Source organism: Dermochelys coriacea, chromosome 2, assembly GCF_009764565.3.
Source record: "Dermochelys coriacea isolate rDerCor1 chromosome 2, rDerCor1.pri.v4, whole genome shotgun sequence".
Lineage (NCBI taxonomy): Eukaryota > Metazoa > Chordata > Testudines > Dermochelyidae > Dermochelys > Dermochelys coriacea.
The window spans coordinates 90052086-90340443 of NC_050069.1; the positions used below are offsets into that span (position 1 = coordinate 90052086).

The 288358-nt window shown below is 42.4% G+C and overlaps 1 protein-coding gene across 8 annotated transcripts; it reads left to right on the forward strand.

Annotated features, from left to right (window-relative positions):
• Positions 1-4314: 4314 nt before the first annotated feature.
• On the forward strand, positions 4315-189641 carry MTCL1 (microtubule crosslinking factor 1). 8 transcript variants are annotated; one of them, XM_043508093.1, is made up of 16 exons: positions 4315-5514; positions 31422-31646; positions 33527-33685; positions 102542-102601; positions 110754-112079; positions 113013-113168; positions 128712-128825; positions 131175-131405; positions 132687-132875; positions 156781-156948; positions 164199-164453; positions 174077-174382; positions 177337-177368; positions 178576-180136; positions 185628-185685; positions 188400-188539. In XM_043508093.1, the coding sequence occupies exons 1-15, from the start codon at positions 4513-4515 to the stop codon at positions 185664-185666; spliced, it is 5823 nt and encodes a 1940-aa protein (XP_043364028.1). In that variant the 5' UTR covers positions 4315-4512; the 3' UTR covers positions 185667-185685; positions 188400-188539. The 8 variants fall into 8 exon arrangements, with proteins under 8 accessions (XP_043364028.1, XP_043364025.1, XP_038248683.2 ...); XM_043508090.1 differs by lacking the exon at positions 185628-185685 and having other exon boundaries at positions 188400-189641; XM_038392755.2 differs by lacking the exon at positions 185628-185685 and having other exon boundaries at positions 128742-128825; positions 188400-189641.
• Positions 189642-288358: the final 98717 nt, after the last annotated feature.

A 288358-nucleotide genomic window follows, 5' to 3' on the forward strand; every position in this document is an offset into this window, starting at 1 on the left:
CATCTACCTAGCCAACTACACATGGACAGATTTGTGTTGTATGCACCTAGCTCTAGTATTAGGATCTTACTCTTATTCATACTAAGGGCCATTTACACCATGCTGGCAATGTAAAGCCTTAAAGTGGGCATTGCATGCACAGCAGGGGAATCAGGGGATTAGGCCCTAATACTGGGGATTAGGCCCTAATACTAAAGCTAGGCATACATCACAAAAATCTGCCAAATGTATTCAACTAAGCAGGTGCTCAGTAAGGGATTACCGATATTGTATTTCTTGTTTATTTATGTAATAGATACCCACATTAAGTCCTTTGCACTGGCAGAGCAATTTAAACAGGTCTTGGTGTAAATGAAAAGTAGGCCTTTATTGTAATGTGTCTGTTGGTTTGTTTCATTTATATATGCTTTCTGCTCCTTCCTTATTTTGTTTGAATAGTGATGTAAACCAATCTTTTTGTCACCTAGTTGATTTTCTGCTGCCTGTAAATAGAGGGGATAACTACCGGTAGTCCAATTTTACTCTTCTGTGACAGATGTTGTTATTACAAGGCAAGCTGCACCTCTGTTCCCTTTCTGAGTGCACCCCTCAGGCCTCATGTCTTTACCTCTCCTGGGGTGGAAATCTGCAAGTCTCACTTTCTTAGAGTGGGCCCTGGGCTATAGTACTATTCTGTATGCTGGCAGCTGCAGTTCTTCTTTTCAGGAGTCTGTGACAGTACTGAATACAGTGACCAAAGAGCCTTTTGAAACCAAAGTACTGTTTATTTCCACAGTAGAAACTAAGCATTACAAGGAAAGGGATTTTAAAACAGTAGTCTAGATATGTCTGTCTGGTGGAGGGATAGCTGAGTGGTTTGAGCATTGGTCTGCTAAACCCAGGATTGTGAGTTCAATCCTTAAGGGGGCCATTTAGGGATCTGGGGCAAAAATTGGGGATTGGTCCTGCTTTGAGCAGGGGGTTGGACTAGATGACCTTCGGAGGTCCCTTCCAACCATGATATTCTATGATTCTAAAGGCTTACCAGCCCCTAATGACAGGTTTCAGAGTAGCAGCCGTGTTAGTCTGTATTCGCAAAAAGAAAAGGAGTATTTGTGGCACCTTAGAGACTAACAAATTTATTAGAGCATAAGCTTTTGTGAGCTACCGCTCACTTCATCGGATGCATTTGGTGGAAAAAAAAGCATTTTTCCACCAAATGCATCCGATGAAGTGAGCTGTAGCTCACGAAAGCTTATGCTCTAATAAATTTGTTAGTCTCTAAGGTGCCCCAAGTACTCCTTTTCTTTCAGCCCCTAATGGTAACCTACGCAGGCCTAACTTCTTCAGAGACCCCAGCAAGTCCTTTTCGTGTCCTGGGTTTCTCTTAACAAACATGTTTGCAGAGAAGTGGCTTATCTTGAACCATTCTTTTCCCTTCATGCTTGTTTTACCTTAAATCACCCTATTAAACTAAACCAATCTATTCATACAGTAAATAGTGCAATAATCAGGTCAACATATAGTATTCCTCAATTAGTGTAGAGCAGTTCCACTTCTGTAATAGGACAGTTAATTAAAAACAGAGAAAGTGGAGGTGGAGAGGTATCATGGAGCTCCATTCTGCGCTTAAAAAAGCAATAGTTTTCATGATAATTAACATTACTTAAAGTGAGAGAGAACAATGCTATCTACATAACACTAAAATGTTAGAAAAAGAGAACAGGTCCATTGTGTACATGTATCACTCAATTCATCCAACTGGTAAGTAATTATGTTAACAAGAAAGCAACAATACAGCTGCCTGTTAGAAAAGATTGATATATGTAATGATATGTTCCAAAGGCTACTGCAGTAAAGTAGTGCTATAAACTGGTCTGTTAAATAGAGGTCAAGCAGAGTCACTTCATGTTGCTCCTGCTGACACATGGCTATCCGATGTGATTAGTAATCACTGAATGCTGATTTTATGTGCTAGAATAGAAGGGCTGGCTTAAATCTAAGAACATGTTTTTGGTTTTTTTAAAATATGTTGTGTGAATTGTGATGCTTGCAAAATTAGCTGGCCTGATGTCTCTAGAGACCAGTCTTCTCTTTTTGTATAGGACATGCACAGACAGGCACCAGCAAGTGCAAACTTTGTCACACTGCTCAAAAATGCCTCCTAAAATGACTTAGAAGAAGTGCCTGCAGAGGCAAAAGTAGTTCATTTTTCTATAGCTGAAGCCTCCAGTGGTGATCCCAACTGAGGAAATTGTAAGCAGAAAAAGCTAACGTTCTCAAGTAAAAAATATTAATTATCTACCTCATATTAAGGGTCTAATCTAATGCCCATTGAAATAATTTAAAATACTCCCATTCACTTCAGTAAGTATTGGACCTGGCCCTATCAGCAGAAGAGAGAAATTCACCCATTTCCTCAGACCTTTAAATCAGGCCTTCTCCAAAGTGCTGTCCCTTTATAGAGACTCTTCAGGCCCTTTTTTTAGATCTGAGCAAAAGCAACAACACAACCGAGCCAGAAGCAAAGCACAAGCTGCTTTGGCTGCAGATAACCTCCCGTGGAATGGTAACAGTTTAAGGCTGTCACTAAGCAAGCTCTCTGTTCTAGAATTTAGCCACCCAAACATATGTAAGACACCTTTGTGGGGATTTACTGCAGTGATGCCTGCAAATGGTTGCAGATACCAGTTTTATTACATACAGTACAATTCTGTTTTATATAGTCTTTCATAATCACATGCTTTACAAAATAATACAATGTCTGTATAGGCACAGGCAACTGTTATATACTCAGCGATAGCTCATACATACGCTTGGCCATAAAAACCTCTTCTACTGAAAGAGTAAACTTTCCTCAGGATACCAGTTATTACTGTTCTTTAATAAATAAAAGTGCCAAGCGGTCGTTAAAGCCATAAATCACCCCAGTTTCTTGAATATCTCATCCAGAGAATGGTACCAATACTGCAACACCCTCTCTCTACTGCACTGCAGCAGCAGATATAGGTATAAATCAAAATTCTAGTGTGGCACTTGAACTCAGAGGCAGGTGCTATCCATTGGTCACTTGGTTAGTGTACATTGACTCTGCAAGGGAGGAGTGATTATCTGGCTTTCTTACATTCAGCAGTGCCTGGTGGCTTCCACCTTTCACAGTAATACATTGTATTTCTAATAATATAGAGTGAGAGTTTCAACAGTGCCAAAGAATGTTAGGCACTCAACTTCCACTGACTTGAGAGCTGGACCACTAACTCCCATAGGCACTCTTGAAAGAGCCTTCTATTCAGAGCTTTACACACGAATGAATTAAGCCTCACAACACCTCTGTTAGATAAGTATTTATTTATTATCCTCTTTTGACAGATGAGGACACTGAATCAGGGTGAGTCAGCAGAAGAGACAGAAATCTCCTGACTCTCACTGCTGTGCTTTAACCACTAGATTAGGTGAGCCCCTTCCGTCCTTAAATCCCTCCTTCCTTTCATTTACTAGGTCGATACCTTCCAAATTTAACTACTACGGTTTTTTACCAATGTATCCAGCAGGCACCAAAAGGAGTGTTCCATGCCTTTTTGATTTCAGCACACAGCCAGCTACTTACTTATCCTCTGGATAACTAGACCTGCTGGGGGATTACTTTGTGTCTTCAGCAAAGATATAATGCCGATTGTTGTTGTTTTGTTGTGGCAAACCTACGGGGAAAGAATCTTTGCAAAGCAGTAAACGCTAACCAAAAGTATTTAACCTGAAATAGTACATAGCCAATGGCTGAAGAATTAAATTCCCTCACATCTGGGTTTATTATCGGTAGTAACTGGTCCAGGAACCCTTATAAAAACGCATACAGGGAGCTGTAGTAAAGAGGGGCTTGCACAGAGCAGTTTGGCTCAGTGACAGAGGGGGAGGATCATGCGCACAGACCGGGGAACCGTCAGGCCTGGAGAGACAGACAGCAGCGTTTGCAGTTTCTCTATTTCAGCAGCAGGAGCAAGGACCCAGAGACGATTGGAGGGTGCAGGCGAGAGAGAAGGAGATGGGGGTAGCCGCTGGAATGTGATGAATGATGGTTTGTAAGCTAAGGGAAAAGAAGCGAAGGAACCTGGAAAATAGTCATTTGCGTCGGACCAAAGAAAAGCGAGTCGATTTTGCGGGCTGCAAAATAACTTGAGCTGCATCAAGCTGATCCAGGGAGAGCGGCAGGAGGAGGAGGAGGCGGCTGCCACTAAGGGATTTGCTTTCATTTTATTGAAACAAGCCAGTGCCTAAAAGAGAGAGAGGAGGGGGGGGGGCTGAGGAGGGGCAGCCGCGGAGGGAGGGGGGGTGGTCTAAAGAAGAAAAGTGTGAGGCTTGTGGTTGGGGAGAAGCAGAAGTGATGAGAAAACAAACGGCAAGGCTGGGGGAGGCTGCTCGTGCTGCTGCGCTCTGCCGAGAGGCTCGCTGCCGCCGTTCCTGTGGGTGGGCAGGATTAGAGAGCCGCAAGTGCCCGCCACCCCCCGGGCTGCGGCTGCTTCTTCCTCTGCCTGGACCATGGAGACTTTAAATGGCACCAGCCCAAGTGACAACCTGAAGCAGCAGCAGGGCCACCACCACCCCCACGCTGAGAAGAAGAGACTGAACCGAGCCCCTTCCCCGGCCAGACCCTTCCTCAAGGATCTCCACGGCCGGGCGTCGTCTGCCAAGCCCCCGCCGGTGCCGCCCAAATCCCCCAGCCTCTCGGGCAAGCCGCAGCAGCCGGGCCCCCCGCCTCAATCCGCCGGGCTCCTGGCCACCCAGAGCCGCCTCTCCAGGCGCAGCGGCTCCCAGGGCGCAAAGGCAGCGGCACCAGCCGGGACGGGCGGCCGAGCGGGCAGCGCCAAAGCCTCCCTGTGGAGCAAGAAGGCGGCCCGAGGCCAGGAGCAGGGGGGCGGCAAGGCCGGGGCCAGGCAGGCCGGGGGGGAGCCGGGCCACCCGCCCGGCAAAGGCAGGAAGGGGAAGAGAGGCGCCCCCGCGCAGCAGGGGGGGTCCCTGGCTCCGGCCGCTGGGCCCGGGCTGGGCAGCGGCCATGCGGCCGGGGCGGCTCCGGCCAGGCTCAGCCACACGGACAGCAGCTCCGACCTGTCCGACTGCCCCTCCGAGCCGCTCTCCGACGAGCAGCGACCGGCCCAGGCCGCCAGCAGCGACGCCGAGTCCGGCACCGGCTCCAGCGACCGGGAGCAGCTGCCCGCCCCGGGCCGAGCGGGCACCCCGGTGCCCGGGGCCGGCCACCCGCTGGGCGCCCAGCCTCCCCCGGAGAGCCCCGCCGGCCAAGGGGCGGCGCAGCCGGCTCCGCCCTGCAGCCCGCGGGCCGCCTCGCCGGCCCCCGCGGCGGGCAAAGGCAGCGCGCCCGAGGGAGAAGAGGCGGCCGGGGGCCGAGGCGCGGAGAACGCGCCCGGCAAAGGGGACATGCGGCTGGGCAGCCGCGCGCCCGCCCCCTGCCGGCCGCCGGCGGCGGCGGAGGAGGAGCAGCTGCGGGAGATCGAGGAGCTGCGCTCGGAAAACGACTATCTCAAGGTAAACCGCGCCTGTGCCCGGGGGAGGGGCCAGCGGCCGGGCGCATCCCCCCAGCCCAGGGAGGCGGTGGGCACCTTCCCCCTCCAGGGCCGCGGGGCTGAGCAGGCGGGGGCGAGGGTAGGTGCGTGCATCGGGGGTAGATGGCAATTGCTGGGTGCGTTCCCGCTCCAGGGAAGTGGGGTGAGGGGTTGTGCTCCTGGTGTAATGGGGTCATGCTGGGGGATGGGTGTGTTCATTGAGTGGAGGGATGTCCGTTGCTGGGCATTTCCCCGTCAACCATTTGACAGTGCAGTAAAGCGGGCACTTAAGGGCTATCCACAGTGGCTCTAACGGCTGTGATCCTTGGTCTCCAGTACAAAGCATGGTAGTAGGCTGGGTGAAACTTTTGGAAGAAGTGGGGTGTTGAAGGCTCCGTTTTGATGAAGTGAGCTGTAGCTCTCGAAAGCTTACGCTCAAATAAACTTGTTAGTGGCTAAGGTGCCACAAGTCCTCCTTTTTCTTTTTGCGAATACAGACTAACACGGCTGCTGCTCTGAAACCTTAAAAAATGTAGTCTTCCATAAAAGGTCTGCTGTACTGGGATTTCTGCTGAAAGGAATCCAGCACATTTCTCCAAGCCAGTGTGCTGCAACAGAAACAATAAGGGTTGGATTCTTTAGTTAAAATGCAGTAATTGTGTCAGTCTGAATTCAGAAGCTATTTTTCTGAAACCGAACTAAAGTGAGCATCTCTTGGGAGTAAATCACCCACCAAAATCAATGTTATATTCACCAAAGCCGTGTAAAATAGATATGGATACACAGTATAAGTACATGAGCATTTGACCTTTTGACAGCAGTGTGAAGATCTAGTGCCATGGCAAAGCTAAAAAGGGCAGATAAGGAACTAATGCATGTTTATCTATAAAAGCCTGATTTGTGGAATCTATGGATGCATATAAATCTAGTTCAGTGTGCACTGTAAGGCTGTTATGCTTAGCTGGTGTGTGATATTTCAACAATCCCTAAACTTTCTTTCTATCCAAAGCATTATCTTTCTCTGTTGAATACATAGGAAATATCTTCCACTGTTTAGCTTTTCTTAAACTTTTTTTCTCTTTCACTTGAAATGGAAACAATGACTTAGTGTTATACTGTCCATTGTTATATTACTTTATTATAACAAACCCAAGTCATTAATTGGGAAGTACTAACAGGTTCTGGCTAAGATCAAGATCAACAACTAAAAGCTGTAGCTCACGAAAGCTTATGCTCAAATAAATTTGTTAGTCTCTAAGGTGCCACAAGTACTCCTTTTCTTTTTGCAAATACAGACTAACACGGCTGCTATTCTGAAACCTGTCAATATTTACACTATTATCCTAGTGTAAAATACACTTTTCTGTGTTAATTCTGCCCCCTCTCACTTATGTATTAATTCTACCCCCTCTAATTGGGAATGCTACCAGCTGAACTGATCCCCTGGAACCTTTAACTGGACATGTACATATGTATGATCTTTTGGTATGGCAAAGAGATTACATTCATAAAGATCTATAAATAAAGTAAACTGAGCTAATTGGGTAACCACACATACTGTACACTGTTTCTGGTGGATACAATCTTTGTTCTCTGGTTTTGCAAAAGCCTCATCCTGTAGGCTTTACTCAAACAAAACTCCCATTGAAGCCAGTAGGAGTTTTATCTGAGTAAGGACTGCACCAGAACAGGGCCCAAGGAACAGGTGAATTGGGTAACCCTGAAGAAGAGAAGGATGATACGTTGACAGAAAGAGGGACAAGGATTATGAAACTCTAGTGATTTGACTAAGGATAAACCTACACTTAAAATACTGCATTAGTGCAACTGCACTGATGCACTTACACTGCTGTAGTGCTTTAATGAAGACGCTCTCTATGCCAAGAGGAGAGCTCTCTCCTATTGGCATAGTTAATCCACCTCCCCAAATGGCAGTAGCCATGTCAATAGGAGAAGTCGTCCCGCTAACATAGCACTGTCTACATTGGGGGGGAAGGAGGCTTAGGTTGATATGACGTTGCTCGGAGGTATGGATTTTTTGCACTACTGAGTGACATAGTTATACTGTAGTGTAGACCAAACCTAAGATATCGGAAACAATGTTCATCATAGCAAAGAATTAACAATAGGGTGCCTCAGGGTTCTGTAGGTCCAGTGTTGCTCATGATTTGGAAAGGGGAGAGAGCAGTGACATAGGAAAACTTGCAATTGATACAAATTTGTTTAGAAAAGGAGTACTTGTGGCACCTTAGAGACTAACAAATTTATTTGAGCATAAGCTTTCATGAGCTACATGAGCTGTAGCTCATGAAAGCTTATGCTCAAATAAATTTGTTAGTTGCTAAGGTGCCACAAGTACTCCTTTTCGTTTTGCAGATACAGGCTAACATGGCTGCTACTCTGAAATTTGTTTAGGTTACTCAGGTCCAAAGAGGATTGGGAGGAACTCCAGAGGAATCTAACCAAGCTAAAGGGAATGGGTAACACAATGGCAAATGAAGTTAAATGTTGAAAAGTATATTGGAGGGGGAAAATGAACTACTCATTCGACTTACTAGGTTCTAAATTAACTGTGTTAACTCAGGAAAGACATCTGAACATCGCTGTAGACAACTCAATGAAAACCTCTGCCCTGCATGCAGCTGAAAAAGCAAACAAAATGTTACATTGTGGAGGAATAACACAGAAAATATAATAATACCATAATCTAAATCAGGGGTCTCAAACTCAAATGACCATGAGGGCAACATGAGGACTAGTGCATTGGCCTGAGGGCCGCATCACTGACACCCCCCACTTGCTGCCCCCGGCCCCGCTCCCACTCCACCCCTTCCATGAGGCCTGCTCCTGCCCTGCCTCTTCCCACTCTTTCCCCACAGTCCCCACCCCAACCCTGCCCCCTCTCTGCACTCAGGGGGTGCAGGAGGGGTGCAGGGTGTGGCAGGGGTTCAGGGCAGGGAGTTGAGGTGCAGAAGGGGTGAGGGGTGCAGCAGGGGGAGGGGTGCAGAGTGTGGCTGGGGGCTCCAGGCAGGGGGTTGGGGTGCAGGACAGGTGTGGGGTGTGGTTAGGGCAGGCAGAGAGTTGGGGTGCGGGCTCCAGCCTGGTGCCGCTTACCTAGAGTGGCTCCGGGGTGGCAGTGGCGCACACTGGGGCCTGGGCAGGCTCGCTGCCTGCCTGCCCTGGCCCCTGGCCCCACGCCGTGCTGCGCCGCACTGCTCCACTCCAGGAAGCAGCCGGAATCATGTCCCTGGGGGAGGGAGGGGCACACGGCTCAGTGTGCTGCTCTTGTGGCTCCTCCAGGTACCTCCCCCAAAGCTCCCATTGGCCGAGGTTCCCCGCTCCCAGCCAATGGGAGCTGCGGGCGGCGGTGCCTTGAAGCAAGAGTAACTCACGGCCCCCTGCGGACCCCCACCCCCAAGGCCACAGGGGCATGGTTCCGGCCGCTTCAGGGAGCGGTGCACCATGGGGTAGGCAGAGGGGGGTGCTGGAGTGGGGGCATGGGGAGCTTGGTGGGCCACATGAAAGACCCCTGTGGGCCACGTGTTTGAGACCCCTGAGCTAAATCAATGGTGTATCTGGAATACTGTGTGCACTACTGGTCACCCATCTCAAAAAGAATATTGCAGAATTGGGGTTGAGGCAAAAGCAAAGGGGCAAATGATTAGGGGCATGGAAAAACTCTCCTATGAAGAGAGGTGGAACAGAGTGGGATTCCTTATTTTAGAAAGGAATTAAGGGGGCATGATCAAAGTATATAAATAATGAATAATATAGAGAACAAATGTCAGATTTCTGGTCTCCTTGTCTCATAATAATAAGAATGGAGGGCAGGGACATTCAATTAAATTGAAAGGTGGAACATTCAGAACCAATACAAGGAAATACTTTTTCATGTAACAAGTAATTAATTCTGGAATTCATTGTCATGGGATGTCTTTGAAACCAAAATCCAATTATATGAAAAAAGGGAATTGGCCAATTATATGGATAACAAGGATATCCAAAGTTAATACTAAGAAATTTTGGAAAATATATTAAACTTCATGCTTCAGAGTTTAAAACAATCTGTAACTATTAAGGATTAGGAGGAGATTTAATGTGGGAGGGCAGATTATTACACAACTGCTTATTGTGAAGTTTTTTGCACCTTTCTCTGAAGCATCTGGTGCTGGCCATTGTCAGAGACAGGAGACTGGATGAGATGGACCATCGATCTGATGCAGTGAAGCAATTCCTATGGTAAAGAAATCAGTTCAAACTTCCTCTGGGTTATAGTTCTAGTCTTCTGTGCTTCTTTTTGAGTTATCACCTGCAGCAGTTGGGGCCCAACAGCTGTGTACTCTGCTTGACTTGAACGTTGACTTTTTAGTGTGTATTCATAAAAACATTTTCCCATTCTAAAAATCAGAACCACAGCAGTACACGTGGTCAGCTAGGTTTTGGTTTTTTTACCATTACATACATATAATTTGCTTAAAATTCTATTTTCCCTGTGATACGAAGGCTAGCTTTTTTTTCTGCTTTAATGGAAGGTGGTTTAAAGAATAATGGGTAAACTGTCAGCTATAGATGAACAAATAATGAGATAAATCCCAAAAGATGCCATTAATTTGTTGAGCATGTTCATTTGCTGAATTCTCTTGTGTGTAGTCCAAAAGGCAAGGCCAGCCATCACTATCCACTCACCCGTTTCCCTCCTACCAGCTGGGACATGGCAGTTGGTGCAGATAATTTGAAGGAACGTTTTGGGTGCTAATCTGATATGCAGTATATTTTCTTACAAAAAAGCTTCGGCTCATGGTATTGTTTCAGTCTGTTTTATTATAATGCTAAATATTAATGGAAATTTAAAAAGAATTGAATCAACAAACAGAATTATTTACTTCTATTTATATTTTTAAAATGCCTTCTTTTTTTCCCCTCTAGTATGCTGTGCACAAGCGTTTGCTAAGTAAGGTGCTGGTCCTGCAAAGAGGAAAGCACATGCTTAACTAGACACACAGTGGGCCAGATCTTCAGTTTAGCTATGCCATTTTACACCAGCTGAGGATCTGGCCCCAGGAGTACCCTACTACAGCATGTAAAGTTATGCCTGTGTGTAAATCTTTGCAGGATGAAGATCTAGCTGCATAATCTCACTGCTGTAACCCCCATCTTTTACCTCTTCCCCATCCTTTGAACTATGTCTAAAAGTTCTTCAGGTCATCTTTGTTAGAGCTTAGAGCTTGTCTACACGGCAGGGTAATGTGCTCAAGAAGTGTGTGATTTCTAAAATGCACTAACGCGTTGTGCAATAATTGGTGCATGTAGAGCCTGCTGTTGCACACTAAAAGTTCCCTAAGTACACGTTAACATACTGCTGTTTAAAACAGCACTGCATTAAAGCACACTAGGGAACCTTTAGTGCACACCAGTGAGGTCTACATGGACTAATTAATGCGCAACATGTTAGTGCACTTTAGAAACCACCCCCTGCACCCTCTAGGAGAGAACCTTACTTCACCATGTAGACAAGCCCTAAGTTATCTATCACTAAATAATAATAATTAGAAAAATTATCTAGAATACCAGTTTTTAAAATTACCAATGTAAAAACACACAAAACCAGGAACCTTATATTTCATTATTTCTTCAGTGTATTAGCCTTCACATAAGCACCTCAAGAAATGTAAACTGTAAGATAAAAAAGAGGATTTTTGTCTTGTATTTTAAATAAAGTTAGATCTCTAGCAAATCAATTCCTTTGAAATCAGACTAGTTTATTTTACCAACAGGCCAGAGGACCTGGTATAAAATCCATAGTATACCAGGACATCACAATATAAGAACTGGATGGTGATAGAATTTCATAATTGACTCATTTTCATGTGTTTTAGCAAGCCTCTTTGCCTAGGTAGTTTTATTTAACCTATACAGAAATAATGGAATCTTCCAGTAGCATACATAAGGTATCATATTATTTTCTGAGGCAAAGTTGTCACATCCGCTGTGAAATGTCACGACTGCTGAGACAGTGAAACCACCAAGCATTCAGACAGAAGGAGAATAAAAGCTAAGAGAACAAATTTTAATAAATGAATAAGCCCTAGAAGAAGCTAAGCTTTAAATGTACCTAAATGTTTTTAAATCAGCCTTGTTTAGAATATTAAAGTGATACATATGTAAGTTATTACTACTTTTCAGGTTTACTTTGCAGACTGCAGTCCATGGAAGAGGATAAATGATATACTAGTCCGGGGGGGGGGGAGGGAGGAGAGAGAGAGAGAGGTGTGTGTGTTTTGAGAGAGAGAAAACTCACTAAGGGCTTGATCTGGTGCTCTTTGAAATCAATGGTGCAAGATTGACCTTAAAGGATTTTCTCTTGCTCCCTTTCGCATCAGTAAGAGTTTTACCACTGGCTTAGTGGCACCAGAATCAGGGCCCAAATTTTAATTGTAATTGTAATTCAAAATTTCCGTGCTTACTCTTGGCATCAGATTAATTCAAATCAAATGAATTAAGGAAATGCTTATTTTAAGTAAAGAAATTTATTGGGAATAGTGATAATGTTAAATAATGGATTTTGCTATTCAAAAATAAAGGTGGACCTTTTAATATTTATCTTGATAAAAGATGGTGCTTTACAAATCCTCCCATCTTAAGTACTTTGCATGCTTCATGAAAAGTGTATGCAAAAAGGTCCTGAGCAAAACTTGAGCACTTACTACAATCATTAAAGTGCAACTAGTGCTTTCTCACATATACAATACTGGGTAATTTCACTGTGTATCAAGTAGCATAACTTGAAAATGCCATGAATGTTGCTACACTGTAGGCTAGCAGAAACTGTTCTCATAAACAGCATATCCCCAAAAATAGCACTTAAATTCGTAGATGAATGTCTTGCTTTGTCTTTCTTACTATTTCTTAGCAGTGACTTATGCTGTCTTTCATTGGAAAAGGGGATATTCCTGGGTAGGAATATTAATTTTTGTTTAAAATTACAATATGTATGACATAGTTATGCTATGCTTCACAACTTTCAGCTTCTTTTACATTGTAGCCCTTCTCAATTCAATGCTTTTGGATCATGTGTTTGAAAATGCCATACAAAGGTGTTTGGATCAATATACTTCACATGGACTATATTGTAGTTTCATTCAATGACCTACAGTAATTTAGTGTGTGCCGTAGGATTTCTATATGGCAAGAATGATCAGAACTGATGTGACTATTTTTTCATTTAGTAAGGGTTACAGAGGTTAGTACAAAAAAAGTTATTGTGGTCTTTCTTTGACATGCCCCTTTCCACACCTAATATGCATTAGTCATGTGGAAGAATAGAGGTAATAACCCTAGGCATCAAAATAATGTGACTCGTTTCAGACACAGGGTCAGTCAGCTGTTAGAATGAAATGTCAGTTTGGTAAACAATGGCAGTAGGTCCATGTGCCTTGTTAGCCACAGCTGTGGCTCTGCTGAAAACATTTATTTGTCCAGGGGGCAGAAGAGTGGATTATTTGTATAATGTGATAGACAATAGTTTCCTTCTGTAGGTTTTAGTAGATTATAGTAACATTGCACTAGCCAAACGACTACTCCAACTGTTCAAATGGTAGCAGTTAAGGAAATGTACTGAAACAGTAATAGCTCTGATTATTTGAAAAAAATACATAAACTGCATAAACACACAAACAAATGCTTAATTCTGTTTTCTGTTTTCCACTGGGGAAAAGCAGAACTTCCCTAAAATCACAGGTATTAATCATGTTAGAATTGTCAGAATTCTAAAATTGTTTTGTGCAACCAACATACAGAATGATAATGTAATGCTGCTTGCTCACAACTGATATCAACATTTGAGGATCAATTTAGAAATTTTAAACTGGTTTGACAGTTTGACAGCTGAATAATAATTTGAGGCATGCAGGGAACTTGCAGGTCATTGGCACATTCTGAGAAAGGCAACAATACTATTGTTTGATTAAATCAAATTAAATCAAAAACAACCTTCTTGGGGCATATTCATCTCTAGTGTAACTCTGCTGAAGTCATTGGAGTTACACCAGGGATGAATTGATCCCAATTGTAACATGGTAACCTACATAATGTTTGCAGTGTTGTGATAGCTGCTTTGGTCCCAGGCTCAGAGAGACTGAGAGGTAGGTGGGGTAATATCTTTTATTGGAACAACTTCTGTTGGTGGAAGGTACAAGCTTTTGAGCTACACAGGTCTGTGGAAGGAAACAGAATTTCTGAGCTAAAAAATGCAAGTTGGGACAGATTTGTAAGCAGAAGGGGTAACCCATGTTGGAGGCAGTCACCTGAAATAAATTGGGAATTGGGGGTTAGATTGTTATGCATAAAGGATTTGAAGTGTGCAGTTAAGGGTAGCAGGCAATGTGATGTGTTACAAATTGTTGTAATGAGCCATAATACTAGTGTCTCTGATAAGTCCGTGGTTTTTAGGTGTCAAGCCGAGTTATGAATTTAAATTCCCAGGCCTGCCTTTTGAAGGTGTACAGATTTCCTTTGAGGACAAGTATTGAAAGATCAGATACTGTACAGTGTAATCGCTTTGTGAAAAAGTATTTTCCCAGGTGATATGGTGTTTTTGTCTTTTATCATTTTCCTGTGTGAGTTCACTCAAGAGCGTAGTGATTACTTGTAAAAAGAAAAGGAGTATTTGTGGCACCTTAGAGACTAACTAATTTATTAGAGCATAAGCTTTCGTGAGCTACAGCTCACTTCATCGGATGCATTTGGTGGAAAAAACAGAGGAGAGATTTATATACACACACACAGAGAACATGAAACAATGGGTTTATCATACACACTGTAAGGAGAGTGATCACTTAAGATAAGCCATCACCAGTAGCGGGGGGGGGAAGGAGGAAAACCTTTCATGGTGACAAGCAAGGTAGGCTAATTCCAGCAGTTAACAAGAATATCAGAGGAACAGTGGGGGGTGGAGTGGGAGGGAGAAATACCATGGGGAAATAGTTTTACTTTGACTCATCCATTCCCAGTCTCTATTCAAGCCTAAGTTAATTGTATCCAGTTTGCAAATTAATTCCAATTCAGCAATGTATACCTTCAAATCAGCGGCACTGCGATGGGTACCCGCATGGCCCCACAGTATGCCAACATTTTTATGGCTGACTTAGAACAATGCTTCCTCAGCTCTCGTCCCCTAATGCCCCTACTCTACTTGCGCTACATTGATGACATCTTCATCATCTGGACCCATGGAAAAGAAGCTCTTGAGGAATTCCACCATGATTTCAACAATTTCCATCCCACCATCAACCTTCAGCCTGGACCAGTCCACACAAGAGATCCACTTCCTGGACACTACGGTGCTAATAAGCGATGGTCACATAAACACCACCCTATATCGGAAACCTACTGACCGCTATTCCTACCTACATGCCTCTAGCTTTCATCCAGATCATACCACTCGATCCATTGTCTACAGCCAAGCGCTACGATATAACCGCATTTGCTCCAACCCCTCAGACAGAGACAAACACCTACAAGATCTCTATCATGCATTCCTACAACTACAATACCCACCTGCTGAAGTGAAGAAACAGATTGACAGAGCCAGAAGAGTACCCAGAAGTCACCTACTACAGGTCAGGCCCAACAAAGAAAACAACAGAACGCCACTAGCCATCACCTTCAGCCCCCAACTAAAACCTCTCCAACGCATCATCAAGGATCTACAACCTATCCTGAAGGACGACCCATCACTCTCACAGATCTTGGGAGACAGACCAGTCCTTGCTTACAGACAGCCCCCCAATCTGAAGCAAATACTCACCAGCAACCACACACCACACAACAGAACCACTAACCCAGGAACCTATCCTTGCAACAAAGCCCGTTGCCAACTCTGTCCACATATCTATTCAGGGGATACCATCATAGGGCCTAATCACATCAGCCACACTATCAGAGGCTCGTTCACCTGCGCATCTACCAATGTGATATATGCCATCATGTGCCAGCAATGCCCCTCTGCCATGTACATTGGCCAAACTGGACAGTCTCTACGTAAAAGAATGAATGGACACAAATCAGACGTCAAGAATTATAACATTCAAAAACCAGTTGGAGAACACTTCAATCTCTCTGGTCACTCGATCACAGACCTAAGAGTGGCTATCCTTCAACAAAAAAGCTTCAAAAACAGACTCCAACGAGAGACTGCTGAATTGGAATTAATTTGCAAACTGGATACAATTAACTTAGGCTTGAATAGAGACTGGGAATGGATGAGTCATTACACAAAGTAAAACTATTTCCCCATGTTTCAGAGTAGCAGCCGTGTTAGTCTGTATTCGCAAAAAGAAAAGGAGTACTTGTGGCACCTTCTCTAAGGTGCCACAAGTACTCCTTTTCTATTTCCCCATGGTATTTCTCCCTCCCACCCCACCCCCCACTGTTCCTCTGATATTCTTGTTAACTGCTGGAATTAGCCTACCTTGCTTGTCACCATGAAAGGTTTTCCTCCCCCCCCCCCCCCGCTGCTGGTGATGGCTTATCTTAAGTGATCACTCTCCTTACAGTGTGTATGATAAACCCATTGTTTCATGTTCTCTGTGTGTGTGTATATAAATCTCTCCTCTGTTTTTTCCACCAAATGCATCCGATGAAGTGAGCTGTAGCTCACAAAAGCTTATGCTCTAATAAATTTGTTAGTCTCTAAGGTGCCACAAGTACTCCTTTTCTTTTTGCGAATACAGACTAACACGGCTGCTACTCTGAAACCTGTGATTACTTGTGATTACTTGTGTAGCTCAAAAGCTTGTACCTTCCATCAACAGAAGTTGCTCCAATAAAAATCCTTTGGCTTGCACTCGCCTCAATGGCCAACCACAGCCCCAAGGTCTAGCCCCTCACCTCAGGGGCAAGTTGCAGTCTGTCTAAGCCACAATCCTCTGTGGCCAGGTGCAGTGTAAGACGGAAGGGGGGACATAGGCCCAGCCACTACTCTGGGTCCCAGGGACCCTCTAGTGGCAGCCTCTCTCTGCCCTCCTTCGCTCCCCTCTTGTCCGTCTATCTTCCCTGGGCCTTAACTCAACTACCTTGTCTCAACCTACATAATGATATTATGAGATACTTAAAATATGAAAATGGGAATCACATAAAATTGAAACTCATGAATCTTTAAAAAAAATTTGGCATTTATGAGGGGCTACCAAGAACTTGTGCAGTCACTAGAACCTCGGCAGTTAATGCTATCTTTTTTCACTGATTTAATATATAACCTCCTAATTCCAGAACAAATATTGTTAGACATTGTAAGAGTAAATTGTGTTCCATTTTGTTGGATATTTAAAAAGTTGCTTGTATATTTTTCAATGTGCATAATTAGTAGAGCTGATGATTAATTGCAGTTAACTCATGCGATTAACTCAAAAAGATAATCATGATTAAAAAAATCATAATTAATCGCAGTTTTAACTGCACTGTTAAACAATAGAATACCAATTGATATTTATTAAATATTTTTGGACATTTTTCTACATTTTCAAATATACTGATTTCAGTTACAACACAGAATACAAAGTGTACAGTGCTCACTTTATATTATTGTATTAGATAACAAATATTTGCACTGTAAAATGATAAACAAAAGAAATAGTATTTTTCAGTTCACCTCATACAAGTACTGTAGTGCAATCTCTTTATCGTGAAAGTGCAAGTTACAAATGTAGATTTTTATTTGTTATATAACTGCACTCAAAACCAAAACAATGTAAAACTTTAGAGCCTACAAGTCTACTCAGTTCTACTTCTTGTTCAGCCAATAACTAAGACAAACAAGTTTGTTTACATTTATGGGAGATGATGCTGACCGCTTCTTATTTATAATGTCACCTGAAAGTGAGAAAAGGTGTTTGCATGGTCCTTTTATAGCCGGCATTGCAAGGTACTTATGTGTCAGATATGCTAAACCAGTGGTCTCTAAACTTTTTAAGCACAAGATCACTTTTTGAATTTAAGTGCAACCCAGGATCTACACCGCTCCTCCCCCAAGGCCCCACCCCTTCTTCGAGGCCCCAACCCACTCTCTCTATCCTCCCTCCCTCCGTCGCTCGCTCTCCCACACCCTCACTCAGTTTTACCAGGCTGGGGCAGGGGGTTAGAATCCTGGAGGGGGTGTGGGCTCTGGACTGGGGCTGAGGGGTTCAGAGTATGAAAGGGGGCTCCAGGCTGAGCCTGGGGCAGGGGGTTGGGGTGCAAGAGGGGGTGAGGGGTGCAACCTCTGGGAGGGAGTTTGGGTGTAGGAGGGGGCTCAGTGTTGGGGCAGGGGATTGGAATGCAGGTTTCTGCCAGAGGGGGTTATCCTGGGTGGCGGCACAGTGGGGCTAAGGCAGGCTCCCTGCCTGTCCCGGCCTCACACCGCTTCCAGAAGCTACTGGCACATCCCTGCGGCCTTTGGGTTAGGCACGTGGCTCTGCGTACTGCCTCTCCCTGCAGGCACCACCCCCGCAGCTCCCACTGGCTGCAGTTCCCAGTTCCTGGCCAATGGAGCTGCCGGGGCAGTGCCTACAGGCAGGAGAGGTGCACGGAGACCCCCTCCTCCACCATGCAGGGACATGCTGGCTACTTCCAGGAACGGCACAGGGCCAAGGCAGGCAGGGAGCCTACCTTAGCCTTGCTGCACCACCGAACTGTTAGGGGCCGGAGACTGTGATCGACTGGCATAGGCTCCATGACTGTCTACCGGTTGGTGACCACTGTGCTAACATTTGTATGCCCCTTCATTCTTCAGATACCATTCCAGAGGACACGCTTCCATGCTGATGACGCTTGTTAAAAAATAATGCATTAATTAAATTTGTGACTGAACTCCTTGGCAGAGAATTGTATGTCTCCTGCTCTGTTTTACTCGCATTCTGCCATATATTTCATGTTATAGCAATCTCAGATGATGACCCAGCACATGTTGTTCATTTTAAGAACACTTTCACAGCAGATTTGACAAAATGTAAAGAAGGAACGAATGTGAGATTTCTAAAGATAGCTACAGCACTCAACCTAAGGTTTAAGAATCTGAAGTGTCTTCCAAAATCTTAGAGGGACGAGGTGTGGAGCATGCTGTCAGAAGTCTTAAAAGTCCAATGCAGAAACTACAGAACCCAAACCACCAAAAACGAAAATCAACCTTCTGTTGGCAGCATCTGACTCAGATGATGAAAATGAAGTGCATAAATCCGCACTGCTTTGAATCATTATCAAGCAGTACCCGTTATCAGGATGGACACATGTTCTCTGGAATGGTGATTGAAGCATGACAGGTGACATTGCAAACAAGAAGTGGGCAGTATTATCTCCTTCAAATGTAAACAAACTGCCTTATGTTGACCTAACTGTGTTGTGTAGACCAGGCCATAGTTTCACAGAAGGAGATGTAACCTCTGAGGGTATGTCTATACCGCAAAGAAAAACACATGGCACCAACTTTCAGAGTCCAGGTCAGTTGACTCAGGCTTGTGAGGTTTGGGCTGTGGGCCAAAAATAGCTGTGTAGACTTTCCTGCTTAGGCTGAAACCTGTGCTCTGAGACTCTTCTCCCCTCCCCCCCCCAAGTTTCAGAATCTGGGCTCTAGCCTGAGTGGGAATGTCTGCATTGCTATTTTTAGCTCTGCAGCTTGAGCTCCATGAGCCTGAGTTAATTGACCTGGACTCTGAGACTATGCCATGGATTTTTTTTTGCAGCGTAGACATACCCAAAGACTACCAAGTCTGGAAAACTTGCAGAGTTTTCACTGAGGCACTTTGGGCCTGGATAAACTATTATTCTCTAGGAACAGAATAATAAGTGTGTGAATGATCAGATACTTATAAGTAGATAATCAAAGTGTAAGAAAGAGTAAATGAAGTTCTTGTCTTAAAAAGTTGTGCCTGACTGGCTACACTCAGAAAAGTTCAATTACTGAATCTTTGGCTTCCTGAGTTTGTTGCTACTAAATTACCTTTATTTGTTCTAGAATGAGAAGATTGTATTGTCATACATTGTAAGCATAAATGACATTCCATTTGGCTGGATCTAAAACAAGTTGCTTGTATGTTTTTTAGTTAAAAATCTTTGCTTTATCTCCATTAATTCCATTTCTTTGTTTGTGTAACTAGACTGACATCTAGAAAGAAGAACTGCTTAACTTTTCCCTAAGCAATATCCTCTCTTTTCCAGGACTTCAGTGGGAGCAGATCAGGCTCTTGTCTCATGAAATGAGAGGAGACTCAAAGAGCTTAGCTTGATTAGCCTAAATAAAAGAAGGCTGAGGATTACTTTCTATAAATACACCAGAGGGATAAATACCAGGGAGGGAGAGAAGTTATTTAAGTTAAGCACCAGTGTGGATACAAGAACAAATGGATATAAACTGGCCATCAACAAGCTTAGGTTTGAAATTAGATGAAGGTTTCTATCCATCAGAGGAGTGAAGTTCTGGAACAGCCTTCTAAGGGAAGCCGTGGGGTCAAAAATTCATGATAACTTTGTGGAGGAGATGTTCTGATGAGACTGCCTACTGTTGCATGTAGCTGATCTGCAACTGCTAGCAGCAAATATCTCCAACAGCCAGCGATGGGACTCTAGAGGAGGGGAGGGCTCTGCGTTACTACAGAGAATTCTTTCCCATGTGTCTGGTTCTTGGGTCTTGCCCACATGCTCAGTGTCTAACTGATCGCCATATTTGTGGTTGGGAAGGAATTTTCTCCCAGTATGATTGGCAGAGATCCCGGGTTTTTTTTCACCTTCTTATGGGACATGGGTCACTTGCAGGTTTAAACTAGTGTAAATGGTGGATACTCTGTAACCTGAAGTCTTTAAATCATGATTTGAGGACTTCAGTAAGGTAGTCAGAGGTTAGGGGTCTATTACAGGAGTGGGTGGTAAGGTTCTGTGGCCTGCAATGTGCAGGAGGTCAGACTAGATTCATAGATACTAAGGTCAGAAGGGACCATTCTGATCATCTAGTCCGACCTCCTGCACAGCGCAGGCCACAGAATCTCACCCACCCACTCCTATGAAAAACCTCACCCATATCTGAGTTATTGAAGTCCTTAAATCATGGTTCAAAGACTTCAAGGAGCAGAGAAGCCTCCCTCAAGTCAACCATGCCCCATGCTACAGAGGAAGGCGAAAAACCTCCAGGGCCTCTCCAATCTGCCCTGGAGGAAAATTCCTTCCCGACCCCAAATATGGCGATCAGCTAAACCCTGAGCATATGGGCAAGATTCACCAGCCAGATACTACAGAAAATTCTTTCCTGGGTAACTCAGATCCCATCCCCATCTAATATCCCATCTCAGGGGATTTGGCCTATTTACCCTGAATATTTAAAGATCAATTACTTACTTAAAGATCAGTGGTCACCAACTGGTAGGTTGCGATCGACAGGTCAATCCTGGAGCCTCTGACAGTCGATCGCAATCTCCAGCTGCTAAAAGTCTGATGGTGCAGCTGGGCTAAGGCAGGCTCCCTGCCTGCCCTGGCCCCATGCCACTCCTGGAAGCGGCCATCACATCCCTGCGGTCTCTGGGATGGGTGGATAGGGGTCTCTGCGTGCTGCTCCTGCCTGCATCCACCACTCCCATTGGCCGGGAATGGGTAACTGCAGCCAATGGGAGCTGCGGGAGCGGTGCCTGCAGGGAGGGGTAGTGTGCGGAACCACGTGCCCCCCCCCCGAGGTCTCAGGGATGTGCTGGCCACTTCTGGGAGTGGCTTGGGGCCGAGGCAGGCAGGGAGCCTGCCTTAGCTCTGCTGCGCCACCACCTGGGAACCCCCCGAGGTAAGCACCACCCAGTGGGAACCCGCACCTGTCCCACACCCCAACCCCCTGTCCCAGCCCTGAGCCCCTCCAGAAGCCAGCAGCCCAAACCCCCTCCTGCACCCCTGTACACCCTCCTGCATCCCAACACTGCCCCAGCCTGGAGCCCCCTCCTGCACCCCTCACCCCCTCCTGCACCCCAATCCGCTGCCTCAGCCCAGTGAAAGTGAGTGAGGGTGGGAGAGAGCGAGTGACGGAGGGAGATGGGGAATGGAATGAGCAGGGTGGGGCCTTGGGGAAGGGTCAGGGCCTTGGGGAAAGGGTGGGGTAGATCCTGGGTTGCCCTTAAATTCAAAAAGTGATCTTGGGCATAAAAAGTTTGGAGACCATTAGACTAGATGATCATGATGTTCCCTTCAAACCGTAAAGTTTATGAGTCTGTGAGTCTTTCAGACATACAGAGAAGTAAAAAGAAAAGGAGTACTTGTGGCACCTTAGAGACTAACAAATTTATTAGAGCATAAGCTTTCGTGAGCTACAGCTCACTTCATCGGATGCATTTCATCCGATGAAGTGAGCTGTAGCTCACGAAAGCTTATGCTCTAATAAATTTGTTAGTCTCTAAGGTGCCACAAGTACTCCTTTTCTTTTTGCGAATACAGACTAACACGGCTGCTACTCTGAAACAGAGAAGTAAAGATCATCATGCTCTCCACCTTGTGTTGCAATTGAAATGGCCACTTTGGGATATTGGAGCAGAATGTATGTATATGTGTATATATATATGTGTGTATGTTTATATATATAGTTTATATAAATAAAATAATAATCAGGTCCCTGTTTAAGTAGGGGTCCATCCTCTCAGTAATATATTCTTTTATAAACCATATCATATCAATTCCCCTTTACTAGACGAACAAACAGACATTTCTTTTATGTATTTATTTACTTTGACTTCTACTAAGTACCCATTCCAAGTTTTACAAAATTAAAATATACTATATGAAAGTTCATATTCATAACACACATAAGAAGCAATATCCTAATAATGTTTGTTCACCCACAATAATAATGAAAACAAACCTTAATGAAGACATGGGTTGAATCCATCCGTTATTTCCAACTCTCTCTCAACCAGACTGAATCTTTTTCTTATGCTTCTAAGCTTGGGAGCTATTAAGGTTCTCCTATGCTTATGCTTTAACATCAATGATGACTGACATGTTTTCCTCCACTGTGGCTTGATTAGTACATTTAAAAACCTGAGCCATTGTAGTTTCAACTGCAATTTCCACTTTTCTGAGTCTTTTCTCCATGTCCGTTGTGAGGATTGCAAATTGTCACTCTTAGTGTTCACATCATCTAAGAGGCTCCAGATAGAATTCTTTCAAGCCATATAACCAAACCTTCAGGCTAGTCACTCTGGTACTGTTTTTATGCTTTGGGAGTTCCCCCTGAGAGGTTTGCAAGGCTGAAGTGTGCAGTGTAAAAAGGAGGCATCTTTCTCATTCTTGGCTGTGGGCATTTATTTAGATGTGTTTCAGCACTGGTTTTCACTGAGCATTGACTCAAATGTATGCTATTTTATAGTATACTATGATCAGGTATTAAAAAGGGAGCCAATGTGCTGACACTCCATGATTACACGCCTGCTCTCTTTAGCAACAGACTCTGCCCTTTAACACCACCTGAAACACCGTTAGTGCTTCTGAGCACCTTCAGAGAAGAATAAACTGTTACTGAACAATGTTTTCATTTAAAATGAACAAACATGCATCTCTTCTGCATAGGCATACCTGCCTTTTTGCCACTGTTTTTGTTTCCTTCATTAGGAGCAAGGTCAGATCCTTATTTTGGACCATGAAAGGGTAACCCCTTTCTCCATAAATTGTGTTGAGGTTCTCTGACTCTCACACAGAATTCCAAGTGCTATTGTGCAAAATCACATTCTGAAACCACATCTGATGTTTGGATCTGACTTTATATTTCAGAGTAATAGCACTTTGCACCAGCAGTTCCACTTTTTAGTATTTAAAATAGATTTTCCTGATTTTGTCACGTGAAGATGTTCAGTCTATTCCTTTTTGCATGGCTGGAGAGTTGTGCATTGATACAAGCTCCAGAAAACATGAGTGGAACATTTCTTAGGCTGCCCAAGTAGCAGTGTCAGGGATAACAATATGTGCAGATTATGGCTATTTCCCCACAACATACTGTGAAACCAACAAGTTCCTTGGGGTACATATTGGCAGAGGCTATTTTTTATTTTATCTATTTGTTCATATAATATTCAGCACTAAATAAAGCACACAGTGAGGGTGAAGACTACTTTTCTCATTCCCTTATGTGGTCAGAAATGTTTGTGCCGTCTTTTGAAATCTGCACTCAAATGCCTTGTAGTACAACTCTGAAACTCACCTATGTGCTGAAGAACAGCCCCTTTGCCATCAAAAAAATTAAGAGGGTGGGTTCTCGTACATTAAGAGGGTGATTTCTAGTTCATCCCCAAAGTTATATTTGAAATAAATGAAATCTTATAAATGTATAAAAGAGACCAGAAACAAGTATAACAAATGATGACAGGCTTTCAAACTAAGAGCTATGAGCAGAAAGATTAAGTGAATTTAACATGAGTAGTCTACAGTAAAAACAAAGGGCAGAGTTGACTGTCTACAGAAATATAATTCACACCAGCTTGAGCAATTTTGCTGGGAATCATTAGGATGGAATGATTGAAGGAGGGGACTGGAGTCAACTGTCCAGCTAATAGTGGCCCCAGGATGAGATCTGGGTGACCATTGGCAGGAGGTTCTAGGTCTGAGTCTAGAGACCAATTGGTTGAGAATTTGAGACAGGAAAGAAGTCAAGAGTGGACCTTTTGGAGCTTCTTAAGAAGCAGCAAAATGGGCTCAATTTTTCTTAGCTTCACTGCTCATTAAGGTCAAGTTAATCTGTCCATGTTTGTGGGCAGGCATAGTTTGATTTGGGGTTGACATATGTTATACTCTGGGGGCATTGGGGACTTTGATTTGACTCAGAGTAGCAGCCGTGTTAGTCTGTATTCACAAAAAGAAAAGGAGTACTTGTGGCACCTTAGAGACTAACAAATTTATTAGAGCATAAGCTTTCGTGAGCTACAGCTCACTTCATCGGATGCATTTGGTGGAAAAAACAGAGGAGAGATTTATATACACACACACACAGAGAGAACATGAAACAATGGGTTTATCATACACACTGTAAGGAGAGTGATCACTTAAGATAAGCCATCACCAGCAGCAGGGGGGGGGAAGGAGGAAAACCTTTCATGGTGACAAGCAAGGTAGGCTAATTCCAGCAGTTAACAAGAATATCAGAGGAACAGTGGGGGGTGGGGTGGGAGGGAGAGAGAAATACCATGGGGAAATAGTTTTACTTTGTGTAATGACTCATCCATTCCCAGTCTCTATTCAAGCCTAAGTTAATTGTATCCAGTTTGCAAATTAATTCCAATTCAGCAGTCTCTCGTTGGAGTCTGTTTTTGAAGCTTTTTTGTTGAAGTATAGCCACTCTTAGGTCTGTGATCGAGTGACCAGAGAGATTGAAGTGTTCTCCAACTGGTTTTTGAATGTTATAATTCTTGACGTCTGATTTGTGTCCATTCATTCTTTTACGTAGAGACTGTCCAGTTTGGCCAATGTACATGGCAGAGGGGCATTGCTGGCACATGACGGCATATATCACATTGGTAGATGCGCAGGTGAACGAGCCTCTGATAGTGTGGCTGATGTGATTAGGCCCTATGATGGTATCCCCTGAATAGATATGTGGACAGAGTTGGCAACGGGCTTTGTTGCAAGGATAGGTTCCTGGGTTAGTGGTTCTGTTGTGTGGTGTGTGGTTGCTGGTGAGTATTTGCTTCAGATTGGGGGGCTGTCTGTAAGCAAGGACTGGTCTGTCTCCCAAGATCTGTGAGAGTGATGGGTCGTCCTTCAGGATAGGTTGTAGATCCTTGATGATGCGTTGGAGAGGTTTTAGTTGGGGGCTAAAGGTGATGGCTAGTGGCGTTCTGTTGTTTTCTTTGTTGGGCCTGTCCTGTAGTAGGTGACTTCTGGGTACTCTTCTGGCTCTGTCAATCTGTTTCTTCCCTTCAGCAGGTGGGTATTGTAGTTGTAGGAATGCATGATAGAGATCTTGTAGGTGTTTGTCTGATTGTCTGGCTATGTAGACTCCCTCCTCAGGCCCTTCGTTACCAGCACTCCCAGCTATCTTCGAGACACCACTGACTTCCTGAGGAAACTACAGATTGGTGATCTTCCTAAAAACACCATCCTAGCCACTATGAATGTAGAAGCCCTCTACACCAACATTCCACACAAAGATGGACTACAAGCCGTCAGGAACAGTATCCCCGATACTGTCACGGCTAACCTGGTGGCTGAACTTTGTGACTTTGTCCTGACCCATAACTATTTCGCATTTGGTGACAATGTATACCTTCAAACCAGCGGCACTGCGATGGGTACCCGCATGGCCCCACAGTATGCCAACATTTTTATGGCTGACTTGGAACAACGCTTCCTCAGCTCTCGTCCCCTAATGCCCCTACTCTACTTGCGCTACATTGATGACATCTTCATCATCTGGACCCATGGAAAAGAAGCTCTTGAGGAATTCCACCATGATTTCAACAATTTCCATCCCACCATCAACCTCAGCCTGGACCAGTCCACACAAGAGATCCACTTCCTGGACACTACGGTGCTAATAAGCGATGGTCACATAAACACCACCCTATATCGGAAACCTACTGACCGCTATTCCTACCTACATGCCTCTAGCTTTCATCCAGATCATACCACTCGATCCATTGTCTACAGCCAAGCGCTACGATATAACCGCATTTGCTCCAACCCCTCAGACAGAGACAAATACCTACAAGATCTCTATCATGCATTCCTACAACTACAATACCCACCTGCTGAAGTGAAGAAACAGATTGATAGAGCCAGAAGAGTACCCAGAAGTCACCTACTACAGGACAGGCCCAACAAAGAAAACAACAGAACGCCACTAGCCATCACCTTCAGCCCCCAACTAAAACCTCTCCAACGCATCATCAAGGATCTACAACCTATCCTGAAGGACGACCCATCACTCTCACAGATCTTGGGAGACAGACCAGTCCTTGCTTACAGACAGCCCCCCAATCTGAAGCAAATACTCACCAGCAACCACACACCACACAACAGAACCACTAACCCAGGAACCTATCCTTGCAACAAAGCCCGTTGCCAACTCTGTCCACATATCTATTCAGGGGACACCATCATAGGGCCTAATCACATCAACCACACTATCAGAGGCTCGTTCACCTGCGCATCTACCAATGTGATATATGCCATCATGTGCCAGCAATGCCCCTCTGCCATGTACATTGGCCAAACTGGACAGTCTCTACGTAAAAGAATGAATGGACACAAATCAGACGTCAAGAATTATAACATTCAAAAACCAGTTGGAGAACACTTCAATCTCTCTGGTCACTCGATCACAGACCTAAGAGTGGCTATCCTTCAACAAAAAAGCTTCAAAAACAGACTCCAACGAGAGACTGCTGAATTGGAATTAATTTGCAAACTGGATACAATTAACTTAGGCTTGAATAGAGACTGGGAATGGATGAGTCATTACACAAAGTAAAACTATTTCCCCATGGTATTTCTCTCTCCCTCCCACCCCACCCCTCACTGTTCCTCTGATATTCTTGTTAACTGCTGGAATTAGCCTACCTTGCTTGTCACCATGAAAGGTTTTCCTCCTTTCCCCCCCCTGCTGCTGGTGATGGCTTATCTTAAGTGATCACTCTCCTTACAGTTTTCAGAGTAGCAGCCGTGTTAGTCTGTATTCGCAAAAAGAAAAGGAGTACCGGTGGCACCTTGTTAGTCTCTTAAGTGCCACCGGTACTCCTTTTCTTTTTTCTCCTTACAGTGTGTATGATAAACCCATTGTTTCATGTTCTCTCTGTGTGTGTGTGTATATAAATCTCTCCTCTGTTTTTTCCACCAAATGCATCCGATGAAGTGAGCTGTAGCTCACGAAAGCTTATGCTCTAATAAATTTGTTAGTCTCTAAGGTGCCACAAGTACTCCTTTTCTTTTTTTGATTTGACTGGGATGGTTGTGTCAACGGTTGGGATTGTTAGTGAGGTGACAAGAGATTAACTTTCCAGTTTGGATTGTAATTAGTAGTTTCTGATATGTGCATAATCCTTATAGCCATAATTACTTCAACCCCTTTGTTGGATTATTTGATTCGGGGAAGTGGACAGATTATCTAGATGCAAGTACTGGATTGGATGAGAAAGACGTGTAACAGGTGCTAGAAGTGTTATCTGTAGGCATTAGTTGGGTTTCATGGCTGAAGGATGGGCCTTTGTTTTTGGCATATGGAGTAAAGGCAAGGAGTTATAAACAGTGCCCCACGAATTCTGCAGCAACGGATGCCATCCACTGCCGGATAGTGTGCTTTGGAATCTTTCATTTAAAATCAAATAATGTTTCTAACCCTTATGGTTGTGAAGATAATTTTAAAAATATGAACTGACTCTGCACCTAACCAGCATAGGCATTCGGAGTCAGTGGAGAGCCTTAAACAATATCTTTGACATGTATGAATGCCCCCATTCATCCCAATGTGTTGTTAACTCTGAAATCTAAAGATGCCAATTTCAAAGTCAACACTTAAGCACATTAGCAAATAACACATTACCAAGCTGTCCTCCTCATGTTCCAAAGACACAACTGTCCCCTCAGCTGCTGCCAAAACCTCCAGCTTCCCTCTCCGTTAAAAAATTTAAAGTGCTGCTATGCATTATATATGCAGAAATGTACAGCATAGTGAAAATGTGGGGACAGCAAAAAAACAAACAAAAAACCCTCACCAAAACAAAATTTATTAAAATAAACAAGATAGGGCTAGTGTATCATATTTTTTATTTCTTATTTCATTCATTAAAAAGCTTCTTTTTAAACAAATATTCTTGCCAGTTTCATTTATGTTCAGTCTCCTACACCAGAATTCTATAGAAACCAGGGAACTTGCTACAGTACTTAGACTCAGCTTGCCATGAAGTACACAGGGCTGGATTATATGTAGTATTTTGAAATAATTCTGTTCAATTTGGTATGTGTAGAGTTTACTTCAATGTTACAGTATGTTATTTGTGGTTAATTAATTGACTTGAAACTTAATGGTATGTCTTCACTGCAGAGTTAACTCAGGTTTTTTACACACGAGTTACTCCTCCTGAATTAGCCTACCTTGAATGAGAGTAACCATACTGAAGTAACACTTTAATTGCTGTGTCCACGCTTGCGCTGCGCTTGTGTTTTTCCCTAAGGCTTCTGAGAGCACATCCCATGATTCTTAATGCTGCAGTATGTTAAGTCATGCTATGAGTTCTTTCACAGTGTATTGTGTGAGAACTTGTCTGTCCTTTCTGAGCACCCAGGGAGGATTATGGGAAGGCATTGGAGGGCTGGAGGTAGTCAAGCCTGCATCCACACTGCAACATCGTTGCAGCTGTTGAGTTGTGCGCACCCAAGCTTTAGCCTATATCCCTTGATGGGCTAGTGCTAATTCAAGTTGAAAAACACTCAACATAAGTTTTTTTTTGTGTGTGAAAGAGAGTTGAGTTAGTGGCAACACTCAATTTATAACTCAAGTTAACTTTGCAGTGAATAGAAGCCCTTGTTATTAATAAAGTTAAGCAAAGATGGTTGCATCTTCTTTTGGCCAGGATGTTGTAAAGAGAACAAGCATCCAATACTACTTCGTTAGCAAAGATAAGATGGGAGATAATGAGCTTAAGGTGGAACAAGATAAATTTAGGTTAAATATTGGGAGAAATAAAACTACATATACAGTTGGGTCAACGGCCAAGGGAAGTTGTGAAATCACTATCATTGGATTCAGTCAAGGCTAGCTTAAACACACACCTATTAGAAGTGATTTAGAAATACATTCATCTTGCCATGCTGCAGGGGATTGGCATAAAATGATGCATCCAGAGTGATTCATGACAAGTCTATAAGTCTCACATCGGTGTGTCTTCCACTTGTTAGGGTAACTTGAAAACTTTCAGTTATGTTTGAGTTTAAAGGGACATTGCCAACGAAAAATCATACACTGGGCCAGTGTGTGGCTAGCCCCTGTGTAGGCATTTTGGGTGTGGTAGTGGAGGTGAAGACAAAAGGAGCTCCCACCTCTTTTCTCCAGCTCAAGGGCTGATCAGGATCCTGTTGATGAGTATGTTCCCTGCTCCTCCTTGTGTCTTGTGGGTATAGGTAAGTGAAAGAAAGGAGGGGAGGGAAACATTGTGAGAGGGTTTGGGTCACAACCCTACCTTTCTACTCCCATTCTAGTCTGCATTTGAAAGGGGGACATGTACACCCCTTTCAAGGATTGAATAACTTCCATGCCAGTGAGCACCACCTCAGAACCGCTGGCAGAATTTTAAGAAGAAATGAACAATATGATAGGTACTGTTGTTTATATTACTGTAGCATCCAGAAGTCCTAATTGTAGTTGAACACCCATTGTGATTGACACTATACAAATGCGTGTATAGACAAGGTCTCTGTCCCAGGGAGATTACAGTCTAAGACTCGGATCCAGCGAACACTTTATGAACATGCTCAACTTTACACGTGAATAGTTCCATTGAAGTGAATAGTACCTGTTAGTACTGTTAGTAACCCACCTGTACAATTAAGCTTGTGCAACAGTGTTTGCAGAATGGGGAATAAGAAGACAAGTCACATAAGAAGTGTGTGTGGGGGGGGAGGTGGAAAAAAAAGAGTAGGAACTGAAAACTTAGAAAGGGGAACAAGAAGGATGTCATATGCTTAGCTTATGCATGTTTTAGAAGCAAGAAATTCAATTAGTAGCTAAAAGTAGGCAGGAGACAAATAACGCTGAAAATACTGCAGACCTACTATGTAATATTTTTCCCCTGTGAATATTGCTAATACTGCTTGATTCTGTTGCTCATTAAAATACATAACTATGCCTTTTTGATTTGGCTAATAATATACTGCAGCTGTATCAGTCATTCTGGAGGATTTTATGGTGGAGAACATCTCCTGTCTTTGCTCTTTGCCTTGGCACCAGTCCTTTCTCATTTTAAACTTTAGTTAATAATAGAGCCGTAGAGATCCCCTGAGCCACCATGTAGTAATTTAATGGCCTATACCCCTGAGCTGGAAGGCCCATATAAGGGTTTTAGCTCAAAAGCATCAATCACGCACAGATTAAATGAATGGGAATAATAGAGTTTATCCTCCTTCAGAAGCAGTTTACCCTGCTGTAAACCTTAATATCTGACTTTAGCGAGCATGTTCCACTCCTGGTATAATTTAGAATTGGGACAATTAAAAGATTTGAGGGAAGGCATGACCTGTTTACATTCGTGTTGACACAGGTACTTTTCTGCCCATGTGATTCTGGGATTGGCAAGTGTGTCTGTGCACACACCCTGCATAGGTGAGGGAGGGGCTTTTCAACTGACCAGGAATTCATTGTGCATTCACTAAAAGACTTGGACATAAAGCATTCTGACGTGGAACAGTTGATTATTTGGCTGAAAGTTGAAAAGTTCATGTTGCAAAGATTTATTAAAGTTATTAAAGGGGGAAAGAACATTTTATTTCTTCAAAGGACTCTCTGTTATAAAGACATCACACAAAGAAATTCAGGCACTTAAGTAGGTTTGCTATAATTCTGATGAAATAAACAATCATCTAAGATAATGGCTAATTATTATGTAAATTTCATTTTAATTCATTTGGAGAAGGAAAGAATTATGGTGTTATTGGTTACAGGAGACAGATACACATCCTGGTAACTCTGGTCCATTCTTAATTACCATGGCAATTAAAACAAATAAAGCAGACATTCATTAATGTAATTCAACATAACTATTCTAGTAAGGGATAATATTTATATTCCCATGACATCTGAAGCTGCATATTCCAATCTGCATCACCTTTTTGATATTGTATCTTGACAAGCATGTTTCTTTTTTATTCTCCTGGATGAGATTTAGAGATCTAATGGAGAGGTGTTTTGGCTTTTCACAGGATGAATTGGACGAACTTCGAGCTGAAATGGAGGAGATGCGTGATAGTTATTTAGAGGAAGATGTTTATCAGCTGCAGGAACTCCGGAAAGAGCTGGACCGTGCAAATAAGAACTGCCGCATCCTGCAGTATCGTCTCAGGAAAGCAGAACAGAAAAGTTTGAAAGTTGCGCAGACAGGCCAAGTGGACGGAGAGCTCATTAGAAGTTTGGAGCAAGATTTAAAGGTGGGTAAGGTACTTGTTTGGAATATATTCATAGGAAAAAGTGAAAAGACACAATCTTAGTCTCTTCTCAAAATAATAGATATAAAAGTAACATAAAACAATTATTTGTATTTCTCAAAATATCAGACCCAGTGTCCTTATTTCTTGGCAGAAAGCAAATGTGCAACTTAATTTCTTGAAAAAAGGGACTTAACTAAATGAAAACTATACACAAATTCAAATGAAAGGAACACTATCAAGTTACATTTATATCTTATTCACCTTTGCCTTATCCTGTCAATCGGGGTTGGAGGCTGTTGTTGTTCATCTCCAAGTGTTATTGTCAAGAGCATCTTCCAAGCTGACACCAACCTTCTTCATGTTCTTCTTCAGAGTCTCAAACTACTGGGTCTTCCTCATGGTCTTTGTCCCATGACTACTAGCTCTTGTCCTTTCTGGCCAACATATCTTGTCATCTCAAGTGACCCAGCCATCTCTGTCAATGCTTCCTCAAGTGACCCAGTCATCTCTGTCAATGCATGTGGCCGGAATACAATAGCCTTTGTCCATTTTTTACTGCCATCAGGTGAAGCAGTTGCATGCCGCTTCTGGTTGACGCCCTAGTATTGTACTGATATATTCCCTGAAGATGAAGACCATAGAACATGTGTGACTGGCACAACTTTTACAAAGCAGCTGGCCGGGCCTGATGTTCTTGGTTTGAAATTGAAGTTCTTTCTCCTAGATGGACTACCTGCCCCAGCTAAACAGCCCCATCTGCCCAGAGCAATCTGGCTATAAAGTGCCAGACACCCCAACCTTTTAACACTCCCACTTCCAGTTAAGAACACCTCTGCCACGAGAAGGCAAGTGGTAAGAGTTTAGCAGTCAGAGGCTTTGAATTGTGCCAACTGCATGAGGCATTTTCTAGGGCGTGAGAACTGATCCTCAAACCCACCTCAGCCATAATATTTCTTTAGGAGTTATGTTAATAGATTTCTCATAAAAATGATTTTCTTTCTGTATTACCAAAAATCTTAGACTACTGTATCTAAATTTTAAAAATCTAATATATTTTCAACATTTATGCTGTTTATTTCCTTTTTTTGCATTTCACTTAGTTTGGAAAATTGAAAATAGACTAATTAAAATCATGTTTCCTTTTAGTCAGTTCCAATTCATGGTGATCATTCCTTAGCAGTTTGGTACAATGTTTGGGTTGAAACACTGTTGAAAAATACCATTCCTATAAAAATAAACAGTTTATATTGAAATAATTTTGTGGAAATGTTTCCATTTACGTTAAGCTTTGTAAAAACAGAGTTCAGTTATGCTGGAACTAGAACGTGCAAAATAAAAAGCTTCCTGCAACTGCTATTGTATTGCAGTTTAAAATCAGCTTCACTTTTCTAAATATGTCTGGGGGGAATATTCATCTTTGTCTGTGTTAAGCTGAACCTAGCAAACCTGTGTAGTCGTCTTTATTTTTTGCTTTTCTTGTCACATTTACCTAGTACTGACAGCTGTTGATGCAGCAAGACGTGGTAGATGAGGCTGCCACACAGGTGCTGTTTTGATCAAAACTGTGATCTGTCAATTTTAACAGTATAACTTCTGCATTTTTATTATTATTATTATTATTATTATTACTATTATTATTATGCTATCCCTAGGGTTTCTGAGCTTGATATGTCAAGGGAAATGCTTTGATAACTCTGAAGTTCCCATCTTCATTTTCTCCACTGGAAACATGAATGTAAATTCTCCTATGGTTTGAGTATTCAAAACTGGGTCTAATAATTTAAATTGAAGATCCCTTGATTATCCAAGATTATAATGTATGTATATTGCATGTTCAGGTAGTTAGATTTCTTATTTGGTGTTTATGCTATTCAAACCAGGTAGCCAAAGATGTATCTGTCAGACTGCACCATGAACTGGAGAGTGTGGAGGAGAAACGTGTTAAAGCAGAAGATGAGAATGAAATCCTTCGGCAGCAGATCATTGAAGTGGAAATATCCAAACAGGCACTACAAAACGAGCTGGACAGGTTGAAAGAGGTAAGCACTAGCCAGGAAAATCATGCAGAACCATGTTCTTGGTTTAAATGGAAAGCTTGTTATCAAAGCATTTTAGAATGTTTTTGAAACAAAGATATTAAAATACCTTCTTCCATTGGAGCTGCTGATACAATTAGCACTGATAATCATCTGCAAAATCTTTTTTACTTGCCCAGTGGCATTCATAATTTAGAATCCATTGAGAAGTCATCAATTATTTTTTATTCAGTGCCCATTACAGTGCGTATACCCCATATTTACATTACGAACTAGATCCTGCATGCCTCAGTTTTTACAAAGGCAAAACTCCTATTGACTTCAATATGATAATATAAGATCTGGGAATTTTGCTTATGTTAGGACTGAGTAAATTCTCACGATTTGTTCCTGAAAGGTTAATTTAGATTGACAGAGTAAATCTTGGCTTACCTTACTAGTTGACATCAGTGGGACTACTGGCGGAGCAAGGCAGGTAGGAATTGGTTTGTAATGCACAAAAAACATTGAACTGAGAAACAAAAATGTTGTGTGTTAAGAAAAGGAATAATTTCTATTGTACCTGACACATATTCATAATGGATAAAATGGTGCTGCTTAATGGAAATGAAGTGAGGAATGGAGGATACAATAAAGGAAGATGGAAGACCAAACATGGCTCATACCCTGATCTATGGTAGCATCTCTTTTCTTGTCACAGTACAGCATGTTGGTAGCCCACTGTCTCCGGCCGTTCTTAAACCAGATTGAGATAGAACATTTAAACATAATGAGGTAAGCCATTTATCCTCTGAGCTGTGGACAGATTTAGAGAGCTGGTGTAATTATGTGCTTATTTTAATCTTTCAAACAATGCTTGTGAATCAACTGGCACAAAGCCTGATTCATTGTATAAGGTTGACAAACCATATTTAATTTCTGTGTGCATTTGGGTTGTGAGGAGAATGAGTTCATTGCAACAATTTTGGAGCTTACTATACATAAAGTGGCAGATCCTCAGTGTAAACATCAGTGGAGCTATGTCAGTTTATACCAGCTGAGGATTTGCCCCAAAAGGACAATCTGACTGATGCCTTAGTTAGAGAGAGTTTTTTTTAATTTGTTTTTTTACTTTAAGCTGTTTGCAGATGCTGTGCTTATAGGGCATCATAATTTACTAAAAGACATGGCAAGCACATGCCATACAAAACCCTGCCATCAGCTATACAAGCTATTTTTTATAACTATCTGTGCATTGTTCTAATGCACTGGTTATCAAACTGCAATCCACAGAGCCTCCTGCCTGGTGGTCTGTAGGAGGAAGTATTTTGAGAACCAAGGTACGGCTGATCAGAACAATGGGAGACCAAATGGTCCAACAAAGGAAAATTCTCTAGGGAAAGGATAGAACAATAGGATTCAATCAAGCTGAGAACCTGTTAGGGAATAGGTAGGGCATAAGCTCCGAGCCAGTTATTGAAAATGTACCAAATATTTTTCTGTACTAAGTGCCGGAGGTTCACTTAGCACTGAAAATGAAGAAGAAATGGTTCCTGCCTTAAAGAGTTTACAACCAAATAACTGGAAAATGCCGTTTATCTTCAGCATTATTTGATAGAGACAAAGCTGTAAAAGAATATAGTGTAGACATGCTGGTAGGAAAGTTAGTCCATTGGTGATCAGTAGAAAAGCCATCCTAAAGGCTGTTCAGAAAATCCTTCATCTTTTGTATACTGTAGTGTTCTTGGAGGCCTTTGAAAGATATGATGATGGCCTCAGAACCAGGAAGCTGTATAACAATCTCTGTCATCCTTTTAATAAATAAACAAGGCTTCTGCTCAGATTGCTGTGATCCACCATGCCAGGTTTAAATGTTTTAATCTGGAAGGAAGGGAGAAGAATGTGTTTCTTGCTCAAGATGAGGACAGTAATGCATACTGAGAGACAAACTCTGGTCCCCTCCACCTGGCCATAGCAGGCCCTTAACAAGAGAAATGATGCTCAGTAGCTGTGCAGATGGGAGGGAGATAGGAATTGGAGACCCTGCACTGAATTCTGCAGAGCTCCGCATTGTAAGAGCAATCTGCAACCAAGTGCAGAGGGAGAGGAGGAGTGGCAAAGTGGGGTGTCAGGGAAGGAGCAATCAATCCACAGTTACGGGGATAGGATGGATGTGCACTGGCTGTGAGGACTGTTACAGCCCTGTGGTTGCAGTAGTGGCTTTAATGTGCCTTTGTGACTATTATGCAGGATGGGGAGTAGGACTACTCCTTCCTCCCAACCCCAGCCTCTGACAGAGGTTTCCAGTGTGTAGCCTGGCCATTGTACTTATGTCCTGGAATCTAGGATTTGATTGGATAGTAGTTGGGATAATGTTTAGCTAAAATTATATATATATTAAAAAACCCCTACAATAAAAGAATGTTGAAGTTGTGAAGTTCAGCTCTCATAAGTTAGGAAATGCCAGAATTAAGGCTTCCTGTGCAACCATAATGTGGCCCCCTTGTGCAACCATAATTTGACCTTCTTGGTGCATGTGCATTATGATACAGTCTTTTAAATTTCATGATTACAAACTGTTTTTCCACAGGACCCCTGCCCTATTCAAGGCATAGGTAGGCTCACTGAGTGGGTAGTTAATGTACAAAAATTTGATTATCAGCTCTTCAGTCTAGCAGACAAAGATATAATAAGATCCAATATCTGGAAGCTGAAGCTAGACAAATTCAGACTGGAAATAAGGTGAAAAAATGTAACAGTGAGGGTAATTAACTATTGGAACAATTTACCAAAGGTCATGGTGGATTCTCCATCACTGACAATTGTTAAATCAAGACTGGATGTTTTTCGAAAAGATCTATTCTAGTTCAAACAGGAATTAATTCAGGGAAGTCCTATGGTGTGTGTTATACAGAAGGTCAGACTAGATGATCACAGTGGTCCCTTCTGGCTTTATAATCTATGAAGTTCTCTTTATCCTCATCATTCAGCATGTGACTCCATGCATTATTTACTGCACACCATCCAAACTTTGAACCGAAGAGAATTATTGATTTCCTCTTGGGTTTTCTTATGGTGCTCTCTCATCATAGTATCTAAGTGCTTCACAAACATTAATGAATTAATCTTCATAATGCCCTTGCCCTTGTGAGATGAAGTAATATTATCCCAGGTTTAGAGATGAGGAACTGATGCACAGAACTGTCAAAAGTATCAACTCCTTTTGGGTCCAACAGCTGAGATGCCTAGGACCTGAGTGTTTCAGAATTCTTAGCGTTTTATAGCACTTTATATATTCAGAGCAGAGCTCCCATTGAGCTGCAGCTGTCAGTGCTCAGCACTTCTGCAAATCAGACCCCACTTGTCTCAATTTGGGTACCCAAAACATTGAGGAACAGAGAGTGGCCACCTGTGAAAATGTTAGTTTGTACGATTTGCCCAGCATCAAATAGGTGGTAGAGGCAGGGATAGAATTCAACTTTCTAGGGCAGCATTCAACTGCCTTAACCATGAAAGCCTCCTTTCTCTTCCTGCAATAGCCTGCCTCATTCACTACACACCTTGCAGTTTCTACAGCAAATGAAGCTGGGGTCTTACAGACAACAGTCTCCTTCACTACACAATCCTGATTCATCCCCAAAGTGGATGAATCCTGTGAACTGAATGAGGCAGCGATCCTGTGAGAGAAATAGTATGTGATCATGTAACTAAAGACAGCATCATAATGTGTGTTCACAAGGAGGCTGAATTAAGGTTGCACAGGCAACCTCTAATTCAGTCATTTCCTAACCTTTGAGTGCCTGACTTTGCAACCTTTATGTTCTTTAAACATTTGTGTGTGTGTAATTTTCTAAGATTTATTTTTAAGCTTACAAATTGAGAACGCAAATTCCATTGTGTGGTACCATAATGACCCCTCAAGCCCCATGAGTCCATATCAGTGCTGGAATCTTTAGAGCCTCATTCTTGGACATGACTGAACCATTTTAGCCAAAAATAAGAAAAACAACATAAACTCAGCCTGAGACACCGATCATCGAAAATTTTAACCTGAGTGGTTTATGTTTTGGCAAAATTATAAGCAATGAAAATAGGTCCTTATAATGGAAAGCATCGGGCAGCCTTAGCTTTAAGTGACACTACTTGTGTTGCATATAATATGGTTCATTCTTTAAACTTCAGTAGCTACCTAGAAATGGCAATGGACCATTCCTGCTCCACATTGCACAAAAGTATTGAAAATGCATAGAGCCTGCTTCTTTTCCCTGAGAGGAGAATAGATTGTGTCTCTTATTTGCAGCTGCTAAATGTATATTTTGATGTATTCTTTGTGCTTGGAGTTTTCAGCCAGCAAAGAGAAAAAGACAGATAGTGACATGGCAGGGTTCAAGTTGCTTGAAAAGGGTAGCCCTGCTGAAAAAGACAAAGAATGGGGAGGATTAGGAATGAGGTAGCAGCTGCAGAAAGATTTGACATGAACGTTATAAAACGGTTTAGGAAGAAATGAATGAGATTGTGTAACCAGGGAGAAAGGGGATTTATTTTCTGTGGAAAAGCCGTATTGAGCAGCTGATAACCTTCTTCTGTTGTCATTGAAGGCATAAGGGCTGGGGGTGGGGCAAGGGGGCAAGAGAAGCACTTTCTCTATCACTGGGAGCTGTGACATAACTGCCTCTCCTAGTTCCCCCTATCCTGCACAGGCTCTCTTAGCTAATTCAAATATAAAATCAATAGCATTTAGAATCCTTCCCGTTGAGTTAAAATCCTCTTTCCCTCAGCAGACATGAATGGTGTTCTCCAGATTTCTTTATGCAGGAAATCACTTCCAGTTATTGGAGGGCCTTTATTGTAACTGAGGCTTGTTATCATTCTCCGGAAGGAAGGCACAGGTAGAATGAGAAAGCGAGACGGTGAGAGGAAACAGGTCCTGTTCATTTTCATCTGAGGGGATGGAGAAATGAAGGTCTGGGGACCAGCAGTATTCTCGTTAGGGTGCATGAATTTAGATGAAAACTAAAGCATACTGTAAATGAGGTTCTGCAGAGTAGCTGCAAACTCTTTAAGACAATTGTGTCTCCCAACACTCTTTAATTTGGAAGATCCCTTGGTAATAGAGATGCTCTCATGTACCATCCCAGCCCTCAGCCCCACGCTACCCCTCCACTGCTTGGCTCTTGGAAAGTTCTTACTACAGAATACCACATAAGGCTCGAACAACCGCAGCTCAAGAACCACTACTTTAAAGTAAAGGTTAATTTTCTGTTGTGGTTGAAATATTATTCTGTTTAACAAAATGGAAGGCTGTATTAACACACTAATAAAAATAGAAGTGACTGGTCACTGAACTGGCTTTATCCTATGCTGTTTAGAGCCAAATTCCGACCAGAGAGACACATGCACAATTCCTTTGAAGGCAGTGGAAGTAGAAAGGATGTGTCTGAGAGAAGAATTTAGCTTTATTTACATGATATGGTAAAACAAGCTGGAGGTTACTTGTCAGGGCTGTTCACAGGGAGTTATCCTCAAGGTCCAGACCAGCTGCTGGCTGCTCCTTGACTAACTGCTGCTAGGCAACAAATGAGCCCAGTTTTGCTGCCTTGGAACTGACAGAGTGGCCACAGCCCCGATTGGCCGCTGGTTTAGCAGCATTGCTTATAAGCCTGGCCCCCACAACAGATAAGCGGCTCCTCAATGTGTACCATGCCCACACCTGCATTTGCCCTTGTTTCAGTCTCCTCGCTGGTATAAATATACAAGGTACCAGGTAAAGATCAGGCTCCAATTCCTTTGGCACAGTTCACAGAATTTATTCCTCTAATGTATCATTTGGAGAACACACATCCTATAATCTATTGAGCTAAGACTCTATGATCCAGGTAGCACTTGACAGAGTTCAGTCACTTCTCTAGTGAAGCTAAAGGGTGGATTCTCATAGCTTCTTAATTCTTTGTATCAAAAGCAAATATATTTTTTTCATGCACCTTTTGTTTCTGTTAGATAGCACCAGGTTTGAAGTGTAGGAATTGGTTGGGCACCATAACAAGAAGAGGGGAGAGAGAACCAGTAAAGTATAGAGTGAAGTAACTTTTAAAAAGCATAGCAAAGTCATCCTGATGACATGGTAATCGTATTTAGGGGTTACTAACTGTGAGAGCTATAGTAGTGAAGTCTTCTGCAATGATTAGTGAAGAAATTGAGAGGCAAAATGTTCTCCTGTAGTGCAATTTTCTATTTCTAACTTTTTTTCCCTTGGAAAAATAATGAACCAGAAGACTCTAGCATCAGCCAGTAAATACATTCTTATCATGCACATCATTCTAGGTATTTCTTATTGCAGTCCACATTTGGCAACAGTCATTTGATTGTGTTTACAAGCCCCAGTGTCACCATTTGAATATAATATTCTGGGAATGATTAATTAACAATGCCTCTGCTGATCATAGTCTAGTTTTTTAAAACATGCCTGCAAACCTAATCCCATGGTACTCAAACTGGGCACAGCCTCCAAAGAACACTGTCTTCCTATAAATCAGACTGTCCACAGCCTTACTCCTTGAGGATTTTATAAACCTCAGCTGACCTTTACATGTAGATAATGTTACTGTTTGGGAGGATGACATTCACAGTGGGAAAGTGATCTACCGTAGCTGCAGATTTGCCAAATGCCAGTTAGTTACAATGAAACCTGCCTAATAAATTAGCTGAGATTTGGCAAATGCCAGATTCTAGGCACTTTTGTTTTTAAATATTTTTGAAGTCTTTAGGTATGAAAACTAGTGCAGATCTGGCCCCCCGCCCCAAAGTTCACAGCATACATCCATTTCCCTTTCTTCCATCCCGTTGCCAAACACCCCCACTGGCTTAATTTCCCATCTCTATTACAAGACAAAGTACCGCATGGATGAGTTGACCATAAAACTGCCATCCCCCAAACACGGTCTGTTTGACCAGCTGTCCCAGAGGTGGGACCAGAGTGCGTGGACTCAGTGGACTGGGAGAAGTTAGTCAAGAGAGGTGAACAAGAAATGCCAGGTCAACTACAGGCCATGGAGACACAGTCACAGAAGGCAAACCAAGAGCTGAAGGAGATGAAAGCCTTATGATAGAAGATAATAGAGGATGCCACAAAACAAGAGGAAGACCTGATTCTGACAATGCTAGACCTGGTGTTAAAAAGAATTGTTGGCAGCAACTCGAACAGGAGCTAGCTGCCTTGTGAAGCATGGAACATCTGACATAGGGTGCCCTGGCTTCTAGAAGCCAAGAGCAGATCCCTGCAAAGAGGAAGCTAATTGGGCGAGTTCATGCCAAGTGGATGTACTAAGCACGAAGATGGGAGAAGCTGCTTGATCGTGGACCCTGACCCACCATCTCAAGGCTGACAACAGGAGGACACACCATCTGTGGAGAGTGTGCAAATCCGGGAACTTCGAGAGAGATTAACTGCTGCAGAGAAGGCCCTGCAAATACACATCCAAGAGAGAGGCTATTGGAAGGAATGTTATGAAAATTTGCTAGATAAAAAGTTGTTTGTTCATCAGAGTACACGATGTAGAGGAAGAGGAGGAGCGACTACAGGGCCCCATAAAGTGAAGGGGAGAGAATAACCTTAGGGGTTCTACCTTGAGAGAGAGAGAGTGCGTGTACATACGTATGTGTGTGTGTGAGAGAGAGATGGGGTTTAAACCCATCATCTGCAAGGCTAGTGAATGCACCCAATCAGTTCTGCTCTGCACCTGGAGAGTTGAATGGTTAATTGGCTCCTGGCCAGAGAGGGTGGAGCTAAGCCCTTATAAGTAGACTGAAGGAACTCAGTAGCGGGGGAGACAGGTCTGTCTGATTGAGAGAAGCCCAGGGCTAGGGTAACAGAGAGATAATGGGGTAGCACAGGCTCTTTTGAGGGAAGCCTTGTGATAGGGTTTTGCAAGGACAAGGAGAGGATTTCAGTAGTCCAAGGGGGCAGAAGAATTATCCAGATTCATTGGGACTTTTTCATGATACCCCAGAAGGGGTTTGAACTCTGTGACTTGGTCAGAGGGTGAAGCCAAAAAAGATCGGGAGTCAGAGGAAGGCAGACAGCAGAAGGTGCTGAAGTTGAAGATCGAGGTAACCTCCCACACCAATGCAAGGAGTGCTCAAGGGAGAGTGATTGAGCCCACCATAACTCTGACTCTTTTCCCCTAGACTTGCAAAGTGCTACATTAAAGTTTACTCTAGAGAATCCCTATTAAAGCCCAGGGCACGAGCTAACAAATACCCATGTGCTGTTGTAGAACAGTGTGGTCAATACTGCATAATTCTACTTGCTCTTTCTCTTGGGATGTGTGGAGAAATATTTTACGTTTGCTTTTTCATTGTCATCCTCATCATGGCCTGGGTAAGACTTTGTACCTAGTAAATTTTAATAATAGTTTCCTATGTTGGCAACATAAGAATCTTTTTTTATATGGAACTTCTTTAGGTGGGCAGATATTTACTATATCTTTAGAATAATTGTGAATGTGCCTTGCTTTCTCACTCTCTGATGAACTACTCATGTCCAACTTCTAGTTTGTGTAGTCCTGTAAAGTTTCAGAGTAGCAGTCGTGTTAGTCTGTATTCGCAAAAAGAAAAGGAGTACTTGTGGCACCTTAGAGACTAACAAATTTATTTGAGCATAAGCTTTCGTGAGCTACAGCTCACTTCATCTTGAGCTGTAGCTCACGAAAGCTTATGCTCAAATAAATTTGTTAGTCTCTAAGGTGCCACAAGTAGTCCTGTAAAGGAATTCTCATACAGTGGTTTCTCTTACATTTATACAGAAGCAAAGGAACTTACCAAAGCTGATGAGCACTTGAGATTGCATTGCTGCATGCAGATGTAATTTTCACCTCTTGTCCGTTGCCTAATCTCCCTCAGGCTTTCCTTCTGAGGATGGTAATTATAATCTCTGCTTGGTGCCCAGTAGGTGGAGACTGGAAAGGGTGCTGATTCATTGCAGCCCCAGGATACCACATCACCTGTCCCCTTCCTGTCCATCACTGCTCACTTTGGGAGCAGCACTGAACGTTTATAGGCTCTCTGTCGAAGGGATGCTGTGAATGGTTTTTATTTGGTTGGTTTTGGCCAAGCTGGGGGCCCCCCAGAGGAGCATGTCTGGACAGGAGCCACCACAGAACCCAAATGCACTTGGCCTCAATTGTACAAATCAGTGAGCTCTAGCTGAATGAAGATGGGTGTAGCCAGCATGAAGCACTGTTCAGCTGATGCTTGTGTTAGCGGGCATCCCAGACAAACACAGGCATACAGTCTCTGTGACATGCAACTTTCATCTCTTGCTTTGGCTGGCTAGCAGTGAACAAATGCCAATTGTTTTCATATCACATCTACAGTAATTTCATTCATTCATCTGGAGCTTTGGTTAGTCAGATGGAAAAGAGTAGGAGACAGTCTGTCAAAGTGAGAACAGGCAATTTTCTGAGATGCATATTGTCTTACCAAGGTTCCCAGATTGTGTGCAGCTCATGTTGTGGTGCCAGGCATAGAAACAAGTGTCACATCAGACAACATGAAACCCTGAGTGCAGAGCTGTCAAGAAATTATTAGGCATGTGAAAAAAGTCAGTGAGTTATTGATTTTTTTTTCTGCTCTTCCTTGAAAGAGTTAATCAATTTCTCTTTACAAATTAATTATTTACAGTAGCTTCTGTAGAAGTTTCTTTAAAAAGTGAAGATATAATTGATTGTAAAGATGTCAAATGAATTATTAACATCATAGCATTCAAATAATCACAGAATGAATGAGCAGACAGCTTTTTAAAATACCGGGGGGGAAGGGGAAGGGGTTAAACCTCCTAGTTTTGCGAAGATTTCCACTATTATTATATTCTTTTTTTTTTTAATTTAAATTTAAATATACATAGCTCTCAGTCGAGAAATATAGACCTTCAATAAAAACCCTTGGTGGTTTTCAGAAGATCTAGTGCAGCTGTATGTCTTGTGTTGCTTTGATCAATAAAGGAAGTTATCGATCCTTCCCTCCTCCCCATTACTGATAGAGTGGTAAGTGGAAACAAAATTGAAGGTTTTCTGTTTTCACCCCTTGGTTTGTGGAAATCTGAAGTTTCTGTTGATACTAGTAATTGAGAATACATCCATGTACTGAGTTTCTCAATGTTCTCACACTAGGGCCTAACAGGCTTGTATTTCTTGGAACTGTTTTTCTTTTGTTGTTCATAAAAATTTGTACCTAACATCTAATGACTCTGTGAGGAGAAGGAGGATAGACTCGTAGGACTGGCAGGGACCTTGAGAGGTCATCTAGTCCAGTCCCCTGCACTAATGGCAGGACTAATCCTATCCTCCAAAGCACTCGCAACTCCTCCCAGCTTGGTATCGTCCATGAATTTTATCAGTGTACTCTCTATGCCATTATCTAAATCATTGGTGAAGATATTGAACAGAGCTGATCCCTGTGGGACCCCACTCAATATGCCCTTCCAGCTTGACTACTCTCTGTGAATGGTTTTCTAACCAGTTATGCACCCACCATCCGTCTAGGTTCTGTTTCCTTAGTTTGCTTATAAGAAGGTCATGCAAGACAGTATCAAAAGCCTTACTAAAATCAAGATATACCACATCTACTGCTTCCCCCCCCCCATCCACAAGGCCTGTTACCCTGTCAAAGAAAGCTATTAGGTTTGTTTGAACTGCTTTGTTCTTGACAAATCCACACTGACTGTTACTTATCAACTTCGAGGTGTTTGCAAACTGATTGCTTAATTATTTGCTCCGTTAATTTTCCTGGGACTGAAGTTAAGCTGATTGGTCTGTAATTCCCCGAGTTGTCCTTATTCTCCTTTTTGTAGATTGGATAGCTTGAGTTGTCTGTCGTTTTAGCATTACTACAGTAGAACCTCAGAGTTACAAAGTGATTGGTCAACCACACACCTCATTTGGAACTGGAAGTACACAATTAGGCAGCAGCAGAGACCATTCCCCCCCATGCTCCCAAAAAAGTATACCATACAGTACTGTGTTAAATGTAAGCTTTGAAAAAAATAAAGGGAAAGTTTTTAAGAAATAGATTTCACAAGGTAAGGAAACTGTTTCTGTGCTTGTTTCATTTAAATTACGATGGTTAAAAGCAGTTTTTTTGTTCTGCATAGTAAAGTTTCAAAACTGTATTAAGTCAATCTTCAGTTATAAACTTTTGACAGAACAACCATATCATATTGTTCAGAGTTACTAACAACCTCTGTTTCTGAGGTGCTCATAATTCTGAGATTCTACTGTATTGTGCTACAATACTTGTATAAATGATGTGAGTTTTCTCTGCAGAAGACACCTGTTAATTCAATTTCTTTAATGGCATTTTTCCCAATTACATTATTTTTCCATGAGAGTTTATCCTCTCAGTTTGCAAGCATTTTTGAAAGATGTAATGGAGAATTTACAGTGTCTACTGGGTCACCATTTGGCCTAAATATTCCTGATTATTTTTCCTAATTTTACTAAGTAATTGGACCAGATAATAGAAAGCAAACCCCAGTAGAAAAAATCTTGAGAAATGGAGCTTAAAAATGGAAATAGGTTCCTTAGAAATGGTTCTACATAGACTACACTAGCATGAATAGAGTAAGAGTTTATTTCTGTTTGAGAGGTTCCATTTCAAGAGTACTATGTGCTATCAGAGATAAATTGATCAAAACCAGACATTTACATAGTGCTTTTCACATTCAAAGCAAACATGAATTAACTTACCTATGTTAGATATGAAAACTGAGACACTGGGCCAAATTCCACTCTGTCTCATGAGTTTAAGTCTAGAATACTCCCTTGAAGTCAGTGGAGTTACTCTGTATTTAAACTGGTGTAAATGACAGCAGACTTCAGCACAGAGCTTCAAATTCAGTAGTGATGTAAACAACAGTATGAGGTCAGTTTTCTGTTGTCCTCCAGACCTTTTATGTTGGTCCAGTAGTAATAAAGGGGCCATAAACACAACTGTCCTCAAAAGAGGCTAGAACTGAAGGCACAGGAAGATTGGCCTCCCCTACAACAGAGACTGTAGCAAGGATCGCAAGGCCTTAGAAGACCAAAAAGAACATAGTCAGATGCCTGGGGACTCAGCCGATACAATAATATAAAAAGAAAATATAAGCCCTTAATTTACTAATCTGCTCAATGAAAAAAGAAGTCTAATTTAACAAAAATATTGAAAATATTGAATAAAGATCCAGTTTGAGATATGCCTGATGTACATTTTGCTCCATTGCACTGCAGTTCCCATTCCCAATGGCCATCCCAAAGTATTCTCTTACAGTGAAACCTCTTCAGCATGCTTTCAGCTGTCCTGAAAGAAATCTGGGCCTTTTGTGCTCCTTTGGATATCGGTGAATGCAGTTCTCTTCAGCATCATTTTCTGCTATGTGCAGGACAGAGAAAACAAAGCAGAAACCGAATGGTATTAAGGCAAACATTTCAAACTAAGGGATTAAAGTAATAAAAAGATGCAGCAAACAGCTCTGGTATCTGGTTAGAGCCAAGAAGTCACTGCAGCTTTAAACCTAACTTTATTCAATATTTTCAATATTTTTGTTAAATTAGACTTCTTTTTTCATTGAGCAGATTAGTAAATTAAGGGCTTATATTTTCTTTTTATATTATTGTATCGGCTGAGTCCCCAGGCATCTGACTATGTTCTTTTTGGTCTTCTAAGGCCTTGCGATCCTTGCTACAGTCTCTGTTGTAGGGGAGGCCAATCTTCCTGTGCCTTCAGTTCTAGCCTCTTTTGAGTCCCCAGGGTTTGTTTTTGTTTGTTTGTTGCTACAGGCATAAGACGCTTGGGCTGAATACACTTTCTTCTGTCTTATTTATTTAAATGCCGGCAAATACAGATTAAGCAATACAGTTCTCACATCACTATTTAAAGGCCCAGACAACTGATTTTTGGAGGGTTAGTGAGATGATCTTTTGAGATACATTGCCAAGGCAATTCAGTCATTACACACACAAACTGTTTATGTGGGAGTGACTCTTTAGGTCCCTCCCCAACCTCCTGCTGCAGAGGGGAAGCCTGGCAGTTGGTTTAAATGGCTTTATATTTTCCAGGCTATGATCACAAAGAAAATAGCTGGGAAGTTAGCTTTTCTTTAGAAAATTAAATCTGAGATTCTCCTGGCAGTTTCTCCTTTTGGTATTTTCCCTTCCTTTACCCCCTCCACTCTGCCCTTCGCTGTGACCTCCTTCCTCTGCAGTTTCCCCTTTCTCTGTAGGGGGTCTCACTTCCTCTTCCTTTCCCCTCATGGAGTTCCCCTTCCTTTCCACCTCCTGCTTTTTCTATGCATTCTCTGGATATGGAGGCCATGGATTGGATTTGGTTTTGAGTCTGCTGCTTCTTGATTTGCTGCCAGAGGGACAGCAGGCTCCAGTGGCCAGACTTGAGTGCAGACTAAAACCCCTTTTTTTTATTTTTACAGTGCCTGTTATTCTGGATAAAAGTCTCCCCAGCTACAATCAGGAAAACTGGAAATTTTACAATCTGTTTTCTTGTAAGATTTCCGATGCTACCTGCTACAAACTGTGTTGGAAATGTTGTGAGAACCTTTTTTGATGCAATTTGGCCCTTTCATTTCTGGCTCTGGCCTGAGTCTGAAAGAGCAGAGAGAAGAGGAAATAGAAAATAATGAAATTGACTAGCTAACTTTTTTTTTTCTTACCCCAAAAGTGTTTGATTTGAGCTTTGGGTGAAGTTTTTGTGTTCTTGTATTTTAGCTGAATGGATTGCCCATCATTCCTGGAAGCTGTAACAGAGACAGCAATTCAAGCAGGGCAGCACGGTTGAAATCCAAGGACAATTTCTTCTGTTTGTCTCTGCCACCTGATAATGATCCAGCACTTGTAAAAGTAATCATGGTATAACACTTTCATCACATGTTGTTTAGAAAGATTTAGAATGCAGGGAGAGTTTCTGCATTTCTCTTTACGAAGATTAGACGGTAGCAGTGCCTGGAGTAGCCTTTCACTAAATGTATTTCCTATATGTAATTTTAGGGAGGAATTAAAAATGAAGTATTGTATAAAGTATGTTCCTACTGAGTCAATATCAATATGCATCATATAGAAAGGGGTGGGCAAAGATTTTGAACTGAGGACCACTTCTGGGTATGGAAATTGTATGGTGGGCCATGAATGCTCATAAAGTTGGGGTGTGTGAGGGGGTGAGGGCTCTGGCTGGGAGTGTGGGCTCTGGGGTGGGGCCCGAAATGAGGAGTTCAGGGTGTGGGAGGGGCTCCAGGCAGGGGTGCGGGTGAAGGCTCTGACTGGGGATGCGGGCTCTGGGGTGCAGGAGAGTGGGACTGAGGGGTTTGGAAGGCAGGAGGGGGATCAGGGTTGAGGCAAGGGGTTGGGGTGCTGGAGGGAGTCAGGGGTGCAGGCTCTGGGTGGCGCTTACCTCAAGCAGCTCCCAGAAGCGGCGGCATGTCCCCTCTCTGGCTCCTACATGGAGGCACAGCCAGGCAGCTCTGTGCACTGCCCTATCCCACAGGTGTCACCCCTGCAGCTTCCGTTGGCCCTCTTTGCTGGCCCATGGGAGCTGCGGGGGCAGCGCTTGGGGCAGGGGCAGAGGGCGGAGCCCCCTGGCTGCCCCTAGGCGTAGGAACTGGAGGGCGGGAAGTGCTGCTGCTTCCAGGAGCCGCACAGAGCAAGCCCCCAAACCCCAGTCCCCGGCAGAAGCTTGAGGGCCAGATTAAAACATATGAAGGGCTGGATGCAGCCCCGGGGCCATAGTTTGCCCACCCCGATGTAGATGCTCAGTACTGCTGTTTCTTGGCTGCAAGGGGACTGGTAGAAACAATTTGGTGATGTTTCCTTGATCACATTAAAGGGCGAACAACATCATTATGCAAGAGGAAATCCTTTTATGTAATTGACTGCTGACTCTCAAGTGCCCAAGTGTGGTGGCACTGGAGTGGTCATTTGGCACATGCTGCACACATTCTGCACACATGCCTAGTGTTTTCAAGATTAATTTGGACCAGTCACTAAAAGGTTTGTGTCCTTTCTCGACCAAACCCCAACACTTGGTTAACTAATGTAGGAGTCATTGATTTGATTGTGGCAGCATTATTCCCACAGACATAATCAAAGGAGACAGGAGCACTAATTAGAATGCTATATTTTTAAGCACGTTCCAATAGTTCTTTAAAAATAGAAGAGCCCTCTGCCACCCTCTTAACCAGTCTGTACCTTGTTTAGTTAGTTATTGGTCTTTTGTCTCTTGCTTTGAGGAATTGTAACTGTCCATGAAAGAGGAGAATTGAAGTAATATACAATTTCCAGAAATTCTGGAATAGTTGTAAGAGGTTAAGAGGAAACAGTAAGATGGATCTCCCACCACTGAAGTCTCATTTTACCTCATTGCTGGTGCTTGCTGGAAGGCAGTTGGATTAGTGATAAACACATTCGGAGATTTTTAACTGGGGTTGAGAAATAGAAAAGCTTCTGATATTTCTCTTCTAGTTTTAAATCCGTTCCCTCTCCCTTCCCCAGTTTGTTCTGTTGCCATTGCCTGGGGTTGACTAGTCACAATCAAGCCATTCAAATAAATAAGTAATAATTTTAACTTTACATTTGAAATTCTTTATACAGTTTTTTTTTTACATGCAGCACTAAATAATTATTCAGGCACTTGGGAATAGAATTATTATTTTTGGCACTACTGAAATACGATCCACACTCAAGAAGACATGGTAGAAAAGATGTATTCCAAAAGTAAATGGATTTTTATTTTGTCCTATTATAAAGATACTAAATGTTAACTTTGCCATTGAGGGGTTGCTAGAAACTAAAAGCAAGCGACTATACATTTAGTTTCATGAAAATAACCCTGCTGTTTCTAATAGGGGCTATATGATCAGTCAGAAGCGGGGCTCATAGTATTCACACCATGAACAATTTTAATTTGGCTTTAGAGTTTGACAGAAGATGAAGGATCTGGCCATAAGTGAAGAGGTGTCAGAACAATCAATATTACCAGCAGCCCGCTTTTTAAGAATAGCTGGTGCTACATTTGTTTAAATGGCAGAATTAGGTTTTTGAAGCTGCAAGTATTATGTGTCACTTATGGTTACTGGTCTGGCTGCACTGCTGTCTCTTCTCAGGGTGTCTGAGTTCACCCCAGAGGTGTAAGGGCCTTTACATCTCCTGGGGAAATCCAGAATTTGCCCACTCTCAGACCAGAACCTGAGTTACAGTCCTTTTGGTACTTCAGCAGGTCTCACTGGAGTCTGGACCCTACTGTTGCCTTCTCAGTAATAGTTAATACACTGGGACGACACAGACTTCTCAAACAGTGTTGTTTAATGTTAACAGCAGGAAGACAGCATTCAGACATGGGTAAAAATAACACAGAGAGGCTGAACCTCATGGGTATGTCTACCCAGCAAAAAAAACCCCATGGCTGGCCCATGCCAGCCGACTTGGTCTCACAGGGCTCAGCCTGCTGGGCTGTTCCATTGCTGTGTAGACTTCCGGGCTCTGGGACCCTGCGGGTGACCTTTGAGGATGAATGGCTCTCTCATACTCACAGAAATGAAAAGAAAACACGTTCAAGTATATACCGCAACGAAAGAATAATAGACTTGGCCCTTACAGGCCACCTTCTATCCTGGGAGCTCATTGCAAATTACAAACACTGATGAATTAAAGATTGCAATTCTGTGTGGGAGTGAAAGATTTTATTGATGGGGAAGCTGAGGCACAGAGGAGTGAAATGGCCCATGTCCTGCAGGAAGTCAGTGATACACCTGGGAATAGATGCCCCCAGTGTCAAGGGACTGGGAGTGTCTATTCCCAGGTGTATCACTGACTTCCTGCATGACATGGGCCAATCTTGTGCTTTAACCATGTACTGCATCTTTTTTGTTTCTGTGTTCTACAGTATGGGCAGTTGCTTGGGTTTGATGCCATAGAAATTTTATAATAACTGGAGGAAAGACTTTGTGTATTGTTAAAGTGTAACTATAGCCCATCCAGGGATGTAACTGAATGCATTTTTTGTTTTAAATGGGATGTTTAGAAGAATTTTTTGTAATGCATATGCAAATACCTGTGATTACTGATGTATTAATGTAAACAAGACTGCTTCCATTGTGAGTCTCCTATCAGTCATGATGTTCCAAATCATTGCTTTCAGCAGAAAACTTTAAACCTAGAATAATTTCTGCTTTTTTCCCCCTACTGCAAAAATTGCCTATAATTACAAGTACATCTCACTTAGTCATCACATTTCCAGTCTGTCTGACTTTTTTTTAGGTTTGTTCTCATTAGGCTTACTTAATGTGGAGAGAATAATACAAGTTTTATTTCCTGCTTGACAAGAGAGGAAAATGGACAGCAACCCAATTATAGGGAGGAAAAGGCTGAAGACCCAAACAATCTCAATTTTTATTTTGTTTAAATGTGAAGGATGGATTTAAAAAAAAGACGTCACACAATTCTCAAAAATAATAGGAATTTTTAATGCATAGTATCCTATACATCTATTCATTTAATACTTAATGCACTACTGTTAGTCATAATGAATTTGCTGTTCATGAGCTCTTGTGTCCATAGGTTTTGATATTCTATATTCATTAAGAATTAGTTAAGGGGCATTTTAAACTGTTCTTTAATTGAGTCAACTGATTGTTTGCCAGAAACCAGTAAGACTTAATAGTCATAGATTCACAGGTGTTATCATCAAATTTAAACTATGCGGGGGAGAGGAGAAACTAAGCTGATTGTGAGATGAAGATACTTCACTGTATGTGACACATAATTAGTCTGTGGAACTAATAGCTTAGCAGGATTCAAAAAAGGAGTAGACATGTGTATGGATCCAAAGTTATAATAGTAAGTATAAAAAACGGTGATTGGATGTCTAACATAGTGAATACCAGTGAAAATCAGGTAAGATCAGAGTCTAAAATAGGAAAAGAACAAATTAAAAATTACTTAGACAAGTTAGATGTCTTCAAGTCACCAGGTCCTGATGAAATACATCCTAGAATACTCAAGGAACTGACTGAGGAGATATTTGAGCCATTAGCGATTATCTTTGAAAAGTCATGAAAGATGGGAGAAATTCCAGAAAATGGGACAATAGCACTATATTTGCCCATCTATAAAAAGGGAAATAAGGACAACCCCAGGGAATTACAGACCAGTCACCTAAACGTCTGTACCTGGAAAGATAATGGAGCAAATAATTAAGAAATCAATTTGCAAACATCTAAAAGATAATAAGGTAATAAGTAACAGTCAGCATGGAATTGTCAAGAATAAATCATGTCAAACCAACCTGATAAGCTTTCTTTGAAAGGGTAACAAGCATTGTGGATGGAGGGAAGTGGTAGACGTGGTATATCTTGACTTTAGTAAACCTTTTGATACTGTCTCTCATGACCTTATCATAAACAAACTAGGGAAATGCAACCTAGATGAAATTACTATGTTAGGTTCATAACTGGTTGGAAAACTGTTCCCAGAGAGTAGTTATCAGTGGTTCACAGTCGTGCTGGAAAGGTCCCGCAGGGATCAGTTCTGGGTCCAGTTCTGTTCAATATTATCTTCAATGATTTAGATAATGGCATAGAGAGTACACTTACAAAGTTTGCGGACAATACCAAGCTGGGAGAGGTTGCAAGTGATTTGGAGGACAGGATTAAAATTCAAAATGATCTGGACAAACTGGAAAAATGGTCTGAAGTAAATAGGATGAAATTCACTAAGGACAAATGCAAAGTACTCCACTTAGACGGGAACAATCAGTTGCACACATACAAAATGGAAATGACTGCCTAGAAAAGAGTTCTGCAGAAAAGAATCTGGGGGTGGATCATAGTGGACCATAAGCTAAATATGAATTAAAAGTATAATACTGTTGCAAAAAAAAAGTGAATATCATTCTGGGATGTACGAGTAGGAGTGTTGTAAGCAACACACGAGAAGTAATTCTTCCGCTCTACTCTGAGCTGATTAGGACTCAACTGGAGTATTTGCAAAAAAAAGCTACAGCTACAGCTCATGAAAGCTTATGCTCAAATAAATTTGTTAGTCTCTAAGGTGCTACAAGTACTCCTTTTCTTTTTGCGAATACAGACTAACACAGCTGATACTCTGAAAACTGGAGTATTGTGTCCAGTTCTGGGTGCCACATTTCAGGAAAGATGTGGACAAGTTGGAGAAAGTCCAGAGAAGAGAAAAAAAATGGTTAAAGATCTAGAAAACATAACCTATGAGGGAAGATTGGGGGGAGGGGGGAGGGTTTGTTTAGTCTGAAGAAGAGAAGACTGAGAAGGGACATAGCAGTTTTCAAGTACATAAAAGATTGTTACAAGGAGGAGGGAGAAAAAATGTTCTTCTTAACCTCTGAAGATAGGATAAGAAACAATGCACTTAAATTGTAGCAATGGAGGGTTAGGTTGGACATTAGGAAAATCTTCCTAACTATCAGAGTGGTTAAGCACTGGAATAAACTGCCTAGGGAGGTTGTGGAATCTTCATCACTGGAGATTTTTAAGAACAGGGTTAGGCAAACACCTGTCTGGAATAATCTAGATACTGCTTAGTCCTGCCATGAGTGTAGGGGACTGGACTAAAGGACCTCTTGAGGTCCCTTCCAGTCCTATGTTTCTAGTGTAGACGTTTGGGCTTGTGCTGTAGCCTGAACTCTGGGACCCCCCTCCTACCTCACAGAGTCCTAGAATCCAGGCTCCAGCCGAGCCCAAACATCTCCACTGCAATTAAACAGCCCCTTAGCCCGAGCCCTTACTCCGAGTCAGTTGGCATGGGCCAGCTGCACATTTTTAATTGTTGTGTAGACAGACCCTAAAAAGGGGCCACTCCCTCCCAGAGCCCGCATCCCACACCTCCTCCCATGCCCCCAACCCCCAGCTCCGCCCCCTTCCTGCACCCAAACTCACTCCCTCTTAATTAACCAGCATTTTTCATTTACCAGCACCTCCCCATTCCTCTAGCATGCCAGATAAATCAGCTTTTACTATACTCCCTTATCTCCCAGGATACCTTGCTCCAGCCCAGAGGTAAGTTTGAAGAGGCATGGAACAAGGAAGTGCTACCCCAGGATGACACTTTCACCAGCCTTCAAGGGCTGGTACATCATATTACGGGGTAGCTGTCTGGATTTTTTTCCCATTTCAGTGACTGTGGGGCACCAAATCAGACTTTACCAGCATGGTGCCCTTGACAGTGTCTAACCTTCTAATTGTATTTGGCTGATGCCAGGAAATGGGACTGCATTGTTCATAGTCAATGAATTCCACTAATAGGAATATGAATGATTATTCTTGCTGCTGCTGTTTTATAGGTTCACCTCAGTTTTGTTGTGTGTTAATTTCAACAAAAAAGGCTTTTATTTGAATGTGCAATATTCTGAATATACTTTTCAAATAAATTATGGATGCTCAGATCCTTTGCATTTTACAATGCAGGTTAAAGTAAGAAGCATTAGATTGCTGTCTTTGCTTCCAAGCATTGTGGAACACCCCAGAATTAGTTCACGGGGGGAAAGAGTAGATGTCCTTTACAGCTGAAGCTACATAACCCCATTAAATTAGATTATTTTCAAAAACTGCAATGAGCCAGAGATGATCCTGAGTCTAACCCCTAAATTTAAGGTGTATTAAAAAAATCTGAACTGGGGGCTAGATCCAAATTTTGCAAATGTCCCCTAATTTTATAATAGGCTGGAGGAAAAACTCCAGATCCAAACATCTCTCACATTTGAGAGTTTAGCAATCCAAATTCAGATGTTGGAGCATAGGTGTAGTTTGACTTCTGTATTTTGTGGGGGGCAGCTCCAGTCAAGCCAATTGGGCCGTCTGTGTGGGGGGGAAGGGGGGGATGGCAAATTCTACATCTGCCTGAGGCTTGTAGTTTTGGGGGGGGCAAAGCTTCCCTGACCTCCCCCCCAAACTATGTCCATCCGTTGGGGCATCAGCCCATTTCTGTAACATGAACAGGTACTGATTCTCTTTCCCTTAGAAACATTATTCATCCTCAAAAAGAAAAGGGGTACTTATGGCACCTTAGAGACTTACAAATTTATTTGAGCATAACTTTTCGTGAGCTACAGCGCACTTCATTGGATGCATGCAGTGGAAAATACAGTAGGGGGATTTTATATACACAGAGAACATGAAACAATGGGTGTTACCATACAGACTGTAACGAGAGAGATCAGGCAAGGTAAGTTATTACCAGCAAGAGAGAGGGAAAAACAATCAAACAACCTTTTGTAGTGATAATCAAGGTGGGCCATTTCCAGCAGTTGATAAGAACGTGTGAGGAACAGTGGGGGGGGGGGAGGGAATAAACAAGGGGAAATAGTTTTACTTTGTATAATGACACATCCACTCCCAGTCTTTATTCATTAATGTAATGGTGTCCAGTTTGCAAATTAATTCCAATTCATCAGTCTCTCTTTGGAGTCTGGTTTTGAAGGTTTTTTTTGTTGTAATATTGCCACTTTTAGGTCTGTAATCGAGTGACCAGAGAGATTGAAGAGTTCTCCGACTGGTTTTTGAATGTTATAATTCTTGACATCTGATTTGTGTCCATTTATGCTTTTACATAGAGACTGTCCTGTTTGGCCAATGTACATGGCAGAGGGGCATTGCTGGCACATGATGGCATATATCACATTGGCAGATGCGCAGGTGAACGAGCCTCTGATAGTGTGGCTGATGTGATTAGGCCCTATGATGGTGTCCCCTGAATAGATATGTGGACAGAGTTGGCAACGGGCTTTGTTGCAAGGATAGGTTCCTGGGTTAGTGTTTTTGTTGTGTGGTGTGTGGTTGCTGGTGAGTATTTGCTTCAGGTTGGGGGGCTGTCTGTAAGCAAGGACTGGCCTGTCTCCCAAGATCTGTGAGAGTGATGGTTGTCCTTCAGGATAGGTTGTAGATCCTTGATGATGCGCTGGAGTGGTTTTAGTTGGGGGCTGAAGGTGATGGCTAGTGGCGTTCTGTTATTTTCTTTGTTGGGCCTGTCCTGTAGTAGGTGACTTCTGGGTACTCTTCTGGCTCTGTCAATCTGTTTCTTCACTTCAGCAGGTGGGTATTGTATTTGTAAGAACGCTTGATAGAGATCTTGTAGGTGTTTGTCTCTGTCTGGAGCAAATGCGGTTGTATCGTAGAGCTTGGCTGTAGACAATGGATTGTGTGGCATGGTCTGGATGAAAGCTGGAGGCATGTAGGTAGGCATAGCGGTCAGTAGGTTTCCGGTATAGGGTGGTGTTTATATGACCATTGCTTATGAGCACTGTAGTGTCCAGGTAGTGTATCTCTTGTATGGACTGGTCCAGGCTGAGGTTGATGGTGGGATAGAATTCATAGATTCATAGATACTAAGGTCAGAAGGGACCATTCTGATCATCTAGTCCGACCTCCTGCACAGCGCAGGCCACAGAATCTCACCCACCCACTCCTATGAAAAACCTCACCCATGTCTGAGCTATTGAAGTCCTTAAATCATCGTTCAAAGACTTCAAGGAGCAGAGAAGCCTCCCTCAAGTCAACCATGCCCCATGCTACAGAGGAAGGCGAAAAACCTCCAGGGCCTCTCCAATCTGCCCTGGAGGAAAATTCCTTCCCGACCCCAAATATGGCAATCAGCTAAACCCTGAGCATATGGGCAAGATTCACCAGCCAGATACCCAGGAAAGAATTTTCTATAGTAACTCAGATCCCATCCATCTAATATCCCATCTCAGGGGATTTGGCCTATTTACCCTGAATATTTAAAGATCAATTACTTACCAAAATCCCATTATCGCATCATACCATCTCCTCCATAAACTTATCGAGTAGAATCTTAAAGCCAGATAGATCTTTTGCCCCCTAGAATTCATCCTAGCACACCAATTACTCAGATTAATTTTTCCCGAGCAAAATGAGTAAAGTCTGTGTCCTGAAACATTTTATTGTTTACAGTTATAATGATTTATAATGGAAGAGTCCTGCTGGAAGTAAAAAAGAAAAGGAGTACTTGTAGCACCTTAGAGACTAACAAATTTATTTGAGCATAAGCTTTTGTGGGCTACAGCTCACTTCATTGGATCAAGTTTGGGAACCACTGGTCTATTGCATTCTCATTTTTCTATTCTTCTGTCACTTGGGATTTTTCTTCTGCATTCAGTTTGAGTATTTTCTTTTTAAACTTCAGTTATCCAATATTAGTAGTATTTTAGTCAATCGTATACCTTGGAAAGACATGCTTCTGACTAGTTGATGTAACACAATTTTAGCAGGCTTTAGATTAACATAATTAACAGGCAAATTTAATTCCAGGTATATTAAAATATTGCTAAATGCTGGATCTCCCATGCAAAGTTAGAGTAAACAGGATTTGTGTGGATAGGGTATCTGAGACGAATTGAGAACATCAGCTGCATAGCAGGTACATTATAATTTGTACAATCTGTGAGTTGTAGTAGTAATGAGTCCACGTACAGAGGATTTAGGGCTGCAGATCCACATAGTGGCATATCCATTGATCAATCTCCCAGTTCACCCCAGCAATAGCTCCTGTTCTCTCCTCATGGTGAGACACCATGCAGTAGACTCTCTGCAGTGTGTAAGGTGTACAGCCTCTTTTCCACATTGGTATTGGAGGAGATGGAACCCAACTGTGAAATAAACTCTGTGTGTATGAGACTTATTTACTTGCTGATATGAATGCTTGCAGAGATCCTGCAGGTTTGTAAATCTTTGAACAGGATCATTTAAAACTTATCAGGTCACTGTTTGTATCTGCCAGTTCTATCACAAGCAGGAAAAGAATAAACCTTTATTTTAAATTTTGGCAAGACTTGGGCGTTGTGAGTATAGGTCACAGATGCTGTGTATTGCATCCTTTTAGTGACTGAAGACTGGAAGGAAAGAATTGGCTACAACTGAAGATTATAGAGAAGACCAGTAATTTGCAGAATTGGTAAAGAAACCAGGATTAGACAGGAATTAGTTACGTGTAGCAGGATCAGTGGAAATTTGAATCCAAAAGGTTTTGGAGTTTCTTTACATTTTTATTTATTGTGATTTTGAATTGAATCACAACCTTTGTAAACTGTTGTACAAGCTGCTGGGAGCAGTGGTAACCCTGCATGCTTTCCATGGGCCTAGCCAACATCTTACAACAGATGGAACAAGTGACTTTTTAAAATGGTGGTGTAAGTACTTTGAAGAAGTTCAATTAATAATACAAAAATAAGTCTAAATAATAATGCTTAACTACCCCACCCAAATGGCACATGTGTAAAGACATACCTTGTGGTACGTAACTGGACACAGAGTTTACCACAACAGATACTCAAAAAACAAAAATAAAAACCAACTCTCAAAAAATAGGTAACTTCTGTGGTATACAAGAATTCCCTTCAGTATGTCTCTTAGGGCAGTTGCCTTGTCAAAGAAGTTTTGACTTGAAACATGTATGTGTCCTGGTGTTTGTTTTATTCTTAACAAGTGCTGAAATAATTTCTCACTGTAGCGTAGAAAGAATGTGGGTTTACCTGTTAGCACACGTATATGTGTTTACATTTACAGTTATAAACATGAATAGTCCCACTTGATTTAGTGGGACAAATCATGCATAATTGTTTGCAGAATCAGGGCCTTAGGTAAGTAAATAACCAGGGCCAGCCAGATGGTGGGTTAAAGCCATGTTTGCTTTAAGGATGGGGTGGCTGCTGAAGAGCTGGCACTGCAGTGGGGGCCCTGAGAAGAATTTTGGGTGACTCAACCAGAATTCCTCTACTATGTTTTAGGGAGCATGAATTTCAGTAGGAGCTCTTCCTCCCTTTGAACGGGTGCAACAAATGTTTCCCCCTCAGACTGGCTCACCTCTGTGAGCTAGGAGAGGGGGAGGTGTGGGACATGGCCCTTTGAGGAGCATAGCTGGTATCCTTTCACCCCCTAGGTGTGCCTGATGCCTGGGGTGGGCAAATCAGTCCTTGCACTTTCTCCCTCGCCCTCTCGTTCTGCTTGTGCACCTGCACAAAGCCAGACATCAGCCAGCCCTAAAGCCTCCTGTCTGTCTCCCCCTGCCTCACCTCAGACTTACCCACTTCCATTAACCTAGTTTTGTAATTTTATAAAAGCATATTGTTTGCACTAAGTATGCTGCATGGTTTCTCACTGCTAACGTATACATCTAATAAGGGTTTGAAGGTATAATCTATTATCTTTTCTGTGTGCTAAGAACAAATATAGAGCAGATGGAAAAATGATGTGATCAGGAATTGGTATCTAGAGATTGGGATCTCACGTAGAGTTAATGAAAAAATGGTAGATCACAATTGCATATGGGATGAGTGTCTTTATTTTATTAAATAAGCAGTAGAGGCACATGCAAAAAGAATTTGAAGACTTGGGTTAACTAGTTAATATTTTCAACAGCACTTAGAGGGATGTGACACTGATCATTTTTATTATTTTTAGGTATTGAATGGTGGGTTGGGGAAGGGCAACCTAAGTTTTTTAATGATTTTGTTTGTTTACTCTTTTCGGTTCTGGTTGCGAAGAGTTTTCTGGTTTTCTTAGGGGGTGGTTGTTTGGATTCCTGTTTTCTTCTATTTCTTGGGTCTTCATGGCTTTGTCTAAATAACTTACGTCATCTGGAGATATTCTTGTTTGCAGAATTGTGGGCCCAATCATTTCAACATGATCCCTGGGTGGATGAGCACGAATCATATCTTTTCATGAGGAAAGGAGGTTCTACCACCTCTGAAGCATGGGTCTGTTGCCCCAGACCTGTGGCCAAAGCGTGCCTCTTGTACAGCTTTTGCATAGTACCATATAGAGGTGTTCTTCATTAATCTTTTTCCGAATCTCCAGATGCATTTTCTATGGAATTACTATTTCAGCACTAATCCATTCTCCACAGTGAACTCTGTTTTTTTTCCATCCCCAAAGTCTCTAATAGCCAATGAATTTGTTGTGGTGGATTTTTTGTTTTCTTGGGGGTTTTTTGTGCAGGTCATCCTGATCTTATTGTTTCTTTCAAAAGATTCTTTGCATCATTACTCTGTTTCTCTCACTATTTTTGATAGCTTATTTGTAGGCACTGCTAAGTGCTGTAGTATCGTGTTTATCTATTTTCCAAGTCTTCCTCATCTTCTTTCTACAAAATTGTGTGGGAGAAAATCTGCTATAGGAATTTCTTTTCTAGACTTTTCTTTTCTAGAATGTATTTCACATTAAGGGTGTACCTTTGTAACTTTAAGATCCTGCACTGAAGTCTTGGTAGTGCAGAATCTCACAGGCTTGTTAAGAATGCTCTCTAGAACAGTAATACTTAAAGTGAAGCTTAATGCATCAGATGAAGTGAGCTGTAGCTCACGAAAGCTTATGCTCTAATAAATTTGTTAGTCTCTAAGGTGCCACAAGTACTCCTTTTCCTTTTGCGAATACAGACTAACACGGCTGCTACTCTGAAACCTGGCTCTTTAATGTGTCTGCTGTGGTTCTTTGCAGCACAAGATATTAAAACGCTGTGTGATTTAATTATTAACCAATCTAAGTTATTAACCGATCAGGATGCTTTTACTGTGTTATTAACCAATTAAGTTATTTGCTGTGAGAAAAATATATATTTATATAATATATATAATTCTATAGTAAATGAAACAATGAATTCACGCTACTGTAGCTCTTTTCGTTCCATAGGCTGGAGTTCCTTCTCCACTTTGGGCCTTATTGTTAGTAGTAGTTACTGTGGCACATGCACTACTGGCACTGTGTTTTTAGACCGTTTGATTTTGCAATATACTAGTAGACATCCTGGGCCTTCAAATGCATCAGGAAATCTTTTCTTAATTTCCTCTGCTGTGAGATATCCTTTTATTGATTTCACTGCCATTAGGATTTTCCATCAAGTGTAATGATTTTATAACTGTCAGCCCCAATGCTTATTTTGCTGGTGTGTTTATTACATAGGACATATGGCAAAATCTAGATTTCTTGTACCTACATTTAACATTACATTTCCCCAGTCTGAGGAATGGATACCCTCCGTATCCTACTACTCTTGCTGAGGCAGATGATGTTGTTGTCATGGTGTGGGCTAGACTTTTTCTTTATTCTGTCTCAGGGCTGCAGTTTACTTGTACCCCAATGTCAATTTTGAATTTCATAGACCCATTAACTCAGTTGCATATGCTTCACCGCTGTCCTTTTCAGTGGTGCAAGTAGAATCATTTCTCAACGGTATGCTGCACCAGCTAAAGGGGAGGGGCACCTGACCTCCCCAGGTGACCCTGCCCACAGCCTCTCTGCGCTCTCCCCTTCCCATGATCCATCCCATGTTACCGGGGTGGGGAATTCTCTGTCCTCCTCCCGCTGCGCCGGAGACTTCTGAACCGCAGGGCTCTCTGGAACCCGCAGTGGCAAAAGGAGCAGCAGCCCCACGCTGGCAGCTCCGCCGGCACAGCTGTACTGCCCCCAACCTCGCCCCCCAGCCTTTCCACGCAGCTGCATCTCCTGTACAGCAGCCCTGCTGGAGGACAGGGCTGGAGGGCAAGGCTAGGGGCAGTACGGCTGCGCCACAGGAGCTGCCGGCGTGGGGTTCTGCTCCTTTTTCCACTTTTGTGGTTCCTGGGCAGCCCCACGCCGGCAGCTCCTCCAGCGCAGCTGTACCACCCCCCAGCCCTGTCCTCCAGCAGGGCTGCCTACAGACCCCAGACAGAAGCCGCTAGACGTAGCTGCATGGAAGGGCTGGGGGTGGTCGGTACAGCCACTGCCAGCGTGAGGCTACCCTTTCTTCCTCCTGTGTTTTTCTGGTACGACGTATAGGGTTGCCAACTTTCTAATTCTAGAAAACCAAACACCCTTGCCCCGCTCATTGCCCCACCTTCTGCCTTGCCCCTTCCCATAAGACCTACCCCTGCCCCTTCCTGAGGCCCCACGCCTGCTCAGTCCTTCCCCCGCTCCCTCCGTCACTTGCTCTCCCCGACCCTCACTCATGCTCATTTTCACTGTAAGGCCCAAACAGGCATATTTATTGTTTTGACAGATGTATTATGCTAAGTTCAGGTTTTATTTGTTACAGGACGCTAGAGCTGACAACAAAATAGAGTAATTTAAAAAAAAATGAAATTTCACAAAGGTTTTCATGATCCTTTCCCTCCCCTCTTCCCGTTTTTCATAATCAGCTCCATGTTTTATGTTCACTAAAGTTATTGTAATTTTATGTGTGGAGTTAGGACCACACATTATCACAGCTGCAATGGGTCCATACACATAAAAAGAGAGAGTGTGCAACAAAGAGTTTGTAATGTAGCTAGACAAAGGTGGGGAGAAATGTATGATAACATTGGCTCTTCTGCAATTACTAGTCAACAACATTCCCTTTTTAATAAATAATTAATTTCCTTTAGAGTTCCCTTCTTTTTTAAAAACTTGTTGTTTAATGAATACACACATTTTATGTCATCAATTCTTTTGTGCACAAGCCAGCAAAAGGAATAAAAGTCAAAGAGTTAGGCTGCAAATTTTATTCACACAGGTACACACACATACAGCAATACACACACCTCCATACACAAAGACACAGTCTCTTAGACACATACAATGCAAGCATGTGCACACTTGCCTACACAGAGACACTTTTTCATACAGTTTTCCAGGGGCTGCCTAAACCACCCAGCTGGGAAGGGAGGAGGGTGGGCTGGAGGGGAAAAGATGAGGGTGTGTGGAAGAGAGAGGATGGGGATGGGAAAATGCCAAGGAGAAGAGCAGGGTGGGGGTGAGAGGGGGCAGTGAAGGCAAGAGGAGGAGGTGTGGGGTGGATGGGGATGCAGGGGGAGGCAGAAGGCTATAGGTGCATGAGGGTGTGGGGGGCCCAGGGTGTATAGGGACATAATGGGAGTGCAGCAGTGTATGGAGATGAATGGGGTACAGGGGTATGGGGAGTGAGGGACATGAGGGTGGCGGCTCATGGAGGTGGAGAGGATGGGTGGGAGAGTGTTCTAAGGGGTACAGTGGGATGGATAGGTGTGGGGGACAGGATGGGATGGGACGGGGGAGGGATGCAGTGAGGGGGATGGGGATACAGGGTGCTGGGGACGGGGAGGGATGCAGTGACGAGGGATGGGCATGCAGGGGACAGGGAGGAATGCAATGACGGGGGTTGGGGGTGCAGGGGGGTTGGGATGGGGAGGGATGCAGTGAAGGGGATGGGCGTGCAGCCCCATTCCCAGCACTCGGAGATGGGGATACACATACCTCCAACTCCTGGGTGTCAGCGGTGGGGCAACAGACCACAGGGCATGCACTTCAGCTTGAGCCCAGCCACACAAGGAGCGTAAGAAGAGGGTTGGGCAACAGCAGGCGAGATGCACGCCACGTGACCCCTCAACAGCCACCTGCTGAGTGCTCGAGTGGTGCTAGTTCCTCCCTTGCCCTGACCCAGGCAATGGAGCTGTGCCTGAGGATGGGGGGTGGGGCGGTACGCAGACCCACCCTTGCAGTCCTTAAGGCTAGGAGCCGGATACGCCAGCTGCTTCGTGACCCGAGAGCTGTGTGGTCTGCGGTGCAGCAGCTAGCAGGGAACAGCAAACCAGACATTCAACGGCCCAGTCAACGGTGCTGACCAGAATCGCCAGGATCCTTTTTGGACTAGGTGTTCCAGTCCAAAACCGGACACCTGGTCACCCTAACGGCGTACCGGCTATAAATATCTTCTTGATACAGTGGACCGGACCGCCCTACTTGCACCACTGATCCTTTTCCTTATTCTGTATTGTGGCCAAAAAGAATACTTTTGTCCTTGTTGTGAAACTCCTCTCCTTGGAGGTGTTCTCTAACTGCATACATGGCAGGCAAATAGAAAAGTGCAGATGTGGCATGCTAGTGCCTATGTGGCACTTCATACATATCTTCCCTAGAACTGGGAATTCCTCTTGCTTTGAATGAGGCAAGCTGTATCTGTTGCAAACTTGCTGCATCTCTGCCTTTGTTACATGATTCTCTTCTAATGCTGCATGAGGCTGGTGCTCTGCTGATGCCCTTTTATCTCTTTGGGATGAGTGTGCTTGCTTTCTGGTCTTATCTCTGTTTTATCATGTGCACATTGAGACTGGTTTCTTTTGCTCTTTGCATGTCTCTTGTGCTCTGGGTATTCTGATTGTTTTTTCTAATGTTAAGGTGTAGTCATTTTTCTTGTATTTCTTTTGAGTTTGATCCCTTTGAGATCCTAGCTTCAGCATGTCACCCTCATCTGTGAAAGCACAGTCTTCATTATCAACTGTAGCTGGGTTAACAAAGCCTGTTGCCAACCGTGTCCACATATCTATTCAGGGGACACCATCATAGGGCCTAATCACCTCAGCCACACTATCAGAGGCTCATTCACCTGCACATCTACCAATGTGATATATGCCATCATGTGCCAGCAATGCCCCTCTGCCATGTACATTGGCCAAACTGGACAGTTTCTACGTAAAAGACTAAACGGACACAAATCAGACGTCAAAAATTATAACATTTAAAAACCAGTCGGTTTTTCAATATCTTTGGTCACTCGATTATACACCTAAAAGTGGCAATATTGCAATAAAAAAACTTCAAAAACAGACTCCAACAAGAGACTGCTGAACTGGTATTAATTTGCAAACTGGATTCAATTAACTTAGGCTTGAATAAAGACTGGGAGTGGATGGGTCATTACACAAAGTAAAACTATTTCCCCATATTTATTCTCCCCCTCCCCCCCCCGTTCCTCAGCCGTTCTTGTCAACTGCTGGAAATGGCCCACCTTGATTATCACTAAAAAAGGCTTCTCCTCCCGCCCCCATCTCCTGCTGGTAATAGCTCACCTTACCTGATCACTCTTGTTACAATGTGTATGGTAACACCCATTGTTTCATGTTCTCTGTGTATATAAATCTCCCCACTGTATTTTCCACTGAATGCATCCGATGAAGTGAGCTGTAGCTCACGAAAGCTTATGCTCAAATAAATTTGTTAGTCTCTAAGGTGCCACAAGTACTCCTTTTCTTTTTGCAGATATAGACTAACACGGCTGCTACTCTGAAAACACTCATCAATTGTTTCAGTAGGTCCCTGATTTCACTCATAGAAATGTTTTCTTTGTATGGAGGTGTTTTCCTTTGGAAAACAATAGGCCACAAATAACTCAACAGCCTGTTAGGATTTTTCCTATCTGCTTCAGTGAGCTTGCCACTAGAGACCCATGCTCTGCAGATGTCCTGGCCTTTGCCCGCTACATATCAGAAAATGAGCAACTTCTGGGCTGCAGACCACTTACCTGTCTCAGATCCCTCACAGATCAGCTCCATTAGCTCTTTCCACCTAGTCAGTTCTTTGCGCTGCTTCCTGTTTCAAAGTCCATAGGCAGCACATTTCCTGCATAATTCTGCACAAGAGCCATAGTTAATTTTTACTCTTGACACCGTGTATTGTCTTTGTTTACACTTCTGCAGAAAGGAAGATCCACACAGGATAGGGTAAAACAAGACTTTTCATATACAAGGCTTCAAATGCACACTGCTCTCAGCGGCACAGCTCACTGCGTACATCTTTCAGAGTAGCAGCCGTGTTAGTCTGTATTCTCAAAAAGAAAAGGAGTACTTGTGGCACCTTAGAGACTAACAAATTTATTAGAGCATAAGCTTTCGTGTGAGAGTTACCAAAAGAAACTACAGCATTTGCTCAAGAAACTCCCTGAAAAAGCACAAGAACAAATCCGCACAGACACACCCCTGGAGCCAGGACCTGGGGTATTCTATCTGCTACCCAAGATCCATAAACCTGGAAATCCTGGACGCCCCATCATCTCAGGCATTGGCACCCTGACAGCAGGATTGTCTGGCTATGTAGACTCCCTCCTCAGGCCCTTCGTTACCAGCACTCCCAGCTATCTTTGAGACACCACCGATTTCCTGAGGAAACTACAGTCCATTGGTGATCTTCCTAAAAACACCATCCTAGCCACTATGGATGTAGAAGCCCTCTACACCAATATTCCACACAAAGATGGACTACAAGCCGTCAGGAACAGTATCCCCGATACTGTCACGGCTAACCTGGTGGCAGAACTTTGTGACTTTGTCCTGACCCATAACTATTTCACATTTGGTGACAATGTATACCTTCAAATCAGCGGCACTGCGATGGGTACCCGCATGGCCCCACAGTATGCCAACATTTTTATGGCTGACTTAGAACAACACTTCCTCAGCTCTCGTTCCCTAATGCCCCTACTCTACTTGCGCTACATTGATGACATCTTCATCATCTGGACCCATGGAAAAGAAGCTCTTGAGGAATTCCACCATGATTTCAACAATTTCCATCCCACCATCAACCTCAGCCTGGACCAGTCCACACAAGAGATCCACTTCCTGGACACTACGGTGCTAATAAGCGATGGTCACATAAACACCACCCTATATCGGAAACCTACTGACCGCTATTCCTACCTACATGCCTCTAGCTTTCATCCAGATCATACCACTCGATCCATTGTCTACAGCCAAGCGCTACGAAATAACCGCATTTGCTCCAACCCCTCAGACAGAGACAAACACCTACAAGATCTCTATCATGCATTCCTACAACTACAGTACCCACCTGCTGAAGTGAAGAAACAGATTGACAGAGCCAGAAGAGTACCCAGAAGTCACCTACTACAGGACAGGCCCAACAAAGAAAACAACAGACTGTAGCTCACGAAAGCTTATGCTCTAATAAATTTGTTAGTCTCTAAGGTGCCACAAGTACTCCTTTTCTTTTTGCGTACATCTGCGTGTGGCCTCTCTCAAAGGATCAGTGCACCAGTTACCTAACTGTGCATGAATACAATACAGAGGTGAGGAAAAAGCATCCACAAGCAGCTCACTTGGCTGTGAGATCTGCAGGCAGCAAGAGATCCTGGGTGACAGGAAAGAACCTTATTTTATATGTGGCTCCTGGACAAATGGCCTGGAGAATGCAATCCTGCAGGGAACAGGAGGAGGGAGCAGACTTGACTTTCCTTGACTCCTTTCCAAAGTCTCCTTGACTTTGACAGAGACCAGCAGGAGACTCTGGGTCATGCAGAAAGGATACAACTTATATGTTGAACTTATCCTGAGCTGTTTTATTTGGAGATATAAAACTCAAGCTCTGAAGAAAGAGACAGAAATCCTCTGGCTGCTGAGAGTGTTTTTGGATGCACAGCCTGGCCTGATTAACACACAAATATCTAGATAGCCTAAGCCTTGCTATTGCCTTCAGTGGAGCAAGACTAGGCACCAAACTGGTAAAATAAATAAATAAAATAATGTATTGGATATGAAACTAACACAATAATTTGTATTGAAATATGATTCTGAAATATGTAAGTTAGTCCTAAATTCAAATTTTTGATTATTTTATTTATTTGGGCTGTGTATATTGTTTATTTGGTCTGAGTATTTGTGATTTTATCTGTAATTTAAAAATATCAGTGAAAATATTTATTTTATCACATACTGCCACAACTTAATAAAATGATGATCAATTCAAGAGAATAATTTTAGAGCCTAAGTCTGCAAACCCATACTCGCATGAGCAAGGCTTACTGTAACCCCACTGAAGCCAATGGGACTGCACCTTGTGAGAGAGGATTTGGAGAACTGAACTAGTGTTGGCACCCTCCGACATTCAAAAATTATGAGTCAGGCCCCCCAAAATCCATGAAATTGCTTTAAAAATAATGAGCTATTAAAAATAACAAAATTGATGTTTTGGGGTTTTTTGAAGTGAGGGTTTGTCTCCTGGGTTTTGAGTCCTTAGAGGCCAAACACTTTTCTCTGCGGGTAGAAAATGTCTCTGCCCTAGACACCTATACTGTTTTTAGCTGAGATTTATACTGTTTAGCTGAGATTCTTGTGCAATCTCCTGGTCCTAGGAGCAGGGGCTTTAAGAAATATACCAAATACCATATGGGGCTACATCAACACTACAAGCCAAGGGTGTGATTTCCCCTGCTTATTGACACATACTCACACTAGCTCTCATCAAGCGAGTGCGAGTATAAATAGCAGCATAGCCCTGGTAATAGAGGCAAAGTTGAGCCGCTCCAGGTACATACCCGCTGGTTTCAGGTGGGTTTGTGTTCGGCACAGGTCATCTGTGCCTCCGCTGCCACTCCAAACATGAATACAACTTTGAGTAAAATCACAGCAAGACAGTGTGACCCAAGGACCCATTGGTGACAATGGGCAGACAGCCCCAGAGTTGCATAGGGTTTCACAGAGATCCACAGGCATAATGCTTCACCAAACAGTGGCATGTGAGGTCTCTACCAAGAGCCAGTAGCCCATTGGCCGTCATAATTATTGCAAGATTTTTGTACGGGAAATCGTTTGAGAGATGTAAAATATTCAGGTTCCAAAACTGTTGAAGTAAAACTTGTCGCCTGAGTTGAGATGAGTTTTGGTGGCCAACTCAGTCAGCATACAGAACAATGGGCATTTCTGCAGACAGGCTGTGTTTACTGTCTGTGTCAGATATGGGCCTGAAGATTTGCAAAGGTAAGATAAGTCTCTGAAGAAGGAACCTCCCAGGGTAAGAAACAACAGTCTATAACTGCATTTGAAAAGGGTTGTGTACATCATTGTTGTAGCCGTGTTGGTCCCAGGGTATTAGTGAGAAAAGCTGAGTGAGGTAATATCTTTTATTGGACCAAATTCTGTTGGTGAGAGAGAGAAGCTTCCAAATTTACACAGCTTTGTGGATCCTTCACCAAGGAAGCAAGCTGACAGCATGATTGTCTCATGAGAAGAGGGTCACAGTCAGGCTGGCAGAAAGCACTCTTGAGCAATACTTTATTAGACATGAAAGTATATTATTAATTAAGTCTAAGCTCTAGAATGCATGTGATCATTTTCTTTTATTTGTATTCATTTGTTTCCAGTATTACTTCTTGCTATTACTTGAATCTCTGTGCTTTGTTACATAAACCTATATTTGATTTCACTATAAACATATCTAAGTGTGTTAAGTAGAGAGGTGATCTGAGGTATGACTGATAAGCTGGGGTGTACTATTTCTTTGGAAGCAGCAGATCTGTGAATGCTGTGAGAATCCAGTGGGTCAGAGTCTGGATGCTCCACGGAGACGCTCAAGGGTTGGGGTGTGCCAGTCGCTGACCTGTAGAGTTATGTGGGGCGTGCAAGGCCTAGAGGGGAGTGCTTGTGTTGCCCGTAGCCAGTGGAGTTGGAGAGGTGACTCCTGGTAGGCACAGAAAAGGCTTCCTCATGCAAATGTCAGGTGATAGCAAGGTGCCTCACAACCCTGGGTGCCCCCCGGGAATGTCAGAGAGAGAAAATAGGCGAAGAAGAAAATGTATTTTAACAAAGGTTTGAAATGTGAAGGAAAGTCTGTGATGTAGAGAAATACAAGAAGACTATTCCAAACAGTAAGTGTTGAAAGAAAGTGGTTCTCACACACTCACAGGATATGTTTGCATAGCAGCTGGGAGGTGTAATTCCCAGTGTGGGTAGATATACACGTATCAGCTCTGCTTGAGCTAGCACGCTGAAATAAGCAATGTGGCCACGGTAGCACAACCAATGGCTTGGATTGGCCTCCCCAAGTACTTATGCAGGAGGTCAGATGGGATTGTACTTAGGTGGCTAGCCTGAGCTACTGCCCGTGCCATCACAGCCACACTGCTGTTTTTTGCACACTAGCTCAAGCAGAGCTGGGAACTACACTTCCCAGTTGCTGTGTAAGCATACCAATAGTGGCAAGGCTATATGGAGAGGAGTCTCAGGGCAGTTAATGGGGCAACTAGGAGTGCAGAGGCAAGAACAAGATCTTAGGGGCTTTTAAAAATGAGTGCACTTGTGAAATGAATGGGTTGGCCACTGGCGTTATTTGAGGGTAGGAGTGATTTTAATTGTGCTTGTTTGCACATGTGAGAAGGTGGGCAGCAGCATTCTGCATGCCAAAGTCTGGAGAGCTGGGAATTAGAGGCCATTTGAGAAGGAAGTTTTTACTTTCTTTCATACTCTCTTTTTAGACAGAGTCAGATGATAGGGGATTAATCTTCACTTTCATGCAGCTTTGCTCTTCAAAATATTAGTGACATGTCTTTTGTCCTTCCTCAGGAATTCAGTGTGTCTAATATTTGATCCAGACTTTTATAGTCTGTATTCAGCTAAACCTGAAATGCTAAATTGTTTGTAGAGTGTCTTACCTAAAATTTTAAAAAGGGCTGAAATGGAGGCTTAAATATTCTGAGGTGGTATGATGGAGTGCTAGGGACTGACCAGTCATTGCCAAGTGGTGTTTCACTTAGGTTGTTGAATGGCAGTGAATCATAGGCTGTGCTTTTGCTCCTATTGAAATCAATGCCAAATCTCCTATTAGTGTCAGTAATGCAGTACTGGATCCTTAGAAGGGCTTTTAATATGATGAGACTTGGGACATCTTAGGTAAATCACTTGCCTTTGTATCTCCTAGACTATGATTTGATTACAGTATCAGATCTTGGATGAAGTGGCATTGTTGAACACAAATCAATCCTGTGTGGAGCGTGGCAGGTACCACACAAGCACTAGATATATGATCATTCAGCGTCACTGGCAGTCGTTGCTAGGAAGAGAATTTAGTATAAGAAATTGTCTAGCTTTTCTGAGGCGAGAGGGTGAGTGGACAACTCTAGATAAATCCATATTAAGGCAATGCAGAGAAACTCAAGCTGAGGCTGTCTTTGTGGAAGCTGGCATGCTGTTAAATATGCCGTTCTGTTACTAAAGTGCCCAGCCCCTTGACCTTTACGAACACCTGTGATTCATCCCCAAACCAGAAAGCAGATTATTGTATTTTCTGGCAAATTTACTATAGTATTCAATTCATGATAAGAATTTTGTACGTTGTTGGAGTTGGAAAACTTTAACGCTTAACCTTAACGAATGCTTTCATGAAAAGTAAATGCATTGAGATTTGATAATATTGAACTGTGGCAGAGAAGAGAATTTTTCTATGGATTCCTCAGTGTATGTTTACAAAGGGAAGATTAAAAGGAGAAAAGGGGGAGAGAGAAACCATATTTTTGAAAATGAATGTAAAATGGGCAATGCTTTAAAGTAAAAAGAAATAAAATTAGAAGATAGCAAGAGTGGAATGGTATTAAATTATTGGTAAGTTCTTCTAAGTAAAGCACTGTATACTTAAGAAATACTTGCAGTATATTTTTTCTATTGGAACTCCACGTGCCCAAATAGACCAAATCTTTCTCTCTTTTTTAGAGAGTAGTCCGATATTTTCCAGTGGTCAGTACAGATCCTTTGAATATACTTTGCCTATATGATTTCCATGATACTTGCTGGACCCTGTGAAAATATGGGAAAGGCCATCTTGGTGTCTTCCGCTATTAGTGCAGATGTCAGCAAGTGAAAATAGAACCTCTTCCTGAATCATGACTTTTGCTCTAGGGTGTGGTATTTTAATGCAGTTTTTAGTTTACTAGGTATATAAAGTTCATTACGAGATGTCTGTGAATGCTGTTAGCTTGTGGTGTTGCAATCAACCTGTCACATACAATTTCCATTTTTAGTACTGCTATAAATGGAGAGCCCCATACTTGCTTCCGATGACCTTCTAACGGACTTTTCAATTTACCTGCATGGTATACAATAGTGGGTATGTGACAGAACCATGAATCATTTGATAGATATAGATATAGAACGCTCTTCACACACAGGATCACAGAACTTTACAATATGAAACAGTACAAACAAGGCAATGAATTAATCATAAGTAGAGCTGGTTGAGAATTTTCCTTCAAAATGTCTCTCTTCAACTGAAAATATAGTTCCCCCCCAAATCAGAATTTTCTGCAGGAAAATTTTGATTTTGCTGAAATTTTTCAGTTTCCCCAAAAGAAAATTGAAACTAAATATTTCATTTTGGGTTGACCTGAATTGAAATAATTTGGTTTGTTGAACCAAAATGAAGTACTGATTTTTAGCTCATTTTGGCATTTAACCGTGTGCCTGAGTTGCCAGCATCCCTCGTGGCAGTCAGCTGACCACAGTGCATCACAGTAGTCCAACTGGAAGCCTGGTGCTTAGAGGAGAATGGGGCCATGCGGCACCCCAGCATCTCAGGTAGAGACAGTTCAATGTCAAACTGAGCCAAAATGAAATGTTTAAATTCAGCTCAACAAAACCAAAATGCAACTATTTTATTTGGGAATGTCAAAACATTTCATTTGGATCAATAATGGCCAGATTGAACATTTCAACATTTCTCAATCTAAATTTTTCTGAACTGTCTGTTCAAAAAATTTGAAATTTTTCTCATATTTGGTATGAAAACAAATGTCAAAATATGGAAATTTCCCATTTTATAGAAACTCAGATTTCCAATTAGCTCTAATAATAAGACAATCATAATGACTGAGAGACAAAATACATGCAGGCTGAACTTCCTCTGCTTTTTCCTCTTCTTTATCAAAATATAAAACTCATAGAATCATAGAATATCAGGGTTGGAAGGGACCTCAGGAGGTCATCTAGTCCAACCCCATGCTCAAAGCAGGACCTAATCCCCAGCTAAATCATTCCAGTCAGGCCTGACTTTAAAAACCTGTAAGGAAAAAGATTCCACCACCATCCATTCCAGTGCTTCACCACCCTCCTAATGAAAAAGTTTTTCCTAATATCCAACGTAAACTTCCCCCACTGCAACTTGAGACCATTACTCCTTGTTCTGTCATCTGGTACCACTGAGAACAGTCTAGATCCATCCACTTTGGAACCCCCTTTCAGGTAGTTGAAAGCAGCTACAAATCCCCCTTCATTCTTCTCTTCTGCAGACTAAATAAACCCAGTTCCCTCAGCCTCTCCACATAAGTCATATGCTCCAGTCCCCTAATCATTTTTGTTGCCCTCCCCTGGACTCTTTCTAATTTTTCCACATCCTTCTTGTAGTGTGGGGCCCAAAACTGGACACAGTACTCCAGAGGAGGCCTCACCAATGCCGAATAGAGGGGAATGATTACTTCCCTCAATCTGCTGGCAGTGCTCCTACTTATACAGCCCAAACTCCCATTGGCCTTCTTGGCAACAAAGCCACACTGTTGACTCATATCCAGCTTCTCGTCCATCGTAACCCCTAGTTCCTTTTCTGAAGAACTGCTGCCTAGCCATTCAGTCCCTAGTCTGTAGCAGTGCATGGGATTCTTCCTTCCTAAGTGCTGGACTCTGCATTTGTCCTTGTTGAACTTCATCAGCTTTCTTTTGGCCCAATCCTCTAATTTGTCTAGGTCCCTCTGTATCCTATCCCTACCCTCCAGCGTATCTACCACTCCTCCCAGTTTAGTGTCATCTGCAAACTTGCTGAGGGTGCAATATATGCCATCCTCCAGATCATTAATGAAGATGATGAACAAAATCGGCCCCAAGACTGACCCTTGATACCGGGTGCACCCTTGATACCATGCACTCTGCTTGATACCGGCTGCCAACTAGACATGGAGCCATTGATCACTACCTGTTGAGCCCAACGATATAGCCAGCTTTCTGTCCACTTTATAGTCCATTCATCGAGCTCATACTTGTTTATTCTTGCCAGCAAGTTAATGTGGGAGACCATATCAAAAGCTTTGCTAAAGTATGTAGTATTAGTGGTTGCATACTAATGCTTGAACTTCTTGATAACTCTAGTTGTATACTGCAGCTGACTTTTATGGATTTACCAGTTGCCAGAAAAATAATTTAATCTGTCGGGGGTTTTTTACATGGATCTAAAGCAACGGTGGGCAACCTGCAGCCTGTCAGAGTAATCCGCTGCTGGGTCGCCAGATAGTTTATTTACATTTGCATGGCCGCCTGCAGCTCCCAGTGGCCGCGGTTCACTGCTGGAAGCTGCAGGCGGCCGTGCCTGTGGACGGTCAATGTAAACAAACTGTCTCGCAGCCTGCCAGCGGTTGCCCACCACTGACTTAGAAGGACTTGGCCCCTACCCTGAAGACTTTACATCTAAATTTTAGACATGAAATAAAAAAAATGCCACTAATTTTTCTTGTACATTTTAAATAGAGATTGGTTTGACCTGTAAAGTTTGTATCTCAATCTTTTTAAAGTGTAAAAGCTGCAGTTTGGATCAGACCTCTTAAATGTTGAGGTGTTTGGATGGAGCATGAATTGTTTGACCCATTACAAGAAGGAAACCATCCACAAAGTTTGGATCCTGAACAGGATCTGAACTGCTGAAACATTTGGGGCTATTCATATTTCAAATTTTGTTAGTCCATTTTTAATGACATCTTTTAAAACATTTTCTGTAGTATCTCCATTTTGCAAGTTTTATGAAGGGTGGACTTCATAAGGAATGAAATTAATCAATGTGTTAATCAATTTTAGACCCAATAAGAGAAGCAAATCTTGCAGTGGCTGGCTCAGAGAAACTATACTATGTTTAATTTTTTTCCCCAAAGTTCACACTACTATTCCTGTAATTTTGACATATTATTTAATGAATTATTTAAATTGGCATGCTATTTAATTTCCCCAGAAAAAATATTTTAAATAGAGCTATCTAAACATATTGTATATGTATGTATATTTATATATTTGGATCTTTTATTCCCCTTTTGACAAGTTAAACATTAAAAATCTATATTCCATAATTGAGCCATATGCAGTACTCTTCTAATATAAGTGTGTATGGGTGTGGGGGGGGATTCTGCTGTATCATTTCTCTGCTGAAGAGCTCTTCAAAACTCTTCATTTTGGAAAAAGATTAAATATATGAATCATATAATTCAAACACAAATACCGTATTATGGAATTTGTAGCTTCCATTAACACAATTGCTCAGGTGCCGGACTGCATTTGCAATGTCTACAAAGAAGATAATTTGGAAAAAAAATGTATATGAAGTAAGTAAAGTTACCCAAGTGGGTCAAATTAAAGCCACATCTTCAGTTGCAGTAATAAAAGACACATGAACACTTACAAAATGTTGTGGGTTTTTTTTAAGTTTTCTTTTTCATTTCTCCTGATGCCTTTGGTGGCCAAATTTTTTTTGGAGGGTGTGCTTTCGATACCCATGGGGAGACTGTTGCTTAAGACTGAAACAGGTGTGTCACTACAGCCTTACTTGACACGAGACCGAAAGATTGTGACAATTTGCATTAAAGTCCCTGCTTTGTTGCTTTCAGCAGATGATGTTGGGTTTGACTTTTTATCCTGTGTTCTACAGAGCTTGCTCCATTTAAAACTCACAATTGGTGGACATTTATTAATTTGTCCAGGACTATGACTGTGTATGACACTTTAAAAGCAAATTTAAAATGACAGATTCATGCTCCTAAGAGCTTGCCTTTTTAAATTTAAACATAACTCAGCCAGGGGTGGCAGTGAGTAAAGAATGAAGAAGAGGGATATAGAGGGAGGAGGGTTATCAGTTATTGATTGTGTGATTTATTCATTGTTACAAAACTTTAAAATATATATTAAAATCTGAGGAAAGTGGAGCAAAGGTTTAGGTGGAGGGGTAGAGTTAAGTTAAAGGGCTTGGTTAAGGTACACTAACAGCTCTATATATTACATAGAAGAAGATTGACTTTGGATATGTGTTTGAGGCAGAAAGTTAAAGATGTAGCATCAAATTCTGCTCTCCCATCCCATGATACAGAATTTGGCCCATTATGATTGATTTAAGCCTCCCGATCAGAGGTAGTGTGGATCCAAAATAGCCACTTACATGGCATTTCACAGAAATCTGCATAATTCAAAACACTTTATATTTAATTGTATGTTGTGAAATATTCAAGGCTGTGCAAACTTGGCAGTCATTGTCCAGCTTCTATGGATAATAACATATGAGGTTATAATGGTAGGGATTTTTTAAAAATTGTTTTGATAGGGATATTAGCCCTCATGCTATAGAATTTAACTTCTGACAGATGGGTGTTGGGAAGAAACTTTCCCCATAGGCTACCAAACTTCCTACTGAGGGATGTCTTGCACCTGTGTCTGAAGCAGCTGGTATTGACCATTGTCGAAATCAGGATAATAGGCTACAAGGACCACTGACCTGCTCCAGTATGGCTGATCTTATTTCCTAGCCCGTCTTCTTACCTTTCTGCTAAAATAATGTCCCAATCTACAAAAGTCAAGAATAGTTTGTAGTTCTCGAATGGGTTAATTCGAGAAAGGCAAATTAGTTGACACAGACCAGAGAGATTCCTTCCTATTCTACTTTATTTATAATATGCTTCTGCAGGCACTTGGGTGGGTTTCTAAGTTGGGTCATATTGCTGTTTTTGTTTGTTGTGGAAGAGGGATCCTGTAATTATTACCCCTATAACAACTCAGACGTAGTCACTCATTTCACAACTGTGGCTTTTAACTACCCTAATCAGTTTGTTCTAGGTTTGGTTGGGGTTGAGGGAGCAAAGATTGACCAGCTCCTATCTTGTTCCATATTGTGGGCATCGGCCTTTTTAATGCTTAAAACTGAAGTTATCTTTATTTTTATATTTTAAGATTCTTACATTCAGGCAATATTTAAAAAAAAAACTTCTAGGTCATCAACAGAAAAAGTGTTTGGGGAAAAGGGAAATGTCATAATATTAAATGGCTAATTTTCAAAGTATAAGAAAAGATTAACAGAAGACTTCCAAAATTCCCTTCTATGCTTTCCCTTTATTTGAACACCATACAGTTCAGCAGATCAATGTATGAGAAGCCTGTAGATATGCGATGAGCTGGTCATTAGGAACTTGGGAATCGTAAGTTTCAGTTTAAAGGATCCAGTATGGGCTTTTTAGAAGAAGCATTTGGGGTTTAAAGCATAAAATGAACTGGCATCTTTCTGAGCTCTTCAGTTTCAGTGGTGCAGATTACTTGATGTGCCTGTGTCAGAGAATCACTAGGAATTAAGTGAGAATTTCAAGGGACCTATGTTAGGCCAATGTCTACAAATAAGATGGAATAGTGATTCTCTAGCTGTCCTTCATAGAGCACACATGACGTGATATATTGATAGTGAAAGAGAGAAGCACATTCCAAATGATGAAATGGAAAGAGAAAGAATGTGTAATTCCATTTCTCAATAGTACTATCACAGACAGCCATAGCAGAACTAATTAAATCATTGGAATTATTACCAGCAGCAAGTGGGAAAACTGAACTGGCTTGGTTTATTGCTGATCAGTATGTTATTTTAAACTATAAACCTGTTTTGACGTGTTTATATATTATTTGTAGAGCCCTGCTATTGCCAATTGTCAGTTACTCTTGTTGCTACGTACCTAATGCAGAGTGACACTACAAAAATCCTTAATCTAGACAAGTTCTAAGATACACTGCAACGGTTTCAACTGTAGTGTAAACAGGTGCTCTGACACTGCCTTATATCAAGTTGCACTGACTAACTCCGAAGCTGAATTTGGCTGTCTACCTCAAAGGGTTAGAAAAAGTGTGATTGCTATCATGTTGGGTTCCCTATATCTTTTCAGTGTTTAGGTAGAATGAGAGAAATGACTATAATTAATTGTGGCTTTTAAAATTTATATTACTAGTGTTTGTGCAATTTTAAAAAAAGTTATCTCAGTATATTTATTTGTAATAACTTTCTGGTTTTTAAGTTGTTTAAGTATTGTACTTAGGAGTTAGCCAAGGTTAGTAAAGGTATTTTATTTTTTTCTAAATATTAATTCATGTTATATAATAGCTAGGAGTTGATCTTTGAAGTTCTCATTGTCTGAGGTAATAACTGGGTAACCTTAACTACAGCTGTCGCTCCAGATACAATACTTGGCAGTTATGTAGAACTTTTCATTACCAGAGCACACCTATTTACTACTTGCAGCATTCCTGTGAGGTAGGTATGTGTGCATCATTATGTCCATTTTACACATAGGCAAACTGAGGCCCAGAAATTAAGTGGTTTAGTTTAGGCCATAGAGACGGTCATGATTAAAGCTGGGATTAGAACTCAGGATTTGTTGGTTCATGGATTTGTGGTTGGATCTATAGACCCTGGTCATCCATCTATAAAAGTACAGGATATAAATCTTTAAAGAAAAGAAACCTTCGTCCTAGGTAGCAGTGATTCTAAGCTGTGAGAGTTTTTGGATTTACTTTTCTCTATTTGATATTTGGCTGCATGAACCCTCTAGTTGAATTTTAAGACTGAATACCTGAGAATCTTCTACTGAATGTGCAGTCTCTTCAAGGCTCCTAAGAAAAGTCTGTGTGCTTTGGGAATGTTTGCATCATAAACATCCAAGGGTAAGTAGCTAGGGAAAAAGATCTAATATTCTCTCTTTTTTTTTTCTTCTTCAGCTAACAACTTCTTGACAACCGTGCACAAAGGTCCATGCATGCGTATACACACAGAGGCTTAGCTGAGTTTAAAACTTGGCTTGAATGGGTTTGTTATTAGCCTTGTGGGCTCTGTGCCACTTTGTCACCAAAGTTATCACTCTTGTTTGGGGCTGATGTAAAGTATGGACATTGCGTCATGCCAAAAGAACAAAGCAACTTTGCAGACTCTCAAGCTTCAGTGAATCTGTTTGTTTGTGACAGAGTGATAGATAGAGAACCAGCAGCAGTGTCATAAGGAAACAAAACTGCATAGTTAAAAATTTGCCAAGAGTGCCCAAAATGTCAATCTGTCTTTAGTCCGGAGCAGCCAGTTAACAGAAAGCTTTCAAATTAGTGTTTAAAAAACCCCAAACTTTAGGATTTTTTTTCTCCCCTCAAAATTGTTGTGTTGTCATGAAGACAAATTCAGCAAAAATATAAGGCCTAGAACAGATTTAAAATTGAACATTTTGTTGACAGAAATGCAGACAAATTGATCAAGTATGTTTTCAAAAAGGGGGTTGGCTGCTTTTTGTGATCAGTGGTTGAGAAAAAATTGCCTTTGAAAGGAAAGATTTAAATAGCTCAGTACAAAGGAAATATAACACAAAATGCCTTTGAGTTTATTGTTAAAATCCAGTTAAAAAGAAAATACTGCTTCTGCAGTTTATTGCCATACTAGGTTGCTTTATATTGTTTCCTGCAGTGAAGAATAGCCTGGAATGCTGGCCTATATATAGGGACTAGAAACACCAGCTTCTCTTTGCATGTGTGAAAAAGTTATCCTACTATTTGAACTGTTGTTTCCAGTGTTCAACAGTTTGATTTAAGGCTTTGTTAAGCTTGGCAACCTTGTCTGGCCTGTACGGAGCTCAATTTTTAAATCAAAATTGGATGATTTTCTAAAAGATAGACTCTCGTTCAGCAGTTCTCAAACTTTTTGAGCTCCGCCCGCCCGCCCATTTGAGTTACAGTTTTTGGTTGAGCCCCTCCCAACCCACAAAAAAATACACATGTAAAAATATGCTTGATAGCCTACTTATACACCTAACAGAGACCTTAACACAACTTTAATTAACTTGCCTACACCTGTAAGCAGTGCTTAATTTGTAATAAAACTAGTGTCGGGGCTCAAGCAATTTTTTTACTTCATAACTGATGCAGCAAGCCCAGAGCTATGAACTGCCAAGGGCTATGAACTACCAAGCCTAGGGGTGCTGGGCCTTAGCCCTGGCAAGCCCTGGCACAAATTAAGCACCACCGATAAGTTTCAAATACACAGATACTTACCAATGGCACAGCCAAGGCTCCCTCAGCAGCAGGCTGCTTCTACCTTGCAGCCAAGCTGCACCACTAGGGCAGGGCCAATATTTGCCCTTTGGGTTTTCAGGGTGGAGGAAGGTGCGTCTGGTGGTCTCTGGGGGCAAAGCCAGCACTGGGCAGGGAGGCTGCTGGGAGCGGAAATCGGTGCAGCACACTGATCCACAGGCTGGGTGGTTCCACTGAGGGGAGTCAGAGGGTGGAAATGGTGCTCCCTCCCTGCCTTGTGGGGGCTGGCCCAGGCCCCACCACACAGGGTTGGCACAAGCTGCCTGGTGTCATTGCTCGCACCCCTCCCCTCTGCTCTGAATGTTCCTCTGCACCCCCCTAGTGGAGCACACCCCCAATTTGAAAACTTCTGCTATAGTTCAAAGAGAATTATTTGGGGGACATTCCATGGCCTGTGTTACACAGAAGGGCAGACTAGATGATCACTCCTGGCCTTGGAATGTATGAATTCAAGAATAATTGAGGAAATAACCGTTGACTTCAAAAGAAGGCTTTAAAGGTTTCTTTTCTTTTGAAATGTTAGTGGAAGCGTGATCTCCTCTAACCTAGAATTATTAAACTTACTGCTTAACAGCACATAATTGCAAAGGTCTAAAAGTCTCTTTAATCTCCTTCCAACTTCTCTCCCCGGTGCCCAATGCTTCGGCCCTTGTCACAGGATTATCATGTTGTGACATTACCCAGGGTGCAATCTGGATGACTGAACAGCAGTGCCCTCTTAGTTCTCTAGCCTAGGGTGCCTTTTACACAGCTTTATTGTCAGAATATCCACTCCTGGCCTGTTCAAACAGCCTTCAGCATGCAGATTCACTCCAAGCTAAATACAAGAGCACTTTGACCAGTCATTCATGAATTATATATAGGGTGACACCCGCAAATTCCTAGTTCCCACCTTGTGTCCACAGAAATGTGCATCTTTTACTGCTCAGTGCCCTTCTGAACAGTATAAGCAGTGGTGAGCTGGAGCCGGTTCCCACCGGTTCGCTAGAACCAGTTTTTAAATTTAGAAGCCCTTTTAGAACCGGTTGTTCTGCGAGGCACAACCAGTTCTAAAAGGGCTTCTAAATTTAACTGGCCAAAAGCGGCGCGTTAGGCGCCGACTCTGTGGGTGCTCCGGGGCTGGAGCACCAAAAGGGAAAATTTGGTGGGTACAGAGCACCCACCGGCAGCTCCCCGGCCCCACCCCACCCCCGGTCCCAGCTCACTTCCGTTCCACCTCCACCTCCTCCCCTGAACGCGCCGCTCCACTCTGCTTCTCTGCCCCCCCAAGGCTTCCTGCGAATCAGCTGTTTGCGCGGGAAACCGGGGTGGCCTGAGAAGTAGGCAGCGGCTTCACACTCAGGCCCAGAGAGGCGGAGGTGAGCTGGGGTGGGGGGGCGCGAGGAGGGCCGCCCGCGCAGCAGCAGGTAACCCCGGGGGGAGAGGAGGCATGCAGGGGAACCGCTCCTCGCCCCAGCTCACCTCTGGAGGGGCTCAGGAGCAGAGGGGAGGTGAGCTGGGGCCGGGTGCAGGGTGCGGAGCTGCCGGTGGGGGTCTGCACCCACCAAATTTTCCCCATGGGTGCTCCAGCCCTGGAGTACCCACGGAGTCGGTGCCTAAGGTGCCACTTTTGATGTGATCGGTGGGGGGAGTGGCCACTCCCCCACCCCTAGGAGCCAGAGGGACCTGCCGGATGCTTTCTGGGAGCTGTTCCAGGTAAGCACCGCCGGGACTCCCCACCTCGCCCCCTGGCAGGTCCCTCTGGCTCTTAGGCGTGGGGTGAGCACCTACTACGGTGGTCCATGAGACCCTTCTGCCCGGTTTTGGGGGCAGTCAGGGGATGGGGAAGGGGGTGGATGGGGCAGGGGTCCTGGGGAGGCATGTCAAAGAACTCAGGGGGTTGGATGGGGCAGGAGTCCCGGGGGCAGGGATGGGCAACGACCCCCTTGTGGGGTGAGGAGGGAACCAGTTGTTAAGATTTTGGCAGCTCATCACTTAGTATAAGCTCATAGAAAGTCTATCATTTCATCAAAGGAAAATGATAATGCACCAGCCTTTTTATTTCAAATGGAGTTTCCCATACACTTTAATCCAAACACACTGGTTAAGATAAAACAATAAAATACATTTATTGATAGATAGGTAAGATAGAAAAATAGATTTTAAGTGATTACAAGTGACGATGCATAAAGGTCAGGATTGGTTACAAAAGAAAATAAAACAGTAAAATGCAAGCTAATACCTAACTTAACAAATAAAGTAAATTTTAAAAGAAAAAGGTTTTGTCTCACCACATGCAACAGCAATCTGTACTAGCTGAAAAGCCTTCCAGCTAGAACCTCCCTTCCTCCAGTTCAATGATGTTTTCTTTGTCCTCTGAGCATTGTAGCTGCCATGACTAAAGGGTGGGGGGAGAGAGAGAGAGGTGAGTTGGAAGCCACTGTCTCTCATTCTTAAACCACTCTCCTTTCTTTGAGAGGAGCTCAGCTGGGGTGCAGGCAACACGCAGTCTCTTGTGGAGGCGAGGTTTGAACCGTCCCTGTAATGAAGTGTAAATGTCATGTTTATACCTTTCCCCCTGCTGGAGAATGGCTGCTTAAGCAGGTTATAGCCCTGGAACCCTTGGCTGGGGCCAGTGTGTCTTTTTCTCTGAAAAACTGGTTTGTGGGTATTACCCAGAATTACAGCATATTTCAGTAACAGTCATACTTATAACTTCACATATTTCATAAAGTGTGATAGGATAACGATATTCAGCAGATCATGACTTTTCAAAGGATACCTCACAAGACATACTTTGTACAAATTTATCATAGTCTTGTAAAAGTGGTGAACATAATGGTATAGACTGTCACACGTGACTAGATATTTTAGTTAGTATGTCAGGGTCTCACTGTGAAAAACTGTATATGATAACCTGAGAATTTGCCAAATGGCTAGTTGGATCAATGCACATTCACTACTAAAAATGATGTAGAAAAATGACCAATCTGTTCTAAAGAAAGACGTTTAAATAGAACAGAAACAGCAGTAGTGGGACCCTTTGGAAAGTTTTTCATTCAGCCAGTCCTGGTAAAACCTGACAAGAGTGGAATTGGCATAAATATTTAGTCATTACCATAATAGGGCCATGATTCTGCAATCCTTACTGATGTGAAGTCGGTGGTTGACTGCTTGCATGATTAATGATCACTCACAGTAGTGAATGCTGCAGGATCAGCTCTATGTTTCCAGTTTCCTCTGGTAACAGTAAAAGCTATATAGCTCTTTTACTACTTGAGATATGCCAGGAACAGAAAACTGGCATTGGATCTGTTTTATTTTTGTGTTTTTTTTTTTCTTCAGCCTGGGTTGTTTTTTTTTTTGGTCTTTCTTTCATTATACTATATTTCTCAGTTAGCCTCCAGTTAGCTTAAAAAAAAAAAGTGTAACATTTAAAGAGGATTCCTGCTGACTCAGTTGAAAGGAATGGAGAACCTACTTGTTTCAGTTTACAGTAAGTATCTGCAAGTTACTGGTGAAATCATAGCAACAAGAGATACTGCAGTATGGATGCCCAGTGACAGAAAGTAACTTCATAAACCAACACATAACCCAGTACACATTAGTGAGAACCATATGATTTATTCCCTTAAAAGGGGGAAGTTCTTTCAATATTTGAGATTGCAACCACCTTCCATTTTAGCTTACACTATAACTTTTGATTGGAAAAACTATTTAGCCTGGAAATTGCCAGTTTTAGTTTGAAGGCTTTGGAGATGTGTAAAAGAAAATTGAGTCACTGGTCATTAAAAATAATACCCTTAACGATAAATACTTACTCCAGTCTAAAGTTACTTTGTCTCCTCCTAACTCTAAAACAGCTTGTTATTACTCTCTCAAGCTTTCCATGTAGTTAAATCCCATTGGAAATTCATACCTTAACTATAAAAAAACAAAGTTGTAATTGAGCAGTTAGTAATGATTTTTGTTTTGATCCTGCTTCTACACTGGTCAAAGGAAGGTTTCTGGCATTCTCTTCAGAGATACCAGGATGTGTGTACATGTGCCGCAGATGTGTGCGCAAGCGAGTACATGTTGTCCTCTTTTTGACTGCTTGCAACTTAAATAGAGCATAAGGGTCTTAGTTAAGCCAACTGAGCTGTTCATTTACCTCAGAGGTAGAGACCTGTATTTTTGAAGCTCTGTAGATATGTGTGATGAATGTTAATTGTAGAATACATGCAGTCATGGAAAATATTGACCTATTGAAACATTATAAGCTGAAAAAAATTGGGTACTGTACAAATCATGTCATGTTTACATTTTTCTGGTCTTTTGTTTTTCTTTGGAAAAGTAAACCGTGTATATTTGGGACCAGTTCTACCCTTCATTTCTCCAATTTCCTCTTCAGAGACACAAGGCCTGATTCTCCACGGCCTTGCACTTGTGTAGTCACTTACACCTAAATCAAGTGAGCATACACTGCTACCCAGTCAGAAGGGTAGCATTTTAAACCCGTTTTGCATTGACTTTGCATAGGTATAAATGGCTGCACAAGGAGCAAGGAAGTAGAGAATCAGGTCCACAATATGAACTGATGTGTATTTAAGGATTTCTTAGGAAATGAAACTACATCCTCTCTACTTTATATTTTAATTCATCCAGATTCTGCAGTTAGGGCTTTTGTGCTTCCTTGGGGGCTTCTGTGAGATTGATTTGAGGGGCTGGGGAGAAAGTAAGAAGGGAAGTGTGGAGATTAAATCCAGACCCGGTGCTAAAGGGGCAAATTTCTATTGGCTTAATTCCTCCTCCTTCCCTCCACTGCTCCATAGTTGATGACATTGTAAATTAATGTGGACTTTATTAAGAAAGTTAGAAGTATAGAAAACAACAGGTTAGAAGTGGTCAAGTATTCAGGACTTCAAACTATATTTAAAGCAACAAGCACATCAAGGTTTATAAAATAATTTTTTAAAATAGTGAATCTGCTAAAGACTTTCCCTGGGGAAAATCTGAATATTTAAAAGCTTTATCACTATTCAGAACTGCCTTTGAAACTGTATTGTATAAACATTTTTAGTCCCATTGTATATCTTTTACTGGACAGAATAAGCATCCAAAGTAAGTTTTCTCATGAGAACTTCTCCAGGACCATATAAGGAGAAAAGTACAAATCTATTGTTCATGTAATTATGGAGTGTAACTTTATACTCTCTGACCATACCTATATGCTCTAAGCAGCAGGAACAGTACTTTTTTTTGCAGTGGTTGCAAGAGTTTGTGTGTCCTGATATACACAAACTACAGTCCTGTTTGTTGTTTCTAGCTGCACAGCTGAATAAAGACTGTACAGACCAGGATATTCTAAAGTGACTAGGGATATCAAGTGCCCATCTTAAAACACTTTAATGAGGCCATATTTTTCAGAGGAAGAAAGGGACTTAGCATTTTCAAAATATCTGATTCCTTTAAAATGTGACCAATTCCCCCTCTCCCCCAAAACAACCACAACAACAATAAACCCTGCGGTTATTGAGATCACTAGTCACTTTAGAAGATCTTGGCAACAATGTGTCTGTTTAAAAAATAATAATGTATTTCTAGTCACTATGTGCTAGCCCTATGGTACTTGCTTAGTCTTTACTCATGAAAATATCTGTATATCAATTCATTTCCTTACTCTAAGAGTTCATATTCTACCATGCTTTAGGTGTGGACTGTATTTTTCTGATGGTTGACAAGATAGCCCACAGATAAGTGTTTGAGGATCAACTCCTTGTAGTTAGTTTAGGATAGGAAGAGAGAGGTGACTTAAAAGAAAACAATTTTCACAAGAATTTTAAATTAGAAGAATGAGAAACATGTTTACTTTCTTTTATAATGGCTTCTATCATTGGAGAAGTATTGCTAATCTCAAAAAAGTATAGGTTTGCACACTCCCCTCACTCAGCTATTTATATCCATTCCAACTTGTATACAGTATTCTCAATCTTCATTCTTCTTTACCCAAGCTAGAATAAACTTCAAAGTTCTATCAGTCTCATGCTTTATAGGGCAGAAGATGATCACCAGGTGAGATCAGTTACTTTTCACAGAATCATAGAAGGTCAGGGTTGGAAGGGACCCCAGGAAGTCATCTAGTCAAACCCCCTGCTTCAAGCAGGACCAATCCCCAACTAAATCATCCCAGCGACAGCTTTATCAAGCCTGATCTTAAAAACCTCAAAGGAAGGAGATTCCACCACCTCCCTAGGTAACAGATTACAGTGCTTCACCACCCTCCTAGTGAAAAAGTTTTTCCTAATATCCAACCTAAATCTCCCCCATTGCAACTTGAGACCATTACTCCTTGTTCTGTCATCTGCTACCACTCAGAACAATCTAGATCCATCCTCTTTGGAACCCCCTTTCAGGTAGTTGAAAGCAGCTATCAAATCCTCCCTCATTTTACTTCATAGTATAGTATTACAAAACTAGGTTCAATTTTTGGGTTGGGGTTACACCTTTCCCTGAAGCTATCATCATAGGCTGCTGCTGGAGTCAGGGTATTGAACTACCTGGACCATTGGTTTCTGCTAGTATAGTACTAGCTTGTAGTAAGTTCCTATTTAGCAGTTGTTCAGAACATACTTTAGGAGCCTTAATTTTGTTCATAAATATTAATTAGTATTATTAAGTCATGTATGTATTACATTTCAAGGAGTGTAGTACTAAAGCTGTGTGTGAACCTTTCATAATGAAACCTAAAAGCCAGTAACGCTACCAGTAGCTGCTAATGCATTGGGACCTAAATGAGGGAGTCCATCTCTTCCCAAGCTATGAGCTGACTACATGTATGGGATCTAGTTTGTTTCCATTATTTAACTTTAAAATAACTGTCTCAAGCTGTTAGAAGCAGTGAAATGTAGAATACATGGGTATCTGAGCAATCCTATAAATAGAGGATTGGGAGTGTAAATTAGAAAGGGAAAAACTAGACTAAATTGCAGGGGTTAGAGTGATTTCCTACCTCTTAGGTCTAGTTAAACTGTGGACTAGATTCCCAAGGGACATGGTGAAAGTTGTTGCTATGTTTGATTCATGTAAAGCTGGACTAAACAAAGCACTCGGGAATAAAATAAAATGCAGGAAACAGTATTGTGTTGCCAGAGAAGGATGACCTAATGGAGCTTTTCCATCTCTGATCTCTATGAAAACTTACTGTAAGTGTACAATATGACTACTCCTATAGCTCCAAATCCTGCAGTCCTGAGGCACACATGCTGATTTCAGTGTACATGTTGCCTGAGTAAGGATTGCTGGTTTGGCCTGTTGCTCCTCCAAATGTCTGGGGTAGCAAATTTTATCTCTTTATTCTAGGAAAAAGCGGGTAGCTTCTCCCGCTCCTTCTCCTTCCCTTTCCCCCCGGTTTGCTACATTTGGCCTTGAGTGGAGGAGAAATGTGTGAATGAGAGTGATGAGGCTTTACTTTGCAGAGTAGTGGCAGCAGCTGAGCAGAAGAAGTTGCAGTTTGCTGTGATTCATGAGCAGAATTGTACCCACATGAAGTGCAGTATTTAGACTCCCTAAATGGCAAGGGTTCTCAGCCTTTCCAGACTACTGTATCCCTTTCATGAATCTAAAGCCTGAGCCCTACCACCTGAGGTTGAAGCATGTAACTTAGCTTTATGGGGCCCCTTGTGGTGTGGGACCCCAGGCAGTTGCCTTCCTTGCCACCCCCTGAACATCAGCCCTGCACTTGCAATCCCCCTAAGCCCATCGTGAGACCCCCCCCACCCTTGAGGCTTGCAACCCCCAGGTTGAGAAACACTACTCTAGATGAGTTGTTGTACCTCTGGAAGACCTCTGCGTACCCCCAGAGGTAAATATACCCCTGGCTGAGAACCACTGCTATAGGGTGAGCTCAGAGGGGGAGGAGGATTGTATCAGGCATGTCAGCAGGACTCAAGAAATGCTGAAAGCCAATAGTGTTGGAGCAGTGTGTAAGTTCCTTGCCTACAGCTTGATCCTGCAAGATTCTGAGTACTTTCAATTCCCATTGAAGCCAGTGGGCCTGATTCTGTTCCCAGAGACTTCTGCAATGAAGCAGAGCTGAACTCAGTGGGATTGTGAGGTCACTTAGAACCTCACAGGTTCAGGCTCTGACTGCAGTGCTCTACTGTGTTGAAGGACATGCAGGCCTGGTCTTCATCCCAGCATCCTTTGTTCATTTTAACACCCTGTCAGCCCTGAATGCCACATGGAGGTGAGAGAGCCTGTGTCTGTGGATCTCAGTGGCGCTTGCCCCTATAGAAGGAGGAATTGCCACATCCACAGCATAATTCCTTTCCCCCAAAGAAGCTGCTGTGTGGTTTGAATGGGGGCAGATAGACTGGGAGCCTGAATGGCTCTGCCAAATTCATACCCCTCTCCTTTTTGAAAGACTGTCCAGTAACTTAAGCTTTTCCCTCTGTGCTCTGGAACTGCGGGGTAAGAGAATCTGTGCTTATGCTTTTGCAGTGCCAGTGGCCTTGAACCCTTGCAAGGATAGCACAGAGGGTCAGTGACTGCTTACTTAGGCCCCAAACCAGCACTGGCGTCTGAGAGCACAGACCCTGCACCCATACAGAGTCCCACTGATTTCACTGAGACTTCATACAGGCAAGGAAATATGCTGGCACAGGACCAAGGCCCTAACCCAAAAGCTGGAATAGTGGCTATGGAAAGGTTGTGCTGTAGGCCTGAGTCCTGCTAACTAGGCTTGAAGAGGGTGGAGGGTGAACTCCAAACCCTCCACAGCCCAGGATACCTCCATGAAGCTCATTACTCAAGCTTAATTCAGTTTCTAGAATTTCACCCAGAGTGAATCACAGATATTGCACGCAGTGTCACAGCTCTGTCAGGAACATATGTACAAGAGGAATGAGGTGTGATCATTTCCTTTAATGACCTATGTGACAGGTTCAGTCACAGAGACCCCTTGGGACTGTCACCTGACGTGCTGGAATTACCTCTGAGCCCGTTTTCCCTGCCATCTTGGGACTTCAGAACCCTGCCTTGTTGAGCCAGACATACTAGTCTGCTGCAACACAGATTCAGGGTCTGGTCCACACCCCGAGAGCTGCAGACTTAATTGAAAAGAAGCTTAGCAGGTCACTTAGCTCCAGCATCCAGATACCCAGCTCCCAGTGGGATCCAAACTCCAAATAAATCGGTTTTACTCTGTATAAAGGTTATGCAGGGTAAACTCATAAATTGTCCACCCTATTACATTGATAAAGAGAGATGCATAGCTGTTTGCTCCCCCAGGTATTAATCACTTATTCTGGGTTTACTAATAAACAAAAGCTATATTATTAAGTATAAAAAGTAGGATTTAAGTGGTTTCAAGTAATAACAAACAGAACAAAGTAAGTCACCAAGCAAAATAAAGCAAAAACACACAAGTCTAAGTCTAATACATAAGAAACTGATTACAGGTAATATCTCACCCTCAGAGATGTTCCAATAAGCTTCTATCACAGACTACAGAGTAGCAGCCATTTTAGTCTGATGAAGTGAGCTGTAGCTCACAAAAGCTTATGCTCAAATAAATTTGTTAGTCTCTAAGGTGCCACAAGTACTCCTTTTCTTATCACAGACTAGGCTCCTTCCTAATCTGGGCCCAATCCTTTCCCCTGGTACAGTCCTTATTAGTTCCAGAAGACATCTGGGGTGTTAAGCAGAGGCTTTCTCATGACTGGCAGACTATTCTGTTCTGCTCCATCCCTTTTTATAGCTTTGGCACAAGGCAGGAATATTTTGTCTCTCTGGGTCCCCATCCCTCCTTCTAAATGGAAATGTACCAGGTTTAAGATGGATTTCAGTATCAGGTGACATGATCACATGTCCTGTGAAACCCTAGCCTCCATTCTTCCTGGACTGGCCCACATGTACACAGGAAGGTTTACAAGTAAACAGAGCCATTTATAACCAATTGTCCGAGTCAATGGGAGCCATCAAGATTCTAAACCACCATTAATGGCCTGCACTTTGCATAATTACAATAAGAAAAGGAGTACTTGTGGCACCTTAGAGACTAACAAATTTATTAGAGCATAAGCTTTCGTGAGCTACAGCTCACTTCATCGGATCTCAGAGTTATACTGCATACTTCTAGCTGCAGATACAAGAATGATACATGCATACAAATTGGATGAACACACTCAATATATTATAAGCGTTGTAATGATACCTTACAAGAGACCTTTTGCATAAAGCATATTCCAGTTACATCATATTCACATACATAAGCATATTTTCATAAAGCATATGGAGTGCAATGTCACAACCTACGTTAACAGCAGTTACTGAATCAGGGGATAACGTTGGGGTGACAATCCATCCCGAATTTGGCGGGAGTGTCCTGTAATGCAGAAATCGTGGGCTGAATGACTCTGAGACAGTATTTGTCCCAGATTCTCTTGGGCAGCACTCCATGCCTGCCCGAGGTTCAGGGGTGGCGCTAATCTCTTCCCAGTGTCTGTGGCGGTGGGCTGAGGTGGGCCTTAGCCTCCTCTCACCTTGAGGCTAAGAATTTGGAGCCTGGCCATGGTAAGAGCCACCCCGGGAGTCCAGGCCACTGTGGAGAGCCCTGGACCCTCCACCCATTCTGGGCGGTGCACCTTGGGGTGTTGGAACATGGGCTAGGGGCTGCTCTTGCAGCCCAGGGCAGATGGAGTGTCCAGAAAGATAGGGGAGGAAGAAGAGGAGAAAGGGGGTCAGGGTCACACTTCCAGCACCAATGGCTCCCCACTTCTGCACAGGTTCTGGCAGTCCTGTGGGTATCTCCAAATTGGCCGGAGCCCCATTAATCCACCATTGGTTGCAGGCCCATAATCTTCCATTCTACTGGGACTGAAGACTGCAGACCTCCCTGGTTTCCTTCCAGCGAGCCTGCCTAGCTTCTACACAGCCCACCTGGCTGAGAGCTGGAAGGCCTGTGAGTCCTGACTCCCATGCTTGCAGCTCCCCAGCAGTTTAGACTCCCAGGGCATCCAGGTTTCATGTTTTCATTCCACTCCGCTATTTCTTAATTGTCAGTGTTGCACTTCAGCTAGACTCATGTGGTGGTGAGCATTCTCCATTCCACCAGAACTGGCTTTATATGTATGTTAACTCGTTGTCCCACACGACTTGCTGTGTATATATTTTTCTGGGATGATATTCCCCCCAGCCCCCATTCAGAAAAACTGTTGCAGACATTGTAAGAGAGGGTTGGTATGTCTGTCTGTGTAAAGTAAAAAGATGGAGCTTGTTTGAGGTTCAAGTTTGTTAGAAAAAATGTCACAGGTCTTGTAAATTTTAACTCTCTGCCTAATATAATATATAAGGCAAGAATGAGAGCCATCTTGCACTGAACAATGCCCTTACAGCTGTAAACTGATAGATGGGCAAAGGGGATTATAAAGGTTATGTCCAATGCAGAGGGATCATGTTGGTTGGCCTTTAATCTTTCTATTCCTTAGAATTGCATTTAATACTTCATAGAAACAGCATGTTGTTTTAGTCCTGAGAAGATGGAATATGCTTGTGTTTATAGTTGTCTGCTCTCTCTAAAAAAGAGAATTTTTCTTTCTTTCTTCACCAATTAACAGTTTTCTACTTACTAATTCATGAATGTTGAATGCATAGAGTACCGGATGGCTCTGATTATCTTCCTCTGTAGAAGTGTTTGAGAGAATTCTCTCAGTTGCTTTTATTGGATTTTTTGCCACTTGCATCTCTTTACTCTTATATCCTAAATGCCCCTTCTTCCAGATACCGAGGAGCTGGTTTATTTTCACCTTTCTCAATATTCTAGATCAAGGTGCTGCATTAATCTACTGATTAGTAAGAGTTTATTGTTGGGGTTGTATTCATCTCCCCTCCCCTCCTTCAATGTCAGTCTGCCTAACCCCTACCCTTTACCTCATCTCCCCACAGCCCTGGTACCGAACACTTTTCTAATGTGCTGAAGCTTTTACTCCTAAAGCCACAACCACATTTCAGCAATTTGTTTATGACAGTAGAAAATGAAATAATTGTATTTCTATTTGTATTCTTCTTCTTCTTAAACACACAGATTGTTTGTGCTGCAAGAAACAGCATGCTGAGAATTCACTGGTCAGCAGCAAATCCTCTTGTATTATGCTCCTATACACATGTAAAAACATGAATCTCCTCCCTCAGCACCACCCACTCCACTCAACCCCTTTTCCTATAGTCCTTTCTGACTGGTTGACCTCTGGCAACACCAGACTGAAGATTTTGTGAGATGGGTAGGGGAGACTTGGTACAGTCCTTAAAGAACAGAATCACTGTCCATAGAAAATAGATAGAAGAGTGGATTATGTCACAGGCTATTTTAAAGCAGCCAACATTTCCAGTGATGAATGGTACAGAATATTTGAGTAATTACCAAATGACTATGCTGTCATAAATTTCGAGGGTCACTTTCAGTAATAGTTGTGGAACAGGCTGTCTAGACTGTCACAAAACCTGTCATCATCATATAGCAGAGGCAAATATCATCTGTAATATAAAGGCTTATAAAAATTCTGTTTCTTCAGAAATTGTCATAGTTTACCCTCTTGTTGTGTTTTGCCTTGAGTGAGCTAAATAACAAATAGAAGTTTTGGAGTCACTAACTAGTTGGCTTGGGATGTAAGAATTCTTTGTGTGGACTATAAATGTTACATCAATGTGTACCATGCATAGAATAGCCCCCAAACTTTGGTGTTTCTCAGAGCATGAATAAAAGGAGGTTATACCACGTACCATGGTGTACAGCTCTTAATTTACTAATAAGAACATTTTCATGCTATCCCATGGATTTTTGTGGGTCATCCATACTTTGAATAACATAAGCTCCTTGAGGCAGGTCTATCTCTGTGTTTGTACTGTGCCTAATACAATGGGGCCCTGATCCCTATGGGCTGCTAGTATAATATAAATAGCAATGTAATCAATCTCTATTTTGCTGCTATTGCTGTGTTATGCCCCAGTTCTGCATGGGTGCCATGCATGGAGGTCAGTGCAAGATCAAGGTTTTAATTACCATACTGTGTGCAATGGCAGCTCTATCATGGGAGATTATGGGTATACTGTGGGAGATGGGGAAGTGGAGGAAAGCAACTAATTATCTAGCATATGCATTAGCTCTATATTACTATTTACAACTCTGTCTAGAGTTCCCTGATGACTCTTTCTGAATCTGATTTTTTCATTTGGTATATGAGCTTGAAGTGAAGCTACACAACAGAATAGTAGTAGTGAGTGTCTCTGTGATGTTGGAATTTAAAGGATAGATGCCGCATGGGGAATTCATGTTTAATATCTGCTTCAGCTGAGAGATGACAGTGCTTAGAATGACCCATTTCTTTTCTGCACATCGGTATCAGATCACTGGTTTAGTAGGAGGGAAGAGAAAAATACTGCATAAATGAATCTATAGCTGAATTCCTGCTGATTTCTTCAGGTGTAAAGGAATAACTAGAGGAAAGAGGAATCCAGTCTCAGCATATTCATTTCTTCAGGTAGTGTGGAGTGTGTACATATACACTATATAAAAAAAACTTCATGGCTTAATGAAAAACTTCTCCTGTGGGGATTTTTTATTTGGCTTTTTTTCAATGACAAACACTACACAAAAAGGGAAAGAATACAAAATTTAGAAGAATTACCTGAGAGAGTGATGTATAAACTTCAGAGTAAATGCCACCCACCCACATCAATGGGTGGGGGAAATTGATGGAGCCATGGTGAAAGGGGGACAGTCCCAGTGGCAAGGGAGGAAGACTCTCATCAGCGGACAATACGTAGCTCCTCCCCCTGGGAGTCCTTGATACCTGTTGGCCAGCTGGGGGAGAAGGGTGCTGATTGGTCAACATTCCATAGCTCCCAGGATTTCGCTCAGTGCAGGGGCCATGTGGAGCCTCTTTTGGCTCCGTTCCAGCAGCCCCACCCTGCCCACCTTAACTAGGAATGGAAACCGGCCTGACAAGATGCTGTGGGTCTAGCTGATTGCCTGTTCAGAGGGTCAGAAAGGAATTTTTTCTCCCATGGGCCAATTGATGGAGGACCAGGGAGTTTTTTGCCTTTCTCGCAGCACCTGCAAGCCACAGTGGGTTAAGTGGGAACACACTTACTACCTAACTGGGGTAATGATGTTTATTTGTTGCCACTTGCAGCTGGTTTCTGGCACAGTTAAGGGAATAAAATGAATGATTCCCAGAGGTAAAAGACCTGGGATTTTGGTGATGGGCCTTGGGTTCATACGATAGGATGAGACCTTGTGGCCTTTGTGGGCCAACGTCCCCATCCTACTGCAGCCTCTGTCCCCCTTGTGGGGGGAGGGTGTTAGGACTCAGACAGAGCTGAGTCCTGGGGGTGGGCTGAGGAGAGCCTACCCTGCATTATGCATTATACAGTAAAGAGCCCTGGAACCAATTAAATGCCTGGTATAAGAGAGGATGGGTGAGTAGCAGCCCCCCCATGTTAAAATTTAATAAAAATTGTAGCCTGCTGCACATGTATGTGTCTTTCTTCCTTTTGCTGCTGTATCCACATCAAAGGATGTAGGATGTCCCTTGCAGGAACTCAGTTCAACTGGTCCTATCTCTGGGGTGCAGCTTGGCCGGCATTGGATTGAGCACTCATCCATACCCAGTGTTTGTAATAAAATAAATTTTAAAAGGATTTCATTCAGACACCCTTGTCAGCCTCAGCTGACCAAATCTTAACTGAAATGTTCTTCTGTAACTGGTCTTTCTGCAAGATCAGCCAGCTCCATTTCACTGTTGTTTATAGCTGCAGTCTTGTCAGTAAGTCCTTCAGAAAGCAGGTGGCTCCCTGCTGCTTTCTTCCATGCTCATGTTCCCAGACATGTCAGCCTGAATCATATGTAAATGGCCAGCCCACAAAATCACACAACAATATCAGCAACAGCAAAAGGCTTTGGGAAACAATGAATAAGGACTGATGCCATGAACTAATCTCAAGAGACCAAAAAAACAACCATCCAAAGTCCTCATTTGTGAGCATATTAGATAGCATAATGAATTGCTAGGGGAATTCAAGTCGGTTTTGATTGCTGATGTGCTTTGCTGCTTGTTTACTCTAGGGAAATTGATGGCTTTCATCCTGAACACTGGCTTGTGATGCTTGTGATGCTGATGATATTTTGGACATAGCTTACTTTGCTTGGCCATGTGGATGATTAATGGAATAGCATTTATAGGCTCCTCATAAAGAAATCATATGGGGATAAATGTAGATACATATCAGTTACATCAAGCTCCATTTTATCAAAGCTCAGTGTGGCGTCTTTTGCAGGGGCCTGCAGCAAATGGAAGGCAATTAGTATTTCAGTTCCATTAGCCATCCTCCAGATATACATTAGGATCTGCATGGAAAAAATCTCAGTACTGCCCTGTACATTCAAATGTTCATCAAGGAGCCACAGGATATAAAGTGTAGGATATTTCTAAGCCATAATTTCAGATGGGCTTCTAGCTCCTCTATTTAAAGTACAGATGAGGAACCAAAGGCCCCAAGAAGGGGTTGGAAAGCCAGGATATTATACTCTGAAATAGATATGTTGTGTTAGAAATATGGAGCCAGTACTCCTTACTGTGTGTATGGGTTATACGGGAAGTGATTATCAGGTTGCTTTCACTCATTAGCTCAAAGCGACATCTCCATTCCTCCACTTCACAAATGTTTCCAATTCATTTTTTCCCAGTAATGCGTGTGTAGAAATGTCTTATTTGCAATTGAATTGGGAGAAACAGGCCTTTTCACAAAAATATTTTAGTTGTACCATTCTCTGTTTCAGTAACTGACCAGATTGTGATTCACCCTAAAAGGGTGTGAAAGGGAGAAGAGTGGGAGGAATTTTCCTATCCTGTACCCTGTGCAAAGGCCATCTCCTGCCTCACTTCTTGCATTTCCTGGACACAGGGATTTTGCAAGTCTAGCTGGACCCTCCAAAAGAGATGCTGCTTCACCAGCCGCAAGAGATGAGCTGGCATGGCTGGGGACACTGCACGCTACTCCCTCCCAGTGAAGTTTGGTGGAACTGCTACTGGGGGCCTGCCTTTCCCTGGAGATCATGGGAGATGTCAGGAAAAATGCCACTGGGAACTCTCAATAGCATCCTCACTCTATATCCCACTATGTGGTTTGTGGCTGAAGCTATGGTACATATCAGTATCGATAACAGAGGACACTAAGATTTTCATTCATGGTGAAAAAGATTTCACAGTTGCTGTGCTAAGGCTTCTATCACATCTCTGCATATAAGCTTTTATAACCCGCTCTTCCCCCACAATTCAGGAAAAGCTTCATAAAAATGTTAATACTTAGACTGTTTTTGTATCATGTTAATCATGTAAAGATATATCCACCCATTTAGCCTCTCTTTGAAGGTAATTATATTTAGTAGCTAGCCATTGGAGTCTCTGTTCTGCACGCAGAATGTTTGTTGTTGTTTTAATAAATACCCACATTTGGTGAAGTCCATGCTTCTGTTTACACCTAAAACTCCCTTGTCTTCAAGTATTCACCATCTCTTTGTTCACATCCCTTTATAAAGTATGTTTCTCCACATTTGCTTGTGAACATTAATCTACCAACAAAAGAAATATCATTATAGAAACAAGTGTTTTATAATTATCCCACGGTGATGTAAAACATTATTCTTAAATCCATCTTGTAACTATCTGTCATACTGTGGACCTGATCTCTTCTGTCTGATGCTGGTATCAATCAGGAGTGACTCAGTTTAAATATTTGGAATTACCCTAGTGTAAAACTGTCATGAAAGAAGAATCAGCCCAATATGTTAATATTGTATTTTTCTGAAAACAAAAATATGTATAATGGATCCAGGATAGTGTCTTATTTTGTCTTGTTCATTGGTGAACACACTGGCACTTAACAAATAACAAGGGATAATAATAAATTTACCCTTTGAGATGCTAGCAAATAGCCATGGGTTTTTTTGGTGGTTTGTGTGTGTTTTTGCACAATCCCAATGAGGCCATTTCAGCTACTGGTTTGTATGAAGCAAGTATTATTTGGCCCTGATGTATGCTTTTTATGTGCTTTTTTCTACATAAAAATCCCTCTCTGCATACATTACTTTTTAATAATGCAGACAGAAATTATGATGATCCATTCTAAATCCTAGTGTCTCGGTAATAGTTTATTATGGCATGTGGAACATTATTTACACAATTTATAACCAGCACTGATAGTTGTGCATAATTCCCCACATATCACAGTGGGAAAAATTGCCCTTAGGGCCAGATTTTCAAAAGCTAGCATCCCTTTTGCAAATACAACCATTGGTATACATCAAGTAGCTACCACAGTTACATGCAAAATACAGATGTGCCAAACTCTCAAAGGCAATTCAGAGTGGTAACCATGTAAGCAGAAACTGAGGGTGTAGGAAACTGGAGAAGGAAAAAAATTCAGAAGGAGGGTTCCAAATCTTTCTATACCTCTTTCAAGTTGTCCTTTCCTCCCACTTCTCCCTTCTGGACCTGTCTGTCATTGAATCATTCTCTCCCTCCCTTTCTCACGGAGGTGTTATATAGATTCCAAGGCCAGAAGGGACCACTGTGGTCATTTAATCTGATCTCCTGTATAACACAGGACATAGAACTTCCCCAAAATAATTCCTGGATCAGATTTCTTAGAAAAACATCCAATCTTGATTTTAAATTACCCTCCCTGTCAAAAATGTACACTTTATTTCCTGGCTCAATTTGTCTAGCTTCAACTTCCAGTGATTGGATCATGTTATACCTTTCCCTTCTAGATCAAAGAGCCCATTAGCAAATATAAGTTCCCCGTGTAAGTATTTATAGATGGTAATCCATAACCTTCTTTTTGTTAAACTAAATAGATTGAGCTCCTTGAGTCATCAGTATACGGCAGGGTTTCTAATCCTTTAATCATTCTTGTGGTTCTTCTCTGAACCCTCTCCAATTTATCAACATCCTTCTTGAGTAGTGGGCACTGCTATTCTAACAGCAGTCACACGAGTGCCAAATACAGAGGTAAAATAACCTTTCTACTCCTACTTGAGATTTCCCTGTTTACGCATCCCAGGATCTTATTAGCTCTTTTGGCCACAGCATCTCACTGGGAGCTCTTGATCAGTTGATTATCCAACCTGACCCTCAGATCTTTTTCAGTGTCACTGCTTCCTAGGCTTGAGTTCCCCATCCCTTAAATATGGCCTAGATTCTTTGCTCTTAGGTGTGTACATTTATATTTAGCTGTATTCAAATGTGTCTTGTTTGCTTGTGCCCAGTTTACCAGGCAATCCAGATTGTTCTATATCAGTGACCTGTCTTCTCCATTATTTACCACTCCCCCAATTTTTATGTTATCTGCAAACTCTCCTTAGGTTTCCAGTCACAATTCCCCACTTTGGGGTTTCTCACCTTTCCCTGAGTGTTCTGCTTTTTGGGTACATCCTTTTTCCACCTCCCTTCCATTGCCCCTCTCACCCTTTCTTCACAGGACCCATCTTCTGTGTCCTTGTCTTTGTCTCTTCATCCCTTGCTTGGCAGCTTCTGTCCTTCCACTCTATTCACGTATAGGGGAAAGCATCTGTCAGTTCTTCTTCACAGGCTCCTTCTGCTTCCCCTTATCTGCAGCTGCCCTCATGTCTCCAGCACTCCTCCTTCTACTCTATGATTACTGGCGGGTTAAAAGGGGGTTAACTATGGCTGGTGGAGCTGAGTAGGGCATGGATCCTCTTTGCTCTCTGTGTACTCCCTGCTTGTGCTGTTTCACTCTGCAGAGGCAACTACACCTCAGGCTCCTTGGTGTGGGATGCAATGAAGGCAAGGGTTCTGTCGGTCACTCCTACTGCTATTCTGCCAGCCCATCCTCTGTTGAGGAAATAAAGACTGATGGGAGGTAACACCTCCTATTGGCTGCTCATGGTAACTGGCTACAGCCATTGCATCCATGCACATTTATTATAAGCTTCTAAAAATGTCATGGAACATGTTAACAGCAATTCTCCTTATCAGAGAGCACTCCTGAGGCTTCCTGTTCTAGTGAAATGTCCACTCTCTCTCAAGTAGCCCCCTATCTTCAGAGACAACTTTTGTTGACCTTGTCTACTAAAGGTGGTCTTTAAATACATGGCTGGTTTCCTGGGTATGGAAGCATAGCAATATGTGAATAGGTCTCCTTGCATAAGTTAAAATTACCTCCCCACTCCCATTTCCTGCACACCATTTAGAAGTGCTTCTTTCCTACACTCCTTTAACTTTATTCACTCAAATAGTGCTTCCTAATGCATGTGTCAGGGTTCCCTCCCCACTCTGAACTCTAGGGTACAGATGTGGGGATCCACATGAAAGACCCCCTAATCTTATTTCTACAGCTTAGGTTAAAAACTCCCCAGGCACAAATTCTCCGTTGTACCTTGGGTTTAAGTAACGCTGCCACCACCCAGCGATTTAACAAAGAACCAGAGAAAAGGACCACTTGGAGTTCCTCTTCCCCCAGCAATCCCCCCAAGCCCTTACACCCCCTTTCCTGGGGAAGCTCAAGAATAATATCCTAACCAATTGGTTACAAAATGATCAAAGACCCAAACCCCTGGGTCTTGGAACAATGGAAAAATCAGTCAGGTTCTTAAAGAAAGATTTTATTAAAAAAAGAGAGAGGTAAAAATCATCTCTGTAAAATCAGGATGGAAAATACTTTACAGGATATTCAAATTCAAACACAGAGGATTCCCCTCTGGGCAAATCCTTAAAGTTACAGAAAACGGGAATAAACCTCCCTCTTAGCACAGGGAAAATTCACAAGAAAAACAAAAGATAAACTAATCCGCCTTGCCTGGCTTACCTATACTGATTGCAATATTGGAGACTTGGATTAGGATGGGTTGGAGAAGATGGATTTCTGTCTGGCCCCTCTCATTCCCAAGAGAGAACATGCACACAAACAAAGAGCACAAAAAAAACCTTCCCTGCCCCCCTCAAGATTTAAAAGTGTCTTCTTTCCCCATTGGTCCTGTTGGTCAGGGGCCAACCAGGCTATTTGAGCTTCTTAAGCCCTTACAGGTAAGGAGGAATTCTAGGCTACCCTTAGCTGTATGTTTATGACAGCATGCTACCAACTTCTTCTGTTTAAAATAGTTCACACCACCCTTAGTCCCAGTTAGAGGGCCTGGTGGGGGGGGGCAGAAAATCCCAAGCAATTCTCTCTCTCCCCCCTTCTTTCACCTTTTTATCTAAGACGACAAAACCAGCCCTTTGACTTTGTGGGGGAGATCCTGACCTGAGAATTTGATCAGCCATGTTTGTGGGAACATGTGGTAAGGATTTTACCTTGAACCAAGTCTAGCTTGTTAAATTTTCGCTTCTAAAAATAATTTTATCCTTATTTCTCTTGTAACCATTTCTGACTTTAATACCTGATCCTTGAATTCACTCAAAACCCTATCTTCTTTTGTTTGTTTTATTTTTTAATCTGAACCAATCCATTGCTGTGTTTAAACTTGAATTGTTTGATAAAGTAGTAGACTGTTGAATATTGACCCTTTACAGGGGCAATGGACCTGTAATATCTGATCTGTCCAGGAAAGGGATGGACAGTGCAGAACATGTGTTTGGGGGAAAATTCGGGACTGGGAGTTTGTTCAGGTCATCCTGCAAGTAGTAAGCAAGACAGGTGGAAGTCAGAGTGTGGGTGGTGTCTTGCTGACAGGCTGCTGGAGTCAGAGCTGCAGCTGTACACACACACTCAGGGTGTGACCTGTTGGCTGTTTGTGAGCAGCCCAGGTTGGGAGCTACAACAGCAAAGCATTGTGAGACGCCCAAGGTTGCAGGACAAACAGTGACACAATATCTTATTGGTCTGGATTGCCTCCCAGAATGCGACAATAGCCTAAGAGTGGGGAGACAAATGGAGGCATGGAGAGGTGAAGTGACTGGCATAAGGTCACACAACAGGATGGTGGTCACAATCTACTGAGTCACATCTCCTGAGTCCTAGGTGAGAGCCCCACTCACTGGACCACATTGCCTCTCCAGCTATTGACTTCATCCAGACGTAGATGTGTTTCCTGAATAAGATGGTGTTTGAGGGTGAGGGAAAAGGCATTGTTATCCTGGATGGACATCTGAAAAGTTTTCAGATAATAATTTTGATATTTTAAAATATTTTTGTAAAATATATTTGTTTGCAGAGGACCTTTCATCCTAGCATGACTTCATGTTAGCTATAGGGAATCATTGCATTAAGCTGGAAAGCAGAAAATTTCCTTAACATCTAAAAATATAAATTGTAGAATATCTTGTATATACGGTAGCGTATGAGAAGGTTTTAGATAGTTTTGCTGTTTATAGCACACAAGGGATTTGGTTTAGGAGTGCATTAATTATAATCTATAGTAGTTTAATAGCTAAAATAACCCCAGTTCAGTATCCAGGGACCAAACGGCCATGGATAGCTTTTATTTGGATTCCCACATTTTGTGTGTTCTTAGTTAGAGTTTGGAATGTGTTGCCTACCAGCTGATAGCTAGACACTAGAGTGGATTTACCTATTTACTAGAGTTCCTCCCTCCTCTCCTATCCCATGACTGGAGCACATTACTGCAGTGGAGAAGCAAACCCAAAGACCTGTTCTTACTGAACTAACTGAACACCGTTATAAATCTGGAGTAACTCTATTGAAGCTTAGAGCGTAACACTGGATTTATCCCCTATAGTTCAGAGCAGAATTTGACTGAATGGAGGTTTTGCCATTGACTTTAAATGCACCAGGATTGGGCTCCAAGGCAGTCATAATCTATAGGCAGCAATTCTGCCAAGTGTCCCAAAAGGAAGCAATGCCCCGAGCAAGCCGGTAGGAACAATGTTGTGCTTGTGTCAGCTGGAAATTGTTCTTGGAGTACAAAAATAAATGAAAGTTGTCCTGATAAAATCCTCCTGTGTAGAGAAGCTGCTGTGCTTTTAGATTTATGATTAGGGAGTATCATGCTCCTTTTCAGGCTCATTTGAAGGCTATTTAATTTTATTGAACAAAAATAAATCTTTTCTGTCAAGTACTGTCTCTATGAAATTCTGCCACTTTCCTCCTTAAAGTGGTCATCATGCAACAGATTTTCTTTTAACACAAACATGGAGCAAGCCATTAAAGGCAGTAGTAGAGGGAAATAGCCTAAAGTAGCTAGATTTGGGAGATGGAAGGAGTCTGAAAGATCAGCCATGGACTGATGAGAAGGGTGGGTGAGGAGGGTGCTTCTTCTTGGAATGTTATAAGTGGTTGGAATACATGAAGCAAGATGGTCAGTTTTGAATCCAGGCTATTCTGTAGTTTTATAGCCTGTCAGCCTCTTTGCCTAATAATGGATATTATCATTTCTCTTCCAAACTTTAAGCTACAGAAGCCAAATTCCAGCTTCATGTAAGTGGATGCCATTCACTTACACCCCTTGACTTTAGCTCTAAAATAGAAAATTCAGATAAAGAAACAGAACTGATGACTTTGACACCTGCTGTAAACATATAAGAAAAAGCTATTCCTTTTCCTTTGGATGGCTGAAGACTGTTGAAACTTGAAACAGTGGTAATTGTTTCATTTCTGGGGGTCCTAGGTTTAAAAGCAATTGCCTGTGAAATGACATTCAAAAATGTATAAAGCCGTAATGTTTTTATCTAACTTGCAAAATAAACTCAGTACACAAGTAAGGCAGCTATTAGGCTGCCTTTAATCAAGCAGTTCTATATATGTGACAGACAAGGATTAAGCTCGTTGCATTATGCTGTGTTGCTTACACATATGTAATCATCCCTTTTCGTACACTACTTTTCTGCACTGTTTCCAAAATATGTTTCATATCCATTTTGAGTAACATTCTTGGATTTCTCCCAGATCTATCAAATATAAATCACTTCTGCAGAAAGCAGGTTTTGCCACAAGCTGGCGGGGAGGAGGGGGAATAGACTTCCTTCCTTGGTGAACTTTTAACTACTGCAATTGCATTTTACTGTAAATGGCTTTGAGTAGCAAAAGCTAATAGAAAAGAGTCTGATTTTCTTTTTTAAATAACGAGTAGGAAAATAAGTCCCTGATTGCACTGAAGAATGTTCTCACTGTGTCAGTTTTATGAAGGTGATGGTCTCTGCTAAACTGCAGGGGTTTGGGTGCAACTAGTTAATAATCAGGAATTGCTTGTATCTGTTTCAGAGCTCATTGAAGAGAAGAGGCAGCCGAGAAATGCACAAAGAAAAGAAGACGTTCACACAGGTACCATTTTCAAGAATGTGTGATGATTTTCATAGTCATGTAACAATTAAATGGGGAAAACTCAAAGTCTCTCTTTACTGGGTGTTGACAGAACCACCAAAAATGTCAAACAGACCTGATTAGACTTAAATCCACTGAGACATTTCAGATAATTTATAAGCAATTTAGGACGTGAATTTGATTTTTAAACTATGCAGCTCTTCAGTTTTATTCTCATCTCTGGTATCTAGACTCAGGCTAACGGTTTTCTTCAGGAAAAGAAAATCACCTTGCCTCATAAAGTGATTGGATCATAGCTCAGGGACTAACTAAATTTATACAAGGTGCCAAAGTTTTTGTGATAATGAGCATCGTGGCACCAGATGGAGTTCACACACTGAAACAACACCTAATGGGTTCTGGTGTTAGAGCCCAAGGTTTGGTTTCTCATGTGAGGTGAAAAGCATGTGAATTTAAAAATATTTGCTTCCTCTAGCTCAGTTAAAATAAGGAGGCTGTGCGATCCGCCCTCCACACTAGAACGCTGATTTTATTGAATTTCCATAGGTTGATTCTCCGCAGGAAAGCAGTCGGCCCGGATTCCTTTCCTTTTTGTGCTGACTGCAGTGGTTGAAGTCTTTTCTAGTCTCCATTCCATTAGCTATTTAATAACGCTGAGATGGGGGTAGGGTTTCAGATCACTGTGAAGAGGAGTCAATAGCAGCATCACAGCTCTGTTGGAGAAAGAGAGATTGTACCTCCGGTTTTTCTCTCCACTTCCCCTCTGCCCCCATCTGCAAACTGAGTATATTGATGTGATTTCATCTTTACAGGGTTTTTTTCTAAGTTGGTGGAATCTTAACATCCATTGATTTGTAATAATAATAATAATTAATAATACACTTAGCACTTTATGTCCTCACCAGCCCCTGCTGCATGGGTAAGATGGGGGAAGGGAGATTACTGCACCAGTGGTATCTGGAAGCACCCAACCTGCAGAGGACACGGGCAGACAGAATGCCGCCTCTGGGGAGCAAACGTAGGAATTCATCGGAAGCAGCCTTTGAAAGGGTGTAATGTACTCTCCTCCCAAAATGCCGGCTGATGAGCAGACACAACTGGTAACTCTCACTGGTGGGGTGGGGGCAAAATTTAAAGGTCAGGGGGCACATGATCGCTCTATATGTTGTCTGTGGCCCCTCTCCCACTCCCCCTGCAGCTCCCACACCTGCTCCAAGCTGGCACCACCGTGCCTCCACTCCCTTCACACTTACTCTCCCATCGCCTCCCCACTACAGGCTCGGTGCAGACTGGATCAGGCTCCAGACACCTACTGCCAAGCAGATAACTGCAGCTGCAGGTGAGGAAGGGATGGGACTCAGAGGGCTTTGCAGCGTCTCTTCTAGCAGAGCTGCGCTGTCAGCCCCATCTCTCTTCCCTGCTCCGGGCGTCTCTTAGTGGAGCTCAGTGGGAGCACTAGGTACTGGTGCCTTTCCCAGGCACAACCCCCTGTGCTGTGCTCAGCCCGATTCCCAACCTGGCAGAAATCTGGGAGTGGGGAGCACATGACTCCGTGTGCCCCCCTGCAGCATCATCTGTGATGAGGATGATTGTTTAAATGATCAGCTATTTGGGGTCGGGGGGTTTTTTTTACCTGTCTGTAAAGCATCTGGCAAACTCTTGGGTTTATATAAATGATTATAAGCGAGGGCTTGGTCATGCCCACTTTGGGTTGTCTGGTGCTGCTGGCAGCACAAATGTTCTTTTTCCATGCGCTCAGGGAAAGCAAGAAGGTTCACAAACAGAGGATTCCTTATGCTCCCATCCCCAGCAATACCCCAAGAATAGTCAGAATTTGGTCCTATGCCTTTATAAAGAGCTTTACAAATATTTACTAACTCACTCTCACATCATGTTGGTGTGGGATAGGTAAGAAAATATTATAATCCCCACATTGTAGTCACAGAGAGGTTAAAGCCCAGATCCTCAAAGGTATCCTCATTGAAATAAGTGGGAGTTAGTTGCCTAAATACCTTTTGAGAGTCTGGACCTAAGTGACTTGTCCAAGACCACAAAGTGACTCTTTACGTCTCATATCCACTCTTTCCTGGACTGGTTTTACAAGCAAAGGTGACCACAAATTTAGATTCTAATAATAGATTCATACTATCTGTGCACTTAAATATTCAGAGACTACATCAGGACCAATTTCTCACCTACTGTGTATTCACAGTGGGAAAATATGCAGAACTGTTCCATCCTCCGCAGTGCAGACCCAGTAAATACCCTGTAAAATTATTTTTGCCTTGAAATAAAGGGAAAACAAAACAGAAGTCTTTTAGTTGTACTTCTCTACCATTAAGTGTATTGAAGAAAAAAAAGTTTCTATGCAGCAGAGCTACAGAATGGAGCTACTTGGTAAATGCCAGGCAGCAGTCAAAACACAAAGGAACAGCACAAGGTAGGAGGATTGGCACTCAGCCAGCTGCTTGGGTACTGTAGCAACGGTACCTTGTCATCAGATTTCCAATGCAATAAATGCTTAACCATCTTCTGCCTGGAAATACCTTTAAGCAGGTGGTGGTGGTGAGGAGATGGTAGTTTGTCTCTTTTTCTCTTTGTGTCTTCTTGCCAGAAAAAGAAATACCATACTTTTGAACAGATCCTCAATCTCATGACAGAATTTACACCAATGGTGGGCAACCTGCGGCCCATCAGGGTAATCTGCTGGCGGGCCACGAGACAGTTTGTTTACATTGACCCTCTGCAAGCACAGCTGCCCACAGCTCCCAGTGGCCATGGTTCGCCATTCCCAGCCAATGGGAGCTGCGGGCGGCCGTGCCTGTGGATGGTCGATGTAAACAAACAATCTCGCGGCCTGCCAACATATTACCCTGACAGGCTGCGGGCGGGCCACAGGTTGCCCACCACTGATTTACGCTGCATAACTAATTTTTGTTTTATCCTCACCTTTTCCTTTGTATATCTTCATGTTCTATGTTGGCCTAATTTAGATTGCATACTCTTTGGGGCACGGTCCATCTTTGTTTCCAAATCTCCCTGAAGTTCCCTGCAAAGTTATGCTACAGTATGCTAATATTCATGATCAATAATCAGTTCACAAGGATCCTTGATGGTCTCTTAAAGTCAGTGCCTAGCACTGTTAGCATTACGACACTTCTGTATTATCACTGGCTCTGCTTTTCCTATTAAATCTGGCATACATGCAATATTTAGGAAAGTTTCTGCATGCCAGATGTGAGATATAACCAGACTGTGTCATAGCCCTGCTTTTAACTGCTATGATTTCAACCTCTTGTTCCTCGAGAATGTCACAAACGCTATTCCTCCCCTTCTTGTCTCTTTAATGGTTTAAATAATGTTATTTTCAGCTTAATCCCCCTGATTTATTCATTTCCTTAATTTTCCATATTTTTTAAACCTGTGTTGTCAGCATGGTTGTCCTACATACTACTACTTTAAAATTGACTTCAGCTGGTCAAGAAATCATTGATATTTCTTGTACACAAAGCTTCTGAAGGGACATGTACATGAAAGTTGGAATCTTATACTTCTGTCATGCATAGACATTATTGACAAATCTGTTCTGAGCATTGTATCTCCTTGGAAAAGCTCTTGAAGGATTGGGATTTTCTGTTAGCATGCATGTGAACTAGGGAAATAGCTATGTCACCTTTCCAAATGGAATCCATATTTGGTAGTTGGGATTAACATCCAGCAATTCTGTTGTCTTATATCTGTCTTTTTTCCCCATGATTTTAAATGGAAACCACTTTTATTTTTTTCGTTCTGCTTTGTCAGTTGTGAAAAAGATTGTTAGACGTACTTAAAAAGGATGAATTCAAACTGGAGCAGGTACAGAGAAGAGCTACTAGGATGATCCGAGGAATGGAAAACTTGTCTTATAAAAGGAGATTTAAGGAGCTTGGCTTGTTTAGCCTAACTAAAAGAAGGTTGAGGGGAGATATGATTGCTCTCTATAAATATATCAGAGGGATAAATACAGGAGAGGGAGAGGAATTATTTAAGCTCAGCACCAATGTGGACATAAGAACAAATGGGTATAAACTGGCCACCAGGAAGTTTAGACTTGAAATTAGACGAAGATTTCTAACCATCAGAGGAGTGAAGTTTTGGAATAACCTTCCAAGGGAAGCAGTGGGGGCAAAAGATCTATCTGGCTTTAACATTCTACTCGATAAGTTTATGGAGGAGATGGTATGATGGGATAATGTGATTTTGGTAATTAATTGATCTTTAAATATTCAGGGTAAATAGGACTAATCCCCTGAGATGGGATATTAGATGGATGGGATCTGAGTTACCCAGGAAAGAATTTTCTGTAGTATCTGGCTGGTGAATCTTGCCCATATGCTCAGGGTTTAGCTGATCGCCATATTTGGGGTCGGGAAGGAATTTTCCTCCAGGGCAGATTGGAGAGGCCCTGGAGGTTTTTCGCCTTCCTCTGTAGCATGGGGCACGGGTCACTTGAGGGAGGCTTCTCTGCTCCTTGAACTCTTTAAACCACGATTTGAGGACTTCAATAGCTCAGACATAGGTGAGGTTTTTCGTAGGAGTGGGTGGGTGAGATTCTGTGGCCTGCGCTGTGCAGGAGGTCGGACTAGATGATCAGAATGGTCCCTTCTGACCTTAGTATTTATGAATCTATGTACTATTATCTATCATACTTTAACACTTTAGTCAAAAGACTAATAATATTATAAGAATAATAACCAATCGTGCTTTTCTGTTGTTAAAACAACACTTAACTGTGGAAGTATTCAACTTGCGTTGAGCAATGAAGTTGGACACAAGCATTAAGGGCCTGACCCAAAATCTGTTGAAGTCAATGAGAATTTTTCTTTTTTTTTTTTCTTTTTTTAAAGCAGACACGTTCATCTTGTATTGCCTCAAGAATGGCTAGGTGACTATTGTTTATAGGCTTGAAATCCAGTGCAAATTAAGTCTGAAATTCTCCTTGACTTTAATGGGAGCAGGATCAAGCCTGTACAGTTAACACCAATGAAAAAGATATGTGTGATGTCTGTTGCTTTATAGTATGTATGAATGAAGTTATCGACAAAAAGGAAGATACAAGAACCTGGGTAATTACACAGGAATTTCCAGAAAAACATATAGATTGCTGGGCTTGGCAGCCAAAGAAAGCAGACAAATAAGATGAATTCTATTGGATTTCAAAGAAAGCATAAAGGGAATTTCATATGGGAGCATTTATGGCTGTTTTTTTAAAAAAAAAAAAAGTGGGACTGGTCTATATTTTATTTTATATGTTCTCAAGAATACAAATAACCGTTCTTAATTTCCTTACAGATGAATCCAGCACTGATCTAGATATAACTGTTCTTAAAAGTAAAGTCTATAATGGTGGTAATAAACTTATTGTCAGAACAAAAAAGAAAAACAATGCATTCTTTAGAGGACAAAATCCCATTCAGCAGCACCAAATAAAGATGTTTTACTCTTAAAGCCAGATTTAGCCAAATCAAGCAAAACCTTCCAGGAATTCCATGGGAGCTGCATGAACTTTTGTCATGGCTGAATTTGGTACTTAATTTCCAACATCTAATTGCTAGTGAAAGATGCAAGCAACTTGCAAACGTATGTGACTTCACAATCGAAGCTCTTTGTGCGTGTGCTTGTGTGTAAGAATGCAAATATATTAATACAGATAAGGAATCTATCATAAACACTCTCATTATAATTGTTAGTAGTTTATACCTTCTTGAATGTATTTATAAAAAATCAAAGTATTGGTGCCAGAACAATTATGACTACTGTCTTAACCAATCAGCTCATTTGTATTTGTTTTGATCTGTTTGATTCTGATATTCCTGCTCATCACTGAGTTGACTGGCAGCTTTGATTTTTTGGAGGTGTATGAGACATTTGTTTACCTATTTCATGTTATTACTTAGCCAGTTAACAACTTCCTTACTATTTTTTAAAAACATATTCTGCTCCCAGGGAAGCCAGTGCCAAAACTCCCACTGACTTCAGTGGAGCAGAACTGGGCCATAGTTGCCCAATTTACTCTATCTGTTATAATTGAAATTAAATAATTAGTGTATATTTGAACAGAGGTAGTGATAGATTATTGTAAGTAATCTAACAGATGTTGATGATGATGTAATGATGTGTACTTTAGGAATTAAACTCCCCCAGGCAGATTGAATAGTCTTAATTAGTCTTGTACCAAATTTTTATCTAAATTGGGTGAAAAATTAAAATTGGCATTTCTTCTTCTGACTTTTGTTTCACTTACTGCGTGTTGTAACAAAATCGTACTTGTAAATTGTAACATAGTGGTGCCAAAACTGAAATGGAGGGTCCATAGCTTATTGTACATGTGTCCTCGTGGCCCTCCCCGCAACACTGACAAAACCTACAACCTCAAGAGATTATCTTTCAAAGACTGCCTTCCATAATTGTACTGTTGCTGGCAAATGTGTCTCTTCTGAGACCAAATGCCTACATCTCCATGACAAATAATAAAAGTGAATCATGCAAGAGAATAGTTCATCTTAAAATGTACTTAATCTTGCCTCTTATTTCTGTGTAATACACACTGGAGTTGTAATTTAAAAATATCCCCAAAACAAAATCTCTTATTTAAGAGACTGTGCTTGCTTTAAAGTGAGGGTTTTTTAATGGGCTAGGTTTGGATTTTACAGAGGGTTAGTGCTAGGGTGACTGTATTTCCCGAAACTGAAAATGGGACACTGGGGGTGGATATAGTCCTTCCTGCCCCAGTCCTTCTCCCTCCTACTTTTTTCCATCACCTCCTCTCTGTCCCTCTCTCTGACCCACTCTGCTCCTATTTCCCTCTTCCCCTGCCCTCTCCTCGCTTCTCTGCATTGAGAGAATATGAGACATCTGGAGTCACTGTGCCAGGTTGGCCCAAGCCAGTGTCACAGAAGCAGTGCTTAATTTGTGCCATGGCTGAGCGCTGGCACCTCTAGGCTTGGCACATCGTAGCCCTGGCACCTCTGGGATCCCAGCTAAAAGCCGCCACTCTCCGGCCTCCCACCTCGGAAGGCGCTGCCGCTGTGAGCAGCAGCACACAATACACCATACTATGCCACCCTTACTTCTGCGCTGCTGCTGGAAGCAGCACTGTCTTTGGAGCTGGGCACCTGGCCAGAAGCCGCCTTTCTCCAGCTGCCCCAGCCAGTGCTTAATTTATGCCGGAGCTGAGCCCTGGCACCCCTTTCAGTACAAATTAAGCACTGCACAGATGTCACAACTTTTTTGGCCAAACTGGGCATTTTGTCCAATTTGCTCTTGCCCGAACATTCCTCTGCACCCTCCTAGGGTAAGAGCAAACAGGACAAATGCCCAGTTTGGCCAAAAAAGTCATGATGTCTGGGATGGAGCTTAAAAAGGGGACTGAACCAGCTAAAACAGGACATATGGTCACCTTAGTTAGTGTATTCCTTTTCACTGTCACCTCTGGAGAGCTGGGCTCACACATAGTTTATATCACTGGTGATATGATGGTCACATCTTATGTCCCAACAATAGCAACAACAATCGTGCTTCTCATTTTCAAGACGATTTACAAACATTTCCTGTGTCCCAAAATGTTGTGAGGATTCTTTAGTCAAACTCTAGTGCATACTTTACTTTTCATTATGGCAAAACAACTACACAGTTTGTCACACTTCAGAATGTTTGATGCACTGCTAAGAAGACTGAGTGGAGAAATGAGGAGCAACCTCATTTGTACAGTTAGCCTCTGCTTCATGCATGCTAAAAATTATCTAATTTATAATTAAAATGAAAAGAAAAAAAGTTCAAACAAAATACTACACCATTTCATTTGAATAATTTTTTGTTGTTCATAAAGTTTTTGCAATCTTTGATAAGACCTTGTTGTCTGCAAAACACATTAGCATAGTTATGCTATGATTTTTCTGTTCATCTGGGAACTATGTTAATTTCACCAGGCCCAAGCCATAAACTGTATCAACTTTATCTGTGATTTTCACAGCATGCGTGCTCGCTCTCTCTTTCTTTCAATTGTATGTATGTTTAAAATTTCAAAGGAAAAAATGTGAATATTTTGGTAAAAAATTGATTATGCCTTTATTATATAATACTTTTTTTGGTGGGGGCCTCCTCTTATTGGCAGGAAGACAGTGCTGACTTGAAGTGCCAGCTTCAGTTTGCCAAAGAAGAAGCAGTGCTGATGCGTAAGAAAATGGCCAAGCTGGGGAGGGAGAAAGATGAACTGGAACAGGAGCTCCAGAAGTACAAGTCCATCTACGGAGATGTGGACAGTACGCTCCCTACTGGGGAGGCAGGAGGGCCACCCAGCACCAGAGAGGCTGAGCTGAAACTTCGTCTGAAACTGGTGGAAGAGGAAGCTAACATACTGGGCCGGAAGATAGTTGAACTGGAGGTGGAGAACAGAGGTATTAAAGCTGAGATGGAGGACATGAGATGCCAATATGAGAGAGAATCTCTTAGCCGGGACCACATTTCAAGTATTCCTACCTCACCATACGGTGACTCCATGGAGTCGGCAATAGAGTTGCGCCGTCACTTGCAGTTTGTTGAAGAAGAGGCGGAGCTGTTGAGGAGATCGATCTCTGAGATTGAGGATCACAACAAACAACTAACCAATGAACTGAACAAATTCAAGTTCGAGCCCAGTCAGGAGTCCAGTTGGCTGGATGATGGTGCCTCTAAATGCAGTGGATCCCTCCAAGAGGAGCTGAAATCAGCGAGGATGCAAATCAATGAACTGAGTGGAAAAGTGATGAAACTCCAGTATGAGAATCGTGTATTGATGTCCAATGTGCAGCGCTATGATCTTGTCTCTCATCTAGGGCTGCGCACTTCAAGTCCCAGGGACAGTGATGCTGAGAGTGATGCAGGAAAGAAAGAGAGTGACAGTGAAGAGGGCCGCCCAACACAGCCAAAGAGAGAGGGACCCATTGGCGGCGAGAGTGACTCGGAAGAAGTTTATGAAAAGACGTCAGGTTTTGGGAGCGGTAAGCCATCAGAAGGTAGCGACCTCTGTTCTACTGAGTTAATGAGAGTGAAAGAGGACACCGAGTCTTTAATTAACATCAAACGAGAGGCTGAACGGCTCGAAAGGACTGTGCTCCGTCTCATCACTGACACTGATAGTTTAATTTATGATGCGAAGGTGCACATCACCAGCAGTCCTTCCTCTGAGCAAGGTTTCAAAAGTGATGGAGAGAGAGGTGAGGAAAAAAATGAACCAGAACTTCTGGACACTATCAATTCAAGGATGAAAGCTTTCCGTAAAGAACTACAGTCCTTCCTAGAGAAGGTTGATCACATCGGGGAAAGCCTCAGAGAACAAATGGAAGACCTCTCCCCTTTGCCTCACCTGACAGAGTCTTCCAGTTTTCTGTCCACAATGACATCCATGTCTCGAGACTCACCCATCGGTAACCTTGGAAAGGAGTTAATTACAGACTTCCAGGTAAGTGGGCTTCTTCTTTGCTTTCCCTCCTTTTGTTGTTTCTCTTTCTTGCTGGCATTGCTACTCTAGAGCTAATTTCCCACACAGCTGCTTTATGATTTGAAAATGGCAGTGTATTACAATCTAAAATGTAAAACAAACCCTTTTTAATTTTTTTATGCTCAACTACTTTCGTTCAGAGGCGGTTCCTCATGGTAGAAAGGCTAATCCAATGAAAGCAATAGGTATCTGGGTTTTTTGTTGTCTCTAGCAGCAACATTTCCTGATGCAGATGTCATTAGTTAAAAAATCAAAAGTAAAAATCCAAAAGTAAACCCTAAGCAAGAAGCCTTGCTAATGAATGTATAGAGTTCTTTATTGTGCTCTCTTTTAAAAGAATGAGGTGTGTTCTCAAAAGCCTTGCCAAAAAAACAAAACAAAATAAACTTTCTAAGTGATGTTTTTTGAAAAGCCTGCTTACAGCTCACTCACATAACCGAGGGGCAAGTGAGAAGCACTAGCCAGCGAAGGACTGCCTTTCGTAAAGCGTTGCCAATGGGCGCATGTCTCAACTGCCACACTGGATATAGCTTTTCTGCACAGCACAAGTAAGGAAGGAAGAGCCTTGTATCCCGTATCCTTCATGACTTGTATGCTTGCTGTTGGTTTGACTCATGCATCCTCATTGCATGCGCCTCATAACCAGTGTTTGCATTCTTTTTTCCTCTCTTTCTCTTTTTTGCTTTTCAGATGTTTCAGCCCATCATTTTGCTCATCCTCATTTTAGTTTTGTTCTCTTCACTTTCTTATGCCACTGTATTTAAGTTGTTTTTTCTGTTCACGCTTTTCTTTGTCTTGTAGTTTTTTTTCCCAGTTGTCTACCTTACCCATTTTTGTTTTCTTTATTCCCTCCTGTCCTTTGTTTTTGTTATAAACCGCCCATGCACCTAACAGTCCAAACTGAGGGATCAGATGGAGTGGCAGCTCAGCCAAGATCGTGGAGAGGAGCAAGAGATTCACCACCACCGAGCCACCACCGAGCCACACCGCAGAGCTGATGGAGACATTAAACTCTACAGGCCAGGCGACAAGGGCTGTTTCAGTCTAGAGGTCAGCACAGCAGCCCATTCTACTAACTGCCTCCTGCTGCCGTGGAGGGGATATAAATTTCAGCCACAGAAGTGTGGGGAGGGTGAACAAGTGTGGGGAGTGTGAAAGACTACAACTTTGCTGTGATGTTTTCAGCAAAAATATTTAAATATTCGTAAATTTCACAAAAGCAAATGCACTCTTGTTTTGCGGCTTATCACACTGCTCCCAGCAGCTGATGGTGGTAGCATAAGAAGTATTTAATTTACAGCCTCTCCCTCTTTACCCATCAAAGGTAAACTTCAAAACAGATATCTGCTAAAACATAAATAACAGTAAGTCAGTGGTTGGGAGTCAGACTTTCTCCTTAGATGTGGAAAACTGGAAGATGAGGGAGGTGAGTCCTTTGATTCAATACATATCTGGAACAGTTGTCCCTAGTGAGAATTTTAGCAAGTAAGGATCAGAAAATGACTCGAGTTAATGTTCAAAATCTTTTTCTTTAAACACTCTTACCATTAGTAGTTCCCTGCTGCCTAATTTTTAACCTTCTCTTTGTATTATATCTTGTATATAAATCCTATATTTACCAAGCTACATGACTTGGGTAATTTTTGGCACAAATGGTTTACCATCTACCAAAATGAGATGTTACCTAAAGTAAACTGTCAAAAGCTGCGCAGATGGTGGGAGTAGTTTTCACATCAAGGAGACCTTAGCCTGACACACAAAAGCAGGTAGCTATAACTGAAGGTACAAGAATATCCATTCAAAGTCCAACTGTGCTGGAGAGGCGAGTGTGGATGGGACACTCATAAAAGGGATCAAGGTAAGAAGGCATTAGTGACAAGCACACTTGTTTAAATACAGTTTATTGAAGCTAGAGGGAATATTACATTACACTGTCACATATTGAAATGATTGGGTATACCAGTGGTTTGAAATGCCATGAAGATCATCCCGGATTCCACCTTGGAGCTGGGCATCTACATAGTTATTGGTTTCAGAGTAGCAGCCGTGTTAGTCTGTATCCGCATAAAGAAAAGGAGGACTTGTGGCACCTTAGAGACTAACAAATTTATTTGAGCATAAGCTTTCGTGAGCTGCATTGGATGCATCCGATGAAGTGAGCTGTAGCTCACGAAAGCTTATGCTCAAATAAATTTGTTAGTCTCTAAGGTGCCACAAGTCCTCCTTTTCTTTTTACATAATTATTGGTTCAATAGAGGATAACTGGATGAAATTCTATGACCTGTGTTATGCAGGAAGTCAGCCTAGATAATCTAATGTTTCCTTCTGGCCTTGAGATCTATGAAAACATAAAATGGGAGCCAAATGAAGCATAAAGTTCCCCAAATGATTTTTTTTAATTGATTTTTCTTTTCCTTTCTTAAATTTATTTTCTTTGAGCCTGAGTTTGCAAAATCTGGAAGCACTAAGTCAAACTTTTTTTGCCAGGTGAGTGAGCAGAAAACATAGTTTTCAAATTCAAAAAGTTATTTTTGTCATTGTAAAAAATTGAGATGAAAAGCCAGTAAATTCATGCCCAAAAGCAGAAATGTCAAAAAGTAAACTTCTATCTACTTTTGTTTCAGGAATGAAAATTTTCACACAGCTCCAGTAGGTGATAATGATTGGCTTTCTTCTTATTGTGTGGCCTTTCAAAGAGATGGACATGTTTAAGTTATGCAAACAATTCTTTTGTAAGCAAGCAAGCCCATTTTTTTTCCAAGCCGAATTTTAAAGGGAACGTTTCCCATGAAGTGCTTCCATTTACCCATTTCTCCTGTATAAATTATTTGAAAAATAAGCATTGTGGGAGACTAATTGTTTGATTAAATTCAATAGATGAAGACTGCCTTATGCCTGAACCACCCTGTAGCCTAACTGTAAACATCTGCCTTTGTTTGGTCTTTGCACTGCTGTTGTTAGTGTAACAGTATTATTAGAATGTCTTTGCATATTAAAGACTTGGGTTAGATTCACAGTCCAAGGGAAATTATTTCTTGAAATTGTCTTAAGAATGGGACTTTGTTTTCCTGCTGAAAACAAGTAATTGAATTGCCTTGGCAGAGGGGAGGAGGCCAGCGCCCACTGAGGTGAATAGTCAATACATTACTCATGGTTTGAGCTCTGTTATGGTGGGTGGGAGAACTGGTTCTGTAAAATCCATAGGGAAAGCAAGTGAATAAACAAGAATTGTTATCCATAAAAGAGGCAGAGGGATTAGAGAAAGTAGCACAATACTTTAAGAAGCAAATGCATAGAACAGATCAAAGATTGCTATGGCAACCTGTCAGATCAGTGAAAATTGACAAATATTTCATCTGATAAATTTAATCTCTTTTTCTGTTAGTGGAATATATATAAACAGAGTGCAATTTCCTCGTATTTTTTCAAATGTAGTAGACAATTAAATCAACCAATTGTAGGTATTGGTAGGTGAAATGTGTCACTTCATCCTTAATTCCTACTTTGTATCTACATGGGATCTCCTGTATGATAGGAGAGAGCTATGATATCTGGCCACATCAGGACAGAATTTCAGCCTTTATGCTGACTATCCTGCTTTTGTTTGTTTCAGACAGTCTCTGCATTCCTTTAAGGCAATTTTTGTAAATCCATTTGAGAGCTTTTCAGTAATATGACATTTACAAAAAAGAAAAGGAGTACTTGTTGCACCTTAGAGACTAACAAATTTATTTGAGCATAAGCTTTCGAACTACAGCTCACTTCATCGGATGCATTCGGTGGAAAATACAGTGGGGAGATTTATATACACACACAGAGAACATGGGGAAATAGTTTTACTTTATGAAATGACCCATTCTTAGTTGTAAGAATGCATGATAGAGATCTTGTAGGTATTTGTCTCTGTCTGAGGGGTTGGAGCAAATGCGGTTATATCGTAGAGCTTGGCTGTAGACAATGGATCGTGTGGTGTCATCTGGATGAAAGCTAGAGGCATGTAGGTAGGAATAGCGGTCAGTAGGTTTCCGATATAGGGTGGTGTTTGTGATCATCGCTTATTAGCACAGTAGTGTCCAGGAAGTGGATCTCTTGTATGGACTGGTCCAGGCTGAAGTTGACGGTGGGATGGAAATTATTGAAATCATGGTGGAATTCCTCAAGGACTTCAAATGCCTAATGCCCCTACTCTACTTGTGCTACATTGATGACATCTTCATCATCTGAACTCATGGAAAAGAAGCCCTTGAGGAATTCCACCATGATTTCAACAATTCAACACGATCCATTGTCTACAGCCAAGCTCTACAACTACAATACCCACCTGCTGAAGTGAAGAAACAGATTGACAGAGCCAGAAGAGTACCCAGAAGTCACCTTCTACAGGACAGGCCCAACAAAGAAAATAACAGAACGCCACTAGCCATCACCTTCAGCCCCCAATTAAAACCTCTCCAACGCATCATCAAGGATCTACAACCTATCCTGAAGGACGACCCATCACTCTCACAGATCTTGGGAGACAGGCCAGTCCTTGCTTACAGACAGCCCCCCAACCTGAAGCAAATACTCACCAGCAATCACACACCACACAATAGAACCACTAACCCAGGAACCTACCCTTGCAACAAAGCCCGTTGCCAACTCTGTCCACATATCTATTCAGGGGACACCATCATAGGACCTAATCACATCAGCCGCACTATCAGAGGCTCGTTCACCTGCGCATCTACCAATGTGATATGTGCCATCATGTGCCAGCAATGCCCCTCTGCCATGTACATTGGTCAAACTGGACAGTCTCGACGTAAAAGAATAAATGGACACAAATCAGACGTCAAGAATTATAACCTTCAAAAACCAGTCGGAGAAAACTTCAATCTCTCCGGTCACACGATTACAGACCTGAGAGTGGCTATCCTTCAACAAAAAAACTTCAAAAACAGACTCCAACGAGAGACTGCTGAATTGGAATTAATTTGCAAACTGAATACAATTAACTTAGGCTTGAATAGAGACTGGGAGTGGATGAGTCATTACATAAAGTAAAACTATTTCCCCATGTTATTTCTCCCCCCACCCCAGCCCCCACTGTTCCTCAGACATTCTTGTTAACTGCTGGAAATGGCCCACCTTGATTATCACCACAAAAGGTTTTCCTCCTTCTCCCCCCCCCGCTGGTAATAGCTCATCTTAAGTGATCACTCTCCTTACAGTGTGTATGATAAAACCCATTGTTTCATGTTCTCTGTGTGTGTATATAAATCTCCCCACTGTATTTTCCACCGAATGCATCCGATGAAGTGAGCTGTAGCTCACGAAAACTTATGGTGAAATAAATTTGTTTGTCTCTAAGGTGCCACAAGTACTCCTTTTCTTTTTTGCGAATATAGACTAACACGGCTGCTACTCTGAAACATGACATTTACAATGTATCCTAACCGTGTGCTGAAATTTTGCACATTGTTCCCTTTTTACACTGATATAGTATTCTGTCTTCATGCATTGCATATTATTTGTACTGAACAAAAAGCCATAAAATAGAAAACACACCCATCACTTTTCAAAATTGTGGGAAGCAGAATGACAAATTGGTACGAGTTTATTGACAATATTCCTTCTCACTAGGTTAGGGGTAGTAAGAATGGTGCACTTTGATACATAATACTCTTTTGTTCTATGTAAGATATCACTACAAATTGACAGTATAATGCCCTGAAAGACCCATTATGATGTAAATCTTAATAGCCAAAGTCTAAGTGAACTCATTAGGACTTCATGTACTTTCCAAATAATGGTCCAGATTTTCAAAGGCTTCGGCTTAAATGTTTTAATAATATCTGGCATTCTTTGTGCAAGCAAATACACAAATGGATAACTGCACAATTACCTATTCTTCTTCGAGTGCTTGTTCTCTTCCATTCCACATAAGATGTGCACACACCGTGTGCACGAGCGTTGGAAACTTTTTCCCTTAGCAGCTCCCGGCGGGCCCCCCAAGTGGTGCCACTGCACTCTGCATACATACCGCCGCCAGCCCGACCCCCTCCAGTTCCTTCTTACCATCTGTGGCAGCGTTGGAACAACCCCTCTCTCTCTCTCTCGCAGAAGAGCAGTCCCTTAGCCTTTAGAGTAGCTGTTATCAGTTCATTTTACATATAGATTGTGAACACTTAAGTGATTAGGTGCTTGGAGGCCTCCAGCACCTGCCCCGGGCCGCGGGGCATGCCACAGGCCCACGGCTTCAAGGCTTGCGCCACGTGCCGCAAACCTATGCCAATTACTGACCCCCCACGACTTGTGTCTCGTTGTCTGGGGGACAGACATCAAACTGAAAGGTGTAGGATTTGCAAGGCGTTCAAACCAAGGACAAGGAAAGAAAGAGACTTTTGCCTAAAGCAGCTGTTGATGGAGGCTGTATTGCAGCCACTGGGCCTGGAGCGCCCGACACCGGATCAGCCTTCCTCGGTGCGTAGTGTCCCGGAGCCGTAGGGAGACCCGTCACCGCCGAAGCACAGTAAACTGTTGGCCCCGGAGCACCAGGCTAGGCCCCGGAACCCATCGTCTTCCCCGGTGCGGCCCCCGGCGAAGCCTAAAGGAAGGCGTGGTCGTTCCCCACACAGGCCCCGAGCGCCGACAAGAGCAGGAAGGCCGTGGTACTGGCGCTGACACAGGCGGTCCCGGCAGCACAAGCCCCACCGAGCCCAGACCTAAGTGAGCTCAGTACGGACGATGGGCTCGAGGGCATAAAGGATCAGCCCTCCGTGCCTGGCATCTCTGAGACTGCAAAGGACCTCATCGAGCTGTCAGCGGCAAGCCCCCTCCCGTATGGGGAGAACCCTCCGGCACCCATGCCTCGGGTGCCATTGAGGAGTAAGCCGGCAATGGTGTGCCGCTTGAAGACACCGTCCTAGCATCACTCCCGGAGTTGGTCCCGGTCGAGCTCCGACTCCATGGACTCACAGTTGCCAGCGGCCCAGAAGGAGGTTGTGGCACCAGCAGCAGGTCAATGCGAAGAAGCACCAGAAAGGGCACACCACTCTCCAGCACCGCCCAGAGAATGGCACTGGGAGGAATCGAGATGGCCTTTAGAGGTCTCCCGCAGATGGTCCCGGTCCAGGGAACGCTGGCACCGGTCCAGATCCCAGTCCCGGTCCCGCTCAGCCAGGAGCCGCTCGTTCTCCCGCCAGCGCAGATCATTGGCATCACTATGGCCTTCGCGATCGGCATCGCCACAGTCCGGCACTGGCTCTGGCCGCTATAGCTACCCACACAGGGGCCTGGACAGCATAGACCTTCAGGGAAGCTGGCAACCCCAATGGGGGCTGCCAGGCCATTGGCCCTTCTGGACCTCCTGGGCCTATCAGGAGTGCCAAGGGGCCCCGTCCACAGCAAGTTACTCAGTGCAGCGGTCCCGGTCCCCGCACTGATGCCAGACGGTGCCGGAGGCAACAGTATCCAGGCCTCCAGCATCCCCCCAGCATAGACCGGAGAGTCTGGCACCGAGCCCGGTGCTGTCCCATGGACTCCCGCCCTGGCCTGATCCGGGAGCCCCTACCATGGGAGATGTGGAGCAGGAGGACCAACCAGAGGGGGTCCAGCAGCAGCTAACCTCCTCGTCTTCCCCAGATGAGGCAGTGGCAGGTACGGAGGTGTCCAGCCCTCCACCAATAGACCATAGAGCCCACCAGGAACTGCTGTGCAGAGTTGACCAAAATTTGGGGTTGCAGGCTGAGGAGACGGTTGAGCAGGAGGACCCCATGGTGGACATTTTGAGCCCCGAAGGTCCATCCAGAATAGCGCTCCCGCTCATTAAGACCATCCAGTCTAACTATAAGACTATATGGCAAACCCTGGCATCCAGCAAACTAACGGCTAAAGGAGTGGAGCGTAAATACTTTGCCCCATCTAAGGGCTATGAGTTCCTATTCTGCCACCTGAGTCCATGCTCCCTGGTGGTTTCAGCAGTGAACGAAAGGGAGCGCCATGGACAGCAGGCCCCGGCCCCTAAGGCCAAGGAGATGAAATGCCTGGACCTTTTTGGTAGAAAAGTGTATTCATCTGGGGGCCTTCAGCTGAGGATTGCTAACCAGCAGGCCATCCTAAACAGGCACAATTTCAACTCCTGGGCGGCGGTGGAGAAGTTTAATGACAACCTCCACCAAGGTTCCCAACCGGAATTCACAGCCCTGGTGGACGAGGGCAAGGCAGTAGTCAAGACCTCTCTCCAGGCCTCCCTGGATTTGGCAGACGCGATGGCTAGAACAATCACATTGGGGTGGTCATGAGGCGCTCGGCGTGGCTCCAGGAGTCAGGCCTGACACCTGAGGTCCAGAGTACGCTCCAGGACCTCCCCTTCGAAGGGTCCGGGCAGGGCCGGTGCAAGGATGTTTTGCGCCCTAGGCGAAACTTCCACTTTGCACCCCCACAGCAGCTCCCCGCTGCCCCCCCTCTGCCCTGAAGCGCCCCCCCGTGGCAGCTCCCCACCATCCCCTCTCCCCTCGGGGAGCCGTGTTTGGCACGCAAGCCTGGGAGGGAGAGAAGCAGAGTGGGGCGGCGCGCTCAGAGGAGGAGGCGGAGCAGAGGTGAGCTGGGGCGGGGAGCCGTTCCCCTGTGCGCCACCTTCCCCCCCATTACGTGCTGCAGGCGTCCCTCTCCGCGCCCCTCTGCCCCAGCTCACCTGCACTCCACCGCCTCCCGGGAGCGCGCTTTTGCCGCTCCCAACCACTTGGCGCCCTAGGCGACCGCCTAGTTTGCCTAGTGGTTGCACCGGCCCTGGGTCAGGACTCTTCTCAGACCAGACAGATGCGAGGCCTGCGCTCAAGTCGCTGGCTATGCACACCCCGGTGACCCAGCGGAAGCCCTTTAAGCCGCAGCCTCCCCCTCAACGCCAGTACCATGAGGCCATGAGCCTTACCGTAGGCGAGGCAGGGATAAGAGGCGACGGCGCAACAACAATAGTAACAATAATGCTCCGGGTCAGAACCAAGGCCAGCACAAGCCCCAGCCGGGCACTAAGCCAGGCTTTTGAAGGTGCGCTCGAGGGCAGCGTACCAGACCAGTCACCAGATCTGTACCTTTGTTTCCTGAACCGCCTGTCCTGTTTCTCCCATGCATGGTCCACCATTACGTCAGACCGTTGGGTCTTACGGTGCGGAATGGGTATTCGCTGCAGTTCGCCTCCCCCCTCCCATCTCCCTTCCCTATCCCTCTTCAGGGACCCCTGTCACAAGCATCTCCTAGAGGAGGAAGTCCGCTCGCTGCTACAGGCGGGGGCGGTGGAGGCAGTGCCTCACGGCCTAAGGGGAAAAGAGTTCTACTCCCGGTACTTCCTCATCGTCAAGGCCAAAGGGGGCCTTCGCCCAATCCTAGACTTGCGCGGGCTCAACAAATTCCTGGTCAAGGCCCGGTTCCACATGGTCTCTCTTGGCACCATCATCCCTTCCCTGGATCCAGGGGACTGGTACGCCTCCCTCAACATGAAGGACACATACTTTCATATCGCTATTTTCCCAGCACATCGGAGGTTCCTACGCTTCACCATGGCCCGAGAACATTACCAGTTTGCAGTTCTCCCGTTTGGTCTAGCCGCAGCCCCAAGGGTGTCCATGAAGTGCATGGCGGTGTGGCAGCCTTTTTACGGAGGCAGAGAATCCGGGTGTACCCGTACCTCGATAACTGGCTCCTGGTAGGCCGATCCGAGGTGGAGGTGCAGGGCCATGTGGAGGTGGCCCTGAGATTGTTCCGCGAACTGGGGCTCCTGGTCAATGTCCTCAAGTCCACACTCATACCCATGCAGACGGTGGAATTCATAGGGGCAGTCCTGGACGCGGTACAGGCCAGGGCAAGCCTTCCAGTATCCCGATTCCAGGCTATCCAACAAGCAGTGGCCTCCCTGTGCCAGTTTCCAACAACAACGGCCAGGTGCTGCCTGTGGCTGCTGTGCTACATGGCAGCATGCACGCACGTGGTCAGGCATGCCAGACAGAGACTCAGGACTCTGCAGGCATGGCTCACTCAGGTATACCGCCCAGGCAGGGACCCCCTGGACTTGGTAGTGACAGCCCCAAGGGATGTGCTGGACTCCCTGCTGTGGTGGCAGTCCCGGCCTGTGGTTTGCAAAGGCATCCCCTTTGCCACCCCACAACCCGACCTGACGCTGGTGACGGACGTGTCAGACCACGGATGGGCAGCTCACCTGGGGGACCTCATGATGCAGGGTTTGTGGTCTGGAGCAGAGCGGTCGCTCCATATCAACGTGAAGGAGCTCAGGGCGGTTCGTCTCGCCTGCCAGACCTTTCACACCACTCTGAGTAGTCACAGCATGACAGTTCTGACATACAACACTACTGCCATGTTTTATATAAACAAGTAGGGCGGGGCTTGTTCCTCACCACTCTGTTGTGAGGCTCTCCTTCTCTGGGACCCTTGCATAGCCTATGTGACTCACCTCGAGGCGTCCTATCTTCCGGGGGTGCGGAACAAACTGGCAGATTCCCTCAGTAGGTTGTACCGCATACACGAATGGACGCTCAGGGTGGTCGTCGTTCTTTTGCTCTTCCGCAGGTGGAGGTTTCCCGTGGTAGACCTGTTTGCCATCAGGGTCAACGCCCAGTGCCCGCAGTTCTGCTCATTCCAGGGCCGCAGCCCGGGCTCACTCGCGGATGCGTTTGCGATCCCGTGGAGAGGGGGCTTGATGTATGCCTTCCCCCTGCTCCCCTTGGTGCACGAGGTCCTGCTCAAGGTGCTAAGGGGCAGGGTGGCGGTGATCCTCATTGCCCCAGCCTGGGCCCACCAGCACTGGTACATGTAGCTCCTAGAGCTGTTGGTGGAGGCCCTAGTAGTCCTGTCCCTACAACAGGACCTCATTACACAGGACAGCAGGCAGCTTCTCCACACCGACCTGCAGTCACTGCACCTGACGCCATGGAGGCTCTGAGGCTAAATGCCCTGGAGAGCCAGTGCTCCCTTCCCAGGCAGCAGATTCTGCTTGGCAGTAGAAAGCTCTCTACCAGGGCGGCCTATATGGCCATGTGGAAAAAGTTCTCGTGTTGGTGTGAACCATGACAGGTGCGGCCGGGCCAGGCCCCAGTGCAGGCCATTCTGGAGTACCTCCTGCACCTCAAGCAGCAAGGGCTAGCCCCGTCCTCACTCAGAGTGTGCCTGGCGGCCATCTCCGCCTTCCATCCGGGGTTCTCGGGAAGCTTGGTGTTTTCCCACCCAATGGTGGGGCAGCTCCTTGAAGGGTTGGAGAGGGTGTCCTGTACTCCCTCCCCACAGTCCCTCTATGGAACCTTAACCTGGCCCTTTCTAAACTCACAGCACCTCCTTTCGAGCCCCTCGCTACCTGTTCTCTCCTCCACATTTCCTGGAAGGTGGCATTTCTGGTTGCCATTACCTCTGCCAGAAGGATGTCCGAACTGAGGGCCCTCATCTCTGAGCCGCCATACACAGTATTTCAAGGTGCAGCTCCGGCCACACCCCAAGTTCCTCCCTAAGGTGGTCTCCCAATTCCATCTGGGCCAGGACATTTGTCTGCTGGTGTTCTTCCTGAAACCCCATACGTACCCGCGTCACTGCAGCTTGCACACCTTGGATGTGCGTCGAGCGCTGGCATTCTATTTGGAGGCACAAAGCCCTTTTGCAAATCCGCGCAGCTGTTGGTGGCTGTAGCCGAGAGGGTAAAAGGCCTCCCTGTGTCGGCGCAGCGGATTTCATCTTGGATTACAACCTGCATCCGGGGGTGCTATGAGCTCACAGGTGTTCTCAGTGGTCACAGCCCACTCGACCAGGGTGCAGGCGACTTCCACGGTGTTCCTGGCACAGGTCCTGATCCAGGAGACTCAAAGAAGAAAAAAATGGTTACTTACTTTCTCATAACTGTTGTTCTTCGAGATGTGTTGTTCACGTCCATTCCACCACGCAGCCTCCTACCCCTCTGTCGGAGTTGCCGGAAAGAAGGAACTGGAGGGGGTCGGGCTGGCGGGGGTATATATGCCGGGCACAGTGGCGCCACTCGGGGGGCCTGCTGGCCCGATGGGAGCCACTAAGGGGAAAAATTTCTGACATTCGTGCACGTGGCACATGCACACCTAATGTGGAATGGACGTGAACAACACATCTCGAAGAACAACAGTTACGAGAAAGTAAGTAACTGGTTTTTTTTGCACTGTCAATGGGGTATACGCACTAATTTTTGGGGTGCAATTTAGGCTGTAACCTTTGAGAATTTGTGTATCATATGCAAAAGCAATGTGTAATGCATGAGAAATTGCTCTGAAATTTAGCTTATTGTGTATTTGCAACATTCAGATTTCAGATGTAAATTTGACCATTTTGGAATGTATTTATTGTGGGGTCCAAAATATTAAAGGGACATAATACATGTATGAAATGTTTATTGTTTAGCTTCCTCAGAGGAAGGGGAAAAAAGCCATCCACATCCTCAAACCTCATTTTGCTGCCTCTGAATTGAAAAATGACTAAAACAAGTAGTCTATGAAATGTGATATTCATAATTCTTGCATGTAGGCTGGTTTCTAATTGTAAGAATCAAATTGGATATATTTAAAAAGCCTTCAAAAACAGATTCAACAAAGGGGGAAAAAAACAATCAGATGTTTTATTTTAGTCAGGTTGGTATTGATTGTGGTCCAGCAAAAAGCGATGAGGTGGCTGGTCTTGTGGTGGCTTATCATCAGATGCTAATTTCTGCAAACTTCTTGCTCTGGCGGAGTGTGATAAATGTGTAAAGCAAGTCCTCCTGGAACCATAGGGCTCTATCACAAGAATAATAGACTGGAGCTGACAAGAGGCAGGCCTTTGAGGGGGGAGCAGAGAGATTTTAGTGGAATGAGTAATATTTAGACAAAACTCTGGCCGTGTGGATGATATTTGTTTAAATGTCCTCTTGAGGTAAGGGAATCAGCATGGATTAGCATCTTCTGAAGAGAAAACAGGTGAGAGGGGGTGTTCAGTGTCTCAGCAACAGAGCTTTGGAACTGGCCTGCAAAGGCAACAAGAACTGAAGCACTTTGGAAAATGTAATTTGGTTCACTGAAAATTTTAAATCGTTGTCAAGGTACAAATGTAGTGTGCTGTTCAGTGGTGCTGTGGTGGAGTAACGCTAGATAGTAGTTTGTGTTGTGTTTGTGTGTTTTCATTTTAGTGAGTTTGTTTCCTGATATAGATAATGTTAGAGTGTTATTCAGTGGATGTCTTATCTGGGACACCATGGTAAATGGAATTTGTGCCTCATGGTTTTTATCCCAGTTGTAGCAAATGCATTAATAAGAGGAAGAGATGATGGAATTTAACAGAAAATCTTATGTCTATAATTGTCTCCCAGTGCTGTAGCAATGCTGCTTGCAAAAACAAATCTACAACAGTTATGCCTATGACATCTGTAAATATCACAATACTGCAGTTCTGTCAGGGGCCTGATTTGCAAAGATGAGCATGCAGAATTGCAGACACTGTACCATGTGTCTAAAATTTCATACACAAACAGACATAGTTAGAAAAGATAAATATTTTCATATTCATTAATCAAAGTTCAATCACTGGACATGATCTTATGGGGTGCTGAGCAGCCCTATTCCCCACTGAAGCTAATCTGAGTTCTTGCCACTTATCAGAACTAAGCCCAATGTTTATAACATAAATAAAAGATATGAAGAAACTTTGAGTTTCAGAGTGATGAAAAGCTGTGCAATTCTTCATGTGTCTACTAAATTACAGTATAGCACGTGCAATTTATTGCTTTAAAAAAATCATCCTCCATAATAAGGCAGAAGCAGGTTACTTGCGGGAGAAAAGATTTAAACCTTTTTAAAGTGCTTATAAAACTACATCACCTCTGACAGTGCATTCAGTCTTTCACCAGTAGTTCCAACTATTATTACATATTTCATACTTTCAAGGTTCCCACTCATGTTGCCATCTTATCGATAAATGGCGTAAGAGATTGGGTTGTTGTTTTTTCTTGTCCCATTTTGCAGGCATAGTCTACTCTTGATGTGTACGTAGCTATGTAACTCCCATTAACACTAGTGAAGAACAGAGTATCGACTCCTTCTAGCAAGTTACCATTTTTATTGATATATCAAATAAGTAAAGGCATGTTGGGAAAAAGACAAACAAAATACAAATATAAGGATTTTCAGCTTCCAATTTCATGAACCGCAAGGCAAACAATATCTTTCTAATTCCCTAAATATGACATTACTGTAGAGAGAGTGATCTAAAAACCAAATATATTTTGAAATAATTACTTGCACATTTGCTATTGCCATTTCCTAACCATATTGGAGGGTTTTTTTAATGATTATTATTGGCAATAAAGAGTTACCAGTGGAATAGTTGTTTTCAACAGATAAAATTGGTGCTAGATTTCACACGGCTCTGGATAATCTCAAATTAATGAAGTAGGCAACATGCTTTTTTGAAATTGCACATGAACTGGCCTGATGCATTGATTCTCATAAATCGTATTCTAAAAGAATGCTAATTAGAATAACAGAGCAAGAACACAAAGATCACTAAAGAAAAACATCTTTCTCTTGCTGCATGGGGAAACTGACTCGATATAATTTATGCACATCAAGAAGAGATTAGTCTTCAAAGAATTTTAAAGATTATATAACCAGTTCCTGAGTTTAAAAAAGAAAAGAAAAGAAAATCTGCCCTTGGATATGTATGCAGCTCCGATTGAAATCAACGGTTTTCCACTCACTTCCAACACCAAAATTTGGGCTTATGTAGTGAAAATGTTTGTCAATGTATTAATACACAAGAAAAAGTAGATATGGTAGATAATATGATAACTTTGCATTGGTCAGTTTCTGTATACGGAATAAGGGGTTAAAAATTAGAGCAGGGCTAAACTTATCAGACCAACACTTTACTCGCTGAAAAATGCAGGTTTGGTCAATCCCAAATTCTGTGCAAATTTGGCATGAATTCATCTAATAGTTTCAAAACTTACATGCCATTCACAAAATGGCTGGAGGAGAAGGAGGTGGTGGTGATAGTGCCCTTTTTATAACTTTTAGCCCAGTGGTCAGGACACTACCTGGAATGTGAGAGACCAAGGATCAATCGTCCTGAAGAAGAGATTTGAAGCTGGGTTTCCTTCATCCCAGATGAGTGCTTTGACCACTGAGCTAAAGTTACAAGGAGTGTACCACTACCTGCTCCTCCCTGCTCCCATTTTGTGAATCTAACCCTTTAAAAATGATTGAAAAAGTCTGTTTGGGGTCAAACAAAACATGTTCCATTTGACCCTAAATAGATTTTTTCAATTCACCAAAATTGTTCGCAATTTTTGGATTCAGTTAGACCCAAACTGAAATTTTTATTTCTATTATTTTTCACAACTGCCAGAGAACTGAAAAAATCAGTTTATTCCCCCAGCTCTATAAAAAAATCTCTCTTTTCAGGCATAGAACAGACATGTGCACAAGTCAATTATACAGCAGAGTACCAATTAAAGAAGGAATCAGTTGGCCCAGAGAGAGTGTATGGTAGCTTCAATTGGCTGATAAAAAGTTAGAATGCACCCTTTCAGGCCTCAAATAGTCCTGTTTCTGCTCTGACAAGTAACTAAAAATGTTTCTTTTTGTGTTGCAAAGTTTTCCATATCAAGTTACAGTTACATGTGAGAAGGAAAGAACTGAGTTTGACAGTCAGACCATAAATGGGAATTAGCCAAGACCTAAATGTGTGGCAAAGACCCAAAATGAGAGAGACAAAAAGTGATTAGTGCAGGAAAGTAAGTGCTGTGAGATTAATTTCTTTGGTGTAAATAACTAAGTCTGTGACCTTAGCTTCATGATTGCAATAATTATTGTTAATAAAATTGAAGGGGACACCCAATTGGTATGGAACATAAGTAATTTTGAGACTGAGTGAGTAATGTCACTAAAAATGAGAGATATTTGAGAGTCTGGTCAGGTCCCAGAGTGAGTTTGCAAGACTAGCATTTAGAATAAAGATGAAATACAATAAACAGGGATTCCGCTACTTGACTGGTTTAGAGTCACTTTTCAAAGTAGAAATATTAGTAAGGTACAGCTGTAACCTGTGTAAAAGCCTGTCCCATATCTGAAGAAAGGGACCTTTTTGCCCTGGAACATTATGTATTACATGTAAAAAATGAGATCACATTATCTGATTTATTTTTTTTTAAAAGGTACAGTATGGCTGATCTCTCTGCAAGAATGCTAAAAGTGAATACCTTTCATCACAGTGGATTGGATACACTACCAGATACTATAAGTAGCTTATAAACAGGCTCTGATTCTGTAACTTTGTAGTAGTTCCAATTACTTCAATGACACTGTATATATAAGGGTAGTAGGATCAGGCCTGAAAGGAAAATACAACATGTAACATTAAGATCCTATTTTTATATTTTATTAGGAAGCCACATAAGAAATCCTCACACATATTTAAGGCATTGCTACATATGTGCACATCCTGCTTTGCTTATAACTGTATGTATAATTGTAAATCATGAAGATGTCTGTCCGACAGATTTTTTACATCATTAACACACACTTTCCATTAAACATGTCCCTTTGTCCTACTGATCAGCTCAGGGATTCCCATGTTTTATCTGTACAGAATGTATCGATACAGGCTCAACTTGAGCAGGAGACGAGACATCACCAAGAGGAGCAAGAAAAGTTTACAGAGAGGATCATTCAGGTAAATGCAAAACCTATCCACTGGTACAGACATTTGGCCAGAGCCTGCACAATGAAACATTTTTTGTCAAAAACAAGGGAATTATGTCTACATGTTACTACTATTCACTCCCAAAAGCGTCAACTTTATTTACTTATTTTCACTCATCTGAGGAAATGAAGAATCTAGAAGCTAGTTGAATGTAAATTGACCTAATTTCTGTATTTTTGTGTCCCTGGGTATCTTCTTGTTAGAGAAATCAGCCAAAAAAACCTGCATGAGCTGCTACATTTGTGATCACATACGAAGTGGCTGCTTCTTCTTTACCCCTTCAGCTCTTCATGAGATAGTGGAACAGCACTTGCTTGAACTCCAGGAGCACAGTTGGATGTTGTAGGCCTGATTCTTGTCTCAGTGTAAATCAGACGCTCCCTGAAGTCAGTGGAGTTATACCAGTGTACAGGAGATGAAAATCAAGACCTCTTTATTTCTTAATGCTTTCCTTCCCTGTCTTTTATTGCTCATGTTCAGTGTACATATCATGAAATTGGCTATATTTCCCCCACCTTTTTGAAGACTTGGATTCATAGATCTTGGCTGTTTTTAACGAAATCTCCATTTCAGTTCAATGGAACAAGGCTCTGTTAACCCAAGTTATATTCATTTACACATTCAAAAATTAAGCTTACAATAGTTTCCTTTTTAGTATATTGTTTCTGGCAACATTAAGTGGCAATGAACTAAAGTCTGCCCTCTGTATGCAACTCCATGTGCACGACTGGGAGTTGTACACACAACTTTTGGCCCATAATATCCATTTTTGTTTTAAACTACTTTTAAGGTTGATTATAAACCTGTAAATTGCATATTGGTGGGTAAATATGCTTGATTTAATCAGGAATTTATTTACAAGGGTTTACTGTTACTGAGAGTATTTATTAATAAGCCAGTTTACTCCAAAATCCTTCTAACAGAAGATGTAACAGGTTGTATGTGCATTTTGGATAACTGATTTTGTTAGCTTATCTGCAAAGGTGCTGTGTCTTTGCATTATGACAGGTCCAAAACTTTTAAAAGGGTTCATTATTTAGTAAAGTGCTTGTTATGGAATGGGAGGTTGCAAATAGGATTCTGAATGTTTTAGGGGTAATTAGATGCATATTTTATTTAATTTTATTTGTAATAGGAATTATTGGTCTGGTTTTCTGTCCACTTTCCTGAAGATGAACCTTCCAAGTGTTCTCTATAGCTATGAGGTGTTTATTGCAGGATATATTCTGTATGGTTTAAGGAATTGTGATGGCTAGTTTACTATGGCTTTCATTTGTACTGGATTGGTAACTAACAAGAGAGGCAGTTATTTAATAGACTCATGATATAACAGGAAACAAAATAATATGAAATGGCATCTATAAACAATGGCTCTGCATTCCTTTTCTAAATGCCTTTCCCTCATTAGTTAGCATCCGCATTCAGTTAAAACAGAAATATATTGGCATTCATGTAGGAGTATGCGACTGCTGAAAGGTAATTTATGTAACTCTTGTTGGTGCCAGATCAATCCATTGCCTGTTTTTCACTTATACAGTAAGACATTGCATTCAAGAATGACTTTTCTGGCTGAAGTCTGGTGTCAAATAAATTATAATAGGGTTTAAATTGCAGACTGTGAGCTATTCTTGGTTCTTATGGGGTTGGAATTCAGACTATTCTGAGTCACAGTATGCTTGTATCTTCAACCACAGTGTGCATCTATTCTTCAGCCTTGTGCAGAAACTGTAGGAGTTCCACCATAAGGCAGCTCAAACAGCCCTCAAGTATGAATCCTCAGTGCTAATGTAAAAAGGCCAAGACTTGTGTTTGATAGCTAACATAAAAGACAAGGGAGCCCTGTTTCTTGAGAGTGAGATGAAGATACATTCTTAACAAAAGGAGTGATTGCACAGGGAGGGGAGGAAAATTAAAATTCTTCTGTGTGTTGTAGGGATTATTATGCTCTCATTTTATAGGAGTAGGTAGAAATTCAGTCCTCAAATGAGTTTTGTATGAAGCAGTTTTAGGGTTAGGGCCATGCAGGGAACATACTGAAAAGATGCAATGAAGAGCGTAAGGAAAGTATGTTGGACATAAACGTGTATGTAGCAGCATTGTTGTTGTGCATCTTTAAAGTGAATTAACTGTGTACATTCCCTCAGCAGGTTATTTGCATATGGTTAATGAACTGAGGGCTGTAAGCTGTGGTCTTTTGATTCCTCAAAAGTCAGGGCTCTTGCCAAATGAAGTAGCTAATTTTGATTAAATTTAGAGGTTTCAGTTTGTCTCACCCATCAGCAGCACCCTATTGATATTGTGTGTGTTGTTCCATTAAAGCTGGAGGAGGAGCATCTGCAGACCTTGCGGAGGAAAGATTTGGAAGTGCAGAGCTTGACTTTGCAGAATAAATTGGAGGAGAAGACCTGGAGTCAGGAGAAAAGTTTGATGCAGCAAGAACTCAGGCATTTCAAGCAGAATACCTTCCTGCTCTATGTGAAACTGAAGTGGCTGCTGAAACACTGGCAGCAAGGCAAGCAATTAGAAGAGGAAGGGGAGGACATACTGGAGGTAACAGGCCCATCTTATTCAGTGGAGTGAAACTGCAAGGATGAGTTGAGTTTCTAGTTCTGTTATGAGCAAAATGAATATTCAGATATCCCTGTTTTGCATGCAAACCTTAACTCAACCAATTATGGAGCCGCATCAGCCCTCCATAATCATGAGTTTAAAAGGGACTGAAATGAAATTTGAAGTTAGTTACTGGCCTTTTAAAAATCATTTTTTAAAGAGGGATAACCCATATGATATCTCTGAATTACTGCTCTCTCGTCTTTAAAACAAAACCCCCAGCTAGCACAAATATATGGAGGAATAAGTGTATTAGTGGGCTAATGAACTAAAATCTGTTTGGATGCTTTGAGTGATGTTGCTTTTTTCACGTTTATGTACAGTGTACTCCTCAAAAAGCCCTCAGGAATACAGATGAAGAGGTGCTCTGTTTTCATACTGGCAGTAGAGTCACACAGCTTCTTGTGTGAATTCAGCAGTGATTCATCCATCAGTAAGCACCACTCTGAAAGAAGGCACCCAGAATCACCTATAGACATTGGGAAATCTTGGCCTTATTAAATAAAATGACTGGGAGAAAGGCATTTTCTCAGTCTGCTGCTCTAACCAAAATTCCTGGGGAAGGGAGAATTATCCTTCAAGTTCATAATATTCCAAAACCACCTTCTAAGTAATTGTTTCATGTATTGCTAATATTTATGTACCTCCTGTCCATGGTGCCTTTTCTTTCAGCATTTGAATCATAGGGTATCAGGGTTGGAAGGGACCTCAGGAGGTCATCTAGTCCAACCCCCCTGCTTCAAGCAGGACCAATCCCCAATTTTTGGCCCAGATACATAAATGGCCCCCTCAAGGATTGAACTCAGAACCCTGGGTTTAGCGGGCCAATGCTCAAACCACTGAGCTATCCCTCACCAACTGATTCCTGGCCTACAGTTGCTGCAGGTGTATGTGCTACCAAATTAGGCAGAATGAATAATCTTCAAGATAGGAGTGACCATTTGTAAATGCTGCTATACTGTTCTGCTTCTGTGTAAACTAAATCCACACCTAATAGCAAAACATCTTTTCTGGCTTCAGTGATTTCAGTGTGTCGGGTTGTGTTCATGTCATGTTGTGTAATAACATTCTCACGGGCATACAGAATGTGATTTAATAAATTGCAACCCACAAGGAGATCCCTTTTCTCCAGCCTTCAGTAGATTTTTTTTTTTTTTTTTTGGTCACTGCACAGTTAATACAGGAACAGTGTCTGTGGAGTTCATTCTCTTGCCATTTTAGATTGAGCACCTCGATGCCCTACCAGAATTTGGCGTTCAGTCTGAACAAAAGGGAGATGACCCAGAACGAGATGAGGAGGAGGATGACCTTGTGTTTGCACTGACTGATTATTCCCAACATTCCACAACAGAGAGCACTGACCATGGACCACAGCTGCAGACTGCAGAACTATTGCAGCATCAAAAGCAGGTATCACACCAGAAGGGAGTTACACATCGTGCCTTGGGAACTAATGCTGTAGATTTTTTTTAGTGGCATTCATTTTGTTTTGCTGATGTTCTATTTTATGTAAGTACCTAGAATTGTACACAACTTCCATCCTAGCTACACAGCAACTTTAATGGGTTTCATCCATTATATCTATATTTAATAGGGAGTCATGTGATCACTACTGTCCTCTTGACAGATGCTAGGAGTGAAAAATCCCATTTCCTCTTGTGGCTGCTTGCCCAGAAAAATATATCAATATCTGATGGCTTGCAGAATTTACAGACTCATCTTTCCTGAGCATTTTATCATCTAGCCATTAGAAAGGAGGGGAACTTTTTATTTCATTTAAATATTTTAAGAATCTGGCACATGTATTTAATGTCTTCCTTAAAAATGAAGGAAAAGTAATGCCAAAGTTCTGTTACATTATTGGACATCCTTTTTAAATGGCTAAAGGCAAATCCTATCCGGTCCCCCAGCGATCTCCTGTGCCATGCCTACCTTGGAGTTGGACTAGGCAAATATGAAGAATTTAATCTACAATAAATGGAATCAAATCAGCAGTTAGGGTTCAAGTTAGGAATATATTTTTAAATGACTCAAAGACTAAGTATTGAATATTACTAAACAAAGTAAGAACTTAATACAAAAGAATATACAATTAAGAGTTAATAAGTATTCCAGGAGGGGAGTAAAACAAAATGTAGGAAGTTATTATTCCTTTTAACTTCCATCTTTTGTACACAAATGTTGCTCTAATTTAACTCTGACCCTTGTGTATGTGCATTACTTGATTTAGTTGGGAATTGGTCCTGCTTTGAGCAGGGGGTTGGACTAGATGACCTCCTGAGGTCCCTTCCAACCCTGATATTCTATGATTCTATGATTATGATTAGGACTGAGATTTAGTCACGGAGATCTCGGAAGTCACAGAATCAATGACTTTCAGCGGCCTCTGTGATTTCAGCCTGCAGTGGTTGGGAGCTGCAGGGTACCCCACCTCCCGCTAGGGCAGAAAGCTATGTGGTACCCCTGCCGCCTCTGGAGCTCCCAGTTGCCATGGGCAGTAGAGGTACCCCCCCCAGCTTTCTGCTGCTGCTGGCATGGGGGAACCCCCCAGCTCCCTGACGCAGGGAGCGGCGCAGCTGGGGAACCCCAAGCTCCCAGCCACTCAGGGCAATGGGGGACCCCCCCAGCTCCTAGTGGGCAGCAGTGGGGAACCCCCAGTTCCCTGCCACCAGGGCTGCTCAGGAACCCCAAGCTCCCAACTGCTGTGGGCTGCCAGGGGTGGCGGGCAGGGGAAGAACCCAAGCTCCTGGCCCCCGCAGGTGGCGGGTAACCCCCCAAGCTCCCAGCCCCCGTGAGCAGTGGTGGACGCCCGGAGCTGCAGGCGGCAGGGGTACCCTGCAGCCTCCAGCTGCTCCAGGCAGCTCCTAGTCCCTGCAGCAGCCCTGCCTGAGGTAGTGTGGGGATCCACAGATCCCCATTTTGTCAGGGATATTTTTAGTAAAAGTTAGGGACAGGTCACAGCTTCCATGAATTTTTCTGTTATGCCCATGACTTGTCCATGACTTTTACTAAAAATATCTGTGACAAAATCTTAACCTTCATTATGATGTATTTTGTCTATAGTTACATGATCACATAACTATTTTTCCATAGGACTCATGCTTCATTCAGTGTTCAGTTTGGAAAGTGTGTGGTAAATTAAAGAGCTATGCAACATTTATTTTTGTGCTCACTGAGCAGTGACCATTCCCCTGCCTAATTCACTTCATATTCCTGCCTTCATTTGCTGCATACCAGTCATCCTGCCCACTGAGAACCCAACTGTCCCCTATGACACCAGTGTCAATTCTGATTTCTTCAGCTTTATATTAAGTAAGTGCAAATAGAAGTTGGTCCTAAATTCTATTCTATTCTGTACAGGCTTTTATACTGTGGTCATCAGTAAACTATCTGAGCACCTTCCAGTAGTGTACTAAGCCATGTGACTACACAACCATCACATGTTGTTTGTTCCCTTATCCTCTCCCCAAAGAAAGAAGTGGTGTGTAATGGAGTGTCTTGCTTTGGTAGGATGTGGCTTGTTTTGTTTATATGATCTGTTGCTATGTATTTGTTAGAGAAATCAAGGTCAAAGAAATGAGCCTTGCCCTTGGAGTGGAAGGTGGGGAGGTTTGTGATGGTCCTTGATTCTTGGGAAAGTTGATTCCACAGTTTTGGACCACTCTCGGAGAAAGTTCAAGCTTTACTCTTATTGGAGAGAGAGTTTTAGACTATCTTTTAGATACTCTGGGTCCAGGCCATGGAGAACTTTGAAGATAAGGACTTTGAAGACGAGGAACAAATGTGCAGGACCCCATCTAATTTACCAGATAGCCCTGCCTTGTGCACTGTGCACCTTGTTAACCTGTGTACTAGATATGGATAATGGATACTCCAAAGTGGGTAGAGTTAAGGCTTTTAACATAGTTCTTTGTGAGAAATTTCCTAGGAATTTTAAAAAGGAAGAGGCTAAAACAGAGACTTTCCATTATGTGGAACCATTTGTGGACAACAATAGAATGTTGTGTCTAGCAGAAAATGCATATTCAGTGAGCTAAATGCTACTGTAACCGCGCTGCTGTGTGCTTCCCAGCCTATGGCTGGCGTAACATTCGCTACAGCGGAGCTCCTGCTGGTTCATTTGGGAATTAGCTCTTTCACCTTTGCTAGTGGTGTCTCGTCCACCGTTACTCTCTGGTCTCCACCATCCTCACAGTCGGACCCCCATCATTCCCAGACCATGCCGTCCGCTTCTGGACACTGCCCTCCGGCTGTGCCTGTTCCACTGGCTCTCCCCCACTTCCGGGGGACCAGCAGCTTCTGGTTCTATCACTCGCCTCAATGGCTCACTGGAGTCCTCAATCTAGCCCCTTTCTCCAAGGGCAAACTGCAGTCTGGCTTAGCCACTCTCATCACTGGGAAGTGGGGGAAGGGCCCAGGTCTGCCCACCTGCCCGCCCACTACTCTGGGCCCCGAACCAGGGACCTTCTAGCACAGGGGTGGGCAAACTTTTTGGCCCGAGGACCACATCTGAATGGAAATTGTATGGCGGGCCATGAATGCTCACAAAATTGGAGGTTGGGGTACAAGAGGGGGTGAGCGCTCCAGCTGGGGATGCGGACTCTGGGTTGGGGACAGAAAAGAGGAGTTCAGGGTGCAGGAGTGGACTCTGGAGTGGGGTGTGAGGCAGGGGGTTAGAGCTCTGGCAGGGGTTGCAGGCTCTGGGGTTGGGCTCTGGGGTGGGGCTGGGGATGAGGGGCTGGTGATGTAGGAGGGTGCTCTGGGCTGGGACCGAGGGGTTCAGAGGGCGGGAAGGGGATCAGGACTAGGGCAGGAGGTTGAGGCACAGGAGGGGGTCAGGGGTGCAGGCTCTGGTCAGTGCTTACCTCAAGCAGCTCCCAGAAGCAGCAGCATGTCCCTCTCTGGCTCCTATGTGGAGGTGTGGCCAGGCAGCTCTGCACACTGCCCTATCTGCAAGCGCTGCTCCTGCAGCTCCCATTGCCTGCGGTCCCCAGCCAATGGGAGCAGTGTGCAGAGCCCCCTGCCTGCCCTTATGTGTAGGAGCCATACGGGGTCATGCTGCTGCTTCCAGGAGCCAGATGGTGCCACGGCACACGTGGAGTGGGGCATACCCCTGACCCCACTCCCCAGTGAGAGCTCGAGGGCTGGATTAAAATATCTGATGGGCCAGATGCAGCCCCTGGGCCATAGTTTGCCCACCCCTGCTCTAGCGGCAGCCACTTACTGCCCTCCTCAAACTCTCCTCTATGGCCAGCTTCCCTGGGCCACTTCCCCATATCCCCTGCACCTTCTCTGCCCCTTTGTGTCAGGGCCCCAGTCTGGCAGCGTCAGCCTAGAGCTTCCCCAGCCTCTGCTGACCCTGCCCAGCCCTGCTCTGCTCTGTCTTATAGATTCATAGATACTAAGGTCAGAAGGGACCATTCTGATGATCTAGTCCGACCTCCTGCACAACGCAGGCCACAGAATCTCACCCACCCACTCCTATGAAAAACCTCACCTATGTCTGAGCTATTGAAGTCCTCAAATCGTGGTGTAAAGACTTCAAGGAGCAGAGAATCCTCCCTCAAGTGACCTGTGCCCCATGCTACAGAGGAAGGCGAAAAACCTCCAGGGCCTCTTCCAATCTGCCCTGGAGGAAAATTCCTTCCTGACCCCAAATATGGCGATCAGCTAAACCCTGAGCATATGGGCAAGATTCACCAGCCAGATACTTCAGAAAATTCTTTCCTGGGTAACTCAGATCCCATCCATCTAATATCCCATCTCAGGGGATTAGGCCTATTTACCCTGAATATTTAAAGATCAGTTAATTACCAAAATCACATTATCCCATCATACCATCTCCTCCATAAACTTATCGAGTAGAATCTTAAAGCCAGATAGATCTTTTGCTCCCACTGCTTCCCTTGGAAGGCTATTCCAAAACTTCACTCCTCTGATGGTTAGAAATCTTCGTCTAATTTCAAGTCTAAACTTCCTGGTGGCCAGTTTATACCTATTTGTTCTTGTGTCCACGTTGGTGCTGAGCTTAAATAATTCCTCTCCCTCTCTTGTATTTATCCCTCTGATATATTTATAGAGAGCAATCATATCTCCCCTCAACCTTCTTTTAGTTAGGCTAAACAAGCCAAGCTCCTTAAGTCTCCTTTATATGACAAGTTTTCCATTCCTCGGATCATCCTAGTAGCCCTTCTCTGTACCTGCTCCAGTTTGAATTAATCCTTTTTAAACATGCGAGACCAGAACTGCACACAGTATTCCAGGTAAGGTCTCACTAGTGCCTTGTATAATGGTACTAAAACCTCCTTATCCCTACTGGAAATACCTCCCCTGATGCATCCCAAAACCGCATTAGCCTTTTTCACAGCCATATCACATTGGCAGCTCATAGTCATCCTATGATCAACCAATACTCCAAGGTCCTTCTCCTCTTCCGTTACTTCTAATTGATGCGTCCCCAGTTTATAACTAAAATTCTTGTTATTAATCCCTAAATGCATAACCTTACACTTCTCACTATTAAATTTCATCCTATTACTATTACTCCAGTTTACAAGGTCATCCAGATCCTCCTGTATAATATCCCAGTCCTTCTCTGAATTGGCAATACCTCCCAGCTTTGTATCATCTGCAAACTTTATTAGCACACTCCCACTTTTTGTGCCGAGGTCAGTAATAAAAAAATTAAATAAGATTGGTCCCAAAACTGATCCCTGAGGAACTCCACTGGTAACCTCCCTCCAGCCTGACAGTTCGCCTTTCAGTAGGATCTGTTGTAGTCTCCCCTTTAACCAATTCCTTATCCACCTTTTGATGTTTATATTGATCCCCATCTTTTCCAATTTAACTAATAATTCCCCATGTGGCACGGTATCAAACGCCTTGCAGTGGATCTAATTTACCTAGATTTCAGTGTTTCTTTTGTCTAAAAAATCTGTTACTTTCTCAAAGAAGGAGATCAGGTTGGTTTGGCATGATCTACCTTTTATAAAACCATGTTGTATTTTATCCCATTTATCATTGACTTCAATGTCCTTAACTAATTTCTCCTTCAAAATTTTTTCCAGGACCTTGCATACTACAGATGTCAAACTAACTGGCCTGTAGTTACCCGGATCACTTCTTTTTTCTTTCTTAAAAATAGGAACTATATTAGCAATTCTCCAATCATTCGGTACAACTCCTGAGTTTACAGATTCATTAAAAATTCTTACTAATGGGCTTGCAATTTTAGGTGCCAATTCCTTTAATAATCTTGAATGAAGATTATCTGGGCCCCCTGATTTAGTCCCATTAAGCTGTTTGAGTTTCGCTTCTACCTCAGATATGGTAATATCTACCTCCATATCCTCCTTCCCATTTGTCATGCTACCATTATCCCCAAGATCCTCATTAGCCTTATTAAAGACTGAGGCAAAGTATTTGTTTAGATATTGGGCCATGCCTAGATTATCCATAACCTCCACTCCATCCTCAGTGTTTAGCGGCCCCACTTCTTCTTTCTTAGTTTTCTTCTTATTTATATGGCTACAGAACCTTTTACTATTGGTTTTAATTCCCTTTGCAAGGTCCAACTCTACTCGACTTTTAGCCTGTCTCACTTTATCCCTACATGTTCTGACCTCAATAAGGTAGCTTTCCTTGCTGATCTCTCCCATCTTCCACTCCCTGTATGCTTTCTGCTTCTTCTTAATCACCTCTCTAAGATGCTTGCTCATCCAGCTTGGTTTACAACTCCAGCCTATGAATTTTTCCCCCTTTCTTGGGATACAGGCTTCTGATAGCTTCTGCAGCTTTGATTTAAAGTAATCCCAGGCCTCCTCTGCTTTTAGATCCATAAATTCTTCAGTCCAATCCACTTCCCTAACTAATTTCCTTAATTTTTGAAAGTCAGCCCTTTTGAAATCAAAAACCCTAGTTGCAAATTTATTTTTGCTAATCCTTCCATTCAGTTTGAATTGAATTAGCTCATGTCTGAGGGGTCTCAGGTCTTGGAAGTCTTAGGTGCTTCTCTCTCTAGGAGCCAATTCTTCTCCCTTTACCCTCCAGGGGGAAACTCAGCTCCGCTCCGCACTGCAGCCCCAGCCTGGCCCCAATAGGCTGCTTTCAAGCCTCCACTTGATTGGCTCCCAGTAAGCCCTTCCGGGATTGGCTGGGGCTCTGTGCAGCCTCTCTGGCTTGCTTTAACCCCTTCCGTGCCAGAGTGGGGCAGCTGCCCCACTACACTACAGAATTAGGACTGGGGGAAACCACGGCGTAGAGGGAGTCTGCAAGAAAATGAATACTGACTCAGGCTGTATTAACTTTCCACTGGAATCTCCACAGGGTCTGGGGAAGGGTATGTGTGTCTGCCTTCCCGACTCTTCTCCCTCTAACTTCCTCTACCCTCCCCAGATCCGCCGACTGTCCGAGTTCTCCATGGAGTCTGGAGAGGAGGGGCCATGGTGCTGTGGGGGCATGCTTTCCATTCACCTTGGAGGGCGCCGACTCTCAGAGGGGCCCCCTCTATGTGAGGATCTACAGGGCATGACCTGGTCCTTCACTATTAGTGCAGTATTTGTAATGGCGGTGTGATCTAATAGATCCACTATAGGAAACAGTTTGTCTCCGTCCTGTAGTAAGATTAGGATTGTTTCTAGGGGGTTTACAGGACTCTTGCACCTACTTCTTAGGTTCAAGGCTTAGACTGTTTGTGTGTGTGTGTGTGTGTGTGCGCGCGCACGTGCGCACATGACACACACGAAACCACAAAAGTATGGTCTATAGAGAGCTGCATACTGTTCTTACAGCCTATGAACAACTGGGGTGCATTTTGCCTTCGCTTTTTGACCTTCAGTAACTGAGAACTCCATTCTCTAGCTACAATGTAGTGAAAAATACCCAGAAACTTCGTCCAGTAGATGTTTTCATGTAAAATGCGCTACCAAGGTTTTATTCATTTACTTAGTCTGGCACTCACATGTCTGACTTGCGAAGGGTTTAGTATTAATCATCCAGTTGGAGGTCAGAAGCAGCCCTTTCTGGGAATGTAGCTCACCAGTCCCTTATGTATCACCATGGTCTCCTCCCGAGAATGAGGCTGAGGCAGAGCACTGAAAAGATGCTTATAAACATATCATATAACTGCGTTCATCTTGTAGACTAAATTAGTCTACGAATGAGTAAAATAAATATAAACCAGTACCATCTCAATAAGCCTTAGCCATATATTAGCTTTTCAAGTACAGCCTTAGACAGCAATCTCACCAATCAAGAATATATGAATAAAATATGTCCTCTCTGAAAGAATCATTGCTCTGAGATTAATGTCAATTAAATTGGCAACAGTGGTAAGTAGCATGCATATAATTAATTTTTGTAAGTGTTACGTGCTCTTCTAATTCAGCATTTCCAGCAATCTCACTTAAGGAAATGACTCATAGTAACAATCATGTCTCAGTATCCCTGCTGATAGAAGCAGATATTTTTAATGAATACTGCATGGGGCTCCGGTGGATTTGTGAGGGCAAACAAGTTTTCTACCTTCTAACCAGGAAATACGTATTGTGTGACTACTGCAAGAATAGTAAGTTTGCTAAATATTACTTATTTCAAGAACTATCCTGCATTTCATTGTCTGTTATACTGCACTGCATATTCCACACTCCTCAGTTTCCAAGCACTCTGTATTTGACAAATCAGTGGCACTGTAATGGGTACCCGCATGGCCCCACAGTATGCCAACATTTTTATGGCTGACTTAGAACAACGCTTCTTCAACTCTCGTCCCCTAATGCCCCTACTCTACTTGTGCTACATTGATGACATCTTCGTCATCTGGACCCATGGAAAAGAAGCCCTTGAGGAATTCCACCATGATTTCAACAATTTCCGTCCCACCATCAACCTCAGCCTGGACCAGTTCACACAAGAGATCCACTTCCTGGACACTACGGTGCTAATAAGCAATGGTCACATAAACACCACCCTATATCGGAAACCTACTGACCGTTATTCCTACCTACATGCCTCCAGCTTTCACCCAGATCACACCACATGATCCATTGTCTACAGCCAAGCTCTACGATATAACCTCATTTGCTCCAACCCCTCAGACAGAGACAAACACCTACTAGATCTCTATCATGCATTCTTACAACTACAATACCCACCTGCTGAAGTGAAGAAACAGATTGACAGAGCCAGAAGAGTACCCAGAAGTCACCTACTACAGGACAGGCCCAACAAAGAAAATAACAGAACGCCACTAGTCATCACCTTCAGCCCCCAACTAAAACCTCTCCAACGCATCATCAAGGATCTACAACCTATCCTGAAGGATGACCCCTCACTCTCACAGATCTTGGGAGACAGGCCATTCCTTGCTTACAGACAGCCCCCCAACCTGAAGCAGATACTCACCAGCAACCACACACCACACAACAGAACCACTAACCCAGGAACCTCTCCTTGCAACAAAGCCCGTTGCCAACTGTGTCCACATATCTATTCGGGGACACCATCATAGGGCCTAATCACATCAGCCACACTATCAGAGGCTCATTCACTTGCGCATCTACCAATGTAATATATGCCCCTCTGCCATGTACATTGGTCAAACTGGACAGTCTCGACATAAAAGAATAAATGGACACAAATCAGACATCAAGAATTATAACCTTCAAAAACCAGTCGGAGAAAACTTCAATCTCTCCGGTCACTCAATTACAGACCTGAGAGTGGCTATCCTTCAACAAAAAAACTTCAAAAACAGACTCCAGTGAGAGACTGCTGAATTGGAATTCATTTGAAAACTGGATACAATTAACTTAGGCTTGAATAGAGACTGGGAGTGGATGAGTCATTACACAAAGTAAAACTATTTCCCCATGTTATTTCTCCCCCCCCACCCAACCCCCCACTGTTCCTCAGACATTCTTGTTAACTGCTGGAAATGGCCCACCTTGCTTGTCACCATGAAAGATTTTCCTCCTTCCCCCCTCCCCCGCTGGTGATGGCACATCTTAAGTGATCACTCTCCTTACAGTGTGTATGATAAAACCCATTGTTTCATGTTCTCTGTGTGAAAATACAATCTCCCCACTGTATTTTCCACCGAATGCATCCGATGAAGAGAGCTGTAGCTCACGAAAGCTTATGCTCAAATAAATTTGTTAGTCTCTAAGGTGTCACAAGTACTCCTTTTCTTTCTGTATTTGACAGATACATTAAGAGTTAAAATGGTCTACTGCTATTGGGCTTCCAGCTAAGTGGCAAGAAAGGGTCATATCGCTCTCTAATACAAAAAAGAGAAACCTTGTTGCAGGTTAATTCTGATCCTGTAGCCAATTCTGTAAGAGCCATATTCTGCTCTCAGATACACTATTATATGTTTGGCTCAAAAGGTCAATTTTGCTGCAAAAGTAGGGCACAACACTGCATGCCCTCTATATTTGGAACTCCCACTGAATTCCATTAGCTTGCAGGATCTGGCCCTGACTCTATACACACTACAGAATTTCCAGTATAAACCTCAGTTTATAAATTATTCCAGATTTTAAAAATCCTTCATTAATAGTGTGACAGGGTCGGGCCAGATGGCTATAGGAGAGTAATAGAAGGCAGATATATTAGCCCCAGGCTAAGTAGGTCCCTTTTCCCTGGGTAAGGTAACAGGGAAGGTTCCAGAACAATCAGGAACCTTCTGGAGACAATTAAGACAGGCTGATTAGAACACCTGCAACCAATCAAGAAGCTGGTAGAATCAATTAAGGCAGTCTAATCAGGACACTTGGGTTTTAAAAAGGAGCTCACTTCAGTTTGTGGTGTGCGTGTGAGGAGTTGGGAGCAAGAGGCACTAAGAGCTGAGAGTGAGAACGTGGACTGTTGGAGGACTGAGATGTACAAGCATTATCACACACCAGGAGGAAGGTCCCATGGTGAGGATAAAGGTGGTGTTGGGAGGAGGCCATGGAGAAGTAGCCCAGGGAGTTGTAGCTGTTGCACAGCTGTTCCAGGAGGCACTCTAGACAGCTGCATTCCACAGGGCCTTGGGCTGGAACCCAGAGTAGAGGGTGGGCCCGGGTTCCCCCCAAATCCTCCCAACTCCTAGTCAGACACAGGAGGAATCGACCTGGACTGTGGGTTCAGAAAAATGGCCAAGCTGAAGGCTGCCGTGAAGCTCCAAGGCGAGCAAATCCACCAATAAGCGCAAGATCCACCAAGGTAGAGCAGGAACTTTGTCACAATACATATTTATTAGTGATAAAATTGGAGCAAAGAAGGTGTCACCCCACTTTCCCTAATGGAATCTGAGTACCAAAAGTGAGTTCTGTGGAAGCTCTGAGAGATGTGTGGATGCAATATGTGAAATAGACCTTGGCCACTCATAGCTACTAAAAGCCACTGAGGAACACGTAGCTCATTTGTGGTTGATTTTGTCAACATCTGCCTCAAAGAAGTTAGCCTGCAAACCTCCCTGAACATGCAGTTATCCAGTCAGGCCTCAAGAAGCCAACACTTGACCCCAAAGATCCTGTTTCAGAGCTGTCAGCCACGCTGCTGTAGCATGCCTGTTCCACAGAGTCTGCCCTGGGAACAGACATCCCCCATTCTGCGACTCTAGGGGGAAGTACTTCCTCTCCAAAGACACACTCAGTATTCTGTACTATAGAATCGTAGAAATGTTGGGCTGGAAGGGACCTTGAGAAGTTACCATGTCTAGCCCCTTGTTCTGTGGACCAGGTAACCTAAACCATCCCTGACTAGTGTTTGTTCAGCTTGTTCTTAAAAACCTCTAGTGATGGGGATTCCACAGCCTTCCTAGGAAACATATTCCAGATCTTAACTATTTTTATAGCTAGACAGTTTTTCCTAATATCTAACCTATATCTCTCTTGCTACATAATAAGCCCATTACTACTTGCCCTACCTTCAGTGGACATGGAGAACAATTGAGCACCGTCCTCTTTATACCAGCCCTTAATATATTTGAAGACTGTTCTCTGGTTCCCCCTCAGTCTTATTTTCTCAAGATTATACATGCCCAGTTTTTTAAATCTTTCTTCATCGGTCAGGTTTTCTAAACCTTTTTATAATTTTTGTTGCTCTCTCTGGACTCTCTCCAATTTGTTCACATCTTTCCTAAAGTGTGGTGCCCAGAATTGGACACAGGATTCCAGCTGAGGCCTCACCAGTGCTAAGCAGGGCAGAATAATTACCTTTCATGCCTTTCACATGATACTCCAATTAATGCGCCTCAGAATTATATTCGCCTTTTTCACAGCTGTATCACATTGTTGATTCATATTCAATTTGTGGTCACTATAACTCTCAGATCACTTTCAGCAGTACTACCTCCTAGCCAGTTATTCCCCATTTTGTAGCTTTGTATTTGATTTTTACTTCCAAAGTGAACTTTGCACTTTCCTTTATTGAATTTCTTCTTCAATACTGACCAATTCTCCCAGTCCGTGCAACCCTCCCAATTTAGTGTCATCTTCAGATTTTAGAAGTGTACTCTCCACTCTTTTATCCAAATCATTAATGAAAATATTTAATAATACTGGACTCAGAAATGACCTCTGTGAGACTAGATATGTCCTTCCCTTTTGACAGTGAATCACTGGTAACTACTCTTTGAGTACTGTCTTTCAGTTGTGCACCAACCTTATAGTAATTTCATTTAGACCACATTCCCCTAGTGTGCTTATGAGAATATCATGTGGGACTGTGTCAAAAGACCTACTGACATTAAGATATATCACATCTGCTGCTTGCCCCCTATACACTAGACCAGTAACCCTGTCAAAGAAGGAAATGAGGTTATTTTGGCATGATTTGTTCTTGACAAATTCATGCTGACTATTCCTTGTAACCTCCAGATGCTGATGAGTTGATGTAGATTGTTCAATAATTTGTTCCACGTATCTTTCCAGATATTAAAGTTAGGCTGACTGGTCTATAATTCCCTAGGTCCTCTTTATTTCCCTTTCTCCAGTTTTGTGGGACCTCGCCTATCTTCCAGGAGGTCTCAAAGATAATTTATAACGGTTCTGAGATTTCCTTAAGTAATCTACGATGAATTTCATCAGGTCCTGCTGATTTGAATACATCTAACTTGTTTAACTATTCTTTAACCTGTTTTTTCCCTGCTTTGGCTTGTGTTCGTTCCTCCTTGTTAATAATTTTAGTGAAGACTGAAGGAAAATTGACTTTAAACATATCAGCCTTCTTGATGTCATCAGTTATTAGCTCTCCTTCCCCATTAAGTATAGGACCTACACTTTCCTTCATCTTTCTCTTGCTTCTAATGCATATATAGAACCTCTTCTAAACGCATTTTATGTCCCTTGCTAGGTATAACTCATTTTGTGCCTTAGCCTTTCTGATTTTGTTCCTACATGCTTGTGTTGTTCTTTTGTACTCCTCCTTAGCAATTTGTCCATACTTCTTTTTAGGATTCCTTTTTGAATTTTAGGTCATTAAAGCTCTCCTGAGGAGACGTATTGGCCTCTTACTATTCTTCCTATCTTTCCTTTGCATTGGTATAGGTTGTAGTTGTCTTTTAATATTATCTACTTGAGAAACTTCCAGCTTTGGATATATGGCAGTGTATATGTGTGTGGCTGGTGGGATTAGAGCCACAACTCCAGCTCCTCTGGAGGGAACAGAGCTCAGTAGCAAGTGCTGTGAGTAGGAGGGGGTCTTCCCTCAAGACTGCATTTCCTCGCTGTGGTTGGAGTTTCAGGCTGGACAGTGCAGAGATGATGGGGATCTGGATTTGGACTAAGCAGGTTTCACACTTCCTTTTAAGAGGGAGTTCCTGTAATAATGTGTGTGACTGAGAGAAGCAGGTCTGGAAAGGGATCTACTATAACTCTGAGTAACCCGTGTTCATGTTTAATGGTTTATGGGCTGGCTGGCGTTTTCAGCATCTCCTGCAGACTCTCCCACCCCTCTCTCGAAAGAGGAATTGCATAGAGGAAAATTCTTAACACCGAGGCCATAATTTTGAAGAGTGGCCTCTAGTTGTAGGTGCTCTGTTTTTGATACCTACCTTGAGACATGTGGGATGTTAGACACTCAAAAATGGAGGCACCCCAAATCAATAGCTTCTTCTAAGAATGATGACCTTAACCATTAAAATGCTGGTTAATCTCCAAGTGAAAATTACCTTAGAGCAGAGGTGGGCAAACTATGGCCCTGCGGGCCACATCCAGCCCGCGGGACCATCCTGCCCAGCCCCAGAGCTGCCAGCTGGGGAGGCTAGCTCCTGGTCCCTCCCCTGCTGTTCCCCTTCCCCCGCAGCCTCAGTGCGCTGCACCACCCGTGCTCTGGCCCGCTGCTCCTGCCGGGCAGCACGATGGTGTGGCTGGCTCCAGCCAGGCAGCAGGGCTGCGAGCTCCTGCTGCTCTGAGCGGTATGGTAAGAGGGCAGGGAGCGGGGGGGGGAGGTTGGATAAGGGGCAGGGGATCCCGGGGGCAGTCAGGGGACAGGGAGCAGGTGGAGGTTGGATAGGTGTGGGAGTCCGGGGGGGAGCAGGCTGTCAGGGGGCAGGGGTGAGGATAGAGATTGGGGCAGTCGGGACAGGGGGGTTGGATGGTGGTGGGGTCCCAGGGGGCGATTAGGGGCAGGGGTGTGAATAGGGGTCGGGGCAGTCAGGGGACAGGAAGCAGGGGGAGGTTGGATGGGGTGGAGGTTCTGAGGAGGGTCAGGGGATGGGGGGGTTGGATAGGCATGGGAGTCCCAGGGGGCCTGTCTGGGGGTGGGGGTGTGGATAGGGGTGGAGGCAGACATGGAGCGGGGGGGGTTGGATGGGGGTGGGGTCCTGGGGGGAGGTTAGTGGCAGGGGTCCCAGGAGGGGGCAGTCAGGGGACAAGAAGCATGGGGGGTTGGATGGGTCGGGGCTTCTGAGGGGGGCAGGAAGTGGGAGGAAGCGGATAGGAGATGGGGGCCAGGCTGTATGAGGAGGCACAGTCTTCCCTACCCAGCCCTCCATATAGTTTTGCAACACTGATGTGGCCCTCAGGCCAAAAAGTTTGCCCACCCCTGCCTTAGGGATTGGCCGTTTTCCTAACGTTTGTGGGGGAAAGGATGGCTGGAAAGGAGGGAGGGGTTGGTTTTTACTCCTGGGAGACCAGGTAGACAGAGTCTTTTGAGAGGCGCAATCCTCTCTGTCACTTCTCCCTTCACACCCCATTTGACTCTTACTTCAGCCTGTCCTTCCTGACATAATCCAACTCTCCATGATGCTGACTTACTCCCTCAGGCCGGGAACCAGCCTGGGTTATATCAAAAGTTCAGGCAAGGAAGAACTGACATGGAACATGGTACAAGAGCAGAAAAGAAATGCAGCAGGGAGGCAAGCAGGTAGAGTGAGGCTCGCAACCCAGTGGAGGGGGGCTTTTAATATTGCTTGAAGGGGAGTGTGAGTGGGTGGTTTGGTGGGTGTTGCTTAGGGAAGGGGTCATGTTGGTTGAGTGGAAGGGGTGAAATGCCTCCTGGGTGGTGCGAGAACAGGGGAGAGGAAAGAAGAGAGCTTACTTATCTCTGCTCCCTCAGTAAAGTGCAGTAAAAACAAATATATTCATATATTGTGCTCTGGAGGTTCAAGCAAAATCCCCAGTTATATTTTTGGCTTATACAATATTTGTCTTTCTTTCAAAGCTTGGTTTTTAAAAAAGCCTTAAGGAATAGTAATTAGTATTTAAATGTACTAGAATTATTTGCACCAAGATCCAGCTTTGTTCTTGCCTGGCTCGACGACCACAGAGAGGAAGCATGTTTCTTGAGATCTCCTCTGTTGTGGCTGCTCCTGACCTTTTGTTTGTGACTCCCTGCTAGACCAAGCTGCTGGCACTTCCCTGACCACTGCTAAAATGTTAAATGAAATCCTGGGTGGGGGGGAAGTTGGGGGGAGAAATGGATTGAGATGATGCCAAGCTAATGTTTGCTCTACCACTTGAACCCAAACTTCTCCAGGCTGGAGAGGAAGGAGTGGTCAGATCATGGGTTTATAACTGCACATCCAAATAGTCTTTATACTTAATTAATATTTACTATTTTTTCCTGGGAACTTCCTTGGTGGGTGAGGTATTTTCAGAATGCAGATAAAATCGCTGATGGTGAAAACTTGCTGTGAACCTTATTTCCTTCTCACACAGACCGATCCTTGGCTGTAGCAGACAGGCACAACAGTTGCTTTAAGCTACCTTTGTGCTTCTTTGATCTTAGGTCAGCTATGCACCATTTGGGACTCCTCTGTTCTTCTGTACAATGGCTGCCAAAGTCCCCAGGAGACAGCCTGTTATGATAACCAGGGATCACCAGCATGCAGGGAAGCCCAGCCATGCCCCATTTCCTCTGACTTCATCCACTACACTGGCCCATGAGAGGAGCAGGAAGGACATAGGAGCTATTATTTGATATCAGTGGAATTACTCATCTGTTTAAAATTTAGTATGTGTTTTAAGTGCTTTGCTGGTCAAGTCCAGAGCAGATAGAAACATGCACAAGTGAGCCCTAGATCTCCTCAAAGAGTCTTAAATAAAATAAATGTGAAGTTTCTAGACAAAGCCATTGTAATCGTGGCTTTACCAGCAACAGTCAAAGAATTTTTCTAAAATTTCTCCTAATTTTTTTAAAGAGCCTGGTCTCAGAAACATCTTATCTAAATCCCTTCAAATTTGCTCCATCCCAAAATAATCCCTCTCTGACTACAGACCACAGATGAGGAATTTCAAGCAGAAAGGATGTTGAGGAAATTAGAGGGATGTGATCAAAATTGGGTTTATACTAGCAAGCTAGTTAGAACTCCAGAATGGCTATATCTAGTCCATAATAGTGACTTTCATACCACTCCTGTAGAGATAGGCATTTGCCCTCTGCTAACCTATATTGTGGCTCCACAGGCTCTTCTCTAGAACAGCTAATTACTTTTTGTTTATTAAATAAACCTCGTTTTTACATGATTTTATGGTTGAAGTTTTACACGCATAGACATCAGGCAATTCAAAGCTATGATTCCCATAGTAAACATAATCAATTTAAAAATAACACTTCTGTCTGAAATTTGTTACCTATTACAGTTATAGTTTACACCTGAGATCACTAAAACTAAAAGAGATTAGAAAAGTAATATTTTCCCCCAGTTGGTTTATGCAGTGCGTTTAACAGCACTTTGTGAATGGTTATTTTCACTGTTTTCCCTGTGCGGTCACTCAGTTTGTGTGAATCTTTACACTGACATGCGGGGGAAATATTTTTAAAATGTAGGAAAATACGATTGTAAAATCAGGAAAATGTGCAGAGGGACTTGCAGAGAGGCAGGTGTAATGCCCCAAATTACTTTTAACTTTGTGTTAATTGACTAGAAGGGAGCTGTTCAAGGCTCAAATGGCAGCTAGGCCCATAGTCCAAATGGCAGTTAGGCATCTATATCCCATTGGCTTTCAGTTGGAGTTAGGTGCTAATTGCCATTTGTGCCTTTGAAAGTCTCCCCCTCTATTCCTGTTGATGGTGTCTCTATAACTTGGCTCCATTGTACAGGGCAAAATCCTCGACCCATCAGTGTGGGGAGGCAACTCAGATAGCCATGAGGAGGTAGGGATGGAGGCTCTTCCAGTTCTTAACCAGGATGAAAGAGGACCGTTGAGCTGGCAGGTGTTTTATTTCCTTCTGACAAATAAGAGGGAAGGGGGAGAGCTTCTGCTGGGGAGGAGAAGTCCTCTAGAGGTTAAATTGTTTCATCATGAAATGTGTATATTTGAGATTCTTTTAGTTGCTTTCACAGTGTGTGTGTTTACCCTATGACAAGAGGATTGGTGTGTCCTGTAATACAAGGGAGTAGAGAGCCTAATAAAGTTTGGCCTGTGGTGATATAGAGGATACATTTGAACTTGTGCTGAATAGTTTTATGGACTATTTGGTGCATATTTAGCGCAGAGGGGAATATTTGGTGCAGAGGAGAAACTCCAGGAGAGTGTACTAAGTTGTTTTAGTGCAAATTGCTCTTATTTTCCTAATGTTCTTAATTCTTCCCCTTTTCACACCTGGGGTAAGGTAAGTAATCTTTCAGTTAAATGTATAGAGAAACACCTTGTCAGGCCACAGCAGAGAATAAAATACTTGTGTAAGAGTGCCTCATGGACTCTTGTGGAGCCAGATTTTCAAGTGCTCAGAACCTAATACTTTCCATTGTGATATTGTGGCCAGATTTTCAAAAGACCCACTTATTTTTGATGTCTAAACAAGAGCTGAGCTCTTCTGAAAATCTGGCCCTCATTGGACAGCAGAATAAAACTCACAGTGGTAACTGTAACATCACATTGACATGTTGATATATAGGTGATGTTATGTGCATGTGACAGTATGTAATGTTCTAACCTACATGAAGTAAGTAGTACATGAAGTAAGCCTTGGAAACAAGCAGGGAGAACTGGAGGTCCTGGTGATGTCAAGGAATTATGACGTGATTGGAATAACAGAGACTTGGTGGGATAACTCACATGACTGGAGTACAGTCATGGATGGTTATAAACTGTTCAGGAAGGACAGGCAGGGCAGAAAAGGTGGGGGAGTAGCACTGTATGTAAGGGAGCAGTATGACTGTTCAGAGCTCCGGTACGAAACTGTGGAAAAACCTGAGTGTCTCTGGATTAAGTTTAGAAGTGTGTGCAACAAGAGTGATGTCATGGTGGGAGTCTGCTATAGACCACCGGACCAGGGGGATGAGGTGGATGAGGCTTTCTTCCGGCAACTCACGGAAGCTACTAGATCGCATGCCCTGATTCTCATGGGTGACTTTAATTTTCCTGATATCTGCTGGGAGAGCAATACAGCGGTGCATAGACAATCCAGGAAGTTTTTGGAAAGCGTAGGGGACAATTTCCTGGTGCAAGTGCTAGGGGAGCCAACTAGGGGGAGCGCTTTTCTTGACCTGCTGCTCACAAACCGGGTAGAATTAGTGGGGGAAGCAAAAGTGGATGGGAATCTGGGAGGCAGTGACCATGAGTTGGTTGAGTTCAGGATCCTGACGCAGGGAAGAAAGGTAAGCAGCAGGATACGGACCCTGGACTTCAGGAAAGCAGACTTTGACTCCCTCAGGGAACAGATGGCCAGGATCCCCTGGGGGACTAACATGAAAGGGAAGGGAGTCCAGGAGAGCTGGCTGTATTTCAAGGAATCCCTGTTGAGGTTACAGGGACAAACCATCCCGATGAGTCGAAAGAATAGTAAATATGGCAGGCGACCAGCTTGGCTTAATGGTGAAATCCTAGCGGATCTTAAACATAAAAAAGAAGCTTACAAGAAGTGGAAGGTTGGACATATGACCAGGGAAGAGTATAAAAATATTGCTCGGGCATGTAGGAAAGATATCAGGAGGGCCAAATCGCACCTGGAGCTGCAGCTAGCAAGAGATGTCAAGAGTAACAAGAAGGGTTTCTTCAGGTATGTTGGCAACAAGAAGAAAGCCAAGGAAAGTGTGGGCCCCTTACTGAATGAGGGAGGCAAGCTAGTGACAGAGGATGTGGAAAAAGCTAATGTACTCAATGCTTTTTTTGCCTCTGTTTTCACTAACAAGGTCAGCTCCCAGACTGCTGTGCTGGGCAACACAAAATGGGGAAGAGATGGCCAGCCCTCTGTAGAGATAGAGGTGGTTAGGGACTATTTAGAAAAGCTGGACGTGCACAAGTCCATGGGGCCGGACGAATTGCATCCGAGAGTGCTGAAGGAATTGGCGGCTGTGATTGCAGAGCCCTTGGCCATTATCTTTGAAAACTCGTGGCGAACGGGGGAAGTCCCGGATGACTGGAAAAAGGCTAATGTAGTGCCCATCTTTAAAAAAGGGAAGAAGGAGGATCCTGGGAACTACAGGCCGGTCAGCCTCACCTCAGTCCCTGGAAAAATCATGGAGCAGGTCCTCAAAGAATCAATCCTGAAGCACTTAGAGGAGAGGAAAGTGATCAGGAACAGTCAGCATGGATTCACCAAGGGAAGGTCATGCCTGACTAATCTAATCGCCTTTTATGATGAGATTACTGGTTCTGTGGATGAAGGGAAAGCAGTGGATGTATTGTTTCTTGACTTTAGCAAAGCTTTTGACACGGTCTCCCACAGCATTCTTGTCAGCAAGTTAAGGAAGTATGGGCTGGATGAATGCACTATAAGGTGGGTAGAAAGCTGGCTAGATTGTCGGGCTCAACGGGTAGTGATCAATGGCTCCATGTCTAGTTGGCAGCCGGTGTCAAGTGGAGTGCCCCAGGGGTCGGTCCTGGGGCCCGTTTTGTTCAATATCTTCATAAATGATCTGGAGGATGGTGTGGATTGCACTCTCAGCAAATTTGCGGATGATACTAAACTGGGAGGAGTGGTAGATACGCTGGAGGGGAGGGATAGGATACAGAAGGACCTAGACAAATTGGAGGATTGGGCCAAAAGAAATCTAATGAGGTTCAATAAGGATAAGTGCAGGGTCCTGCACTTAGGATGGAAGAATCCAATGCACCGCTACAGACTAGGGACCGAATGGCTCGGCAGCAGTTCTGCGGAAAAGGACCTAGGGGTGACAGTGGACGAGAAGCTGGATATGAGTCAGCAGTGTGCCCTTGTTGCCAAGAAGGCCAATGGCATTTTGGGATGTATAAGTAGGGGCATAGCGAGCAGATCGAGGGACGTGATCGTTCCCCTCTATTCGACACTGGTGAGGCCTCATCTGGAGTACTGTGTCCAGTTTTGGGCCCCACACTACAGGAAGGATGTGGATAAATTGGAAAGAGTACAACGAAGGGCAACGAAAATGATTAGGGGTCTAGAGCACATGACTTATGAGGAGAGGCTGAGGGAGCTGGGATTGTTTAGTCTGCAGAAGAGAAGAATGAGGGGGGATTTGATAGCTGCTTTCAACTACCTGAAAGGGGGTTTCAAAGAGGATGGCTCTAGACTGTTCTCAATGGTAGCAGATGACAGAACGAGGAGTAATGGTCTCAAGTTGCAATGGGGGAGGTTTAGATTGGATATTAGGAAAAACTTTTTCACTAAGAGGGTGGTGAAACACTGGAATGCGTTACCTAGGGAGGTGGTAGAATCTCCTTCCTTAGAGGTTTTTAAGGTCAGGCTTGACAAAGCCCTGGCTGGGATGATTTAACTGGGACTTGGTCCTGCTTTGAGCAGGGGGTTGGACTAGATGACCTTCTGGGGTCCCTTCCAACCCTGATATTCTATGATTCTATGATTCTAAGTAGCAATGGTCTTAATTCTGCTTCTTTGAGTGTGTCTGTTTTTAAACCCTGTGCTATACAGTATTGCATGTAGCAACAGTTCATTTCTTCCTTCAGTCCAAACAGATTACTGTTATGTCAATGAGTCACCTGCAGTCATTTCCCCATGTGTATAACATTTTATTTTCTAATGAACCACATGGAACTCCTGGAGGAATTCTGCGCCACTGCACAATGCAGAATTTTACAGAAATTAACATGCATGCAGAATTTTCTTTCTCCCACAGAAATGGGCTGCAGTGCTGCTGACCAACACTAGAGACCGGTGGAACCAGTAGAGTCCAGCTCGCACATAGATGACCCTGCCGGGGGAAAGGGGAGGGACCTAGAGGATTCCTGGCAGCTGCAATTCCCAGCATGCCCTGGGGGAAGGAAATAGCAGCATGCAGGAAACTCCATGCAAGCCTGGGACCAAGCATCAGGCTGTTTCTCCCTCCAGATTCCTGGGCTCTGGGAGGGGAGGGGGAAGTGTCTGGGCTGGAGGGGCCACGGCTGGGCTGTGGGAAGAAGAGGGGGCAGTGTCTGGGCTCTGAGGGGTAGGGGGTGTGGGGGTATCTGGGCCTGGGGGGCCATGACTAGGCTCGGGGGGGCACCGTGGCTGGGCTCTAGAGGGGGAGGGGTTGTGGGTGTCTGCCCCCCCCAGCTGGGCTCTGGGTGGGGGGAAGGGGGCAAAGGAACAGGAACTGGGTTGTCATAGGGGTTTCTTTAACTCTCTAATCTTGGGAGAATTTTTGCATGTGTCTGTATTGTTACAGACACACTTGCTGACAGATATTCTGAAATAAATTACGAAAATAATTGAAACTGGTGTGATTATGTAGTGTTATTTTAACAAATAAAATGTACATAATTTTAAAATATTGTGCACAGAATTTTTATTTTTTTGGCACAGAATGCCCCCAGGAGTAATATGGTTTGGAATACTGTAAACTATAATATTTCTAAGCTACTTGATATGTTTGATTAGTTATTACAGTTTGGTTTTCCATGCAAAATTCTGTATTTCAAACTACACTGGACAAAGTCCTAGAAAATATTAAATTGAGAGTAAACCTGCATTAGTGGGGGACGGACTTGCTGATCCAATGGGACTTTTAGCTCTCTAATTTCTGATTCTTGTAAACCCATGCTACAGAACCATAGAACTGAAGTCTGCAAAATCTGGTGTGAATCTCTATTGTACTGTCTATGCACCAAGGGGTCACTAGCAAGATTTTAGCCAGTCCATAAGAGAGCTAAATAAGATTTACATGGTATGGCACTTCCGGTTTTCCAAGCTACTTTTTTGCAATTAGCATTTAATTTTAGATCAATAATTGCAAATGATTATGGAAAAAAATATTTATATTGGCTTTCATGGGTCCCAACCAAACAACTGTGGCTAAACAACCTTGAACTTCGGGGGTTGTTTAAAATCCAAGCCCAGATCTGGAATTTTCAGATGGCCACTATCTTTATAAAGGGACAGACCAGTTCCTCAGATACAATCAGACCTAGACTTTGGGGTGTTACAAATGTAGATCTGAATTTTGCAATGTGAATTCCTTCTGTCTCTTGTTTAAATTGCCCCATCTGAAAATAACCCCCATATTTGGACTTCATCGGGGACCGGATCAGAAGACTAGGTAGAAGCCGGAAAGTGACAAAGTTAGAGAGAAAACAGAAGGAATTAGTCAAGCATCTGCCCATCAAATCACCTAATTTAAGTCTTCTCAAGGTAGCAGTGTTAACTTACACATTAACGAAAGCCAGCTGAATAATTTGTAATGAATTTATTCAACGAGTTTTCCCACTTTCTGTTCATAAATTGTCTGCTAACAGATTGTAATTTTCTTAAAGGTCATTGTTGTTCAAAATAATTTGTTGAGTAGATTCTGTGCATAATTCTTGGTCTATAGCTCATTTGTGAGACTTTATTTTAAAAATTTGATTGGAGATTTGATTTGTCACATAAATCACATTATACATTTCTGTTCCTTAATTGGATGAGTGCAACTATTAGAAACAGGTTTTGAGGGATTACTTTTGATTTATTGACTGATTGCATATGAACTTTTCACAAATATTCTACAATATTTTGCTTAAAATTCACTGTGTGTGCTGTTCACTGGAATATTTGCAGAAAGCAAACAGCAAAAGGCTCATCAATGTTGATAAAACGTGTGTGCCCCGCTCTCAGGTTAAACTGAACTAAACTGTTACTTTGCCTGGTTTCTGCCTAACACTGTATCTGTCATAGAACATTTTAAATGCAGCAAAAATATTCCCACTGTTTGGACAGGGATTTGCTCTCTGATCATATGCGGAAAGAGGAAAAGTAGACCCCATAGCATACTTGCTTCCAAAACAGACTGCACCCATACTCAATAAGAAAAGGAGTACTTGTGGCACCTTAGAGACTAACAAATTTATTTGAGCATAAGCTTTCGTGAGCTACAGCTCACTTCACGGCTGCTACTCTGAAACCCATACTCAATGCCATCGTATACAGAAGTGCACAGGGTTGAGGGTGCCTCTGAAGAGCAGAATAATTAATCACTCTACATCTAAACAATGCTGCTCTGCTCAAAATGGAGACTTTCAAACACTGTCTGTAATGCCAAAGCATCAGAAATGGATCCTTTATCATCTTCTGTAATTTACACATACCTGAGTTTTGGTGCTCAGCATAAGACTGTATGAGATACACATTTGCACATGTAAGATCAGAAATGATTTCTTGGCTTAAAATTAGAAACTTAAGAGCCACAGAAGTTATAATTTGTGGCCTCTATCCTGAGAGGTGCCGAGTACCTCCTTCAAGAAGCTGTGCGTGGCCTCAAATCCCACGAAACATGCTGAGCACCTTGGAGGATCAGATCCTTTGAACACTGACACTGCATCGTCACTATGTACAAACATTCCTCTTTTGTTTTTTTTTTGTAAGATGCTTATGTCACTTCTTACCCTATGTGTCAGATCCTTTTCTCCTTCATGCAGTTGACAAGAATGTGAGCATTTTCCCTCTGAAGAAGAGGGAGAATTAATAATGATTTTGGTCTTTTTTGTTCCTGCAGGCAAGTGAAAACCGGCGGCTCTTAAATGCTCTGAAAACCTTATTAGACGACTTCCGTTCTGAGCTCCGGGATGATGAACGAGAGCGACATGGGCTCCAGCAGCAGTATGCCACGGACAAGGCAGCTTGGGAGGTGGAATGGACTGAGTTGAAGTGTCGTCTGGAGCAGGTACCGTACCCAAGCTCTGTGCCAAAAGACGTGACTTTTTTCATTTAAAGGCCTGATTCCCAAGCTGGTTTGGAGCTAAGTGAAAGTAATTGACGAGAAATGGTTTTAATCACTTACTAGAATAAGAAATCCATGAGAGTCACATAAGGGATCATATTTATTTTAGGCCAGGTTCCTGCAGCCTACCTCACCTGAGTAGTGCCTTACTCCATGAGTAGCCCCATTGACTTCAGTTACATCAGGGTGACTATTAAGTAAGCTACTATTCAGTGTGATCAAGGGTAGAGGAATCTGGCCCTTTATTTTATTATAAGAGTGGGTTGGTAATTGCTCAGCAAAGGGGATGAAATGTGTGGGTGTCTGTATCTGATCGGTGTATGGATAAGAAAACGTTTCTTGATATTCTGGTGTTTCTCTAATAATTCCTCATTCACTCAAGTAACTAGGCCATGATGCTAGGTCGGTGCCTCAGAATGGTAAATCAATAACTGCTGCACTAGATGCTTTCTGAAAAGAAAACAGCCCATTAATAATAATATTAAATGATCAGATCAGTAGGTTAATGTTTAAACCAGCAAGTCAGAGTCACTGGATGATGCTGTGTTGTGTCCAGTTGAAAGGGAGGCTTTATCTGCCTGTTGTTGTAGGCTATTATTAGAATCATATATATTAATTCATATGCCTGGTGCTGCAGTGCTATGTATTGCTGATCACAGGAGATGCTCTGTTTTCTGTGGTGGTATAAAAACAAACCAGCAGAAAACCACTAGGATTCATTTCTAAATCTGATGGACTAAAGTATTCGTGTATGGCATTGAAGGGGCAAAACTGAGCGTTTAGGTCCTGTAAGAAAGATTTGTAGCTTTGTATTATCTGTAAAAAGTTGTGTAGCTTTAAATCGTCTGTGGAAAGCAGATATAATAAAAATATTCATTACACAGGTGACACATTTTAGAGGATTTACTGTACATCAGAGCACTGTCAAGAGACTCAGTCTGACTCACAGCATTCAGACCTGAATACTCCTTTCCCAGTTTGTGTGCTAGAGGCTTTTCTCTCAGAGTACAGGAGTAGCTTTTATTTATATGTAGAGGAATTGAAATCAGTTTTCTGATCAAATGCTTATAAGTGTACACAAATGTTCTGATAATTGATTGGTTTTTTTTTAAAAACCACCCTTGATGGCAATTTTTCTTAAATTAACCTTTAAATGGGAATAAAGAACAAAACATAAGAAAAGAGGCCATCTGCAGTTGTTAGCATGGAGTTTGTGTGTGTTCGTGTTTTTGTGGATGTGTACATTTGTCATTCAGATAGAAAAGTAGTCAGCACCATGATTGGCATAAGTGGGTGGAGGAGTGTTGCTCACTACATACTGACACAGGAAAAAATAGATTTCAGTCTTTAGCACCCTCCAAACTAGTGGTATTATCAGGCTCAGTAAGATCCCTCTTGCTATCTTTATCGTTGTGTGATCCTACCGGTAATATTTCCTGTCACATGGCAGTTGTTGGGTGGTGAATGGTTCTCTTCCCCCCCTCCCCCGCACTTCCCAAAATCAATGCAAAGAATAAAACAGATCAGCACGTAACACATGGAGATCATCTCTTACCAATATCTGAGTGATATCTGCACATCATAATAAAGACAAGCCCACTAATGAGATATCAATAAAGATACCACATAAATCATCAGAATGTCAATTATGATAGTCCCAACAATCATCCCACTGTGATATAACACATGTACTCACAACCACAAGGAAGAGAGAAATAACAAAACATAACACTAGCAGTTCAAAAACCAGAACGTTCTCTGTAGGTTCAGTCTCAAAATCAGTGGGAGAGGAACTGGTGAATGACTTATGCCAAATATCAGCTTTGAGTAGTTGCAGTAATATCATTTCATATTCTGTGAAAACGTGGAATAATAAAAACTTTAATCAATCAACCAGGTCAGTCACGTCAATCATGGTGCAGCCTACCATGTCACGGTGATGGGAGGCACCATCTTACCTGTTAAAAAGAGTAGGGGTTACCATAAGGGGGAATGAGGAGTGCAGCTCCCTCCTCCTCTGCTAAAAGCAGAGGAAGAGCTTCCCCTTCTCTTCCTGGCTAGGGTTCACACTAAGGATACTTCTACACTGGAGCTAGAGGTGTAATTCCCATTTCAGGCAGATAAACCTGTGCTAGTTCTGATGAAGCTAGCACCCTAAAAATAACAGTATAGCTGCAGTACCATGAGTTGCAGGACATGCTAGCCCACCTGCCCCATGTACAATCCTGACTGAAACCCTAGGTATAGACTCAGGACAGCTAGCTCATCCCACTGCCTGTGCAGCCACTGTTAATTTTAGCTCACTAGCTCCATCAGAGCTAGTGCAGGTATGTTTACCCAAGCTGAGAATTATAGATCCAGCATAGACATACCCTAGGAAGTGCTCCCTCTCCTCCTGGGCAGATGTAGTGAGATCTCTCCCTCCTGTGACAATCTTCTTTAACCACTGGGTGCGAGAACAATAAAGACACCCAACAATGAATAAAAGAATCAGTGCCTTCCTGGTTTCTCTTGCTCTCCTGAGTACTGTAGTTTACCTGTGAAGCAGTAAATCAGATTAGAAAGAGTATTTCCCTTGAGATGGTCACCTGTTAATTTATGGTTACTGAAGCAAGTTTGAAGTTTTGATGGTTGGGGAACCCTGTGTAGGGGTCAGGGAAGAAAACTCTCCTGGTAGAAAAGCACTACATGCCAGCCATGATAATATACCTGCTGCTTTTGAGTACAACAGGAAGATTTAATAGAGTGCATATCATTAAAAATTAAAGCCTTGACCTGCAGGATTGTGAGTGTGTCTTACTTTTCAGGAAGGACCTTGGGCTTTGATTTTAAGATAATGAAAGAGAATGATGGGCCTTAAGATGGACCAACCAAAAATCTTGCTTTTCTGGGCATTTAGAAGAGCTTGGAGTATCGGAGATATCAGTGTAACAGCCAAACCCTGCTTTGTGTTGCACAGGTGCACTTCGGGCAGAGAAGCTGCAGGATGACTCTTCCTCCTTCAGGTTCATTTCTGGAATGTGGGGAAGACGACCTGTCTAATGTGCTCTTTTGGTGCTCCACAGCCAAGGAATTGTGGTCTGGTAGCTTTGGAGGTGTTATCTGGTCACCAGCTTCCCTGCTCATAATCTGAGGTCTATTGTAGACTGTAGAGGAGTTGCATGACACTCCCTTTTTAGTGCACGTCCCTCTCTCCCGCTGAGCTATCCTACTTTTCACAGGCAAGATGGCTTAGGGACCTACCATTTGTTCAGCACCAGGCCAATCCACCATGCTTTCTTTTGTTCATCCAAGGCGAAGATTTTGCTCTAAGATATTTGGGCAACAAGTGTTACAGGGAGAATGAGAAAGATAATGCTTCTTGCCAAGGTTTGCTTTTTGTCCTGTAATTTCCTAAACATAAGAATAAATTTACTTACAAAGGATGATGATGCAAACTCCACACATTACAAGAAGATTGCAAAAACAGGGGGCTTGCTTTTTAGCCTGCATTTGATGTTTCAGTGCTGCAGGACATCTTGAGAATTAATCCTGGTTTCTGGTAAGTCTCCACAACATAACACGCTAGCTACAGCTATTGCATGTTGTGACATTATTCCCCCTACGTTCTAACGAAGTTGTAGGATTGAGATTGCACTCTAGCAGCCATCACCTAGGGCTTCTGTTGTAGGATGGGAAATCTGAAGATGTGTTAATGTCTCTTGAAGGGGACCTGTAAATATTGTGTCCTAAATGACCCCTTATTAGACTAAGAGGTAAGGAAACCACATGAAAGTTACTTCACCTGACTATTTAGGTTCCCTGGCTGTGTTGGCTGACGCTGGCTTTGCAGTAAAACCCTAACATGCATAATTCTGTGGTGTGACAGCTACCAAGTAAACCCAGCAGGAGCTAACAGCTAGCCCATAGTCTTCCAAGAGAGATCAAACAATAGTAAAAACATTCCTCCACCCCAGCCCCACTCCACCCCTGAACCCGGAAAAATCCCATTATACACAATGTCATATCCAGCACTAAAATGACTTTGCTGACCCTCGGTGGGCTGGCTGCAGTGGTAGCTGTGACTCTTCAATCTGATGTCTGCTGCAGCATCAAGTGGAACTGGAGCCATTTGGACACCCATTTGAGAGCTGTAACAAAAAAAAAGAAGCTTTTTCTTTGTTATTTACATTATGAGCTTGGAAATTGGCAGCATTTGCTACATCTTTCTCAGTAAATGAAGTGAGTACATTTTGAGCTAAATTTTGGAAAGCCTTTCCGGGCGTGCACCAGGATATGGCTGGGGGGAGGAAGAGAGCTACTCTTGAAGCTTTATGTCCACCTGAGTGGCTAAACTGCACTGGAAAATATGGCCAGTGATGCCTGTCTAAGATATAATGCCATCTAATACTCCCCCAGGAGCAGCATAGCTCTGCACCACCCAAGACTGGACAATGCCTAATATGCATGGTTGAGTACTATGTTTGCAGCTCACCTTTAGCCATCACTAGATATCGGGGTGAGTGAGGAGCTTATTCAAGGAAGACAAAAACTTGGAGAGAGAGAGAGAAATAAAAACAGTCGGCTGAGGGGCACAAGAACATGCTTGTAAATGTTCATTTCAGGTGTAAAGATGAATGGAACATCATTGCCGTCAGAACGATTATAGGGAGAGGGTGAGCTGGATTTAATCTACTCTATGTAGATGCTGTATTTCTAATGGACATGTTGCTCTGTTATCTTGATGATGTGAAAGAATCAGAAGCTTTTGAGGCTGACATGCTTGTGCTAAAATGAAATTAATGCATAGCACGTTTTTGCCTTTAGAAGTTTTCTGTAGTTCTTATTTATTTAGGGTGGTATTTTAAAAAGTGCTACTCCCCATATTTCCTATTTAGTTACTTGTTGCAGTGGTATCTGAGCAGTTCAAAATCATTAATGGATTTTATCCTTCCAACGCTTCTGTGTTAGGTAGATGTTATCCTCATTTTACAGACAGGAAATTGAGGCACCAGGTATATGATGTTGACTTGCCTACGGTCACCTAGGAATTCTATGGCAGAGTTGCATATTCATCCCAGATCTCCTGAGTCCAATTTCAGCACCCTATCTACCAGCTAGATCATCCTAACTTTCAGGGTATGTCTATGCAGGAGCTAGCAGGTGAAATTTCCAGCTCGAGGAGACATAGCTGCACTATCTCCAATTTAGCTAGCATGCTAAAAATAGACATGTACCTGTGGTCTCAGATGGGATCATACTCGGGGCGGCTAGTCCATTCCACCACTTGCACTGCCACCGCTATGAGTCTATATTTAGCATAATACCTCAATCAGAGAAAGCACAGGTATGTCTCTTTAAACTGAGAATTACGCCTTTCAGCTCCGGTGTAAACGTACCCTAACTCTGTCTAACTCTGGTCCCATTGAAGTCAATGGAAGTTTTATCATTGACCAATGAGAACAGAGTTAGACAAATGGTGAGGGCTTTTGAAATTCCAGCCTTATTGTTTTACTCTCTGTTTTTAGGAATCCTCTCTTAGAAGTTTGACATTTCTACTCTTTCTGTTTTAATTTTTTCATATTACTTTTTCTCCTGTGTTGAAGAGAGCTAAACCTGGCACCTGTGTTTCTGGTTGTTCATCAACAACTTCAGCTTATTGAGCCAAATGCTGCCAGTGCGATCCCTTTGTAGTCAGACCTCACTTCAGTAGGCTTTCACAAGTGTAAATGGGTGTAAGAAAAGACCCATTGTCTGGGCACAGTATCATCAGATGTTGTCAGCACAGGGCTAGAAATATTACAGTACTTGTTAGCTAACTGTTGCAGAGACAGTCTAGGCATTGGGACACATTGTTTATTGTGGACATTGCTAAGATTAGCTATTTGTTTTTATAATTTGATAGGTAACAGTGTGTCTGTTTTTTAAATAAGAGGATCATAGAAGTGAGAGGTAGAAGAGACCTATTAAGTTTATTTGTCACTCCCAGTACCCAGTGCAGGATTGTTCCCTAGAGCTCACAGTAGTACAGTTTTAAGTTACTCAAGGGATGGGGTTTTCACCATTCCCTTTGGGAAACTGTTTCATAGTCTTTAGGCATCACTGTTGGACAACTTGCCCTGAGATTCAGCATGAATTTCTTGTTGCTCAGAGAGGTATTTCGAACTGGACATATTTCCCAGGAATAAGCGTTTTAAAGCGTTGTCATCTTCTTTCGCAGAAGGTGCACTTTTCCCAACAGATAGGCCTCCTGTGTGTATTCAGAGTAACTGCTTCTTGCTTTAGAGACAAAAATGACTACTACTTTTTACTCTGGTTTGCCTGCAGATCCAAGGGAGAAGTGGCTGGATTGATTCTGGTTCACACATCATTGACAGAGTTGTTAATGAGGTTCCAGTTTCAGGGCCAAATTCTTCCCTTCCTTACATTTATACAAACCCAACAGAACGCAGTGGGCCAGATCCTCTGTTCCAGCTAAGCTGTCTTCAGCACAAACTGAAGGAAAGCAGGGGGAGGAAGTGTTAGGTAACATTTATGTTCCCATTGATCCTGGGGCAGAATGAAAATAAGACCCCAGTCCTAGTTTAAAGGCTGCTCAAGGGACCACTCCAAATGCCAGAGATTACTGAGGCCTGGGGATGCCCCAGCTACAGCCATTTGTCCTGATGCTTTCCCCTTCACCAGGAGCCATGAGTAAGGGTGGAATAAGAGCCTCTGTGTGTTACCTGAAGATTACTCTGTACAGATGGACTCCCAGGGAACAAATCCACTGGCTTTAGGGCTGCTTTGCACTGATGGAGCCATGCAAAGCAGCCCAAGCATTGCTGAGGACCGGCCCATTGTGCTTACACAGATATTGTGATGAAGTCAGAATTAGGCCCTGTATTATCTTTATTGCCAGTGATATGCACAAGCAAGAAAGAGCCAGTGTGACTCTCCAATCCCATGATGGGTTTGCAGAACTGGCATTTAGGAAAATTACCTTTTTTTGGTAAACTGAACAGACTGGATCTGGAAACTGTTAACATAAAAAACAAGGAGTCCTCAGAGTGCCATTATTTTCATTACCTTTCCTGAGCAAAACTGCATTTTAAGATTAGTGATAATTAGGGTGTGAAAACATTAACAGTATCACTTTAAAATGGCTTTCTTTGTCTAGCACAAGCTTTACCTGGGAAATTAGAATAACTAACAGCTTCTCATTTTACTGGCAGTTGGAAGAGAAGAATGAAAAAGCCCAGGGGGAAACTGTGTTGGCCACTGATTCAAAGGGAGCTTTTAAGAGGGAGAGAGAGGAGCACAAGAAATTGCTGGCTGACAGTCACAGCTTGGTGATGGACCTACGATGGCAACTCCAGCACAGTGAGAAGAATTGGAACAGGGAAAAGATGGAGCTTCAGGATAGATTGGACAGAGACCGGCGAGAGTGGGAGCGACAAAAGAAGGAATTGCTGAGGAGGATAGAACAGGTAAGAGGTCATTGGCTGATCAGATGACTAGCTGTATATGCTAATTGATACATATTATCTAAATTCAGATCACGACCAAAAAACTTTATTAAAAAACTGCACAGGAATAAGTTGGGTTCTTTGCCACATTAGTGTTTCTCATAATATGCAATGATAAAAATACAATGTGCGGGGAGTGAAACACAGTATCTTGCATGGATTATTAGCATCTGAGAAAGCAGTTTCAGGTTAATGGTCATTTCCTGACTCATTCTATTTACCCAACACATGCACAGTCACATTGATTGTCTCCGTCTGAAACCTTTTATGCATCTTTTTTTCATGTTGAAAATCTAAACCCGACAGTTAGGGTTAGTCTAGGGGGTTGCCACCCGTCCTGTTTTCAGCTTGTGTGTCCATGTGCCACTTGACAAGCCCTGACGTATGTCTTTTGTGATCTGGAAAGGAAGAGGCAGAGAAGGGGGCGGGGCCTGGGAAAGAGGCAGAGCAGGTGTGTGGTCTGGGGGTCCAGTTACCAGCCATTAGAAAGGTGGCAACCCTACGTTAGTCAAGGTTTGGCAGATCGTTCCCTGCCCAGAAAATCTGATCATCCATAATTCACCACCAAAGATGCAGCAGCTATGACAGTTCAGTCTCTATTTGAATTATTCTCTCTAGTAAAGTAATGCACATGATGATGCTGAAGAAGCCAGTCTGATAACAGCTAAGTTGCTTCAATAAGGCCAAATATTCAAATGCTGCTTCTGATACTGCTTATACACAGTTTTTGCCCATCCCATTTCTGTTGCACATTTGGCAATTGTACATCTAACTACTCAGTTTTCATGCCCAAATGCTCAGGAGACTCACTGATTTGAATGTTTGACATCAGGTAGACACAATGGCATTATTATTTGTCTGGAAAAAACACACAGACAGACTCACACCTGCAAGTTGAATAGGAAAAAGTTAAAACACAGTTTTTGGCTGACAGTTGTTATGATCAAAATTATGCATCAGAAGAACAGAAAACAATTGAAATTCTGAGTTTGCATTTTACCGGTTACTTTCTGTCCATGGGACATCGAAAGCTGCATTGCACCAGATTAGTGTGTGCTCTTTAGGCAGCAGTTACTCTTGGGTGATATACAAATTAGCTTTTCATGTTAAATTGATGAAAGTCTGGTGGTGTTCAGAACCAATTTATGAAAAGGGTACACTTTCTTTATTGCACTCTCCCACCTTAAGTGCTTCAGTGAGGTGCTAAAGACGACCCACTAGGCAACACATATTGTGGTTAAAGAGTACTCCTAATTTATTCCATGATGTTTGAACACAGAGAATTCAGGAAAAATCCTACACTATTGATAATTCTTTAAACCATCACTACGTGTGGGAGAAGACAAGGCTTCTAAAATGGGCTATCTGGGCAAGAGGAAAGGAGGGCAGACAGAGAGAGCTGGGCAGACAGAGGAAAACGTTTGAAATTGATTCAACCTCTCTCTCTTCATTTATAATAATAAAAAATAACATTCTGCATTTCTTTATTATCTTGTAGCCTAGGGTCTTTGAAGGTGCTTTGCAAACATTAATGAATTAAGCTGTACAACACCCTGTAATTTAGGTAAATATTATAATGTCTGTTTTTCAGATGTAGCAACTAAGGCACGGGACCTGCTAGTCCTGTGGCAGAATTGCTAATAGAAACTGCTTAACTCTTAGTTTTGTGGGGTGTTTTATCAGCTTAATCTTTGTATGGCATGACTGTACTGATGTTCTCCCATGGTGTCTAGAATGGCGTTCTAATGCAAAAACCTCTGATCTCCTTCCAAGGGTGTATTTGGTTCCCAAAACAGGAAGTTCATATGCTCTAATAAATTTGTTAGTCTCTAAGGTGCCACAAGTACTCCTTTTCTTTTTGCGAATACAGACTAACACGGCTGCTACTCTGATAGCTGTAAGAAAGTTTCCCTGTGTGTTAAAGGGACACAGATGCAAACATTTGTTGACAGATGCTTCGGTACCTGTTTGGATGTTTAGGTTGCTGTCCCTGTGAGGTTTGTTTTGTTTTGTTTTGTTTTGTTTTGTTTTGTAAGCAATATCGCCCTTGTGTCTGTTCAATACTCCGTGGGAATTTAACATGATTAGAAGCTGAAAATTAGTGGAGAAATAATTTTTAATGTTTCCTAGCCTTTAATTTTCTTTAAAACAGATGGAACCTATCTGTATCATCTTTAGTAGACTACTTACTAGCTCTCAACTCACCCTGGAACTGGTTCTTTTTGTTATTGCTCAGAAACAGAGTGAGAATTAGTTGTACATGTTGTGCAATAAAGTGTTTATTTGCAGTATCACTGATAGATTCCAGTTCCAGTCTCAAATCACTACAGAGGAACAGTAATACAGTAACTCCTCACTTAAAGTCGTCTCGATTAACATTGTTTCGTTGTTACATTGATGATCAATTAGGGAACATGCTCGTTTAAAGTTGTGCAATGCTCCCTTATAACGTCCTTTGGCAGCCGCCTGCTTTGTCCCCTGCTTGCAGGAAGAGCAGCCCGTTGGCGCTAACTGATGGGGGCTTGGAACCAGGGTGGGCCGGCAGCTCCCGCCCCCCCCCCATCAGCTCCCCATTCCCCTAAGTTCCCTGTGCAGCAGCCGCCCAGCAGGCTATCAATTGCTGGCAATTCAGCTGTCCCTCCCCCCACTGCCATGTGCTGCTCCTGCCTCTGCCTTGGAGCTGCTCCCTGAGCCTCCTGCTTGCTGTGTGTGTGGGGTGGGGAGGGGGGGCATTTTGAAAATATGGCTCTCTGCCCATATAAATTCACAAAGCCATCTATGTTTATGAGCAAGCATTTCCCTGTCTGACAGGAAACTACCAGAGATTTGCAGGCTTTTAGTTCAATATCCTTTCAGCTCTTAGTCATGCTCTGCTTTATATGGAAGCAATTAGCATATCTCTAACCCTTTCTTTACAGTGTTTTGCTCTGTACACTCAGTGTATGGGGAAAATACAACAGAATGTATGTTTGAAAATAGAATCTAGAAGATAACAAAATCATATTTGCCAAGTTTCAGACTCATGTTTTCTGCTTATCTGCCTTCGTAGTTCCTACATAATACACAAGAGAGAGAGAGAATCATACAAATTGTGAAATATTTTTTTTTGGATAGTTTATGGGAATAGTACTCAGACATAAAAAGCTTGGTGACCTAATTATTTTCACAGCTTTTAAATATTCTCTCTTCAACTTCATTGTCACTGTATTACCCTTTGGGAAATCATCCAGTATTATAATATCAAGCTTAATTTTGCCCTGATCACACCACCTAGCATTTAAAATTCTTAAATTAATTATGTTCAAAGTTGTTTTTCTTTGTAGGTATGAACAAGAGCATTTCATCCCTCTTCTCCCAGTGTGCATGTGTGTATACATACCAACATTTCAACTGTTGCCAACATTTCAAAAAAGTGACTGATGATTGTTTTGGTGCCAAAAGTTTTGGATTCCCAACCTGAGCCACCTTAAAGTAGAATGATTTTTAGATATTGAGGCTTTAGCACTTTCTGAAAATCAGGCCCCTTTAAAGTATCTCAGGTTAGACACCCAAAATCACTAGTCACTTTTGAAAATTTAGACTATTTCTAATTTCCACAGAACCACAGAAATATAGGACTGGAAGGAAGTTCAAGAGGTCATCTAGACCAATGTTTCTCAGCGACTAGTCCATGGACTGGCACCAGTCCCTGAAATCTCCCTGCCACAGTTTAAAGCAGCAAGCCAGTGCCTGGTATGAAAAAGGTTGAGAAACATTGATCCAGTCCATCCCCCCATGCTGAGTCAGTATTAAGTATACTTAGACCACCCCTGACTTTTGTCTAACCTGTTCTTAAAAACCTTCAATGATGGGGAATCTACAGCCTCCATTGGAAGCCTACTCCAGTGCTTAACTATACCTTACAGTCTGAAAGTTTTTTCTAATATCTAACTTGAATCTCCCTTGCTGCAAACTAAGCTGGTTACTTCTCCCTATCCTCAGTGGACATGGAGAACAATTGATCACGATCCTCTTTATGAAAATCTTTTATATATTTGAAGGCTCTTATATCCTCCTTCCACCTTCTTCTCAAGGCTACACATGCCCAGTGCTTTCAGCCTCTCCTCATAGGCCATGTTTTCCAAATCTCTTATCATTTTTGTTGCTCCCTTCTGGACTCACTCCAGTTTGTTCATATCTTGCTTAAACTATGGTGCCCAAAATTGGATACAGTACTCCAGCTGTGCTGAGTAGAGCCCAACAATTACTCTGTATTTTACATATGACGCCTGATAATACGCCTCAGAATGGCATTTGTTTTTTTTTTCAGACGCACTATGTTGTTGACTCGTATTCAATTTGTACTCCACAATACCCCCCACTCGATCCTTTTTCACAGTACTACTGCCTAGCCAGTCATTCCCCATTTTAAAGTTGTGCATTTGATTTTTCCTTCCCTACTTTGCACTTGTCTTTACTGATTGTCATCTTATCATTTATCTTCATTTCAATTGTTTAATATTTATAGACTAATCTAGTAAACCATATTGATTTGTCGTACAGCTCCAAAGATGGGTAGTATTAGAAAGGCATATGAAAATCATGTAGGGCTTGCAACTGGACATGTGTACAAGGAAAAGGAAAAAATATGTACTAACTATTTTTCCTTACAATTGAATCCCTAAGTTAGTTACTATAAATGAAGTCCTTTGAGATGTCCTATAAAATTACCCAAATCCTGAAGTTTTATTCAATTTTTATTCAGTTCTTACTCAAAGGTATTGGTTCATTACTAGATGGAAATAATAGAATTATCAATAAAAATGAAAAAAAGGTAAAAGTGTTCAATAAATTTTTCTGTTCTGTATTGGAGAAAAAACAGATGATGTCATATATATGCTGATGATAACACTGTCCATTCCACCAGTATCTAAAGAGGATGTTAAATGGCAATTACTAAAGTCAGATATTTTTAAATCAGCAGGTCTAGAAAACTTGCATCCAAGAGTTTTAAAAGAGATGGCTGAGGAGGTCACTGGACCATGAATGTTGATTTTCAATAAGTTGTGGAACACCAAGGAAGTTCCAGAAGACTGGAAGAGAGCTAATATTTTGCGAGTATTTAAAAAGGATAAATGAGATGACCTGGGTAATTATAGGACAGCCAGTCTGACATCATTCTTGGCAAGATAATAGAGTGGACTCAAATAATAAAGAATTAAAGGAGAATAACATAATTAATGCAAATCAACATGGATTAACGGAAAATAGATCCTGTCAAACTAACCTGTTATATATTTTTTATGAGATTACAAGTTTGGTTGATAAAGGGAATTGTCTGATGTAATATACTTAGACTTCTGTAGGGCATTTGATTTGATACCACCCAAAATTTTGATTTAAAAAACTAGATTTAGTTTAAATGTTAAAACTAATTTTAAAAAATTAACATAGCACAATTGAATAGATTGAAAGCTGTCTTAACTGTTAGGTCTCACAATGTAATTGCAAACAGGGAATCATCACTGAGTGGTGTGTTTCTAGCGGGGTCCCTATGATATTTAACATTTTTATCAATGACCTGGAAGAAATATAAAATCAGCAATGATAAAGATTGCAGATGACACAAAAATTGGGAGTGGTAAATAACAAAGAGGACAGATCATTGATTCAGAGCAATCTGGATCGCTTGGTAAGCTGGGTGCAAGCAAACACTATGTGTTTGACCCTCAGCCAGGTCAGTTCCAAGTCTCTCTCCCGCTGTGGTAGTCCATAAACAAAAGGAGGGGAATTAGCGCAAACAAACTGTCCATATGGGCGGGGAATGCTTCCCTCTCAGGGTGCATCTAAAGCAGGTCCTCCCTTCCCTCATGGGGACCTCATGGGGACCTTACAGAAGTTGCTGTCGCTCTGCTTTCCCTCAGCTCTGCTCTCAGGAGCTGCAAAGTCTGTTCTCTTCCCTGATCTGATCAGTTATGGCTAACTGTAAATCCAGGAAGAAAGAATGTAGGCCATACTTAGAGGATGTGAAACAGTATCCTGGAAAACAGTCACTCTGAAAAAGATTTGGGGGTCATGTTGGACAATAAGCTGAACACAAGATTCCAGTGAGACACTATGGCCAAAAGGGCTTTTGTGATCCTTGGATGCATAAACAAGGAAATCTTGAGTAGAAGTAGAGAAGATATTTTACCCCTATATTTGGCACTGGTGTGACTGCTGCTAGAATACTATGTCCAGTTCTGGTGCTCATAATTCAAGAAGGATGTTGACAAGTTGGAGAAGGTTCAGAGAAGAGGCACAAGAATGATTAAGGGATTAGAAAATATGCCTCCTAGTGATAGATTCAAGGAGCTCAATATGTTTAGTTTAACAACACTAAACTATGTTTAGTCAAACTGCAGGGTGGGGGCGTTGGTAGGAGAGCCTGGGCCCTCCCACTCCACTAAGCTCTGGCCCAGGGCCCTGTGAGGGCTATCAGTGATCTGATTGCCAGGGGTGCCTTAAGGGTGCCCTCCCTGAGCCTACCCCAGCCCTCCCGAGATTGTCCAAAGTTTCCTGTCTGTGGAGGCGGTGTGCAGAAGGTGCTCACTGCTTGGCACCTCCTTGTGGCCATGTGCGGCATGGTGGCTCCCTCTCTCTCAGGGCAGCAGCTGCCTCTTCTTGTGGCTTGACCCTCAGCCAGGTCAGTTCCAAGTCTCTCTCCCGCTGTGGTAGTCCATAAACAAAAGGAGGGGAATTAGCGCAAACAAACTGTCCATATGGGCGGGGAATGCTTCCCTCTCAGGGTGCATCTAAAGCAGGTCCTCCCTTCCCTCATGGGGACCTTACAGAAGTTGCTGTCGCTCTGCTTTCCCTCAGCTCTGCTCTCAGGAGCTGCAAAGTCTGCTCTCTTCCCTGATCTGCCCCCAAGTGAGTTGTTCTGCTTCCTTTTACCTCATCCTCCAGTCTATGCATCTCTTGCAATTGTGGTGGGGCTGACTGAGCCCAGACTTGCTCCTTAACCCTTTATTGCCCGGTGAGGGGTTTGTATACTCCATCATAGGGCTCTTCAGTCTAGCAGGTATAACACGATATTCAGACTGGAAATAAGGCATACATTAATAAGTGAGAGTAATTAATCATTGGAACAGTTTATCAAGTGTAATGGTAGATTCTCCATCACTGGCAATTTTTAAATCTAGATTGAATGTTTTTCTAAAACTTATGCTCTCGGAATTATATTGGGAAAGGCCAATATATTGGGAAAGGCCTGTGCTATACAGGAGGTCAGACTGGATGATCACAATGGTTCCTTCTGGTCTTGAAAACTATGAATAAGCAGAGCTCCCACTATTTCAATGAGAGTTTTACCTAAGTAAAAATTAAGAACCTTAGGATCTGATCCAGAAAGATTTTTGACATGACAGGCACTGTATGGAATTTCTGTATTCAGTCATCTCAAATTCACTCACTGAGCTCTAAAATTTCTCTGTTATTCACGTGTGCATTTAAAACTTGGTCATGTTCAAGTCCTCCATTGACTATTACATACTCTGTTCCTACCTGATTAATTCCACCTGTAGCTTACTGCCTCATGGACTTCCTGAAGAACCTTCTTATCCAAACCTTTTCAGTTTTAGCAGCAAACATGAGTTACTAGGACATTCCTGCTGGCATTCCTTGTTTTTGGAAATATCATTTTTAATTGTGTTATAATTACAACTGCAATGAAAGTTGCCTATGCTATTAACTTGAGAAAATGTTGTTAGTTCATCCATATTTGTGGCTCCACTCATTCCCCTTCCATTTTTGAGAAGTATAGAACTAGTCACTTCAATGGTTCTCATGTAAATATGCACCTTCTCTGAACATGCCTTGCAAGCCTAATTCCTTAACTAGCTGTTTGACAATCCTGTAGTGTGCTCACCTTGTGGTTTTTAGCCATGTTGTAGTTCCACATAGGTTTGAAAATCTAGCTCTAATCCTTTGTTAAAAGAAATTTTCAACCTCTAGATCTAGAGTTTACACTGGAGATTGCTAAAATGGGGCAGCCATTACATTATTGAGTCAGAAGACAATCATGATTGTTTTGGTGGAACTCCAGAACACTCCTGGAGCTTATAATTACATTTCTTTGGGATATGGTTGTGAGAGCAATTTAATTTCAGGGATAACTGTAACATTTAAGGACCTATGTTATGCAGGAGGTCAGATTACATGTTATACCAATCCCTTCTTGCCTTACACTCTATGTACTTATGATATTAACTCCAGACTTTGCCCTGGTCTACAGTACGACCTTATGTTGGTATAACTGCGTCACTCAGGGGTGTGGAAATGCTGGTGTAGACAGCACTAAGTCGATGAGATCTTCTCCCATCCACATAGCTACTGCCTCACAGAGAGGTGAAATACATATGATGATGGAGAAGCTCTTCCCTCAGCATAGGCAGCATCTTCACTAAGCGTTACAGTGGTGCAGCTACAACTGCAGCGCTGTCAATGTAGACAAGCTCTTTGCTTTGCTTTTTTTTTTAATTCAGATTTCAAATAATGGTTTGTTTGTTTTGTTTTGTTTGTTTTTAAAAGGGGCATTTAAAAACATGAAGGACAAGATTTCAGAATCTTGGGAACAGCTCCCTGTTTGGAGATGAACACATACTGTAGTGTTAATTTCGTCAGAGCCAAGCAGTGCTATGCTGAGGTCCGAACTGAAGGTACATCCACACTTCAAGCTGGAGGTATAATTTCCAGCTTGAGCAGATGTACCTTAAAAATGGCATGTAGCCATGGCGATGTGGGCAACAGAAGAGGCTAGCCGCCTCAAATGTGTTCCTAGCGACTCAGGTGGGATCGCAGTCAGGACAGCTAACCCCGTGCGCCTCCACGGCTACCCTGCTATTTTTAGCACACTAGCCCAATCAGAGCTAGTGCAGGTATGTCTACTGGAGCTGGAAATTACCTGTCCAGTTTGAAGTGTCAGTGTATCCTAAGACTACTTTCCTCTGAGTGCCATGTGTGGATTGCTTCCAAGGAAATTCCTGAGTTTCTTGGCTCCATGTCAGTCTTTGATTGCTGAAAACCTTTATTCTGTCTCCTGTGCTATTTGTTCTGTTCCAAATACTATTATGGTAATATAAAAAAAATTCTTTTGGTTTGATCACTTCAATAATTTCTGAATTTTGGCAAATAATGTAATTTTCACAATTAACCAATTAAAATTAGTAAATTCTAAATGTGTGGTTTGTGGAGAGCTTACTGCAAGCTGCAATGCAAAATCAAATACTGTTGAAAATGTACATGGATTTGGTGCTTGATGTGGATTTTCCTCCACTTTTTTTCTGGTCCCTTGCATTCAAGTGTCCTCTCGTGGTAACACGCTGCATTTTTCCTATTGTAGAATCCCTCATTCTCTGCATCGTACACTCAGTGAATAGTATTAACCTGTTCACTTCTCTTGAATATTTTGGAAGTTGTCAAGTCAAATGAAACTTCCCTGAGCTACAAAGCCCACAACAAAGGGCCAAAGTCTTAGAAGGCCAAGTTCTACAGAAAAGACACAGGTGTTGAGCTACTGGAAATAATCCCATGCTAACTCCAGTTTTAATTTGCTCTTTTTTCAGCTTCAAAAAGAAGTGAGCACACGAAAAGGAGACAGCGTTCTTTGTGACCAGAAGGAGAGTAACCTTCGTCCACTTTCAACCCAGGGAAACCTTCATGTGCCTCATCCAATGGGGACAAGGTCCTATTCTGATTCAGATGCCATACAGTTTGACGATCAGTCGCTGTCGAAGCTGAAGGAAAGTGATAGATGCACTGCCACAGAAAACCTCTTTCTTGATTCACTGTCTCTTGATTCTCCTGATGAATCTGATGAGCCTCGGCCTCAGAGATTGGAACGGGAGAAGTTCTTGACTTGCTTAACTGAAGTATGTTTGTTTTTTCCTGTCATATTTACAATTATACTGTAATCAATATAGCTGTCATGCTATGTGAAGGGGGAAGCTTTATTAGACACTGCTTGTAGTAATTTGGTGGTGAGTTTGATTGAATTTTAATGTTGCCCCTTGTTATGAGCTGACTGGATTGGTGTAGGTCACTGGAGATAATTGGAGGTTAGTCAGGCCAGTCTAAAGAAACCAGAAGGTCCGTAAGAATGTCCTGTTCTTTGGGCCATGGGAATGAGTTGATGAGTTAGAAATGGATCATTGTTTACTTTTGATTATGCAATGAATTACAAGGATTTAAAGCTCTTCCTGTTTTAAAAGGGACAGGAGCTCTATTTTGACAGGTGCTCACGTCAAACAATTTCATTGTCAAAAATCATCTTAAAGTGCCACTAAACATCAGTAAAACAGTAAGTGCTATAGAGAGGTAACGTTGATTGTTTAGAAAGGATATGAAGGAGTCCTAAGTAATTTTGATCTTTCAAAGTCACTTGCTCTGATACCTCAGCATAACATTCAGGGAGATCCAGAATCTCATAACAAAGGGCAATGAGGAGGGAAATGATCAGGACACAAAGGGTGAAATCCAGGCCTCACTGAAGATGGTAGCAAAACTCCAGTTGACTTCAGTAGACCCAGGATTTGACCTAATGAGATTACCTTATAGCAGGCCAGGGTAACATCCCATTAGCCTCCATGGTTTTCATCAGAAACAATGGGTTCTAGTTACTTTAGGCTGACACAAACCTGCATGCAAAACTACATATTACATTGGTGATAGCTAGGAAACTGTCAGGTGCCACAACACCTGCAGTTGTGCAGTTTACTATCTCATTTGAAACTACAAATACATCAAAGCATCAAAGAATTAAAATCTTCCTTTTTAGTCTCTTTTTGCATGTTAATTTATATTACAAAACAAATATGCAACAGATCTTGAAAAGACAGGTGCATCATCAACAACAGCTTCTGTATTGTTTGCCGTTTTCAAATTGCAGGTTTTGTGACGGACAACTTTCTGCATTCCTGAAAACTCAGATTTGTGTACATAGGTCAGGCGGTTAGACATCTGAATACTGTTTTCAGCATGTAAATGCTATTTTGTGTACAAATTGTAGCTAACAGTGAACAGAAACTTTCACATCCAAAAATGCAGGCACATATAGACTGCTTTTGCAATTTGGTCATTCAGGAAACATGTTTGTTAGGCAAGTCAAACCATGAGTCCCCTCATCATGTAACTTCAGTTGGGTTTTTTAAGCTTGTGTAAAATTGTGCCAAACCATTTGTTAAAAAATGTAAAGATATTCAAGATGTGATCTCATGCCAGCAATTCAATTGTTGCTTAACAGATCGTAGGAGAATCAGGCTGGTTGGAAGAAACAGGAAGAAGGATAAATGATTTAGGAAATATAAGAATATTTTTCTGAAATTTTAAATGCTTGTGTGTGTGTGTATGTGTGGGAAGGTGCACATGTACACACATACAGTATTTAATTTTCCTCGGTGGGGAAAAATGTAACTATATAGCTGTTGTGGTGGGGTTCCCTGTTTATTTTCTCTAAGTGGCTCATTTCATATGTGCTCAGATTACAAGCAAAAGAATATTTTTTCCTATTTCCAGTTCTGTAACCTCAGCACTCAGTTCTGCGAATCAAGTGCTTTTGGATCCCAGTCCCCATTTTCGCACATTGCTGCCATTAATAAAAGTTCTGCACGTGAAATTAGGCCCTCAGTGACTTTTGTGCAGCCTCCTTGTCTTCAAATTATGCTTTAGTGAAACTTATACAAACTCATTTTCTTCAGCAGATTTCCTCAGGTGTAGCTGATTGGAGCTTAATAAACAGCTCTGTTGTTCATGCACACACAAAAAAGGAATCCATATGACACTCTCTCTCTCTCTCTCTCTCTCTCTCTCTCTCTCTCAGCTGCATTTGCTTTGCAGTACTAACAGCAATAAAAGTCAGTAAAAACTTAGGGCCTGATTCTCCATTCCTTGACCCCAGTGTAAGTGAATGGAGAATCAGGCACGTAGTCCTCAGATACAACTGAGGATACATACAGGAATCAGATTTGTTGAATCAAAGAGTGCTGTTTTTTGATGAGTCACTTTTAGGAGTAGTATTGTTCTTGGAAAAGTCCTTGTTTTCATGGGGTCAAATTAAAGCCGATAATACTAAAAGTTTTTTGTTACTGAACTTGTACATTTTTGTTACCTAGCTTGTATTTTGTATATTTGATTAGAAATCTAAATCGTTAAAACAATAGCTCTAGACCAACTGCATCAGGAAAGTATGAGTTTAAAAAAGCTGATTATGGGAATTGTCACTAGGGAATAATTGTTGTAACAGCAATTAATCCTGTGAGCTATCTGTAGGTATCTCCTTATGAAACGAGAAATAGTCTTCCCATGTATTTAATATAACTAGTTTAATGAGTTTGAACTGGTACCATTTGTCAGTGTCTAGAGAATTTATAATAAAATCTTATGTCAAAGGATTACATTTTTGTCTCTTATCTCAGCAAAGCTAGGTCTCTGATATAAAACAGATAAGATTCGAAGAGCAAAGTCACTCATGCAGATGTGATCTAGAACTTGAATTTTTAATTGTGGAGAGAGATCATTGAAAGCTCATTGTTCTTTGTGATAACTTGGACTATAAAAATTCAAGAATGCTTTAGGTTTGGGATATAATCTCTGGTATGAGTGATCCTATTGATTCTACTGGGAATGCCAGCATTCATACATGTATATTAAAGAAAGAATATCCATACAAATACCCTATTCAGGAAGAAGTCTGTCATTTTGAAAAAGGATTTTCAAGAACTTGAGGAATTACCCAGAGACAAATGACAAAATGCCCCACAGGTGCAAAATACTGCTATTATGTGTTCTGTAAAGGTTCAGAAATAACTGGTGGTTGTTTTTTTTCCAGGAAGAAGAAATGCACAAGGGAAATCTTCAAAGGTGAGTAAAGCTGACAGGAAAAGCACCAAACATCTAGCTGATGACATTTTGGGCTTTGCCGCCAGCCCTGAACAAGGGTAGTATATAGTTTTGCTGCCTCTGAACCAGATCAGTGTATTTACTCAGAAATTAATTTGTCTCAGTATGGTCCTACTCTTTCTTGACTAAATAAATTGGTCCAAATTAAGCCCTGGTGTAAGTAGATTTACCTCTGAAGTTAGCGGAGCTGCAGCATACGCCAAATTGAATCTGGCCCTAGTCTTGATTAAAAATTCACAACAGATTTTTTTAACATTATATAAATGTTAAACTATAACATTGCTGTATAAATCTCATCACTTTTTAAAATCCTGGGTGGCTCATCTAAACAATAATGAGTTTGTTTGCTCATTGGGCTTGCATAGATAATTATGGTGATTCACATTTTTATATAGTCCCTTTTCTCTAGAACAGTCATTTTCAACCTTTTTTCATTTGTGGACTCCTAAAAAATTTCAAATGGAGGTGCCAGACCCTTTTGGAAATCCTATACATATTCTGCAGATCCACAGGGGCCCATGGTCCACAGGTTGAAAACCACTGATCTAGAAAGATTCCAGTGTTTTACAATATTCCTTACAGTCAAGCAATAGGAAGATTCAATTAGATGCTTTTAATTGTATAAACTAACAAACTTTATGGAAACCCAAGAATTCTTTGAAATTTCTCATAGTTTCTCTAGCCACTCAGTTTCTCTTTTGTTCAGTTGCAGCATAAGGTGAACTCACCAAACTAGTTAAATATAACCACCTCTAGGCCTGATCCCACAAGGTGCCACACACTAGCTGTGAAGTGTTTGCAACCTCAGCTGCCTGTGAGGGCTCACTGGCTTCACTTAAAGTTAAGGATACTCAGCACCTCTCTTTGTACTTTTCTGCTATTTGCAGCCTTAAAAATGTGTGTCATAGTGTTGTAAAGATACATTTTTCATGGATAATATATATTGAAAACCTGTTCTAAAGCTGCATATTTTAAACCTCTACCAAGCAATAGTCCTTGAGAAAATGTTTGCATTATGCAGCAATTCAAAAAGCAATAAAGAGAACTTCTAAAAAACAGATTTTGAATGTGAGCTGGTGATATGGATTAATTTTCCCTCTGATTTAAAGCAGAAATATTTCTATAAGGGTTTTCAATTATTTAATTTATGTTTTGTTTTTTTTCCTAGGGCAGTGTCTGTTTCCTCCATGTCAGAATTCCAGCGTTTGATGGATATTTCTCCATTCCTTCCTGAAAAGACTTTGCCTTCATCTAGTAGTAAGGAGGATATAACACCTCCTCTGTCCCCTGATGATCTGAAATACATTGAAGAGTTCAACAAAAACTGGGATTATAGTAACACCAGGATCCATAGTGGGGTTACAGAAAAGCCTGCAGAAGCCTGGTCAGAAAGGACAGAGATTAGGAAAGTAAGAAGTGATTCAACTTCAGATCCATTCCAAGCATCATCATGGTACCTTACCACCAGTGTTACTATGACAACCAATACCATGACCAGCCCAGAGCCCTGCCAGAAGCAGCCACTGAGGAGTCACGTTGTAACAGAAAAAATGGGGGTCAAGGTCTTTCACAGTCCACCAATTATCCGTAGGCTTGATAACTCAGCGATAGCCGGTAATGGAGGGAAAAAACAGGTTGAGCCTGACTTTTTGTTTTCTGTGACCAAAGCTAAAGGGAGTGTGGGTGAGACAAAAGGTGCTTCCTCAGATGTGTTTGGGAGATGGTCTTGTGATCTCACCAAACACCATAAAGATTTTTTGGAAAGTGGTCTTCATCCTATTGAGCATCCTATTTGCACTGCTGTGGGTTTTGCCTCGTCCTTGCAAACCTTGGAGCTGTCCAAGAACATGAGTGACGATATGAAGGAAGTAGCTTACTCTGTCAGAAATGCAATACGTTCTAACTCTAATTCGGCAGAGCCTCAGTTTAAGGATATAGCTTGTCAAACCAATGGTATAAGAACTACAGGGACACAGACCACCCAGACGATCAGTGTTGGCTTGCAGACAGAAACCTTGCGCAGCATCACCAGCAGTCCACACAAGTGTCTGACACCAAAGGGGGGCTCCACACCAATCTCATCACCATCAAGAAGTTTAAGGAGCAGGCAGGTAGCCCCTGCCATCGAAAAGGTCCAGGCCAAGTTTGAACGCACGTGCTGTTCTCCCAAATATGGTTCTCCAAAATTACAAAGGAAAATCCTTCCAAAAACAGATCAGCCAAATAACCGGACTTTACCAGGAATGCCTCAGAAAGGATTCAGTGAGTCTGCTTGGGCTAGATCAACTACTACAAGGGAGAGCCCAGTTCATACCACCATCAATGATGGCCTCTCCAGTTTGTTCAATATTATTGACCATACCCCTGTTGTTCAAGAGACTCTTCAAAAATGCGCCAGGTCTAGCAGCCGATCTAGGTCAGCAGAACCCAGATCAGAACTGGGGCCCATGCAGGAAATGTGTACAAGTGCCCGTGGCCGGTCACCCAGTCCTCTCCGTTTGGGCGCAGAGATGGAAAAGGAAGAAGAGTCTGAGGCGACAAGTATCAAACAGGATTTATCTGCTCCTCCAGTGTATTCGCTTACAGAAAATGCTGCCAGGATCTTGAATAAGAAACTTTTGGAGCATACCTTAAAGGAAGAGAAAAGGTTAGCTTCATGCAGCCCACCGAGTCTTAGCAATGACAACAGCACAGGAGAAATAGTCAAAGTAGAACCAGGGTCCATTGAGGTAATGAGTTTTTTTTCCCTTCTATAATTAATTATTCTTTTCTTTCAGGAAATATCTTATTAGTTCTTTTATTAGTAATTGTTATTATAATTAATTTATTATTATTTTATTTGTATTGTGGTATCTCCTGTAAGCCTCAGTTGCGGACCTGTTGTGCTAGGCATTGTACAAACACATAATAAAAATGTGGTCCCTACCCCAAAAAGTTTACAGTCTAAGTAGATTATGTTTTAAAATATTACTTAAGTAAACGTATGCTTTAAAGAATAAAGCTGACATATGCTAGTGGCTTTCCCCAGAATACTAGGAGTAAGAGTTACCTATCACATTGGAAAATACAGATGTGCTAGGCCCAGCAGATTTTGAGGGAATGTTAATATTATCTTGGAAGAAAGGGTAATTAAATTTCTGTTCAAGAATGGGTAATTGGTTTTAGCAAGTCAGACGAAGAGAATAGTACATAAATTTGATTTCCCTCCCTCTCCTTCCCACAGGAGTGACTTTACTGTAACTTTTGTGGATATCTCTGAATAAACTTGGCTCTGCTGTGTAGATTCTGTATGTATATGTAAGTCATTAAATTACACAAAGCTTGGAAATCAAGTACTGCAGCCTTGCAAAATTATCGTGAAAATTGATTGGTCAAAACATAAACCTACCATGACAGTGAAGAAATACCTATTGCTATTTTACTCAGTGGTCTAAAAAATGTACCATTCATAATGTATCCCAGCAGATATGCATAAACATCATGGGTCAGATCTCCAGCTACAGCCAAGGGAAGTGTACAACACAGATCAGGGTGGTGTGCAAAGACAGACTAAAACTCAATTATTAACTATTATCTAACATCCCTTGCCACTTTGGGTTCTAACCTGGGTACAACACTGTCATGTTGGTCAGTGGTCTTCTAGTGATGGATAAAAACCAGTGGTCAAAATTCTCTGCCTCACTCTGGCCCCTTTATGTCATTCCAATAGCCAGCGCTCCTCTGCATTTCCAGCTTCTGGAATGCCTTCTTGGGATCATAGGCAGCTGGGTGCAATTTAGAGATGCTCTGTGTCTAGTCTAAGTGCTGCAGAGGGCTGAACCAGTAGCTGAACTGACCCCTTGCCAACCCCAGGGATTAGGGAGTTGCAAATGTGGCATGATGCTCTGGTGGAGTGGAGGATCTATTCCCAGGTCTCCATGCTGCTACTACTAGATTTCTCAGCTGCCTTCTACTCAATGGATCGTGAGATCGTGTTGACATTCTTGCGGTGCCTGGTGAGTCCTGCCCTTAGGTGGCTTCATTCCTTTCTGTTAGAGAGTACCAACAAGGCAGTATTGCATATTTGCTCTTCTGTCCCAAAGGTTTCTCTCTTGGGTTACATCAGGTGTCCCTGCTGTCATCCCTCTAGTTCAATGTGTATGTGAGACGATTAGCAGAATTAGTGAGGAGATACTGGGAGAAGTGTGTTCAGTTTGCATCCAGTTCTATACCTTTATCTTGTCCAGCCTGAGGTGTGTGTGTTTGAGTGACTTCCTCAGTGTCTGTCTGAGTCTGAGGTATGCATGAGAACTAGCTGGCCAAGACTCAGTTTAGATAAAATGAGATGATTATGGTGGGTTAGGGGAATCAACCGGAGAATTCAACTGAAATTTCGTTGCCCTCCTACTCCTGCCTTATTATGGCTGTTTGTCTACCTTTGTCGACAAAATTCTGTTAGATTAGGTTAGATTCCTGGCTACCATCAAATAGCAGCAGACAAATAGCTGTGGTCAGGGGGTTGTGACCTTTCCTCCTGGACTTGGACTTTGCTTCCATGATTATCACCTTTAGCTAGGACTGCTGGAATGTGGTCTACAAGAGCCACATCCATTTAGAAGTGGAAACTGGTTCAGTGGCCCCACTGTTAGGTGGAGTATCTCACCTCTGAGCATGTGACACCAGTGTTCTGGGACCTGCACTGACTGTTTCTTGGTTTCTGGGTGAAGTTTAAAGTGCTGATGTTGACCTGTTAAAATCCTAATGGCCTGGGTCTTACCTACCTGAGACAGTGTGTCCTATCTCCTGTGGCCTCTCTCAGATCAGTGAAAGTGCTCAAGCTAGAGGTCCCCTGGGTATATAAGAGAGGGAGCAGCTAGCAGGGTACTCATCATCAGGGCCCCTCTATTTTGGAATTCACTCCTCTCCATGGCCCCAAATAGCACAAATTTGTTGACTTTCAGGGCATGCCATAATGCCCATTCTTCTAAACAGGCATTTAGAGCGGGATGGGGGAGGTGCTGGGGAGCTGAGTGGTGGGAGATTTTGTCCTGCAATTTTTCTTTCTGTGACTGGTTGTTTTAAATGAGTGAAGTTTGCTCTTGTTTTGTTTTTAATAGTTATTGCACATATTTTCAATTGACAGCAGAGCATCTACATCTTTCATGTCAGTGCCCTTTATGTTTAAATTGAAATAAGTGAGAGAGAGAGAGAGAGAGAGAGAGAGAGAGAGAGAGAGAGAGAGAGAGAGACCTGCATACAATTTTTGCAATATCTGTAAACATTGATGGTGGAAGTGTGGTTTGTGCACATACCTCAAAATAAACAAGAGTGGAGAAAGCAGCTTTGCTGTCTTGGACTATCTTGGCTGTTTATATATTTTCTGGGTTATTTGAAAACCAGAAGTATAGCTGATGAATTACTGTTCCCATATTATTTCATTTGTAAAAATATGCATTGTACTCTCATAGCTTCACCTCAGCTTTGTCTTCAAGTTATCATTGAAAACTCTGGAATTCCATGTGTACCTTTGAAATGTCACAACAAATTTCCAGTATATAAAAGCTGAAGTTGTGCCACGTCACCACAAATTGCTGTTGGCAAAACTAACTAACTTCAAAACATGGACATGGTGTGTGATGATAGCCGTACCTGATGCGATTTATCAGATAGTCACAATGCTCATGGCAGATGACTGCAGCTCTTTGAAAATTCTCAACACCAAAATTATGCCCATTGACTTGACTCGTAGGATGTCAGGCCTCAGAGCCATTCTGGGGGCTATGCCCCTTTTAAGAGCTAGATTGTGTCATTTACAGCAGAGCGCTGTGCAGGGAGTGGTGCAGAATTACATTGTCCCAGGGGAAGGGGGGTACCAGAGAGACACTGCCTCAGGCAGGTACAATTTCTTCTGGGGCTTCCCCACATGCAGGAGATTGCACAATGTATTCCATCTGCTCCCTCAGTGCACCAGCCTGATGAGGAGCAGAGGATGTGAGGCCGTGGACTGCCTCTTTCCCACCCTTCTATACCCTCTGTTGAGCATCTTTTTCTCCAGGGAAGTGTTAGAAGGAAGCAGCCCCTGTGCTTCCCAGAATGCAGGGACTGGGGGAGTGCATGGGAGGCTCTCGCACAGCCACACACAGAGAAGGCCCACTCATGGTCTGGCACTGAGTAAATGTTTGGTTTTGACAGGTGATTAGGTGGTAGCTGCACAGGTTACAGGCATAGCGTCCCATCCCCTCCCAGGAACGTGTGCTGTTCCCCTGAAGGGGTAACGTTGTGAACTTCACTCAGATGTGTTAATTTTCCAAAATGGGGTGGGGTTTTAGAGACGTGTTTGTGGAATGTTGATTTGTTGTTGGAAATGAAGCTGTAAATATGTTTAGGATCTGAATATGCCTCGGGTTACTTATGGATTACACTGTCCACATATGTCGGAGCCTCACCTAGAAGGCATGCTATGCTGAGTGAAATGCCACGTCAGTGCTGCTGCTGCCACCACCTCACTGTGCAGGATTTTTGCGGTGTCTCTTCTTTACTTACCTATTTCCAGCCAATAGAAGTGACCATTACACCAAAGAAAACATTCCCTTCTTTGTAGTCATGGCATGATACATTAATTACTCCTAGGGACATTCTGTACCAAAAAAATAAAAATTCTGTGCACAATATTTTAAAATTATGCAAAATTATGCAAACAATACAGACGCACACAAAAATTCCCCCAAGATTAGAGAGTTAAAGAAACCCCTATGACAACCCAGTCCCTGTTTCTCTGCCTGATGCTTGGTCCCAGGCTTGCATGGACTTTTCTGCGTGCTGCTGTCTGCTTCCCTCAGGGTGTGCTGGGAATTGCAGCTGCCGGGAACCCTCTATCTCCCCCCACCCCACCCCAGCAGTGTCTTCTATGTGTGAGCTGGGCTCTGTTGGGTCCAGCGGTCCCTGGTGGCGACCAGCAGCACTGCAGCCCATTTCTGTGGGAGAAAGGAAATTCTGCGTGCACAATGTTAATTTCTGCAAAATTCGGCATTGCACTGTGGTGCAGAATTTCCCCAGAACTAATTAATGACTTTAAAACCTGCATGGAACACCAGTTGGCAGCTTTTTTCTTTGAACTTCTGGATGTTCCAGTTATTTCCTTTTACATTTCTGCTGAAACTACAGAATTTATTTTCAATATCTAGATACACACAATGGTAATAGCTCTGTTTGCATTCTAACTTGCTCAGAGCTGCTTACAAGCAAATTCATATCCACCAGATTTGGCCTACCAGTGCCTTATCCTGCTAATTCACTAAACCACTATGGTAGTAGGCAATCGTGGGCTTTATAAACATTGCCATTGATAACTTTAGTAGGCTAGACACAAAAAAGTGACAAGAAGATTCCTTTTCTGAGCCTGGCAGGTACTTAAAGCATTACATAAGTTACACTATCATACTGAAGTGGCTGAAGAAGAGAATGCGCTCCTGGAAGGCATATCCAGCAAGAAACCTAGTCTCTCCACTCTGTTCTTAATGGCTAACGTACTCAGCTGAACCACTCAGGAACTGGGAGGAGGGAAGATGGTGTCAGAGTAAAGTGCTTTTTCTTCAGCTGAGCCTCCCTTTTACTGTCATTGTTAAATGGACTAAGAAGGAAGGGTGAAGCAAATATCTATCAAAGGCTTATATGGCTTCAGAGTAACATAAAACATCAGTGGGTTTTTCTTTGTTATGAATTTACAGATATTCTTTCACTTAAAATCAAACAAAGGAAAAAACAACCGTGCCGTATTCCTCCTTCATGGTAACATTGTTTTCTCTGACCTAAATATGAATTGGCAAAGGATAGCATATATCTTTCTCTACTTAGAAGGAATACTTGAATTCTTTAATGCTATGTCCATTTCTAACACAGTGCAAAGTTGGTTGGTTTGTTCTCTAAATTTGATTGTTAGTGTCTTTTCTCTTAGCCTTCCCATGAAATCTGGTAACATGATATGAACAGGTAGTGACTTCTGCAGGGCCGACTCTAGGCACCAGCAAACCAAGCACATGCTTGGGGTGGCACTTTTCAAGGGGTGGCACTCTGGCCTTTTTTTTTTTTTTTGCACTGGGGAGGCAAAAAACCTAGAGCCGGCCCTGGACGTCTGATGAGCTCTTCCTTGCTGAGTATAAATCTTCACTAAAAAAAAACCCTGTCCAATCTATTTGCTTTCTTTTTTTCTTTTTCTTTTTTCTTTTTTTCTATCCTGTCCAGAACCAAACTGTCTTACTAACTGCCCCCTGGGGACTCTAACCTTGCCTGCCTCACTGCTGTAAGTTCTTTCTACCTTGTTTCCACAACTGTCTGAAAGCTTTAGTTTTGAAACTTTGAGCTAGTGGAGATATGCAAGTAGCAATAAAAACAACAATACTTGAGGTAGCCAAGAACGTCCAATAACAGCTGATTCCTATACAGTTCTGCCCTTCAAATGTTTCTTTCTTTTTTGGAATAGTACACTTCAAAGATTGGCCTATTCTGCCTTCTGCCATCATTATGTTGGACCTGAACATTGATAGCTCCCATTAGCTTCCTTGAGATTTAAAGGGACACTGTCAGATCAAATTTAGCCCAAAATTTTAATTCTGTGAAAATAAGCTTTTACAAACCCTAGGACCAATATAAATGTATCCATAATTCCCTCCTTTCCCCCACCCCCCTCCGCCCTGATTTCCAATTTTCTAACAAATACTCACAATCCTGCAGTGTTTTCAACAATCTAAAAGTGAAACTGACTAGAAACAAAAATTTGAAATTATATAGCCCATTTTTATAATCTAAGCTTAGAAACATGAACAATCAATGATCACAATAAATAACCAAGAGGAAATGTCATTTTTATAACTGCATTTTTTATGATCTATGGTAGTTGCATGACATTTTGATTGTTAAAAGTAATATTTTGGCAGTGTCCTTTTAATTCTTTAATTTCCTTCATGCATTCTAAGAGCATAGACCTATAATTACGATTAATGTGCATGTAATTGTGACTCCTAGAAAAGATTCATTTTGCAGCCAACACATTAAAAGACTGTGCTGCGAGTTACCTGTGTGCCCTGAAGCACCAGGGCTCGCTTGTGCAAATTGTTTACCATTGCTATAATTTTGACTCCCTTTCAGTTTGCTAAAAGCAAACAAAGATAGACAAATTAAAAGCTGCTATTTCAATAGAGACCAAGATACAAGCCCAGAAAAACACAGCCTCAGCTCATCCTGTTGTGCCTCCTGTAGGTATTGGTGCACAGAGGGACTTCTGTTAGCAAGTGTCAGTACAGTGTGACATACTGTGTGTTCCCTTAGGCACAACAAGATAAGGTGAAGTAAGGACACAGAGACAGTATCCTTACTAGTACTGATTTATACTTCAATCTTAATGTTGTTTTAACAGAGTGTTGTTTTTAAGTTTAGAGTTTAAATGTTTGTCTGCAGGCGATCGTAGGATTCTTTGCTAACCAGGACTTATGTCATTCACAGTATAGTACTGCTCTCCAGAAATGCTGAGGGTGTCTCAGTAGAACATGATCTTAAACAGTAATGTGGTATTACTGATCACCCTTTTAGCTGTCTGTTGTGTAAAGGCTAGGGGTTGGCCCTTCTCAGAGGCTTGCTGAGCTCTGGTGATACTCTACTCCACAATCTACATATGTATATGCCGCACACACAGGCAGTTTGATGTCCTCTGGCTCTCTTGTTCTACAACATTTATCTTCCTTCCCATTTTATTGTCTGAGATTCTTCTGTATTACATCATCTTGCTTGATCACTGCGTATCATATCATGATACCTAATTCAATATTTTGTTGTCACTTTCCTCTCTCTCTCCATACATAGCATGGCATGATATTACATTTTTTACTTCCTAATGTATTGCTGTACTGGTTTGGGGGTTTTTTTTGGCTCATCGTTCCCTTAGCATCATTTGATTTATAAGTTCTGCCTTCATATTTTGCCAGTTTGTATTCAGATTTTATTATTGTAACTTGCACATAACCTTTTCATCCTGTACAGTGATCTCTCCTCAGTGTATACATTTCTACATGTTGACAAACTCGGCTGATTTGCTTTTATAGTTTCCAAGCTATTCAGTAAGCCTCAGAAATTCAAGATTTTTGCTTTGGTAGCACAAGGCAGCCATGCTTCATGTAATCAGTCAACTTGATATAATGGGCATGCAAACTGTGCATGAAATCTATCCATTCTGTGGGAGAAGTCTATCAATATTAGAAGTAATTATCAACGTTTAAATATAAATAGGGTGCCAGTGTGAAAAATCACCAGTGCTGTTTGTCTCTAATTACACATAAGGCCTACAGATCCTGCTGCAGTGAGAAGATATTGTAGCAAATTAAATTTTCAGACCTGCAAATTTTCATCCTTTTTTTGATTGTGGATATCCACCTTTAACCTACAGTACCACTGAATTCCTGTAGCTCGGGCTCAGTCAGTTGGCAACAAGGATTGATACGTTATAGATATTTGTTCAAATTCTTAGGCAAGCCTCCTCTTTAATGTACTTAGAAGCAGTAACTAGTCCCATCTCAGTACTCTCCAGCTAAGCAAGTCTTTCCTGCATTTCAGTCTGACCTCTGAAGCAGAGGAATGCGCCTGTTTTCACCTCACTTGCAAATGCAATACCTGGCACTTTGCTTCCAGTTTAGCATTTTGAAGCAATGTGATGGATAGTGGGGTTTATTGAATTATCATGCAAATATACCTTTCAGTTCTTCTTCTTTGTAGCCCAAGGAATATTAGCAAATGGAAGTTTGTCAGCTGCTTCAGTTCACCAAAACCTTCTCTCTTTCCTTCTTTCCTTTTCTGTTCCATCAGTCACAGACATAAATGTAGATATTTTTGTGTGCAGAAAAGTATGTTGCTTGGTTTTGTTCCCTCTCACAAGATGGTTAGTTATAATTTGTTTTTTGTTTTTTTGCACATGTAAATGGGCCATATACGAGTCACTAATATTTTTTCCATCTGTTTGCTGCAAAGGAACTACCTTGTTCCGCACTAGCTCCGTCCCTAGAATCCTGCTTCTCCCGGCCAGAGAGACCAGCAAATCGGCGCCCACCTTCAAGATGGGCTTCACATTCCCCTACTGCCTCACAATCTCAGTCAACTGGAGATTTGACTTCCTCTGAGGAATATGGAAGCAAGGAACTGCAGATGGAGAACCCAAACCAGTGATGCAAGCCTGCATGAATTATCACAGGAAGAATTCACTGTAATTTACATTTTAGCACCATCACCGTGGCCCATCTTTCTCAACAAAGAGAGATCTAGTTGTTGAGGTCAAAGAATGTTTTCAAGCTCAACTGCTGAATGTCCAACCTGTAAAACAGCGATGTTTCTAGAATGAAACAGTTAACGTGCCTGTAATAACTTAGTTTTCTGAGCTATGAAAAAATTATTTTTGTCTCCATCTTTTCTACATACAGTATATTAACAAAAAAGGTAAAATGATATAAATATAAAGAATAAGATTTAAAATAAAATGTACATTTTTAAGGGAAACTGAATGCACTCTCTCTCCCCCAGTACTGACTGCCTTTTTGTTATATTTGCACTGTTGTGTTTTTTATTTTGTTTGGGGGGGGTATTGGTTTTTTTGAGGGTTTTTTTGTTTTGTTTTCCCCATGTAAAACTAGGGTATTTTTAAAGTTAATTTTATTCTATTTTAATGTCAGTGTCACCAATTTTAAAAGAGGAAGGTTCTTAGGGATGCTTCATATTGTCAGAAGCAGTAAATTTTAAGTAGTGAAAGCCATTAAGGTAGTTGACTAGAACTGAATTAAATAAGCTAGAGGGGAATACAGGTAAACACACCACATTTAAAAGAGAAAAGAATGCCTCAGAAAGTCTTGTGAAATTAGCTGTATAATACACATACAATACTTGACTTGCATGCCTTTGGGTTCCTAGCACTTTAGTGCATGTACATACTGTTGCTTTACTTGTACCATCACATAAATGTGAGTCAATCCGTTTCACTGTAATATTGTTGTGAAATTACCTGTACTGTACTTTTATTGTTGGTATTCTTGAATTGACGATACAAAAAAAAAGTTTTTAAATTATTGTTAACAGTTCAGCTGGCTATGTACAGTATTTACTGAGAACTTTCTTTGTTTTGGGGAAACATTGAGAACTGTGGGCATACTAAATTGTAATTGGTCATGTTTGAGTCTGTCTGAGACCATGTGAAGTGGAAATAAAACCCTCAGTATTTACAAACCGCTAGAGTGATTCCAAATGTTTGTTTCTGATCTGGGGTTCTCTATGTTCATTCAGTTGAGAACACTTCCTTCTTCTACAAAAGGAAAGCAGCAAAAGTTTGTTTAAAGAATTGAGATATTGACATACATACACACTCTGGGCCTGATTCAATGCCCAATGGAAAGACCTCCCTCACAGACTTCAGTGGGCATTGGATCAGGCCTGCATGCAAATATGATAAAACCAATTTAGAGGATTTCTAGTTTTCTTTACTGTATTCTTCAGAATAACAGATGACAAGACCTTTTTCCCCCAACTCCTTTGATAAATTATTTTGGGGGTGTGGTTTCCAATAATTTGTTTGTGTGAAAACAAAATGTTTTGTTTGTTGTGAATGTTAACTATAACTACATCATCTTGATTTTTTTTAACTTACTTTGGTCACCACCAGTATGCCAACATTTATCCAGGTAGCACGCAGAGGTATTCTGAGACATTGCTAGACTGTTTATAGGAAATGACTTCACAGTGTCCAGTATCACTCTGGTGGTAACTGTCCATTTATGGTTTTACTGCAGTGCCCATTCCCAAAGTGCTAAACGGAATTGGTGTCTTTTAAAGCAATGTTTATGGTGGCGTTAGAGTGAACTCAGTTCTTCTCTCCTTGGATCCAAATCTCTTCTAGGGTTGTTTTTTCTTGCCATGTTAGTATTTCCTTGTTTTCTGTTAAGACAAGAAGGCTTTGGCAAATGAGCGAACCTTAGTGTTTTAAAGAGGGCAAGCCTATACTTCCTCCTCTAGAATTTGTTCCAAAAGTGAGTACCTTTGCCTTAGAATGCTTTCTCTCTGGCTTTCACAAGCTTCATCCTAGACCTTATCAGCACTGTCCCAGAGATCACAGCTGACAAAGGAGGGTCACGGAAAGAAAGAGATCCTCTAATTGTGGGTAAGTGTTGAGTTTTTGATGTCAACCATTGTATACTGCATCACTGCTATTCTGTTGGGGCAGCAAATATTTTCTTACTTTTGTTTATGTGAGCAACTATTAATTTTCAATGAATTACACATACACACTCTCTCTCTCTCTCTCTCTCTCTCCCTCCATTTAAAAGGTCAAAGAGTGGTTCCAAAAGAAGTATTATCTCTCAAAGGCAGAAAAGGTCCTTGACTGCCTTCAAATCTTACAAATGCTAAAACAGCCATGTTAGAGAAGACAGAATTGGTGGACGTTGTTTCTTCGGTTAGCAAAGTGTTCTCTCCTAGATCAAATATGTTATTGTACAGGTGAGTGAACAATACTGAAGATCACAGAGATCAAAAGTGCTAATTTGTTTCTTATGATATTCATGGTAATTTTTTTTTTATTTTGAACAATGCAGAGCAAAACTGCACATAACTGGTTAATGGCTTGCTACCATGAAATGGTATTTGCTTCTGGAATCAGCGACTACAGCCAACCCAAGGGATTAGGACCCAGCCATCCTGAAATAGTATGTCTGAGGATAAACAGCTTGCTGCACTTTGCCAAGTCAACTGCTTACGTAACAGCAGGAATCGCTGAAACCAGAGAGAAGGATGGAGCACAGAAAAAGAAGGTCAGCACATAGAAATTCTTCAAATGATTTTAAAATACCATTAAAAAAACCATAAAATCCTTTCTAGTCTAATTAGCGAATACAACAGCAGCATCCAAAATGTTACACATTTCCACAGGCTCTTTGGAATCATCAAGGCTTTTATCTTCCAATACTGCTGTAGGTGATGCGGTGAGGAAGAGGTTTCTTTTTATCCTGGCACATTCTATAAATACTTAAATAAATCTTTACAAGAATTATAGGCTTGTAATCCAGCTAAGGTTATTTTAAGTGAAGTCTGAGATAAAGTAAAAGACCAGATGTCAGAAAGCTTGTGGGTAATTCAGTATCTGTTAGGTTGTTGAATTATTATCTCGCCAAAAAATGCAGGCAAGAGAATCCTAGTAGACTGCCACACAAATTCACACTTAAAGGAGTGTGCATGTGGCTGTTCTGGCTGCTCCTGATGAGACTGAAATATATAGCTGGGTTTCATTGAGCCTTGTTGGCACCTGACCCATTGGCCTTGGGATTTGCCTACTGTTCTGACTTAAATGCAATTTTCTGTGATCTATTCAGTAGGGATGTGTTCTTGCATTGTGTCTCACCAGCAGGACTCTCGCAATTCCATTCTTCCTCCAACCATCACGTGAGGGCTCAGGGACAAGCGGCACCTGTAATCTCTCCCCCAGTCTCTACCATAGGTACTCTTTCCAAGTGACAGGCCTCTATCTGCACACTTTCCAGAGTAGAACCCCATGGTTCAGCCTACATTAGACTAGCTCACCAGACTACAACTCCTCCTATTCCCACTGACCTGCCATAGTCACAGGATGAGTGATGTTTTATACTTCCTTGCAGTTCCTCATAACTGCACCCCTTTTTGCTACCTTTACTGCTGTGCCCTTGGAACCCTGTGATTCTGCCCCCTCAGACTGGATGCCATGGTGGCAGCCCACCATTTTTCAACTGTGTTAGCACTGCAAGCCCCACTGCAATTGGCACCTGCAAGACACTCCTCTCCAAGTGCCTGTGACCAGTGGTTGGTTAAAGTGACTCAGAACAGAGCCTTTCAAACAGCCATGTTGCCCATTTGCCAAAGGTACTCTGCAAGCAGGGAGAAAGGATTAAACCCACAACAGGCCCGCACACCTGGGTCTTGCCTATAGCTCATCACCTCTCCCAAAACACAGGTGAGCCTAGCTGTCCCAGATATCCCACAGAGCCCCTGCCTGTTCAGAGTTCCATGGTCCTGCTGCAGACTTTGTCTTTATCTGGGCAGGAGACAGTCTTTCCTTCTGTAGTCTCTCTCTCTCTCTCTCTCCATGTCCGTCCAGCAGAGTCTATCTCTGAGCAGCTGCTGCCTGCTCACCCATCTTTTTCTCTCTAGGCATTGGTTTTTAGTAGCTTATTGTTCGTTTGATCTTAGGCTCTGGCCTTAGAAAAATAGGCCTGTTAACCTGGCTAGCAACAGGCAGGTAGGTATTCCCAATGACTAGCTCACCCATTGTTTTCCTAAGGACCCTGGTATTATTCTCACTGGAGATACTTTATCTCTGTCATTGTTTTGCTTCCTGCTTGTTCCTCCTTTGATTTAACTCCATTCAGCCAGCCAGAACAAATCAAGGAGGTAAACTGAGGTACATACAATTTTCATACAAAATAATACAATTTGGCAAACAGTCCAGTCTGCTTTCTAGACAGGCTTACTGACTTCAGGCAGGCTCTGCATCCATTTTCCAGCTGGTGATACCTCTAAACCTTTACAAGGGCATGGGCCACTTTCAGAAGAGAGGCCATACTTCTCAGCTACTTCCCATCGGGCTTCTGGATAGCCCTCCAATTCATGGCCCTATTCCCTATGAACAGAGATCCAAGCCCTAACATAAGAATGGCCATACAGGGTCAGACCAAAGGTCCATCCAGCCCAATATCATGTCTACCGACAGTGGCCAATGCCAGGTGCCCCAGAGGGAGTGAACCTAACAAGTAATGATTTAGTGATTTCTCTCTGGCCATCCAATTCCACCCTCTGACAAACAGAGGCTAGGGACACCATTCCTTACCCATCCTGGCTAATAGCCATTAATGGACTTAACCTCCATGAATTTATCCAGTTCTCTTTTAAACCCTATTATAGTCCTAGCCTTCACAACCTCCTCAGGCAAGGAGTTCCACAGGTTGACTGTGCGCTGAGTGAAGAACAACTCCCTTTTATTTGTTTTAAACCTGCTACCCATTAATTTAATTTGGTGGCCCCTAGTACTTGTATTATGGGAACAAGTAAATTACTTTTCCTTATTCACTTTCTCCACACCACTCATGATTTTATATACCTCTATCATATCCCCCCTTAGTCTCCTCTTTTCCACGCTGAAAAGTCCTAGCCTCTTTAATCTCTCCTCATATGGGACCCATTCCAAACCCCTAATCATTTTAGTTGCCCTTTTCTGAACCTTTTCTAATGCCAGTATATCTTTTTTGAGATGAAGTGACCACATCTGTACGCAGTATTCAAGATGTGGGCGTACTATGGATTTATATAAGGGCAATAAGATATTCTCCGTCTTATTCTCTATCCTTTTTAAATAATTCCTAACATCCCGTTTGCTTTTTTGACTGCCACTGCACACTGTGTGGATGTCTTCAGAGAATTATCCACGAAGACTCCAAGATCTTTCTCCTGATTAGTTGTATCTAAATTAGCTCCCATCATATTGTATGTATAATTGGGGTTATTTTTTCCAATGTGCATTACTTTACATTTATCCACAATAAATTTAATTTGCCATTTTGTTGCCCAATCACTTAGTTTTGTGAGATCTTTTTGAAGTTCTTCACAGTCTGCTTTGGTCTTAACTATCTTGAGAAGTTTAGTATCATCTGTAAACTTTGCCACCTCACTGTTTACCCCTTTCTCCAGATCATTTATGAATACATTGAATAGGACTGGTCCTAGGACTGACCCTTGGGGAACATCACTAGTTACCCCTCTCCATTCTGAAAATTTACCATTTATTCCTACCCTTTGTTCCCTGTCTTTTAACCTGTTCTCAATCCATGAAAGGATCTTCCCTCTTATCCCATGGCAACTTAATTTAAGTAAGAGCCTTTGGTGAGAGACCTTGTCAAAGGCTTTCTGGAAATCTTAGTACACTATGTCCATTGGATTCCCCTTGTCCACATGTTTGTTGACTCCCTCAAAGAACTTTTAATAGATTAGTAAGTCATGATCTCCCTTTCCAGAAACCATGTTGACGTTTGCGTAACAATTTAAGTTCTTCTATGTGTCTGACAATTTTATTCTTTACTATTGTTTCAACTAATTTTCCCAGTACTGATGTTAGATTTACTGGTCTGTAATTGCCAAGATCACCTCTAGAACCCTTCTTAAATATTGGCGTTACATTAGCTATCTTCCAGTCATTGGGTACAGCAGCTGATTTAAAGGACAGGTTACAAACCATCATCAATAGTTCCACAATTTCACATTTGAGTTCTTTCAGAACTCTTGGGTGAATGCCATCTGGTCACTGTGACTTGTTACTGTTAAGTTTCTCAATTCCAAAACCTCCTCTGGTATCACTTCAATCTGTGACAATTCCTCAGATTTGTCACCTACAAAAGACGGCTCAGGTTTGGGAATCTCCCTAACGTCCTCAGCTGTGAAGACTGAAGCAAAGAATTCATTTAGTTTTCCTGGACTTGTGCTTCCTCAGCAAGCTTCGCAAACCTATTTCCATAAGACTGTCTTTACTGACCCAATTTCAGCCTGGAGTCCATGCTAGCTTTCACCAGTGGAGGTCTCCAACAGTGCAATATCAGCCAAGCATGAGGTGGCAACAGTGCGAGGTGACCGCAGCCTTTCTTCTACCAGTTGGTTTGAGAAGTCCAGTGATACCCAAAAAGTGAGCAACTGTAGTCAAAGAGAGGCTGTGACTAGGCAGCTGAGGCTGCACTGATTCAGTGCATCTCCTAGGCAGGTTCTGCCATTGGGGTCCCCGGTTGTAACTTAAATTTGTCCTTCCCTAGCAAGAACCCTCCTGAAAGGGTACATGGTGGGAATACCTCCAGCTCTCCCTAATGGGCACAGAGACCCAGTTTGCACAAGGCTGTGCGATTTTAGCCCTATGTCTATAAGATAAGATGAGAGAAGAGAGGATTTTGGAGGCAACTTCCCCTTTTCTTTCTAGCAAGGTAGCGAGGCCCAGCTGCACCAAAAATATTTATACCTGAATGGAAAGAGAAAATTATTTTGCAAATTGAACTTTAAACTGCTCTTTTGACTGAGATGAGCCTTACAGCGTCCTCTTTACATGTGCTGAGTATTACCAGGTAAGAGACTGCTGCTGGAACATACAATGTGAATCCTATTAAATGCTAACAAAGGTAAATTTTGTTTTGTGTTATTAAATGCCTAGATTTTTACACCTTAATGAGATTTTAATCCCTCCAGTAGGATGTCTTGAACACAGACATTTTCTTCAAATCTCACTCTACATGCTTCTCCTTTATTCTTCATCACTTCAAATCTCCATGCATTAGTATTGGAAGTAAAAGTCAAGAGACAATGTACCATATCAAAGACATATTTCATACTGATACTTTTATTATTGGACTGACTGCTTCTGAAACACCAAAACCTGCAAGAACGAACCATTTTAGCTGCCAAAGTCTTGCTATAAATTGCAACGTTGGTCTTTCCACCTTGTCTTCTTATCTGCAGTATGACTTGACTAACACACTTTTGAGCAATTTAAAATAATAATAATAATTAATAATAATCCTCTTAAGCTGTATTTGTTCACTTCCCTCTCTTCACTAGGCTTTAGTACCCGAGCTCTAGCCCCAGCCACAATGTCTACACAACTATTTTTAGCACGGTAGCATGAGCTCCAATCTGTCTTGTTTCTTTGAGGTTCACAGACTAGAATTGAAATTCACTTCTAATCTTTATTTAGTCCCCCCAGTGAGGTTGTTGTAGGCATAGAGAAGCTGTATGCATTCCTTTATCTGACTTCCTTCATGCTACATTAGCAAAATAGAAAAACACTTAATTACTGTTCACACATTTACGTATGTTAAGGCAGTCATTTTATCCGCTAATTCCATGACAAAACTCATGACATTTGAGAGGGGTATTTTCTTAGTACAAGTTTACATGTTTTGTCATGGGAATCATTAAATTTGCAATGCAACAAAAAGGAGTGTGGTTTTGTATGTCCCTCTTATATGCTTTATAAACATATATATGAAGAAGCCAGCATCAACACAATGGTAATGTTGAGAAAACAAGCGCCCAAGAGTCAGGAAAGGCAGAAGTAAGACCCTTAACCCTGCATCCTAAGGAATGTACCTTAAAATAATGGGGCTGATTAGAATCTCATTTAAAACCTGTTTTATGCCAGTGTGACTCTGATGGAGTTACTCCTGATTTGTGCCAGGGTACTTGACATCAGAGTTGGGCCCACTGCCTCTCTGATTTTATTTCTCAAAGTAATGCAATATGTAATAGACAACAAGCATCAGTTCTATAACTGTGTTTGACGGATGAGCCCCTGTTGCAGGAGAAGAGAATTCAAACTCCTGAAGGAACTGACATGCTAGCTGATGCCTTCTTAAAGGGCAAAGTGATTACCCAACAGTAGAAAGATAACGTGGCATTATTTCCTGAATTATAAAACCTTTTTACATCAAGAGAGGAAGCAAACTTCTATTATTTATTTAGAAACTGCAGCATTACAGTATGACATGTCAGCATTAATCATCTCCCCCTTTATGTGGGTTACCTTTTACGCAGCAAATAATTAGTGCATTTTTCTAGGACTGACCTAAATAATTTAGTAGAAACAGTAGAGTCAGAAGACTTTGACTATACTCTTGGTTAGAAGGACTGCAGGGACAGAGATTAGCAGTCTTCCTTACAGTAATCCTTCTTAAAGAACTGTGAAAAACTCTGTTGTGGACCCAATCCTACAAACCTTTAGTGCTAAGGATAGTGTGTGCTTTGTCTAGAAGTCCCATTGAGTTAGTAAGTCCTATGATTAGCCCACAACTGGGGATGCTGGTCTTTCCTCCAACCTCCAATTCTGATAACTTGAAAGCGAACTCAGAGGATCTTTGTAGTGCATCCTATCAAGCTGATGAGATAAAAGGTCCTTCAGATTAGATAGAGGGAATTCAGATGCAGAAATGGGAACAGGCATCAGCCTGAAAAAAGGAGCGAGTCCATTGTATCTGAGGCCACTCTTGATCTGAAAAAAAACCCACCCAAAATTAAATTCCATTTGATATCATTAGTGTGTTCCCTAAATTTACAGTGGCCCACATACCAGAAACATCCAGGTTTCTGCCTCTATTTTCTTGTCACAGTAGTCAGGGTACTCAGTACTATCTGGGATAAATTCATACATACATAACTGAAGCCCATAGAGCTCATTGGGCAGGGACTAGCCAAATTGAAGACACCATGTGATATCTTTAACCTTGAAGTCCATTAGGCCAGGCTTCCAGTGATTTTAGTCTCTGTCAGGGTGACACACAATGCTGACAGAGAAGCTTATTAACCTTGTGCATTATGGCAATGCAGACACAGTAATTACAGCCTCGAAGCAATGGTTTAAACACCGAGTAGTGTATCATGTACAGAAAATTTATTGTTAGCTGTCTGGAGACAGTAACCCAAAGGTTACTGTTCAGAGGCAAAACACATGTAGCAACATATTCCCTGTTAAACTTTTTAAAGAAATATATAGCTGAAAAGTGACCACTTTTAAACAATTAACCCAGAAACAGAAGGCAACTGAATCAAATGCATGCAGGAGTATAGAGCCCCAGAATATATTGCAGGTTTCAGAGTAGCAGCCATGTTAGTCTGTATTCTCAAAAAAGAAAAGGAGGACTTGTGGCACCTTAGAGACTAACAAATTTATTTGAGCATAAGCTTTCGTGAGCTACAGCTCACTTCATCGGATGCAAATGCGTTTGCATCCGATGAAGTGAGCTGTAGCTCATGAAAGCTTATGCTCAAATAAATTTGTTAGTCTCTAAGGTGCCACAAGTCCTCCTTTTCTTTTTTGAGAATATATTGCACAATGGCCGGGGCCACAAACAAACCTCTCCCAATTTTTGCTTTATATTGTAGATAAAATGTTCAGTTTTCAACATTTATTTCATAAGGAAAATAAAATGGGGGAAAGGGGAGATTTTTATTTTATTTTTTTTGTACATCACTGGAATGAGCCACCTGGATTTTTTTTTCTAGTCATTCTTGCTTCTAGCCCTGCTCCGACTACTCCCTGGGAAATGGCAGAGCAACAAAGGACAGCCAACAGGCCAGGTCTTGAAAAAAGAAGAGCAACAACATTTATTGTTCTTCTTCAGTTTAAATCCATTTGCTTGTGTTTTTAAATATATTTGTTCAGGGAAGCTCAACTTAAAATAAGAAGATAAAGTACAACTATATATATACCTTTAAAGGTGGGCTAAATGGTCAGTTAAAACCATGCTTTAATTAGGTTAGTATTTCTTTGGGATTAAAGGCTGGCATTTTCTATGCTCATGAAAGACTAGGAATTACAGTGACAAAAAAAATCTCTAGGGAATATGTTATAGGTCATTTTCTTTCCTTTTGTACTCATTTTTGCTGGTAAATTTCAGTTCTTTTTCATATTAGGTTTCTTGCATTTGGCTCCCTCCCTGAATAGAGGAAACATACAGACATTACCGAATGTTGTGTACATTCTCTTCCTAGCTTCCTCACAGAGCGTTTGGCTTCCTGGCAAGCAGCTCAGAGTGCTATCATGAATGTAAAACAAGCTCTAGCTTTAGGAAGCAACATACTGCACACTGGCACACACATCAAATTGCACACAAAGCCTTCTCCATTCAAGAATTGCTTTATAAGGTGCTGCTAGGGTATGTAAATATAGAACATCTGTCCGATGTGGCATGGCTATGGTCTGCTTTATAATGAATGTTAAAAATATCCACACATATGAGCATATGTTTTGCTTATGCTGCTAAACATTACATGGTCCCTCATTGCTATTTTGAAAGGTTGTAGTCAATAACGGAGAAATTAGTCCCTTGAACTCTTTACGCCAAGTTATGACCAATGGGGAAATATGCACGAATCTAAATGTAAAACCAGCCAAATTACTTGGACTGTACTTGGTTGATTGGATTTTCTGGGAAGTCTGGGTTTTGACAATAGGGGCCAGGGCAGCCTCAGATGGAGGACACTACTAATGTTTACTTAGTGGGGATGTGCAGGTATCTGGAAGGCAATCAGGTTGGGAGCATTTGTTACAGTACTAGGGTAACCACTGCTTGAGTTAGGGAGGTCTTCAGTGATGGACACCCAATATTTTACAAAAGGGAAAAATGAACATAGGTGTTAAGTCCCAAATGAAATCAAAGGGAGTTGTAGGTACTCAGCACCTGTAGGACCTCATCTTCAGGTGTCTATAGTTGGGCACCCAAAATTTGGTTATATTCTACCCCACTCTACTCAAGTTCTTATACCACACTCCTCCCTGTAGTATCTGAGCACCTTCCAGTAGTGCCTTGAACAATATGACTAACATCTGTCGCATGTTTGTTCTCTCATCCTCTCACGGGGAAGGGAGGGAGAAATGTGTGCAGTGGAATTTTTTTAACAATATATAACTGCCCTGGCTCCAGGCCATGGAGTGCCATAAGATAAGGATCAAGACCTTAAACTTGATTGAATAGTCTAGGGGGAAGCCAGTGTATGGAGCAAAGGACAGGTTTGGTGTGATTGCAGTAGCCCGTGTTGCTGAGGAGACTTGCTGCCATGTTCTGTACTAGCTGGAGCTTCCTAAGCACGGAAGACTTCATGCCAAGGTATATTGCACTGCTGTAATCCAGGTGACGAAGGTGTGAATAACTGAGGCCATATCGTTGCGGGGGATGGAACAGTGTCTCCTAGTCAACTGGTGTAAAAGTGATCTGTTAAGGCCTATGCAGGGGTCGGGGACAGTACTCAAGGTGCTCAGGCACTACATTGATGTGCCCAATAACCTCATATCAGGAGTTTGTGGTGCCCACTCTTGTGTTCATGCCACACCTGTCTTTTCATTATCCTGATAATACAATAATCTTGCTGTGGTGCCTGCATGACATGTCTGTAGCAGTAAAAAAAGGCCTGACATTCCTAGCCTTTATAGTGTGGCAAAGTGGTTATGGAAATGTCAGGTTCTATTCAGTGTGGCTTACATCTAGATTTAAACAAGTCAATTGGTAACGTGAAACTGAGAGGAAAATGGACTTTTTGCTTTATCAATAGTAATGTGTATCTTGTTTTGGATATTATCAGAACATTTTTAATGGTTTCCCCTTATTTTGCTTTATGTAATAGCACTGTATCTAGACGCTTGGGTTTGTATTTCTGATAGAATAATGGCTGATCTCAAATAAGCTTTATACAAAGAGAGAGATTTTGTATTAAAAGATTTTTATGGTGTCTGTTACATTTGGGCAGGTCAGGAACAGATCTTCAAAGCAGTTCTGGGAACATGGATTCTCTGAGTTCAGGGTACAGTACTTATAGAGCCTCAGGGAATATATTAACATAGCAGCAGAACTATACAAGATAGAACCACTTACCGGCATTTTAATAACACCTCTTTGATGCCTTTTAACTAATTAGGTCCTGTAACTGAGGGGATTTTTACTAAACATTTCTTCTGTTTGAAGAATTCTTTATTTACTTGAATAGGAGAATGTCATTTGGAAAATTACTAGTCTAAACAGATGTATTTCATGTCAGAACTAAAAGGGAGTGTGCCTGGAATGGACCACACTGAGAATGCCACACTCAGGGCAGAAAGCAAGAATCAGGGCAGACAATCCTGCAAAACATGGGGAAGTTCTATTTGCTCCCCCTCAACTGACTTTGATTATGGAGGCTTCTGCCCTCGGTTGTGGAGCTCACCTGGGAACTCTGCAAACTCAAGGGCTATGATTTGGCCAGAATTTAGCTCTTCATTTAAAGGTAAGAGAGTTCAGAGCCATTCGTCTAGCTTGCCACACGTTCCTTCCCCACACCAAAGGAAGGAATTTAATAGTACTTATGGATAATACATTGGCTATGTTCCATGTGAACAGACAGGGAGGGTCCTGAATGACATTTCCTTGCCAAGAGGCTGCTTTGGGACTTCTTATCTCCACCTTAAGCCTCTCAACTTTCAGGTATCCGGAACAGTCTGGCAGATTGACTGAGCAGGTATTTCACCAGTCATTGCAGAGTGGTCTCTCCGCACAGATCTAGTCAGAGACATTTTCCGAGTCTGGGGCATTCTCATATAGACCTGTTAGCAATCCACATCAACAGGAAGTGTTGTCAATTTTGTTCACGAGCAGGATACTGAAAGACTCCTATTGTGCTGGACAGACAAGCTCATGTATGCATATCCTCCGGTTCCACTCCTACTCAGAGTGTTGTTAAAAATCAAGCAGGACTGTGCTCAAGTGATACTAATAGCACCAGCGTCACCTCACCAGCATTGGTTTTCCACTCTGCAGAGTCTCTCAACCAGGGTTCCATTGACACTACCACCAGACCCAGACATGATGTCACAGGACTACGGTCATCTCCTCCAACCCAAACAAGAGGCCCTTTACATTACAGCCTGGATGAACCATGGTTAACGCTGCAGGAGGAAGTATCTTCAAAGGAGCTATGAAATGTCATCTTGAATTGTAGAAAGCCACCTACTAGGTTCTCTAAGCCAAAATGGAAGAGACTCTTTGTCTGGCCTCAGCAAAAAGGGGTTTCCTCGGTCCAGGCTCTAATACAACATGTGCTGGACTATTTGTTTTACCTTACCTGAAACAACAAGGTCTTGCCATTAGTTCCATCAGAGTTCACCTAGCATCTATCTTTGCTTTCCACTCTTTGACCAATAATTGCTCATTTCTCTAATCCCATGTCATTCCAGGTGGTTTTGGTTTTTTTGTTTTTTGAAGGGTCTGAACTGGTTATACCCCCAAGTACAGCATCCTATTTCAATTTGGGTCATAAAACTAGTGTTATAAAAACTAATGGGTCCTCCCTTTGAAGCACTGGCTTACCCATTCATTGCTCCATCTCTCAGTGAAGGTAGCCTTATTGGTGGCTGTGATAAATGAAGTGGGGGGTAGCCTCCTTTGATGGATACCCAGCCAGCCAGTTAGCTGTAAAATCCCTCTTGGTCGCTGTTCTCTACTTGCTTTACCTGTAAAGGGTTAAAAAAGTCCCCCAGGTTAAAAAAAAAAAAAAAAGTGGGCTCCTGACCAAAAGAGCCAATGCGAAGGCTAGAACTTTTTAAAATTGGGAAACAAACTGTGTCTGTTGTTCTCTGGGCTGGAGGGACACGGAGCAACAATGCTATACGCAGAAATGCTGTGTAAGATTTGAACCAGGTATGAAAAAGTATCTTCCATACCGAGAAGAAATTATTTGGATAGGGAATGTTTAGCCAGACACAATGAGGTTTATTTCTTATTTTGGCTGTTGGATCTCCTCTGTGATAACCCCGATACTTTTGTTTGCTTGCAACCCCCAAGAAAGCGAGTTTGGGTGCTTAATTTTTGGAATTGCTCTTTTAAAATTTAGCAAAAGCCTAAGTTCCAGATGTATTTTTTTTCCTTTTTGTTTTTAATAAAATTTACCTTTTTTAAGAACAGGATTGGATTTTTGGTGTCCTAAGAGGTTTGTGCATGTTGTTTGATTAGCTGGTAGCACAGCCAATTTTCTTTCTCAGCTCTTCCCTGAGGGGGGTGGGGATGAAAGGGCTTGAGGGTACCCTACAGGGAGGAATTCCCAAGTGTTCATTCCTAGGTCCAAGGGTTTTTTTGTTTTTGTTCTTGCATTTGGATGGTAGCAGCGTTTACCAAGCCAAGGTCAGAGAAAAGCTGTGATCTTGGGAGTTTAATACAAGCCTGGAGTGGCAAGTATTAATTTTTAGAATTCTTGCAGGCCCCCACTTTCTTTACTCAAAGTGACAGAGTGGGGATTCAGCCTTTACTTACCTCAACGAGGAGAATAGGTGAATCGGGTATCTGACACACTATATACAATCTTCTACAGGGATAAAGTATGCCTATGCCCTCATCCAAAGTTTCTCTCCACCATGGTTTCACACTCCCACATCTATCAAGCAATACATTTACCAACTTTCTTCCCTAAGTCTGATGCTCATAAGGATGAGGAGAGACTTCGCACATTGGATGTTAGGAGAGTATTAGTGTTCTACTTGGACAGGACTAAATCATTTAGATCATTTCCATAGCAGTCCTGGATAGGATGAAGTGTCTTCCAGTCTCATCTCAGAGAATGTCATCATGGAGTTACTCCTGTATAGGTTTGTGCAACAATTTGACCAATATAACTCCACCAATCAAGGTGCCAACACATTCAACCAGATCACACATTCCGTCTGCAACCTTTCTAGCTCAAGTGCCTATTCTGAACATTTGTAGAGCTACAACTTAGTCTTCTGTTCATACTTTTGCTTCTCATTATGCCATCTCTCAGTAGTCTAGAGATGATGCCAGATTTGGACATGTAGTTCTTCACTCATTATTTGGGCAGACACTGATCCCACCTCTGGATTGAACTGCGTGTGAGTCACCTGAAGTGGAATGGGCATGTGCTATCACTCAAAGAAGAAAAAAAGGTTACTAACCTGTTCTGTAACTTTCGTTCTTCGAGATGTGTAAGACGTGTCCGTTCCACATCCTGTCCACCTTCCCCTTTTTATTGGAGTCTGTCAGGTAAGAAGGAACTGAGGGGCGGTGGGGGGAGCACAGCTCTGTCCCTTATACCGTGGGTTGCATGTGCTACCCCAATGGTTACCATGCAGGGAAAATTCTCCAGGGTTTTGGAGCTGTACTCCAGCTCCAGGCAAAAACCTGCGCTCCAGCTCCAGGCTCCGCTCCAAAGCCCTGAAATGCTCCATTGCTTGTGCGGTGCAGTGGAGTGAATGTGTGCATTACGTCTTGAAGAACAAGAGTTGCAGACCAGGGTAGTAAGTTTTCTCCTCAGCCCTGTGCCATCTCTATTCCTGCAGAGAGGCTATTGGAGCTTGTACTCTGTTTTTCAAAATCTCAGCACAGGAGAGGCTGAGGAGCTTTGGCCACTATTCCAGCCCATAGACTAGAACAGCAGCCACAAAGGGACTACCCTGGAGCCATGTGGCCTGTCTGTGGTGTTTGCTTGGATTCCATCTTCCCAACCGTTGTGGAGTTCTCTGCACAAAGGCCAGTTATGCTGACTTTTTGTGAATGGGGAGCGATTGCTTGTCACCCACACTAAACAAAACAGCTCAGGCTGGGAAGTACCACACCCCATGCTTTCAGCTGTTGCCCAGTAATCAGTGGTTCAACAGTATCCTGACTCAACTTCACTCCCACTGGCTTTCTATTCTGTGGGGTCAGTGTGAAAGGGGATGCTGAGCTGAGTGATATCACTACAGTCAGGTCAGCTGGTGGCATTCACAGATCTGCCCACATTTACATTTCCTGTTATTTTTCAAGAGTTACATCAGAAACCAATAGCATAAAATGCAACATTTCAATAAAATTCCTTCCCAAACATGTGAAATTCCCACGCAGCGGATCCTATAAAAACATTGGTACTGAAATCAGTATGCTAAAAACTCTACTGAGAGTCCCAGGTTACTATAACATGTAGATACATTTTAATATACATACCATTGTTCTGGAAGATGAATGAGGAGCCCAAATACCTGATAGAAACACAATGTCTGTAGGCATGTCAGACTGGCATTGATATTTGCCTCAGAGCCAGCAGTGGCTTCCTGCCATCTCACAACACAAGAAAAACAGACACCGCAGGCAGCAAGTCTATAGTAGGTGTTTGTTTGCACAGCAAATATGGTACTGCAGATCTACAAACTGATAGCTAGCATTGCCTGGATCCTTTCCTTACATTTATATTGTGCAGATACTGCAACTGCTTCTGAGTTTAAAAAAAACAAAGTTGTGCCATATTTTGCATATATTATTGTATATGGTACCAAGATTCGTACTTCACCAGTTTGTCATTATCTAACAGTAAAGCACATATTCCTGGATCAAATCTCCTGAGGTGGGAGTTCCACAACAGCACAGCAACCCTCAGATTGCATGTTATCTTTATCTTTCATAAAACACTGAGGTGCTTTCATGGACAGGGGACACACACACACACACTTCTTTGAATTCTCAAATAGCTCCATGGAGGAATTCAGACTTGATTATAAGAGTCTCATAACTTGGCCCATTGTCCGTTTTATGATCACCAGTCTGTTGTAAGGGGACCCAACTGTGTACTTCTAAGCCAGCTGGGTCCCTGAGTTTGGTCACTGTTCCTAGCTCTGGGTCTGTGAGACATGCTCCCAGACCCCTTGTCTGAACACTTCCCGGGGATGTAGCATGCCACAGTCCAGCACCCCAGATCCCGGACCTCCCCCCGCCCCTCCAGTCTCTTACACATGTTCCCTCAGAGTGCCACCTAGGATAAAAGGTTCTCCCCCCGCCTGCTCTCCTGCTGGTAATAGCTCACCTTACCTGATCACTCTCCTTACAGTGTGTATGGTAACACATTGTTTCACGTTCTTGGTGTATATAAAATCTCCCCACTGTATTTTCCACTGCATGCATCCGATGAAGTGAGCTGTAGCTCACGAAAGCTTATGCTCAAATAAATTTGTTAGTCTCTAAGGTGCCACAAGTACTCCTTTTCTTCTGGCTTCTAGTTTATCCCCTTTGGGAACACCCTGGGAGGAAAGCGATGAACACAGGCTTAACAAAGAAATGTCTTAACGCTGGCTTCTTTACTCTAAAGCACTCTACCAGTGATACTCAGGCCTCAGTGGTTCAGGAGCCAACCAGACAATCAGCATGACATAAAAGAGCCACAGTAGTGGGAATTCATTGTTTCATTTACTATAGTACTACTCTGTGTGTGTGTGTGTGTGTGTGTGTGTGTTATTCTCACAGCAAATAAGCTAATAACTTAGTGCAAATTGGTAACTTAATTGATTAATAACATAGTAAAAGTAGCCTGATTGGTTAGTAATTAAATCACACAGTGTTTTAATATCATGTGCTGCAAAGAGATGCAGGAGACACATTTAAGAGCCACTAGCCGCTCTCATGCCTTTGTCTATCCCTGTACTAGAGTTACAGCCCTTTGAAAAATAACACAAATCCTGAGACACTCCCTCCCTAGTCTGATCTCACCCCTTCCGCTCCAAGGTTTTGTCAGTATGTCAGACTAGGCACAGTCCCTCCTATCTTCTCTCTCTCCAGCCAGTTCTTGCATGTACAAGGCAAGGACCCCTGCTAGGAGAACTGCACTACTGCCACCACCCTTAAGTCTCTCTCCTTTTGCCAGGTGCCCAGGCTGAGCAGCTGCAGATCAACCAGCCATCCTGGTGTAGAAAATGGTGCAGGAACGGTGTCCCTAGCCTCTGCCAGAAGCTGGGAATGGGCAACAGGGATGGATCACTTGATGATTACCTGTTCTGTTCATTCCCTCTGGGACACTGGCACTGGCCATTGTCGGAAGAAAGGATACTGGGCTAGATGGACCTTTGGTCTGACCCAGTAAGGCCATTCTTATGTTCTTAATCCTTTGTTGCATGAAGTAGGGGCAATAGTTGAGATACAATCAAAGTTGATGGCCCTAGACTGTTCCGTGATGGTTTCTCAGTGACAAGCCTTCAATGAGGCAACAAATCATCTTTTATGGACAGGGCGGCTGCCTGAAATGCGCTTTTCCAAGGGTGAGGTTATACATGTGTTCAGCACAGATCACAAAATGGAGGTTACAATACAAAATGGAGTTCACAGTCTTGTGCAGACCTCTGTCACATCAGCTCATGGAGGTGTAAGATGCGATGACATGAGACAGTCAGTACAACCCCCCAAGAAGCTATTTATACCAATAGCTAAATAAGTCCATTAACATTTGTTGAACTGGTTGTATTTATGTTGTCTCACATGATCCTGTTGTAAGCTTTGATTAAGTTATAGTCAGGGTCACATAAGGGAACCACACTCTGCATTACCACCTATTCTGGTGTCAGGCAGAGTGTGGCCCTGGGATCCACACCTCATCTCTATCTGGCATATGGGGCAATGCAGCTGCCACAAAGGCTCCTGCAGCTTCAGTAATAACTGGGGAGTGATATCACTGTGGCTTTGAGGGCAAAGATTTTGCCCCTTGCAGGGCACATTGTTATCTCCGTGCTGTGTCATCTCTGTTCACTTGGGTTTGCTTCTAATGGGTTTTCACACACTGTCTATTACAAGATAAACGGAGTCACTGCAAAAGTGTTCTGTAGTAAATTGTCTGCGTGGTGGATTAGTCTGAAAAAATGACAGCAACATCATTGCTGGAAAGTCTAGTGCTAAAATAGGATATGAAATAAATTTGCCACATCAGTGATACAAGGCTGAGCTTTGGTGAAAATGACTCCATGAGCAGGCTTCTAAAGTAGGGTGCTGCCTTAGTTCTAGAAGACAAAGGCAAATCTTTCGAACTAAAAAGTCATTTATCAGTGTTATTGCAGTTGTTATTCACCATGTACACAGGCATCAGCAGCAGGCTGCTACATTCTCCATGAAAGAAAGAAAGAACAGGTTAGAAAATAGCCTTTTCAAAAAAATGTGATCTAAGTATTACATCAAGTTTTTCTCAGTTTATTAATAATTTATTTCTCTCCCCACGTGTTCCCAAAATGTCACCCTCCTGTTTCTTCATGATTCATCAGAGAGGCTTGAAACACACAAATTGCGAGATACAAAGTATTACAGCCCTCTTCTCATCCTCCCCATGTGGTTCAATACATGAAAATGACCACCGTTTGTGGTTTTAGGGTTATCAGTTGTTATGTTTGGACCCAGCAGAGAAGACATATAGACAGACACAAAGGAAGCTGGTAGGAACACAGCTGTCTGCTGTGCTTGCTCTATTGTTCAGGCAGCAAAACTGAAACTAATATGAAAGTAAGGCTTTGCACTGGGGTGGGGGGAGTGCTCAAACATTTAAAGAGATATGACAACACGTTCCTCCACCCTGCTTAAAAAAAGAAAACCCATCATGCTTAGCAGTTTCTTTGTTGATGTCTGCACTAATAATGGGTAACCTAATCCCTCAAAATGAGATAGAACACTGTCTGAAGTTTCTTTGGGTTGACAGGAGCTTGGGCCTGGCAGGCACAAAAGCCCATCAGCATTGCTGTGCTGAATACCTTCACAGAAGTGAATAGCATAGCAATGAAATGAAAGAAGCAATGCCCATCATTGCATTCAAGCAGCAGCTAATGACGGAATTCCATATTTCTGTCCAAAAATTGAAAGTAACAGGCAACGCTCTGTCAGCAAGGTAAAATGTCTACCATACAGATAGGTATGGAACTTCAGAAGTCTGAAGATAGCGTTGAGAGCATCTCACTCTATTTGAGCATAGCTCTTCGAGTGAGTGTTTATGGGAAAGAACTGCACCCATTCCAACCTTGGTGCATCACAAGCCAATTGCAATGTTAGTGAAGCATGAAAGTGCATATGAACATCAGCTGATGTCAACAGTTTCTTTGCTTCCTTAAATGCACACTCACACTCTTTAGTCCATTGCCATTTTTTCTTTGCTTGTAAGAGTTCATGTAAAGGTGCCAGTCGTAGGTGCTAACTTTTGTTTTTGCCAGTGGCTGCTTTTGAAGAGGTGTGTGTTTGGGAGGGGGAGGAGAGGGCACTCTGCCAGTTTTGGCAGGAGGCTATTTTCAGCATATTTATACACTTCTTTCATATTCAGGTTACTGAATGTGTCTATCATTGGTATCTTTACTATTTTAATAATGATTACATTGTTATGAACGACATAATTACATTATCATGAATTACAGTGTATTAAAATCATTGCACTCACCTACAAGCCGTCTTCACTAACTTCCCAGTTTAAAAAGAAAAGGAGTACTTGTGGCACCTTAGAGACTAACAAATTTATTAGAGCATAAGCTTTCGTGAGCTACAGCTCACTTCATCGGATGCATTTGGTGGAAAAAACAGAGGAGAGATTTATATACACACACACAGAGAACATGAAACAATGGGTTTATCATACACACTGTAAGGAGAGTGATCACTTAAGATAAGCCATCACCAGCAGCAGGGGTGATGGCTTATCTTAAGTGATCACTCTCCTTACAGTGTGTATGATAAACCCATTGTTTCATGTTCTCTGTGTGTGTGTATATAAATCTCTCCTCTGTTTTTTCCACCAAATGCATCCGATGAAGTGAGCTGTAGCTCACAAAAGCTTATGCTCTAATAAATTTGTTAGTCTCTAAGGTGCCACAAGTACTCCTTTTCTTTTTGCGAATACAGACTAACACGGCTGCTACTCTGAAACTTCCCAGTTTAAAGACATTATTTCTCACTGTAGCTTTCTGGATGAAACTGTCAGCAGACTTATTCACATCTAATTCCCTGGCATTGTCTTGATGCACCTTAAGGACAGATACATATTCAGTTGCATCAGTCCCACTGATGACTGGAGATTAATTTTTAAGTCTTCTGAAGCTGGAGAATGAGTTCAGAATGATATAGGCACCGTGAGAAGGATTCTTATACATTTGCAATACTCTGGAAACATAGTACTTCCAGAGTACTGAAAATGAGTCCAAGATCTCTTTCCGGATGGGTAACAGCTAATTTAGGCACCATCATTTTGTATGTCTAGTTGGGAATGGATTATATTTTGCCATGTGCATTTCTTTGCATTTAACATTGAATTTCATCTGTCACTTTGTTGCCAAGTCACCTAGTTTTGTGAGATCCCTTTGTAATTCTTTGCAGTCTGTTTTGGACTTAACTATCTTGAGTAATTTTGTATCATCTGCAAACTTTGTCACCTCACTGTTTACCCCTTTTTGCAGATGTGAACAGCACAGGTCCCATAAAAGTCCCTCAGGACATACCACTATTTACTTCTCTCCATTCTGAAAATGGACCATTTATTCCTACCCTTTGTTTCCTTTTAACTGGAGTGCCTGGGAATGCTTTCAGGATCATCTAAAGATCCTTAATTTAAGTTAATGACAAGCCTTTTGTTATTTTAATCACCCTGCCTCTGTTTATAAAAAAGAAAAGGAGTACTTGTGGCACCTTAGAGACTAACAAATTTATTTGAGCATAAGCTTTCGTGAGCTACAGCTCACTTCATCGGATGCATCGATGAAGTGAGCTGTAGCTCACGAAAGCTTATGCTCAAATAAATTTGTTAGTCTCTAAGGTGCCACAAGTACTCCTTTTCTTTTTTGCGAATATAGACTAACAGGGCTGCTACTCTGAAATCTGTTTATAAACAAACTCCCTGCCCCAAGGGCTCAAGTTGTTAGCAGCATTGAACTCATCACATTCCACACTCAAGCTCTGGCTCCTGGGAGTGGAGCACCCATGGAGTTGGCACCTATGGTGACAATACTGTCATCAAATTAGGCAGAAATTTACTCTAGTAGTGAAGCAGTACTAAAAATGAATATAACTGACATGTTCTCTGGTGGTGGCTTGTGAAGAACCACCTTCTCGTTCGCTGGTGCTTTCCTTAAGCCTGTCCAAACTATTCAACTGAAGGTTTGAGATAACATGAGTTTTTCAACATACTCTCAGTGCATGGTCTTCTAAATGTTGCAAAACAGCATCCACATTTTGGAGACAGTCCTCTTCTGTAACAAGGATGTCATCTGACAGCACTGAACTCCATTCAGTCCCTTCAGGATTTCATCTATGGCTTTCTGGAACAGGGCAGGTGCCAATGTGCTATTGAAAGTCAACCTTTTGTAACAAAATAAGCCTTTTAGTGTGTTGATTGTGAGATATTAGCGAGATGTTGGATCAATCTCCTTTTGTAGGTTTGGGGTAGACGAGCTGACCCTATGGTCCCTTCTGACCCTATGATGCTATGATTGATGAAATTCAATTTACTGAAACACTGTCCATCACTAAGAGTAGCAAACAAATCTTCAATACTAGGTAGTGGACACTTGTCTGCACCTAAAACTGAATTCAGCATCACTTTGAAATCTCCCCAAATTCCAATGGAGTCATCCTTCTTGATCACTGGTATGATAGGTATAGACCCCTCACTATGTGAAACCAATTACAAGACTCCAGTGTTCACTAAATGGTCCAAATCAGCTTCCACCAAAGGTTTCAGAGCATAAGGCACAACTCTGGCTTTGCAATATTTCGGCTGGCTGTCAGACTTAATAGTGAGCTTCACTGAAATGTTGCTCATCTGTCCAAGTTTTTTTCAAAAACTTTGGAGTGTCTGTCCAGTATTTCATGAAGATTTTGAGGTGCTTTCATGATCATCTTGATCTCAGTCCAGTTCATCTTGAGCGTCTCAAATCAAGAGCTGCCAAATAATGATGACTATGTCCCTTCAATCACATACAAGGATAAAACAACTGATTGTCCATCTAGTTGAACTTTCACCTGGAGTATCCCTTTCGGGACCAACTTTTCTTAAAACTGGTTTTCAAAACCTGCAGGTTTCTTCCAGAGGAATTTGTGAAAGTCTGGTGATAGGTAGCTGCAGAGACAGCAGCTCAAGAACCAAGATCTATTCTTGTAGGGACTCCTTCAGCCAAGGAGGTGACCCAGATGCCATCTCCGATGACTCCAGCTTGTAGTGCTAGGTCATGGTCACTGTCAGTAGAGCTTGTCTTTTTCCACATTATGAATTCCCAACTTCTGTCCTTTCTTTGGCTCAGTCTTCATAGGTGTCTTCTTGCTGGATGGTTTTTCTGTGTTGCTGGTCATTGAGCTGGGTGACTGGTCACTGCGATGTGTCCCTTCTTTTGGCACTTCCTGAAAATAAACTGGTGTGCCCAGCAATCCTTCTCAGAATGCATAGTTTTGTGCACAATGGCTACACAGAAATTTTTTACATTCCCGTGGTCTTCTGGCTCAGTGATTCAGGAGATGAACTTCTCAGTTCACACTAAGTTCCAGAGAATCCTACTCTGTGATTTCCATTTCAACAGCCACTTCAACAGCCTTTTTGAATGTAAACACTGATGCAGTCAGTAACTTCTTCTGGACATGATTATTGCATAATCCAGAGACTAATCAGTCACGCAGGGCATCACTTCATGTTTGTCAGAGCTAACAGTGCTCTGAGAACTTCGTCAGAGCAGCAACAAACTGTGCTACTGACTCTCCACTTCCCTGATGTTGCTGATGAAAACGATTATCATTCTGCCATTATAGTTGGGGCAGGAGGAAAATGTTCCTGCATTGGTGCAGTGATTGTGGCATATGTGGCAGTTCCAGGCACAGTTGGAGATGAGATCACGCAGCAATTCATATGCTTTAGGAGCCATCACTGTCAGCAAGATTGAAATTTTCTATCTGGAATGGTGTTGCAGGTTACAAATTGCTCAAAACGTTCCAGGTACACCAGCCACGATTCACCAACATTGTGGATGTGGAATTCACCAACATTGCCCACAGTAGTTACCATTTCTTTGCTCTCCTATTGGACTTCACCCTCCTGAATGCCTTTTGTTTCACTGGGAAACTTTGTTGTTACTGCACAGTCTGCACTTGTTCTGCCTCTTCTGTCCAGGTGCCAACACTGCAGAATTCTTCCTTTGGGCTGTACTTGGGCTCCCTGTGCTGGCTGTAGATCCTCAGTGCAGGCTAAGATGTTTCTCTCTCTGCCTTCTTGCACATGGTCAGTTAATGGGGCTGCTTGCATTCCCCACACTAGTTTGTGTGCAGATTAACCTCCGGGAAGCAACCTATTCTTTTATTCTATCTTCATTTGCCTACTTCCCCCTCTCTAGCTATCTGGCTCACACAGTCCCAGTAGCAAAAGCGACAGTCTATCACCTTGTGTCTCCAGGTGAACTTTTCCCGGATTTTATATAGTCTAATTTGTTTACTGTTTCTTTTTTCAGGCAGAGGCAGCAGTGGACACTCATAGGATAGAAATCCTGCATCACCAAATGTTACATTTGGACCCAGCGGAAAAGGAGATATAGACAGACACAAAGACAGCAGATAGAAATAGAGTTGTCTGCTATGTTTGCTTTATTGTTCCATCAGAAAAAAAGAAATTAACACAAAAGTGAAGCTTTGCATTGGAGAGGAGGGAGTGCTCAAATATTTAAAGGGACTGGAGATCACATCAGTCATAAAAGGGTCATTTAACCAGAAGAATCCAATTACCCTCTGGCATACACCTGTGCCCTGACCCTGTAATCCATGTGCACCTAATGCTCTCCAGGGTTTTAGTGAAATAGGGCCGGGGCTTAACAGAATACAAGATTAGGCCTTTGGAGTTTATAGTTGATAAATCAATCTACTCTGACAAGACCACAGACTGCCAATATGTATGCTGGGTCTCTGGAGCTCTTAGCAAATAAATCATTTGAAAGGGTCCAAAAACCAGAATGCATTAAATGCTCCAAAAATAGCAACATGCTACTAAGCTGCCAAAGAGCAACAATTCCATAGCCAAAGTGCCTTAATGACTTGCATCCTGTGTTCTTCATCTAACCTACTCATTATAGGTGTCATGTTCCATTTTAAAGTTCATGGTCAATAGCAAGGCTCACATATAAATCCCCAAATTATATTTTAAGTGAGTAAAGGAAACAAGAGCCAGGCTAAGTGCTCAGCTGAAAATTAGCTTTCATTTCCTATGCTGTGCACACGCCTAACGCCTCCCACTTAATCAGCATTGGCTGATGGAGATGAGTGGCTGGCTTAGCTCTGACCCTGAACCTCATGTAGACAACTCACTAAACTAAGAGTCTAACAGTTGTCTTCACCATCACCAGTTCCTCTGATTTCTCTCCCTACATGATGATTCTCTGGTCTGTCCGTCTTCTCTCCTGCAGTCTCAGGACAGTTAACACCCAGGCAGAACCTTTGTCCTAGGGCAAACCACATTCCTAACTTTAAGCCAAATCTTTAACCATAGTATTAAATCCAGGCTAAATTGCACCAAAGCCCTAAATCCAACCATACAGTGAGCCACCAGACTAATCCAGTGTCCTAACCCTAACAGTAAAGCCAGAGCAAGGCCAGATCCCCCATAGCAAATACATCCCAAGCTCTAACTGTAACCTCATTACACAAGCACTACCAAGCTCTGAACTGAGTCTAAGCCTTAAGAAACTGGACCACCACCCCCAACCACAGATTTGACTTGAAGACTAAATGTAAATTGAGCCTTAATCTGAAACCTAACCCTATAGTGAGCCAACGCTATCAACTCAGTTTTAGCCCTAGCCCAAGCCAAAATCCTATCCCTACATTAAGGCCAAACCAGACCCTAAACTACAGTATAACCTTACACCAGGCCAGAACAGTTAAGCCCCCAGAAGAGTCATAATTCCAGCCAGAACCTTACAGGTGCGTTAGGACTGGGGATCTCCCTTAGCTCCTGAGCTGGAGTAATATTAAGTTAGCACTGGGGATGGTTTTATGGTTGGACTTAAAATTCTGTTTCAGATTCAGGTTTGGACTCTTGCTCAGTCTATAGCTATGTTTTCAACTAGGTTTAGGGCTTTGGTCATACTACAGTTAGAGGGGCTGAGTCTCCACTAATTTACAACATGTACAGTCATTTACAGCTGTGCACAAAAAAAAAAGAAAGAAAGAAAATAGTGGACTAAATTCCCTGCTGTCATAACTCCATTAAAGTAATACTGGCTGAAAAAATGGTCCATTCATTCTGGTGTGCTAGCATTTTATGCCCCCGTTGCACTGGGAGTAAATGAATCTACCAGGCAGTGGAGAATCAGGCCAGAGTTTCCATAGACAGCCAGATCTGCAGAAAGTCCACCAAAAGCAGGGAGTAGGAATTGTTCAAGTGACTGCTCCCTTTCATCAGATTTCAGAGTTTAGCCCTTGGTAAAGGCCCCTCCCCCACCCCTTACATCATGCTTAAACTTCAGATTTTTGATGAGAACTGTTTTAATCCTGGAGACAAACTTTATTTAGATTGCAAGCTCATTGCAGCAGGGACTGTCTATGATTTTTTACATTGACTAGTATCCTGGCACTGTTCTTGGCTGGTCCCCAAGCACTACCATAATAAACAGAATAAATAATAATGTGCTATTACAGCAATCTCTTTACCAGGGAAGCACAATAAGTGTGTTTGCTTACTGTGTAATGCCGTGGGATACCTTGGATCTAGAAACTGCAGTGCAAGCTCATGGTCTATCATTTAGAAGACAAACTTCCCAATTCTTTAGTTCAAAGCAATGGAGGAGCTAAATTCAACTTTCATTGCAAAAGGCAACTCTGTGTTTTCCTTGCATTATAAGAAAGTCCAGATATAACTTTTCAGTTCACTGTGGCATCCAGCTCTTCTAACCAGTAGCACAAAGGCAACCAAGGCTCTGATTTTGCAGTTGGAGCTCCTCAGTGGTGATGTTAATGGGGTTGTGCACAGGGACAAGGATCGTCCTGCCCTGATCCAATTGCAGCAATAGAGCCTAAAAGTGAGAGGCAATAGTAAGAAATTAGCGGGATAAAATGCAGTGGCAGTTCAAAACAAATACAGTTTGTTTTCTTTAATGAGCCAGTTTGCTATCAGTTTCCCGCTGTGTACAGAAGGGATTTCTTAAATGTGGAGTTGTCACAGAGGCACTGGGTGCTAAGAATATCTATAACCTAAATTAATGCCACATTAAAAATAGTACATGCAGCTATCACAGAAGCTTTTCCTTATGTGTACAGGACCAAAGAGAGAAGAGGGCTTAGCACCATGGAGGTTAACATCTGGGAAAGTCTTCAGCTTGCAAAATCCACAAGTAACTGTCATTTCATGTTAAATTTGGTGTCTTGAATCAATAGCCGGGAGCTGTGGTAGATTTCACGAAGATAAATTATTCTGGTTAGCTCCTAAACCACATGCTGGAAAATATTTAAATTGGAGATAGTTATTCTTTCATATCGCATTGATTTGCCTCCAAAAGGTTCTCCCTGTGCTCTCATAAAAGTAAGTGCCAGCCCCAGTTTTATAGTGAGTACATTTGTTGTTTAAGTGGCTTCTTTAGATTTCACTTGCTGTCCTTAGGATACAGTGTGTGATCTGCATACACTTTGAATAATATACTATAATATATAATATAATATGCATTGTAAATTAAGTTAATCTAAACTTTTAGCTGGGGAGCTTTCATGGCTTGAACGTTTATTTGTATGTTGATTATTCCGATGTGTGTAATTACATTCTTCCTAAATTTTTCCAGCAATTTCAATTTCAGTTCATCACTTCCCATCCTCAACTGCTGAATAGTGCTGCTGTGTACTGTTAAGATGCTAGGTTCTCTGCTCACCCCAGAGGAGGCTGTATTTCAGTTGTCAGTGAAATGATTAACACTCTTTCTTCTTTAGCCATACAGAGAGGCTGTGGTCAAGATCGGCGTCCCCCTATGCTAAGCACTGTACATATGGTGACATGGTCTTTACTCTAAAGATCTTACACTCAAAGCTATATGCATCCAAAATCTGTTCTCATCACTCTCAACTGATTAGCTGGAGTGGCTTTTGATTTACATAAGTGTAACTTACTGTCTAATTTGGCCCTTTGACTCCAAACTATGAACATGACCATACATCCAAACTCAGTGCATAGAGGGGGCCCTCTGCATGCAAAAGGGGCTTGGCTGCAGGTTTTTGGATTTGCTAAGGAAAAAACAGGGGTAGGCCAATGTCTGGAGGTCCTGCACATTATCACCCACCCTCCCTCAAACACCACCTAATCTAGGCAAATTCCTCAGAAGAGATAATACAGCCTTCAGCCCTACTGCCTTTCTGTGCCTCCATTTCATAGAATCATAGAATATTAGGGTTGGAAGAGACCTCAGGAGGTCATCTAGTCCAATCCCCTGCTCAAAGCAGGATCAACATCAACTAAATCATCCCAGCCAGGGCTTTGTCAAGCCAGGCCTTAAAAACCTCTAAGGATGGTATCAAGGTTCCTTCCCCACTCTGAACTCTAAGGTACAGATGTAGAGACCTGCATGAAAAACCCCCTAAGCTTATTTTTACAAGCTTAGGTTAAAACTTCCCCAAGGTACAAACTATTTTACCTTTCGTCCTTGGACCTTATTGCTGCCACCACCAAGTGTCTAACAAATATAGCAGGGAAAGAGCCCACTTGAAAACATCTTTTCCCCCAAGATCTCTCCAAGCCCTATACCCCCTTTCCTGGGGAAGGCTTGATAAAAATCCTCACCAATTTGCATAGGTGAACACAGACCCAAACCCTTGGATCTTAAGAACAATGAAAAAACAATCAGGTTCTTAAAAGAAGAATTTTAATTAAAGAAAAAGTAAAAGAATCACCTCTGTAAAATCAGGATGGTAAATACCTTACAGGGTAATAAGATTCAAAACATAGAGAATCCCTCTAGGCAAAACCTTAAGTTACAAAAAGACACAAAAACAGGAATATACATTCCATTCAGCACAACTTATTTTATCAGCCATTTAAACAAAACAGAATCTAATGCATATCTAACTAGATTGCTTATTAACTCTTTACAGGAGTTCTGACCTGCATTCCTGCTCTGGTCCCGGCAAAAGCAACACAGACCGAGAGAACCCTTTGTTTCCCCCCGCCCCTCCAGCTTTGAAAGTACCTTGTCTTCTCATTGGTCATTTTGGTCAGGTGCCAGTGAGGTTATCTTAGCTTCTTAATCTTTTACAGGTGAAAGGGTTTTTCCTCTGGCCAGGAGGGATTTAAAGGTGTTTACCCTTCCCTTTATATTTATGACAGATGGAGATTCCACCACCTCCCTAGGTAACTCATTCCAGTGCTTCATCACCCTCCTAGTGAAATAGTTCCATAGTTAGGAACCCCTGATAATCTGGCAGAGGGTTAGTTCCCTTCCCTGTGTAAGTGAGGATCTAGCCCTATGACAGGATTGCAGTGAGCCTCTCGGCCAACTTTGCTTTCAGGTGGTTGATCTGAAAAGTAACAGATTGCATTTAGAGAAAGAAAATCTCTGCTCATGTGATTCTGCACCTGTTGTACTGACCTGACTCCAAGCATAGATGCCGACTCCATGGGTGCTCTGGGGCTGGAGCACCCATGGAGAAAAGGACAGGAGAAGGGGGTCCTGTCACAATTGGACGCACTTTATAATTCACCGTTCTAAATCTGTTCTGCTTTGTTTTTTTTATAAAATTTGAAATTCACTTTCAGCAAATATTTAAGCTTAGAACTCACTGCATGTGAGTATTTGTGCCAAGATGCTAACTTCTTAAGGCGAGAGCTTGGGGCTTTCAAAGAACTTGATTGTTGGAAAACACTCCAAGCAGCGAATGTGCTGATTTATATAAAAAGACTTTCATTGCAAAAGGCAGCTCCATGTGTTCCTTGCATTATAAGAAAGTCCAGATATAACTTTTCAGCTCACTGTGGCATCCAGCTCTCCTAACCAGTAGCACGAAGGCAACCAAGGCCCCAGTTTTGCAGCTGGAGCTGCTCAATGGTGATGAGTTGAAAATATTCTTTATTTTATTGAACTACTTTTTTCGCCCTGGAAGGGGGTTGAGGCAGCTGCTATGATTTGGCTAGAGGGCTAAATTGTTTAGAAGCACTGGAATCAGCTCATCCAAGAGTGGAAGAGTAAAGCATCTGGATCTAGAAGAAGGGAAACTGAGGCAGGAGACCCTCCTCCCCCCCGAGACGATGGTAATTATGTCACAGGGATGGAAAAGTGCTCTTTGTGCACTGTGATTTCTGTTTTTAATGAAATTGCATTTTGGCTTAAAATTTTTTCTCCTTTCATGAATCAAAACAATTATTCTACATTCTGGACTGATCACATGTGAAATCTCACTCCCTGAAATAGTCTTTGAGGCGAGCATTTAGTTCAAAGATGCCACTGTGTTCCAGAGGTGGTACTGCATATGCATGAATAGGGGTTGTTCTTGCAATTTGTTCATTAGTAATAAATAATGTAGCGTGTATCTTGCTGGCAGGGAAGTGTGCCATTAGATCCCAACTCTAATGCACACACTTCGATTACTACAGAAAGCCTTTTATTTCTGTTTTGGGGTTTTTATTCAGGTAATAATGTAGGTCCTATCGGTAAACATGGCCTCACGCACCCTTATGCACAGCTTGCTCCTGTGAACATCATATGAATGATTCCCAGTCTACTGGATAAACTCATGCCATACTCCACGATTATTTTACCTGAGGATAACATTATGCTAAAATCATCCCCATTCCAGACATACAGAGTCATTGAGACAAATTCATCCCTGCTATTGTATTATTGGTTGCTGCAGTTTTTCCAGTCAAGGACCAGGGTTCTGTTGTGCTAAGTGCTGTGCCTGCCTTCCTGGAAAAAGAGTCACCCTGTCCTAGGTCCCTCAAGAACAGTAGGTTCTGACAAGATGCAACAGACAGATGAGGTAACAGTAAAGCAAGCAAGTTGTCCTTTGCTAATCAAAGGTCTCGGCTCACTCTCTGCCTGGCTGTTGTAGTCACAGGACTCATATCATGGTTGAACTTAGAACCCTGTTTGTGTTTTCCTACCTCATTTCTACAGTTCTCTAAATGATTATTAAACCTCACTCCTATCTCTCAATATTTTGTCCCTTGGGAGAAGCAGGAGAAGAGATTTTTTTCCTCTTTCCCCTTCACTACCTGGGTTTGCAGCACAGATGACTCATGCCAAGTTGTCCTGTTCCCTCTCTACATCTCAAGCCTAGGGCTTACAACATACTGGGCCAGACTGCAATACAATCTGGCTTTGCTTATTTAATATTTAGAAACAAGCTATTCTAAACTAATGGCTACTTTCCCTTAAACTCCCAGGAGCTCTATCACTCTGTCTTGAGCTCTTAATTACTTGCTTCTGGCAAAGGCACATTCAGCTGATGGAGGAGATATGGTAATTAAGTTCATCGTCCCTCTTTTAAAGGGACAAGCAAACCTTCTTTGCTAATTTGTCCATTACTATTGTGCAAAGCTCTGCTTGATTTCCAGGGGGGAATCTTTGGTAAATTCTCAGATTGCTCCTATCACAAATTCTCAATTCTGTTAGTCAGCAGCTCTCAGTTGCTCTCCTCTCCAGAATGTTGGATTTCTCCAGCTTTTCTTGATGGCATCACTTGTCTTTTCTCCTCATTAGTTGTGCTGAATAAATACTGTCAAAAAACCCTTAAAGGAATTTGCTCTGTGTATTTTTCCACTGAATGCAGCCGATGACGTGAGCTGTAGCTCATGAAAGCTTATGCTCAAATAAATTTTTTAGTCTCTAAAGTGCCACAAGTACTCCTTTTCTTTTTGCAAATACAGACTAACATGGCTGCTACTCTGAAACCTGTATATTTTATGTACATTTTCCACTTCTATCTTGATCAATTAAGAGTCTTGGCGCAAATACTCACATGCAGTGCGTTCTAAGCTTGAATATTTGCTGAAAGTGAATTTAAATTTTATAAAAAACCAAAAGCAGAACAGATTTAGAACAGTGAATTACAAAGTGCGTCTAATTGTGACAGGACCCCCTTCTCCTGTCCTTTCTTTGCTTCACACAGACTGCTCGGAGACCCCTCCTTTTATAGACACCATGCTATTTATTTACAGCAGGGGTTCTCAAACTTCATTGCAACAACAGAAATTACTATATGACCCCAGGATGGGGGACTGAAGCCTGAGACCACCCGAGCCCCATCCCCCTTAGTGGAGGACCAGGGCCAAAGCAAAAGCCCAAGGGATTCAGCCCTGGGCAGGAGGGCCTATAACCTGATCCCTGCCACTCTGGGCTGAAGCCCTTGGGCTTCAGCCTCAGGTGGTGGGATTTGGGTTCAGCTTGAGCCCTGGGCGGTGGGACTCAAGCTTCAGCCCTGAACTCCAGCAAGTCTAATGCCAGCCCAGCGACCCCATTAAAATGGGGTCGTGACCCACTTTGGGTTCCTGACCCACAGTTTGAGAACTACTGATTTACAGTGTTTCACTATACCACTTTTTACATCCTAGTGCAGTCACAGTATTGACATTATCTCGCTTTATTACCCATTCACCAAAGGTAGATGTGTGTGTGAGTTTAGAAAAGATGTCTCTTTCCTGAAAACTCCCTTTTGTCAGGCCCTGCTTGCTAGCTCTCCAGCTTCTCCCCCACACTTCCTTCCTGTACTCTTGAATCCAGCTCCTTTTTAATGGCTAAGTAGCTCATTAACTTCTCTGCCCCAATCTGATCTGATAATCAGGAACTCCTCTCCTTAATCAGGCCCTCCCTGGGGGACCTAATTGGTGACCAGAGTGCTGGTTAGTTGCTGATTCCCAGCACTCTGTCACACCAATTAAATTCATGCATTCAAAACATATATATACACCAGTGGAGGAATAGCAACGCTAGCCCGTGACTATACAACTCACATGCATATCTTCAGTTTCTGAGAATTCACAATGAACTTTTTGGGAATGACCCACAGACTGGGTGAAATTCCAAGGCCCAAGTTACGTAGAAGGTCAGAATAAATTATTATGATGTCTGCCCTCCCATCAAATCTATGTATTTATAGGTAATTCTCTCCTTGGAAAAAATGTTCTGCTAAGTTAGCAGGAAGCCATGTTCTGCAACAGCTGAGGTTTTTGAGTGGTCTTTAGGGATATGTTCAAGTAAAAATGCATTATACTAAACCACTCTGGAGATGGGCAAAGGCATGGATAACTATAAAGAGGCCTGTGTCCAAAGAGGAAAGGTTGCAGCCTACTGGTCAAGCACAGATTGGTGGGGAAGGGGAAGGAAAAAATATTCTTGGCTACTACTGCTACCTGAGCATCCAGTAAGGGCAGAAGATCCAACAAGACCCTTAAACGGCAAACATGCTTGACAAAGGTGGACAACTTTGCTCAATCATGATATAATTTTCACTATTCCCTCTACTTCCTTCCCCCAATTTACCAACATTCACTGATAGGTGAACTTCACTCTCATTCCAACCCCAGTCTCAGCTGGACATGAGGGAAGTCACCCAACCACACAATTTTGGACTGATGAAATGGTAATGCAAAACTTAATACTATTTCCATATTGCTCCCATCACCTCATTATCTCCCCCACAAGTTTCATTTACAAATTGAAGAGAAGCAGTGAGAAGATAGAAGGCTGGGGCATGCCACATGGAAAAGACCTTGGAGTATATGGACAATTGTTCAATTCTGTTTTCTGGGTCTACACAGAAAGGAAAGGTTTCATAGTAGCAGCCGTGTTAGTCTGTATTCGCAAAAAGAAAAGGAGTACTTGTGGCACCTTAGAGATTAACAAATTTATTAGAGCATAAGCTTTCGTGAGCTACAGCTCACTTCATTGGATGCATTTGGTGGAAAATTTCCAGTCTCTAAGGTGCCACAAGTACTCCTTTTCTTTTTACAGAAAGGAAAGACTCCCTCAGGGTACAAGTAAAAATCCCTCACTTTGTATTACTCCCATTGAGTTATTTATCTCCTCTTGGACCCATTAATATGGTTTTAAAGTCTTGCTGAAACTTGAGGCTCCAATCTACCCGTTAAAGGAGACATCACCTTCAAATTATTTTTTGCAGCTTTAAGGACTATGACTAAGAAACATGCAAGGTCATACATTAAGGGATTAATAACAAGAATTTTTGTTATAAGATGGGGACGCATCACTTGGAAGTAACAGAGGAGGAGAAGGACCTCGGAGTATTGGTTGATCACAGGATGACTATGAGCCGCCAATGTGATATGGCCGTGAAAAAAGCTAATGCTGTCTTGGGATGCATCAGGCGAGGTATTTCCAGTAGAGATAAGGAGGTGTTAGTACTATTATACAAGGCACTCGTGAGACCTCATTTGGAATATTTGTGTGCAATTCTGGTCTCCCATGTTTAAGAAGAATGAATTCAAACTGGAACAGGTACAGAGAAGAGCTACTAGGATGATCTGAGGAATGGAAAACCTGTCTTATGAAAGGAGACTCAAAGAGCTTGGCTTGTTTAGCCTAATCAAAAGAAAGCTGAGGGGAGATATGATTGCTCTCTATAAATATATCAGAGGGATAAATACTACGGAGGGAGAAGAATTATTTAAGCTCAGTACCAATGTGGACACAAGAATAAATTGATATAAACTGGCCATCAGGAAGCTTAGACTTGAAATTAGACAAAGGTTTCTAACCATCAGAGGAGTGAGGTTCTGGAACAGCCTTCCAAGGGGAGCAGTGGGGACAAAAGACACATCTGGCTTCAAGACTAAGCTTGAAAAGTTTATGGAAGGGATGATATGATGGGATAACCTAATTTTGGCAATTAATTGATCTTCAACTATTAGTGGTAGATATGCCCGATGGGCTGTGATGGGCTGTTAGATGGGATGGGATCTGAGTTACTACAGAGAATTCTTTCCTGGGTGTCTGCTTGGTGAATCTTGCCCATATGCTCAGGGTTTAGCTGATTGCCATATTTGGGGTCGGGAAGGAATTTTCCTCCAGGGTAGATTGGAAGAGGCACTGGGGGTTTTTCACCCTCCTTTGCAGCGTGGGGCATGGGTCACTTGCTGGAGGATTCTCTGCACATTGAAGTCTTTAAACCACAATTTGAGGACTTCAATAGCTCAGACATAGGTTAGAGGTTTGTTAAAGGAGTGGGTGAGTGAGATTCTGTGGCCTGTGTTGTGCAGGAGGTTAGACTAGATGATCATAATAGTTCCTTCTGACCTGAAAGTCTATGATTTCTATGAACTTTTAATTTGTTACTTATTTCCTTCTTTTTAATGACTCAACAGGTCTGTATGGAAACAGCCTTTTATAAACCTGGCCCAAATACCCTAGAAAACCTGCTTCTCCTCCTCCTTTTGCTTTTCATAGTTAATTCAAGGAGAGCCCATGTACCAATTTTTAACTTATTCCCATTCAATGTTTAATGTGCTACACTGAAATGTGCAGCTACCTGTAAGGATTAGATTGAAGCCCTTACTCCTAATGATGAGCAGTTACTCACCAAACAGTCTAGTTGAAATCACTGGGATGACTCATGTGAATCATTGCTCAGCAATGTCAGTGAGTGAGGACTTCACAAACTAGCCCAAACATGGTGGAGACCTGTGTGTTGTGGAGGATTTTCAACCTCTGAAGCATGATTAACTTAGAGAGGCAGTATGCTCAGCTTCAGATAAGATCATTGGTCCTAAATGGATGAATGGCCTATGTGGTAAGACAAAGCCTATATTCCCAAGTGATATCCACTAGTTATCAAACACTATTATTTTATTAAAAAGAAAAGGAGTACTTGTGGCACCTTAGAGACTAACAAATTTATTAGAGCATAAGCTTTCGTGAGCTACAGCTCACTTCATCGGATGCATCCGATGAAGTGAGCTGTAGCTCACGAAAGCTTATGCTCTAATAAATTTGTTAGTCTCTAAGGTGCCACAAGTACTCCTTTTCTTTTTGCGAATACAGACTAACACGGCTGCTACTCTGAAACCTATTATTTTATTGTTTTAAAAAGAAAAGGCTAGTGAGCCATTTAAGCTGGTAAATGGTAAGAAGATGTGACTGTTCTCCTTAGACCTGACAGTTAATATTAGCCAGTGCCTTTGCCTTCCCAGCTAGGGTGTTCTCGGCAGGTATTGTGTGATCCTAGCCTTCATGCTTGCAACGCAAATTCAATGTGATGTGTAATGTAAAGATATAATAGAAGGGTAAGGCTGTAACTGGAAGGCATGTGATTTTAACCAGATGGATTTTTTTCAGGTTTAGAGCCCTGAAGATGCCCTCAATTTATGGCAAGATTCCCTTTGACATCAGTGGGAGTTGAGCAAGGGTCAGATGTAGCCCTTATTGTTGGTATAGGTGGGTTGGTAGCAGAGGGACACATCCTCCTCATTCGGAGAAAAAACCTTGTAGGAGACAGGAAACTCTTCTTAAGTTCTGAGTGCCTGATGTTTCACTTGTAACCTGGGCAGTCATTTACATCTCAACCCCCTGTAATGCCCCACTGGGCTAGACCTGAGGGCTGTACAGCTACCAGGCGGCTGACCTCTCCAGGCTGCCACTCAGCAGCAGCTGTAACTAGCTTGCACCTCACTTCCCAAGACCCACCGTAGACACAGACCAGGGGAAATTCTGCCTCAAGGGTCTGACAGATAGCAGCCTCATGGCTTCTGATTGGCCCCCAGCCCTATGTAAAGCTAAGGGGTGTATCAGAAAGTGTTTATTTTCTAAAAAAAGAAAAGGAGTACTTGTGGCACCTTAGAGACTAACAAATTTATTAGAGCATAAGCTTTCGTGAGCTACAGCTCACTTCATCCGATGAAGTGAGCTGTAGCTCACGAAAGCTTATGCTCTAATAAATTTGTTAGTCTCTAAGGTGCCACAAGTACTCCTTTTCTTTTTGTGAATACAGACTAACACGGCTGCTACTCTGAAACCTGTTTATTTTCTGTAGCTGCGATGACTGTTCCTACTCCTGAATTCCTGGTTCCTCCTCGACTTGGTCTGGACTTTGCCTCCTGACTCGGAGGCCTGGCCTAGAACCCAGCTATGTACTCCTCAGCTACTTCCTGCCTCAGGCTTGCCCCTGCTTTGACCCTTGGCCCTGACTGCCCTTGCTGGGATCCTGATATCCTCTCTATGTCCACTTTACACAGGTGTAAATGATGCAAAACAATTGAGAAAATGGGCCTGAGCTTCTTGGAGTTCTTTCAGTTGAACTGATAGTTGAATTTCCCCACAGTGGACAATTGTGGTATAGTAGATTTTTCCCCCCTAATCCCTTTCAGATAGAGAATGGCTTATGGTGGGAAGGATGGAAGTTTGTCTTCTTCTTTGTCCTGTGTAATGTGTCTGTGCACTATCCATATCAATGTCTTATCTTTTTTTGGCTTCTGCTAAGCACTTGACCTCAATGATAACTTGTGGCAGTGAATTCCAGGAGCTAATTATGCATTGTGTGTTTAATAATGTTATCAGTTTTAAATTTGATGCTTTTCATTTCATTGAATGTTCTTCTTGTCTTGCCTTATGACAAAAAGGGCTGAGATTTTTTCAAAGATGCCTAAGGGTATTGGTGCAGTTGAAAATCCTAGCCATGGTGAATAGAAGCACCTGGCTTATCTACTCGAACTACTCCATTATTTTGCATCTCTCTATCATGTCCTTTCTTTAAAATCTTACTCCTATAACCACTGACAGTTAATGGAAATTCTCCTTCTGGTGAAGGGGTCAGAGCTGTTCTTTTCTGGAGCTAAAGGTCCTGAATTCATGCTCCATTTCCTATATGTGCTTCAGTTGATGGTGGCCATGGTTCCTGATTTCTGTATGGAATATATAACTAGAAAAGAGAAATAGGCTCCATGCGCTGTTCTACAAAAAGGATTGAAAAGATATTAGCATATCCAATTTCTGTAAACATATTTGATGCCGCTCTTACTATATTTCACATATAAAATGGTTAGAGCATTAGTAAGGTTGCAAAGTCAAGTACTCAGTAGTTAAGAAATGCCAGCATTAAGGTTACCTGTGCAATCTTATTTTGCCCCCCTTGTACACATGTATTATGATAGTGGTTAATTACATGATCACATACTAGTTTTTTTCACAGACTCCGCCTCCTTCAGTGCACAGGTGGAAGTTGCTTGCTTAATGAGCAGTTATTCAATATTTTTTTCTCCTCACCGTTCAATGGATGGCACCAAGCCTTACTTACCACACACTACTCAAACTTTTCTCTCATGACAAATTATTCATTTCCTCATGTCTTTCTATGGTGCTCATCACTATAGTATCCCAGTGCTTTAGAGGCATTAATTTATTTTCATAACACCTCAGTGAAATGAGGGTGTATTTTCCCTGTTGGGCAACTGAGGTACAGAGAGAGAACATCAAATGTATCCACTTATTTTGGGTTTCCAATTCAAGAGACTGAAGATATGGATTTATTTTCCAGCATACTTAGCACTTTCAATATACAGTTCTAATTGACTTCAGTTGCAGCTGTGAGCGCTCAGCCCTTCTGCTAATTAGGCCCCAGGGTCTCAAGTCAGGCACTCGGCAAATGAGAAACACACAACTAATGATCACTTATGAACAGTTTGGTGTGACTTGCCTAGCATCATACAGGAACTCAGTGTCAGAGCAGAGACAGAGTCCCATTCTCTCGGGTGGCACCCAACTGCCTTAACTGTGAGACAATCATTTCTGTTCCTGTCATCCCCGCCTTACTCCCTACACACCTTCCAGCTTCAGAAACAAATAAGTCAAGGTTTCTCCAGATAGGTCTCCTTCCTTACTTAACCTTGATTCATCCTTAGAGCATCTCATGTAATGAATAAGGCAAGAGTCCTGTGGAAAAATAGCATGTGATCATGTAATTAAAGACGGTATCACTGGAAAAAAATCAGAAATTCCATCATGTGGCATTATGTTGACACTCAAGTGGTTCATCAGCAGGAGCAGGAACTTTTAGAGCCTCCACATAGACCTCTGCCACTTGACCTAATGGAGTAACTAATAGCAATATTAGGCTGTCATCCTGTATGTGGGCTAGCACTAGAGAGGGATGGGACACTTTGCTAGTGAGTTTCACAAGTATTTGCTGACAGCAGAGAAATGGAGACTCAGGAATCTTGGGTTCTTTTCCATGTTCTGGAGAGGTGAGTGCTTTAGTGGGCACAGAACTCTTCTGCATGTTCCCCCAAAACTTGATCCCTTCTGTACCATCCTGTCTAACCTGTCCGGTAGAGTAAGGATCTTGCTGGGCTTACAAAAAATGACCCTGAACCCAAGAGCCCATCGTTTCACTGCTAAAGATCAAGTGCATTAGCATAATTGCATTACCGCAATTTCATCTTACAGTGCTTCCCATTGTGTGAGTGCTCCTAGATCTTGTTTGCCATGCCTGATCCTGTTAAGCCCACTTACGCAGCTATGATGTATGCAAATCCCTCTGGTATGCAATACTTTTTTCCCAAAAAATCCCCAGGTTTACAGAGAAAATGTGATGTCATGTATGGAAGCCCCTGATGTATCCAGCTCTTCTTATACAAAGGGGCAAACTGGACTTTCAAGAGAACTTGATGACATTTGCATTTTAAAACAAACTTCTGAATTAATCACTTACTTTCCCAGTTCTTCTGTCCATCTGATGGTCTGAATCATGCTGGCAGCCTGTCATTCAATTACAATTACAATTATATGTCTCCAAGTAGTCCAGCTGTAGTCCATGCATTTTAAACCTACCTCCTCCATTATGAAGAGGCAGGTTCTGCTAATGTATGGCAGAAAACCAGTGTGGTGGAGGTCTGTTTTGAATTTCACTTGCAATGGTGTAAGTCAGGAGTTATTCCACCAAAGGCAGTGGGATTAGCTCACCTCCAAGGTACTTCAATTTTATACCTTTATAACTCAATTGAATGGAATTGCACAGATGTAAAACAAAAAATGCAGTAGAGAATGGGGCCCAGTGGAGCCACAGCAGAGTAAAACTGGTGCATGTTCAGAAAGAAGTTAGCATGACCTCAGTGTACAATAGACTACCAAGACTTTGCCTTTAAACCTACAGGTTAGACACAAATAAAGCCCTCTAGCTCCCTGTAAACTTCAAATGATTTTGTTGTATAATGTAGAGAGAAATTTTTGCTAGAGAGAAGGGAGTGATAACTCATTTTTGTTAGGACTGCAGTTTGTACACCCACGAGGCCTTTGTCTATGCAGGACAAAACCAGCAAGGATTAATGTCTCGATGAAGAAAATACCTTGGCCACGTCTGAGGGTTTCTGCAGTATGAAGCAGCAGAAGAAAACTAGGGATAAGGGAACCAGTATGGCTCAAATATGAACTAATTCTCCCCACTTTCTTGATCTTTGAAACAGACAGTGCAAGCTAGAGGTAATTTCTTCCCTATGTGCAGTGTGTGTGCTGTTTTTTCAGACGATGCTGTGAGGGCACTAGAATCTTCGGCAGGTCTCAGAACCGGTACTGTGGCAGTATTGCGGATGAGAGGGAAAAATGGCACTGAGATGCTTAGTCTGAGGACAAAGATTGATAGATCTATCAACAAGGATGTGCCACTTTCATGGGAGAATGCTACCCTGCAATACTGGACAAATTGGCATTGACAATACCACCTGCTGAAAGAGGGATAAAATTTCCATTGCCAAAAAACTCCCTTGAAATATTCCTGAGGTCATCTCACAACACTGGTTATAGGCTGGAAAGCTGCAGAAATGCTTGTGCTTGATCTGTAGCCATGTTCACAGGAGACGATATTGATTTCCACGTGTTTTACCAGCATCTGAAGCTTAGCCACGCTATTTCTCACAAGCAAGAAATTACTCTCCACCAATGAGGTGCTTTCTCTTTATCATCACTTATTAATCAAAGCAAGCCATGATCTCAGATGAGCAGAGAGAATAATCATACATGTCATCGCTGAGATGTGGACAAGCAGTCAAGCTATTGCATATCTTCCTCTTAACTAAGTTAGGGTAATATGTGCTACAAGGAAGGTGTAGAGCGATTCTATCCAGTTCTCCATTGAGTCATTTTCTCTAGGATTAGCTGTTAGGACTTCAGTGTTTCAGATCAACATTAATTGTTCTCCAGATAATATAATCTGACATAAATAATGTAACTGCTAAACATTTAAAATAAAATATTTCATGCATGTGTTCCACTATACTCCTCACTAGCCACTATCATTCTCCTTTTCATAACCAGCCTTAATCTGACTAGACTCAAAAGATTGCTTGTGGAGAACAAAGCACATTTATACACATCTGGTGTTTCTTCCAACATGCCTGCTCTTGCATGGACCTATATAACTACTTCACTTGTGCCTTTGATTCCTCTGAAATTTTTCACAATGGTTGTTCTTTGCCTCAATTTGCTATCTACAGAGTTAGCTCTGCATAGTTTAGAGGTGTCTGTAAGAGGTGTCTCTCTTTGTTCATCTCTGGAGACTGTGAGCCAGATTTTGATCCCAGTTGCACAGGTATAAATGAATCTGTTTACATCAGTGAAGTTAAAGATTGGTATATCTGGCATAACTGATCAAAATCTGCCCTGTAGATATAAAATGCACAAGCATAAATAAAATATTTTAAATCCTTTAAATGGAATGCATTGTTTAATTAATATAATACTTGTTAAAAATATAGTTGTGGGTTTTGGAAACTAAGCTGGATTTTCAGCATTTGTGTTGCACTTGTAAGTTTCCCAACTATTGAAGATACAAAAATTGCAAAGAGCAAACTAGTTGAGCTATTTTCAAACAATTGGCAGATCTCGTAACCAAACGTGACCTCAGTAGTTGTGCTGTTTGTTTGTTTTTTTATTTATTTATATTTTTAAGGGGAAACCTTAACAAAACTTTATTTATTCCAGGTTTCAGAGACCTACAAATCCTTGCAATTTTCAGCTCACCCTCTGAAACTTGAGGTCACTGATTATTCGGTTATTTTTTTAAGAACAAACGTGTTTGAACAATATGGAAAGAATGCCAGCCTGGGCGTGGAGAAACAACCCTCCTTTGCATAATGAAGTTGGCCATGCATCATCAAACACAAATCTAATTCATCATCTTCCAGACACTATTTCAGACCAACAGTTTTGTTGTTTCTTCAATGCATCTGTCTGTCTATTCTCAAGTACCATCTGCTTGCCCTGCCCTCTCCGCACAGCACATGTTTTCAGCTACTGCACTTCCAAAGTGACAAATGAGCAGTCGAGCTAATTTCACTGGGTTAAACAAGAAAGCAAGAGCCAGATGGGAAACCATAGAATGTCTTTGGGAGGGAGGAGAGAATGTTTGGAGGAAGCATCTCCATAACAACAGCAAGTACAAAGATGCGGTTTCTGTTTTGGCACTGCCACCGATTACTAGGAATTATTTTATTCCTGCCCTGTGGTTTATCCATGTCCAGAGCAATGATTTATTGGCAGATGTCTTAGTTTTGTCTCTTCAAAAAGTTTGCCTACATTAGTGTGTTTATTTACATGAGGCTTTTTGTTTGTTTTTTGCCTTTTGGGCTTTTTGGGGGGTGGGGTGGTAAAGATACTCTTACACAGGCAGTAGATGGGATAATTTGATTTATACAGTATTACTGTATGAAGTCTAAAATATATTTAGTTTTATTATAATATTACTCTAAATATTTGTGACTCATTGATAACATACATTCAGAACCTGCTTCTCATGCACACAAAGGCTATCTTACACCATAGGTAAATATAACTTACTTTCACTTTAAGGATTCTTTCCACTGCTAGAGCAGCATGAAGTCCCTGTGTGTAATCCTGGCCCCATATAAATCAATGGCACAACTCCCATTGATTTCAATGGCACCGGGATTTCCCTGCCTGTTTAAACACAGAAATTGCACCAATTTAACTAAATCATTAACAAATGGATATAGTTAAATCACTGCAAAGTCCTGTGTAGATGCACTTATATCTGTTTAAAATTGGTTTAGCTTGGACTGGTAATAGATCAACGAAATCAATGTAACACAGGTTTAAACTGAATTAAGCATATCCCACAGGATTTTGCATTAAATTGACTTTTAAAAACACACCATTAGTTAAGCCAGTGCCAATTGGAGTGTAGACTAAGTCAAAGTGACCTTGGTGTACATGAGAATCAGGCCCTTAATCTTTAGTGGTATATAAATAAACACACTGTTAAAATACTAGATGATGTACATAAAAAACTTACAAATTCCCTGACATTCTACCTAGCAATGTCTCAGTCCCTTGTGCTAGTGATGCATTCTCCTTCGCAAATATGCATATACAGGACACTTTTTTTTCAAAATATCTTCTATTTTTTATTTGTATATTATCAGTATCATTCAGGAAGAACCTGCTCATGTCTAACCATGTAATGTGGAAAGATGAATAATACATCAAAAACTAACATGAATTAAGCATCCACCTCAAACTTTTCTCTTGTACCTTAGCTTCCCAAAGCTCATTTTATAACCATATATATAGTATCTCATTCAGGGCCCAAAAGGTGTGCATCAGAAATTCTTACTTCAGGTCTTCTGATGAAATGTGTTGTAGCAGAAAGCATTTCTGTACTGTTCTATGGCAGAGTATAAACATTCACTTTGAAGATCCAATCTCATACATCCCTTGTCTGTTCCCTTGAATTTAAGACGAGTAGTTCTTGATACAGTACAGATGCTTATTATAAACATTTCCCTTTACAACAGATCCTAGACTTGGAAAATAAGATGTGCTTTGTTCTTTCTAAACTGAAGATCTTCTGCTGAATTATACGAAATCACATTGTAAGCTGGAAAAGTTTAGTCTCCCTTCTCCTTATAAGTATGTGGCGCTCTCCATTAGTTTATTCAGCCAACTGGCCTTTGGTACATTAAGTAGTCATCTAAAGATTAAGGACCCAGTCCTGCTATCCCTCACTCATGTGAGCAGTCCAATAGGTATCAATGATATCTGCGTGAGAAGGACTACGTATGAGTAATGGCTTGGAGAATCAGGCCTTAAATTACATAAATTGTTCCTAAGCAACTTTTTCTAAGATATGTCATTTCATTAGACTGGTAAACACAATGGAAATAAATGCTATAATAACACCTACTGTGTATTGCTTTGCTTATAAAGAAATCATTAAGGAAAACACTGTGTATGCACAAAGAACAGGCTGAGGATTTTAAAATATAGGCTTCTGGAAGCTGAAATATGGTTCTCTTTCTGTAAAATGTCAGCGTACACAAACTGTAATCCTCCTCTGTGGGGGGACATGAAAAAGAAGGGATGTATTCATAAGGCCCAGCTCTTATATGTGAGTGTTTCCTGATGTGCTGGCAGTAATGAAAGGGGATCATTTGCCATATGTGTAGCAGGTATACCAGGAGCCAGCCGACTTCAGGAGAATTGACAGGGGTAGAGATGGCTGCAAGATTTTTAACTGTTGAGTCTTCATGAGATCCCAAGGGATCACAAAACAAAGGGTCCCTAATGCCAACAGAACTGAAGAGAACTCTTTCTGAATGGTTTAAATGAGCTCCTAAATTCTAATCTGAACACCGAGCGCCACTGAGGAGGAGGATTGCTAGGGCCTCTGAGAGAAGGCTGGAGGAAACCTATTCTGGACTAAAGCACTGGTGGAGAAAGTCTGCGGCCAGTTCAGTAATCTCAAATACATAGGGCCAAATTCTGTCTTCAGTTTCACCCATCCAACTCCACTGACTTCAATGGAGTTGTGTGTCAACAAACTCTGATTAGTACAACAGAGTCAGCTAAATCCTGAAGAGATACAGTACACTTACAGTGAATGTATATGGTAGAAGCCATTTTGAGCTGATTATCATTGCACAATGACAATATCCTGGTTGGTTTATCCGATTGATGCAACTCCCACACTATTTTCTACTTTTCAAAAGAAATTGACATAATGTTTTAGTTATCATAGCTGACTCTATCAACCTCCTACCACCAAAATGTTTTGTTATGACCTGTCTTTGTGGTGAGTTTACATAAAAAGCTTGGGACATGGTAAACAAAAGCATCTTTATAAAAGGCTTAAGCCTGCTTGGTGTAGCCTGCCTGGTTCCAACACATGAAGTGTCCTTTCAAATCTCCTCCTCCTCATTTAGTATTTTACTAATCAGTTTTCAACTGATGTTTCTCTGTGTTTGAGTTTATGAGGGCATGCAGTGTGGTAACTTGCAGGAACATGGCTCCTTACCCACATGTAATCACCACATACACATACTTTAAAATCTATAGCAGCCCAACCATATATGGTATTTTAATGACCTAGAAACCTGTTGTTCTTAACAGCACCACCACTCTCCCAGCTAGTCAGACTCACAACCTAAGAGACATCTTTAATTCCTCCCTGTCTCTTGGCCCAGACATTCAGGCATTATCCAGATCTTACTACTTCTTTCTCAGAACATCTCTGCAGCCTATGCAGCTAGTGAGAGCCTGGATGAGAGTTTCAGTTCCCATCTTGCCTGTTGGCCGTCTCTTCCTCTCTGACACCTGCCGCCTCCAGTCCATTCAAAACTCAGCTGCTAACACCTTCCATGCCTGTTGTTTTGCCCATGTCATTCCCCCCACCCCAACCTCTCCACAGGCTCCACTGCATCAAAGTCAAGCTTCTTGATGTCACCATTAAGGCCTCACAACTCTGCTCTTCCCAACTTAAACGCATTTGTATTTTACTGAGTCACTCTTCTGGCTTCTTTCATGCCACCACTGCCAGTCTTGACCATTCACTTGTCAACTTTTCCTCATAACATTTCTATTGTCTTCCACACTGTCCCTTGCACCTGGAACGCTATCCCTGAATTAATCCGTACAGCTAGGGTTTTCCGAGTCCTCTCCAGGATCCACCTCATGTGATGACTACATGAAAGTGCCCAATTCTTAACTTTTAAGTGGAGAGCCAGTGGGGATTGTGAGTAATGGTTGAGATTTTTTAACTTTTAAATGATTTGGTACCATCAAAGTGATTGCAAACAGGCTAGCCTATGTAAAAACATATTCTTATTCCTGTTACCCCTCCCACTCTCCCATCCTATTTTTGGTCATATTCACATGTTGCCTCTTATTTTAAATTACATTGTAACCTCTTTGGAGCAGGGACCATGCCTTCCTATATGTTAGCATAGCTCCTAGTACACTGGTGCCCTGATCCTGAGTGGGCCTTTGGATGCTACTTCATTATAAATCATAACTTTGTCTTGTTTCAGAGTAGCAGCCGTGATAGTCTGTATTCGCAAAAAGAAAAGGAGTACTTGTGGCACCTTAGAGACTAACAAATTTATTTGAGCATAAGCTTTCGTGAGTTACAGCTCACTTCATAACCGATGAAGTGAGCTATAGCTCACGAAAGCTTATGCTCAAATAAATTTGTTAGTCTCTAAGGTGCCACAAGTACAACTTTGTCTTGTGAAGCTGAAACTACTTGAGTTAGTGGCTTACAGTAATATAGAATAAGTAAAAGAACAGGACACTTAAGGGTAATATGATTTGTCTGTTTTTTAACTTCATAAGTTGGAGCTCTGAAAATTCTTGCCTTTTACCATTAGATAAGGCATTACTGACATGAATAAGATTAGTGCCAATAATGCCTTATCTAATGCTTAAACATATAAAATAAAATTACAGGTTTCAGAGTAGCAGCCGTGTTAGTCTGTATTCGCAAAAAGAAAAGGAGTACTTGTGGCACCTTAGAGACTAACAAATTTATTAGAGCATAAGCTTTCGTGAGCTACAGCTCACTTCATCGGATGCATTTGGTGGAAAAAACAGAGGAGAGATTTATATACACACACACAGAGAACATGAAACAATGGGTTTATCATACACACTGTAAGGAGAGTGATCACTTAAGATAAGCCATCACCAACAGCAGGGGGGGGAAGGAGGAAAACCTTTCATGGTGACAAGCAGGTAGGCTAATTCCAGCAGTTAACAAGAATATCAGAGGAACAGTGGGGGGTGGGGTGGGAGGGAGAAATACCATGGGGAAATAGTTTTACTTTGTGTAATGACTCATCCATTCCCAGTCTCTATTCAAGCCTAAGTTAATTGTATCCAGTTTGCAAATTAATTCCAATTCAGCAGTCTCTCGTTGGAGTCTGTTTTTGAAGCTTTTTTGTTGAAGTATAGCCACTCTTAGGTCTGTGATCGAGTGACCAGAGAGATTGAAGTGTTCTCCAACTGGTTTTTGAATGTTATAATTCTTGACGTCTGATTTGTGTCCATTCATTCTTTTACGTAGAGACTGTCCAGTTTGGCCAATGTACATGGCAGAGGGGCATTGCTGGCACATGATGGCATATATCACATTGGTAGATGCACAGGTGAACGAGCCTCTGATGGTGTGGCTGATGTGATTAGGCCCTATGATGGTATCCCCTGAATAGATATGTGGACAGAGTTGGCAACGGGCTTTGTTGCAAGGATAGGTTCCTGGGTTAGTGGTTCTGTTGTGTGGTGTGTGGTTGCTGGTGAGTATTTGCTTCAGATTGGGGGGCTGTCTGTAAGCAAGGACTGGTCTGTCTCCCAAGATCTGAGAGAGCGATGGCTCGTCCTTCAGGATAGGTTGTAGATCCTTGATGATGCGTTGGAGGGGTTTTAGTTGGGGGCTGAAGGTGATGGCTAGTGGCGTTCTGTTGTTTTCTTTGTTGGGCCTGTCCTGTAGTAGGTGACTTCTGGGTACTCTTCTGGCTCTGTCAATCTGTTTCTTCACTTCAGCAGGTGGGTACTGTAGTTGTAGGAATGCATGATAGAGATCTTGTAGGTGTTTGTCTCTGTCTGAGGGGTTGGAGCAAATGCGGTTATATCGTAGCGCTTGGCTGTAGACAATGGATCGAGTGGTATGATCTGGATGAAAGCTAGAGGCATGTAGGTAGGAATAGCGGTCAGTAGGTTTCCGATATAGGGTGGTGTTTATGTGACCATCGCTTATTAGCACCGTAGTGTCCAGGAAGTGGATCTCTTGTGTGGACTGGTCCAGGCTGAGGTTGATGGTGGGATGGAAATTGTTGAAATCATGGTGGAATTCCTCAAGAGCTTCTTTTCCATGGGTCCAGATGATGAAGATGTCATCAATGTAGCGCAAGTAGAGTAGGGGCATTAGGGAACGAGAGCTGAGGAAGCGTTGTTCTAAGTCAGCCATAAAAATGTTGGCATACTGTGGGGCCATGCGGGTACCCATCGCAGTGCCGCTGATTTGAAGGTATACATTGTCACCAAATGTGAAATAGTTATGGGTCAGGACAAAGTCACAAAGTTCTGCCACCAGGTTAGCCGTGACAGTATCGGGGATACTGTTCCTGACGGCTTGTAGTCCATCTTTGTGTGGAATGTTGGTGTAGAGGGCTTCTACATCCATAGTGGCTAGGATGGTGTTTTTAGGAAGATCACCAATGGACTGTAGTTTCCTCAGGAAATCGGTGGTGTCTCGAAGATAGCTGGGAGTGCTGGTAACGAAGGGCCTGAGGAGGGAGTCTACATAGCCAGACAATCCTGCTGTCAGGGTGCCAATGCCTGAGATGATGGGGCGTCCAGGATTTCCAGGTTTATGGATCTTGGGTAGCAGATAGAATACCCCAGGTCCTGGCTCCAGGGGTGTGTCTGTGCGGATTTGTTCTTGTGCTTTTTCAGGGAGTTTCTTGAGCAAATGCTGTAGTTTCTTTTGGTAACTCTCAGTGGGATCAGAGGGTAATGGCTTGTAGAAAGTGGTGTTGGAGAGCTGCCTAGTAGCCTCTTGTTCATACTCTGACCTATTCATGATGACGACAGCACCTCCTTTGTCAGCCTTTTTGATTATGATGTCAGAGTTGTTTCTGAGGCTGTGGATGGCTCTGTGTTCTGCATGGCTGAGGTTATGGGGTAAGCGATGCTGCTTTTCCACAATTTCAGCTCGTGCACGTCGGCGGAAGCAGTCTATGTAGAAATCCAGGCTGCTGTTTCGACCTTCAGGAGGAGTCCACCTAGAATCCTTCTTTTTGTAGTGTTGGCAGGAAGGTCTCTGTGGGTTAATATGTTGGTCAGAGGTGTGTTGGAAATATTCCTTGAGTCTGAGACGTCGAAAATAGGATTCTAGGTCACCACAGAACTGTATCATGTTCGTGGGGGTGGAGGGGCAAAAGGAGAGGCCCCGAGATAGGACAGATTCTTCCGCTGGGCTAAGAGTATAGTTGGATAGATTAACAATATTGCTGGGTGGGTTACGGGAACCATTGTTGTGGCCCCTTGTGGCATATAGTAGTTTAGATAGCTTAGTGTCCTTTTTCTTTTGTAGAGAATCAAAGTGTGTTTTGTAAATGGCTTGTCTAGTTTTTGTAAAGTCCAGCCACGAGGAAGTTTGTGTGGAAGGTTGGTTCTTTATGAGAGTATCCAGTTTTGAGAGCTCATTCTTAATCTTTCCCTGTTTGCTGTAGAGGATGTTGATCAGGTGGTTCCGCAGTTTCCTTGAGAGTGTGTGGCACAAGCTGTCAGCATAGTCTGTGTGGTATGTAGATTGTAATGGATTTTTTACCTTCAGTCCTTTCGGTATGATGTCCATCTGTTTGCATTTGGAGAGGAAGATGATGTCTGTCTGTATCTGTGCGAGTTTTTTCATGAAGTTGACAGATTTCCACTCTATACGGCTAAATTCAGTGCCTTGCATAATCACAGGTTTCAGAGTAGCAGCCGTGTTAGTCTGTATTCGCAAAAAGAAAAGGAGTACTTGTGGCACCTTAGAGACTAACAAATTTATTAGAGCATAAGCTTTCGTGAGCTACAGCTCACTTCATCGGATGCATTTGGTGGAAAAAACAGAGGAGAGATTTATATACACACACACAGAGAACATGAAACAATGGGTTTATCATACACACTGTAAGGAGAGTGATCACTTAAGATAAGCCATCACCAACAGCAGGGGGGGGGAAGGAGGAAAACCTTTCATGGTGACAAGCAGGTAGGCTAATTCCAGCAGTTAACAAGAATATCAGAGGAACAGTGGGGGGTGGGGTGGGAGGGAGAAATACCATGGGGAAATAGTTTTACTTTGTGTAATGACTCATCCATTCCCAGTCTCTATTCAAGCCTAAGTTAATTGTATCCAGTTTGCAAATTAATTCCAATTCAGCAGTCTCTCGTTGGAGTCTGTTTTTGAAGCTTTTTTGTTGAAGTATAGCCACTCTTAGGTCTGTGATCGAGTGACCAGAGAGATTGAAGTGTTCTCCAACTGGTTTTTGAATGTTATAATTCTTGACGTCTGATTTGTGTCCATTCATTCTTTACGTAGAGACTGTCCAGTTTGGCCAATGTACATGGCAGAGGGGCATTGCTGGCACATGATGGCATATATCACATTGGTAGATGCACAGGTGAACGAGCCTCTGATGGTGTGGCTGATGTGATTAGGCCCTATGATGGTATCCCCTGAATAGATATGTGGACAGAGTTGGCAACGGGCTTTGTTGCAAGGATAGGTTCCTGGGTTAGTGGTTCTGTTGTGTGGTGTGTATAGGGCCTAATCACATCAGCCACACCATCAGAGGCTCGTTCACCTGTGCATCTACCAATGTGATATATGCCATCATGTGCCAGCAATGCCCCTCTGCCATGTACATTGGCCAAACTGGACAGTCTCTACGTAAAAGAATGAATGGACACAAATCAGACGTCAAGAATTATAACATTCAAAAACCAGTTGGAGAACACTTCAATCTCTCTGGTCACTCGATCACAGACCTAAGAGTGGCTATACTTCAACAAAAAAGCTTCAAAAACAGACTCCAACGAGAGACTGCTGAATTGGAATTAATTTGCAAACTGGATACAATTAACTTAGGCTTGAATAGAGACTGGGAATGGATGAGTCATTACACAAAGTAAAACTATTTCCCCATGGTATTTCTCCCTCCCACCCCACCCCCCACTGTTCCTCTGATATTCTTGTTAACTGCTGGAATTAGCCTACCTGCTTGTCACCATGAAAGGTTTTCCTCCTTCCCCCCCCTGCTGTTGGTGATGGCTTATCTTAAGTGATCACTCTCCTTACAGTGTGTATGATAAACCCATTGTTTCATGTTCTCTGTGTGTGTGTATATAAATCTCTCCTCTGTTTTTTCCACCAAATGCATCCGATGAAGTGAGCTGTAGCTCACGAAAGCTTATGCTCTAATAAATTTGTTAGTCTCTAAGGTGCCACAAGTACTCCTTTTCTTTTTGCGAATACAGACTAACACGGCTGCTACTCTGAAACCTGTGATTATGCAAGGCACTGAATTTAGCCGTATAGAGTGGAAATCTGTCAACTTCATGAAAAAACTCGCACAGATACAGACAGACATCATCTTCCTCTCCAAATGCAAACAGATGGACATCATACCGAAAGGACTGAAGGTAAAAAATCCATTACAATCTACATACCACACAGACTATGCTGACAGCTTGTGCCACACACTCTCAAGGAAACTGCGGAACCACCTGATCAACATCCTCTACAGCAAACAGGGAAAGATTAAGAATGAGCTCTCAAAACTGGATACTCTCATAAAGAACCAACCTTCCACACAAACTTCCTCGTGGCTGGACTTTACAAAAACTAGACAAGCCATTTACAAAACACACTTTGATTCTCTACAAAAGAAAAAGGACACTAAGCTATCTAAACTACTATATGCCACAAGGGGCCACAACAATGGTTCCCGTAACCCACCCAGCAATATTGTTAATCTATCCAACTATACTCTTAGCCCAGCGGAAGAATCTGTCCTATCTCGGGGCCTCTCCTTTTGCCCCTCCACCCCCACGAACATGATACAGTTCTGTGGTGACCTAGAATCCTATTTTCGACGTCTCAGACTCAAGGAATATTTCCAACACACCTCTGACCAACATATTAACCCACAGAGACCTTCCTGCCAACACTACAAAAAGAAGGATTCTAGGTGGACTCCTCCTGAAGGTCGAAACAGCAGCCTGGATTTCTACATAGACTGCTTCCGCCGACGTGCACGAGCTGAAATTGTGGAAAAGCAGCATCGCTTACCCCATAACCTCAGCCATGCAGAACACAGAGCCATCCACAGCCTCAGAAACAACTCTGACATCATAATCAAAAAGGCTGACAAAGGAGGTGCTGTCGTCATCATGAATAGGTCAGAGTATGAACAAGAGGCTACTAGGCAGCTCTCCAACACCACTTTCTACAAGCCATTACCCTCTGATCCCACTGAGAGTTACCAAAAGAAACTACAGCATTTGCTCAAGAAACTCCCTGAAAAAGCACAAGAACAAATCCGCACAGACACACCCCTGGAGCCAGGACCTGGGGTATTCTATCTGCTACCCAAGATCCATAAACCTGGAAATCCTGGACGCCCCATCATCTCAGGCATTGGCACCCTGACAGCAGGATTGTCTGGCTATGTAGACTCCCTCCTCAGGCCCTTCGTTACCAGCACTCCCAGCTATCTTCGAGACACCACCGATTTCCTGAGGAAACTACAGTCCATTGGTGATCTTCCTAAAAACACCATCCTAGCCACTATGGATGTAGAAGCCCTCTACACCAACATTCCACACAAAGATGGACTACAAGCCGTCAGGAACAGTATCCCCGATACTGTCACGGCTAACCTGGTGGCAGAACTTTGTGACTTTGTCCTGACCCATAACTATTTCACATTTGGTGACAATGTATACCTTCAAATCAGCGGCACTGCGATGGGTACCCGCATGGCCCCACAGTATGCCAACATTTTTATGGCTGACTTAGAACAACGCTTCCTCAGCTCTCGTTCCCTAATGCCCCTACTCTACTTGCGCTACATTGATGACATCTTCATCATCTGGACCCATGGAAAAGAAGCTCTTGAGGAATTCCACCATGATTTCAACAATTTCCATCCCACCATCAACCTCAGCCTGGACCAGTCCACACAAGAGATCCACTTCCTGGACACTACGGTGCTAATAAGCGATGGTCACATAAACACCACCCTATATCGGAAACCTACTGACCGCTATTCCTACCTACATGCCTCTAGCTTTCATCCAGATCATACCACTCGATCCATTGTCTACAGCCAAGCGCTACGATATAACCGCATTTGCTCCAACCCCTCAGACAGAGACAAACACCTACAAGATCTCTATCATGCATTCCTACAACTACAGTACCCACCTGCTGAAGTGAAGAAACAGATTGACAGAGCCAGAAGAGTACCCAGAAGTCACCTACTACAGGACAGGCCCAACAAAGAAAACAACAGAACGCCACTAGCCATCACCTTCAGCCCCCAACTAAAACCCCTCCAACGCATCATCAAGGATCTACAACCTATCCTGAAGGACGAGCCATCGCTCTCTCAGATCTTGGGAGACAGACCAGTCCTTGCTTACAGACAGCCCCCCAATCTGAAGCAAATACTCACCAGCAACCACACACCACACAACAGAACCACTAACCCAGGAACCTATCCTTGCAACAAAGCCCGTTGCCAACTCTGTCCACATATCTATTCAGGGGATACCATCATAGGGCCTAATCACATCAGCCACACCATCAGAGGCTCGTTCACCTGTGCATCTACCAATGTGATATATGCCATCATGTGCCAGCAATGCCCCTCTGCCATGTACATTGGCCAAACTGGACAGTCTCTACGTAAAAGAATGAATGGACACAAATCAGACGTCAAGAATTATAACATTCAAAAACCAGTTGGAGAACACTTCAATCTCTCTGGTCACTCGATCACAGACCTAAGAGTGGCTATACTTCAACAAAAAAGCTTCAAAAACAGACTCCAACGAGAGACTGCTGAATTGGAATTAATTTGCAAACTGGATACAATTAACTTAGGCTTGAATAGAGACTGGGAATGGATGAGTCATTACACAAAGTAAAACTATTTCCCCATGGTATTTCTCCCTCCCACCCCACCCCCCACTGTTCCTCTGATATTCTTGTTAACTGCTGGAATTAGCCTACCTGCTTGTCACTATGAAAGGTTTTCCTCCTTCCCCCCCCCTGCTGTTGGTGATGGCTTATCTTAAGTGATCACTCTCCTTACAGTGTGTATGATAAACCCATTGTTTCATGTTCTCTGTGTGTGTGTATATAAATCTCTCCTCTGTTTTTTCCACCAAATGCATCCGATGAAGTGAGCTGTAGCTCACGAAAGCTTATGCTCTAATAAATTTGTTAGTCTCTAAGGTGCCACAAGTACATAAAATAAAATTGTTTCCCTTCTTTATCGGTTATATGATTGTCTTGCAAGAGGGAACTTTCCTGGCAAGAACAAATGCAAGCACACCCTAAAAAGCAAAGAGAATTCTGTACACTGGGTATGAAATTTAACAAAGGACAGCACTGAAGAACTGCAGTCATATTGGGCAAGTAGAAACAATTTTCTGCTCTTCCCAAAAGAAAGTCACTCAAACACAGTAAACCAGTATTATAGATTAAGAACTCCTTGGATTGCACACCCTATTTTTTTCTGAGAAACTACTATTGGCATAATTATTTTTTCTTTCATTTTACTGGGTCTCTTTTACTTTAAAGAATGAATTCCCAGCTATTTGGCATGTGGCCTTTACTGGGGCTTACAGAGGTATAAAACTGATACAAACCAGAACACAGTCCATCATATAATGTAACATTCCATAAGTACTGCAAAAGAAACTAGTGAGTTCCTGTTCTTTAAACATGAAATGAGTTTTAAAAATATTGGAATTGGAACAGATGTATCAGATGACCTTTCTCAGTGGTAAATAATGAGAGTATGCTTAGAAGAAAGATGGCCACTTTAACCAAAATTGGACATACATGGTAAATAATTTGGCATTGTCTTTCCAGCCACACTGACTTCTATTGTTTTGTGGGCAGCATTATTGGGGTGCCATGACGAAGATAACATTTAAGAACTCAAACATAAAGCATCACCTAAAAAGAGCCTCGGAGGCAGGGCCAAGGTATTTTCACATGCCCAATCACTCAGTGCCACTTTCTTGGATAAAGGATTGACAGTGAGTTCTGCAAAGGATCCACTCCTGAAAACAAAGAGCACAAGAAGGGGTAGCAGGTCTGGCCCACTGCTCATCTACCCACATAGCGCTCAGGACTAGTGGACCCACTCTCTGCAGGACTGTAGGCACATTTGCACCACTCCATTGCCCGATCTGCAATTGTTTTGCCTGTGGCACATAGTAGTCTCGTCTCCTGTGGGTTGTAATACTTTGGTGTCATTTCAGTTGTTGGATTAGTGAGCGGGGGCTGGTTGTGCTACACAGAAAGTCAGATTAGATGATTTAGTAGTCCCTTCTGGCCTCAAACTCTGACTGTATGACAGATGATCAAGATTGAGTTCCAGACAGTGTAAAACATAGTTTATCTGGAGATTTACAAACAGCAAGCAGTCTCAAAGGTGCAATAACAGCGTCTCTCTATTCCCCTCAAGACAAATACAACCTAGTAGTCCCCTTATCAGTAGCTTTGACACAGAAAGGGACAAGAAAACATAATACTTGAACTAACTGCACTTAGCAGGTTCCTTTATATCACACCACAAAACGAAAGCTCCCTCTTGTTTGTGTTACCCATGGTGTATTCACACTGAATCCCAGACCACTGTGACAGGATTGGGCCAGATGGCTTCAGGAGAGTGATAGAAGGCAGATATATTAGCCCCAGATTAAGTAGATCCCTTTTCCCTGGGTAAGGTAACAGAGAAGGTTCCAGAACAATCAGGAACCTTCTGGAAACAATTAAGACAGGCAGGCTGATTAGAACACCTTCAGCCAATCAAGAAGCTGCTAGAATCAATTAAGGCAGGCTAATCAGGGCACCTGGATTTAAAAAGGAGCTCACTTCAGTTTGTGGTGCGTGTGTGAGGAGCTGGGAGCAAGAGGCACTAGAAGCTGATAGTGAGAACGCATAATGTTGGAGGACTGAGGTGTACAAGCATTATCAGACACCAGGAGGAAGGTCCTATGGTGAGGATAAAGAAGGTGTTGGGAGGAAGCCATGGGGAAGTAGCCCAGGGATTTGTAGCTGTTGCACAGCTGTTCTAGGAGGCACTCTAGACAGCTGCATTCCACAGGGCCCTGTGTTGGAACCCGGAGTAGAGGGCAGGCCTGGGTTTCCCCCAAACCTCCCAACTCCTGGTCAGACACAAGAGAAATTGACCTGGACTGTGGGTTCACAAAAACAGCCAAACTGAGGGCTGCTGTGAATCTCCAAGGTGAGCAAATCCGCCAATAAATGCAAGACCCACTAAGGTAGAGGAGGAACTTTGTCACACCACATACTGCGTACAAAGCCTGTGTTGCTTTAGCAATGTTGCTGGCTTGTTTGAAGTGCATTGCTGGAGTGGATGGGACAGTCCTTCAAGGGTTCTGCTCTTTATTGGCTGAGATTCCAGAGGATGTAATAAGCACTGCTACAGCCAGAAGGCCATGAAATGGAGACTATTATAGGGTTAAAGGGTTTGTATGCAGTGAGCTGGGGAGCATCTGTAGCGTTTTGGACTGCAGTATAGACAATAGGAAGGTGAGTTCCTTTACATTCTGTACTTGTGACACCTTAGAGACTAACAAATTTATTAGAGCATAAGCTTTCGTGAGCTACAGCTCACTTCATCGGATGCATTTGGTGGAAAAAACAGAGGAGAGATTTATATACACACACACAGAGAACATGAAACAATGGGTTTATCATACACACTGTAAGGAGAGTGATCACTTAAGATAAGCCATCACCAGCAGCAGGGGGGGGGAAAGGAGGAAAACCTTTCATGGTGACAAGCAAGGTAGGCTAATTCCAGCAGTTAACAAGAATATCAGAGGAACAGTGGGAGGTTGGGTGGGAGGGAGAAATACCATGGGGAAATAGTTTTACTTTGTGTAATGACTCATCCATTCCCAGTCTCTATTCAAGCCTAAGTTAATTGTATCCAGTTTGCAAATTAATTCCAATTCAGCAGTCTCTCGTTGGAGTCTGTTTTTGAAGCTTTTTTGTTGAAGGATAGCCACTCTTAGGTCTGTGATCGAGTGACCAGAGAGATTGAAGTGTTCTCCAACTGGTTTTTGAATGTTATAATTCTTGACGTCTGATTTGTGTCCATTCATTCTTTTAAGTAGAGACTGTCCAGTTTGGCCAATGTACATGGCAGAGGGGCATTGCTGGCACATGATGGCATATATCACATTGGTAGATGCGCAGGTGAAGGAGCCTCTGATAGTGTGGCTGATGTGATTAGGCCCTATGATGGTATCCCCTGAATAGATATGTGGACAGAGTTGGCAACGGGCTTTGTTGCAAGGAGAGGTTCCTGGGTTAGTGGTTCTGTTGTGTGGTGTGTGGTTGCTGGTGAGTATTTGCTTCAGATTCGGGGGGTTGTCTGTAAGCAAGGACTGGCCTGTCTCCCAAGATCTGTGAGAGTGATGGGTCGTCCTTCAGGATAGGTTGTAGATCCTTGATGATGCGTTGGAGAGGTTTTAGTTGGGGGCTGAAGGTGATGGCTAGTGGCGTTCTGTTATTTTCTTTGTTGGGCCTGTCCTGTAGTAGGTGACTTCTGGGTACTCTTCTGGCTCTATCAATCTGTTTCTTCACTTCAGCAGGTGGGTATTGTAGTTGTAGGAATGCATGATAGAGATCTTGTAGGTGTTTGTCTCTGTCTGAGGGGTTGGAGCAAATGCGGTTATATCGTAGAGCTTGGCTGTAGACAATGGATCGAGTGGTATGATCTGGATGAAAGCTAGAGGCATGTAGGTAGGAATAGCGGTCAGTAGGTTTCCGATATAGGGTGGTGTTTATGTGACCATCGCTTATTAGCACCGTAGTGTCCAGGAAGTGGATCTCTTGTGTGGACTAGTCCAGGCTGAGGTTGATGGTGGGATGGAAATTGTTGAAATCATGGTGGAATTCCTCAAGAGCTTCTTTTCCATGGGTCCAGATGATGAAGATGTCATCAATGTAGCGCAAGTAGAGTAGGGGCATTAGGGGACGAGAGTTGAGGAAGCGTTGTTCTAAGTCAGCCATAAAAATGTTGGCATACATTGGGGCCATGCGGGTACCCATCGCAGTGCCGCTGATTTGAAGGTCTACATTGTCACCAAATGTGAAATAGTTATGGGTGAGGACAAAGTCACAAAGTTCAGCCACCAGGTTAGCCGTGACAGTATCGGGGATAGTGTTCCTGACGGCTTGTAGTCCATCTTTGTGTGGAATGTTGGTGTAGAGGGCTTCTACATCCATAGTGGCTAGGATGGTGTTTTTAGGAAGATCACCAATGGACTGTAGTTTCCTCAGGAAGTCAGTGGTGTCTCGAAGATAGCTGGGAGTGCTGGTAACGAAGGGCCTGAGGAGGGAGTCTACATAGCCAGACAATCCTGCTGTCTCGGTGCCAATGCCTGAGATGATGGGGCGTCCAGGATTTCCAGGTTTATGGATCTTGGATATCAGATAGAATACCCCAGATCGGGGTTCTAGGGGTGTGTCTGTGCGGATTTGTTCTTGTGCTTTTTCAGGGAGTTTCTTGAGCAAATGCTGTAGTTTCTTTTGGTAACTCTCAGTGGGATCAGAGGGTAATGGCTTGTAGAAAGTGGTGTTGGAGAGCTGCCTAGTAGCCTCTTGTTCATACTCCGACCTATTCATGATGACGACAGCACCTCCTTTGTCAGCCTTTTTGATTATGATGTCAGAGTTGTTTCTGAGGAATATTTCAAACACACCTCTGACCAACATATTAACCCACAGAGACCTTCCTGCCAACACTATAAAAAGAAGGATTCTGGGTGGACTCCTCCTGAAGGTCGAAACAGCAGCCTGGATTTCTACATAGAGTGCTTCCGCCGACGTGCACGAGCTGAAATTGTGGAAAAGCAGCATCGCTTACCCTGTAACCTCAGCCATGCAGAACACAGTGCCATCCACAGCCTCAGAAACAACTCTGACATCATAATCAAAAAGGCTGACAAAGGAGGTGCTGTCGTCATCATGAATAGGTCGGAGTATGAACAAGAGGCTACTAGGCAGCTCTCCAACACCACTTTCTACAAGCCATTACCCTCTGAACCCACTGAGAGTTACCAAAAGAAACTACAGCATTTGCTCAAGAAACTCCCTGAAAAAGCACAAGAACAAATCCGCACAGACACACCCCTAGAACCCCGACCTGGGGTATTCTATCTGTTACCCAAGATCCATAAACCTGGAAATCCTGGACGCCCCATCATCTCAGGCATTGGCACCCTGACAGCAGGATTGTCTGGCTATGTAGACTCCCTCCTCAGGCCCTTCGTTACCAGCACTCCCAGCTATCTTCGAGACACCACCGATTTCCTGAGGAAACTACAGTCCATTGGTGATCTTCCTAAAAACACCATCCTAGCCACTATGGATGTAGAAGTCCTCTACACCAACATTCCACACAAAGATGGACTACAAGCCATCAGGAACACTATCCCCGATACTGTCACGGCTAACCTGGTGGCTGAACTTTGTGACTTTGTCCTCACCCATAACTATTTCACATTTGGTGACAATGTAGACCTTCAAATCAGCGGCACTGCGATGGGTACCCGCATGGCCCCAATGTATGCCAACATTTTTATGGCTGACTTAGAACAACGCTTCCTCAACTCTCGTCCCCTAATGCCCCTACTCTACTTGCGCTACATTGATGACATCTTCATCATCTGGACCCATGGAAAAGAAGCTCTTGAGGAATTCCACCATGATTTCAACAATTTCCATCCCACCATCAACCTCAGCCTGGACTAGTCCACACAAGAGATCCACTTCCTGGACACTACGGTGCTAATAAGCGATGGTCACATAAACACCACCCTATATCGGAAACCTACTGACCGCTATTCCTACCTACATGCCTCTAGCTTTCATCCAGATCATACCACTCGATCCATTGTCTACAGCCAAGCTCTACGATATAACCGCATTTGCTCCAACTCCTCAGACAGAGACAAACACCTACAAGATCTCTATCATGCATTCCTACAACTACAATACCCACCTGCTGAAGTGAAGAAACAGATTGACAGAGCCAGAAGAGTACCCAGAAGTCACCTACTACAGGACAGGCCCAACAAAGAAAATAACAGAACGCCACTAGCCATCACCTTCAGCCCCCAACTAAAACCTCTCCAACGCATCATCAAGGATCTACAACCTATCCTGAAGGACGACCCATCACTCTCACAGATCTTGGGAGACAGGCCAGTCCTTGCTTACAGACAGCCCCCCAATCTGAAGCAAATACTCACCAGCAACCACACACCACACAACAGAACCACTAACCCAGGAACCTCTCCTTGCAACAAAGCCCGTTGCCAACTCTGTCCACATATCTATTCAGGGGATACCATCATAGGGCCTAATCACATCAGCCACACTATCAAAGGCTCCTTCACCTGCGCATCTACCAATGTGATATATGCCATCATGTGCCAGCAATGCCCCTCTGCCATGTACATTGGCCAAACTGGATAGTCTCTACGTAAAAGAATAAATGGACACAAATCAGACGTCAAGAATTATAACATTCAAAAACCAGTTGGAGAACACTTCAATCTCTCTGGGCACTCGATCACAGACCTAAGAGTGGCTATCCTTCAACAAAAAAGCTTCAAAAACAGACTCCAACGAGAGACTGCTGAATTGGAATTAATTTGCAAACTGGATACAATTAACTTAGGCTTGAATAGAGACTGGGAATGGATGAGTCATTACACAAAGTAAAACTATTTCCCCATGGTATTTCCCCCCCCACCCCCCACTGTTCCTCTGATATTCTTGTTAACTGCTGGAATTAGCCTACCTTGCTTGTCACCATGAAAGGTTTTCCTCCTTTCCCCCCCCCTGCTGCTGGTGATGGCTTATCTTAAGTGATCACTCTCCTTACAGTGTGTATGATAAACCCATTGTTTCATGTTCTCTGTGTGTGTATATAAATCTCTCCTCTGTTTTTTCCACCAAATGCATCCGATGAAGTGAGCTGTAGCTCAAGAAAGCTTATGCTCTAATAAATTTGTTAGTCTCTAAGGTGCCACAAGTACTCCTTTTCTTTTTGCAAATACAGACTAACACGGCTGCTACTCTAAACCTTTACATTCTGTGTCTCCTTTACATTGAACACAGACTGTTTTCTCAGTGGTCAGATGAGATCTGGAGCTGGAAGCGAATGAACTGAGACTGAATCTAGATAAGATGGAACTATTCTTGATGCATTCCCTGACATATCAAGAGATTAGGAGATTTGCCCGTACCTTCAATGGAATACTGTTGGGGTATGGTTCTGCTGTGGTTCACAGGCTAGGAATCTTGTTAGATTCTTCACTGTTTTCAGACATGGAGAAGACAGTGGTGGCTAGTAGTGCTTTTTCCATCTGCAGTGAGCCTGGCAATCATTCCTCTCAGATGTAAATCTCATCATGGTTATCCAAACTTTTAGGAGCCGCTGGAAGCTTTATCTGGGGCAGAACACAGTAGCCCTTTTCTAGCCCTAACATGTATGCTCCATACACCGTGCTCACTTACCAACTGCATTCTGGATATTATTCAACATGTCACTAGACAATCTTTAAAACCCTGTGTGGTCTGGGAACCAGATATTTAAGAAATTGCTTCTTTGCAGCTTGTCACAGTTGAGGTACCGTGGGGGGATCTTGGTTGCTAGTGCCCAGGATTCAGCTTTCTGAGGTCCATGGAAGGGCATGCTTATTTGAAGACACTAGAATTTGCTCTTCATAACTGTTCCTGTAAGCAAGGACTCTGATCCCTGTCAAGGCTTTTTGTCCTTTTGGGTTTTAAATGATCCTGATACTTACGAAATAATTTTTGACTAATTAACTGTCTTAAACTAGCATTTATTTTCTGGAAGTTGAGATTGCTTCTCAGATCTGAACTCTCTATGCTTTGCTGTACAGGGCTTAGGCATACTGTTATTGGCAGTAGGAAATACAGCAACATTTGCTATGTGTTTACAGGACAGCCACATGTTTAAAATAATCCCTCTTTATTTTAAAATATTTAGAATAAATCTGTATGGCCTTAAATTCTATGCTGGGATTTAGGAGAACCTCTATCCTGAAAATGTTCTGCACAGTTAAACTGAGATGAGACATAGAAATATTGTTTGCTACTTATTGTACACTACATACTAATAAAGCCTATTTCTGTATCCTGGCCAGTGATATAGAACCTTGGAGAAATTACATCTATATTTTAATAATCCAATTCCATCAGAAGTAGGCACTACCAAGCTACCTGTTCATGATTTGTGTGGTAAAGAAATTGATCCAGTTGTACATGTAGCATAAAACCAAGAGATCACCAAATACACTCCACTCAGGGCAGTAGGAAGCTTTGTGTTTAGACTGGCTCAGGAGTATAGAACTGGAATACTTTGTTCTTTTGAAAGACGCTATGATGTTGTCTCATCACCAGAGAGATGAGTTGAGATGTATGTACAATGTATTATTTTTTCATTTGAAACATTTGAAGGGTTAAAATAGTTATAGTCCCATATCTGTTATCTGGATGGCTCAGTGTGGTGGGCCTTCAGGGGCAGAGCTTACTTGTGCAATCTTAACTCTACATTTCAAACACTGCATTTTTTTTTCAAACTACACTTTTGTTCTTCAAGATATATTTACCATTTTCAACTCTAATCTGAGTTTTTGGGAGTATTCATAAGAACAGTTATTGCATGATAAATCTACATAACTATTCAACATGTTTATGGGAAGACTGGCTCAGGAGGCCAGTGATAGTTAAGAGATGTTACCATTAGATCACATGCTCCTACTTAGCTCCAGATCAAAATTTGTTGCCATCTGATAGTAGTTCAGTGGCCAACATGAAATTAAATTGATGGTCTCCATCTAATTCCCAAGGGACAAGGGACCATTTTGGAGAAACCACCACCACAACTGGCAATTTGTTGGAAGTCTGAGGTAGTGAAGCCAAGTACTTGAATAAGCATGGAAACAGAATTACTGTTATTTTGATAAAAAGAAAAGGAGTACTTGTGGCACCTTAGAGACTAACAAATTTATTAGAGCATAAGCTTTCGTGAGCTACAGCTCACTGCTCTAATAACTTTGTTAGTCTCTAAGGTGCCACAAGTACTCCTTTTCTTTTTGCGAATACAGCCTAACACGGCTGCTACTCTGAAACCTGTTATTTTGATGACCACAGCTGTAAACTGATCAGATGTTTGCACTGAAATGTCTATAATGACTTCTCCATCTTTTTCCTTTTGTTGCAATTAATTTAGAACCCATCAATGCATTTGAGTACTTGTTACTTTCACTGTTCATTACCTACCATTTTTTATTTAACTGGTTATTTCTATAACACTTGCCTACATTAAATTTTGTGCCGTGTTGGTAAAACTGACTTCTAGGCTATTCTGAACTTCCTCAGAAACCTCTCTCTAGACACAACTAAACTAATGATGCTGTTTCATGTGCAGAATTAGCCTCCTCACTGTTCGCTTCCTCTTCCAGATCATTAATTGTTGTCCTAATTAGAGATGGTCAAAACTTGGAATTTCCGTCTTGCAGGAAAACATCAACATTTCAAATTTTCCCCTGAAACAAAAATTGGGCGATTCAATCAGTTGTTCTCAACATCCTTGTGTTAGCCTGGAATCATTTTTCTAGGATATTGAAAACAGCTGCTCCTTTGTTCTAGAAAATAAGCTCTTAATGTATTAATAAAAGTGTCTAAATAAAATGTCACAGTTCCAGTACAACACAAACAGGAAATGCTGAGCTAGAAAATAAGATAAAATGTTTCAATCTGTACTAAGTAGCAGCTGCCTTAATGAATTTAAAAATAAAGGGAAAACAGAATATTTCAACTGTTTTATTACATTATGACATGTTGTGTCCTACTATGATTTGTCATGTCATGAACCACTATTGCTGACATGACATGACATATTACTGACTTATTGAGATCAGGAAATAATATAAAAAAGGCGAAGAAAAATTAAAAATTGAATTTTTTTTCTGAACATTTTTAGGAAATTTGGTCAAAATCAGGCATGGAGATGCCAGTGGCCATGCTGTTCCTGCCTTCTGAACAGAGGGCTTCAATTAATCCGATATCTCTCACAAGCATTAAATTCACACTGACAACTAACTATGTGATAGGTATGTACCTCTCTCTTTTAAAACCACAAATATTTTTAAAACAATCTACTTTATTAAACCATATTGACAGTCAGATCTCAATATCTGAGGATCTTAACTTAAAACAGCATTGTATTTATTTTTTTAGGTGTCCAGTTTTTAGTAAAGAATACTTAAATTCATCCCTATTCAGCAAAACACGTAAGCATATACTTTAATCCCATGGAAGACAATGGACCTTTGCCACATGCCCGAAGTTAAATCTGTCATTTGAGTCCTGTTGCGTTGGTGAAGTGCAGAGTTTTCTTTTCTTCATTGATTTTTATTGCCAGAAAGCTTGGGGACTGACCTGGGGGTTGGGGAGGGGGGGGCATGTTTTAATGAAGCAAGTCCATATCAACTGGGTGGTCAATCACTGGAGTGGGAAAGAGGGATCTAGCTAGTCTTTTTTTTTTTTTTTTTTTTTTTAAAGAGAGAAAACAAACAACCAAATTTCCTTAGTCCCTGGCTCACATCCTATTCTTGAGAAATTTCTTTCCTTCTTACGAGTTTTTGAAATGTATATGGACTCATACTAGGTGCAAGTATGACCTTACATTCCTGAGTGACTGGCTGTCTCAGAGATTTTTTTCTGATTAATGAATTATTTTGGCTTACCCAGAACCTCACCGTTAAGGCCTTTGACTCCTGAGAGATAAGCCCTAGAAAATTCAGCAACTATACCAGATTCTTTCCTGGTATTGCTGACAGATGTTAGGGAGTTTCAAACTTGTGTGGCAGTCACAAGTACTTTCTAATTTGGCACCTCATAGTACCATATGCTTATAGGTACTTACATAGCTCTGACGGTATCTTTTTGCAACCACAGTTATGTCATCTTCATCTCCCTCCTGCTCTTATCCTACTCCAGCATCTAATGTTATGATAAAATTATTAACAGAAAGAAATGTTCATCTCCACCGAGAGACCTAGTGGGTGCAGAAGGAGCATACTGTAAAACAGCAGATTATGAGAGAGCAGGATTTCTCAATCTTTGTATCACCATTCCTCAGTTGTCAAAAGAAGGGAGAGAAACTTAAAATATAAGAAGACACTTGTTTAAAAAAAATTTAAAACCTATGAGGTGCTAGACAGTATGATTTATTAGATAGAAGAGATATGGATAATGCTACCTGTTCTGCCACTGTTCAGATATTAATTTAAAGTATTTTTAAACATTTTATGTATTTGAAAGTAACAGAGAAACCATATTATTGTCACTTATTTACAGCCATAACCTTTTAAAGCAGTTGTGTCAGCTAAAATTCAACCAAGAGATTCTTTCAACACAGAAGGCTCCAATCTCTTTCTGTAAAAACTCAAAAAGATTCAGGGGGGAAGTGAAAAAAGGAATATATTTATTCTTATTTATTTTCACATAGGACTCTACTAAGATTGAACACCTATTGTATATAGAAAATTCAACGTAGGTTTGCTGTGTTTGTGTTGGGCAGAGCAAAGAGGAAAAAGTTGCACCTGCTTTCAGGGTTAAATAGCTGTGGTTTTCCCTGCACGTTTTTATTACCCTTCTTTAAAAAAACAAAAACAAATAAACAAACAAAAAAAACAGGAAGTATGAGGGCTGAAAGGAAGGCCCAAATTCTTTTTGGCTCCCAACACCCACAGCCAACCTGACGGTGGCCAGCCCTTCACCAGGAGTAGGTCGGGTGCACCTCCGCCAGTGGGGAGGCAGTAATCAGAGCTGGGGGGCATAATGAAAAGATCCTGCTGGCGTGACAGAGGAGTGGCCAAGCCAAATATGAGGGGAGTTGCGACCTGGAGCATTGGTTCCTGTTCCCAGTCCCTGGTGCCACTCTGATCCCCAGGACACAAGGTCAGGCCACATAACTCAGCTCTGATCACTTCTTCCCCATTGGCAGAGGTGTGTGCCCTATACCCGCCCGCTGCTTGGAGGAAGTGCTCGGCCAGAACCAGATTGGCTGGCTGACTGGGAGTTTAGAGCCAATGGGAAGAGAGTAACTGGAGCTTAATGGTGTAGGCAGATTCGGAGCTGTAAGGCAGTAGCAATTGTGACTCAGCTCAATCTTAAAATATATATATATATATATATATATATATATACTGGGAGGCTGTGACCCCCTCCCCTTGCTTTAAGCACAATCTCTTGTGCTTCCATTTGGGTGGGTATGGGTGCTAACTGGGTGGGCTGCGACACCCCCCCCGGCTGTGCTGCTGAGGTATAAATAGATTTGGGGGTCTGAGCCCCCACTAACTGTAACCACCCACCTCCTATGTTGGACCCAGCTCTGTTTCTCTCTCACAAACCCACACCCTTGCCGGGATGATACTGAGACAGGATCCAGCCTTGTGCTTGGGGTGTTTGTGAAGCTCCCAGTAGGAGTGGGGCAACTAATGCAGTAGGACTGACCCTGCCATGCCTGCAGACTATGTCCCATGAGCGCTTCCTAGCAAGAGATTCTCCACAGGGATGAGGAGCAGCGCACAGCAGGGCAAAGCTGGGGAGCTGCATTCAGCTGAGATCTGGTCCAAGATGGAAAACTGCTGGAGCAGGGAGAGTGAAGAGTCCTGTTCCTGAAGGAGAAGGCTTTTGCAGCTACAGGATAAAGGGTCAGAGAGGAGAAGGCCAGAGCTAGATAGCAGGGGCCAAGTTGACAAGTAACCAGCTTCTCTAGGAAATTTCTAGTTGTGTCCCTGTGTCGATAAAGAGGATTCCAAAACCATAGTTCTTCACATCCTCTTTACCTCGTATCTTGCTAGGAAACCAACATTTGGCTTTTGGAAACTGTATAGAACACCAACCCCCAAGGGGAATGTACTGTATACAGGTGAAAGATGTATGCTCTCTGAAGAGAAACCAGAGTTGTATTCCACCCACATGCCAAGAATCACCAAAGTCCAAAAGCTTCTACAGTGTGTTGTTAGTACAGGAGGACATGTGATGAGGTTCTCAGACACCCCTACTGCTTCCTTGTGCTGTGACAGAGTTACCCACTCGCATATTGCTTCAAGGTATGTGGCTGTAGGTGATCCATCTCCCTCCTGAAGAATATGTGGAATTTGATGTTGTTCCAACAGTCTCCTCTTGCCCATCGTTTTCATCAATCAATAACCTTTGGAAAGAGTCTTTATTTGTTTTTCTTCATTCTCTTTACAACAGCATACCTGTCCCTGATGTCTGTATATCCATTTCTCTCAGCTTGCTCCCTAGTGAGTGAAAATAATATATTTAGTTTGTTTCTGACTTTTGGCCAAAACATAGTAACACAGGTGGCTAAGTGCCTGAATAGACTAAGTAGATGGAACCAAATTCAACCCGGATGTTCCTCTATTGAAGTCATCTAAATTTGGGGGAGAGGATGTGCGTGAGGTTAAGGCACTAGACTGGAACTTGGGAGACATGTGGGACTTTGAGCTAGTCACTCAACCTCTGTTCCTAAATTCCATGTTTGTAAAAGGAACATAACAGCACTTCTCTTCCTCACTGGGGTGTTGTGAGATAAATACACAAATGTTTGACAGGTGCTCAGGCATGATGATGATGGGAGCTAAGTACATACCTAAATAGAAGTCACACCAGTGGTGTGTTTGGCCCACAGTTTCACATTTCCATCAACCTATTGTATACAAGCTGGATTTTTGTATTCCCCATCACGCTTGTAATATATATCAGTCACAAGGGACAGGTTATAAAGATAGACCACAGTATTTTGTGATGCTAGATCCTCAGCCGGTGTAAATCAGCATAGCGTCATTCACTTCAATGTTACAGCTATGCCATGTTGGGGGGGTGGGAACCTCAGCTCCCAGCAGCTCTCACAGGTAGCGGTGCAGAGGCTGCAATTGCCTGTGCTTGACATCCCAACCAGCAGTGGGGGCAGGGACAGATGGGGAGTTAACAGGCCGCAGGCCTGACTGCTATGCTGGACCAACCAACATCAAGCCTTGACATATTGCACATGTCTTGGACCACCCAGACATGTGCGCTGAGCATGGACAGATACTATTTGGGGAAAGGGCATCAGTTTCCAGGTGTCAACGTCCAGCAGCAAAATGAGGCAAAGCTGCTCTGTATGCAATAAGGAAAAGAACCATATTTTGCCTCTCAGCTGGAAGGGCCCTGCTGATCAGAATCACTTGGCTTCTTAGGGATGTCCTCCTCAGCTGTTTCTGAAACAGTTTGGCTACTGAAAAGAGAAACCAGTCCCTCCACACAAATGATTGCCAACCATAAACTGGATCTGGGGAAAGATGGAGCCTCCATATCCTGTGGAAGAGAACAATGTGCCACTCTCACCTATTAGGCCTCCCTTGTTCTGGAAACAAGGGAAAGCCAGAGTTTGAGTCATCTGGGACCTGCTCCATCCAGTGAGGGATCTGCCTTGCAGCTTTAATAGTGCATACTGGGAATACATCACTAAGCTAGATAGGAAAGGGTTCTGGAGTGAGAAAAGTCCTGGTTGGTGAGAGTACAGCAAGGTGAAAACTCCCTTTGAGTTGAAGGGGTATGTGGCACCACACACTAGCAACAGTCGGGCCTGATTATTTTACTTTAGAAACATACCTATATTCAGTACGCTCTGTAGAGCTCCAACACAAAGACCAGTGTGCACACAGACTACCTGGCTGACCTGTGGGCAGAATGGGGTTGCACCCACTGCTTTTATAGTCAAAATCCTTTAGACTATGTTAATAATTTTTATTTGAGGGAAGGTCTGATTATTGTTGTGCAGCTTAACGTCTTCATTTATCTATTTCTCTTGGTTCTACTGCCTTTTCCCTTTACCCAGTTTCTATCCTTACCCCTTTTTAAGTTAACCCTGTCCTTTCCCCTAATAAAATATTTGTTCCTTTTTAAATGTAATTGGTCCTTGATTGCTTTTAATTCTTCATGGCATGGAAGTCATACGGACTGCAGATTAATTTATTCATCTAGCAACTAACTGGAGGCACCATGCACTAAGAATCCTGTTTAGTTCCAGCAAGTTAAGGGGTGATACCTGCCATCAGCCCAAGGAGCCCAAGGGAACCCACGGTGAATTGGTCCGAAGTTAGGACACAGACTCTTTTAGGAGGAAAAGGGAGCAAGTGGATTCTAGCACACTTAGGGACAGGGTGCTCCAGGAGGGGGCTACATTCTACCTGACAAGCTAGCTAGCTAGCTAGCTTTCTTTCTTTCTTTCTTTCTTTCTACTCTATCTTAAGAAGCCATGGAATTACTTCTGCAATTATTTAAGGTTTTCCTAAAGGAATCTCTTTAGTTGCATTTTATATTTTGGTAATTTGTGCCACCATACTGGTGGCTGGTGATGTGGTGGCTGGTGATGTGAGAGGGCTCCAAATGTGGGACCCTTACACTGAATCAATGAATATATTTCCCACCTCTCTTTCTGCTGTTTATTGCTACTGATTATTGAGTGACCTGTGAGTTAGTGCTCACAATCTAGTATCACATTAATGTAAAGAGAAAGAAAATAACATTAATCTATGCATCCTAATAAACACTTTTGGCCAGATCCATCCCTAACATATCTTCAGTGATTCAAGCAGGATTATGCCAGGGATGCTTCCTCGTATTTATCCTGCTAACAGATGTATATTTTTTTATATCAGATTTATGCTTTAGCTCTGTCATTCTTATTCCTTACAGACCCATTTTGTGATGCACATAGATTTTTCACTGGGACAACTGCCACTTTCAGATTTTCCTCTTGCATTAATAACACATAGAGGTGACATGTTTTTTGAGTTTTTACTTTTTTGTCTTATTTTTTATGAAAAATACATACTCTTATGAAAAAACAACTTGTCATGGTTGCCTTTCTTCTATATTTATTTGCAGGGAACTGTCAGTGTTCTCTATTAGCTACTGAATGATCAAAGTCATTTGATATCTAGCAACAGTCTTGTTTATTTTTTATTGTTCCTTCCAAAAGAGTATTAGCCACTTCTTTCCATGCCTGTTTCTGGTCCCTACTGTATGGCATGTGTAGCTATGTAACAGTCCTTACTGTGTTCCGTTTACTGTACCGTTGTTTCTATAGAGTCTACTATCAAGCCCTCCATTTTGGAAAGCCGTTTCAGTTCAAGATGGCGGTGGTTGCAGAGCGAGCCCCATGCTGTGCTCTCTTACAGAGCCTTTACATGTGTTTGTTCTTTTTGTTGTCTTCCATAAAGACATTCAGGTTGGAAAGTGCATGTTCTCTGTTGGGAAAACAGAACACAAAATTGTGCTGACAACAAGGCAATACCAGCCTTGAACCAAGCATCATTACCAGGGTTTTGTGATTCGTTATCAGGGTGAACAGTCTTTCAGACACATAGCTATGAAATTTCCTTCAAAAAATGTTGACTGTCACTTTCTCCATGTGGCAGTGCTTTCACTCTGTTTTTGGTAAAATTCTGAAAGCAAATGCTATGAGGTTTTTCTCTTCCATTTTCACATGTGTGAAATGGCAGCTCCCATCCATAGTGGGCCAGTGCTGGCACATCACGAGCAAGCAGTTCAATCTAGAACCTATTCTCTCACTCCCAACACCGTAGGGCATGAAGAGTCCCATCGCACCTGTCATTCTGATCAGTGGTTTTCGGTTGTTCCCCTCCCTCTTTACTACTGGGCTCCCTCCCTCTGCCCCCACCCATGCATTGTGTCATACAGCATGAGGTGCCTCACTGTGGATGCGATGCAGAAATTTGCTCTCATCCCTGGCCTGTTCTCCTTCTTTGTAAGTATCTACACTGACAGTGCTGCAGTGGCACAGCTGCATTGGTGCAGCTGCATCGCGCTTAGTGAAGACACTACCTATGCCAATGGGAGAACTTCTCCCATCCATGTAGGCACTCCCCCTCCCCGAGAGGCAGCAGCTATGTCGATGGGATAAGACCCTCCCATCAACACAGCACTCTTTACACCAGCAGTTAGATGGCTATACAGTAACTATGTCACTTAGGAGGGTGCGGATTTTCCACACCACTGAGCAATGTAGATATACCGACATAAGTTTGTAGTGTATACCAGAGCGTCTACTTTACCTGCCTGTAAATACTCATTGTATGGTCATAATCTCATAATTACAGTGACATTCTAGTATTGTGTGCTGATTACATGGCAGACTGTTTGGTTTGCTTTGTTCTTTAAATTGGTTTCTGCCTGCTGCTATTTCTCTATGCCTATCCATTCCTTTGCATTGTCTGGGCATAATTTTTCTTTTCTTCTGTACTTACAATTCAATAAACTTTAAATTGCAGAAAGACAACTCTGACTGAAGGCAACTGATGCTTGACCCTAGTCATGGAAGACTGGTTTTACCTTCAGCTCAGAGTGAGAGGAATGGTCATTATGTATATCCTCTAATTTCTGAAGTAAAAGCATGTTGCAGGGGGCCTGTGGACTGAATTAATATTACCAGAGATGGTGACCCTGATTCTTTGTTGCTCTGTTCCTAGGCACTAGACTGAAGGGAAAGACAAAGGTGACTTTATCCCACTTTTGCACCTCCCATTTTGGTGAATTTTAGGCTGTGAATTCTCAGATGAGTGAGAGGGAAAGATACAGGAAAATAACATCAAGTTCACTGAACTCTAGCCCCCAAATCCAGGCTTCTATGTAAACTTGCCCCTTAGAAATATGCTCCCCTATTCATGACCTTTTTCTCTTTGTCTGTATAATTGCATGCTCCTCAACCACGCCCCCGATGCTGACTGCTGCTCAACCTCCGCATGAGCCAGCTGCAGGTGGTGGGGTGAAGAGCTGTCTGTCTGAAAGACACAGATGGGGCAGTCCGCAGGTGGCTGCTGAGAAGCTGAGAGGCTCCCCTCTTCTACCGCCCTGGCCCTTTATATAGCCGCCGGAGCCCTGGAGTAGTGGTGGGGCTCCAGCAGCTATTTAAAGGACCAGGGCGGCAGAGGCAGCAGGAGCCCCGACCCTTTAAATAGCCCCTGAAGCCTCCGCTACCCCAGGGCTCCAGGGGCTATTTAAAGGGCCCAGGGCTCCCCTGCTTCTACCGCCCCGGTCCTTTAAATAGCCGCTGGAGCCCTGGAGTAGCGGCAGCGGGGCTCTAGCGGCTATTTAAAGGGCCGGGCAGTAGAAGCAGGGGAGCCGAGGCCTTTTAAATAGCTGCCAGAGCCCTGCAGCCGCTACCTCAGGGCTCCAGCAGCAGGGCTCTGGAGGCAATTTAAAGGGCCTAGGGCTCCAGCCACTGCTGGGAGCCCCAGGCCCTTTAAATTGCCCCCTGGGGAAGCCAGACTGCCCCAGTACGGTGCACCGGGTCTTACCGGTACAGCGTAATGGCTTACTTTCACCTCTGACTGGAGAGGAAGGAGAAGCAGAGCCACCTTTCCTTGACCCCTTCTCTTTCACTGCCTGACTTGGTCTCTCCGACAAGAACTCTGCTCCTTCACTTGCCTTCCCTTTGGGGAGAAGAGCAAGTGGTTCCCCTGCTGGGCCTGAGTCACTGGCCTTTTTTTCCTGGAGGGGGAGGTATTTTGAGGGGGGAAAGCATTGGCCAAGACTCCAGCTGTTTAAGATGGGTGTTCAAATCCCAGGACCATCTCAGCCAAATGGGCAGGTTTACATATATACAGCTATGCTTTCCTAGTGTGTATTAAGCACAAAATCTACATTTAATATTATAGCTCAGGTCATAAACATATGGAAGGAAATTTGAATATATAGTTCCCATTGCAATTTGTAGCTCAGTCCCTTTGCACACGCCCCTAAATGCTAGAGGAAGCTTTATGCTACAATGTTCCCTTTAAGGCATGGAAAACTTTGTCCAGGCCAAACTGTATCATCACAGGTTTTACGAGGGAGATGAGAATGTATATTATAAACTGTCATTCCCTGTTTGTACAGAATATAGGGCTTGCTTCATGGAATTATGGGTCCCAATACAAGGAAATATATAAATTTCAAGCACGAAACACCCATCTGTAAAAGCTACACAGACTCATCTGGGCAAGGTTAAAATGCAGGTGGTATAAACTGAAACATAAACTGTAGCAAAAGGCACTGATATCGCCATACCTACAACTGAACGCTTAAGATACCATGTAGGCTTTTCCAGTAAGATTTTTAAATCAAATGGTCACGGACGCCCAGCATTAATGTTTAGGATGCTATAGCACCATCTAGTGCCAATGCAGCTTATGACATTACAGGATGCAAAAGCAGGTCAGGTCTCTTTAAAGCAAAACGTTATTTTCTTTTTAATAGGAACTGACTTGGGACGATCTGAAGGGGACTAAACTTGTGTATGTGGAATCTGGAGGAGGGGGCAAGGTTGGGGAAAGCTAAAAGGAGTTAAATCTCAGGTGCATAGTTGTGGGTGGCATGCTGATGGTGGAGGTGGAGAAGAATTGGGGTGGGGAAGAGAGAGAGAGCTCTTGGGGCAGAGCAGAAGGGGTAAGGAGAATGGAGGACAACCACTGCACTCACACTGGAGACAGAGTTTTAACAGAATGCCTTAAAACTGTTGTTGACTAAACCCGCTTTAAGAGCTCAGTGTGGGTGGGGCACAGACTAGGCAAAAATCTTCCAAACCCATATAATCAAGAGTGTCCGAGAACTTGATTGATTGAAGAAAGAAAAGGAGTACTTGTGGCACCTTAGAGACTAACAAATTTATTTGAGCATAAGCTTTCATGAATTACAGCTCACTTGACAATCTACTACCTAGGCTAAACACATGGTAGTAAAGCCAATACTTAAGAAATCATTTCTTCAACACATTGATCTCTCCAACTGCCCTCTAATATCTAACTTTCCATGTGTAAGCAAGTGAATTGTGAACTCACCAAGTCACCTCCAGTTCTACCTAGATACTGCCCACACTCTCTCTGAGTCAGACTTCAGGCTGGGATATGGGACAGAGAAAGCTCTTTTGACACTGATGGTTGATCGTCTCTTGACTATGGACAAAGGTCAGCTCTGCTGTCCATAATTGCATTGCTAGAACTCTCAGAAGCATTTGGTAAGTCTATCAGGGCATGCTTCTATCCCACATCAGAGATGTAGCAAAAATTAGCCAGATGGTGTTGAGATGGCATTAGTCATCCCTCTTAGACCACACCCAATAATTTGTGAGGGATACCTGCTTCTGACCCTCCTGAGCCCTCACCTGTGGATTAACACAAGGAATCCAGCCTCTGCTCCCACCCCACCTCCTCCACAACATCCATGTGAACCCACTAAAGGAGTTTGTGAAACAGCAAGCACTAAAATGTCAGTAACATACACCAATGACACCCAGCTCTACCTTGCCTTTCCATCAGACTCAAATAGCACCCTCTCCCAGCTATCCAAAGGCCTGGCCAAATGTAGCAGCGGGATGACAAACATCTGGCTAAGGTGAATCCAGGAAAAACTGAGGTGAAGTTGGCAGAGAAAGGGAAGAACATTAAACTTGCTATTTCCATAATATCACTCGCCATTAGGGGTGTCTGTCCTCAGATCATACGTACTGTGTAAAACCTCAGGACTCATCTAAATGTCCAAATGGCCATATCTGCAAAATACATCCTTTTTCTACTGCACCCGTCCTATTGAATTTGGACTTGGTTTTCATTGTCCGTGCTAAGGGGAAAAAAACCACTGACCTTGGTTGTTCAAAAAAAAAAAAACCAGTAACAAAACACTCTTATCGAATGGAGTAAGGAAATGAGGGGAAAGATTTTCTTGTGTTCATTTTAATAAATTTGAAGGTATGTAGGTGATGGGTGAAGTTTCTAAACTTAGATTGTTTAGATTAGCTAGATGTACAAGCACAGTCTATATGGAACAGGTGTATAGAATGCTTTTCTATATGGAGTTTGCAACTCTTCTGCCTATTCCATGCCCTGTGCACCCTGAGCTCTTAAATCCAATTTAGCTGAACCAGTTTTAAGGGATTCAGTTGGGAACTCTTTGGGCCTGTTTCCCACTGCTTTGCACCTCACAGAGTTGTTTTCTTCTGTTTTGAAGTGAGTATAACGCACATAGCTGTTGTGATTTGGCTGTGTTTTACATCCCATTTGCACTTTATTTTGCATGGGTATAAAAAAACTAGACAAGGTGCGAGGCAGTGAAGAATCGGCCCCACTCTCTTCAGTGTGATGCAGAGAGTGAGCATTTAGGAAGTGGGCTAGCAGAGAAGCAGCATAAGAAGAATGAAAAAAATAAATAGGTCAAGAAATAAAATGAAAATGTTTGAACTAATAAAATCCAATGAGAGAGAAAAAAGACACTGTGGGGAGAAAATGAACCAAGAGATACAAGAAAATTAATATACCCCTCTCAAAAGCAAAGAGATGAAAAAGATGAGCAATAGGTCAAACTTAAGAAGAGATCAAGGTTTCTGATTATTTTTTGTTTATCGCCCTCCTTATTCTCTAATATGGAGGGTGATGTTATGGAAGTAGAAACTTTAATGAAGTTCTTCCCTCTCTCCACCAATTTCCTCAGTTTTCCCTGGCATCACCATTAGCTGTTTGTCATTCTGCAGCTGATCTTGACCAGGCCTTTGAATAGCTGTGAGAGGGTCCTGCTCCAGTCTGATGGGAAGGGCAAGGTAGAGCTGTGGCTGTTGCTGATGTTTTAGTCCCTGCTGTTCTAGTGGGTTCACATGGAAGTTATAGGGGAGTTCAGAGAAAGAGGCCAATTGCGTGAAGCTACACAAAGGGAGTGGGTGGCTTGGACACAGAATCCCTTCCTGACTGGTGCAGTTAACAGCTTATGCCTTGATGTATGAAATATGATTATCTTTATGCACAAAGATATCAAAGTCACATTCAGTAGTTCCTTAATGAAACAGGCCCCAAGCTCATCATGAGAGGAGGAGCTTCATGTTCTCATAAACCCAACATCTTTTATTGATGCTATTTATGACATGTGACAGGGTATACCAACTCCACCCTGGAGAGCAAAAGAGTAAGTAGCAGCTCTGGGCCCAGACAACCCCGCCCAGACACACCTGCAAAGTCTGCACAAGCTGGCTGCAGAGCTTAAAAGGGGAGGCAGAGCTGCTCAGAAGGGAGCAAGCAATGGAAAGAAGCAGACCTTTGCTCTGAGTTCTGTGGAAGTAGAAGCTCTTGTTGTCTGAGAACCTGGCAGCACAGAGTCCTGACAAAACCTGCAACCTGTTTGGGAAGGTCAGAAGCTTTATTTTCTGTTCAGTTCTTTAAATTTACCATGTGTGGAAAAAGGGAGAACTGAGGTAGAAAGTGACCCAGGCAGGCATCTATTTAGCACCCCCCAGGTGCAGGATTTAGCTGCCCACCATTTAGCCCTGGATTGGAATGGGGGAGAGCCCAGGCTCACCTACCAACTCCAAAACATGGGACAACAATAGGAGCCTAACCCTGGGTGGGGAATCCAAAGGGGGAAGGCCCTGAACACACAAGTGTCCAGAGCCTGGACTCTAAATCCCAAAGCTAAGGGGAAAACCCTTGTGGTCACCAAAAGACTCATCTGTTATTGGACTTCCCTTTTTGCTATAACCCTGAGAGGGATGGACTGGAACATGGGACCCTGTCAGAGGGCTGAGGTATAAAAGAAGGGATCGACCTCACAGGCCTGAGTTGTGGCAAAAAGGCGAGATGTCAGGAAGGGGAAGGGTCACCATTCATGCATAATCATAAACTACTTTTACAATCTTATATTTAACACAGGAGCATTTATTTCCTCACTTGGCTCAGTACAGATAAAACCCCCTGGAAATGCACGGCATTGTGCTGCCTGGAGAACTACAGAGGGGTAGTAGTTTTGTCTTAGCTCCATCACCAGATTTATATAATTGATTGGGGTGTTTTTTTTTTTTTTCACTCTCCCATTTCATGCTCCATTGTGGCCAGTTTGCCCAAACAATGCTTCAGCTCCAACATACGTTTTTAATCCATGTGTATGTGGAGGAGAAGGGGGACCTCCAGTAATAACTCAACAGAATATTTTGTCGCCTCTAAAGTCAATGTCAGACAATAAAAGTGTAAAAGCAATATAATGGAAATGAAATGTATCCTAACATATATTGGTGATGCACAGAAGAAATGCGTAAGGAACTGCTTTACAATACATCTCTAACCTGAAGCAAAGATCACTGAGGTCAGCTGTAGATTTGTACTGCATTTTAAGTGGCATAAAGCAAGTGACTGAACTATTTAGCCTCGCAGTCAATAGACAATAATTGACTCTGATTTTTCAAGCAGATGAAGAATTTGATAATAGTTTGTGAGGTTTACAGTCCGCTGAAGCCTTTTATACTGTTGCTATTTGTTATTTGGAAGTCCCAAGTTTATATATCACCAAAAAGCAAAAAGACTGCTCTGCTTTTAGTGTTCCTGCATATCCTACGAAACATTCTTAGAAAAGAAACTGCTATATTCATTAACTTGCTGTTAAGTCACGCCCCCAGCTAGTTGGGGGTTCTCAAATGCTCAGGAGCATTTTCACTTTCCTCAGAGCATCATCTCCTGATGGTTTTTTTTTTTTTTTTTTTTAAGGCGCTTGGAAATCGAAACTGGCAGTTCAGCAGGAAAAGTAGAGCAATTACTTACCTGCAATCAATTCTGCTTCCCTGAAAACATTTTAAATATCTTGCAGGGTTTTAGTTCCTTCATGTGAGACTGGCACTATCTCACCTCTTACTGTTTTTTGGATGCATACAGCTGTAATGAGTAGCAAGCAAGCCAGGCCCACTGCGGGCTATTGCAGACCACACCCTGTCAATGTAAATGCTGCCCTTGGAACGTTCCAGTCAGTTGCTTCATGACTGTGGTTGGCAAAGGCACTCACTGAAGGAGACTGTGTATGTGTTCAAATGCCAACTCTTCTGGATTCAATTGGCACTTGCTTGATCTCACTGCCATCTAAGTAGGTCTGGTATGGTTATTCTACTTTTGAAGGTTTTGCCTTAGGTGTTGTACCTTATGTCTTTTGTCTTGTCCAGTCCACATAGCATTTGGTGGCAGTGACAAGACCTGACCTACCAAAGTTGAGGCTTACATTTGTTTTGTTTGTAGATTTTAAAGCAGGGGACAGAAATCAGGCTTGTAAAGGAAACTCAGGGGCCTATTCTCCATTGCCAAGCACCTTGTGTAGTCACGTATGTGCCAAATGGGTGTGAAGAGCTACCAAATCAAAACAGTAGTGCTATTGTAGGTAGGAATCAGGCTTACAACTGCAACTTTAACTACAGGCACTCCATAATACACTTAAGAGTTTGTGTACTGACTGGGGAGTGTCAGCGCACTGGGCCAGATCCTACCCCATAGTACCATCATCTTTGCACTGCTCTGGCAGCCCAAAGAGGACAGAAGTGCTGGGTGCTGTAAAGCTGGCTGTAAAGCTCTACGCTATCCATCTCCTCCTGCATATGGGATGTTCCTTTTTAGCAACATGTTTATGGTTTTCCACTCTGGCTCCAAAAGCTCTCCTAGTCCAGTGTTTCTACCTGGAGTACAAAGATATTTTTCTCCTTATGTCCCTATTTATAGCATTCAAGTGTTGGCAGATATAACATGGTCTTGTTCACAGTTCTAGTAATAGTGGGTTTTTTTAATGCTGTATATTTTATGTTCCTGCATGAACTTATAAATGATCCTGTTCATTCTGTTGTCTTTTTAGCTTAGACAGGTCAGTGATGTGTGAAATGTTTCTGAATTGAAAAAATAGGCCCACAAATTGATTCTAATCAGAAGCTTATTGTATCATAATTGATCGATGTGTGTTGCACAGATTTCCATGAAGGACATGGTGTACAAACAGAAATGCTATTACAACCAGTCCACAGTGTGCTCAGAGTGTAGTGCCTTGTTGACAATCCACTGACAGCCCATCTATCTAGTATAAGTAACTAGACAAATGAATAGAGATTTCTTGCTTATTTGGCATTTTCCATGCATCTGGAGCACCATATCCCTTCAAGTGACTACTTTTAAGGGAAAAGATTTCATGCTTTAGTCTGTGCTCTTCTATCCAAGTATGCAATTTATAGTAGGCTCCAGACAAGATTCCTTCACCTCCTCTTTTCTTGAAAATTGAGGTTGTTTTAGTTCGTGTGTAATTCCACTTCCCCACCCAAAAAAAGCCTTAAACCACAGGGCAATAGCAAAACAAGATTAATTTAAGAATAGAAAGAAGAAATCAGATTAAAACAAAAGAAATGGTGTGCACAATACATTGTCTTGGCCTATGCAAGGCTTGTCTCACTAAGTCCCCTTCATGTCATTAGTCCATAGCCTGCTGACTTGTGCAACATTTCCACACCGGCCACATGATCTCACCAACGAATTGGCAAGATTCTTCTTAAACAACACTGGTGAAAGGCAATCAGCTTCCTGTTGCATACTTCCACCATCTGCCATGCTTCTGAGGCATACAACAGTGTTGTGAAGCAGTGACAGATTAATGCCAGTTTCTTACAGTGACATGTTAGCATTAGTGACATTTTATACCTGTGGGACAGTGTGAGCACTTCACTTGCCACTCTGTTTGGTTTATGATCAGGCACAAGATAGATAGATTAGACAGAGCAAGAGAATGAAAGGCAGCTAGAAGATTTGTTTTAAAGGAAGGTTGTTGGGTTTTGTCATGGAGAAGTGAGGAACTGGAATCTGCCATTTAAACTTTTTTTTGTTTAGGGGATGGGAGGTGTAGAAAGAGCAGAGTTTGTAGCTGACAAGAAGAAAAGTCCAAAAATATAGAGATGAAATCGCATCCTCCATGTACGTGTATGCTAGATAATATCCACTATAACTCTGAGTTTAGACTGTGCAAAACAGTCCTGGACAAAATTACCAGACTTTGTGCAAAGCACCAAATTAAAAATAATAGTAAGAGCCTGAAAGCCCAACGAGAGAGACAAGGTGTATGAGGAAATATCTTTTATTGGAGAACTTCTGTTGATGAAAAAGACAAGCTTTCTGAAGAAGAGCACTGTGTGACTCGAAAGCTGGTCTCTCTCACCCACAGAAATTGGTCCAATAAAATACTTTCTCGCCCACCTTGTCTCTAATATCCTGGGACCAACACTGCTACAACCATACAGCATAAAAGCCTTACTGTTGCATTTTATTTTTTACTCCATATCACAAGTTTCCCTGAAGCAATATCTTTAACTTTTTTTTCCCTGAGGCTTTTTTTTTTTTAAATCCCATTCATTGAAATATAGTGACCCAGGTCATAAATAGTTGCTGGAGGTTTCATCTAGTCTGTGGATAGTTTGTCCAAGGAAGAAAAGACCCGGTCACAGGTCCAAGACATTTTATAGTTTCCTTCTTTTTCCTCTGTGCATTTCTGGAATGAAAAGGGTTTAAGCAGCTGTGATGCATGTTAAGAACTCCTCAAAAAAAATTTTAAAGGGCCTTCATCTGAGCTAGGAGTGATTTAACTGTCTCAGTCTTAGAGCGAGTTTTCTAGTGCTGAACAGATGTGTCTTTATCTGCAAAGTTATAAATGTCTTATGATCTTTGGACTTATGCCACTATATAAACCTTAATAATTTTGGCTCTTTCCAGCTCTAGCAGTGATTTTACAGAGTACATATGACACTTCTATGTAACCGCAACAGATTAAATTATCTAAATAAAGGCTCACTCCTCAAATCCCCTTAATCACACAGATGGGGCCAGATACTTGGCTGCAGCAGCACTCCACTGAATCGCTTTAAATTCCTTCAGTCTGTGAGACTATTGGGACCAGCTGGGCCCTGGTGTAGGTTAGGGCAGGGTCAGAACTGCTGTAAATTGCACACTGCTACAATGGCTGCCAAGGCAGCAGCACTCTGGACATATTCTTTCCCTCAATAGGTTCCTGGGGCTAGGAGGAGGATGCTATTGGGCTGCCTATACCAGTTCTACACTATCTGGAGATCCCCCCCCCCCCCCCGCCAAAAAAAGAATCCCCAGGTAGCTGGTTAAAATGTTTTAAGTCTGTATTCTTCCATCAGACAATCATAAAGCAGCTTTAGCAGGGCCCTTGTCCAAATATCCCTGCAGTGTGAATACTCACATAAATCAGGACTACCTGTGGGAATAAGGGTTTGCAAGATTGTGCCATCCATTTTTAAAAAATGTTTTTATCAATCAGTTTAGTGGAACTGAGACACAATGCAGAAGTAAAGAGTTCCACACCCATGCAAATAATTCCACAAGAATTGGTCCAGATCAAGCAACAGAAACCATTTTCCATGTGTTGGTAGGTACTTGCTGTGGGAATCAGCAAAATAGGGTGGAGACTTCCTCATTTATGTTATCCCACCCTTATTACTGCTCTTTAATCAAAGGGATCAAATACTGACCTGCTGTAGCTAAGTAAGCAGTCTTTAAGATTCTGTATTAATCCAGATGAATTAACTCCTCCAGAAGCTATTTCTTGCCAGCAGGCAAAAAGCCATGTAAACTTGTTGTTTTAACACGTCTCCTGTCTTTGGTGAATACTTTCAGTCTGTGCCAAGGTCACTGTGCCCTTGATCAATACCTACCATTTGGGAGGTTGCTAGCTGTAGTTAATCAGTTGTAGCATAGCTCACAATCGGCCTCGGGAAGGGAATGTGGAAGTTCCATTTTCATGATATTAAGGTGGAGGTAGGCAGTAGGTAAATAAGGGCAATGAGTTCTCTTCACCATAACTAAGAGTACTGAGCTTTTGAAGCAGTATATAAAGTGTAAGGAACACACTAAAAATCATTCCCCCTTTCTCTTCTATCTTTCTCCAGTGTTTCAGTTCTGTACTCTGGTATTCCTTCAGATCCCTAACACTTATCACTCCATCCATCAGTAGATAAAGTGGGAGTGACTGTACAATTCTTCTGTTGAAGGAATCAGAAAAACAGAAGATTGTATCAAATATGCATTTCCTTTAGATTTAATAAAATAGCAACTGGCAGAGAAACACCCTATTTGATAGCAGCATATTAATTGATGGCTAAAGCAGAGACTGCATGAGACATAAGCAGACGAAGCAATTCCAGGGCCCTGAGCAGCTCAAGTGGGGGGCCCCCTATTTGCTTTTCACTGTGTGTTATTGGGGGCGGGGGAAAGGGAAATGACAAAAATATTCCTGCTTAGGGCCCCCAATGGGATAGCACTGCCTCTGTAACAGCAATGAAAGGAAATGTTTTCCGTGGGTACTAGACTTCAATATAATTAATATTCAATCTCTGAGCTACTCAAGCTAAAACAGCTGTTGAATATTAGAGATAAATCCTGAAGTCCTGGGTGACAAATGATTGATTTAATTCTCTTGTCTACGCCAGTTGGTCTTATCTGGGTAAAGTCTGAAGGATTTGACCAAAAACCACATATGCGACAAAAACATATTTAACCAGGATTAATACACGTTTTTAAAAAAATACTGATTGCAATATACAGGAAAAACATGCGTATCTAGGGAATATCTTTAGGTTTTTATATATGTATTCTGCAAATTGTGTGCCAATATTGGCACATAGCCAGAGTTGGGAACACAGAATTTAACTTCAGAATCCTCTCAAACAGTTACTTTGTAATGTTTTGACATCCTGTAAATTATTTGTTTGCATGATAGTATATCTTGTAGCATATGGCTCTGCATCTTAAAAAGAGAAAGATTCAGTCTGAGGGAGACATAGGCCCCAATTCAGGAAAGTCCTTAAGGACCTGCTGAAGTAATCCCTATTCCTAACAGCACTTCAGCATGTGTTTAAATGCTGTTCTGAATAGGGATTTGTGAAACCCTGACACCCCAATATTCACCACTGTCATATAATTAGGATATGTCTTATACAAAGTATGCCTTGTGAGGTGTCATTCTAAAAGTCTTGATCTGCTAGACAGTAATAGCTCATTGGATTGTATGTGCTATTGTCATGTACGAAGTTTGCTATGTATGTGTTACTGAAACATGTCGTGAGGTTGAAAAAACCCACACAGTGTTTCAAGTACTACAGTAAAAAGGCCAAACCATGTTAATGGCTTATTGAGGAAATGTATACAAGCACAAGGATTACCCCAGGAACTATGTATAATAAAAATCTCTCAGAGATCACACTAAACAATGGGAACTGTTTGACCCAGGTCACAGCAAAAGAATTTTCCAGCAACTGTGGAGAAGATATAAGGAGGGAAAATTACATCATGTGGGGGAACCTCTCTCCCCACAACAACATACCTCGAAACACCAAAGAAACAAAGACTGAACTGTGGGAAGTGGTGGTCCCAGACTAGAAGAATTTTTAGCCTGTGTATGAAAACCTGGGAAAGCTAAGTCAACTTGTACCTTAATCTGCCAGCCTTGTTTATCAGGGTGAGATTTGCTAATTTATATCCTACCTATCTAGTGTGTTAAGATCAGTTTGCAGGTTTTGTTTATTTACTAAAGTAATCTGCTCTGATTTGTTTGTTATCACTTAAAATCTATCTTTTGTAGTAAATTTGTCTCTAAAACTAGTGTGGAACTCCTACTTGGGGCAGAAAGCTGTTGCAGATCTCCCTCCACATTGTGTGTGAGAGAGAGAGAGCAAATTTTATGAGCTTATGCTATATAATTCTCTGTGCAGTGCAAGACTACAATTTGGGTTTCCACTCCAGAGGAGGGGTGCACTTGTGTGCTGGGCAAGTCCTTAGCTGAGCTATCCCATGCAGAGCTGATCTCAGCATCTGTGTGAATATAGCTGCAGCTGGCTGTCTCTGTGTGTGTGTGTGTGTGTGTGTGTGTGTGTGTGTGTGTGTGTGTGTGTGTGTGCGTGCGCGCGCGCGCACATGCATGCTGAAAGGGGGCTTGAGAGCCTATCACAGCAACACACAGTAAGGGGAACCCAGGCTTGTGGGACAGCGGGCTCAGTGGTATCCCAGTTCCAAGTGGCACCCCGGGGGGGAATCTGTCACAAGATTTTTCCTGGATTTGGGTTTATAGTAATAAACAAACTTTACTGCCAATGTTTGGAGCTGCCAAAAAGAACCGCAGCCCTGTCAACAAAAGCATTTCTCCAAAATGGAACTGACTATACTGTAGTTTAAAACAGAACTTGTAACAATATCTGTAAAAGCACGATCTGGTGTGTCTTGTTACTTTTTTTGGCTACCAGCCAAATTTAGTCTCTGGGAAAGCCTTCATAAGAAATATATGTGGAGAAAATCAAAGTGAAAAAGCAAATTGCCCATTTTAATTAACCATCACAATGTAGAGAATTGAGCAGACTATTTCTGTGCAAACTCTCATGTTGCAGCTCCATAACAAGGAATAGTGAAACAAATGTATCACAAAAATTGTCTCCACCAACTTAGGTTCTACTGTATTTTTAATAAAAAGAACTTACAAGTTACGAACACCTCCTCATTAGGAACTGGAAGTATGCAATTAGGCAGCAGCAGAGACAAAAAAGCAAATGCAGTACAGTATTGTGTTAAATGCAAACTACTAAGAAATAAGGGAAAGTTTAAAAAAAAAAAATTTTGACAAGGTAAGGAAACTTTCTGAACTTCTTTAGTTTAAATTAAGATGGTTAAAAGCAGCAGTTTTCTTCTACATAGTAAAGTTTCAAAGCTGAATTAAGTCAATGTTCAGTTGTAAACTTGTGAAAGAACAACCATAGTGTTTTGTTCAGAGTTACAAACATTTCAGAGTTACAAACAGCCTCCATTCCTGAGGTAATCATAACTTTGAAGTTCTACTGTAAATAAATATGCTGGTATAATTATCAATCATAATTAACCACAGTCTCTTATGCATATCTTGCAAATCTGGAGTGCATTTGGGGTTTCAAAATATGAAATCACTAAATTAATCAATCTGTGTTGAAATCTCAAAAGTCTGGAATTTATTATTCAAATTATCCCGTGCCTAGACTCCATAAATTGATCTATTTCAGCATGAGTGAAAACGTACAAAGAGTGAGAGCTCCAGTTGCCCCTAGTTTGACTCATCTCTAATGATTACCACTTGTTGGTCCATATATTACAAAGATATAGTTAGTTTCTTAAAACTTAACTTCATATTTACAGGGAAATATTATAGAGAAAACATACCCTTGTGATCACATATCTCTTTCCCCTAAAATATGGATATCTTCAGGTTTCACTTGGAAGTACCAGAGAATGAAAGGTTTTGTGGGGGGGGGGGGTGGAGTTTCTGCCCGAAAGTTTTTTGGTTTCGCATTCGCAGGATATTTTCAGACAGCATTCCCTGTCATAAGAGAGAGCCAAATATATCAAGTCTTGGTCTGATCCAGGGTCTCTATGGCATTACACTCACATCGTGAGTTATCCACTTCATTTTCGTGCTGTGTCCATCTTTCACTCCAATCCACAAGTGTTTCCACTCTAAATGTAAAAGGCAAAAATAAATCTTTACCCAAAGACACAAATCTCCTCCAGTAAATAGCACTATTGTAAATAGCACAGGGGCTTCCCCTGCTCCCCGGCAGAAGCACTGGGTGGGCAGAGCAGGGCAAGCCCCTGTGCCCCAACTCTGCTCCCTGGCAGGAGCACTGGGTGGAGTGGGGTGCAGGGGTGCCCATTTTTTCCAGGGGTCCCCCAATCTGCCACAGCCTACATACAGGACCATAGGCATGAAGAAGGCTTCTGTCTTGCTCTAAAGCAGTGACACTAAAGAGCTGGTGAGAACCAATGTAGGTGGAGGGGGGGAAAAGGTCAAATGACCTACAGGTTAGAAGCTAACTCCCACAGTGCAAGATGTAGCAGATTATACTTTTTAACACTTCCCCCTTTTCCCCTCCCTACCTTGGTTCAATAACTTCTGCTTGTTTTCCAGGGAGGAAAATGTTAAGGTTTTCTCAAGTCAATAAGAGTCTTTGGCATGGAACTTGAACTCTAAACCCATGCAAATTTACCAATATCCTTGGTCAGTTAGCTCTCTGATTGCTCCATGTACTTGGAAGATAGCCTGCACAACTTTGATTCCTTCAGGTTTTTTTTTTCAAAAACTAAATTGAATATATATGTAATTTATTTTTTTTAAAGTATATCCTTTTATGGGAATCATTTGCATTTGATTTAATAGAATACTGAGAAATGCTATGTAAATATTACCAGGGCAACTGCAGGATATCTGGTGTGCATTCTTTTCTGCATATTATGAATATGAGCCCATATTACTGGCTCAAAACTGACAGAGTATTTGGCTCTTTCTTATACCAGTGTAAATTGGGAGTAATTCCAGTCATGTCCTCGATGGAGTCACTCCCAATCTACTCTGGCCCTTCGGGGAGAGAGAGAGAGCAAGATGTATCTTGTGGTTGAGGTGCTAGTCTGGGACTCTTCAGCAGAGAGCGGTTCCAGTCTTGGCTCTGACACAGTCTTCCTGTATGGCCTCCCTAGCTGTAATATAGGGATGATGACTGTCTCTATATACCTGTGCCAGGGTTCCCTCCCCACTCTGAACTCTAGGGTACAGATGTGGGGACCTGCATGAAAGACCCCCAAGCTTATTTCTACTACCTTAGGTTAAAAACTTCCCCAAGGCACCAATGCTTCCTTGCCCTTGGATGGGTACTGCTGCCACCACCAAGTGAATTAGACAAAGATTCAGGAAAAGGACCACTTGGAGTTCCTGTTTCCCTAAAATATCCCCCCAAACCCCTTCACCCCCTTTCCTGGGGAGGCTTGAGAATAATATACCAACCAAATAGGTAAACCAGATTCTTAAACAGAACTTTATAAAGAAAAAAGTAAAAGAAGCACCTCTGTAAAATCAGGATGGAAGGTAACTTTACAGGGTAATCGGATTCAAAACACAGAGGATTCCCCTCTAGGCAAAACTTTAAAGTTACAAAAAACAGGGATAAACCTCCCTCTTAGCACATGGAAAATTCACAAGCTAAAACAAAAGATAATCTAACACCTTTCCTTGCTTTACTTATAACTTTTGTAATCCTAGATCTTATTTCTGGCAGGGTTTTAAGAGCTGGTTTTTCCTGCCCCTGGTCCGTCTCTGGCTCCGAGAGAACCCACACAAAGAGACAAAGCAAAAACCTTACTTTCAAATTTGTGGGGGATCTTCTCCCCTTATTGGTCCTTTTAGTCAGGTGGCAACAAAGTTATTTTGAGCTTCTTAACCCTTTACAGGTAAAGGAGGGATTTTATGTATCCTTAGCTGTATATTTGACAACCTGCATAGTGTCTAGCCCACAGAAGACCCAGTCTCAGTTGGGGCACTCTTGGCTGCAGATGAAGGTCAGGGCCAAGTAGATTTCTAAAAACTAACTGTTTTCTTCTGCAATGGGAAGTGATTATATTTGTGGAAACAGCTTGTGGCAGCAGGAGGATCAAGAGGCCCTTAATGTTACAGAGCCCAGTTCTTCCATCCTTACTCACGCCGAGTTGTACCTCGCTCTATGTCTAGTCATGACAGCAGCAACCCCTACTAATCCCATAGTGGAGATGTGTCAGCAGGAGCAGCTGTTGAATCCATTCTTTCCCAAATCTTGCTCCTGTCCATTTGGGACTGGATCTTCACACTGAAGTCAAAGCCTTTTAAGAGCTGAACTCAGTATGTTACTGATGGGACTTCTGCCCCACCCAACCTCCCACTTTGTTCAGGATGGGGTCTGTTCTGTCCTCTGCTCCCACCAGGGAGTCTTCCTGCTGATGGTGACATTTCAGAATTACTCTTAAATCAGGAATGAAAGTTTCTGAGGTATCTTCTACAAGGGTTCAGTTGAAAAATGGCCTCAAACACACTGACTCCAACTTATTGGGGATAATGGAAGTGAAGAATTTACACTAATAAGGAAAGGAAATCTCGAGTGCCAATGTGTCTAACTACTTATGGAATACCAGCAGAATAAATACATTTATCACTTCTAATCTTCACAGCACTTTACAAACAATAACTACATCACAGTACAAATTTGAGATTTGTGTATTCTGGACTTGCTCCTGCTCCCCCGAAATCATTTGCAGTTTTGCAAGTCCTGTACTACTATCTGCATTCAACAGGTGGTAAAACTGAGGTAGAGTGGTTAATTGCTCAAAACTACAGGAAGGGGGTATCAATGCTAGGATTCGCAAAAAGAAAAGGAGTACTTGTGGCACCTTAGAGACTAACAAATTTATTAGAGCATAAGCTTTCGTGAGCTACAGCTCACTTCATCGGATGCATTTGGTGGAAAAAACAGAGGAGAGATTTATATACACACACACAGAGAACATGAAACAATGGGTTTATCATACACACTGTAAGGAGAGTGATCACTTAAGATAAGCCATCACCAGCAGCAGGGGGGAGAAAGGAGGAAAACCTTCCAAGGTGACAAGCATGGTAATAAGCGATGGTCACATAAACACCACCCTATATCGGAAACCTACTGACCGCTATTCCTACCTACATGCCTCTAGCTTTCATCCAGATCATACCACTCGATCCATTGTCTACAGCCAAGCGCTACGATATAACCGCATTTGCTCCAACCCCTCAGACAGAGACAAACACCTACAAGATCTCTATCATGCATTCCTACAACTACAGTACCCACCTGCTGAAGTGAAGAAACAGATTGACAGAGCCAGAAGAGTACCCAGAAGTCACCTACTACAGGACAGGCCCAACAAAGAAAACAACAGAACGCCACTAGCCATCACCTTCAGCCCCCAACTAAAACCCCTCCAACGCATCATCAAGGATCTACAACCTATCCTGAAGGACGAGCCATCGCTCTCTCAGATCTTGGGAGACAGACCAGTCCTTGCTTACAGACAGCCCCCCAATCTGAAGCAAATACTCACCAGCAACCACACACCACACAACAGAACCACTAACCCAGGAACCTATCCTTGCAACAAAGCCCGTTGCCAACTCTGTCCACATATCTATTCAGGGGATACCATCATAGGGCCTAATCACATCAGCCACACCATCAGAGGCTCGTTCACCTGTGCATCTACCAATGTGATATATGCCATCATGTGCCAGCAATGCCCCTCTGCCATGTACATTGGCCAAACTGGACAGTCTCTACGTAAAAGAATGAATGGACACAAATCAGACGTCAAGAATTATAACATTCAAAAACCAGTTGGAGAACACTTCAATCTCTCTGGTCACTCGATCACAGACCTAAGAGTGGCTATACTTCAACAAAAAAGCTTCAAAAACAGACTCCAACGAGAGACTGCTGAATTGGAATTAATTTGCAAACTGGATACAATTAACTTAGGCTTGAATAGAGACTGGGAATGGATGAGTCATTACACAAAGTAAAACTATTTCCCCATGGTATTTCTCCCTCCCACCCCACCCCCCACTGTTCCTCTGATATTCTTGTTAACTGCTGGAATTAGCCTACCTGCTTGTCACCATGAAAGGTTTTCCTCCTTCCCCCCCCTGCTGTTGGTGATGGCTTATCTTAAGTGATCACTCTCCTTACAGTGTGTATGATAAACCCATTGTTTCATGTTCTCTGTGTGTGTGTATATAAATCTCTCCTCTGTTTTTTCCACCAAATGCATCCGATGAAGTGAGCTGTAGCTCACGAAAGCTTATGCTCTAATAAATTTGTTAGTCTCTAAGGTGCCACAAGTACTCCTTTTCTTTTTGCGAATACAGACTAACACGGCTGCTACTCTGAAACCAATGCTAGGATTAGAATGTAAAAGTTCTTGGCTCTTAGTCCCAAACTAGGATCACTAGCTTGTAAATTATTTCAGGGCAGGGGCTGCCTCTTACTATGTGTTTGTGCAGAATCTTCATAAACTCCAAGGCCATGAGGGACCATTGTGGTCATCTGGTCTGACTTCCCATATAGCACAGGCCATAAAACTTCCCCCAAAACAATTCCTAGAGCAGATCTTTTAGAAGAACATCCACTCTTGATTTTAAAATGGTCAGTGGTGGAATCTCCACCATGACCCTTAGTAAATTGTTGCAATGGTTAACTACCCTCATCAAATTTACATCTTGTTTCCAGTTTCAATTTGTCTAGCTTCAACTTCCAGCCATTGGATCATGTTATAACTTTCTCTGCTACACTTAAATAGTTATACCCCTGTAGATATTTGTGGACTGTAATCAAGTCACCCCTTAATCTTTTCTTTAAACTAAATAGATTGAGCTCCTTGAGTCTCACTCTAAGGCATGTTTTCTAATCCTTTAACCATTCTCGTGGCTCTTCTCTAAATCCTCTCCAATTTATTAACATCCTTCTTCAATTGTGGGCACCAGAACTGGACACAGTATTCCAGCAGCTGTCACATCAGTGCCAACTACAGAAGTATTATAACCTCCCTACTCCTACTCAAGAATCTCCTCTTTACACATCTCTGGATCACAGTAGCTCTTTTGGCCACATTGGCTCCATTGGGAGCTCATAGTCAGCTGACTATCCACTATGACCCCCAAATCTTTTTCAGGGTAACTACTTCCCAGGATAGAGTCCCCCATCCTCTAAGTATGGTCTATGTTCGTTCTTCCTAGATGTACACATTTCCATTTAGCCATATTAAAGTGTATATTGTTTGCTTGCACCCAGTGTACCAAGCAAGCCAGATTGCTCTGAATCAGTGACCTCTCCTTCTTATTATTTACTACTCCTCCCCCAGTTCTTGTCATCTGCAAACTTCATCAGTGATGATTTTATTTTCTTCTAGGTTACGGATTAAGCATGTTAAATAGCATAGAGCCAAGAACCAATCTCTGCAGACCTTGCTGGAAACACACCCACTTGATGATTCTTTAATATGATGGGGTCCTGCTCTCAAATTGAATTTAAATTTAGTAATAACTAACTGGAAAATAATGTTCTCTCTAAAGGAAAGCAAATGTACTTTAATGGTGCAAATCAGCAAAGCAAATCTGCCTGCAGAGCAAGTGCCCCAACAGGATTTTGCTAGTTGAGCTCTTTGAATTCACAGGGTCCTCCTGTCCCATGTAGTAATGAACACTTAGATGGATTTTCCCTTAAGGGACTTCAAACACTCACCCCTTCTACCGGGTGTCCACTTAATTATGTAAGTGCAAAAGCTCTGGAGTTAGTTATCTCTATGCCACTGATTCAATAGATTCCACCTGAAAATGTAGGAAAAAGTTGCAAGCAAAGCACCTGTTTCATCAGCTCCTGGTTTTGAAATATAGTGCACAGTGTAGAGAAATCATTATCTCCTTCAAACAGTCCTCCAAATGTCATTAATATTGTATCCACCAGTTGTGTCCATGGTGTCATTCATGTCTTTTTACTTTCTAATGCTTATAACCTGGGGGATTTTAATTTGTATTAATCTTGCTCCAGCCCATCCAAAATTACATTAATGTTCCAATGTATGTTTGGAAACTACTAATTGTGACTTTCTATTTTAAGCATTTTTCCTGTTCTTTGCTCATTTTGAGATCTGTCCTACATAAATGCTAATCAAAAAAAGTAAAAATCTTAGATCAGTGCTGATAGTCTTAGCTTAAATTATTGCAGGGTAGTTGTTTTGGTTTGGGGGGAGGGGATTAGCTGCTTCTATAAAGAGTTTTCAACCAGATTACTTCCCTTTTTTCCCTAATATTGCAGATGTAATTATTTAGGGCCTAATTCTATATCTTACACACATGGGGTGACCCTGCACCCCCTGCAAAGGGCTAGCATCACTGAAGTCCTGCTAAATCCCTCCACACAGAGATGAAATTTGCTCATTCAGTTATTCTTATTTCTGAAATCTGAGTGTGATTCCCATTGAGCTGCTCAATCTGAACCCTTTCTGGATGCACTGCAGTTCAGGTATTGCAGTCAGCTCTGTTTGTAGGAAGGGCTTCCAGGGTCTCACCACTGAAATTTATATGGAGCCAAATTCTATGACCCTACTCACTGAAAATCAATGGGACTGCTTGCAGAGTTCAGTGTGAGTAAGGTGACCGGATCTGACCCATGGTTTGTTTTAGCTAATAGCCACCCATGAAATGTGGAGCTAGATTTAAGTGTGTTGGTTGCCAAACAATTAACCAATAATGCCTGCTCAATATTCTCCAACTTTTGTTTACACAGAGTTCCATTTAGGAAGATATTAACTTTATCTAAATCTCATTTATTTGTGCTGAAAAAACAATGACAAAAATATAATCTGAAAAATGCTTCTGCAAAGGATTTTCCAGTGTCTTCTTTGCTGTGTGACAGTTTTAGAAATGCCAGTTATGATGCAGTACTGGTGCTGGATCCTCTGTCGAGTCGTTTTTAGTATTGCCAAGTAGCTGCATTCCTAAATGAAGGGAGCAGCATTCTGTGGGATGTACTATCTATGTATATCAGCAATGTCAAAAGTATGTTAATACACTATACCAAATTGACATGGCATAGCTTAAAAACACCCCCACAATTGTGTAGCTTGCCTTCCACTTCAGATGGGTTACAGTTTTTTCTTTAACTGCATGTTTACTGTCTCATCAAATGGGTGAAAAAATACTTACACTTTATAGAGGTACTGAAAAGCAAAATAAAATTCTGACATACAAAAAAAACCCAAAACCCTGATCAGATATTTTTCCCCAAAAAATATTTTTACTTCTGATTGTTTTGCTATGTTAGAAATATCAATTCCTGACTTACCTCTTTTTTGCTGGAGGACTTCTTGTGATACTGTATTGGAATGGAGCATGAGAGAGGGCTGAAATCCGAACTGCTCAATTAAGGGAGTAGGGGACATGTGTCATAAAAGAACAATGTAAAGAATAAGCCAATTGTTTCTTTGCAATTGTGCATAAACATTTACAGAAAATAAACTTTCATTGGCAGTCCATTTATGGTCTAAAAATGAGAGAGCTAGTGTGACAGCATGTAAAACTGTCGTAAGTAGCCAAAGTTAGACAGTAGTGCCTGATTTTGTGTGTGTGTAAATCAGTGGAGTTACACCAATATAAAACTGATGTGAGATCAGAACTTGGACTCTACTTTAGACTGGCTGTGAAAGGAAGGAATGACTGCTGGAATTCTGTTGTATTTTATATTTATAATATTCTTGGGTATTTTAGCTTTATTTGGAAGTGGTGGTGTTTTGTCTTGTCCAAAGAGCTGAATTGTCTTTCATAAAGGAAAAATAAGAGATGTATGTCCTGAAATAAAACCAGAATCTCACATGAGGGAGAGACTTGTCACATGCTAGAAATTTTTATTTCAGTTGCACCTCACACCAGTGACAATTGAGGCAGACTGCTGCACTACAGGGCTACAAATTAGGCAAAAGCATTTGTGAGTAAAGTTGTATGTTGAGAAAGAACCTCTTGGTGGGAACATCAGGCCTTTTGGAGGAAGGATGAGAAGTGGGTTAAGGGAAGCTTCATCACTGCTGATTGCTTTGGTTTTAGTTTCTAATTTTACTGCCCAGCTATTTGCTGTGCTGATCCTTGTCAGTTTCACATCCATGCCAGATGCTGTGTGTAGCCTGTTCCTAAGCAACTGGGAACAAGCAAGCCAATAGGTGGTAGCCTCATATGCAACTGACCCTGCCCTTTAGTATTTCAGATAGTAGGATGTGCTGATGCAGAGGCTTTGCAGATGCTGCTACTGTATGGTCATAGTTTTTTTTGCAAACTGAGTTTGCCAGTCAATTCCATGGTTTTCTAATAGATCTCCACCCTGTAGTAATGCAGTAGACTTTTCCCTTATGCCATCAATTTTATTTGTATTATCCCCTATGTTAAATACAATATTGTTCCCTTTTAAGATCGTATGAGTTGCTACTGAGAAAGGTGGAGGTTGATGTCTATGTGACCAGACAGATCCCAGATGTTTGTAACCATTTCCCAGCTACATGCTTGACTTAGTTCTTTTCTAAATTAGTACTAGTCATAAATCAGACTAGTCAGACTTTCCTTAGGTACTAACAAGATTGCTATCTAATAGCCTGAGGAAAAATATCAAAGTGCTAATAACACATTAACAACTATGATGGCAAACTTCAAAGGGCTTATGGCCGTTATAAAACATTTCTAGGCCACTTATAACAGCACAAAAAAATTGCTACTGTATCAAAGCAAAGCGGCTAGACTAAAAAACTAGTAATTTCCCCAAGATAACTGACAATACTTAAATCGGGTCACAGGAAGAAAGAACCTCACTCAGCATTTAATTAACAATAAGTGTCTTTTACATTTATCCAGTCACTTTTTTTTAATATTTTCTTTCCCCCTCTTTCTAAGAAATCGGGGGGGCTGCAGGGGAATCAGTCTGAAAAATCAATGTCAAAAGCACAGCTTTATATTTCCTTGCCAATGTTTGGAAGCCAGAGGATGTAACCAGTAGCCAATTATAAGAGACCAAATTTAGCATAATTGACGAAGGGGACAAAATGCCCTCCAGAAATGAGTTGGGGAAACTGAAAATGATGTGTGAACAATTTCTTCATTACAATAGAACTTTATTTCTAATCAGCATGGAATTACATTAACATGAAACGTGCCACATGGTATGATGCATGATGAAATATTAGGGAAGTAGTCCCCCATAAATGACAGCTGCTGAGGAAGAGGACATTATTCTTAATATGCCTAGTTAAATGCTAACTTGGGTTTGAAATTTTTTATAGCAGTAAGGCGCTTTAAAAGTTAGATATTTGCACATTTCATAACACCTAGAGGAAAGAATCAATCTGAGCACTCTGGCTCCGACCAGCAAAGGCACTTGAGCACATGCTTTACATTTGTCCCATTGACATTACTGACTGAGATGACACACATTTAAGGATAAGCATATGCTCAGGTGCTTTGTTAGACTAAGGCCAATGTGAAGATCACCTTGCAAGATGAAGTCCTAGGTCATGCTAATATAGGCCATAGTGAAGGAAAATAACAATGCTTAGAGCCAAGGCCTGGTCCCATCAAAGCTGCAGAAGTTTTGCTAGAGACTCTGGTGGGACCAGAATTATTGTGCACGTAAACTCAGAGTTTTACCACTCACTAAAGAACCTGGCTGAGCTGTGCTCAGTGTAAGACCAGAGGGGTGGAGGGCAAAGTTGTCTGTCAGTCACTTTTATGATCCCATGATACTGCATCCTGTTGGGGGCTGGGCTATTAACATGAAAATGGCCTACGAAAACTTCTTGTTTGACGCAATTCCAGACAAGAGCTTTGCAAACTATATGTTGTAGCAAACAATTTATTCCATGCATTTCTGTATCTGAATCCTTCCCATGCCACCAAATGTTGTTTTGGGCACAAACATGGCTCTGCCATCCTTGTCTATCCTGGGCCACTCTTTGCATGTTTAAGTCCAATAAATTTTCCCTCTGAGGCACATTTGACACAGTAATTCTTTCAGTTGTCCCCTTTTACGTGTTTCCCTCAGCTGCCTTATGGCTCTTAGCAGATGCTTCGGCTCTATTCTCATCACCTGTTTCAGGTATTTCCATTTTTTTTTTTTTTTTTTTTTTCTAAATCTCTTTGGAGAGAAGGGGTTGTTGTCCTCTCTGACATTTGTTATAAATTCATTCCTACTAATAGCTAGTATTTCTCTGAGGCATTTTCTTTCAAAGGCATTTAGATGTCTGTCTGTCTAGTTTTAGTGAATTTCCAGCTTTCACATCCATATGTTAAGATGTAAATAACATTTGAGTTTAAGGTTGGTAATTGAAAATCTACAATTTAAAGACCAAATCTTCCTTAAGCTGGTGAATGCAGCTGCCACCTGGCCAATTCATGACATTATTTCCTTCTGGATATCCTCACTGGGATCTGAATTGACTCACCTCTTGTATTTGTATGTTTGTGTTTTGTGTGTGTTCTTTCTAGTGTAATGCTTGAGTTGGGTGTTCCTGTGATTATAAGATTAATGTTTTCATAATTAGCCACATCATTTTTTTTGTGTGTGTGTGTGTGATTGGTGGACGATCTTTAGTCTCTGCTTCCAGGGTGGTTGAGCAGTCACTTAGAACAGCTATGTCATCAGCAAAAGCTAAATCTTCTAGTGCACTGTGCTGCCTGTTATCCATCTATGTTTTTTGTCATAATAATGGCAATGCCAAACAGGAGAGATGAGAGAATGCATCCTGGTCGACACTGGTGCAACATAGACACTATTTAGTCAAGTCTGCATTTATTTTAACTGTGCAAGCTACACTTTGATTTGAAGCCTTGATGTCAGTTATTTCATTGGCATGCCATAACACTTCAAGATGTTCCAGAGTGAACTGCACTGGAGGCTGTCAAAATGTTATAGATTTTAAGAAAGAATTTATTATTTTTGCAATTTGATGCTCTTCTATAATTTTTCTTTGAGTGAAATCTGGTTGTCACATGACTTTCCTGGTAGAAATCTAGCCTGCTCTTCCCTTAGCTTTGCCTCAGCTGCTTCCTTTATTCTGCTCATGATGATAGGCAAAGTCTCCTGCAGCATCACTGAAAGGAATGTAACACTGTGACAGAGACCCATTGGTGGTTCACTATTCTGTCAGCAACTCTTGTCAGGCCTGACATACTCACTACACCTAACACTGTCATGATATACAGTCCCAGATTATTTGATTCGTATAAGTGGTTGATTCTTACAAGTGGAGTATAGGGTGGGTATAAGAATGATTTTTATTCTTTTTTTTTTGGTCCCAGTGGTTTTGATCACTATATGTGGTTGGTGGGGTTTTTTGTGTGTGGTTGTTTTGTTTTTTTTTTTTTAATTTTAAATCAATGATTCTTATTAAATGGAGTGCACCGGGTATACCCCAAAAGTGGCATATAAGATATTGTTGGAAAACTAACTCCCTCATCATCAATATTCTTGTGTGGTGTATGTCCAGACTGTTGTATAAACAGTTATGAATATGTACTAGAGTTGTCTTTAAACGTGTTTGGTAAGCAGTGCATAAACTCAGTCTGCCCTCCACAAAAGAATGTGTAGTTTGTTTGTTTGTTTTTTTTTCCTTGTCTCTAGCCAACAAACAAAGCCATCAGACCCTTGCAAGAGGCTATCCACCCACTTGCTAGGCTGAACTTCAAATGATAAGCAATTGAATCAACTGATTGTATACAATATTACTGTATTATAAAAGTATCTCAAGTAAGGTCTTGTATGAAAGCTAATGACACTGGTGATATCATTGCAAAATGTATTTATTAACACTATGAGGAAAATGGATTAATAATAATAATAATAATAATAATAATAATAATTAATAGTATGCTTTAAAGTCTGTGACCAAACACAAGGAGAAACAGGCTATCTACCTGTCTCCTATGAAATTAAGCATGGTGTGACTAAAAGTGATGGAAGCTTCATTTACATATGAATCAGCAGGTGGATGGGCAGTCCGCAGAAAGGGAAGAACAGCATGAGGTCATCCTGAGTCTAGGGACAAAACGGTGAGTTTGGGAAGATATACAGAGTGAAGCAGCCATCTTGGCATCCATCACTAGACAGACAGAAGGGGCCAAAGCTCTTGCAAGCTGAGAAAGATGGGCCCTTCAACCAAGGGGACTTAAGACTATGGAAACTGACTATAAGTGAGAAGCCTGCTTAGGCAAAGGTCTTTCACTTAAGGAGACAAGGAAAACCAGCACCTTGACCTTCTGTGAAAGGTCCTGACTAAGAGTCAGCCATGGTAGGAAAGAGAAAGATTGGCAATAAATCCACCTTGGACAAAGGTTGTAGCTTGTTAAGTCTTAGCCACTAGAAAATGTATTTCACTTGTATTTACTGGTAACCATTTGGTCTTTATCTCTTGTACATGAACTCATTTAAAACCTCTCTCTCGCACGCATGCACTCTCTCTCTGTGTTAATAAACTTATTTTATTTTTAATCTAAACCAAACTAGTGCTGTATTTGAGTTGAAGTGATTTCACACCAGTTAAAGTAATGAGCAAAGGCATTGGAGCAATTTTTATAGTGGGGATGCTGAAAGTGGAAACCATGTATCTGGTGGTTATTTCAAGCCAGAGGGTGCTGCCACACACTCAGCACTGCTAGTTCCAGCACCTCTGATAATAAGCTGTACTTTTGTCACTTTAAAGGAGCAATGAATCTTATGACTTCTCTAAGTACCCCAGGAAAGGGCTGGACCATTTTGGGGAAATTCTGGACTGGGAGCATGTTGGGTTGACCTAGCAAATATTAATCAAGCTGGTGGACACCAGGGTAGAACTGTTGTGCTGTAGGCAGACTGCCTCCCAAGCACCCCTTCACAAGTTCTGGTCTGAGGGGAATGTCAGAGGGCTGTGTTGGGCAGGGCTGTGTCACACAGTGCTGAAACCCATAAATCTGCCATTACTTAGACCCCAAGGGCTGTCTTGGCTATGCCAGGGTTCTGTGGCCCCCACTTTTGCTGGTGACAAATGCTCTTTGCTGACAATGAGGAGCCAGCCTGAAGAATCAAACAGCCATGTTTCACCTACAAACAAAACCAGTAAGAAGCTAATTGGGCTTTTTTCACTTTCCGATAGCACTGTGCCAAAAATTTTGCATGTAAACGTTGCATCTTCTGTTAAGCATAACTTGGATGATAAGATGTACTAAACTTCTGTTTTTAAATTGCAATTTTTTGTCAGGTTGACTATAACATCTGTTCAGAAAGGATGTTTAGCTTTAAAGGTTTATAAAAATCAAACTGCAGGTTTGTCTGTGGAACCTGGTTTTGTATCAAGCTGATTATCTTGATTTTTGCAATGGCTACACTTCAGCACTTAGTTCCTAAATATGAATTGTAAGAATGAATCACAAAATCTGCTCGCTTCAGAGTCAGTCATAAAAATCTGCACAATAGTGTTGGACATTTTTAGTGACAAATATTTTCAGTGCATGCAAGACCTGAATTTTAGATAATTAGACATGAATTAGTACCTAATTTCAGAACTATTGCATTTTTTTTAAATGGTAGCAATCCATTTCTAAACCTGTCAAGGTCAGAATTTATGGGGTAGGCAATTTGGCCATTTTAACATCTGGATTTTGTGGATCCCATTTTGAATAGATGGTATCTGGATAGATTCCCTAAATCATCAGCTGACTGTGCGATACAATATTTTCTAATGAAGACGAGAAGACTTTTTGTGGGCACCAAATTATCCCTCATTTGCAGTGTTTAAATTTTTGCCAAATCGAGGGTCCCTTCCACTCAACTCCTATTGCTTATCACTCAAGATTCTTTCACCATCCCTCCCTCTTTACCCACAGCTCTCAAGCCATATCTGTACTTGCATCACCTCCTCCCCTTTGCCAGTGCTTGGTTTTCTCTCCTCTGAACATCACCTCACTATCTGTGCCTCGTTTACCCTGTTCTCCCACTGACCTGCTCATGCAGGGCTGTAGGGAGGGCAGGAATCCTGCAGACCATTACTAGGCCTCCTGCCTGCTGTGTGTGTGCAGGGGGAGATACAGCAATGTTAAGGAGTCTCTGCCTTCTGCTGCCAGTCTCCTGCTCTTACCAAGGTGAAATGGAAAAGATTTTATGCCCCTAGAGTTGCCTACACTTCAAAGATGTTTCTTCAGACAATTCTGTAAAAAAGTTAGGGTTCTGGGGGCTGCTGGTTGTATTTTGAGGAATTTTAGGCTATTTTAATACAGTTCTCAAGGTTTCAAAATGTTGCAGGTTAGCAAAGC

Coding starts and splice junctions, on each gene's coding strand:
- MTCL1 (XM_043508090.1), top strand. CDS start 4,513: ATGGAGACTTTAAATGGCACCAGCCCAAGTGACAACCTGAAGCAGCAG. Junction 177,369..178,575: donor CACAAGGGAAATCTTCAAAG/GTGAGTAAAGCT, acceptor TTTTTTTCCTAG/GGCAGTGTCTGTTTCCTCCA. Junction 180,137..188,399: donor TAGAACCAGGGTCCATTGAG/GTAATGAGTTTT, acceptor TTTGCTGCAAAG/GAACTACCTTGTTCCGCACT.